Source organism: Cyprinus carpio, chromosome A2 (genome assembly GCF_018340385.1).
Source record: "Cyprinus carpio isolate SPL01 chromosome A2, ASM1834038v1, whole genome shotgun sequence".
NCBI lineage: Eukaryota > Metazoa > Chordata > Actinopteri > Cypriniformes > Cyprinidae > Cyprinus > Cyprinus carpio.
This window is the reverse complement of record NC_056573.1, coordinates 21,559,967-21,795,189: the sequence shown is the minus strand read 5'-3', so window position 1 is coordinate 21,795,189 and position 235,223 is coordinate 21,559,967. Positions and strand designations below refer to the sequence as shown.

General features: G+C 36.9%; 11 protein-coding genes and 1 long non-coding RNA gene across 23 annotated transcripts; 4 read left to right on the top strand and 8 right to left on the bottom strand.

The window, feature by feature from the left end:
• Positions 1-5,218: 5,218 nt before the first annotated feature.
• Positions 5,219-9,728, bottom strand: LOC109084813 (NACHT, LRR and PYD domains-containing protein 1a-like). Its single transcript, XM_042778516.1, has 4 exons — positions 8,255-9,728; positions 7,871-8,015; positions 5,828-5,866; positions 5,219-5,741 (listed from the first exon to the last, which is right to left on the bottom strand). The coding sequence occupies exons 1-4, from the start codon at positions 8,729-8,731 to the stop codon at positions 5,461-5,463; spliced, it is 942 nt and encodes a 313-aa protein (XP_042634450.1). The 5' UTR covers positions 8,732-9,728; the 3' UTR covers positions 5,219-5,460.
• Positions 9,729-10,420: 692 nt separating this feature from the next.
• On the bottom strand, positions 10,421-12,238 carry LOC122134639 (NACHT, LRR and PYD domains-containing protein 1 homolog). Its single transcript, XM_042768094.1, has one exon. The coding sequence runs from the start codon at positions 12,095-12,097 to the stop codon at positions 10,421-10,423; it is 1,677 nt and encodes a 558-aa protein (XP_042624028.1). The 5' UTR covers positions 12,098-12,238.
• Positions 12,239-22,576: 10,338 nt separating this feature from the next.
• LOC109072770 (zinc finger E-box-binding homeobox 1-like) lies at positions 22,577-42,618 on the top strand. Of its 4 annotated transcripts, XM_042778429.1 has the most exons (11): positions 22,577-22,735; positions 28,669-28,830; positions 29,349-29,396; positions 31,757-31,891; positions 31,978-32,180; positions 32,315-32,420; positions 33,837-35,470; positions 37,073-37,636; positions 37,713-37,881; positions 39,211-39,812; positions 41,151-42,618. In XM_042778429.1, exons 1-10 carry the CDS (start codon positions 22,678-22,680, stop codon positions 39,762-39,764), a joined length of 3,633 nt encoding a protein of 1,210 aa, XP_042634363.1. In that variant the 5' UTR covers positions 22,577-22,677; the 3' UTR covers positions 39,765-39,812; positions 41,151-42,618. The 4 variants fall into 4 exon arrangements, with proteins under 4 accessions (XP_042634363.1, XP_042634365.1, XP_042634360.1 ...); XM_042778431.1 differs by having other exon boundaries at positions 37,716-37,881; positions 39,211-42,618; XM_042778426.1 differs by having other exon boundaries at positions 39,211-42,618.
• An 836-nt stretch (positions 42,619-43,454) lies between these two features.
• On the bottom strand, positions 43,455-74,814 carry LOC109072771 (rho GTPase-activating protein 12-like). 2 transcript variants are annotated; one of them, XM_042778446.1, is made up of 16 exons: positions 74,544-74,814; positions 71,100-71,803; positions 52,579-52,836; positions 51,108-51,230; positions 48,552-48,617; positions 47,735-47,796; positions 47,548-47,629; positions 47,365-47,463; positions 47,031-47,129; positions 46,835-46,937; positions 46,488-46,604; positions 46,303-46,401; positions 45,346-45,423; positions 45,080-45,214; positions 44,891-44,996; positions 43,455-44,697 (listed from the first exon to the last, which is right to left on the bottom strand). In XM_042778446.1, the coding sequence occupies exons 2-16, from the start codon at positions 71,727-71,729 to the stop codon at positions 44,523-44,525; spliced, it is 2,232 nt and encodes a 743-aa protein (XP_042634380.1). In that variant the 5' UTR covers positions 71,730-71,803; positions 74,544-74,814; the 3' UTR covers positions 43,455-44,522. The 2 variants fall into 2 exon arrangements, with proteins under 2 accessions (XP_042634380.1, XP_042634381.1); XM_042778447.1 differs by lacking the exon at positions 48,552-48,617.
• Positions 74,815-78,151: 3,337 nt separating this feature from the next.
• Positions 78,152-80,977, top strand: LOC109058170 (tripartite motif-containing protein 16-like). Of its 2 annotated transcripts, none has more exons than XM_019075393.2 (6): positions 78,152-78,862; positions 79,110-79,238; positions 79,408-79,641; positions 79,761-79,911; positions 80,066-80,125; positions 80,259-80,977. In XM_019075393.2, exons 1-6 carry the CDS (start codon positions 78,272-78,274, stop codon positions 80,792-80,794), a joined length of 1,701 nt encoding a protein of 566 aa, XP_018930938.1. In that variant the 5' UTR covers positions 78,152-78,271; the 3' UTR covers positions 80,795-80,977. The 2 variants fall into 2 exon arrangements, with proteins under 2 accessions (XP_018930938.1, XP_018930939.1); XM_019075394.2 differs by having other exon boundaries at positions 78,155-78,862; positions 79,143-79,238.
• A 1,138-nt stretch (positions 80,978-82,115) lies between these two features.
• LOC109058169 (kinesin-1 heavy chain-like) lies at positions 82,116-97,439 on the top strand. 2 transcript variants are annotated; one of them, XM_042778435.1, is made up of 26 exons: positions 82,116-82,463; positions 86,315-86,402; positions 86,493-86,566; positions 86,946-87,050; positions 87,170-87,218; positions 87,384-87,439; positions 87,583-87,670; positions 87,862-87,986; positions 88,064-88,168; positions 89,412-89,557; positions 89,749-89,897; positions 90,153-90,361; positions 90,519-90,587; positions 90,683-90,889; positions 90,986-91,129; positions 91,978-92,163; positions 92,296-92,413; positions 92,524-92,579; positions 93,698-93,807; positions 93,983-94,084; positions 94,331-94,391; positions 94,499-94,570; positions 94,753-94,857; positions 95,113-95,329; positions 95,443-95,578; positions 95,834-97,439. In XM_042778435.1, exons 1-26 carry the CDS (start codon positions 82,338-82,340, stop codon positions 95,835-95,837), a joined length of 2,907 nt encoding a protein of 968 aa, XP_042634369.1. In that variant the 5' UTR covers positions 82,116-82,337; the 3' UTR covers positions 95,838-97,439. The 2 variants fall into 2 exon arrangements, with proteins under 2 accessions (XP_042634369.1, XP_042634368.1); XM_042778434.1 differs by having other exon boundaries at positions 82,117-82,463; positions 91,975-92,163.
• A 6,893-nt stretch (positions 97,440-104,332) lies between these two features.
• Positions 104,333-117,458, bottom strand: LOC122149260. Its single transcript, XR_006162882.1, has 3 exons — positions 117,400-117,458; positions 107,264-107,412; positions 104,333-105,098 (listed from the first exon to the last, which is right to left on the bottom strand). It is a non-coding gene; the product is annotated as an uncharacterized LOC122149260 (long non-coding RNA).
• Positions 105,856-115,019, top strand: LOC109047454 (NACHT, LRR and PYD domains-containing protein 1 homolog). Its single transcript, XM_042778437.1, has 11 exons — positions 105,856-106,058; positions 107,022-107,083; positions 107,304-107,552; positions 108,150-108,194; positions 108,358-110,068; positions 110,405-110,488; positions 110,584-110,667; positions 112,762-113,022; positions 113,506-113,592; positions 113,694-113,813; positions 114,054-115,019. Exons 2-11 carry the CDS (start codon positions 107,065-107,067, stop codon positions 114,070-114,072), a joined length of 2,679 nt encoding a protein of 892 aa, XP_042634371.1. The 5' UTR covers positions 105,856-106,058; positions 107,022-107,064; the 3' UTR covers positions 114,073-115,019.
• Positions 117,459-120,100: 2,642 nt separating the features above from the next.
• On the bottom strand, positions 120,101-137,607 carry LOC109047171 (enhancer of polycomb homolog 1-like). Of its 4 annotated transcripts, XM_042778444.1 has the most exons (16): positions 137,269-137,605; positions 136,352-136,430; positions 132,574-132,733; positions 131,989-132,134; positions 127,846-127,881; positions 126,134-126,340; positions 125,902-126,050; positions 125,473-125,617; positions 125,088-125,246; positions 124,907-124,996; positions 124,655-124,803; positions 123,754-124,118; positions 123,346-123,467; positions 122,300-122,432; positions 121,864-122,206; positions 120,101-121,394 (listed from the first exon to the last, which is right to left on the bottom strand). In XM_042778444.1, exons 3-16 carry the CDS (start codon positions 132,671-132,673, stop codon positions 121,322-121,324), a joined length of 2,217 nt encoding a protein of 738 aa, XP_042634378.1. In that variant the 5' UTR covers positions 132,674-132,733; positions 136,352-136,430; positions 137,269-137,605; the 3' UTR covers positions 120,101-121,321. The 4 variants fall into 4 exon arrangements, with proteins under 4 accessions (XP_042634378.1, XP_042634376.1, XP_042634375.1 ...); XM_042778442.1 differs by lacking the exon at positions 136,352-136,430 and having other exon boundaries at positions 137,269-137,607; XM_042778441.1 differs by lacking the exons at positions 136,352-136,430; positions 137,269-137,605 and adding an exon at positions 134,519-135,052.
• Positions 137,608-138,336: 729 nt separating this feature from the next.
• Positions 138,337-145,816, bottom strand: LOC109058167 (integrin beta-1-like). The gene is made up of 16 exons (XM_042778445.1): positions 145,547-145,816; positions 145,412-145,478; positions 145,032-145,117; positions 144,718-144,922; positions 143,714-143,884; positions 143,397-143,632; positions 142,850-143,005; positions 142,664-142,759; positions 142,383-142,472; positions 141,789-141,929; positions 140,566-140,768; positions 140,248-140,486; positions 139,836-140,058; positions 139,447-139,679; positions 138,906-139,072; positions 138,337-138,785 (listed from the first exon to the last, which is right to left on the bottom strand). Exons 2-16 carry the CDS (start codon positions 145,476-145,478, stop codon positions 138,720-138,722), a joined length of 2,379 nt encoding a protein of 792 aa, XP_042634379.1. The 5' UTR covers positions 145,547-145,816; the 3' UTR covers positions 138,337-138,719.
• A 5,629-nt stretch (positions 145,817-151,445) lies between these two features.
• On the bottom strand, positions 151,446-177,455 carry LOC109058165 (integrin beta-1-like). Of its 3 annotated transcripts, none has more exons than XM_042778439.1 (16): positions 177,348-177,455; positions 164,235-164,292; positions 162,034-162,119; positions 160,497-160,716; positions 160,159-160,329; positions 159,821-160,059; positions 159,465-159,620; positions 159,289-159,384; positions 159,083-159,172; positions 157,292-157,432; positions 156,934-157,136; positions 156,607-156,845; positions 156,264-156,486; positions 155,951-156,183; positions 155,664-155,830; positions 151,446-152,753 (listed from the first exon to the last, which is right to left on the bottom strand). In XM_042778439.1, exons 1-16 carry the CDS (start codon positions 177,438-177,440, stop codon positions 152,688-152,690), a joined length of 2,481 nt encoding a protein of 826 aa, XP_042634373.1. In that variant the 5' UTR covers positions 177,441-177,455; the 3' UTR covers positions 151,446-152,687. The 3 variants fall into 3 exon arrangements, with proteins under 3 accessions (XP_042634373.1, XP_042634372.1, XP_042634374.1); XM_042778438.1 differs by lacking the exon at positions 151,446-152,753 and adding an exon at positions 153,939-154,031; XM_042778440.1 differs by lacking the exons at positions 151,446-152,753; positions 177,348-177,455 and adding exons at positions 153,939-154,031; positions 172,942-173,355.
• Positions 177,456-180,098: 2,643 nt separating this feature from the next.
• LOC109111007 (neuropilin-1a-like) lies at positions 180,099-203,344 on the bottom strand. Its single transcript, XM_042778436.1, has 17 exons — positions 202,729-203,344; positions 201,723-201,900; positions 196,281-196,462; positions 195,838-196,065; positions 195,411-195,578; positions 192,958-193,121; positions 189,684-189,839; positions 188,838-188,982; positions 188,179-188,510; positions 185,721-185,865; positions 185,398-185,565; positions 184,156-184,200; positions 182,941-183,087; positions 182,397-182,746; positions 182,223-182,319; positions 181,822-181,866; positions 180,099-180,923 (listed from the first exon to the last, which is right to left on the bottom strand). The coding sequence occupies exons 1-17, from the start codon at positions 202,787-202,789 to the stop codon at positions 180,655-180,657; spliced, it is 2,880 nt and encodes a 959-aa protein (XP_042634370.1). The 5' UTR covers positions 202,790-203,344; the 3' UTR covers positions 180,099-180,654.
• Between the last annotated feature and the right edge of the window lie 31,879 nt (positions 203,345-235,223).

Genomic DNA, 235,223 nt, shown 5'->3' with positions numbered 1-235,223 from the left:
TTTTATTGGCATAAATAATAGTTATCTATATAAATTATAAAACACTATGACAAGGTAATGTTTAACATATATATATATATATATATATATATTTATTTATTACATGTTATATTATCTCACACATGGAGGGGCATTTTCTATATTGTCTAAATTCTAAATCACAATACATATCTGATATGACTTAATATATAATTAGCATAAAACAAACAATATAATTCACATTCTCAAGGATTAAAGATTAAATGGAAAAAAATTAAAATGACTGCACAGCTATCAATTAGGTGGCGATATGCACTAAGCATTTAAACAACTAATGAACAAAAGAAGAAGAAAGAAACAGTTTGGCGCGCTTTTTCTTAGCGTCCGTTTCCATAGTGACTCGTCGATTCGTCGCTCTGTTGAGAATGTCTTGAGTCTTAACCAGGAACATACTCTGAGTTAAATGAAATTACTCGCGGACGCGTTTTTGGAACCACATACCTCGAGTAAGCAAGGGTTGGGGTTAATCAACCGAGAGTTCCGGGTTTAGTTCACGGTAAGTTAACCCTGCTTTCTGGAATACACCCCTGAGTTAATCAACCGAGAGTTCAGGGTTTAGTTCACGGTAAGTTGAAGCTGATTTCTGTATTAATTAGCTGTAATCATGTTTCTCTCACGTTAAAAGATCTAAATATTAGCCTACCTTCGTGTATGGGGAGTCTTTCAATGAGGCACTCTGGGAAAACTCGCCTCTTAATAAAGAGAGAAAAAATTAGTGTTTGAGCAGTTTATGGACATTAAGTAAACAGACGCACACAACATTAGGTGAAAATAAAGAGCTTTCATGTCCTTCTTAGTGCACCATGGTCTTATTATAACAAACACACACTACTGAAAATGTCTTGTAACTTACTACACGTACAAATGAAAATTCCTCATCACTTACATCATATGACGACTGACGTTCCATCTTTGTGTCTGGCCCTGATTGAAAAGAACTAGTTAGAGTTCATGTCAGCTGGAGTAAGGGCACAAGTACAATTTGATATGGTGTTGAATTAGTAGAAACAGTTTAGTGCCCAACACTTATTATTCTGGCAGCGATCTCATGATCTGAAGTCCTTTTAAAACACTTTCTTCATGCAGACACAAACACAGCAGCTAATTACCATGTTCATTAGCAATCAACATAGTGCTCTCACGTTAAAAGATCTAAATATTAGCCTACCTTCGTGTACTGGGAGTCTTTCCCTGTGGCACTCTCGCATAACTCGCCCCTTAATAAAAAAAGAAAAAAATAGTGTTTGAGCAGTTTATGGACATTAAGTAAACAGACGCACACAACATTAGGTGAAAATAAAGAGCTTTCATGTCCTTCTTAGTGCACCATGGTCTTATTATAACAAACACACACTACTGAAAATTTCTTGTCACTAACTACACGTACAAATGAAAATTCCTCATCACTTACTTTAAATGATGACTTACGTTCCCTCATTGTGTCTTCCCCTAATTGAAAAGAACTGGTTAGAGCTCATGTCAGCTGGATTTAGGACACAAGTATACAATTTGATCTGATGTTGATTTAGTAGAAACAGTTTAGTGCAAAACACTTCATTTACCCTTCATTATTATTATTCTGGTAGAGACCTCACAATCTATAGTAATTTTGGACACTGAGTTTCTTCATGTAGACACAAACACAGCAACAATCTGTACTGCTCATCAGCAGTCAAAGTAGATCTCTCATATTTTACAGAAAGAATATGAGCCTACCTTGGAGATACTTTACATAATGCTTCCTAGACATTGCTGATTTTTGCCACTTAATAAAGAAAGAAAGATGAGTGTTAACAGTTCATTAACATGAGACGCACACAGCAAAATAAAAAAGTTTTAAGTCCTTTTTAGTTCACCTTGCTCTCATTACAACAAACACACATTATAGAAAATTCCTCATCACTTACATCATATGACGACTGACGTTCCATCTTTGTGTCTGGCCCTGATTGAAAAGAACTAGTTAGAGTTCATGTCAGCTGGAGTAAGGGCACAAGTACAATTTGATATGATGTCGAATTAGTAGAAACAGTTTAGTGCCCAACACTTATTATTCTGGCAGCGATCTCATGATCTGAAGTCCTTTTAAAACACTTCCTTCATGCAGACACAAACACAGCAGCTAATTACCATTGACGACTGACGACGACTGACGTTCCCTGATCTTCACTGTGTTGTCGGGGCTGAACGCAGCCCTGGTTAGAGCACAAGTATACAATTTGATCTGTTATTTTGTTAATCTTGCCACCCTATGAATAATTTTGTAGATCCCTGTACCCATGAGTTAATATGACGTGGACGTAGCCTTTTCCGAGCAACGTAGCCTACTTTTGTGAAGAAGCTAAAACTTAAATGACGGAAACTAGGGAGACCAAACGTGCCATTTTCCCAGGACACGTCCTGGCCAGGATTTATATATTGCCTAAAATATCCATTTTATATATCCAATATACAATAATGGGTCAGCGCAGAGCAAACAAAGCCAAAACGTGGATATTTTAGGCAATATAGAAATCCTGGCCAGGACGTGTCCTGGGAAAATGGCACGTTTGGTCACCCTACCAGAAACGTACGAACAGAAACAACAATATTCCAAATTTCGCTCGGAATCCGGGACATATAGGTTAACGTACTCTTATAGGAAAACGGTGGATACTATTGTCGGTGGATTTCGCAAAATAAATAATTAGGCCTTAAATAGTTCACTCACTGTACGATTGATCGACCCTCGCTGCTGTAGCGCGGTGACGTCACGTACCTACTTCAGGTATGTGTTTACCGCGCATGCGCACAGTGACGCAAGGTATGTCTATAACGCGCATGGGTGTGTAATTTGCATTGCGTGGACTCCTGCCAAGATAGCGTGTTGAGAATTCGGAATATTGTTGTTTCTGTTCGTACGTCATTTAAGTTTTAGCTTCTTCACAAAAGTAGTCATCAATGTTCGAAATCGCAAACATTTGCAATGACACTCTATGATTATGACCAAAGCATCATTACAATTTAAAAAACCATTAACACAAACGCACATTTTTTAAGAAAACAAAAGTAATTAAATGTTTTTTGACTTTACTGCCACCGATTCTCAATTCTAGCATACCTTTCGAACATCTGGAGGTGAATGAACCTGGACATGCGCATTAACGCCAGTCAGTACGGCGCGAAATCTACTATAATGAATACATATGAATCAGGAGGATTGAACTTTCTTGATTTCTGTACTCTAAACAATACCTTTAAAATGAACTGGATCAGACATTTCACTCTAAATCCAAATTCTTTATGGAATTTTATACCTAATTTAGTTTTTTCCAAATTAGGTGGTCTTAGATTTCTCTTGATTTGCAGTTACAAAATTGATAAAATTCGTTTTAAGCTTATCCTGCTTTCATAAACAAATGTTACCGGATTGGTCTCTATTATATAAACATAACTTTTCTCCCCATAGGTACCTAATTTGGAACAATTACAATATATTATGTAAAAATAAATCGTTATTTTTTGAAAATTGGTTTTCAGCAGGCATAATACGAGTTAGTTTATTATTAAATCAAGAAGGCAAGTTACTCACTTATTCTGAGTTTATAGCTGTACATGGAATTCCAGTAACACCAAAGGAGTTTTCTATTGTCATGGATGCAATTGCCACAGGAGTTTTGGCATTATTCAGAGCTAATACCCAAAACAGTATTACACCCCCCTCTAAATTTGATTTATTTGATACTTATATTGGGAAACTTTGTTTTGGCCCTAAATATGAATGTTAACAAAACTGTTCATTCCTTACTTAAAAAAGATAATGTTTCTTCTCCAAACTGTATAATTTATTGGAGCAGATTAGTTAAAGGTTTATTATGGAAGGACATTTGGACCTTGCTAAACAAATACCTATTGGTAAACAAAGTTAAGGTAGTGACTTTTAAAATTTTAAATAGATATTACCCAGTAAATAATTTTCTTGTAAATATTTAAAAAATGTTATTGATTTGAATTTTCTTTTTGTAATAAGAGGACTGAAACTTTGTTTCATTTATTTTGGCATTGCTGTTAAAATATTTTGGAAAGATTTGACTAGATTTATAATTGATAACATTGACCCCACTTTTTCTTTGTGCTTAGAACACGTTTTATTTGGTTTTACTAACATCCTTTCAAATAAAACCAAAGAATATTACATTCTAAATTTAATTTTTGCTAAATTTCATATCCACAAGTGTAAGTACGGTAAAACCAAGCCTTTAATTTTGGTTCTTGAAAAAGAAATTCAAATTTATGTTGACTATTTTTTATTCACACAATAAGAAAGCAATTAAGACAATTTCCATCTGTAAATCCTTTAATATTTTTATATAATGTTTAGCCCAACCCCCTGGCTATATATATTATATATTATATTATATTCTGTTTGTGTTTTATATTTTCATGTGTATTATTGTAGTACGGTATACTAGGTGTAATAGTGTGTACAACTCGGATCAAAGGAAAAGCGATCTCTGGCATTCATTCATCGGAGTAATTGCAAATAGCCCGCCTCGTTGGCAAAGGCTATTTACACTTGCTCCACTCACAAACGTGTGATAGGGATTTGCACTTAGTGTAAATAGCATCTGTGCTAAGAAAATATGCTATTTTCACTTAGTGCAAAAAGCCGCTGCCTTCATTTATTGAGCCAGTTTCTCTATCAATGAATGAATGAATGAATTTTAAAATAATACAAATGTTTAAAAAATGTAAATGACTTCAAATTTTGAATAATATTAAATGTAGAATCTTCGAATTAAATAAAAAAAACTGTCTGATGAGAAATAACAAAAAAAGGGTGTGTATATCACTCATACAGTGAAATATATTAGTGAACTACACTGACACACTATATATTGTATCAGTTCAGTAGTTTTTTATCAATTGTTTTCACAGTGTTGGCAGGTATTTGTTGTTCCATCATCAGTGCAGTTAACATGGGACCACATATTACAAACCACCTTAGTTGTTTGCCTGATTTTAACACATCCCAAAAACTTTAATATATATGTGTGTGTGTGTGTGTGTGTGTTTGTTAGTTTTTTGTATATGCCACGTGTAAAAAAATAAAAAAAAGATAAAAATAAATCAGATATCTTAATGAAAAAACTGTTAAAAGTTATTAATAAAAAAATTATTAATTTTGTTAAAAGTTATTAAGTAATAGTTCAGATTCATGGATTTGGTAAATAGATGGTCTTTGGAACATTCTCAAATCATGCTGGAGAACATGATCATCAGGTTTTTGTGCAAACTTATGGAGTACATGCCAGTAATATAATTTGTAGTGAAATATTTGTGTGAATTAGGAAAATATAAGCGATATATTTTTTATACATAAAGAAGCTGTAGTTGCCATTTACATCTAAAACTGACTGAAGTTCCTCTCTGATTTTTTTCTCAGAGTTGCTGTGGTCTACTCGGTCCAGACTCCAGTTCATCCACTAGATGAGGTTCCTCATTCTTCAGCAGTTTGTAGAATTCTGCTTTTACAGCAGTTCCTCCAGAATCAAGAGCATCCAACAAGAGTCTTGTTTTCTCCTGTCGTGGTTCTGCAGCATGAACTTTACTGTACATTTCATCTGGAATCATGTCTTTGGTCCTCAGTCCATCAGCAATAGTCATCACTGATGAAACTCTTCGGATGAGTTCATCTCTGTGTTTCTCAACAAATTCACATTCTGAATGAAAAAAAAAAAATTACTTATCAGACAGGGTTGTTTGTGATAGAAAGAATAAGGTAATAGCAATGTATTTAAGTTTATACCTGTGGGCCTTCTGTAAGCAGGAGGTTCTACAACTTGGCCTGATGTTATTACAAAAAAAAAAAACATGACCATAAATACCATAAATAAAAAAAATCTGTCATAAATACCTTGACACCTTTAATAATATTTGATGGTACTATTTTATGAACAGATTTGACATTGGTAAAAACTTTACAGATCATAAAACTGAATTTAGTACCATGGGTTGGATAACACGATAAACATTATTTAAATAATTTTTTAAAACAGTATAAATAGTTAATAAAGTTTACATGTAAGGATCAACAATCAGGCATAGATAATTAATACAACATAGATAAACCGATTCAAATTGATTTAAAAATGCCACCAAAATGAACAAAAATGCTCAACAAAGTCAAGATAAGGGGACAAAAAATGCTCCTGTACAATTAAACTAAATCTATTATGGGTGTGTGTCAATAAAAGTGAAATGTAAATTGTCAATTCACATCGTTACATTTAGATTGGTGCACTTCGCATCATATACATATTAACTTTAAAGCTGATTATAACCAAATTTTATTTATTTATGCAAAAGTGAACTCAAACCAACATGATTGTCTTTGTAGCTGGAATAGGATTTCCATTTCCACAAATGCAAAAACATTTTTATATCCATTTTATAAAACATTAACAATCAATATTACAATATCAAAAGCCATAATCAATATAAATAATATTTTTTATTTTTTGTTATAATATTGCAGACCTAACCTGTAACACAAAAAAACTTCCTGTTTTTTTTTTTTTTTTTTTAATGAATATAACAGTTTATAATATTTTGATTGATTGAAGTAACTGGTCACATTTAAGTATTTGACATAAAAGACAACATAGATACAATTAATAAAGTAATTTTAAACAATTGCCCTTTCTAAAAATAATTTCCTTAAATGTACGATATTATGTACTACGCACAGTAGTCTGCCATTGTCAATGGCTAAAATAACACAGAAATAACATTTAGCCTGTTATCGTATTTATAGGATACACAAAAATCAGCAAGAGTGATAGACATTGTATTGGTTGGTCATTTGTTTTGTACATTTATAGATTGTAAATCAATAAATGTCTTAATTGTTGTGTTTTTGTGGACCCCAGGAAGACTAGCAGTGCTCTTAGGCACAGCTAATGGGGATCAAAACAAATAATACAAGAATACAAATACAAAAATAAACAAATTAAATATATTCATCACCTGGTTAAGACACCAAGACACTTTTATTAAACATTGTTCATTAAACTGTTAAAGATTTGATTTAAAGGGTTAGTTCACCCAAAAATTCTGTCATTAATTACTCACCCTCGTGTTGTTTGAAAACCATAAGACCTTCGTTCATCTTCAAAACAGAATTTAAGATATTTTTGATGAAATCTGAGAGCTCTCTGACCCTCCCATAGACAGTAAGGTAACTACCACATTCAAGGTCTAGAAAAGTACCAAGATGATCAACAAAGTAGGGCGTGTGACATCAGTGGTTCAATTGTAAATACTTTTTTGCACAAAGAAAACAAAAATAACGAATTTATTCCACATTTTCGGATCTGGGTCAGCGCCGGTGCTGCCACACACTTGCATCATGATACTGTTGTGAACGCGCACCCACAAGTGACGCTGTAGAGATGAATATGTGGGTTAAGTTTGTTATTTTTGTTTTCTTTGTGCAAAAAAAGTTTTCTCATAACTTCGTAACTTTACAGTTGAACCACTGATGTCACACGGCCTACTTTGTCGATCATCTTGGTACTTTTCTAGACCTTGAACGTGGTAGTTGCTGTCTATGGGAGGGTCACACAGCTCTCAGATTACCTCAAAAATATCTTAAACTGTGTTCCGAAGATGAACAAAGGTCTTACGGGTTTCAAACAACACAAGGGTGAGGAATTTAAAGACAGAATTTTCATTTTTGGGTGAACTAACACTTTAATGTTATTTCATGACTCGGATTACATTTGCACCCAACTTCAAAACCATGATAAATTCTTGCATATTAAAATCTGTATTTCATGACATTCATTACCTGTGAGAAGGATTCGACGTGGTTCCCACACTCCCCTTCCTGTTTTATCCAAAAGACTCAGTCTAATTTCCTTATTGTTAACATCCACAAACACTTCAAATGTGGGATGATAGTTTGGACCATAATAACACTCAAACGTCTCTGACTGAAAAAAAAAGAACAGCCAATTGAAGGTAAGAGACAAAATTACTAAAATAATCCTTTAAACAAAAATTACTCATGATGCAAAATGTGCTAAAAACTTCATAAGTGATGCATAAATCAATGAAAACAACCAAATCTACACTGAAATGGATAATTGTACATTGTACTGAGAACAACTATTTTATTCTTTTGCAATTATCTTAATATAATGAATATTGTTCAAATCATATATGATGTTACCGCCGGCTGCACTGTAGATTCTTCTGGTTGACAACAAAGACAGTATTCTGATTCTGGAGTAAGTGAACATTTTGAACTGGTTTTGATGTGTGTATTTTCCGTGTGCTGGTCCTTTACTGAGAGAGAGAAGAGAAGACTGTACATTTTTTTTTTTAAATAAATATATATATACACACACACACACACCACAGTATAATGATAGGCTACCTTTGACAGTGGAACGTTCCATGGGAGCAAATGGACATCCAGTATGTTTTCACTCTGTCTCTCAGTTAGAGGTCGTAGAAAGAGAAGTACTTGGGCAATGACAGGGGAAGGAGGAAAGATGATCCTTTTTAAGAGGCCAAAGTGGGAGAGATCTCTGATGTCAATTATCACATGAGTTTCAGTTACTTTGAGAGGCTTCATTATTTCTACATTGCCGCTAGTGAAACGTGCTACAGTCAAGCTGTCTTTGTTTTCCTCTGTAAAGCACATATCATTTACAGTTTTTTATTGTGGTTGTTTTAAAATTGATTTAACAGGTTTTCACAATAAAACTGAAATATACCCTTAAATATCTGGCTACAGATTCAAATAGGCTAGTTACAAACTTAACACTTTATCATCCATTTATCTGTCATAAGCCCGATTCCGACGGTAATTGTTTCTTATATGCACATCTGTAAAAATAAATTTACATATCACCTCAGTGATAAAACTCATGGATTCCGATGGCGTTCTGTGAACCTAGTACAAACCTGGGAACGCGCTGCTCATATAACACACATTTTAAAATTGTAGGCTATTACCTACTGCGGCCATAAAAAAATCGACCCATTTCGAATGTTTATGTGCTTAATTTTTTTTCTCTTTCTGGTCCCAGATGTTGTGGTGGAGCAGTTATGAGGTATTGTTCTTTTAAATACTTTTTCAGCATTTCAGCCTAAATAGGGTATGTATGCAAATTACACCGACGTACAACGTTACCTTACGGTTATTGGGAGTGCATGCTCAAAAAGGGTTTAAACACTGAATTTGGAATCGATTTCTTCTCGTAAACTCAGAGATGTGGATTCAGACGGCAACTAAATTAGGTTACCACACGACCTGGCGTTTGTCAAAAAACAGACGGGGGTTTTTACGAGGGTGGTGTGAGAAAAACACAGACATCCTGGATTCGATCGGCATTAAATTCAACAACTACCCCCTGTAAACAGTCAAAATAACTTGCGTCTCCCTGAAAAACAATTACCGTCCGAATAGGATGTAAAAAATAAACCTACCACAGAATATTTCACAGTGAGGAAGATGCAGTCCTGAAATTGAACCATTAAAACAGTCAATGTTGTACAATGGTCCTGCAGGCTTCATCTGACCCAAACCATCTAACAGACCAGGATTCCATGAGACAACTCTATACAGCAGCTCTCCTTCACTCGCCATCACAAACACAAGGCTGGTCAGACTGCACTGAAACTGTTTGTCCTCATCACCTCCCTGAATATGTTCAGGTGTGAAAACTTCTGCATCTTCTGAGGACTAATGTTAAAAAAAAAAAAAAATCTCCTATGAAAGGAATAGATTATACTCAAAATTCATTAAACAATCAATTTATGCAAACATTCAGAATAATTAAATTATTAATAATTAATCATTCTCTGAAATCTAGTTGATTATACATCAAGATTCTATCCTGCGATTACAAATATTATGTTCATAAGCATTTACAATGAAGTATCACTTTATCTTTTTAAAATACCAATCTCCAGATTTACAATACATTACATTAAAAAAAAAAAAATCTTAATCATTAGAATGAATTAAGAATTTACTTGATAAATAATTGGTAAATAATTCTAATCCTGACTGTATGTTGTTATTATTGTGGATTGCTTCAATATATCACTGAATATTTAATCCTGCCATCAAGTGCGTATGTTGTTGATGTTTAGTGTTATTTTTTTATGCTTGAGGAGCGGATTAGCACCACTACTCACAGTTGCTACTCACTGTTTGTGCAGATGATTCATCTCTATGATAACTCTTTCCAACTGTCAGACAAAAAAAAGACGAAGAAAAAAACACTATATAAAGAACAACTTTCTTAAATAAGTAGGGATATTTTAAACCTAAAAAAATCCAATACTTTCTAAAGCAAGGCTTATTTGCACCGACTGGAAGTTTTTATTTTTCCCAGGTGCGTGCAGTTATGAATACGATCATGTGTATACACTTACTGTTTTCTCTTTCTTCATGCTGGAGGTTCTTCAGATTATGAGACGTTTCGTGGATTTTCAGGTTTCTGATGTGTTCACAGCACTTTAAACCATATTTCAACACCCAACAGTCTGTTCTTTTCAGTGGCTTATTAGACAGATCTATCAAAACCAAATGTTCCAAAACTTTCCCAATGAAGTTCTTCTCGTGGAGCTCATAGAGACAATGGAGAATGAACAGCATGTGTTCATTTTGATATCTCTGTGAACACTGAATGATCCATTCCTTAAGCTGGGTTTCTATGTTAATTGGAAGGGTTATGTTATGCTTTTCAAAAAATGAGGAGATTGATTCTTTCTTACAGAAACCACAGAGGAACAGAATCACAGGTTGCAGCAGATTTGCATGTCTTACTTCTCTATCAGACCAACAGGACAAAGCCCATCCTCTCTCTACAGTCTGAAGCAGCTCTCTCACTTTCCTCTGAGACTCTTCTTCATCCAGAAGGACATAGTAGAGAGCAGTGAAGAACTCCTGAAAGCTGAGATGCATGAAACTGAACATTGTCTCCTGGTGGATTTTTCTCTTTAAGAGGAACTTGAACAGGAATGGGTTGTCAGCAGGGTCTGAAATTGTGTCATAAACAGTTTTTTCATCAAACAAGACTTGTTGTTCCAGCATCCCTCTCTCTGCCAGCTGACCCAGACTCCTCAGCAGGCTCGGGACAGACTGACTCAAACCCTGGCAGTGATGCTCCAGTAGAGTGGACACAAAGTCAATGTAGATGGAGGTGGTGGTTTCCAGGACACTCGTCACATCTGCACCATTACTAAACCTCTCTCGCATAACTGTGCAGATGATCCAGCAGATGACAGGGATGGAGCAGGCAGTGATGAGAGTTTCATTTACTCTCACACATTCATAGGCTTTCCTAAAGAGCTCCTCATTCTGGAAGAACTTCTGGAAGTACTCCTCCACCCCCTTCTCAGAGAAACCCATAATCTCTGTGAAACGCTGAGGTCCTTTGAGAAACATTCCCTGTGGGACCTCAGTTCTAGTAGTGATCAGCCGGACAGATCTGGGCAGGATTTGTTTACTAAGAATGGAACAAACTATGAGCTCAGGTGGGGCTCTCTGGAATTTGGATGATATGCAGAGTTCACAATGCATGAATCTAAGCTTATCAAATCCATCAATGATGAAAAGCACTCTCTGTGTTGAGTTCTGTAACATGTTTGAGATCTGATCTGGCGATAAACCACAATTCCAGCTCAGGAGCTCAATCAAGTTCATCTCCTCAGAAATACACTTCAGCTCTTCACAGCTCAGGTAGAAAGCCAGATTAAAGTGTCTAAGGTAAGGATTTCCAGATGCCCAGTCCAATATAATCTTTTGAGATATGAATGATTTTCCACTACCAGAATTTCCTTGAAGAATGACAGATGCTGGATAATACATATGTATGTCTGACTTATTAAACAACTCCTCCACACTGATATTCTGAAAACCGCCTTTTTTATTTTTCTGAATAATCACAGGTTCAGTGTAGAGGGCAGCCAGTGAGACTCTTTCACCAGAGGAGAAACTGCTCTCATTCCTATGTTCATATTTCCGTTTGATTGACTCCTTATACTGACATACCATCTCCTGCCATGCTAGAGGAAAACATAAAACATTATTTATCCCCCACAATGCAGAATGTTAAATTAATTGGAGAATAATCACATAATAAAGTCATCCTGATGTTTTGTTTAACAGCACTGAACAGACAATCCTTTTGAATCAAGATTGGATCAGTTACAAATGACTGAAGTTTAACTTATTGCATTGAATTACTAAATAACCTGAATTATAATTTCTAGTTTAATAACTCTAAATAAAGATGACCTTCAATGTACAAACTGCTTGGTCAAGTTAGACTATTATTCTGGTAGAGTTCTCATAATCTGAAGTCCTTTGAGTTTCTTAGTGCAGACAAATAGAGCAGCGAATTATCATCAGCAATCAAAGCAGAGTTCTCGTTTTTAAAAGAGACAATATGAACCTACTGTGGGTTACAGGGAGTTGTTCAGTAGAGTCATGCCCTCCATATGGAGGGAAACTGTGCCACTTGATAAAGAGAGGATGATAAGTGTTTAAGCAGCTCATGAACACAAGTTAACAGACACACAAAACATTGGTTGAAAATAAAGAGCTTTCAAGTGCTTTTTAGTTCCCTAAGGTCTCATTATATCAAATACACATTGTAGGAAATTTCTCTTCACTTACATGATATGACGACAGAGATTTTATCATTGTGCCTGGCCCTGATTGAAAAGAACTGGTTAGAGCTCATATCAGCTGGAGTAAGCGCTGGAGTGAAATTTGATCTTATGTTGATTTAGCTGAAAAAGTTTGGTGCCCAATGCTTTTTATTCTAGTAAAAGACACCATAATCTGATTTTCTAGGACATTGAGTTTCTTAGTGCAGACACAAACACAGATTCAATGTTCATTAGCAATCAAAGCAGAGCTCTCATTTAAAAGAATATGAACCAACCATGGGTTGTAGGGAGCTGTTTAATCCAGTCATGCTCTCCATTTGGTGGGAAACTGCACCACTTGATAAAGAAAGAATGATGAGTGTTTAAGTAGTTCATGAAGATGAAGTAAACAGACACAAACAACACTGGTTAAAATTAAAGGGCTTTCAAGTGCTTCTTAGTTCACCAAGGTCTTATTAGGAAATTTCTCATCACTTACATGATAATATAACTGAGGTTTCATCATGGTGTCTGGTCCTGATTGAAAAGAAATTGTAAGAGCTCATGTCAGTTGGAATAAGGGCAAAAAAACAAAAAACTATTTGATTTGAGGTTGATTTAACATAAACAATTTGCCCTATGCTTGTTACTCTGATAGATACCTGATAATCTTTCAACACAGAAAAAAAAACTCAAGGGGAAGCTCAAAGAAGAACAATGCAAGCATTCTGTTCAGAGTAAAGGCGCAGTCACATTTACCATTGCTAAGTGAAACTTCCAATATGAATCCACACAACTGGGTGTTTCGCGCAAGGGTGGAAAAGTTCCCCACACAACTTTAGCTGTCCTGGAACAATGACATCACTAAATGGTGATGGCACAGCCCACTAGAAACAGATCGACGATAAAGAACCAAATTCAATCACATATATAAACACACATAACACACAAAACACCATGATCAGGTTTGACTGTATTAAAAAAAAAAAAGCTAAACTTTGACAAAGATTGTTTTTAATACAAACCCGATTCCAAAAAAGTTGGGACACTGTACAAATTGTGAGTAAAAAAGGAATGGAATAATTTACAAATCTCATAAACCTACATTTTATTCAAAATAGAATATAGATAACTTATCAAATGTTAAAAGTGAGACATTTTTGAAATGTCATGCCAAATATTGGCTCATTTTGGATTTCATGAGAGCTACACATTCCAAAAAAGTTGTTTTATTTAGCAATAAGAGGCCGGAAAAGTTAAATGTACATATAAGGAACAGCTGGAGGACCAATTTGCAACTTATTAGGTCAATTGGCAACATGATTGGGTATAAAAAGAGCCTCTCAGAGTGGCAGTGTCTCTCAGAAGAAAAGATGGGCAGAGGATCACCAATTCCCCCAATGCTGCGGCGGAAAATAGTGGAGCAATATCAGAAAGGAGTTTCTTAGAGAAAAATTGCAAAGAGTTTGAAGTTATCATCATCTACAGTGCATAATATCATCCAAAGATTCAGAGAATCTGGAACATTCTCTGTGCGTAAGGGTCAAGGCCTGAAAACCATACTGGATGCCCATGATCTTCGGGCCCTTAGACGGCAGTGCATCACATACAGGAATGCTACTGTAATGAAAATCACAACATGGGCTCAGGAATACTTGCAGAAAACATTGAAGACAATCCACCGTGCCATTCGCTGTTGCCGGCTAAAACTCTATAGGTCAAAAAAGAAGCCATATCTAAACATGATCCAGAAGCGCAGGCGTTTTCTCTGGGCCAAGGCTCATTGTTATTGTGACTGTTAATGTACTTGTTCATCATTGTGTCAGTGTTTTATTCGCAAGAACAACAAAGTGACTAAACCTGCTCTGTAGAGTAGTTTGTCCGTTTAGGGCTACTGCAGAAACATGGTGGCGACTTCCATGTAAGGGGACCCGCTGTGTATGTAGATAGAAATTGCTCAGTCTGAGGTAATAAAAACATAACGGTTCATTAAGAAAGGTCTTTATACACCTCTGAAAACATAGTTATTTATATTTCATTTCTGTAAATAGATCGTTGTAAATATTACACATTGCACCTTTAATGCAATAATTGTGAGTTTATCAATTCTGAGGAAAAAAAGCCAGAAGTGTGGGATATAAACTCATGATTCTGAGCCGAGGGGAAAAGAGAGAATGACAAGTTGATTTATGATGAATTGTGAGATATAATCTTTGAATTTTGAGAAAAAGGTCAGAATTTTGAAATATAAACTCAATTTATTATTATTATTATTATTATTATTATTATGATTATTTTATTCCATGGCTTCCATAGACTGCTACTTTAAAGCTGTCACTACGTGGTGTAATCGGCTGTTAGCATCACACTGGTTCCCTCAACAAAAACCCAATAGGATTTTTCCACAGGCTTTTGGATTATCACAAAAAAAAGCTCTGTGTTCAACCATAGTTTATGATACTTACACATTTTGTCCATCAAGATAATCTTCACAAAATAATATAACTTTTGTGAATTTTGAAGCCTGGATACAAGCGCCAGAACTAAAAAGTTAACCTTGGCTATAAACTAACTACACCACGGTCACTTGCCTTCAGTGGCACCACCACCATGTTTCTGACAACTTTTGGAATTAAACATATATTGGATTATAAAAAATACATATCAATCAAGTATTTGTTGACTTTAATGCACCTTATGTAGAAATGTACAGAAAAGGGGGTTGATCCTGCACCTAATTATTGCAATCTTAGATATGTTTGCTCCTAATATTATTTTAGTTATGTTATACATACTATTATAGTTTTTATTGATGTTTTAAATAAACTTTTTTTTTCAGGTTTATTTGTAATTTAAGTTAACTTTTTTGGTTTCATATGTGCTTTATTTATAATTATTTAATTTATTCACTAGGCTACTTAACATTTATTAATTTGTTTCATTTCAGTTTTAGTTTGGCTCTAGTTTTGTATTTATTCCAGATTTTATATTAAAACGTTCATCTTTCATGAAACTAATATTGCAAATTAATTATTTTAAATTTAAATTATATATATATTATAACAGTGCCCTGCTGACTATGTTTGTCTGATTTGTTCAACAACCTAGCATGTTAAAATGTCCCTTATTTTATAACTTTAATTTAATTACAACAGGTAGAGTTTGTTTCAAGCAGAGAATGAAAAAGAAAAAGAAAAAGAAAAATGTACCCACCAAAAAAGATGTTTGCAAATATCTTTGCATTAACGTGTGCTATGCAAAATTTACTATTCAAATTTACCACATCGAGAGAGGATGCTAATATCAATGTGCACAACTGACAAAGTCCCATTCAAGGAAACTCTGTTCACCTGGCGGACATATTTCTAATGCCTCCGGCCAGTTATTTCGGGCATGCAAGACCTTGTCATATCTACTTGAATGTGGAAATATTGAAACCTTAAAAACTGCTTGATACACCACCAATTAAATAACATATCTCAAACCAGCAACAAAATCTGACAAAAAAAAATCTGACTGTCCCACAAATATGTTTTTTTTTTACACTCAAATATCATTCAAATCTAATATTCTAGACTAGAGTGAACCAGCCAATATGTGCCGCATTTTAGGCTTGGAATACACTACATGACTTTTAAAATCTGAACAGATTTTTAAAACACTAATCACTTCCGTTTGGAATTCGCCCATTCACATTATTGTTTTAATTTGTCATGCGTCTCCTAGCAACAAGGCGCATGTTTCTGCCTGAGTTTGTTGTGATCGGAACAACTTGAACATCTGGTAGTGTGTGATTCCCAGTAATGTAGTGTATGATGGCCAGTTTTCCTTTGGCACTATTTACAAGGTCAGTAAGTGGATGATGCATAGTGTTTTAAAAATCTGTTTAGATTTTAAAAGTTATGTAGTGTATTCCAGCCTAGTCAGAACACTGTAGAAGTCATGCGCTGGAGGTTGGCTGGTTTTCACAACAAAACCTTCCCAATTGAGGGAAGTCGTGGCCTAATGGTTATAGAGTTGGACCAGTAACCCAAAGGTTGCAGTTTCGAGTCTTGTACCAACAGGGATTGTAGGTGGGGGGAGTGAATGTACAGCGCTCTCTCTCAATACCTCGACTGAGGTGCCCTTGAGCAAGGCACCGAACCCCCAACTGCTCCCCTGGCGCCCAGCAAAAAAAGGCTGCCCACTGCTCCAGGTGTGTGTTCACGGTGTGTGTGTGTGTGTTTTTGTTTGTTTGTTTGTGTGTGTTGGGTTGTATAAATGCAGAGCACTAATTCCGAGTATGGGTCACCATACTTGGCCACATGTCACGTCACACAATTGCAACTCAAAACTAGCCGAATGGCATATTGAGGGGGCTACCTCAGTTAAAAAAAGTAAATAAAAAATTCGCGTTCGGGGGGTAAAATACATGTTTTTTTTTTTGCCGGGGTTCCCCTAGTAAAATTTCCATTCCTGTGGCGAAATATCACGTTATTTGGGGTCACTTCAAACCGCAAACATGAAAAACAAACACAGCTGTTAAAGTAGCCCAATTACGCGGGAAATACACAGACTTGGCAACACTGGCTGGAGGAGCCGAGGTATCAAAGTCCCACCCAAACTGCCATATACCCAATCACAAGCATACAATCATGACACCACACCCTATTTTTTTATAGAATCAAATAACCACTGCTTGAAGTGGAAAAAAAAGAATTTTTTTTATATAAATAAGCACCAGTTAAGCTGCGATACCAAACAGGACCACAGGGAGACGCAAAAAGACCACTAAACCTAATGCCTTAACCCAACTGTAGGCTACATGCTACTATAGGAATCCATTCAGAATTAATATAACAATAACGCTTCTTTTTGTTACTAAGTTCAACCCATGCAACAATTCTAATGTTTTAATAACATATCCTAGATTATACTAAGGGGCTGTTGAATGCTTGAATCTGATTGGCTGACAAACGTTCTGAGGTGTGCAATTATTTTCTGGGAAACGCACCGAACGTAGTTCCAGGCAGCTCTCTTGACCACATTACAGTTCCATATCACTTCGCATAGTAAAACTTTAATAACGGAATTTACAGGACTAACAAAAACAACGTCATGACAGACGATTTTCCGAAAGTAAATACACATGACATTTCTCACTAGTGAGGTAATAACAGCACTGTTTAGAGACGCTGCTGCAGAACACTGTTGAGGGACACACAGAGGTAGCCTAATTCACACAAGCTCTCTCTCTCTCTTTCTTTCTCTGTGTGTCTCTGTCTCTTCTTTAACTTCATTAATAACTGCATTAGAATGCTATCAACGGCTCAAGCCTCCATTACCAGCTTTAAAATGAGTTTCTGAACTTGCAAAAGAGATGTTGGATAAGATGCAGAAGAAATAATCCTACTCACATAGGCTTTGCGTCATGGCCACATCACCACCTCGGGTGTGCATTATTTTTCTAATAATTCAACAGCCCGTTTTCAATTATTCCTTACTTACACTTAACCTGATTTTAATACATTTCTTGAACAAACTGATATATAACAAGTTGTGAAAATATTGTGGTGACATGTCACATCAGGCTGTTAACCTTAAAACAGTAGGTGGTAATTTTGATGTGACGTATTTGTCACATTAAGAAAAATAGTAATGAGCTGCTCAATTAATTTAGCTGATTCAATTAATTTAGTGTTATACATTTACTGCTGCTCATTTCAAAGCATATTTTACCAAATGTAAAAAAAAATGTCAAATTAATTACATTGATAATGAAATGTATTTTGAAACTATTTTGCATACCTGTAACTAAAACAAGATGATTATATCATATGTTGGTCCTATTTTAAGGTTATTTTTTTTTTTTTTGTAGTGAGAATAACATGAGCAGAGGCGATACTGCATAACTGATGAGGTGTTGTGATGAATGAATTAACTCAACTGTTATGCATTGAAGAGATAACACATAACATGTATATTGCATTGCAGTAACTTAGTCCGTTGTTCAGTGAAGAGATAACACAACAGGTGCTTGTTGCACTACATTGCTTACAAGAACGAACTCTGAAGAGAAAAAAATCATATATGCTGTTGCATAGCAATAAATGCTAAGAACTAACTGTTTTATTGTTTAGCATACAATAATTAACTTATTGCGTTGTGCATAGAAGAAATTAAATTGATAAAGGTGATAATGGTTTGATCCGATCCGAGTGATCAAGTTTTTTTTCATTAACCACTGTATTGTTTATTTACACAATATATTTACACACTGCACAATATACAGTACACATTTTTGCTATGTTATTGCACTACGTGCATGTTTAACCTCCAGTGTGAAATAGTTATTTATTTTTATTCAGTTTGCACATTTTCAAGTTGTGAAAAAAAAAAAAATCAAAAAAATAATTTTTTGTTAAACCATATACTTGAAAAGGTAGAATTTTGATATGTTACAAATATGAATGTGTATCGTTTACATTTCATCAATACCGATACTTACGGAAGTTCTAAGCGGCCATGCATTATTTATTTTTTTCCTTCTTGTTTTCTCGTTATAACGACTTAATTTTATCGTGATCTCGACATAACGAGTTGTTTTCTCATTATAACGACTTAATTTTCTCGTTATCTCGACATAACAAAAGTTGTTTTCTCGTTATCACGACTTAATTTTCTCGTTATCTTGACATAGTTTGCAATACAGATGTTGTCTTACGACATGACAACATGTTGCTGTCGCAGCTTGTGAAGCAGCAGCAGAGGAAGCTGAACCGTGGTTGGAGAGTTTGACTCCGAACCCTAAGGTTATGGGTTCGAGTCTCGGGCCGGCAATACCATGAATAAGGTGCCCTTGAGCTAGCCACTGAACCCCCAACTGCTCCCTGGGCGCAGCAGCATAAATGGCTGCCCACTGCTCTAGGTGTGTGTTCACGGTGTGTGTGTGTTCACTGCTGTGTGTGTGCACTTTGGATGGGTTAAATGCAGAGCACAAATTCTGAGTACGGTTAATGCTTTGTGTGTGTGTTTTGGTTGGGATATATGTTGTGGAAAAGCAAATAAACAGGAAAAAAAAAAAGTATTTAGCAAAAAAAAAAAAAAACTGACATTTTTTCCAACTGAGAAATAAAAGCCCAATGTAACATATATAACATTAAAAATCGCCGAATGTCATATGTGTCACATTACAGATCTTTCACAAGGAAATGTTGTATTTCAAAAACAACTGTAGAAACATGTTACAAGTGGTCAATTAGTCTGTTTTATATGCCCCATAATTTTCCTATAAGGAGAAACTGGTCAGGGCTCTTATGGGTTACTATAACCTATATTATTTAGAAAACGTTTGAAATAAATAATTAAACAACTCATCCAGCCAGACTCAATACATGCAATGAAGCTCTGTAATACCTAACATCATACAACACACCCCTGGACCAGCCACAGCAAACAAACAAACAAACAACTAAATAAACATGTCCTACATTTACACTACTATAGACTATTTAATAACAAATAGAATGTAAACAAACAGAGCCTTGTGTCATGAAAAGATTCGCATTTGGATTGATGTAAGTCAGTGTTAAGTTGTTTACTTGTTTACTTTATTTATAGGGCAAATAATATTGATTTAAAAAACAAATCCGTGCAAAGAAAACCTATGTATGTGATAGAAACAGAGAGTAGCCTATAGTAGCCTATATATTTCGAGAATGTCAAAAGATATATATATATACAAATATAAACTAACATAACCGCACTCATAACTTTTCTACTCACTGTCAGCGTTCGAGACCTCCATCTCTAGAGCACTGTACTTAGAACACAGAATGTTGAAGAATTATCTGGAAGTTCGTATGAAAATCAGGTTAGAAAATGGTTTTGTCAATAAAGTCGTCTGTTGGAAGGCGAAAGTGATTTTTAACGGATGTAGGGAGTAACAAGGTACTATCTCGGAAGAAGTCTGTTGGGAGGCGGTCTGAGAAAGACCTCACCTGGCTGCAGCCTGTAAATACAATATTAAATAATATTATTTATTTAATTTATGATAATTTATGGTATGCTTTTGTAACTCTCCCATGTACTGAAGCATATTTCTGCCATTTAAGAAAGAAATCATGCTTTTGTAAATGATTATGACAAAAAAAGACGAAACTGTGGCATAAGAAGTAATAATTATGAGATGACAGCTGCACTAGATTATTTCCTCCAGCAGAGGACAGCACAGTCTACTTTCTGAATAAACTAGGCTTTCAATGAACCAGTATTTTTACCCTTACAATTCATGAATAAAGTTTTCTTGTGGGTTTGGTGTTAAAAGACTGTTGGTAACCAACAGAAACGATGAAAATATATATTTGAAACCACACTATACCATACGTTTGCCTGATAATCATATTTTAATAACAGTTAATATTATTTATGGTATGTAGGCTAAATAATCCTAACTATTATCATAATCTTTTAAAATGGTTTTATAATTTTAATGTTTTGCTGCCTGTCATAGCATCCACATATTTTGAACAGGATTTGAGGGGGACCAGGTGTAATTAGAATCATCTGTTTATATTATATATATATTATATATATATATATATATATATATATATATATATATATATATATATATATATATATATATATATATATATATATATATATATTCACTACAGTTCAAAAGTTTGGGGTCAGTAAGACTTGTAATGTTTTTTAAAGAAGTCTCTTCTGCTCATCAAGGCTGCATTTATTTGATCAAAAATGAAAAAAAAAAAAACGAATCTTGCAAAATCTTATTAGAATATAAAATAATGGTTTCTATTTAAATATCCTTTAGAATATAATTTATATCTGTGATGCAAAGCTGAATTTCCAGCATCATGACTCCAGTATAAAAGTGTCACATGATCCTTCAGAAATCATTCTAATATGCTGATTTATTATTAGAATTATCAATGTTGGCAACAGCCAAATATTTTTTGGAAGCTGTCATACTTTTTTTGTACTCTTTTCTGCCTGTGTACTCTTTGTGTACTCTTTGAATAAAAAGTTAAAAAGAACAGCATTTATTTAAAATAGAAATCTTTTTTAACAATATACACTACCATTCAAAAGTTTGGGGGTCAGTAAATTTTTCTTCTTTCTTTTTTGAAAGAAATTAAAACTTTCATTCAGCAAGGATGTGTTAAATTGATAAGAAGTGATAGAAAAGATTTATATTGTTAGAAAAGATTTCTATTTTGGATAAATGCTGTTCTTTTTATCTTTTTATTCATCAAAGAATCATGAAAAAAGTATCGCAGTTTCCAAAAAAAATATTTGGCAGCACAACTGTTGCCAACATTCATAATTCTGATAATAAATCTGCATATTAGAATGATTTCTGAAGGATCATGTGACACTTTCATACTGGAGTCATGATGCTGGAAATTCAGCGTGTGTGCGTGTGTGTATTGTTCGACTACTAATATGAATACTGGGAGAATATTTTGACGAACAATGGGCTGACCTCAAACAGATATCAGTGAGTATGAATCAACATATTTAACCCTGATCGAACCAATCCCAGTATATTTGCTTATAAAAGACAACTGAATGCTTATGTGCACTGTGTTGCACTGGCGCTGATATTTAACCTGCATTTAAAGAGTTAAACAAACTACGTCATCAGACTTCCCAGCCTGTCGGGGGCGCTCCCGATATTACAATAAACATATTCCCCGTAAATGTCTCTCTAAACTCGTTTTGCCCGCTTGCTCCTAAATGTAATAAACGCTTACTACACATGTATAATGTTGCCCCAGATTTTAAAGAAGTGGATAGCTGCCCACAGAGGGTGGGGCGTCAGAGAAGAGGTGTTCTCACTGCATAAAAAGGTTATGTCGTAAAGCAGAATGTCGTAAACCAGGTGCGGAGAGGGGCCTGTTATGGGGAGGGGGTAACCGAGGGGGGAGAGGGGTCTCAATCCGCGAGGCAGCGTTCAGACACAGTGCAAAAATCATGGCGGATGGCCCCAGGTGCCAGCGCAGAAAACAGACACAGCCACGACGCAAAAAACGTAAGTCCCACAGGCTGAACTCAGTTCGCACACAAGAACGAAAGGGAGAAAAGTTGTTTTAAATTTGCTCCTTTTGTTTTTTCCATCTTTGGACTAGTTAATGACGACTTATGAAGTTGTGTACTATGGGAGCGGGCTGGGCTGTCCCAGTGTGCTGCACCGTTATACCTGAGTCTGCCCGGTCTGTTATACGGAAGGACGCACGTCTCGTGCACTCGCTGCGTGTGCGTTAAACTACTTCGATTCAAGACACAATTCATTATTTTAGAGTTCGTCTTGATCAAAAACTTGAGTGAATCAAATAGTGCTGCACTCATTCAAAAATACAGTATAGATACAAAGCTAAAGCATAATCTTTTATTGCATTTAAATGACGTCTCTAGTGGGATTCTTGACAGTTGTTGGTGCCACAAGTTACTCACAAATTTAATAAAACACTTAAAAGGACAGTTCATCACAAAAAATCTGTTATCATTTAACATGTTGTTTCAAACCTGTGTGTCTAGGAAATGTAGAATGACAGTTTCAGTCACCATTCACTCTCACTTCACAATATGTAATAAAAATGAACGGAGACGGTCTCTCATATAATTTGAGAATATTCATTTTTGGGTGCACTATCCCTTTAAGAGCGTCCAGTCCTGAGTCTTAAAAGCGAGCAATCTTTAGCTGAATGCTATTTCTAGATTTTACAAGATAATATTTTTATTTATTTTATTTAATAGCAAACAACACTTTGCCATATTATAAAAACTGTTTTCTTTCTAATTAAATATATAGCTTTTGTCATTTCCTCAGAGCAGAAATTTTTGCATTCTGCAATGAACGTATTCGTGTGCGATCTTACATAAGAGTTACTAAAGTAATTTTAAAAGTACATAATGCTGTCATCCACTTCTTATCTAAACAGCCACGCCCAACACTGAATAGATGCTGACTTCTAGTTTGACGTCGCTTTCTCTTTAAATAACCTTTCCGGTAATCCGGTAATATAGTCCGCCGTGCAGTTATGAGCACCGAGCTACCTTTTCCTGTGCGTGCGTGTGACAACGAGCGCGGATCCGCTCGCGACGTAATACGCTCAGGAGCCGTCAACGTGTTTACCTGAACGGTGAGGAGACAACGGAGCGAGCCAATGTCCTCTTTTACCGTTCATCGCACTCCTCGCGTGTCCAGAGCCGTGACTGCACAGACGGTTGAGGGGAATCGGTGCGTGAAACGCGATCTGCCCGAGCGAAGCGCGAGAGAGGCGCCCAGCACACGCCACGGCAAATGGCAACTTGTGCAGGTAACGTTAACGTTAGAGAGAGAAGATGGTGTTTGATTGCAGTGGTGTATGTCGTCCTCATCGCTCACACCGATGACCTTTTATTTGGCTTTCGTCCACTATTGAGTGATATTTCGCCGTACGCTCGTTGCTAGAACACAGGTTGCCGTGTTTATATTTTTATTTAGCGCGCAGGAGTCCGGTTTCAGCAGCTGTAAAGTGGTTGGGAGCGAAAGATTTAGCGCATAAGGTGGTTGTTAGTGGTGCTTTCCGTCGTATTACTGGTTAGTAGTCAAACAGGTCGTTTTTTCCGTAAGGTATTCATGTAATGGCGGTGTGTGGACCGTTATTTGCTGCAGTGAGGGCGGGGCGGCTGCTCTCGCGCGTCGGAGACGAGCCAGGTAGGATAGGTGACGAAACACCTACATAGGTGCTTTCATTGGCATTTTTTTTAGTATTTATGCTATTTTAACGTAATATATAAACGCGAATTAAACTGTTTTATGAAGACTAATCTTTAACAGCACACATACTTTTTACGTAAACAAAGGTAGTATTCAGGTCCAGAGAGGCGCTGATTCATTGTGTCCGTCGTTACCGAGCGAATCCTCATTGTTTTGGTTACGTTATACACGCTGTGGTCTATTTCGTGTGATATAACACGCTTATTAAATGTTATAAGAATACATAGCGAACAGGTTTTTTTGTTTTGTTTTTGGCGCGGACGGATGTATTGTTTGATGAACGGCTGCTGTGACGTAAGCACTAGGAGGAGCGCTGATGCTGCTGTGACTTATTTTCGTTCCTCGCGCCGCTGGTCCTCGCGCTTGACATGTTCACTAGACCTTGAGATCTCAGGGCGTTACAGCACGGAAATGAGGTCACAGGGTCCAGTGGAGACTCAGTAGCATCAGATGTCATGTGGGTTTCTGTGTGCTTGATGTGTGGTTTATCAGTCCTGTAGGTGTGAGTCAATGCTGAAAGCACATGGGATTACAAGTGTGTATTTTGCATTTTATACATGCATGCACATCTCAAGTGAGATACAAAAAGAAAGACAGATAGTAGTTGCTTTTTTTTTGTAACTGGTATTTTCACAAGAAGACATTAAGGTTATGTTTTAAAGGGGGTCACTTAGTTTTTTCCCCCTTGCTCATTCTTCCTGACCCTCAGTCAACCTTTGACCTTTAAAGCCACACATGTTAACATTTATCATTTCTGTCTGGTCAGGATGGTTCTCTTGTTTTAAGAATTCACCGTCTGGTTTCAATTCTTTTATTTTCTGAAGGGTGCGTGTGTGTGCATGTTTATGTGGGTTATGAGGACACATTTGTATAATGACATAGATATTACAATATGAAGGTGGTTTATGAGGACACTACCTGTGTCCCTGTAATTCAAAAGGCTTAAAAAATTACTAAATAGTGTTTTTTTTTTTTTTATGAAAATCTAAAATTGCACAAAGTTTTCTGTGGGGTTTTGGTGTAGGGTTGATGTAGGACAATAGAAAATACAGTTTGTACAGTATAAAAACAATTACGTCTATGGAGAGTGAATAGTTTATTGTTTGCATTTCTTACAGATCTCTTGTTAAATATTTTATCATTAACAACACAAAATAATCTGAAATAGTTTTATGGTCATTTTATGTCTTGTTAATATTATTAATATATTTCTGATAAAGTAGAATATCCAATAAAAGAAGAGGGAAGGTAAATTCAGTTTTCAAAACAATATAAAAAAAGGCCTTAAAGTGGATTTACATTATAACAGTGAAGTATATTGTAATGCATGTGTTAATGTGTGTTGTAAAGGTATGGCGTATGCATGTGACAAGCAAAGACAAAACAAACACCTGTGGCACTGAGCTCTTCTCACACTTCCCTGTTGATGGAAAAGGGATATGTGAGGGCATTAAAGAGCTTTTCAGATTTCACTCGGTGTTTGTGGGGGGGCTTGTGACTGCTGAGCATCTCTTTTTGCATGCTAATCTCTCCTGGTGGTTTGCCGCCTCTTTGTACGGCAGGGGGAAAGTTTCTCAGGGTAAAGAGGAGGGTTTTTCTCTTTCTTTTTTTAGGGTGGGGGAGGGTTGGGAGGGACTTGTGTTTGTGTGATCGAACGAAGCAGAAATATGTTGGTGAATGAGAAATAACATGCACCGGTAGATGGTGCAGTGTGTAATTAGACTCAGAGTGTGTACATCAGGGCTATTAACCAAAAGAGCTGTTAGAAACACTTCTCAGGTGACCACCGCTCCAAAGTTATTCTAAATGATTACATCCCAACACACACGTCTCTCTATAGTCTATACTGTACACAAACACACATTAAAATACATTTACATTTGAGTGCATATGTTTGCATGAATGTGCAAGATTTTTATCAGAAATCAAAAATCACATTTTATTTGGTGATTAAATTCACTAAAACAAAAGAGTAAGCAATTTCACATAATAGATTTTATATTTATTCTATAGGACAGTTTACATAAATCATTATGTTATCTTATGGTGAGTACAAGTAGCTTCATTGATTATCTGTTGTTTGTGACATATATACATATCTAGTTTTGAGGGGCAGTACTAAATTGAAAAAAAGTGTTTTATCTTGTATATATATATATTTGTATAAATTCTGAAAGCAGTTTATAAACTTAGACAAAAAGGGTATGCAAACATAGACACTCAACCATGTATAAACATATACATGTACTTATAAAACATAAAAAAAAAATCTATATCAACTGGTATCAGTTGAAAACATACCGTTCAAATGTTTTGGGGTTTTAAAATTTTTGAATGTTTTTGAAAGAAGTCTCTTATGCACAACAAGGCTGCATCTGATCAAAAATACAGTAATAATGTGAAATAGCATTACAATTTGTAATGCATTTTAAAATATAGTTCATTCGTGTGTGATGATAAAGCTTTAAAAAAAATAATTAAATTCTCAAAGGTTCATGCTCTTCTGTGCAACACACTCTGTTTGTGTTTTCAGTTGCTTATCCTTCAGAATATCAGGTGTTCCTATTTTAATCTGTACTCGCTTGAATGAAGTCAAGAGTTTCTCTGTGTGTGTTTGGGGGTGTGTGCATATGGTGGCAGGTGCACTCTATAACAAGCCAAATCACCTCATCCCAGGAAATGTCACATAAAATGGAGGTTACCATGGTGACCTGATTGTGTTGATTATGAGGTCACACTGGAACAGCTCTACCTGCCAGCACTGTCTGCCGCTCAGGTGCTGCACTATAAACTCACCCATAAAGAGGGCACAAGTGTGTGTCATTTAGTGTGCACCAAAAAATAAGAACTGTCATCATTTACTCACCCTCATGTCGTTCTATACCTGTATGACTGACTTTCTGTGGAACACAGTTTCCATACAGTCATACAATGGAAGTATAAGGCGTCCAGAGGCTGTCAGGTTCCAAAAGAGAAACAAAAAGCAGTATATAATTCATGCATATCTCATACAATAGATTTGTGTGAAGAATGGAATAGAAATTTAGCTGTAATATGCCTTGTATGGACAATGTTATGAAACTATGAAATATAACTTATGTTGACCATGAAAGTTCAGGCAGTCTAGGAAGCATCAGTCATGATAAGATCCAGCATACTGATTCAGAGACATCAGCTCCTCTCAATGTGTCTGGAACAATGAATGAAATTAAATTAGATGCAATTTAAATGTATTTCTATCAGGGGTAAAAGCATCTCTGATTACAACACACCTGCTAGACAGCTAAATACTGTGATTTCAGCCATCCACAGGATGGGCCAGATTCAGCAGCGATCTGAATCACCTGCAAAAACAACAATGTTTTTTTTTATGATTTTTTTTTTTATTGTCTGTATGGCAGAAAACCATAATTCTCAGTTCTGGCATGCACAGGTATGCGAAATAACTTTGTGCAGGTCATTTCAAAGAATAGAAACCTTAAACGGGAACTGTTTTTTTTGCATAATTGGATCACTTTTACATCACTTCCTGTTGACAAAATCTAACTCTGCCAGCAGAAGAAACTGGATGAGCACCATAGAAACCAAACATGTTTAAATCTGTCATGCACATCTGGAAGTATTCTTCGTATCCTCCTGACATGTGTGCACAAGCACACACACACTCTCACATCAGAGATGAGTTTTCCAGTACCTCATATGCTTGTGCACAATTGAAAGACAGTTTAAAACTAGTGCTCTGAGATTTAGAGAAAGAATCCATATGTCAAAATCTGTGTGTGTGTGTGTGTGACCGTACTATTTAAACACTTTTAAATTGTCCCTTTGTTCTCTATTGTGTTTCTGATGATGTCAAACAGCTGGTAAAAAGCTTTTCTGGGCTGCAGGAAACTGATCTAAAATTAGCCGAATTTCACTTCCTGTCTCCAGGGCACAGATTCTACCTTTTATTGTACGTGTGCTCATATATTTCTGCATGTGAGCGTGTGTGTGTGTTTACATGTTTGAACCCTCTGTAATCAGCTGTTACTGATTACAGACACGTCACCGCTTTAACAGAACAAACAAGTGTCCTGTTTGCAAACACGTGCACAGAATTAAACATGGCCATTAGTGCAATAAGGGTATGAATATCTCTGTGAATTTGGGGATATCTGTGATCCTAAACTAAACTGGCCCTTTTCTCTCTCTCTGTCATGTAGTGAGGAGTTTTAGCAGCGTGCCAGAGGCGACCTCAGATTCAGATGATGAAGACAAACTGCACATTGCAGAGGAGGACAGTATTGCTGACGATCCCGACCAAAAGTCCTCAGTATTCCAGCTCAAAGCAGCACGGCAGCTCTCTGAAACATCCACACAGGACGGTGAGTAAAACAATAAGAGATTATTAACTTAATGCTTTTAATTAATTTATTTTGGTTAGTTGAAATAAATCATGTAAACATTTGTGTAATAGACAAAGTTGCAAGAATAAGAGTGACTTATGCTTGACATATAACACATCTTACCATAGCATGGCTTTTGTGGTGCAGAATCTAGTAAAGTCGCAGCACTTATTACTTGATAGGTGAACTTTCCCCCTCATAAGGGTGCGGGATTGAGGCAACAGGAAGTGGTGTTTTTGAAAGTTTATTGTAAAACAATTCTTTGGTTGAATGATCAGAACAAAATTATAATGTTAACTGGTTACCTGTATTAAAGATTTGAAAGGTTTTTCAGTTTTCTACTATGTTCTTCAAAAAATGTTTTGGGTTTCTTATCCCCATAAACAATAATTAAAGAACAGTTGGAGCAAAATGTAAAACAAAACTAAGCGTCATAAAACTAAGTGATTTCATCAAAACACTGAAGTAATGTGATTTTTGTTTTTTTCTTTCAACAGATGGCAGCCTGGGGCCAGATACTTTAATACAAGAAATAAGAGTCAAAGGTCAGTTTAGTTTTAGGATATTTTTTTTAAAACTAATTTTCATAGCCTTTTAGCAGTATGGGGTGGGGGGGTAACATTAGTTGTAAAAAATCAGAGACATTCTGCAGATTTCGGGCGTTCCAAGTTGACAGATTTCAAAGAAAAGTGCGTAGTGTATGATGGGCATGGAGATTTCTCAGCTTCAGTCTTAGTTTTCATCTACTCAGAAGATATCAAATGTGTTTGATGTTTTGAGCTGATTTTAGAACACAAAGTTTTTTTTCAGTTCCCAATGAGGTGCATGCTCCTGCAGTAATTTAGCTGTAATAGTTCTTGTATGGACAATGTTTTTGTGAATTAAGTACATTATAAATCTATGGAATTACATTACATAACCGTTATGTTGACCATGAAAGTTCAGGCAGTCTAGGAAGCATCAGTCATGATAAGATCCAGCATACTGATTCAGAGACATCAGCTCCTCTCAATGTGTCTGGAACAATGACTGAGATTAAATTAGATGCAATTTAAATGTATTTCTATCAGGGGTAAAAGCATCTCTGATTACTTGACAACTGCTAGATAGCTAAATACTGTAATTTCAGCAGCGATCGGAATCAGCTGTAAGAACACCAAAGGTTTTTGAAGGTTTTTTTTTTTTTTTTTGTCTCTATGGCAAAAATAATGATTTTTCTGTCTATATGGCAGAAATTCATAGTTTTCAGTTCTGGCATGCACAGGTATGTGAAATGACTGAGCAGGTCATTTCAAGGATCAGAAACCTTAAACAGGAACTGTTTTTTTTTTTTGCATAATCAGATCACATTTCTGGTGCAAAACACTCATAGATCTCTTATGGATTTATTTATTTTTAACTAATTTTCATAGCCTTTTAGCAGTATTGGGGGGGGGGGGTCGAGATAGTCTGGAGATTTTAAGCATTGCAAATTGCGTAGTGTATGATGGGCATGGAGATTTTTCAGCTTCAGTCTTTGTTTTCATCCAGTCAGAAGATATCAGATGTGTTTGATGATTTGAGCTGATTTTAGAACACATATGGTTTTCAGCACAGGCTCCTGCTTGAGTTTATGTTCAGAACAACTTGAATGTCTGGTAGTGTTTGATTCTCAGTCATTTAGTGTATGATGCCCAGTTTTTCTCTGTAACTATTTACAAAGTCGGCATGTGTATGATGCCTTGTGCTTTAAAATCTGTTCAGATTTTAAAAGTCATGTACTATATTCCGCCTGGGTATTCAGATACAGAACAGAAAACAACAGGGAGCTTTGGATGTAACACAAGTTTTCGGTTTCAAACTCAAGTTGCTGAGAACTGGGGAAGGCTTGGCTTCTTTGGGCACTTAGGCCTGCTTGTCATGGAAAGAGCTTGAAATTACTTTGGTAAAGGGACAAATAGCTGGACTGACATGTCTGTGAGGGTGTGCTGGGTTAGGATGGCTGGATCAGGTGTGTGTGAGCTCATTCCTCTCTCTCAGGTCGTTATTCATTCGTAATGTGTCACCTGGTCCTTACGGGCCTCCATAGTACATAGCCGTGGGCCATAATGGCCCGCTTCCCAGTCAAATATAATTACAACTGTAGTTTTATAAAACTGCTACATTACATCCAACCCAAATATTCAGTGTCTGTGTGCATATTCCATTTCGATTAAACCCAAAGTGTGTTTCACTAAATGAGGCTGCGGTCAGGTTGTTTTTGTATATCAAGTACGTGTAGGTTTCAACCCAAAGGGCAAATATAAAAGCAACCACAGGAAAAAGCTGTAATTGGTCAAATTTCACCAGACACCAGTGGTAAAATGCGAAGGTTTCATCATCATAAACCCTGAACAGTTTCTTCCCTGACCAGACAAATAACCTGACTTTAATATTATATTATACATTATACGTTTACTAATGTGGACAAACTTGGAGAAAAGCGTGAGAAGCAGATTCCCTCCTTCAGCATCTCAGAAGCAACTTAGATGTTCTGAGACATGACTTTTCACTGTAGGCTATTCAAACATTGTATTAATCTATTCTAAGACAGTTGGAAGCTGTATTAAAGACAAAACACCTTAATCTACACCTTAAAGATTTCCCAGGTGTTCACATTATTTTACATTTATGCATTTTAGCAGACGCTTTTATCCAAAGCGACTTAAAGTGCATTCAGGCTTCACATTTTTTTTTTTTACCAGTATGTGTGTTCCCTGGGAGTTGAAACCACAACGTATTGCACTGCTAACGCAATGCTCTACCACTGAGACACAGGAACACCTGTATTTTGTCCAACACCTGTATTTCATGCTGGAGCAGAAGCTGAGAAAATGGGATTTGTATGCGTTTTAGTTGATCTAATTTGCCTGTGTGTGTTTGAAAGAGGAGTGTGTCACTGATGAGGAAGAGGGTGCTGATGATGAAGTGGACGGTGAGGAAAAGCAGACGGAAACAGAGCATGTTTACTCAGACGTCCCAGAGGAGAGAACACCAGAGCGAGGGGTCCACGATGAGAACGGTAGCCACCAAGTTTGTTTTTTTGTTTTTCCTTCAGTTGCTATCAGTTTTTTCTCTAGTTTATTTAATTGTGCATATGTCTGTCAGGTACTCCTGACGCATTCTCGCAGCTGCACACCTGTCCGCACTGTTCCCGCGGTTACAAGCGTCACACATCGCTGAAGGAGCACATTAAACTACGCCATGAAAAGAGTGAGGACAACTACTGCTGCTCCCTCTGTAGCTACACCTTCACCTACCGCACGCAGCTCGTCCGTCACATGACCGCACACAGACACGTCCGGGAGCAGGTACAGCGCTGCTCTCACACCTTCATGACGCTCACACCTCTGTGGGGGAAATCACAGAGAGCTTTTGTTCACAGTCACATATCGACTCAAACACTTTCAAACAATTGCCTTTTCCTGTCTCTCTCTCTTCTCAGCGGACTATTTCTCAGTCAGGCGGAAACAGAAAGTTCAAGTGTACACAATGCCCCAAGGCCTTCAAATACAAACATCACCTAAAGGAGCACCTACGCATACACAGCGGTCAGTGAAGTACAGAAATTATTTTGGCAGTGGATGTAACTCTAGTTTATGTCTTTGTAAACTCAGATTAAAGGGATAGTTCACCCAAAAATGAAAATTCTATCATCATTTACTTACCCTCAAGCTGTTGCAAATCTGTTTTTTTTTTTTTTTTGCTGAACACAAAAGATAATTTGAAAAATGTGGGTAACCAAACATAAGAATGTAGGTCCCCACTGACTTCCGTAGTAATTTTTTTTTCCATATTATGGACGGCAGTGGGGACCAGCAACTGTTTGGTCACCAACATTCTTCAAAATATCTTCTTTTGTGTTCAGCAGAAGAAAGAAACTCATACAGATTTAGAACAACTTGAGAATGAGTAAATAAAGCTACTTTTTTTTTTTTTTTGGTGAACTATCCCTTTAAGGCCACTTTTAACTTTAGGTTAGGGTTCATTATTAACACTGTTTGCAACCCGAGGCTATGAAACCCTGTTTCAAAGAAGGGTTAACCCTGCTTTTTGCCAATTTTATAAAGTAAACAATAATTGTTATGCAACAGACCATCAATTATGACCTAAACAATACACCTCATTAAATATTGATGCGCTTATATGATTGATGGTCATGCTATTTTTCTATTTCTCATTTCATTGTCTTGTACCTAAAAATGTTGAATGGCAAATATGTTATCTGGAGTGCAGACACATGTTTTGGAAAACTAAAGAAAAAATGTAACTTGTTGACACATCAGACTGAAAAAAAAAAAAGGTAATAAGTCAAAAAAAAAGTTAAATTGTGAAAAAGTTTCAACTGTAAGAATATTTTATTATAATTAGAATGATTTCTTATTGAAGTATGAAAAGTAATAATAAATAATAAATACAAAAGGATATTTGAACTTTTCTTATGAATTTATTTGTAAGAACTAAGCACTATATAATATATACACATTACCGTCGGGGATCTGGAATATTTTTTTAAATGTTTTTGAAAGAAGTCTAATGTTTATCAAATTACTGTAAAACAATTTTATATATATATATATATATATATATATATATATATATATATATATATATTTATTTCTCCAGTCCTCAGTGTCACATGATCCTTCAGAAATCATTCTAATATGCTGATTTGCTCAAGAATTATTTATTATCATTATCAATGTTAAACAGTCGAACTGCTTTGTAATTTTGGTGAAAACAAAGATGTAGTTTTTCTTTGAAGAATAGCAAGTTTAAAAGAACAGCATGTCTTTGAAATACAAATCTTTTGTAACATTGTAAATGTCTGACAAATTTGAATCACTTAGTGTTCAAGCAATTAATGCTGAATAAAAGTGTTCATTTCTTCCAAAAACTTTACTGACACCAATATTTGGAACTACATTTTCTAAATGATAAGCTTCTTTTTCTCTGTGTTTATCCAGGTGAGAAGCCCTATGAGTGCTCTAATTGTCAGAAGCGTTTCTCACACTCGGGGTCCTACAGCTCTCACATTAGCAGTAAGAAGTGTGCGAGTGTGACCCCTGTGGTCAACGGCCTTCCTCGCACACCTGGAGTGAAAACGGCTCTTACTGTTTCTCGCCCCACACACATCCTTCTAAAGGAGAAGGTGGACATTATCAACAAGCCTCTGCAAGAGCAGCTCCCCCTGAAACAGATCAAACAGGAGACTGTTGAGCAGCAACCTAAACCTGTGCCAGCAACGCCCACGTTAGCTGCTGCCACTACCAATGGAGTCGTGGCTCCGCAAGGCGTCGTCCAGACATTGGTCCTGCCCACTGTCGGGCTTGTCCAGCCAATCAGCATCAACCTTAGCGACTTACAAAACGCGCTGAATGCAGCAATGGATGGTAATGTCATCAGGCAGTTGTTGACTAGCACCAATGCAAACGGAATGAGTGCTAAAATCATAGGTCAAGTGCCAGCGCAGGCTCAAGCTGTCGTGTTGCAGCCGCAGCAGACGCAGCCGCAGGTGATCTCTGCCATCTCTCTGCCGGTTGTGGGACAAGACGGAAATGCCAAAATTATCATCAACTACAACCCTCAGCTGGACTCACAGCTCAAGGCAGTAAAAGTGAACACAACGCAGCCCACAGCAACACAAACCAGTATTGCGCAGGCAAAATCTACCGTCTCCAACATCGCACAGCCAAACGTGGTGCAGCTTCAGTCGGTACAGTCCAACTCGACTGAAACCCAAACATCAGGTACCCCAAAACCTACACAGGTAAACATCATTAAACCAGTCCAATCTGGAAACCTTAGCAAACCGGCGTCTATAATCAAGATAACGCCTGCGCAGGCTGCCAGGTTGGTTCAAGCTCGGGCAGCACAACCAAAGCTCACCCAGCAAACTTTACTGCTGGTGAGAAGGGCGGATGGGACGCAGAGCCTCGTGGTGCGACAAATACCTGTCACCAATTCCAACACGCAGAGCACTGAGACTAAATCATCCCCAGAGAAGATTACAAACACTCCTCCGGCAGAGGAGACAACTGAAAATACAGGTTCGCTGGGGGATAAATGTGAAAAACAAAACCTGACCGCCCCACCAGAAATCAAAATCAAACCCGAACCGGCCTCTCCGTCCAAGATCCAGCCCGAAATGGAGAGTGAGGATGAAAAAGAGATGCAGACAGGTGAAAATGAAGAAGGAGGGAAACAAACAACAGTGACAACTGAGCCAGTCGCACACTCTGGAACGGTTCACAGCGGTGTCGCCTGTGGAGATAACTTCCATAATTACGCGACGTGTCTGCTTTGCGACAGCTCCCTGGGCAAACGTAAGCCTTCGGACTGTCAAGATAGTGATGCCAAAGCGTCGCCCACAACTATATCTCTCTCCTCTCTATTGGATAAGGATAAGAGTGGAGCGGCAGAACGCCTCCTTCCTCTTCTGAAGGCCTACAGTCAGAACCCAGAGCCTAGCGAGGAGGAGCTGTCTCAGGTGGCCAAAACAGTCAGGTTACCTCTAGAGGCGGTCAACAAGTGGTACCAGAAGATGCGCTCTAAGAGGATACTGCTCCAGGCTGCAGGCAACCTGAAAAACAACCAAGAGGTAAGTACAACACATTTTATTTAACTGTAAAATAGGGCCGTCACAATTATGTATTGTGTCTGGTCTGACAATGAATACAAATCATTGCATAATTAAGTAAATGCTTGGCACAGATCAATTAAATTAGTAAATTAAAGTAATATATTCATATTTAATGTGGATTCATGATAAAAAATAAGCTGTTAGGATTCCCTTTAAAGCTCTGAAAAGTTATGATATTTTAAATGCTAAATAAAATATTTGCAAATAAAGAATAAATACATATTTAATATACAGTATGTGTGTGTGTCTATATATATATATATATATATATATATCAGGGTACATAGATGAATCATGGAGTTAAATTTAATACCTTTTAAGAGTCTTTCCATACATTTTAAGACCTCATCTCCACTCCAAGTTTTAATCGGTTACATCGGCGACACTTTAACTTACATTTACTTTATATTGATTGTAAGATAGCACAACTAAACAGACTTTCTTTGTGATAACTCCTTGTCAATACAACATAATTCAGAAGAGGGGAACAAAGCACAAGAGAATTGAGTGACTAACCAGTGCAACCCAAGAAACAAGAATTAGACCAATAAACAAAACAACAGACAAAACTTGTTGAGGAGGGAAAATAAAGCTCTCTGAGCTGACGAAGTTCACATAGTATATTCAAAAGATGGATTGGTCACATCAACTCTTATAACTGTCTGCAAACCATAGCTTTTTTTATGGAACACTTCTCATGACAAACATCTGACTGATCAGACAGTTTACCTGTGATTAAGGAGTGCTTGATTTGATGCAGACTTGACAGAGTGATCGTGATCACACCTGATCATGTCTGAATGATCATGGAAGGTAAAATAATGATCACAACTATTACATTATTTTTTACTGTGCATGCCCAAGTCCATGCCAGTAACGAAAAGCTGGATTAACAAAAAAAAAAAAAACACCCAAAGTAGTGCACTTACCATGTCCCAAATATAAAAATGTGATTTCCATCCCTAAAATACATATTTTACAGTCACTGTTATGCACATTTAGCATAAACACAGCTCAATTTCTTCCTACTAGTGTGGCCCAAAATATTTAGCACAGTTTTATTACGGGTAGAATGCAAAAATGTTTCAGTACAAGGATTTCAACCAAATGTAATTTATGACATTTTTTTAAACCTTTAACCCACTGGGGAAAATCAACCCATGGCAACAGTTTAAAAGCAGCCAAAACAACTATAATATTTATTTTGTTATGTGATGAAGTATTTATGTTTTACTGTAAGCACAACAAAAGTAAGGAGAGATAACTGACAAGATGTTGGAGGATTTGCTCCTCAACAGATCCAGAGCTCATTGACAAATATCTTTTATCGTAAGATGTGCTCCGTGCGCATGATCGTGAAAGTGAACTGTGACTGAGCGCTCATTCAAAAGGATTTAAATACTCCACATATTAATAGCGGCATCCTAATGCGTGAAAATGATATACATTATTAGAATGTTTGCGGGAGCGGACACAAAAATTTAAAAATTTGAAAAAAAAAATTGAAAATGAATGAGTTTTTCCTAAATATATTAATAATATCTTTCTCCTTCGACAAAGAAAATTATACCATCTGCTGTACCTGAAGGAATGAGCCCCACTCAAGACACCTGCACTCCCACTCAACCCCTTGAAAGCACCTCAGGGGACACCCAAAATGGAAGCTCCACTTCACCCGCCTCCCCTCCAGCCAGCATCTCCACCGATGAGCTTGTCATTGTAAAGACAGAAGATATGGAGGAGGAGCTGCAGTGTGAACCGCTGGATCTCTCACTCCCAAAGTCCAGCCCCGCTCAAGCCAGCACCACAGCTAAGCTGCCGGTCTCCACCCAAAAGGAACCGCTCAACCTCACCTGCCTCAAGAAGCAACCGTTGCCAAGCAACACCATCTATGTGACGCAGGCCGGCACGGGTCCATTAAACATTGTGACAACCCCATTGCCAACGCTGGTTGCCATAGCAGAGCCAGGAGGTGTTCCGTGCATTGGCACAGCAATATCCGGTAACAAACGAACCATCCTCATCCCTCAGCTCACCTACACCTACACCACCAGCCCCAGCGTCAAAACTCCTGACAACTCCCTGACAGACACAAAGGGGACGGTGATACTCAACAGCTGTCCGGTAAGCACAACAAATACATACAAGCATTAAGGTCTGGACACACCAGACTCATTCGCTCCATCTTCCTCTCCATCAGAAGGTGGCGGACACCGCTTCTGACTGCGTGTCAGAAGACCAGAATGATGAAGACTCACCTCTAATGAAGAAGAAGAGGAAGACTGTCGGTGGCCTGTACGCCTGCGATCTGTGTGACAAAATCTTCCAGAAGAGCAGCTCACTGCTGCGACACAAGTATGAGCACACAGGTACGGAAAACCGCTCATGAATGACACATGATTTACAGTAATTGGACACTTGAAAAAAAATGTGTTCATGTTTAGAGAATATTAAGAACCAAAATATACCAGTACTTAAATGTACCTCAACTGGTGGTGCTTGCAAAGCCAATGCTGATTAAAAAAAAAAAAAAAGTATATATGATGTAATATGTATAATTTTGAAAAAAAAAATTGAAAATGAATGAGTTTTTCCTAAATTTATTTGTTATGGTTTATTATATTTTATTTTACTTCAAATATAAAAAATTAAATTAAATAAACATTATAAAAAATAAAACAAGAAATAAAAAACAAGAAATAGAAAAGGAGAGGGACATGCCCTCAAATAACAAAGTATAAAAAATAATTAATGAGAAATTATGAAAACTGATAACAAAACCAAACTCACTAGCAATTAGCTCTTCACTAAGGAAAAAAGAAAAGACAAAATCTTGCCTCCCTCTCTGTTCAAATTTTTTTAGGGAATCTCAAAACATTTTCAACATTTATATAACATCTGAGTTAGGAGAAGAGAGAGTCTGTGGAAGCTTTTATTATGTTCTGGTTGTAAGACTAGTATCAAGCAACACCTGTTTGCAATTAAGAAAGGCAGAAAGAAAAACAGAAACATATGGTGCAACAGCGCCACCTCCTGGTTACAAATAACATTTGTTTGCAGATGCAACTAGGTTAGATATTTCTTTATTTAATACCAGGGTTTTCAACCAGAAGTCTGTGATTATGTCAAACATAGAATTTTCTTAATTTCATAAAGACAATTTTTTTGGACAATTTTATAATCTTTTGAATGAACAATATGATGATCTGGGGAAAATAACAATTATATAGACAGATATAATAATGTATGCATAATAAACATGCATTTGGGAACATATTGAGCACCGCTTATGCATTATTTCCAGATTGATATATTTGTGGATGATTTGATGATTAATTACAAATCTAGTGAAATGCTACAAATAAATTTGTGAATTAAGTTTTCTGCTAATATAACAGCATGATGATTTAACTCTTGCAAGTGAGAAACTAAGACAAAATAATTATTTTCCAATTCTAGAGTAAAATATACTTATTCCTTTTCATTTACATTTATTTTACAATAAAGTTGTATTACAATAGTATTATATTATTTATTATTATTTTATATCGTATATTATATTATACAGTTTGAAACCCCTCATCTAATGCAGTGGCATTCATACATTTTGAAAGTGCCTGAAAACTTTTGCCAGCCATTGTACCTGTTAATATGTATGTACTTTGTCCTAACCTCTTCGTATTGCATCTTTATTCCAGGTAAGCGGCCTCACGAGTGCGCCATCTGTAATAAAGCTTTCAAACACAAGCACCACCTGATCGAGCACACGCGACTACACTCCGGAGAGAAGCCCTACCAGTGTGACAAGTGTGGGAAGCGCTTCTCTCACTCAGGCTCTTATTCTCAGCACATGAACCACCGATACTCCTACTGCAAGAAAGACACTCATGAGCTGCCAGAGCAGGTCAGCACCTCCACTCCTCCCTCTCAGCTCGATTCGGACGAGAGAGAGAGCGACGGAGAGGAGGAGGAGGATTTGACCGCTCTGGACATGAGCGATATCAGAGTGGTGCGAGTGGGAGAGGAATATGAGGATGAGGAGAGCTGTGGAGAGGAAGAGCAGGACCGAGGACGTGAGGAGCAAGAGACAGAGGAAGGAGGAATGGTGATGGAGGTGGAGCTCGGAGATACTGACACTTTGGAGGAAGAAACCGTTGAAACAGAAGATGTTATGGAGACGGAGGAGTCAAAGGAAGAGGACACAGTTCTCACAAATAATGAAGAAAACACAGAGATGGCATCCGAGGACTGAAGGATGAACGCTCTTTTTCCTGTCACTCACATGGGACTAATGAAAGAGGTGACGAGCTCTTCATCATAATCTTACAGTCGTCGGTTGCTATGGAAATGGTGTCTCAAGCTCTTTACTGTGTATAAAACCCAGGTGTGCCTGATTTACAAAACAATATTTCCTTGTTTAAAAAAAAAAAGAAAAAAAAAAGAGAGAGAACCCGAACCTCCAACTCAACTAGACTTCGTAGGACTTCAAAGTTTCAGTTGTTTGGCTTTGTTCCATTACCGAGCCGCCCCTGGTATGTCGATTAATCAGTGTTCACGTGTTTTTGTTGCTCTGTACAGTCAGATTTCTATACCTTTATATTTGCCAATGAACTTTACGAAAATCAGTATTTTAAAGTTTTGAGAAACAAAACTAAATTCTGCACTGCAGGTATAGCTGGTTTACTTACGGGGGGTGATTCTCATGAAAACTGTCAAGAAGGGTCATATTTCACTTGAAAAAAAAAAATGATATTTTGCATGAAGAAAATGAAGCCTATTATTAAAACCATCACAGACATTTTTTTAATGAACATTTTTATTGTCTGAAACATTTAAGAACAACTGCAAATATACACTGATTTTAATTTATGCCATAAAATATTTTATTCATGCTTTTTTAAAAAAAAAATATTGTGTCCAAACAGAATGGTTTTTATTACTGTATTAAATCACCTTACAGTAATCAATACTTATTAATATGCTTAATTGTCAAAATCTGATGCAAAAAATGCTCAATCTTTAAAGTAGACTATTTTTTTTTTTAATGCAAAATATAATTTTTTTTTCAACTTGATTTTTTTAGGGTGAAATATAACCTGGACATTTCTTTGTGAGATTAACCACAGATACTTAATGCCTCAAGTTTAAGATACCATTCAGTATTTTGTCTTGTTAATCAGGCAAGCTTTTGTTAGCATTGCCTCATTTTCCCATCTGATTGTTTATCTGCCTTATGAAGGAAATTAAATTGCACTTCACTATTAAGAGCTCATTTATAAAAAGAAGAAAAATGAATTAATTATGGAAATAGTCATAGGAATGCTTTTCAATTAATGCTTAATTAAATCGCTTGGATAGAATTTAAACTGGTGACTTGTAATTAACTACTAAAGTGAATAATAATTCAAATCAGATTCGAATTCTATTGAGAAAAGTCGTTTTGTAATAAGCACTCCAAAATATTTGTCCGTAACTGTAATGTTTTGAAAACATACTTTTCACGATCATGACACCATACAGAAAAAAAAAAAAGAAAAAAGTCAGGAAAAAAAGCGTCAACCTCAAAAGGCAGTTTCACCTGTTCTTTCATTCATATTTGCGTGGCTTTATGTTGTAATGTGTCAGTCTGTGTTCATAGGAGATGCTCTGAGGAACTGCACACCCACAGCCTTATGCAAGACCACCAAGCTGTAAGTGCCATTTACAAACATTAACATAGTGCTCCACAGTCACACTGGACAATCTAGAGTTTATTCAGCTGACCAAGAATTTAAAGATGCATAAAAATGTCCACACTGGTCAAGGACACAGCGCAACAGATTTGACAAATTGACAAAAATATTTCAGTTTCTAACACTGCCCTCAGTTGTAATCACATGGCACACTGTCAAGCTGTTATAGTTCATGCTGGTTTTCTCTCTGAGCCCACTTTGGTGAAGAATTGCCTATTTAACTTTACTAAAAGAAAAAGATAATACAACATAAGTAGCACCTCTAAACTAAACCAAATCAAATTCAAAAGATTTAAATTAGGTGAGGATTTAAATCAAGTCATTTTCATTCAGAAATCCAAGATTTTTATGCTTCACTCTCCTTCTATTTTTCTGTTTGGAATCATATAATAATCTAAAACAAATAGCCAAACCAAGTGATGAATACAAACCAATTAGAAGCAGGTTAAGGATTATTTGATGAATGATGATGAAAGAAATGTACTTGAAATGTATGAACCACAGGATTGTATAGATTTTATAGGAAAGCGCAAGACCTCCAAATCATATTCATCAACAAGTGTTCTCTCTATTATGAAGATTTCCAATGTGCACGGCCCTATAGATGAAACTAAATCTAGCATCCTAAAGCCATGCAGAAGGCAAATACGGACCGTATGTAATATGACTGTGAAGTGCACGATGAAAGCAGCACTTTGGAAGAGGCGCATAGGATTAAAAATGTTTTAGTTGATTGTGTCTGAGCAGACCTTACAGTATTATTAATTTCAGTGTATTTTGAAATGTTTATGCATCTTTTTGTGTTTATGCATGTGTATATTGTGTAATACCATCAGTATTATTGTCACTGACAAATGTTTCATTTGTAGAACCTTTTATATATGTCTTATTTTTGTATTGCTTTATTTATTGCGTGTGTGATACACAACACTGTAGTTTAACACAATGTATTTTAGAATTAATCTCAGTGCCACGAAGGAGGTTAAACCCTGATATACAGTATATAAAGCTGAACTTAACAGTATTCGTTTTATCATTTCAAGTTATTTTTAACTCTCTATCACATAAAGTCAGTTAGGCAGACATTTGTACCCATTGCTTTGGTTTTTCTTACATCTGAAGCTTTTCCAACAGCTTCACAGTAATTAATAAACCTGTGATAAAGAGCATGGATTCATGTTGTTGTACTGGTGTTGAAATTGCCATTTTGGAACCAAAATTAGTCAAGCCATTTTGTCTATGTTTTTATTTGTGCCAACTCTGCATTGTGTGTAAATGTCACATTTTCCACAAAGTGATGAACCTATTTGTAGGATTTTTCTTCCTTTGTTTCCTTTTATGATGCCCCATAAAATAAAAAGAAATGAAGCACCAGGTCATTTCTAAATTGCTTATTCATTATCAAACAAATTTACTGAAAGCATGCTAATATTTAATCATTTCCACACAACAGTGGGTGTCCAGGACGATGTTTAGTGTTTCATTTAAAACTTAAAAAAAAACAAAAAAACTTAAGCTTTTAATACTTAAACCTCAGCAGACAGAGTACATTTTCAGCACTGTTAAGTGACAGCATCCAGTTTGTGAGGTTTCTTCAGAGACTTGCAAATTTACTAGTTTTGTTTGAAAGAAAGAAAATATATCCATTTGAATGGAGAAGAAATATTTAGCAATTTCCACTTTAGAGTGAAATAAGGAAGCATTAGAACAAGAAATTGGTGAACAAAATGCGCCACTAATTCCAATTTTTTTCTTCATGGGGTCAGTCTGCATCTTCATCTATAAAAATATAAAATGTCAAACTGTATCAACAGCATTAAAGAAATGTTCCAGCTCCAATAATTTAGATTAGTCCCTGAAAAAAAAAAAAAAAAAAAATCAAACAGCATTTACAGTAAGAAACTAATAAGTCTGAACATTCCTTTATAAAGCTGCCATGCTTTGATTAAATCTGTATAATATAAAAGGCATAAGAGTAGCTTTGCATACCAGTACTTAAATTATATGTGATATCTTTAAAGGCAACACATGAAAAACTAAACCAGTGTTGGGATGTTTGCTGCCCCTTGGTGGAGGGGAGTAACAACACTCAATAAAGTGACTGATTTGCCTCATCAATTTTATTTTGATCAAGACAAAGCTCTGCAATGTACAGCAGAACATTTAACGAATTACATTCAACTGCCATTTACCAAATAACCATATCTGAATTGATTCTTAAAATATTTTAATAAACCTCTCTTTATTAATACAATTGTGGTGTCTTAACCTCCATGTGCTTTTTACTCGTCACACACATACACACATAGTATGTCCATCAGACATCTTTAGAAAGAGCAATCAAGTTTTACCCACTCAGAATTTCTCCTCTCTCTCTGATACAAGATCTGTACATGTTATTTTGTCTACAGCATACTGTACTCGTATATTAAATAGGCTGTGAGAGTTTTCACTGCATGACTGGGGTCTGGTCAGGAACAGCGAGTCTAATGTCCTCAGAGGGATAAATGTGTCATGCACACATTTCCTTTTAGTGTCTCTCTAAGGACCAAAGGGGACAGATGCACTCACACAGCCTGAAATATAACCGACATTTTCATAGCTCAAGAGTTTGTACATCCTTTGATGTTGAATCAATCAGGAAATTGTGGTCGAGTCTCAAACAAAAGATTGTGTGTCCGAATCTTGAGAGTCTAGAAAATAACTCCAGTGTTTCCCAGCAGTGGTCATCTCAGGGATCACTTCCGGCAGGCCAGAACAAAAAGCAATCCATTCCCGTGAAAATGAGTTCTTAGTATAGAATAAAATCCATGTCTGTCATATCAGTCAATCAGTTGATGTGTTGTTCCAAACCATATTACAGTATTACCACAGAAAGACGTGATGCAAAACGTAGTACTTTTAGTGAACGGAAATATAAAATGAAGCATCAGATTTCTCCCATATGAATCACGGTTTTCAGTCGGACAGAAAATGTTCATATTTCAAGTCCTCGTTGCTCCAAATGAATCCAAAAATGACAGTCCAATGGATTTAGGTATATAAAAATAATACAACATCCAGTTAAAAAAAAAAAAATAATTATTTAGTCCAATAAAGATATGAGAAAGGATTTGACTGTTTATCTTAAACCCAGAGTGGTGTTTTTTTGTTTTTTAATGTGGGTGTTCCTCTCATGTAAACATCAAAAAGCGTTCAGACTGGCAGTCAATGGGCTGTTCGGTCTTCAGCAGAAACTGTCCTGTTGGGTTTGGTCAAAGTGTTCCTGTGCATGTGACCTACCTGCCAAATATTGTCTCATATTCCATAAGAATGAGCTCAACGATCTGATTCTGGTAGACCATGTGCACGGCCATATTTGCTGTCTCTACCTCTGGGCGTAGGAGCGTTGGGCCGAATACGATGGCTACACTCTGCGTGGTCATCCTATTCTCGTCGACATGCTGGATCACTCTACAGAGAGAAAGAGTGTTTTGTAAACACAAGGGCAGTTAACAAGACATACACTTCCTTTAAAACTATTTCAGCATTTATCTAAAACAACTACCTAATCATTTCCATTGTTTATGTGCCTTCTAGAGTATAAAAAAAAAAACTCTATAATTTTCAATCATCATTTGTTCTCTCATTCTCCTTTTATACTCACTTCTTCAGGTGTTTGAAGAGTGCCTGTATGGTGTCGTGGTTAGGCCGTGGCAGTTGCTTCATCAGATCCTTAACCGCCTGAACTTTCTGCTTATAATCTGGCATTTCTATGCAGAAACACACAAAACAGTTACATGTGTGCGAAACATCTCCCTCTAAACACCAGTGTCAAATACTGATCTCCACTCACTGATAGCAGTGATGAAGTTGTTGAAGAAAGCATAGGGGAACAGCGGTTCTGGTAGCTCACGGAAAAACATCTTCAGAGCTCCAGTGGTCACGTGAATGTCCTCCCATTTACTGTCCCCTAAATCCACTTTCTCATCTGCATTTATGTAGATCCAAATCATGTAGACAAAAATCATGTTTTTTTTTGTTTTGTTTTTTTATAAATACACATCAATAATGATCCATTACATATAAATCAGTACGAGTTTAAAAGGTTGCAGGGCATACCATGATTAACAGCAAATCTCAGTTTTTGTATAATGGCCAAATTTCCACTGACTCTGTACAAACCATCCACTCCTAACCCTGAATAAAGAAAGAAAGAGAAAGAAATGACATGAATTACAAAACATTGAAATGCATGTTAGAATGCAGGTCACAGCAGCGAGTATCAACTCATCCAGTTTACCTGCACATCAATATTGTGATATTAAGCAGTGTCATTTTACTGTCATTAATACTCTGTTATAGTTTTGGTAATATTTCAAATTTTAGTTTATTTTTATATTTACTGTTTTCACTTTAATGTTAAAGTTTTAGTAATTTTGTTGTCATTTTTAATATTTTTTTATTTATTTTTTTTTTTTTTTATTTTTTGTTTTGTTTTTTTTTTTTTTTATTTTGTTTTATTTTTTTTATTTTTTCAAGTACTTCAAGATAAACTAAACAAAACATAAAAGTTGCCTTGGTAACAGCTGAAATAAAAAGTTTAATATTTTCTATATATTTTATTTCAGTTAATGGTTATTTTTTTAAGTAACAAAAATATTAATTGTTTAAGTTTTAGTTAACTATGATAATACCTTTTTAATATAATTATTAAAATAAATTGAAAATAATGCACATTATTATTATTGACTGTACAACCTTTTCTTTTTTGTGGCGGTGTTGTTTGAAACTAATAATAACTCGGCATACTGTACAATCAATGACAGTACTAAATTACCCAGGGAATAAGAGTGGGAAAGAAAGTGTGCATGTACAGATCGGCAACTACAACAACCATGTACACAGGAATATTAAGATGGAATTTGATGTGCATGTAACCTATGATAGTCAGTGACAAGGGTTGAAAATAGTAGTTCAAGTTTTATTACACATTAACATTCAAAGCTGGGTTGAGAGTAAATTTAGGATTAAGATTTAGTCAATATTCAGCTCCACATGGGCTGAACAGAAGAGTACCGTTCTTCTCCACCTGCTCAATGCACATCGAGACAAAGTAAGGGACGGTGGAATTCTCTCTCTGACAAAGACTGCTCAAACTGGAGCCAAACATCTGATCTACAGAGAGAGAAACAATCAAACAATAAAACAGGTTTTAAATTTTACCAATAACTCTGTGTCCACCCAGTTCTTCGTGTAGGTACCTTTAATGTAGCCCTTGTCTTTGACAGCCTGTAAAGTGGGTCTGCCTGTGAGGAGCTTCATCAGCTTGGTCTTCCTCTTCTGCTCTGCATTATCCATGCTTACAGATTTCTTAATATCTAAAGCATCATGGGAAGAGAAGTCTATGTAAGGAATGGTAAACAACTCCAGGTGCACTGGACTGAATATGTGAGTGGGCTGTATCATAAATAAATCACCCACTGCTTACTGTGTTATGCATTTTTATTCTTATTAGAGTATTGTGTTGTTAGCTTAGCAATACACTAGACAGCTGCCTAGGTTTGAAACAGGTCTACAGAATCATTCACATAGGCACACGCACACACACCTCTGCCCTTCTTGGAGTTCCTTTGCTCTTTTTCTTTGTCATGTTTCTCAGTGTCAGGAGATTCTGGCATGTCTTCTTCAATGGCCTCATCAGACTCCCATACCTGCAACATGAAACATCAAGATCAATAAAAAAATTCAGAATAATTAAAGCGCTGAAGAAATGTAAGTAAAGGCATATAGAAGACTGATCTTACATATGTGTGTATGGCTTCAGTCAAAGCCTTGTGCCACTCACTGATGAGGCTGTCGTTATCTGACTGCAAGAGGAGCTCTATGCCCTGCCTGGTCTTCAGCTGGACACATGAACGCAACAAATCAAACAGCACTGTTTGTCACACAATTAGCCATGTTTAGACATCAAGCTGTTCACCACAGCTTCAGCCGAGCTCTGTGCAAAAAGGACAGGATAATCCACTGCATGACCTTAATAACAGTTCAACATTCATATCTCTTTTAACCAAATCAAACATAGAGAGTCAATAAGATAAATAAGACCTGCTGTTTACCAGTTTCCAATCAGCTCTTTACCTCTAGAACATGTTTCTTGCTCGATTTGTCTTTAGATGCCCAGTCCACTGAACCTCCTTTGAGGTCCACACTGAACTCCAGCTTCTGGTCTCTTCCAAACTGTTGAGAAAGCAACACATGAACATACACACCAGACATATAAAACGGAGTACATCACGTGGTACTACTGATGAGGTCACTCACCCAACCAGTCCCGCCCCCTTGACCCTTATTAAATAGTAGTGAAGAACCCTGCAAAATTGTCCAATAGGAGGTCCAGTTCTTCCTGTGGGCATGACAAAACGCAAACAAACAATTACAATATCAGCATGGCACAGTTACAAGCATTTGTTTGCTCTGTCAAATGAATGATAGCATTATTTTTACTTACCGGACCTTTTTTCCATGTTCAGTGATTTTAGTCATGTTTAAATTACCACATTTCTCTGATGACTAGAATAGAGAAAAAAAGATGTGAGAAGAGAGAAACAGGAAAAAACTAAACAACCTAAAATAAAATAAATGAAATAAAATAAAATAAAATAATAAAATAAAATAAACAGTCAGAGCGATGAACAGCATGCAGCCACAGAATTAACCCAGAACAGAGTGAGAAGAAACCTAACTTTGTCCAGTCGCAACAGAGGCTGAACTACCATAAGAGAGTAATTACACAAGAAAAGTGATGATTCAGGCCTGTTTGCAGTATGTTGTACTGAACTACATCACAGTCAGTTCTTTAATATTTAGTATAGAAGCAGCTCAACAGACACAACCAGTAAATCAAGCTTATAAAATGAACAGTTCTAAAATCTTGACTGCATTTAAAGCACAATGGAACACACACTATCAATACACCAAACTGACTTTATTTTTAACATCAGTGCTATTGTATGAAAGCACTTATTACACATCACAGTCTTGTCATATTGCTGTGGTATTCTAAAGTCATTAATCCATGATAGGTTGTCCAGTGATTTAAGCATCCATAACCATTAAAGCACTCCACTTCACATTGAGCCTATCCAACACCCTTAAACCCTTAATGCCAGAGTTCTCATTACTTATTGATTTTTATAAACCCACATCACAAGCACACAGAAGAGTCAGAGCTCAGCATTAAGAGAGGAGTAAAGACAGAGCAGGGCAACAAAGACAAACATAAAGGAGGACAAGGACGAGAAGAGAGGGATGATGATGATACTAACAGAATTTGGGGGTTTGGGAGAGGAGGGACAGGAGGAGTCAGAGTCAGGTGAGCCTGTTTTGGTGTCCTACACAAGAAACAACAAACCACATGATTCAAACTTATGTACAATTTTATAAACACCTGTAATAATCAGCAAACTAATCCACAGTTGTCAACAGTCATCAGACATTGCACCTTTTAATTCAGATCAATAACAACCAATATGTAAACCAGACAGCATATATATATATATATATACACTATATATCTCTATTTCAGGGCCAGTCAAGATATTCTGTCGTTGCATAAAGTCTTAAAGTAAACCTCACCCATTCTAAACCAGACAGGACTTACTAATCATTTAATCAAAGCATGTGATTAATCACACAAGTGTAAAGCATTTCTCGAATCATTCAAGACTTAATTCAAAAATACAAATTCTGTTATGAGCTCAACTTTATGCCACTCAAAATCATCCACTGAAGTTAAAAAAAAAAATATCCTAAAGGTTGTGTGCAACATAAGTGTGTGTACATGATGACAGCTTAAAATTTAATGGTGAATGATTGCTTTAAAGGATGATATATTCATGTGCAATTTCTCATGCAGTTTAAATATATATTGTATAAAATTTGTGAGGAAATCACTGTATATACTAAAAGGAGTTGCAGTGGGTGAAAGTGTGCATGCATAATCTTTGACGAGGTGATTGGTTGTTGGGATATAGGGGCGGGGCAACACTGACTTGTGGCCTATAAGGGTAAAAGCGGAAGGTGCTTTTGCGGTGCGGGGGTAAGACTCGCCGGTCCTTGGCGGATTTCTATTTTAACTTCAGTCAAACATAAAGCACATGTAAACATCATTACCCAAATCAGGATGGGAGTCATTTACAGCACTTAAAACCAAAAGTGTGTTCATTTCAATCAGACCAGCATTTGACAGTGCTTGTAAATATAATCACCCCTAAGCAGTTTCATGTTGACACAATCAATACCTTATGAATTATTTGAATTACACTGTATATAATCAACCATTGAATGTATTTAAATTATTAAATAAATTTAGAAACATGTATATTTCATACTGATATTGCCAGCAGAACTTGTAGTAGAAGTTAGAAGCTTGTAATAGAACTTGTAGTACTTGAAGTAGCAGTTAGATAAACTAAATATCAGCTGTATCAAGATTCAAGATCAAGATTCAAGATTTTTATTCGTCACAAACGTGATTATATAGAGCATATATATCCAGCAGTGAAATATGAGTCAGGTCTGCTCCATGGACAGTGCAATTATTAAAGAATACAACACAGATGAAAAAAAAAACATAAATATAGGTATGAAAGAATGAAATAAAAGTAAACAATAAAAATATAAGAATAAAATATATAAAAAAAGATGTATACTGTAGAATTAAATACAGAATAGAAAATAATGTGCATGATTTTCAATGTGCAATATGTGTATCAGCTGATATTATCAGCTATCACCTTAAAGGGATACTCCATCCCAAAATGAAAATTTTATCATTATTCACTTACCACCATGACGTTCCAAACCCGTAAAAGCTTTGTTCATCTTCGGAACATAATTTAAGATATTTTGGATGAAACCCGGGAGGCTTGTGACTGTCCCATAGACTGCCAAATAAATAACAGTGTCAAGGTCCAGGAAAGTATGAAAAGCATCATCAGACTAGTCCATCTGCAAACAGTGATTCAACCGCAACGTTATGAAGCGAGGAGAATACTTTTTTTTACACGATGAAAACAAAAATAATGACTTTATTCAACAATTCCTCTCCTCTGTGTCTCTCCAAATCAACGTAGCGCCATTTTGGCAATTCTGAGCAGTATGCAGGCGGCTTACAGTCTTCCGTATCAGCCACGCCACAAGGATAAAATATTTTAGTGTGTTTGAGATTTGGTTTGAAAGCAAACAACGCATCGGCACAGCGCAGCTGACACAGAAGAGCGTACGCCATCTGCATACAGCTCAGATTTGCCAAAATGTAGCTACACTGATTTGAGACAGAGGAGAGGAATTGTTGAATAAAGTCATTATTTTTGTTTTCTTCGTGTACAAAAAGTATTCTTGTCGCTTAATAACGTTACGGTTGAATCACTGATGGCAGATGGACTATTCTGACGATGCTTTTCATACTTTCCGGGATCTTGACACTGTTATTTATTTGGGGGATACTCCACCCCAAAATCTTGTTTATTTGTTTTTATATGGGATATTTTAAATTGTGTTGTTTTTATTAAAGAATATTTTAAGTTTTTTTATGGACATGGGGGTAAGTGATTAATGACAAAATTTAAATTTTTGGGTGGAGTAACCCTTTAAGTACTTGGTGAAATAAATCTTCATAAGAAACTTAAAATTAAGAGTTTAACCACTAAATGAAGAAAGAAAAAAACAACTTAAAACAATATGCTTGATTATTTGTTTCATTAAGCTTGCCGTTTGTATTGAATTTGGGTAGTTTTATTAGGCATGTTGCCATTGTCTCCTGTGCAATAGTATGATGCCCCTTTTATTCTCTCTTAGTTTGTATGTATATGCATGTGTACCTTGTCATTGGACTCATGTAAATATACGCTGTGTCTCGGCCTTATAGGAATGAAATCAGGCAGTCTCCTGTCAAGACTACGTGTTTTGTGAGCATCTCCTGGTAGCAGAGGTGAGTGGTTAGACTAAAATAGGTGGAACAAAGAGAGGTAAGATTATTTGGACTGGTAATGAGGTATGTCAGAGAAACGAATTTAAATACACTCAAAACGTGTACATGCACACACAGACACACACTTTCAATTAAGCACTGCACAGGGCATTGAAATCGGGATTAGTACATCTTAAAAAAAACAAAACTGAAAAGGATTTCTGGGACTTCCTGACTAGATACTTCCAATGCTGTTAAGCACTGGAATATATTGTTACCCACACCTGTGATTTGAGACCAATTTTAGGAAGCTCCCACTAAGATCTGGAGCTATCTGTGCTGTAGTAATACAGCCCGCCTCGCTCACCTGTGTGTCTCAACCACTACTTACAAAACACACATAGGCACTAGTTGGTTAGTTGCCTGAAAAACCAGTCGACTAATCAGTCTCAAGAAAGCCCTTTAAGGCAGGTTTCGGGTTCACCTAACCTTATTAGGATGAGTTTTTACAAAAGAGTGTATCAAAAGCCACGCTTCCACTATGTCCAACATTCAAGTACAATTGCTGCCTCATTTTTAATGGGTTTTATTCTTTTTGTTTTGTCGCGTCAGGACACGGCATCACAGTATGATAAGGGGCGTAACATTTCCATCATACGCTTGAGGAATTCGGCCAATCACAAGGCACTGGATAGCTGGCCAATCAGAGCACACCTCGCTTTTCAGACCGATGAGCTTTGTAAAAATCGACGCATTTCAGAAGGCGGGGCATAGAGGAGCAACAATGATGTACAGTATGTGGAAAATAATGTGTTTTTTGAACCTTAAACCACATACACACAATGAATTACACCAAATACACAAAATAATGTTATTTTTAGCAACTTCATATGACCCCTTTAATCATACAAATGAGGAAAAACAAGTGTGGCCATTTGGGGAAAAAAAACAAACAAGCCAGTTGTTGATGAAAAAGTAAGTAGTTTCTCAATTTGTAAGCTTAGTAAGACTAATGAGAGTTTGTCTTTGTACCTTCTCATTAGTATAGTCAGACACATAGAGAGTGTGTCCATGCTCATCCATTTCCTCAGACCAGCCTCTAGGGGGCGAACCATACTGGCTGTCTGATTGGCTGCTCAGACAGTTTTCTAATTTAGGTTGCCAGGAATGGTATTGATGTGTGTAATTATTCAGCTTAGGTTGAGAAAGAGTTAAACTATCCAGTCATGCATTTCCCAAGACCACAATGGACATTTTGTCTCTTATGAAGTTGTTCTTCCCCTTTAAGCATAATAAGCATAATAATACATGCGTGTGTGTTTGTGCATGCATGCATCACTGTCTGCTGTGTTGAATCTAATCTGAGGGTGTCGTGTGTGTACCTCAATGTCAGTAATGACTTGTTTTGCCTCTTTCCTGGTGAGGCTGTCCCGTGCCCGTGGGGGTTTCCAGGTCCTCTCCTGCGTGCTGCGGTTGTAGTAGAAGTGTCTGCCATTCTGGTCTTTGTGAGTCTCCCAGTCGCCATTGGTGTGGAGCGGAGTGGAGGACGGCAGTGGAGGGGTGGAGGATTGAGAGATCTTCAGCTCCTGTAGGTTTGTGTAGACAGGAGAGTCAGGCCTGCCCTGCCCTGAACCTAAAATCTGCATTAGAAGAGAGAGACAACCATTGTTAGAATTTGTTGATGTTTGAGAGAACAAATATATGTAAATATGTAATCTGGCAAAGGTTGTGGTTAAATACAAATTTGCATGTGCTATCTTAATCTTAATTTTACAATCACAATGTCATTTTAAACATATCTGACACTACAGGTTATTTTACACATTTAATACAGTGCAACAACAAAGGGGTTTTGTTGGTTTTTACAGGGTTTTTTTTTTTTTTTTTTTTACCAGATCTGGAATACAGAAAACTAGATACAGAAACACAGAAGGTCCAAAAAGTCTTGAGGGTTTAACTGGAGTGCAGAGCAACACTGTTGGACAATAAATAAATACAAATTTTATTATGAATTAAAATTATATAAGGGTGTAAAATGTTTGCATCTGGACACATTTACACTATTATTCTGCCTTCTAGTCATGACAGGATGACATAACAGAGAACTGAAGACGGATAAATTCAACTTATTCTACTGCTTACTGGTTCAATTACTGAATGAATTACTCAATTTTCATGAAAATACAAGCTTAAATGTGTTTTTAAATATAGTTTACATAAATGGACTACTGTATAGAAAACTACATGTCATTCTTGTGCAAATCATACTGATTTTGAAGTACAATTGTACCCTACAGTAAAATGTATAACATGAGATATATCACGTGCACACTGATTTTTCTCCATGTCAAAGTTCCTGTTATCCAACCTGTTAAAGTTTCCGTTTTTCCAGATTTTTTACATATTTTCTCATTTGAACGAAAACCGAAAATGTGGGTTTTATGGCATTTGTGGCAGCCAAACTTCTGATGCATCCCTACTGCTCACAGAAACGGATTAGAATAGTATTTTCTTCTTGAGGGACATAAGGAGACTAGAACAATACAGAGAGTCACAGACAGAGAGGGAAACAGAGGGGATAGATTAGAGAGAGAGAGAGCGCGCGAGACTGTCATTTATACCTGAAACTTGTTTATAGATGAACCTGCACAACCACATTCCAGACCCTTAAAACACACACCTGAACTCAGACTTACTTTACCACCAGGCCTCTTGACAAGATTAGATTAAAGGCATAAAAACAAAATAAGCTGGATAACGAAATGGCACAATGAAGAATACCATACAGCAAAAAGAACTGAATAAAATGAGAAACCTCTAGTCCAGCAAAATACTGAAACAGATAGAGAGATGGAGGAAGTGAACAACTGTGTCCAAACAGTGAACTCTATGGCTTGTCATTCAGTCAAAACTGTTACACAACAGCCCCATGGGTAATTTAATGTTGACTAAGCACATTAGAGTAAGTGTATGTGTGAAAGAGAAAGCTCTCTTGATATTTTTGCAAAGCTACTGGAGGTTTTTATCAAATTATAATGGCAAGTGAAGGGAACCAGCCCAGTCCTAGCTTCCAAAGCCAAAGAATCCCAGCATGCATCACTGCACTGTCTGAAACAATGTTGTGCATGGTGAACCCGGATGGCACTTAACAGTTTAAGCCACAGAGGATAATGACACCAGGTTAGAGATTCGGGCTAAAGCACACAAACACAAGCTAATGATGTGGTGTGATCAAACTCTGACTTTTAAGGTAGCGAGAGCGGAAGAAACATGGAGAACCTACACTCGATATCCCAAAAATCAGGATGTGATCACAATGATAATGTAATAACTTCATATACAAGACTTCATCAACAACTGTACTGAAAATTAATGGCAGTCTGTGTGTCAGAGAAAAAGTCTTGTGTAGCAACACTCTACAATGAGAGTAAATCACTCGCATATGTGATTAAACTTTCACCCTGGGTGACTAAATGATGTCTAACATTAGCCATTGGCAAAATAAATTTTAAGAGTTTACTCGACAGTGTGCGAAGTGAGCGGAACTAATGCACAAACAGCAATCACATTGGCTGGTGTTCACCTATTATCGTCCCTGTTTTGATTTCGGCAAATCAGTTTGAGCAAATGCAGACAACGTGATTAATATTCATGAACCCAGCAAAGGTTGTGGGTTCGAGTCTCGGGCCGGCAATACCACGACTGAGGTGCCCTTGAGCAAGGCACCGAACCCCCAACTGCTCCCCGGGCGCCGCAGCATAAATGGCTGCCCACTGCTCCAGGTGTGTATTCACGGTGTGTGTGTGTGTTCACTGCTGTGTGTGTGCACTTTGGATGAGTTAAATGCAGAGCACGAATTCTGAGTATGGGTTACCATACTTGGCTGTATGTCATGTCACTTTCACTCACTTTCACACACACACACACACACACACACACATATACACATGTATATACATGGGGCCAACAGGCACATAGCAGTGATTATGTGTTGGCCAAGACGATGCCACAAAATCCATGTTTCAATTATCTTTGGCTCTTTGTGTGCACTGAATAGTTTATCATCAAAATATTCGGTACAATTTTGGTACAAGGATAATCATTGTTTAACAGCAAGCAGTTATAAGTAACATTTACATAACTATTAAAAAAAAAAAACCTTCAACTAATAGTGAATACTAACAATGTCACACGACTGAGAACTGATGCGAATACTGCTGGTAGCTAATCTCTTGCTAAAACTGGACCCAGCCAATAATGCAGTCTCTTCTGTGCAAGGGGCAGGATTATTTAATGCTTAGAGAAAGAGAAAATACAAAATGTGGAAAAAAATATAATGTATTCATTGTAAAAACAAACCACTGAATGTGTTTGAGTCTAAATGAGTGATGGTACATGAGGAGCCCGGGGCAAAAAAAAAACAAAAATCATCCAACTAGTTTCCACAATGGAAACTCAGCAATAAAGCATTTTACATACACTGAATAATGATCAGTAGACAAAAAAATATGTATAACAATGACAACAACAGAAACCCAAACAAAAACAAGGAATATATAAACACATATGATCACAAACACAAAGAATAGCATATCAAGAGAGAACCAAATTGTTGTTTAACCTTTAAAGAAATAGTTCACCCAAAAGTAAAATTGAGCATCCTGTATCCATAATATTGCTTTCTGCTGTGAAAAAGTCTCTTCATCTGAATCAAGAGAGAAATATGCACAGATAAAGCTTTTGACTTGATACATTTCTCCAAATCTGTTCCTAATAAGAAACAAACAAATCTACATCTTATATCTTAGAGGCCTGAGTGTGAGTAAATTTTCAGCAATTTTTAATTTTTGGGTGAACTATTCCTTTAATTAACAAGCCTGCTCCTGGTAATTCAAAACACTATTAGATATCAGACAGGAAAAAAAAAATCAAAAAACCAGCTTGATGTTGAGACATGCAGATACAGCCAGCAGGTGGCGCAATGCTGACCCTGTATGTGCAGTTCCTCAAGACTGAGAGCAGGGGACTAGGCCTTCAGATGACACATTAACACATTTTGGCTGATATTCCCATCCTTGTTCAATAGCTTTTGAGGTTTCATCAATGTGAAGGCGTAGTAACCATCGTGAAGCACTTGTGGTGTATGAATGTACAATTTATTTGATCAATAATTGAAGGAAAAAATTGAGCTGTAGGTTTGACTTTACATGCAACAGCAAAGAAACCACATGTATTATCTTTGTAGTATTTTATGGTTCCATCTTTACATATTCATACTGCAAACTCTGGTATAATATAATTTCTCAGATTTAGTATCTTAAAGTGAACATTTTATGATTATTAATAATCTGAGCCAAAAAAAAAGAATAGGATACAGCAGTAAATTGTGCCGTGTATGAAAAAATTTTGACTACAGAAAGACATTCACACAGCACAACCATGTACTTTTTATGTGTATGTGAGTGTGTGCAAGTAGAAGATTGCTGGAATGAGGAAGAGTATGTGAAGTCGCGGCATGTCAGGACAGAATCTCCGGAAAGCAGAAGAAACCAAAGTTACCTCGGTTTCTCCTTCTGTTACCTCTTACAGCCCCAATTTCTTTCTCTACCTCTATATAAAGAGAAAGTCCCTCAGTTACTCTTTTTATAACCTATATAACTCCCTCTCTTAACCTTTCTCACCGTATTCTTATTCTTACAAGTAACTGTACATTGTTTACTGCTAAAGCATTTGCAGCTAAGCTGAAGAAACAAAACAGAATTGAAATTAAAAAAAAAAAAACAAAAATATATATATATATATATATATATATATATATATATATATATATATATATATATATATATATATATATATATATATATATATATATATATATATAAAATATTCATCTTGACTGACATATCAATTGAAAAGAAGGGTAAAGGGGTGACTTTAATAATATAAAAAAAACTGATCGAAATGAACAGAAAATGAATCAAACTAAAATAAAAATGAAACATAAAACCTTTTTTCCTCTCTTTTCACCACACATCTTCCATTCTTTTTACTTTACACAGTCATCATTTCCCAACTTGAACACTGTGTGCCAACATGCCCGAAGGACACAGACGTGTGTTTCTGTGCAGCTCTAATAGGCACGCACCCAAAACACAAAAGAATGAGGGAATGAAAGAAAGAGATGTTCAAAGGAAAAAAAAGCCATTATAAAGGAGAGCGAAAAAGAATGAGAGTGAGAGGAAGGAAAATAATAACACCCTCAAAATACAGTAAGCCCAAGTCTAAATCACATATCTACATCCAGTCCAGCTTCATAGTGCAAAGCATCCCAGCATGCATCAGCAGGAGGAGGAGACATAATCTGATTATCTAATAATGTCTTGAGTTGCTCCTCTCATTCTGTCACATAAGGATCATCTCTGGGTAACAAACACAAAGTATTCTTGTATATAAATAATCCCTCTGTGATCATTTCTAGACCACATAGACACGCGCATCATGACTAAACCTTAATCCACTCAGTCACTAGTGACCAGTCCTAGAAAGCCCCTTGCCTTATGAAGAGTAATCCTGCATGTGTGTCCTACCGCGATTCGAACGCATCAGGAGCTGTCTGCTCTAGAGGTCGATCTATAGTGGATTTTGCTGATACCGATAGCTAGGTTGGACCACACTGGCCGATACAGATTAACCGATAGTTTTTAAAATGGATACTGAACAAACACTAAAATAGTGCTTTATTTAAAAAAACAACAACAACAACTCAGTACTGAATCATACTAGTAGTAGTAATAATAATAAAAGTAATAATAATAATAGTAAATGTTGAAATTACCACAAAATCTGTTTTATTTTTTCCTAAATTCTGTTTTTTTTTTTTTTTCAAATTCCGTTATTTCCATTCAAATTTTTTCACATCAATTTAATAAAAGTTTAACAAAAATGTGTTTACGTCCTCATTTAGAGAGACGACAGAAGCTGAAATCACAGAGAGCGTCACATGTGCTTCAGTATAAATGAAACCTCGCGTCTGCGCCATTAGAGTCACGCAGAACATGCAGGATTCATATTTAAATCGACTTCTGTGGCTTAATAGTAGCAGATACTAGTTCATATCGCGATTTGATTTAAGTGTAATGACATACTTATGATTAATTCATTCAACATTTGACCAGTTCCGTGACATTCCGCGTTAAACTGCAAATTCTGTTTTTATGACTGGATTCCGCGATTCCGTCCGCGTTTTCCTCATCACGGAAATCATAGGGCCCTACAATTATACCAGCACAATGTATACTCTCAGACTTTAACTGCTTCTATTCTTGAACACTTAATGATTATCTAATCAAAATAAAAGAGCAGTGCTGAGTCTAGGAGAACTCACCGGTAACACACACACTCCGGATGCATTGCATTCAGCTCGAACAGCGGTCTGAAACAGTTTATTTATTCACCAAACGGATACAAAGTTAACTTCGAGAATTAACAATGAGCCATAGATAAGTTTGAAGTTCAGTGTTTAAAGAAACGGAGCAAACTGAAAGATCTATAATATAGATCTATGAATGAAGCATACAGACTTTATTAGAGCCACAGAAAGACAACCGTTTCGATGAAAATGCTCATTATACAATTCATTATGTACATTAACAATGATTCGGGGCGAATATAATGTAATTTAATGGAAAACTATGTGAATGGCACTCTGTGGCGTGGCAGGATTTTCTGTCAGCTGCATTTAAATCCGGGTCTGAAGTTTCTCGCTCTGTTCAGCGTGCAGCATCACATGTTTAAACAAATAGCACATGCTGTCAGTGATTTCAACCACTAGAGGCCGCTCTCGCACTGTATAATGAAAACAGACCCATCTCAGCCGCTCCAGCAACGGACACAACCCAGAAAACTATCAGCATGGATTTTTGCCGATAACCGATTGTTCCAGCAATCAACTATCGGTGCCGATTAATCGGTCGACCTCTAGTCTGCTCACTATAGCTCTCACAATACCTTGATGTGATGACATTTTAAATGTAATGATATTTCACAATATTACGGTTTTCAGTATTTTAAAAAAAAGGTCTGTCAGACTGATAAAAACCTGTGCACCCTGACTCCTTTAAACTGCATAGAGCCAGCCAATCAAATTGAAGCTTGCAAATTTGAGAACCCTCTTGCCATTTTTCTGCAATATGTATGAGCTGAGATCAAATCAGTGGCTGAGACTGCAAAAATCCTATTTTAAAGATGATACAACACCAGTTATCTGAAACTCAGCATGTAAATCAAGCACTAACTCATCTGTGACAAGGTTATGTAATCAAATTACTGATTACACCTTTTAAAAGTAATCACGTTACTGTTCTGATTACTTTCTTTCAAAAGTAATTAGTAACAGTACTTTTTTGTCCATGAAATTTATGAAATCCCAGCATACACACTCCCGATATATATTTGTTATTAAAGCATCAACATTCACAGAACAGTGTTATTTTTAACTAAAGTAAGTGGCTGCTGAGTGCATGGTTTGCCATTGTAGAATGCAAGCAAAGAGCGCTGCATTTATAATCTCTAAAAAACATCTCAGTTCATCGCAATCTCACAAATCTCTGTTATAACACAATAAATATATGCATAATGAATCTTTCATAATGTCTACAATTCTTGTGTTATAATGAGAGGATTCGTGAGCACGCAAATTTGCATTGCATTGCTCAACACTGCAAACACGTGTTATAGCCTAAATAAAAACTCTGCATACGCTTGCATCTGTTAATCATTTATATTAGTTCATGTTGGTTTTGTGCAATAGATGAATAACAATTTATTTGCTTAGATATTATTTTGAGGGAGTCCCGTGAATCATTTTATTCTCCCTCATCCCGCACACACACAAGTGTCTACGCCCGCACCAGCATCTTGTCCCGCGCTGCACTCTACTGCGTCGGGTCTCGCGGGAGAGCAGGTTACTAAGTAATACATTACTGCCCAACACTGTCTGTGTGCCAATAATCAAAGGGATAGTTCAATCAAAAATGACAATCTTTCTTCAGTGGAACGCAAAAGAAGAGATTTTGAAGAAATATAATATTTCAGCACTGGACTCCACTGACTTTCACTGTATGGACAAAAATACACATTTTTCAAAATTTCTTCCTTATTTGAAGTAATGTAATATTTGTTTAGTGGAATGTGAGGGTGAGTACAATAACAGAACATTCATGTTGGGGTAAACTATCCCTTTAAATTTATGCATAAGGCAGAAAAGAAAGAAACAAGAAAAAAAGAGATATAGCATTTATAGTGTGTTGATTGCAGAAATTGTGTGCACATGTAAGTGTATAATGTGACTGCCATGCATGGTATAAGTGGAAGTGTGTGTGTCTCTCTCTCTCTCTCTCACCGGTTCCTCTGGGTACATGGTGTCTCCGCAGTGCTGCTCAGTGCAGAATATCCTATAACTGGAGACGTGGCAGAAAATGACTCTGAACTGGGCTGGATGCAGGATGCTAGAGCCAGTGCAGAGCGCTAATATACACACACACACAATCAAAGCTACACTCTCCTCACCCCCTCCCATTTAACACCGTCACATCATGCCACTGAACGTCCCGACCCAAACTCTCTCGCTCTGTTCTCAGAGAGATTCAGCAAATCTTCATATGAACGTAAAGGCTATCCCTCTATTCACATGTACAAAAGTCGTTTGGGGAAGTCGTGGCCTAGTGGTTAGAGAGTTTGACTCCTTACCTAAGGTTGTGGGTTCGAGTCCCGGGCGGCAATATCATGACCGAGGTAGCGGGGTTTTTGCTTTCATGCAACAGCAAAAAAAACCACATGTATTATCTTTGTAGATTTATGGTTTTCCATTTTTACAATTCATACGCAAACTTGGTAATATTTTTCTCAGTTTTAGTACTTAAAGGAAATTTTATGTTTTTAAAATCGGGCCCCAAAAAAAAAAGAAAGGATACAGCAGAAATTGTGCGGTATGAAAAAATTTTACAAGAAGCTTTCACACGCAAACCCATGATTTTTATGTGTATGTGGTGTGGCAAGAAAAATTTGGGGAAGGAGGAAGAGAGTGAAGCGCGGCATGTCGGGACAGAATCCCGGGGAAAGCAGAAGAAACCCCAAAGTTACCTGGTTTTCTTTTGTCCCTTACAGCCCCAATTCTTTTTTCCCCTTATAAAAAGGGAAAAAAGTCCCCAGTTACCTTTTTAAAAACCTTTTAACTCCCTCTCTAACCTTTCTCACCGTTTTTATTCTTACAAGAAAATGTACATTGTTTATGCTAAAGCTTTTGCAGAAAGTGAAGAAAAAAAAACAAAATTAAAATTTAAAAAAAAAAAAAAAAAAATATATAATATATAATATATAATATAAATATTTTAAATATATATATATAAAAAAATTATATATTTAAATTATATAAAAAACCATTTTGACGAAATAAATTTGAAAAAAGGGGTAAGGGGGTGATTTTAAAAATAAAAAAAAAAACTGATCGAAATGAACAGAAAATGAAAAAAAACTAAAAAAAAAATGAAACAAAAACCTTTTTCCTCTCTTTCACCACACACTTCCATTCTTTTTACTTTCCAGTATCTTTTCCCAACTTGAACACGGTGAAAAATGCCCGAAGGACACGCTGGTTCTGTGCATTTAAATAGGCACGCCCCAAAAAACAAAAAAGAATGAGGGAAAGAAAGAGAGTTAAAAAGGAAAAAAAAACCCATTATAAAGGAGAGCAAAAAAAGAATGAGAGTGGAGGAAGGAAAATAATAAACCCTCAAAAACAGAAGCCCAAGTCTAAATCCCCTATTAACCCAGTCCAGCTTATGGGCAAAGATCCCAGCATGCACAGCAGAGGAGGAGACATATGATTATCTAAAATGTCGAGTTGCTCCTCCATTCTGTCAAAAGGGATATCTTGGGTAAAAACAAAAAGTATTCTTGTATAAAAATATCCCTCTGTGATATTTCGGCCACAAGCCGCGCTCATGACAAAAAATTAAACCACTCAGTCACTAGGCCCATCTAAAAAGCCCCTCCCTTTTTGAAGAGAATTGCATGTGTGTCCTACCCGATTCGAACGCTTTCAGGAGCTGTTGCTCTAGAGGTCGATCAAAGGGGTTTTTGTGCCCGTAGTGGGTTGGACCACATGGCCGATACAGTTTAACCGATAGTTTTTAAAAATGGATACGAAAAAACCTAAAAAAAGTGCTTTTTTAAAAAAACAAAAACAAAAACCGTAAAATATATAGTGTAGTATAAAAATAAAATAAAAATAATAATAGAAATGTGAAATTACCACAAAATCTTTTCCATGAAATCAATTTTATTTTTTTTTGTCTTGCAATTATTAGGACCCTATGAAATCCGTTTTATTTTAAATAAAAGTTTAACAAAAATGTGTTTACGCCCTCTTTTAGAGAGACGACAGAAGCAAAATCACAGAGGCTCCTGTGTTCAGATAAATGAAACCTCGCGTCTGCGCCTTTAGGTCACGCAGAAACATGCAGGATTCATTTTAAAATCCTTCTGGGCTTAATGTAGCGATATGTTCATATGCGTTTTGTTTTAAGGGTTTTAATGACATATTATGATTAATTTTAACATTTGCCCCAGTTCCGTGACATTCCGCTTTTAAACTGCAAATTTTTTTTTTATAAATGGATTCCGCGTTCGCCCCTTTTTTCCTCATCAAAAAATCATAGGGCCCAAAAAAATTTTTACCGCAAAATGGAAACCTCGATTTAACGTTCTTTTCTTGAACACTTAATGTTTATCTAATCAAAATAAAAAGAGTGCTGAGTTGGGAGAACCCCCCGGTAAACACCCCATCGGATGCTTGCTTTTCAGCCGAACAGGGGTCAAAAAACCCGTTTATTTATAAAAAACGGTAAAAGTTAATTTGGGAAAATTTAAAAAGGGCCATAGTAATTTTGAAGTTCAGTGTTAAAAAAAACGGAGCAAAGAAAGTTAAAAATATAGATCTATGAATGAAGATAAAGACTTTATTGGGCCCACAGAAAGAAAAACCGTTTCGATGAAATGCTCAATCAATTCTTATGTACTTAAAAGGATTCGGGGAAAATAATGAATTAAGGGAAAAACTATGGAAGGGCCCTTTGTGGGTGGCAGGATTTTTGTCAGCTCATTTAAACCGGGTCGAAGTTCTCCTCTGTCAGCGGGGGCGCTCACATTTTTAAACAATAGACATGCTGTCAGTGATTTAAACCACTAGAGGCCGCTTCGACTGAAAGAAAACAGCCCCCATTCAGCGCCCCAAAAAGGGACAAACCCAGAAAAAACATCAGTGGATTTTTGCCGTAACCGATTTTCCGCAATAAACCCCACGGTGCCGATTAATCGGTCGACCTATTTGCTCACAAGCCTAAAAAACCCCCTTGATGTGATGACTTTTTAAAGAATGTTTTTCCCAAAATATTAGGTTTCAGTATTTAAAAAAAAGGTCTGTCAGATGATTAAAAAACGTCACCCGACTCCTTTAAACTGCATAGAGCCCCCAATCAAATTAAAGTTTGAAAATTTTGGGAAACCCTTTGCCTTTTTTTCGAATATGTATGAGCTGAGATCAAATCAGTGGTGAGACTGCAAAAACCCTTTTTTAAAGATGTACCCCCATTTACAAATCGCATGGAAAAGCACTAATCACTGTGAAAAGGGTTTAGTAATCAAATTACTGATCACCTTTTAAAAGTAACCCCCGTTACTGTTTGTTTATTTTCTTTCAAAAAAAATTTAGAAACAACTTTTTGCCATGAAATTTAGAAATCCCGCATACAATCCGTTAATATTTGTTTTTTAAAGATCACATTCAAGAACAGTGTTTTTTAAAAAAGTAAGTGGCGCTGCGTGTAGGGTTTTGGCAGGCAGAATCCCAAAAGACCCTGATTTATAACTCAAAAAAAGACATCTTTTTATCAAAAAATTCTCAAATTCTGTTATAACACAAAATTAGATAAAAAATTTTTCAAAAAGTCTACAATTCTTGGTTATAATGAGAGGATTCGTGAGCACGCAAATTTGCATTGCATTGCTCAACACTGAAAAAACACGTGTTTAGTAAATAAAAACTCCCCTACGCTTGTTTTGTTAATCTTTAATTGTTCATTTTGGTTTTGGAATAGAGAATAACATTATTTTTTAATATTTTTGAGGGAGTCCCGTGAATCATTTATCTCCCTCATCCCGCACACCCCAAAAGGTCTCGCCCCCCCCCCACCAGCATTTGTCCCGGGCACTCACTGGTGGGTCTGCGGGGGGGAGGTTCTAAGTAAAATTTAGCCCAACATGTTTTTGGCCAAAAATCAAAGGGATAGTTCAATCAAAAATGAAATCTTTTTTTCAGGGGAAACGAAAAAAGAAGAGTTTTTAAAGAAATTAAATTTTTCAGCCTGGCCCCACTGATTTTCACGTAGGAAAAAAAATAAAAATTTTTTCAAAATTTCTCCTTTAAAATAAAGTAAAAGGGTTTAGAAAACACGTGGGGGTGGTACAAAAAGAACTTTCAGGGGGGTAAAAACCCCTTTAAAAAATTTATGAAAGGCAGAAAAGAAAGAAACGAAAAAAAAAGATTACTTTTAGTGTGTTGATTGCAGAAATTTTGTGCAATGAAGGTATAAGTGACTGCCTGCATGGTATAAGTGGAAATGTGTGGCTCTTCTCCTCTTCACCCGGTTCCCCTTTGGGTCATGGTGCTCCGCAGTGCGGGGAGTGCAAATACAAAATGGAGGTGGCAGAAAGACTCGAAATGGGCGGAGCGGTGCTAGAGCCGGCAGAGGCTAAATACACACACACACAATCAAAACTACACTCCCTCACCCCCTCCCCTTAACACGTCACATCTGTGAACGTCCCCACCCAAACTCTCTCGCTCGTTCTCAGAGAGATTAGCAAATCTTTTTGAAAGTAAAGGATATCCCTTATTCACATGTACAAAAGTCGTTTGGGGAATGTGGCCCAGTGGGTAGAGGGGTTTGACTCCCTTACCCCAAGGTTGTGGGTTGGTCCGGGCGGCAATATCATGACCGAGGTGCCCTTTAGCAAAGGGACCCAAACCCCAACGCTCCCCGGGCACGCAGCATAAAGGGTGCCCCGCTCTGGGGGGGTGCACGGTGGGGTGTGTTCACGCTGGTTTTGTGCCTTGGGGGTTAAATGAAGCACGAATTCTGAGTAGGGTCACCTCGGGGGTGTGTGTCACGTCATTTCACCGTAAGATGAGTAAGGAATTTTCAGACTGAGAGTTTTATCTCTTTCTCCCTCAAACTCTCTCTCAGGGGGTGAGAGTACTAGCATGTCCCCAGTTCTGCAGGGGACAGGCAGCACATTTAAAGACACAGTTGCACAACAGAACCGCCTTGTCAGATCTTTTACCTATGGGTACTGAAGATATGAAAGGGGGGAGCCCGACCTTTTTTTGGGTTTGGGGGATTTATGTTTACAGGCAGTCCCCATCATGAGGGGGGGGAAAGGTTAGATTTAAACGAATTACAGTGACAAAAAAAAAGAAATTTGTAAATTTGGAAGAGAGATTTTTCCTTTTCCATTTTACCCCAGAAGATTTAATAATATCACCCCGATTTACATTTCTGACAAGGTCAAAGGTTTTGGGGTGGAAGTTTTAAAAAAGTTTTTTAAAAAATTCCTAGTTTCTAAAGGGTGCATTTTTGAAAAACAAAAAACAGTAAAAAAAATAATTTTGTGAAAATTATTTCAATTCAAAAAAACGCAGCAAAGCGAATTTTCAACTCATTACTCCAGTTTTCAGTTTTCACAGGGTCTTTAAGAATATTTAATTGTGATTTGCTGCTCAAGAAACTGCCTTATTTTTATAATGTTGAAAAACAGTTTTTCTTTTAAAATTTTTTTTTAAAACCGGGGATATTCTTCAGATTTTTTGATTAAGTTTTAAAGCATTATTTTAATTTTTATCAATTTAATGCATCCTTTTCAAATAAATTTTTTAATGATGTATCTGTGGAGGGGGGGAGCTTTAAGACAAAAAATTAAAGCCATTTCCCACACAGCCTTGAGAGACAATTTTCTGTTTAGCGAAATGCTGTGAGACACAGCAGAAGAAAAGACAGAAAAAAAAGTGGGAGGGGATGACGAAAATAAAAGCTCGAAGGAAAGGAAAGGGGGGGGGTGATGTGAGGAGAGAGAGAGAAGAGGAAGAGAGAAAAATGACTTAAAAAAATGAGAGTAAAAAGGCGAAAAACCAAAGTACAAGGGGGTGTACAGGAAAGTGTTTAAAAAATGAAAAAGGGGGTTGTGTGTACAAAAGATGGTTAGAGTGCAAAGTTCTAAAACTTGTTTCAAAAAAACAGAAAATTGGCAATTTGACTATTACATTTTTCAAAAGGGGTTTAAAAAAGCAGAATTCAAAAAAGGGGCTTTTGGAAAGAGGAAACTATTGCTGTTTAAAGTTTAAAAGATTTTTTTAGCGAAAAATTCTCTGCCCCAAGTTTATTGTTATTGTACATAAGTATGCATTCAGGGTTTATTTTTCCCAAAAAGGGGAAAAATGAGCCCCCCCCAGGCACCAAAAACATTTTGGCAGCCTGCTAAGATCCCCTCGCCTTTCCAGCTCACCATAGTGGAGTTTGGGGGCGTAGTACGTAACAAGCTGGCCAGAGAGGTTTAGCCCGGGGGAAATGGCTGATGGATACATAGGAAAATAAATCAGATTTTTTGAAGAAATGCAAGCAAAATTTTTAAAAATTGCCAAAAACGCACAGCAAAAAGGGGTAAAAAAGGGTAAAACAGTGGTGTTTGAAGATGAAGGAATCTGAGGGATATTTTGGGTTTCAGTAGAGGCCAAACTTTCAGAGTTTTTTCTCAAAAGGGAAGAAGTTTTTTAAAAGTTTGCTCTTTTGTTAAGCCCCGTTTTGAAATTTGGGGGGAAAAAATTTTTAAAATTTTTTGTCTTTGGTAAGCATTTTAAAATTTTTAGGGGAATGTTAGCAAGAAAAAAACTTCCTTTTTAAAAAGGGAAAAGGTTTCCCCCGGGGGTTTGTTTTCGTTAGTTATTTGTATTTGGCTATGACACTTCCGGAAACTGATAAAATCATTTTAATCCCGAGTTTTTTCCCAAATTTCTCCCTGTAAAACATTGGGGGCGGGTCGGAAAAAAATCCCGGAAATTTTTGAATTTCTTTTGGGGTTTTTATCCGGGCTGCTTTCCCCCTCCGAAACTTGCCAAAGGGGACCTTTTTGTTTTATTGGCGCTCCCCCAACCTTTTTCCCTCCCCTGGCCCTCCACGGGGGTTGATTACTTTCTTTCAAAAAGTAATTTAGTAACAGGTACTTTTTTGTCCATGAAATTTATGAAATCCCAGCATACACACTCCCGATATATATTTGTTATTAAAGCATCAACATTCACAGAACAGTGTTATTTTTAACTAAAGTAAGTGGCTGCTGCGTGTATGGTTTGGCATGGCAGAATGCCAGCAAAGAGCGCTGCATTTATAATCTCTAAAAGACATCTCAGTTTATCGCAATCTCTAAATTATATGTTTTTTATAAATAAATATATGCATAATGAATCTTTCATAATGTCTACAATTCTTGTGCTATAATGAGAGGATTCGTGAGCACGCAAATTTCAGCGCTGCATTGCTCAACAGTGCAAATACGTGTTATAGCCTAAATAGAAACTCTGCATACGCTTGCACCTGTTAATCGTTTATATTAGTTCATGTTGGTTTTGTGCAATAGATGAATAACAATTTATTTGTTTAGATATTATTTTGAGGGAGTCCCGTGAATCATTTTATTCTCCCTCATCCCGCACACACACAAGGTGTCTACGCCCCGCACCAGCATCTTGTCCCGCGCTGCACTCTACTGCGTCGGGTCTCGCGGGAGAGCAGGTTACTAAGTAATGCATTACTGCCCAACACTGTCTGTGTGCCAATAATCAAAGGGATAGTTCAATCAAAAATGACAATCTTTCTTCAGTGGAACGCAAAAGAAGAGATTTTGAAGAAATATATTATTTTTTCAGTGGTGTACTCTGATTTTTTCTGTATGGACAAAAATACACATTTTTCAAAATTTCTTCCTTATAAGAAATAAAGTCATACAGGTTTAGAAACACGTGAGGGTGAGTACAATAACAGAACATTCATGTTGGGGTAAACTATCCCTTTAAATTTATGCATAAGGCAGAAAAGAAAGAAACAAGAAAAAAAAGAGATATAGCATTTATAGTGTGTTGTATTTCAGCACTGGACTCCACTGACTTTCACTGTATGGACAAAAATACAAATTGCAGAAATTGTGTGCACATGTAAGTGTATAATGTGACTGCCATTCATGTTGTTAGTTGGTGTCTCCGCAGTGCTGCTCAGTGCAGAATATCCTATAACTGGAGACGTGGCAGAAAATGACTCTGAACTGGGCTGGATGCAGGATGCTAGAGCCAGTGCAGAGCGCTAATATACACACACACACAATCAAAGCTACACTCTCCTCACCCCCTCCCATTTAACACCGTCACATCATGCTGAACGTCCCGACCCAAACTCTCTCGCTCTGTTCTCAGAGAGATTCAGCAAATCTTCATATGAACGTAAAGACTATCCCTCTATTCACATGTACAAAAGTCGTTTGGGGAAGTCGTGGCCTAGTGGTTAGAGAGTTTGACTCCTTACCCTAAGGTTGTGGGTTCGAGTCCCGGGCGGCAATATCATGACCGAGGTGCCCTTGAGCAAGGCACCGAAACCCCAACTGCTCCCCGGGCACCGCAGCATAAATGGCTGCCCACTGCTCTGGGGGTGTGTTCGCAGAGTGTGTGTTTGTGTGTGTGTGTGTTCACTGCTGTGTGTGTGCACTTTGGATGGGTTAAATGCAGAGCACGAATTCTGAGTATGGGTCACCATACTTGGCTGTGTGTCACGTCACTTTCACATGTACAGATGATGTAAGGATCTACAGACTGAGAGTTTTCATCTCTTTCTCCCATCAATCTCTCTCTCAGGGGAGTGAGATGTACTAGCATGTCCTCCATGTTCCTGCAGGTGACCATTGGTCATGCACATTAACAGACACAGTTGCACAAACAGAACACGCCTTGCTCAGAGTCTTTACCTATGGCATACTGAAGACTACTGAAATGATGATGCCAAGACCCTTATTTTGGTTGGAGGATTTCTGATGTTTACAGGCAGTCCATCATCATGAGGGGATGGGAACAGGTTAGCATTTAAACGATATTTACAGTGACAAAAAAACATGAAATTTGTAAATTGGAAGAGAGATTTTGCTATACCATTTATACCACAGAAGATATATTTAATAAGCTATCACCATGATTTTTACATTACATTGACAAGGTCACAAGGTTTGGGATTGGTAATGTTTTAAAATGTTTTTCAAATAAATCTCCTATGCTTACTAAGGCTGCATTTATTTGAAAAACAAAATACAGTAAAAACAATAATATTGTGAAATATTATTACAATTCAAAATAACTGTCAGCAAAGCTGAATTTTCAACATCATTACTCCAGTTTTCAGTGTCACAGGATCTTTAAGAAATCATTCTAATATGCTGATTTGCTGCTCAAGAAACATGCCTTATTATTATCAATGTTGAAAACAGTTTTGCTGCTTAATATTTTTTCTTAAAACCTTGATATATTCTTTCAGAATTCTTTGATTAAGTTTAAAAGCATTTATTTGAATTTTTTATCAATTTAATGCATCCTTGTCAAATAAAAGTTTTTGAATGATAGTGTATCTGTGTGAGTGAGAGAGCATTCAAGACAAAGCATTAACGCCATCCTACACATGCCTTGATGAGACAAGTATTTGCTGTTTAGCAGAAATGCTGTGATGACACAGCAGAAGAAAAAGACAGAAAAACAGTGGGAGGAGATGACGAAAATAAGAGCTCGAAGGAAAGGAGGGAGTGTGACTGTGAGAGAGAGAGAGAGATAGAGAGAGAGAGACATGACTTAAAAAATGATGAGTAACTATGGCGAAACCAAAGTACAAGGTGGTGTACAGGAATGTGTTTAAGAATGAACATGTCTAGGTGTCTGTGTGTATCAAACAGATGGTTAGAGTGTCAAATGTTCTAAAATCTTGTTTCAAAAAAACAGAAAATCTGGCAATTAGACTCATCTAAATTGTTCAAAAGGGCTTAAGAAAGCAGAATGTCCAAACAGACTTTTGGAAAGAGGAATACTATTTGCTGTATTAAAGTTTATAAGATTTTTGAGTCGAAATACATTCTCTGCACCAAGTTTATTGTTCATTTAGTACTATAAGTATGCCATTCATGGGTTTATTGTTCCCAAAAGTGTAAACATTGAGCCTCCCAGGCACCATCAAAACATTTAGAGCAGCCTGCTAAGATCCATCAGTCACTTTCCAGCTCAACCAATAGTGAGAGTTTGGGGCGTAGCTACTGTAACAAGCTGAGCCAGAGAGTGTTTAGCCAGTGTGGCAACATGGCTGATGCGATACATAGGAAAATAAATTCAGATTTGTTTGAAGAAATGCAAGCAAAATTTTGAAGACTTGCCAAAATACGCACAGACAAAGGGGTAAAACAAGGGTAAACACTAGTGGTGCTTTTGAAGATGAAGGAATCTGAGGGAATATTTGGGTTTCAGTCAAGAGGCCAAACTTGCAGAGTTTCTTCTCAACAGGTAAGCTAAATGTTTGCTACATGTTTGCTCTTTTCTGTTAAGCCCAAGATAAAATGTTAAGATATTGTGAGGCAAGGAAGGACATGATGAGTGTAAGGAGCGTTTGCAAATGTCGTTTGAGAATAAGCTTTATTTTTGTAATTCTGCTAGGTGACACTAGTAGCACAGAAACTGATAACTTCACTTTTAATATATGAGTACACAAATGGTTCTCACCTGTAGGTTATCAGTTGAACCGCTGCTGAGATCATCCCCGGATTCTGAATCATTTCGGTTCTTATCCGAGCTGACTCCCTCTCCGGCAAACTCGTCATAAATTGCACCTTTTTCCAGTCCTCGACTGCTCTTCTCCAACTCTTTCTCTTTCTCCCCATGTACAATGCGACTTGGGGACTTGGCTCTGGAACGAGGAAGTGAGCCAGGTAAAGTGTTCAGGTAAGTTTGGGGGACGTGTGCGGTCGGGCTACCTGGGCTGCCTCTGTCATCATTGGGCGGCAGTAAAGCATTGCCGGAGGGAGAGGGACACGGGCTCTTTTTGTTCTCATCTGGCCGCTGAACCTCCAAGCCAGATGGTCGAATGGGCCCGGTCCCCCCTCGGCCTGCTCCACCGAGGGGTTTAGGAGGGGGCATGAGAGCCCGTCGCAACTCCCGCACATACTGTGCTGGGACATAGAAGGCCTTACTGGCCTCGTCCTTGCGCACCTGCCACCAGTCTTCATTGGTCTTCTTCACAAGCAGGTAACTTTCCCCCTGTTTAATGTTGATCACACGGTCTTTGAATTTGTAATCATAGTCATACTCCACCTCTATGTATATCTGACCCGGAGCCACCGAGAGTTCTGCCATCGCCGTCAGAGGTCAAAGGTCAACAGCAGGAGTAGAGGAGCATGGTGAGGTGTGGTGGGTTGATTTGAAATCAGCTGAAGGAGAAAGAGAGAGACAGAGGACATTTTATCAGAAATATCGATGACTTCCTTATCAGGGTGTGCAATGTTTTGCGGTTGCAAAGTCAAGGCAGTGTTATGGAAAATGACTGAAGATTAACAAATAAATGCTTGACCAACCAATGTCATTCATTTCCTTTTTGACTATATGAAAATAAAAGATAAGGAAAAAATGACAAATTAAATTTTAATTAAATTAATGCTGTTGGTTTTTCATCTTCCTGGAATGTGATGTCATTAAAACTGGCTTAATGTCAATTTAATTGATAATACAAAAGATTAACAGAATGGAAAGCAAAACATGAATAAAAAAGAAAAAGATTATTATCTTATTTGTATTAAAATTACAAAGAAATAGTTTAGATTAAAACATTTAGATTAAAATTAAGGGGGAAAAAAAGCATTTAGGATGCACAACATACAGAAAAGCTAATAATCAAATGATGTAAACAAGCAGACAAACAAGTTCAATATTTTGGACAATATATAAAAGATATATATCTCTTTCACCTAAACAACTACTCTCATGACTGTTTGAATGACCACTTTTCTATATAAACCTGCAAATTTAGCCCCCATTTCTCATCTTCTCATCTAATAACTTTTTAACACACAGTATTATAAGTAAGGTTCACAAATTAAAACATGAAGCAAAAAACTCCTTCCTGTGAGTTCAAAACATTCACCACTATGGAGAAATCAGGATTTTGAAACAAAGAGGAATTTGCTTCAGGGTATATGAACTTCAGCACAAAGCAAACATCCACACTCAGGTGTCTTTGACTTGGGCAACTCATCCTGATTGAGACACAGTCAATTATGAGGTCACATAAATTATACAAAGCAGATTAAGTGGCCTTTTCAGTTATTTAGACCTTTAAACACACACCATACACATTCAACTATGATAAACATAATAATATTACACAAAACTAAACATATCTGTCTAAAGTATTATTCATATCTCCAGGGCCACAAGTTTTTAAACATTTAGCCTAAGTAAGTAGTTAAGCAAAAGTGCAGCAATGACTTTGCTAACAAACACGTGGTCTTTACAAAGGATTCTGTCACATTACTTGTACCATGTTAATGCATCCCAATTCAGCTCTCTATGTGCTTATGTTTGGATAATTGCATTTCTAGTGTTTTTAATAATGTTAATGGTTGGCAACATAATTTATTTGTTTACTGAGTTTACATATAATTTTCCTTCAGCACCAGACACCAAAAAAAAGCTCATTTTATGTCATATATTGAAGGAAAAGCTCATTGCCAATAGCCAACTGGAATAGCTACATCTGATTTTATGTCTAGAAAAAAATGTATGACAAAAGTCTATTAATCCTGTTGAAGTTTATGTGGATGTCTGATGAGTGCAGGTGTCTTTCCATCCTCATATCTAAAGCACAGCATCAAAAGAAATCACTGATACCCCATGCACGCATGGACTCAGCAACTAAACACTGGCTTATTATACACAAGCCTGATCCAATGAATGATGACAGAAAGAGTAAATCCTGCGGTGAATTGTCTGAGAATAGGATTTTGGAAGAAAAGAAAAGAAAAAAGAAAAAAGAAAAAAAGAAAAGGTTCCTACAACTTTTGACCAATGAACTTCCATTACTTTTTCCAAGACTTTCTAGTAATTCATGATTACTGTAGAAGTATTTTTATACACAATTTTACAAGGAAACACAATTCTCAAACACAGATAGACAAACCTTTTTAACGATTTTGGTCATTTTCACATGACTTTTCCAAGTTTCCCATGTCCTTGGGAAACCTGGAGAAAGATCAAAGCTTTCTTTCATGTTTTTGGACCTGGAATATCAACAAAGTTTCATTCAAAAGTAATTTTTGTTTGTCATGGGAAAACATTTAATGAATGACAAGAATGTCAGTAAGCACAAAGCCAGTGTTTCAGTTAATTAAATAAATAATGCACAATAAGTTTAACAAGAAAATGTAAGAGCAAAGCATGTGACAGACAGAGAAAGCTCATCATATCTCCAACACATCACTCGCATACTGCCCTCCTGTCAACACGAGGACAGCTTCAAGAGGTTTCATATAGATTTTAATCCAGGGTTTAAACAATTTAAGGCCACTTAAATTAAGTGTTAAACTGCAAGGCAGGACATATAAACTACCGTTTTACAATTTGCCATTGACAATTATAATTTTCCCCATATATGACAAAAAAAATGAGTAATTTCCTTGTCATTTTACCTCCGCGTACGACATAAATCTGTGTCGTTATGTCATATACACACTTCAAACAATGACACATCAAAGTCAAATGTCACAAAATTCGTTTTCCCAGTCAAACATAATCCAACTGACCAAATAAAATAATAATTAAAAACTTATTACAAAAAAAATGGTAAAAACAGATTGAGGCTAAACGGAAGATCTTTAATCGGAGATGAAATTCCTTACCTCAGGTATATTAACGATAAGGGTCACACTTTAAAACTCACCAAGGTGACAGGTTAACGTCTCAAATTAAACTTTCAAATTCAATTTTCTCAGGAAATTCAGTGTTAAAGTCTGTATACAGTGTTTTCTCCTCTGGAAAGAGGTGAGTAGACCTGAGGAAACAGGTTCGCTCTCATTCCTGCTAAGTTACCAGCTAACACATTCACAAAATCCGTAAAACCCTATTAAACACCCATAATTGTTTCTATTTCTACAGGTTACCGACAAATGAACGTACCTCAAGAAATCCTCCAGGTGTTTCGTGGGCTAGGGCGAAAGAAACCGGATGAATTTCACGTTCATTGGGCTTGCTAGGCAGTTGAGCGTCGAAGTTCCTTGTTCCCGAGCCGCGGCACGAGCGAACGACTGCGGCACGTTCGCGCCCACTTTCCCACAAGCGCACTCCCGCGCGCTCCTGACGGGCCGGTGCTTGTGTGAACTTCACCTGGACTCTGGAGGGTCGTATGACGGTAAACTGACGCCACCGTGAGGCTATAGATGAAAAACCTCACAAAACTATCATCAAGAAATTAGGAATTTAAAAAGTGCTCTCCAAAATATTTTTCTGATTTTCATTGCTTTAGATGCCAAACTATCAAAACAAGTGGCGTCTATTTAAAAAAAAAACAAAAAAAGGCAAAAAAATTACAAGCACAATTTTCAGGGGGGAAAATGAAAAAATATATATAGGTTTCAAATTATTAAACAATATAGTTCTAAATTAAGACATGAGGTATTTGGACACTGGTTGTCAGATGTTGGTGGAACATGTGGTTCCCAATCCTGGTCCTGGAGAACCCCCAACACTGCACATTTTAGATGTCTCCCAATTCAAACACACCTGATTTAACTCATCAGCTCATTAGTGAAGACTCCAAGACCTCAAATGTGTGCGTCAGATAAGAGAGACACCAAAAACGTGCAGTGTTGGGGGTTTTCCAGGACCAGAAATGGGGACCACTGTGTTACTGTAATGAACTAATTAAAAATTTAGTTTAATATGGATCAGAATTGTCAGAAATTGGATTTTGGAACATTTGCTCACCCTAATCCAGATACAAATTTTTCCAGAATACCAGATCTGGATTACCAGTGCTAAATGAAACTACATCACAATGTAGGCTACTATTCTATATAAAGACAGAAAACAATGCAATAAAACAATACAAACATCCCTACATCGGTGTTTGTAAGTCATTTTAAACATGCAGTAATATATTTAGTCATTTATAGTTAAAACTTTCAGAAAACATGAAAATTGTCATGTCAGAAAGTGCAGAGAATCTGTAGTATAACCAACACAATAACTGAGCTTCTCTGCTCAAAACAATCTAAAAGAGCGAAGGTTACTCATAAATTTCTTCCTGTTTGAACTTTATTCCATCCAGCACACCTACCTTCACTTTCATTAAATACTGAACTATTTTCCTCCTGCTCAGTCTGGCAGTGAAATTCAACAGCTTTTTGTCTTACTTTTCTTTGTGTTTTAACTGTTTGTGTTGGTTTTTTCAGTAAAATGGCAGAATCCAATGTTTCTTTGGCTCAGGATCAGTTGAAATATGTTGAGGAACTACTGTGCTGTTGCAATAATAGCATACTGATATTAAATATAAATAAAACAAAGAAATTAGTAATATTAGGCAGGGGGTTGCAGTTGTGCCTGTAACAATAGACATTCACCCAGTTGAGATTGTGATCACTTTAAATATCTTGGCACATAGATAGTAAAAGTTCTTTGGATAATACTAATTATATATATTTTTTTAATATAAAAATGCATGCAACATATGTTTATAATATGGTAAATAAGTAGGTTTGAGGTAAATCAGAACAAACTGGAGATTGCTTACAAATCATTGATTGGAAATGTGCTAACCTATAACTTAATATCTTGGTATGGGCATCTTAACTGTAAACAGATAAATACTCCGGCAAGGGTCACTAACATAGACAGTAAAATCAACGGCAGACCACAGAACAATCTGGGTGAGGTGTATACTTCAGGATGGGTTGGAAAAGTAGAGTGTATTCTAAAAGATTCATCCTCTGTATGAACAGTTTGTTTTACTACTCTCTGGAAGACCTAGGGCAAATAGGAATATTTATAAAAAATATTTTTACCTTCTGTGATTGGATATATTAATCAAAATAATAAGGTTAATGATTGTGTTACATTAGTTTTGACATTTGTGTTGTATTGCTGGTGTGGCCAAAGACAAATTTCAACCTTGGTTGACAATAAAGTTGTATTGTATTGTTTACCAACAGAGGTAGTTGGAGGAAACCCAGAGTAAATTACACCAGAGAATCCAGGAGAGACAGAAGGTGCTTGAGAAGCTGAGAGAGATTGTAGAGTCTCAAAAGGTGAGTTTTGAGCAGAAGAACAGCTGCTGGCTGCTGAAGAGCTGTTTAAGACTTAAGTTTGGACTTTCCTCCAGTCAGTCAATGAGGAACCAGTGCTGGAGCTCTTTCAGTCCTCATTTACAGAGTCCAGACCACATTCACTCAGCCTCTCTATGCTGGGTTTAGAGTCAATTATACATTTGGATCAGTTTCAAAAGCAAAACTGTGTGAACTGAACTGTATTGAAGATACAGAGGATTATGTCTGAGGTCAATGTAAAATCAGTATCTGTGAAAAAATTTATTTATTTATTTCCAGATCAATGAATTAATATACTATTTGAACTCCTATCAGTGAACTAACTTGAAACTTTATTTGTGTGTAAATCTTAGTTTAATCAGATGAATGAATGTTTATTAAGAAAGACTGAAAGAAAAGATGTGGAACTGTGGAAATAACATCATTGACACCAACAGCAGAAAAAATACTTGTAATGTAACTTAATTTACTTACTTGCTTAATAACAAACAAATTAGAAGCATGGGAGGCTTTGTTGTGTTTCCTTTATTAATACACATATATTAACTCAATGGATTTACAGGTTCCTCTTCGTCTTCAAATATTAAATGTCTAAACAATGTTGGATTCAACAGTGACACTACAGAAAGACATTTACTTAAATGAAAATGCAAATATGTATTATGTTTTCCATCTCTGGATCTTCTCATGTTGCCTCAACAGGCTTACAGTAAGCCATTAATCATTTATTTTAACCACAGTGACTTTAACCAATAACAGAAAGGGTCAGTCCTGCTCTGTCTGCCTCCCATAAAGAGTACTTACTTAGAGCACAATGGTAAAACACTTGCCCTGTATCTGTGTTAAATTAGGATACTTAACTGTAAACCAGCTGGATGCTCACACTCTATCTGGACATGATTTTAGATCCTTTATTTAAATTCAAATGTAAGTTTGTGTCACTGCAGTTCCATTCTTCTTCCATTATTGTCAATGGTTCACTCTACCAAATAACCTGAAGGTTTCAAACTCTTTCTAACTGACAAGACAATGACACTTCTTTTAATTTTACATTTATCATGGACATTATTTAACAAAGTTATCACATGACAATCATGGAGCAGTTATAAAAGCAATAAACTATTCTACAATCATTTATGATTTGCATATTAAATATAATTTTATAAATCGTCATGCAACAGATGTGATAATACTATAAAATGATTAACAGTAGACTCATTGTAGGGACACTTAGTAAACAGTGAGAGGAAATATTATGAGGGTCAGCATAAGTATTTGTGCTCAAAGGGCAGCAGAGTGTTAGATTGCAACGTTACATGAGAGATCAACTATTAAAACAAACATACTTTCAACAGAATGCAGGAATAATTTTAAATGTGTAAAAGACATTCATCTGACCAGCTCTCTCTCTCCCGCTTTCCCTCTCTTCCTCCCTCTCTTGGCCACTCCTACTTTCAGTTCAGTGAAAGTGAAACTCATCATTACTTCCTTCTTAGTCTGGGTGTGGGATTCAGCAGTTTTGTTGTTGTTGTTGATTTCAGTTTCTAAGATCTAGACTGTTTGAGTTATTGTTTTTGCAGTAAAATGGCAGTATCTAATGTTTCTTTGGCTCAGGATGAGTTCAGCTGTTCAATCTGTCTGGATCTACTGAAAGATCCAGTGACTATACCCTGTGGACACAGTTACTGTATGAGCTGTATTACAGACTGCTGGGATCAGGATGATCAGAAGCGAGTCTACAGGTGCCCTCAGTGCAGACAGACCTTCACTCCAAGACCTGTTTTAGGTAAAAACACCATGCTGGCTGAAGTGCTGGATAAACTCAAGAAGACAAAACTCCAAGCTTCTCGGCCTGCTCAGTGTTCCACTGGATCTGGAGACGTGGAGTGTGACGTCTGTACGGGGAGAAAATATAAAGCCATTAAATCCTGTTTGGTGTGTCTGAACTCTTACTGTCAAAATCATCTTGAACAACATGAGAATCTCTTCCAAGGTAAGAGACACAATCTAATGGATGCCACTGGACAACTGCAGGAGATGATCTGCCCACAACATGATAAACTACTAGAGATTTTCTGTCGTACTGATCAGCAGTGTATATGTTATTTGTGTATAATGGATGAACACAAAAACCATGAGACTGTATCAGCTGCAGCAGAGAGGACTGAGAAACAGGTATTAATTGTACTCTAATGCAAACATAACAATTGCAGCATGATAAATTTGAAAATATATCATAAAACGTTTTTTGTTTATCATGCACTATGGGAATATTATATATTTTTATAAAATCTAATAATAGTGGTTAATGTAAGAAAAGCAGTTAGTAACACTAACACTTAAATTATTTAATTGATTGTAAGATTAACAAACAAAATAAATACAGCCATTTCTAAAAATCTTCAAACTTACTGGTTAACAGACACATATGCTGAACAACAATCCTTTCCAACAGAGGCAGCTGAATGAGACAAAGAGTAAATTCCGCCAGAGAATCCAGGAGAGACAGAGGGAGCTTGGGGAGCTGAGAGAGATTGTAGAGTCTCACAAGGTGAGTTTTGACTGCATGGCTGCTGGAAGAGCTGTTTCAGATTCAGTTAAGACTCTCAGTCCTTTAAGTCCCACTGAAGCCCACTGTGGGGAACAGGCTGTGTGAGGTAGCAGTAAGAGCTGAGTGAATGAACTGATTCTAATGCTTCTCTTTCTGTGTGTCCTAACAGCGCTCTGCACAGGCAGCAGTGGAGGACAGTGAGAGGATCTTTACTGAGCTGATCCGCTCCATTGAGAGAAGGCGCTCTGAGGTGACACAGCTGATCAGAGATCAGGAAAAGGCTGCAGTGAATCGAGCTGAAGGACAACTGGAGCAACTGGAGCAGGAGATTGAAGATCTGAGGAGGAGAGACACTGAGCTGGAGCAGCTTTCACACACAGACAATCACATCCATTTCCTCCAGGTAACAGAGATCTGACAAACAGGACAGCGGTCTTCAGGAAGGGACAGAGATTGTGTTTCTATCAAATGTTTCTGTGTCTTTAGCTGGTGTTTCTATTGTGTCTTTGTGTCTGTTTCCAGTCTCTCTCTGTTACTCCTGGATCTACAGACTCACCCAAAATCACTGTCAGTTCTCGTCTCTCTTTTGATGATATTGGTAAACCTGTTTCTCACCTGAGAGAGAAAGTGGAGCATTTCTGCAGAGAGGAGATGGAAAAGATATCTGATATGGGTAACACACTGGATCATTCATTTACTCTTATAGGTCAAGCATCATGCCAGAACATGCATAAATATAAAACATATATGGGATACATACTATGTTCTCTTTTCTTTAATATTAAACTAATATTGTTCATTCATTCAGTGTCTGTTGGTTTTCATAGTAAAATACATCGAGTTTATATCCACCCCAGAATCCAAGAAAATGGACGAGTTTCTACAATGTAAGTAAAAATGACAACATACACCTAAGGGGTATAAAAGAAAAAATTACACAGAAAAAATTAAAATCATGCCATTTAATGTCAGTAACTTCAAGATGATTTAAAAGCAGCTTATGTGATTTATCTCTTTCAGATTACCGTCGGTTCACGCTGGATGAAAACACAGTGCATAAATACCTCTGTCTGTCTGAGGAGAACAGAATGATTACTGAAACTAACACAGAGCAGTCGTATCCTGATCATCCAGACAGATTTGATAGTTTGACTCAGGTGTTGTGTAGAGAGAGTGTGTGTGGACGCTGTTACTGGGAGGTTGAGTGGAGTGGGAGAGGAGTATGTATATCAGTGTCATATAAGAGCATCAGCAGGAAGGGACGGGGTGATGAATGTGCATTTGGATATAATGATCAATCCTGGTGTTTGTATAGCTTTCCTTCCAGTTACTGCAAATACTCATTCTTTTACAATTACACAGAGACTGAGCTCACTGAAGTCTCCAGCTCCTCTAGAATAGGAGTGTATGTGGATCACAGTGCAGGAACTCTGTCCTTCTACAGCATCTCTGACAAAAGGACCCTTATTCACAGAGTCCAGACCACATTCACTCAGCCTCTCTATGCTGGGTTTAGAGTGTATGGATCAGTGAAATTGTGCGACATCACAAAATAGATGATGCAGTCATATAGTGCAACATGTGATATTATCAATAAAAATACAAGTAAAAAACTTATAACATTAAGCTATTAATAGTTCTAATGTAAGGGTGAAAGAAAAACATCAATCTTCTTTGTAACCAATGGCACAAATAATATACTGTCACTAATGTATGCTGTAAATAAAAATATGACAGAACAAAAGGCCATCATGTAATTTTTCAGGCCTTTGGAATCTGAATATATGACATCACAGTTGAATGATGAATTAACAACCTTGCAGTTGAAGATGTTGCTGTTCATTCTGTTTATGAAACACTGAATGAAAACTGAAGAGTGATCAACATTTAAGATTTTACTTCAATAAACATAAAAAGCAAAGAAAGTTTAGCTTTTTTTCCCTAGTTTACGAGACAGGAGAATTTGCACATTTCAAGAAAAAAAATGAATGAAGAAATGCAAATAATAAAATGAAAATGAAAAAACTGACATACATTATTGAATAAAATTTTACTGTAAATACATTAAGATGATCACAGATAAATTGTAACAAAAAACAGAATAAGGAATAAAAAAGAATTATAATATGATTTAGTATCATTTTTAATTGTTAAGGAATTTTAATCTAATTTTTTGGGTGAATTTTAAGTTATTAGACAATTATATTTTTTGGAGTTTACCACATAATAATCTATAATTTTGTCATCATTGTTATTCTTCTGTTAATCTCGTTCTTTTTTTATTTTATTTGTTTTATTAATGCTCAATAACTACATAAGAACATTGTCAAGGAATTACATACAAATACATATAATAAAACAAAGAGAGAGAAAAAACAAGAATTATACAAAAATCTATGAAAAACAAAAGATGACAAGACAAGGAGACAAAAGAATGCATACACTACCATTATTGATACAATAACCTACAAACATTACTATACAGGGAAAGCTTTTAAATACATGTATTTTCTTTAATCATTTCTTCATAATATTTTATGAATCTTAGGGATTTTTTTTATTATTTATATAAGAGATTTAAGAAGTGATAATTCAGTTTTAAAATGGGGATATGATGGAATATTATTTGCAAACTTTTGTTTTTGAATAAAGGATTTGCTATATAAAATAAAGAAATTAACAATGTATTCGAGGGTCTATTTTAATCATCAATATAATAAAAAATTATGTATTTTAGCCTGAAAGAATAAGTAACATTGGCAGAATCGAATATATAGGATCCAAGGTCGGACCAAAATTGCTTGAATATAGGGCAATCATAAAACAGATGTGCAAATGTCACTTCTGATTGCTTACAAAACGCACATGAGTCTTCTGTTAATCTCCGTGACGGTGACGAGGGTGAAGTGACGTCATCGCACTGGAGGACGGGTGATCCTCCAACGCGGCTCTTTCTGTAGTCACACGGGCCGGAAAAAAAACCCTACCCAGGCCGGGACTTTGGAGCAAGGCGGTGTCCCCACCCCTCTGGCCGTGTCTGTATCCGTGTCTTTGCGTCTGTTCTGGCCGGTGCTCTCGTGATTCGGTAACCGGGTGAAGATGGCGGACCCGGCGGAGTGCACCATTAAAGTTATGTGCCGTTTCAGGCCATTGAATAGCTCGGAGGTGACGAGGGGGGACAAATACATAGCCAAATTTCAAGGAGAGGACAGCATCGTGATCGGGGTGAGTGATAATTTGGGAGTTATTTTGTATCCTGGTTTTTTCGATTGATCTCGCGCGAGTGGCTAATGCTAATGACCGCAGTCCATCAGAACCAGAACTTTTCACGACTTGCTAATCTGAATATTTGACACCGACACCAGCCTCTGCACCCGGTCCGGTCACACTCGAAACTGGCCGTTTAACTCGGACATAAATGTTAATTTAGTTCATTTCAATGTCGTTTCCTTATGAGCTTCATGCTAACCGTGTTAGCCAGTCCTGCAGATTCAACGCGGAAACAGTTAGTTTTACACTTTTAGAACAGCAAAAACTTATTATATTTATTTACTCCGTTTAAGATATGTATTGGTTGCACACTGTAGGTTTATTTTATTATTTTATACCTATAATTGTAAGTTTGGGTGTGGGTATATGTTGAATGAGCAGGAAACTGTCCGTGTTTGCGGGCGTTTGTAAATACTGAAGGAAAATCTAGATCAGGAATGTTTTCAAACGTTTTGACATCAGGGACACCAAATTTGTTCCCATCGCTTAGGTCTGTCTCACTAAAATGTAGCAGTTTTAAATAATAATAAAGCTACTTTTTTTTCATTCTTAAATACCAATTTATGGTGCATGTTTGTGAAAATTTGCGATTTATAACAGGAAAGACAATATGTTATTTGGTAAATTAACTGAATTTGATGTTGTTACTGTACTACAATCTAAGCAAATCATTAAAATATTTATGGAAACTATTTACTTTTCATAGATACTATATGTGTTTCTATACAACCTTTTCACACACCCCTTTTGTGACCCATCAGTTTTTTTGGGAATCTAGTTTGATGGAAAACTCCTGCTCTTTATAACATCAGCAGTCACATTTAAAAAAAAAAAATGGGTGTGAATGACAGGTGAAATTGGACATGAGGTTGTAAAATGAAAACAGAAGCTCGGTTAAACCTCTTTTTCTAGCACATATACCTGTTAATATATAACTAGGCTTCTACTGAACCAAAGACCTGAATGTAACACATTTAAAAGGACCAAGTAGAAATGCTGATGATCCTGGTGTGATCCAAATGTGCAGAAACTCAAGAGTTGTACTGACATCTACGTGTATTTGTGGGTGGGGAATTGAGTAATCATTGTCACTGGGCTTTGATTATCTTTAAACCCAGTTCAAACATGACCGTCTATAAGTCATAAACTCTGGCTGACTAAACTATGGCATGATGAATTACATTTGAAAACAAACATGTCATGTGGCAAGCTGAATCATACAGGTGACCACCATCCCTTTTAATGTAAATACTGATTATTTCATAGAGCAGTTTTTCTTGTACGTCCTCTTCAATTTCACAGATCTTTTATTATGGTGTTAAGGGTCAGGTAGTCCTGTCTGGTTACAGTGTGTGTACGTTCCTGAAAGACCGGCTTTGAAACGGATATGTTTGTTTTTGTTCAGTGCTAGCTCTCTTAATGGTCCTCGTGTGTGTGTGTGTGTGTGTGTGTGTGTGTGTGTGTGAAGATAACGTGAGAGAATGCCCAGGAACTGGAGACTCCTTCAGGCTAATCCACAGTCATTTGAAAAAAGTGAAAAGAGTGTGTGTGAGCTCTAGAAGGAAGGTGAGATAATGCTTTGGAAATAGAGAGCGCTCCACCCTGCGCAACCCCTGGGACTCTGTGTGTCTACAGTTAGTGAGATGAGAAAATAGTTAGGTAAGAAAGTGCCACAATTAGAACTCTGGGAAATGTTTCTCTTCTCACAGGAGACTGGCCTTGGTTCTGTATCAGTCTTGTGTTCAGGCCAAGCATAAGAGTACACGTGTACACATCATGATGTGCATAGTAGATTGGAATTGATAATCTGTTTCACAGATGTTGACACTTTTCTACTTCATTATGAGTTCATAAAACAAATCTGAAAATATGTGTGCTGCAGTACTTTTATTAGATAAAGCAGCTTTTATTAAATGCATTAATCATATAAATGATTGTTTTGTTAATGTTTATTTAATAAATTGTATTATTAGTTTATTATAGTGTCAAAATGACACTACAATGCAAAAATCATTCAAATGGGTTCTGAACACTCTTGTGCATTACGAACAGGTTGCTGTTAAACTGAATGAGTACAGGAACATGGATTATTTGAACGTGTTTAGTGGCAGTCACTAGTCTTCCCCCACTGACTCCTTTGTCAGTATTCAAAATCTGCACATTATAGAGACTTGCAGCTACAACAAAAACATTTTACAGACTGTAAATCAGTGGCATGCTCGTGAAAAGCTGTTAAACATTACATTTCCGCTGACATTCACTCTAGACTTTGGTCATCTTAAGACAGTCATTTTATCCCGATCTATCAAATGAGTCCCTTATTTTTGCCATACTTCAGCATATTTATTGATAATAATAACACTGAACTGTAGGCTTATTCCACAGAGGTTTGCATCTTGTTTAGGCCAGGCTTAATTTAGCTGATAAAGTATTAATATCTTTGAATATGAATAAGTGAATTTGTCATTAACTGATGATTAAACAATTGGGTAGGCTGCTACTTGTTACAGTAAGGATATGGGACCCAATGCTTAACATGCAATAATAGTGCAATGTTTGCACACTTATGGTTTGACAGTGCTCTGATGAAACAAGGTATCACTGTAGACAAAGGCTGAGAGAATTTATGTAAATTGTTGTGTCATAATGGCTGTTTGTCCAGTATGATGGCGGGAGGAGTGCGGTGCTTATTTGTTTCATTACTGGTCCTGACTGTTCTTTTTGTCCCTGATTAAGGGTTTTAAGTCATTTATGTGTATGTGGATTGCATTTTGGGTTTTATATGTATAAATTAATCAGAAGTGTCTGATACAGTGTTATGTTATAAAGAACTTAATTGTCTTCCCTTCAGCAAAAACTCAATTGGAAAGCTTAAAGTTTGCAGCTAAGGAGTTGGCAACCTTTCTTGGTCACTTGTACTTTAGCAGAAGCTGAATCTGCAGTATTTTGTTGGCAGCACAGATCATTTACCATTAAGCTACTATCACCCCAAATGGAAAAAAGTTATAAAACATCATAAAATTATCATGCTTCATTTAATTTTCTTTTTTTTATTATTTGCAAAATTAAACCTTAAGAAATCATTTATTCACATTAAAGTTATGCTTGCAATAAAATGTATTATTTCATTTATGTAAACAGCCTTAGCCTTAAGATAAATCACTTGTATTTTCCATTTTTTCCATTTTACGTCATTTGTAAGTTGCTTTGGATAAAAGCATCTGCTAAATGAATAAATTAAATCAAATATACATTGGTGTAGACTGACATTCTTAGGAATAGTAGATACATTTTTTTGATCCATTCAAGTGTTTTAAGTGTTTGTAATATTAGTCTAATATATTTCTACTGTCAATTCTTTTACAATAGTACAGCATATATATGGTGCAGTAGGATTTGCTTTAAGTTTTAACTTGTTCATGTTAAGAATTGCCAAAACTGTCTACCAAAACCATATACAAAACACAAAGGTTGATGATTATGCTACAGTAGTGCCATGTTATGACAAAAAACTAGGAGCCAATAAATGAATGGTTTGAGACCTTTGATACAGTTGTATATGTCATTTACATTCATGCTCGTGTTTTTTTTAAATTAATTGTACAAATTAGTTGTACAAATCTTCACTCTTTCACTTCTTGTCAGCTAATCAATCAATCCAAGCGGTTTATTCTGTAACAATTCAGGCTGTTGCGTTTTGTCACAGTAACTCTTGAAATCCTAAAAAAAAAAATATGTGCTCAATGATCTAATGGTACTTGTCCTAAATGCGCTTAATTTTATATTTATTTTCTTTTTCTCCACAGGGTAAGCCGTATGTGTTTGATAGAGTTTTCCAGTCCAATACGTCTCAGGAGCAAGTGTACACAGCCTGCGCTCAACAAATCGTCAAAGGTATAAGCAAAAAGGTCACTTAATAGACCTCTGAATCAAAGCAAAAAGCAGAACATGGAATAAGTTTTAAGCATGATCATGTTCTCACAGATGTACTTGGTGGCTATAATGGAACCATTTTTGCCTATGGTCAGACATCCTCTGGCAAAACGCACACAATGGAGGTGAGCGAGAAATACAGTTGACATATGTCTATGCAAAACACTTGTATGGAAGGTCTATTAAGTTCATGTGTCAAATGTACTTTCAGTTTTAGGGTTGTCTGTGAGTGTATAGCATCTTGTGCAGCTTGGAATTAGTTGTATTGGATTTGTGGTGTACAGTATTACAGTTTTGACTGTATTTTTGAGAAAATAAATGCAGCCTTGGTAAGCATGGTAAGACTGGTTCTGTATATTTTACTAGATATACATAATATATTTAGAATAAATTTTACTGACCAGACTCTGGAGCTGTAGTGTTAACAGTGTAATGGAGCAAACAGGTGTCTTTGCACAACGCTTATTCTACTTTTATGAATGAGTTATTGTGGTTGTTCTTTAGGGAAATCTTCATGACACAGATGGAATGGGAATCATTCCCAGAATAGTGCAAGACATCTTTAACTACATTTACTCTATGGATGAAAACCTGGAGTTCCACATTAAAGTAAGACTTTGCCTTCACATACTATTTTATTAACTGTCTTTCTTCTTATTCTTTAAAAGCTTGTCATATTGCTTAATGTTTGTATTTACTCTCTTGATGGTGTGATTACTTTTTGGCAGGTGTCATATTTTGAGATTTATCTGGATAAGATTCGGGATCTGTTGGATGGTGAGTGTGGTGGCTGTTGAAAGCATCACATTTGCTAGCCGCTTGATCTGAACATAATTAAAAATGCTTTTAAAATTCAAAGGTAGTAGAACTATAAAGCTGCTCTTGTTGTGACGTAATGTCTCTCTCTCTCTCTTTCTTTCTCACTCTCTCGTTGTCTTGTAGTTTCAAAGACTAATTTATCTGTACATGAAGACAAAAACCGGGTTCCTTATGTCAAGGTGAGTTCCTGAAACCGGATGTCCCAACTCTGTGTCACCAATGTTCCAGTGTCCCATTAAAATCCTTACACAAAGTGCCAATTACCACTGATCTTTAAAGAATGTAAGTTGTTTATTATAATTGTGTGTCTTTCTGGTTTTAGGGCTGCACTGAACGATTTGTTTGCAGTCCAGACGAAGTGATGGACACTATTGACGAGGGCAAATCCAACAGACATGTAGCTGTGACAAGTATGAATGCACAGACGAAAATAGAGAATACATATTTTCAATTAAGAGAATAAAATATAAGTACCTTTCCAGAAACAGACTAAACCAGATCCTATGAGGAAACTGTAACATCTACATCCTTCATTTGAGTTGATGCTTGTAAACATTGTTATGTGGGTTTCGTGTTAATAATGTCTTTGTGTGTGTCTCAGACATGAATGAACACAGCTCCAGGAGTCACAGTATCTTCCTGATCAATGTGAAGCAGGAGAACACACAGACCGAACAGAAGCTCAGTGGAAAACTCTACCTGGTCGACTTGGCAGGCAGCGAAAAGGTGTGTGTGTGTCAAACTTGTCTTGTAGTGCAGTAAAACATGAGCTGAGTATGTTAAACTTTTGTGTTCTCTCACAGGTCAGTAAAACAGGGGCTGAAGGCGCTGTACTGGATGAAGCCAAAAATATCAACAAGTCTCTGTCATCGCTGGGCAATGTGATATCAGCCTTAGCCGAGGGCTCGGTGAGTCACACACACACACACACATGCATATTCTCACTGGCAGATCAGTTCTGTACACTCTTTGTTTTGTAGCGTTTAGGTCCTGGAGCTGTGAGGCTAATGTTTAAGTTGTGTCCATTTCAATTTGCTGTTCTTTATTGTTATGAGCAATAATTCTACTTGTGCATAACCAAAGGACAATATAATGTAACATAATGAATGTATAATTTAAGATAATTTAAAATAATATAGTATAATTAGTTAATTTTCGGTTTCGGCTGAAACAGTTTAGTAGGGCTGAAACTTTTGACCAAAACAGTGACGTTCAATTAGCGCTTTTCTGATGCTTTGTTTTGAGTGTCTATTCCATGCACATGATGTGGATAAGCTACAACGGATAAACATGTCAGCTGTGTGGACACTAGGGCTGGGTTGACAATAGTGATTTGTCATTTTTAATAGATCTTCATTTTAATGGCGTTTTCAGTTGATGTATGAACAAAACTTCACTAAACATTATTTGTAGCGCCCCTCCTATCCAATAATCGCAATGAGCTTTTGGTGTAAAAAAAAAAAAGTCTAAGCTTTCAAATTCTGTCAATTTTATAACAAAATTCAAATGATAAATGTCACTTCTTTAATGTGGTGTGACAGGTCACTGTTGCTGCCTCAATTCAAGCAGCAGCATGCACAATATTTGACATTATTGTTTTTTTCTATGTATGCAGTCCCCAACAAAATCACCCCACTAACTATGGTTCATTCTTTCTAAATATAGCTCTGCAAGTAATCTGGTGAAAATTCCTGAACTTTCATATCGCAATATGCTGCAAAGAACAAAATAATGCAATGTCAGTATTGTGCACCCCTAGTTCTCACTGTTGTCCCTGTTAATGTGTCTCTTTGGATAAAATCATCTTTTAAATGATCACTAGTTTAGTAACAAATACAAGAAAGAATTAAAGTACAAGTAAAATAATATAAAGAATGATGCTGATGAGACCAGATCAGAAACATATAGTTCCTCACATGATGGGCAGCAAACTGTACCGTGCTGATAGTACACTGCAGTCCTTGTGTTCCCCTCATTGGCAGGACAGTTTTGCACACTGCACACTAAAGATTTGAACAAATGTTGTTGTTGTTTTTTCTCAGTTGTGGTCATTAACATTTACTTCATCATGGAACTTCATTATACATTTAAATCTGCTTTATTAATGTTTGATCTAATTTTATCCTGAATCTCGCTTTATTTCTTTCTCAGACATACGTTCCATACAGAGACAGTAAAATGACAAGGATCTTGCAGGATTCTCTGGGTGGAAACTGCAGGACCACCATAGTCATCTGCTGTTCTCCTTCCTCATACAACGAGGCCGAGACCAAATCCACCCTTATGTTCGGACAGAGGTGAGGAGACACATTCATGCTTTTCAGCTCTATCACTTTGTCTGTTCTCACCATTCATAATAAAGGTGTCACTGGTCTCACTTGTTTGTTATGCATTTATGCAAGAATAATTACAACTCTATGTATTTCTGCAAAGATTGTGTGAAGAGAAATACACCAGTTTACAGTTGTGATTGGGTTTGTGTTTGCAGAGCCAAGACTATTAAGAACACAGTGAGTTTGAATGTAGAGCTTACAGCAGAGCAATGGAAGAAGAAATATGAGAGAGAGAAAGAACGAAGCAAGACTTTTCGAAACACTATCACATGGCTGGAGAACGAACTCAACCGCTGGAGAAATGGTCAGATGCATTTTGATTATTATAATATTGTGATACAGTTTTGTTCTGAGTGCATTTGAAACTTTGCACTGCTGTCTGAAATCACGTGTGAAATGCTTTGTTTTGCATTTTTGTATCTTAAGTGATTGATATGAATCATTGTAAGTCGTAACTTTTCTTTAACATTTTTCAAAGTGCTAAAATATTTTAATTAGTTTTAAACTTTTGAAAGTACACGTTTGCATTTCCTCAGAGTTCTCTGTTGGTGTCCCGCAGGTGAAAAGGTACCTGCAGAGGAGCAGTTTGATAAGGAAAAGATGAATGCTGAAGTGTTGGCGCTGGATAACACAATTAACAATGAAAAATTTGCATCCACACCAAGCATGCCGCCCGTGCCAGGGATGCTCGGGGCCGGACTCAACGATGTTGAGAAGGAAAAATGTGAGGTTGAACTCACCAAACTTTACAAGCAGCTTGATGACAAGGTACACACATACTCATACACTCACAATTTCTTTAATCAATATATTCTCAAAAACACTCTAGTTGCTACAGTCACAGTTAGAAGAATAAAAGCATGGTGATTTTTTTTTTTCTAAAGAAGGTGACTGAACTTGTGTTTTGCGCCTCATCTCTCTCCAGGATGAAGAGATTAATCAGCAGTCTCAGCTGGTGGAGAAGCTCAAGCAGCAGATGTTGGACCAGGAAGAGGTTGGTGAACTCTCGTGTGCACATGTGAAATTGGCGTATTAACAAGTAAACTTTGTATATTCATGCTTGTGTATGTTTTTGCATGTGTTTTGCAGTTGCTGGCCTCATCACGAAGAGACCATGATAACCTGCAGTCAGAGCTGACTCGTCTACAGCTGGAGAACGATGCATCTAAAGAGGAGGTGAAGGAGGTGCTGCAGGCCCTGGAGGAGCTCGCTGTCAACTACGACCAGAAAAGTCAGGAGGTGGAGGACAAAACCAAGGAGTTTGAAGCCCTCAGCGAAGAACTTGGTCAGAAATCTGTAAGTGCCAGAAGGGCTAATTATATATCAGTATTTTACCTACACTCTGCCTGCTATGACAAGAATGACTCTAAACTTGACTTTAAAACATTCCAGAGTATCCTGGCGTCTATAGACTCAGAGCTGCAGAAACTGAAAGAAATGGCCAATCACCAGAAGAAGAGGGTAACTGAGATGATGTCTTCACTGCTCAAAGATCTGACTGAGATTGGCATTGCTGTGGGCAACAATGAAATCAAGGTGAATGGCACACATATAGGTTTTTTTTTAAGGTAAAGGTGAAGAAGGTGAAGTGTGTTTTGCCAAACTAGGATCACCCACCGATGAATGACTTACTGTAGTTGTTAAACCAAGTGTCTGTATCTATAAAGTGTTTATACAAATATATGAATAGATTTTAACAAACAATTATACACTTCACCTTTTATTGTTTATTGTTTAGCTCCTTTAGTATCTTTAATAACCATATCTAATTGATTTTTTTTATGAAACTTAAATGCTAAGTCAAAACCAAGCGGCAACCTCCTGCGCTTTCTCTTGAAGGCAACATCGAAGTGACATAAAGTGTAAATCATCAACTGGCCGCTAGAGGCTGGCTGCAGAAGGAAGTCAATCCCGTAGACTCGCCATGTTAAAATGCCCAACTTTACAGCAGGAAAAAACATGTTTACAGCCTGGTTCAAAAAATTATTTTGGTCTATATAGCTAATTTTCCCCTTCATGACAACTGTGAGGGGGTGAATTTTTTTTATAACTCAACTGTTTAAATTATATTAAGCCTTAAAGTTCTGCATAATTAAGGGCGTGGCCACTCGAGTGACAGGTGGATTGCGCTGGTGACACTGCCATAGAGCTAGGTGGGCGTGGCTTTAGCAACCAGCTCCCGCCTTTTTGCCCATTTTCGATTATCGAGTTAAGTTTTTATCCTCGAAAAAACTTTTCAGAAACCTACAGGTAACGTCACAGACACTACGTCCATGTTTTTATACAGTCTATGGTCAAAACAGAAAAAAGAAAAAAAAAAGTCAAAACGGAACAATAAACAATTACATCTGAGCAATACTGAGGAGTCTCTCTCTCTGCAGCAGCATGAAGGCAGTGGTCTTATAGATGAAGAGTTTACTGTAGCCAGACTCTACATCAGTAAGATGAAGTCAGAAGTCAAGTCGATGGTCAAACGTTGCAAGCAATTGGAAAACACTCAGTCTGAGGGCAACAAAAAGATGGATGAAACTGAGAAGGAGCTTGCAGCATGCCAGTTACTCATCTCCCAGGTACGGTTTATACTCTTGCCTCCTGAAACTCGGTTATTTCTTACATGGCAAACCCTGCACTATAGTCTACTAAACCATAATGATATGAGTAAATAATTATTTAATATCAACAAATGAATATTCGTTTTGCAGCATGAGGCGAAAATTAAATCTCTGACGGAGTATCTGCAGAATGTGGAGCAGAAGAAGAGACAGCTGGAGGAGGATGTGGACTCTCTCAACGAGGAGCTGGTCAAAATCAGTGCACAGGGTACACACAGGATCACATTCAAAAACAAATTGTGCATGTACATGTGCTATTTCAAAATAATACAGTAGTTGTTTCTGCTTCCAATGTTTGGTTTGTGTTTGTGGCAACAGATAAAGTTCATGCAATGGAGAAAGAGAGTGAGATTCAGAGTGCCAATGAGGTGAAGGTAAGAAATGTGTACACAAACATACATACAAATGGGCTTGTTCAATTTGGATGTGTATTTTTTTTATTTTTTATAAATGTATTAGGGATATGCCGGTATCAAATTTTCCTGTTGCAATTAATTGTTAATGCTTTTATCACGGTTTACGGTATATTGGTCATAATACAGTATAACAGGTTAAATAACTATTTTCTTCTAACAAAAATAACGGAACATTTAAATACAATAAAGCAATACAGAAAAATATATAAAGTTAAAAGTTTTACACAGATTAAAGTGCAAAAGAACTATGAAGACCCATAGGTATAATTTACAACAAGACCTCATTAGTTAACCTTAGTTAATGCATTAACATTCACAATGAGCAATAGCTACATTTGCTACAGAAGTTATTAATCTTTGTTAAAAAATACAAGTCTTAGCTCATGTTAGCTCATTAAATAACACAGTTGCAACTTTCAGTTTTAACAATGTGTTATTAAATATTAGAATACCTAAGATGAATGAATGTTCAGAAGAATTTCATTGGCAGTTTATGTTGACTAATGAATTAACTAATGAAGCCCTAATGTAAAGTGTGAATGAACAATAAAAAATCAAAACACTTTCAGACAATATCTAGGGCATGTTGTAGTCCAGATTAAAATGGAAAAAAAAAAAAAGTTTGAAAATAAGCAGCCTATTAAGTCTAAATATTTAAGTATTTGGCACTGTGATGAACACCATAGCAAATACACAAATCTGAATGGCTATTTAAAATTATTTAAATATGTTTTAGAAAATAGTGCAGCTGCTTTATTTATGGGTTTCCAGGTTAAGGGCTGTATTTTCTGCAATTTAGCGCCATCTGCTCTCAGAGAGTGAATGTGCGTTCATGCATTCTTGTTTACGGCAGAGCGCATAGGCGTCTTTGAAGCAGCATACAGCGGTGTTGTGCATTTTGACCAGTTGATGGGAATAGTATTTTTAAAATGCATTCCAAATTCTGAATAATTTGTAATATATAATTATTCACGTATTTAGAAGTGCCCAGATATCAATATCTTGCATATTCATTACCGTGATATATCACATTACTGAATACTGCACATGTCTAGAGTGTATGTTTGTGTGTTTAGGAGGCAGTTGAGAAGCAGATCCAGAGTCACAGGGAGGTCCATCAGAAACAGATCAGCAGCCTGAGAGACGAACTGGAAACCAAAGAGAAACTCATTACAGATCTGCAAGAGTACGATACACACATTTCAGTTGACATAAAGCAGTTTCAGTCAGAAACTGAACTAAAGTGTGTAAATGTACTGACTGATTTCCATCAAAGTTAAACTTCAGACTTGCAGCTCTTGATTCACAGCACTGTTAATAATAATACACCAATAGTTTATAAATTCTCTCTTTCTCTCTAGTTTGAATCAGAAGATCTTGTTGGAGCAGGAGCGTTTGAAGGTGGAACATGAGAAACTCAAATCCACTGACCAGGAGAAGAGCCGCAAACTACACGAGCTCACGTATGCAATGCACAGTCACTTCTATTCATCTCCCTTCTTTTATCAGTTAAACTGCCAAAACCGTTTATGAATCTCTTTATGAAACCCAAATTTCCCTGATTTCTGTTGGTCATCTAAAGAGCTGAGCAATTTTGCATGAGGCATAAATACACACCTGCATATTAAATGTGTAATAAATTACAGATGTCCATGGATTGCATGTCTTTAGTGATGAGCTGTTTTAATGGATTTGTGTGCATGTTACAGTATGATGCAGGACCGCAGAGAACAGGCCAGACAGGATCTGAAAGGCTTGGAGGAGACTGTGGTAAATGCAATTCCTCATCTCAGCACTAGAGGGCGACTCAAGAGGACAGTTTTATTCACATCGTGTAGTGTGTATTTTCAAATACTGTTATTTTTCACCTATTTTAGGCCAAAGAGCTGCAGACTCTGCACAACCTCAGGAAATTGTTTGTTCAGGATCTGGCGACTCGTGTGAAGAAGGTAGGAGTCGATCTGTTGCGCATCTTCCTTTTCATATCTATTTTGCATCATATTCTGTGAATGCAAACTTAATTCAGCCATTTAGGTCAGTGTAAATCCATATGCTTTCTTTTTAAGCAGTTGACTTGGTGGATATTTAATTGAAGGGTATTTGTTTTTTGTTTTTTTTTGTCTGGGTGTAGAGTGCAGAGATGGACTCTGATGAAACTGGTGGCAGTGCTGCTCAGAAGCAAAAGATCTCTTTCCTGGAGAACAATCTAGAACAACTCACCAAGGTCCACAAACAGGTAAATCCAAACCTGAAAAGTCCTGATACTCTTACTTTAGATTGCCAGTTTTAGTGTGTTTAATTGGCACGACAGATTCATATTGGCAAAGCATTTTCATGAAATAAAGCCAAATAAAAATTGTGCAAAACAACATGCATTATCAAATTAAAGAAAAACAATTACATAATGCTGTGTGATTGACAAAGAATCGAAAGTGATTGTTAAAAAAAAATCTCTCTTACTCATTGGTGTCTTTCTTTCACTCTTCTGTAGCTGGTGCGTGATAATGCTGACCTGCGCTGTGAGCTTCCTAAACTTGAGAAGCGTCTGCGGGCGACGGCAGAGCGTGTGAAGGCTCTAGAGTCAGCACTCAAAGAGGCCAAAGAGAACTCAGCCCGTGACCGCAAGCGCTACCAGCAAGAGGTGGACCGCATTAAAGAGGCCGTGAGAGCCAAAAACATGGCCCGCAGAGGACACTCCGCACAGATAGGTGACTAACGGCTTACACAAACACAGTCACCTTGATTAAAACTAACATAACAGGAAAAAAAAAAAGTCCATGATCTTTTCTCTCAAAGATTTGCCTGTATTTTCTGCTTGTAGCTAAACCCATCAGGCCTGGTCAGCAACCTGTAGCTTCTCCTACACACCCCAATGTGCTGCGTGGAGGTGGTGGCGTGCTCTACCAGAACAGCCAACCTATGCCTATCAGAGGAGGTGGCGCTAAACAAGAGAAGAGGTTTGCACAGTCTTTAGTAAAGAATCTGGCTTTTGTTTGAAGGAAGACCATAAAGGGAGCACAATTGCTGACCCACTTCTAGTGTAACAGCCTAGTTTTTGGAACATTTTGTTAATTTACATCAGTGTCTAATAATTACAGTTGTTATTATTATCATGGGCTCCCCTCATGGGTGTATAAAAATCCTTTGGTTTGTTAAACACAACTTTTTTGTGTCCCGCATTCTCACTGCCATTTCATTTTTTTCTTGTTTAGCTGAAGATGAGTTTTTTTTTTTTTCCCTCACTACCGAAGATGCAAGAACGCAAGAAGTCTTCACGGAAATCTGTCATTCCATTAATATAATCCCTCCTGCTGGTGCACATGGGAGGGCGTCTGAATGGAAATATTCATGGCTGTACAGTTCCACTCCTCATCTTTTTTTTTTTGTCCAAAGCAAATGATTTTATAAATATTGCACCCTCACACATGCACCAAACATGATAAAAAGGAAATCTAGAAATAAATGTAAACAAAGTGAACAGTTGACACAGAAGCCAGTGCAATCAGCTCTAATCAGCCTTCAGCTGCTCTCTGCACACCTGTAACCTCTGATTAAACTACTGCCTGATTACTTTGCAAAAGACCTCGCTCCTGGCTTGACTTCATACAGGTCAGCATCTAGACTGCAGCAAGCTTGAATAGAAAAATCCCTGAATAGAGAGTATCCAAGCGCGCTCTGCAGCGGATTGCCTGTATCACTACAAACTCAGATATTTTGCTGTTTGAAAGTACTCTAAACAGATTCAGTTCTGAAACCCAATGGGTTTTACTTTCTGTAGTAACTAATGGTTCTAAAGGGGATGGTGGAGAGGATTGTAGTAACCAGGCCTTACACAGCAGGCTAATGCTGGAAGTATCTCAATGTAAACTTATGATTACAAAGGCTAATGGTTCATTTTTGTTGTTGTTGTTTTCGCTAAACAGTTGAAGGTTGTCCTGTCCTGCTTTTCACACAGTTCACATTGTGCATATCTAAATTTTTATTTTGAGAGTAAGTAATGTCTGCATTTAAGATGCCTATGTGTTATTCTTTTTTCTGCCTGTATCCTCACCAATACATCAATTTTTATTTGGACCTGTATGTTTAAGTGTAGAAGTAGAAGTCCATGTGACATCACTGCTTGCTTGCTCGCTCTGCCACTGTTACTGATCAGCCAATCAGTTTAGCAGAACATTGGTGTGCATGGGCTTATGTTTCATACCTTAATAACTTACATCTCCTTGAGGACATTGCAGACATTAGTTAATTAATTTGAATTTAAGTTAGATTTGTGTGTGTGTGTGTGTGTGTGTGTGTGGAGGTTATGGGTCCTAATTTGGATCATTATTTTCAAGATAAATAAATGTTATTGTTTAGACTTTACACTCCTGATATTGTTAAAGGAAAGCTTATGAATTGTGAATTACAGGACATGACAACCTTCAGTTTCACTTTCAACTGTATCTTGTATGCTTTCTGGGTGTTTTGTACCTTTAAGAGACGTCACAAGGACCATTTAGAGCGCAGTTGTGTTATTAGCCCTAAATTCTTCCCTTTTCAGTGCATGAAGGATAATTAATTTACGTTCATGGGAATGCCACACATTCAATGAAACTTAAAATAAAAAATAGCAAATTTTTTTATTACTGTGTAATAGTAACTCCATGACTTATTGACAGAATTCCACCAATGGACAACAGCTCTGGATCATTCCAACAGTACAAGATGTTTTTGGAAGATTCTGGTTGAAGGAAAAGAGTGGGGATGAAATTACTGATGACACTTTCTTTCTGGATGAACTGCATGACGTGTATGTGTGATTAAAACAATATTCTGAAACATGATGTGTCTTGTGTATTTTTGGGGGGGGTGATTTATTTACTTATCATTTTGATTGCATCATGACTTAAGACTACCAACATGGTGATCACGCTCTTCATGTAGATGACAATTAATTTTTTTTTCTTTGCCGTTCACACAGATTTTTATCTGCCATTTTTATTCATTAAAAATGTAATTAATAAAATATAAAAACTTTATTTGTGAACAGTTGCATTGTTATTGTCTCTAAGTTAAAAGTGTGGGAAAATAAGGTAAAGGTAACTGTTTTGTTTTTTTGCTCTGTCGATTTTGGAGTATGACAGCATAATTACATTAAATTGGAATAAAAATCAAAGTTTATTTAGTTAAATAGTTATCTAGTTATATTTATACATTTTAGAGGTTTTATTTTTGTATGTTTTTTTTATATTGAGAGCCATAAAAGGACCCCCTGTACTGCATTTCGTTGCCTTGTACCCACATGTGCAATGACAATAAAGTTGAATCTAATCTAATCTAATCTAATAAAAAAAAAAAAAAAAAAAAAGATTTTTATTTTTTATGTCATTACATTGACGCTGGCGCTGTTAGCAGCCGCTGCTCTGAGGAACTTTGAACGATATTAACGTTCTAACTTTTAGACTACGTTTTTATTTCACTGTGTTTTATTCACCTGCCTGAAATACATACATGTTTTGGATGTTTGTGCACGATTTTGGATTCACCAAGATTCACTGAGATTTTGCTGTTACCTGACCTGAGACTGTTGCCGGCATTGCTGGATTCCTGCTCACCTGTCGATTTGGTTCGAGGCTGCCGGACTTTTCTTCTATCTTCCTTCAGCTGCGGCAATGATGATCGTTAAACTGACTATCTGGATTTCAATTGTGTGGATTGTCCTTTGCTCAATCTTTCATCCTGTGTATCCGCTCTATCAATACTCGGTAGCGGAATTGTTGCAGCTACGCGTGCACTACGGCGAACCTCCGTCTGCTTTAAAACTACATCAGGATATTGCTTTTACACCACGCCGTAAATATGTTCATCGTGGATCTCGCCGGAGTTTTAAGGTTGTCTCTCCAAGTGGAATTCCTTCCATTTGGTCCACGAGCTCTCGTCCTCCAAGGAAACATGTTCGGACTATTGATCACAGTGTCTTAGTCAAGCCAACTAAGACTATCACTTTTATCGATGGTAAGAACGATCTTTTATTTGGATTATGGAATATTCGATCAATCTCTGATAAAGGTCCTTTCGTGAATGATCTGCTTTTTGATCGTAAGTTCGACTTTCTATGTCTGACTGAGACTTGGCAAAAAAGTAATGACTTTTATCATTTGAACTATTCTGTTCCTTCTGGATATGCTTTTATCTGTAAACCACGCACTATTGGCCGGGGCGGGGGGCTTGCAGTACTATATAAGGAAAAATGGAAAGTTACAGCTCTTCCTGAAACTGACTATACTTCCTTTGAATCTGTTGCTTTGCAAATCAATGGATTTGTACCAACTATCATAGCTATTGTTTACAGGCCTCCGAAGGCCAATTCTGTATTCCAACAGGAATTTTCAACATTTTTAACTTCTCTTTGTTCATTGTCTCCAAACGTGGTTTTGGTTGGTGATTTTAATATCCATGTGGATAATACAGAAAATTCATGTTCTAGAGAGTTTTTATCATGCCTAGATAGTTTTGGACTACAGCAATTTATCAATGTCCCAACTCATTCAAAAGGTCATACTCTAGATTTAGTCTGCTGTTCAGGTGTGATTCCTGGAAAATTGCACTACTTCTGACTTATCACTGTCAGACCACTTGCTGGTGTCTTTTAATGTTTCTTTATCTGTGTTCAAGCCTAATTTGAGTCGTACAATCACATTTCGTAATATTAAGAACATTGATCCCTCAATCCTTGGGGAATGTTTGTCCACACTTTCCCACAAAGACCTTTCAGGGAATCTTGAAGATTTAATCCAGCATTATAATGACAATCTTCAAATGATCCTCGACACTTGTGCTCCACTGAAAACCAGGAATGTTTCGTTTGTCAACTCTGCACCCTGGTTTACATCGGATCTTCGTCTGCTAAAAGTCAAAGGGCGTCGATTAGAACGCTTGTACTCCAAGACTGGACTTGTAGTTCATAAAGATTTGTATGCTGATCACATGCAAGTTTATAAGACTGCTCTTTCCACAGCGAAATCAGATTATTATGCAGGTTTAATTGGATCTGGTGTAGGAAACCAAAAATCTTTATTCTCTGTGATTAACACTATTTTAAAGCCACCTGAGTGTTCTAACGGGAATATAAACTCTACAGAATTGTGTGAAGCATTTATGCTCTTTTTTTAATAAGAAAATTGAATACATCCATCAGCAATTGGTTTTACCAAACCCTGATCGGAACAAAACCCATTCTAGCTTTGCGCCATCTCCCTTATTTTCATTTTCTGTTTTTAAAATTCCAACAGTTGAGGACATTTGTTCCATTGTACAAAAAATCTAAATCTGTCACCTGTCACTTGGATCCATTACCGACTCACTTGGTTAAAGCTGGTTTATCATTTCTTTACTCTTTAATCACTGATATTATGCATGCATCACTTCTTACTGGCACTGTCCCTACTGCACTTAAAACTGCTGTTATAACGCCTATTCTTAAGAAACCTGGGACAGACACAAAGAATTTTGCTAATTTTCGACCTATTTCAAATCTACCGTTTCTGTCAAAAATCCTGGAAAAAATTGTTGCTCATCAGCTCCGCGAACATCTCTCTTGCAATAGTTTATATGAGCAGTTACAATCAGGGTTTTCGTGCTTTTCACAGTGTTGAAACTGCACTTGTAAAGATTTCTAATGATCTATTACTAGCGGCTGATGCTGGTCTTCTATCAATACTTATACTTCTTGACCTTAGTGCAGCATTTGACACCATTTCACATCCCATACTTTTGAGCAGGCTGGAATCTATTGGAATTACTGGTATGGCTTTAAGCTGGTTTGGTTCTTATCTTACAGATCGCATTCAATTTGTAAAACTTAAACAGTTTAAAAATCAAAACCCACTTATGTTGTCACTGGTGTTCCCCAGGGCTCTGTTTTAGGACCTCTTCTGTTTATTATTTATCTCTTACCTATTGGCAGCATTTTTAGGAAATATGATATCCACTTTCATTGTTATGCTGACGACACCCAACTTTACCTGTCTTCTAAACCTTCTTCTAAGTTTCCCTCTTCTGCTCTTGGTGAGTGCCTAAGTGAATTAAAAGATTGGTTTTCAAGTAATTTTTTTTTACAATTGAACAGCAGCAAAACAGAAAATTCTTCTTGTTGGTTCAAAAAATACAATAAGTAAGTCGAATATTTCTTCTCTGGAAATAAATAATTGTTCTGTTCCTCTATCGAATCAGGTCAAAAGTTTAGGTGTCATTTTTGACACAACTTTGTCTTTTGAATCTCACATAAATAGTGTTACCCGTTCTGCATTTTTCCATATTCGCAATATAAGTCGTCTGCGCCCTGTCCTTTCACTCAGGAGTACTGCTACGCTTGTGCATGCTCTTGTAACATCAAGAATCGACTATTGTAATGCTTTGTTTTATGGGCTTCCTTCCAAATCTCTTCATAAATTACAGTTAGTGCAGAATGCTGCAGCTCGAGTCATTACCAAAACTTCCACTTTTGAACACATTTCTCCTGTTTTACAGAAGCTGCATTGGCTCCCGGTTAAATTCCGTGTGAAATTTTAAAATTTTACTTTTAACTTACAAAGCACTTAACAATTTGGCTCCTTCATATCTCCATGATCTTCTTCATATACACACTCCTTCTCGCACTCTAAGATCTGCTTCTGCACTTACACTTGTTCAGCCACGCACTCGGACAACTTCTCTGGGGTCACGAGCTTTTGGCTTTGCTGCTCCCCATTTATGGAACTCTCTTCCTGTAGAAGTTCGCAACAGTTCTAGTCTCTCAGTTTTTAAATCTCGTCTTAAAACATATCTGTTTAGGCAGGCTTTTATGTGATTTAATGTTTGTTGTTGTACTGGTTTGATTGAGTAATGTCTTTTTTTTTTAATGAATTGTGTAAGGTGTCCTTGAGTGCCATGAAAGGCGCCTTTAAATAAAATGTATTATTATTATTATTATTATTATTGGTTGGAGCATAAGAAACAAATGGAGAAAAAATATATTTTATTTATATTTTATTCTATGTCATTTGTAGAGGACTTCAGGACTAAGTTGTTCAAAAATAAATAAATAGACATAAAAAGGCATGTATAGGCAAAAACAGTTTTATTTTTTTCATTCACCAATCATTTTTTTAGGTTTCAGGCTATTTATAGCCAAACTTTGTACAAAGATGATTCTCAACTATGTTAGATATAACAGAAGAATTTAATATACTACTGTACTTTATTGAATATGTGCGTAAAATGTCCATAAATTGGTATTCTATACATTGCATCTAGTTTGCATATTAATGTGTTCTCTGGGCAAACCATAATGAAAAAAAGAAATGTAATAATGGGAGAATGACTTGGCAGCATTTTCATAAGAATATCTCACATTTCATCGGAATATTGATCTATAGTTTTTTTCCCTGTTGACTTGTGTTTCCCCAAAATGCCTAATTAACATGCCCAGGGCCGGCCCCTCAGAAAGTCCCTGCTTGCGAGGTAGCACTTTTTCAAAGGTCCGGAACTTTCGGGGGCGGGACTTGGGCGCTGAGCATGCTGATTGGTTGAGTTCATTTTCATTCTTTCCTGGACCTTGACACTGTTATTTATTTGGCAGTCTATGGGACAGTCTCAAGCCTCCCTGTTTTCATCCAAAATATCTTAAATTGTGTTCTGAAGACGAACAAAGCTTTTACGGGTTTGGAACAACATGGGGGAAACTTAAGTGAATAATGACAAAATTTTCATTTTGGGATGGAGTATCCCTTTAAGCAATAAAATTTCTGACAGTTAACATAATTTTAGTACTAATCGATCATCGAACTGATTCAAATAATGTTAGAATAAAATAAAATTGACATCAACGAAAAATAAGATTTGACAACATGCCATGTTGGACTAATTTAAACACTTTCCGCGTCATGACGTATAATACATCATCATAACGCATGAATTATGCATGGCGCACACAGTTAAAATAGTATTGCCATTTACGTGCTCTTAAAGTATCATTTCAAAAAAATTTGTGAAAAGCGACGCACAGAAGAGCAGCAGAAAAAAATATCAATAAAGAGGAAAAAATAACAAGTCAAGGACTGTGTGTAAGCCTGTGATGTTTATGTAGTGTTTTAAAATAGCCTTTTTAGAACATCTTAACTGGCAACACTGACACCGTGGAACATTTTGCTTGAGTATTTTTTTTTACATTAAAGTAATGTTGTTTTAATTTCAGTTACATTACTGCTTGCTTTTAATTCAGGGTGTGCAGAAATCTAAATTCTCGCCTAGGGCACCAACAGAGCCTGAGCCAGCCCTGAACATGCCATTTGTCCTGGTGTCCTCTACAGAAGACATGTACGAAAATTATGCCATGTGTTTAATAACAAAAAGTCATATTCTGATTTGAAACCCCATAACATTTTTCTGAGATGTTTATTTACAACAATTTGAAAATTAGCCATATTTAAATGATAATTACAAAACATTTCCCAAGAGTGCTAAATTGGATCATTCTGTCAATATCAGTCATGGCCTATTTAAAGAGCAAGTAAAGGGAGTGTTTATGATCAAACCTCCAAACATGTGATATCCCTAGAAGCCCTGAATGTGCTCTGTACAGGACATTTACTGAAACCACACCTCCTTTCTTTGTGTGAACATTTGGGCGGCATTATGCAAATATTTCCACATAGTGATGTAGAGATGTGGGGGCGTGTTTGAATGAGCTGTTTTAGGGGGGCGTGGCAGAGTCTTAACTTTCATAAAGAATATCTCTTTGGATTTGAGACTTTAGTCTTTGCAACTTTACAGATCTTCTTCATGCACCAAGAGCTTGTAACACTTCAAAGTGAAAGGAAAAATTGAAATCACATCAAAAACACTTGCAGTACCAATATGTGTCCACTGGGGCTCCCATCCTGTCGACAGACTGCCGCTGCTTGGGGGACAGTGGCCAATAATGGCGAAAATCGTGCATGTAACATACGGATTATTCTTTATTCTATGAGAAATATTTAAGGCTACAGAACTGCTGTACTTTAAAGCTGTGATATTATTTCATGCCTAAGATTGAATGGAAGTGCTATCGCAGTCCTCGCTCTAAGGCAAACTACAGTTTCCATGGTTAAAATTGCCCAATGACAGCCTACAACAGCGTCCTTCAATGCTATTTCAAGGGTTTTCATACTTACTGATGTCAAGGACCCCAAAAATGTTGATACAGTTGTGAGGGGATCCTAAATTCTCTTCCTAAAATATAAAGACAGCTATATATTTTTATATATATATAAAAAATTTATACTGCGGTAATAGTTATACTGGAAAGAAATTAGTAATACATGTTGAATTATAAAGAGAGCTAAATTATGTAATTGCTTCCTAAATAATTTACTTTTATTTTGTCGTTGTACTGAAGCAAATTAAAATATTATTTTTAATATTTACTTTAATAAGTTGATAGCATATCTGATTAACAACTTTTTATTGCAGATCAACACATTCTTTTTAACAAAGCTATATTCATGTTTATTTTCTCAAATGTTTTCTGACCAGTTTTATATATACACTGAACAAAATTATGCATGCAACACTTTTGTTTTTGCCCCCATTTTTCATGAGCTGAGCTCAAAGATCTAAGACTTTTTCTATGTACACAAAAGGCCTATTTCTCAAATATTGTTCACAAATCTGTCTAAATCTGTGTTAGTTAGCACTTCTCCTCTGCTGAGATAATCCATCCACCTCACAGGTGTGGCATTATTGCACAGGTGTGCCTTAGGCTGGCCACAATAAAATATATTACCTATTATCAAGTTTGGTGAATGTAAATATAAACAAAATACTTATATCCAACATATTTTGCCAGTTTCTTGAGTGTACAAATAAATTTCGACAGCCATAAAAATCTTTTTGTCTCCTAGCACCCCCTTGTGGCCCCCAGTTTGAAAGCGCCTTCTTGTTCTTGTTGAAAAACGTAACTTTTCTAATTCTTGTATAATTACATGGATTTGTTTAAGCTCACATTAATTGAGATTAATTCAGTATTTGTACTTTTAAAACTTTTTATTTAATTATAAGGCTTTGGATGAGAAATATACTTTTTTTATGTATTTCAAATTATTTCATTCATGGAGCACAGAGGCATCACTTCGCTGGTGAACGCCTGCGCTGAATACCCCTTTCCTGAGTATCAGGGGGTGAAATACGTTTGGGTGCCAGTGGAGGACCGTCCTCATGCTCCTCTGGAGCAGCACTTTGACAACGTGGCTGAGCAGATCCAGCAAAACCACACTGGAAGCTTGATGGTGTTCTGCTTGGCCACAGCAACAGCACCAGGATGGTGGCCACCTCACAGGGTGTCCTTCCTGAGACATGTCCCGGGATCCACTGAGCAGGATGGACTGCTAGGCATTGTTGTACTGTCTGGACTGCTGTCCTCACTTCAGAAACCTGAAACTCAACTTTGCAGCTGAGAAGCTGAAGATGCTTCAACCTGTGCTGTGCAAGACCCCAGAACTACAGTGAGTGTGCAGATCTATTGATGCACAAAAACAGAACAGTTAATTTTTGGTTTGTGGCCTCTAATATGTTGGTTTACATTATAAACCAGTGAGATTAGGTTTGAACAAGTTAAAGGAAAAATGGCATATAGAAATAATGATGTTTACCATGTGATATATTAATATAACTATGTATAGGGATTAAGGATTAATGTTAGTATCTAGAGAGAAATTAAGCTTGATTTTAGAAATGTAGACCAAATGTTAGTCAAAGATTTTTTTTTTCTTCTTCCACTCAATTGTAATGCTTAAACTTTCATTTTTAAACCTTTACATTTTTAAAAATTAATTTATCTGATTACATTTGCATGAATTTAATCGATACACTTGTTTATTGCATGTTTTTCTATCTTTAGGTTTTGAGGACATACTTCTGTGTTTTTCAGTTTAAAATTAAAAGGTCAAAAATTTTATCACATCATAGTTTTTTATTTTAAACGAGGTAAACAGAGCAAAGCTTTAATCATCATAAAAATTGTTCACGAAGGCTGTCACTTTTTGTCAGATGTGACCTAGGATTGCTGTATTTCAAGGAGATTTTCCTGGAGAAATTCGTTACAGTAAGTTTGTTTGCTTGATTTTAACTCAAATGGCTTGCCTTAGCTTGTACAACAATTTATACTATGCACGTTTAGGGAACTTTTAGGACTGCCTTCTTCAAGTTCAGGTTTAACCTGTTTCTCATGTTTCTATAACTTAGGGTCTTACAGTTTCTGCAGTTTCAACTCTAAATTGAGCTCCTTCAAGTGAAGTGAAGTTATAGCACTGTCTATCTGAAGAAAAGCAGGCATAGAGGACAAACCTTCAGCACTGATGTTAGTTGTTTTATTTAAAAAGATGATTTAAACCACATTACCTGGACCTGCAGCACTAGAATCCACATTTTGGGGAAGATCAGGTAACATTTTAACTCTTATTAGTGCTTTCCTTGCACGGATTTCTCAACAAAGAGCATACCAAAAGTCATCTAAATTATTTTTCTTGTTTAGTGCAATTACAAAGGTCTCTTAAATTTTACTTGTGTTATTGATATTTCAATGCTTTCACTTCTGAAAGATACTAAAGATATAATTTCTCTTATTATTACCCTGAATGTTCCCCACATCCTAAACGTTTTGTATTTTCTAAATTATTGTATGTTCTAAATTCTCTAATTGCAGTATATATTTTGGAGATTATTTAAATAGGTCAAATGTTGTGGGTTGTTTTTCTTCTGTTTGTTTTTCCTGGTTCTTCGTCTGCAATTTGAGAACTGATTCAACTGGGTCTTTGAAAGGAGCTGGCTCAAAAGAAAGATGTGTTCTATATTCAGGCACTATCAGGTCTTGGAGTGGGTCTCAAAGTTGCCCATTGAACTTTGGAATGTTTGGAAGTAAAACTGTCCTAAAATTAAAACAGTTGTTTTGTGTACATTTTAAATGGTTAAACTTCAAGACCCTCCTGTATCAGTACCATTTTGTTTTGTAACTGTATATTCAGAAAAAGGCCAAACTTGGGTTTAAAGTGCATGTCAGAGTATTTTTTACTTAAAGGGATAGTTCACCCAAAAATGAAAATTCTGTCATCATTTACTCACCCTCATGTCGTTCCAAACCTGTATGAGTTTCTTTCTTATGTTGAACATAAAAGAAGATATTATGAAGATTGCTGGTAATCAAACAGTTGGTGGTTCCCATTGACTTCCAAAGTATTTTTTTTTCCTACTATGGAAGTCAATGGGAACCACCAACTGTTTGATTACCAGCAATCTTCAAAATATCAATATACCAATAGAGCAATCATTAACCATGTGTCACAAAAGCTGTCTTCAACAGTTGTTAGACGACATCTCAAACTAGGTGCATTATGTTTTGTTTCCTAGAGCACTGCTCTCTCCAACACATCACAGACACTTATGAGACACCATGGACCAAGACTTAGAGTGTAAGTACTGTTATACAGGAAAATAAGAGCAAGCAAGTCATATGCAGAATAGTCTGTATTACACTGATTAAAAGTGACTATTGTTTTTCGACTGATCTGTTTGCAATGGAACTAATGTTTAAGTGAGACTTATGTTTAAAACTGGCAGTATATGCTGAATGTTTATATTTGTGTACTTACTTCATTGAGACCAATTACCATTTCATCATCCGTCCACCAGGTGCTCGATTTGTGGATGCCCACTGGGCGACACTTGTCCAGAGAGTAAAAATGGTGATGCCGATAGTGGACGAGCTGCGGTCAGGTGGCATGCTGGAGTGGGAGCCATACTGTAAGATCAGAGCAGCAGATACTAACCAGGAGAGAATGAGAGAGCTTTATGAAGTGCTGCACTCTGGTGGAGACAAGGTTAAATCTGCCTTTTATTCTCAACTGGAAACGCAGGAGCCATGTCTGTTTAGAGCCTTGGGTAAGTGCACACTAATTTTGGCCCATATACCATGTGAACTTTGTATTGTTAATATGTATACTTTTACAGGTAGCATTGCACAAACTGCAGAAGATTTTATAGAAAGCTTAAGTTAAATGACTTGTTAAATGAATCTGTTCAATTACAGCTTAAATGCTTATGTTTATATTCTATGTCTTATTAAATTAATACCAGGTATGCAAAATGTGTAAGAATAGTTCACACAAAGATGACAATACTGTAATTTTCTCACCTTCATATTTTTCTGTGCAACACAAAATGTTATTTTTTAAAATACTATCCTGGCCTATCCATTTCATATAATGGAAATGAATGGGGACTGAGGCTGTAATGCTACAAAATGACACCAAATGGGGGGAAAAGCACCATAAAATTGGTTAATTTGATTTGTCATTAAGCCATACAATAGATATACAATAGATAATTTGTGATTAGCAGACGAAGAGACATACAAAAACATTGTATGCATCTTGAATATATATGTAAACATATTCATGTGATAGTGAGATGGACGGATGTAAAACTTTTATAAATATATGTGAATTGTCTTAATCAGATGTATCTGATGTTCTGCAGGCTTCACTGGAAATCACACACACTTTGAAAAAACACAAACCCCAGGTGACTGACCAATTTTATGGTAATATGTTTTAAATATTCCACTCCTTCCACCTCAGTTTAGTTGGTATCTACTGCCTGCTCTGAAATTTCTTACTGTATTAGAATCATAATTTCTAAGGGTGAAAAAAGCACGTAACTATTTGAACAATTACAATTTCTACAGAAATCAGCTCAGTGATTCTCAAATATAAGAAGCAGATCTGCAGTGAATACCAGTATGTGACCGAGTATAACTCACTGCCTGGTGAATATGTGCTGCTGTCTGAGCGCTACACACAACCTCTGATCCTTCAGACACATAGAGATCAACAAGAGCGACAAGAAGAGCTCTGCTCCAGTGGAGAGAGACTTCAGCAGGTGCTCAACTCCAGGACCAGTCATGAATCTTCCTATTTGAACTCTCTGTTCAACCCCGGTGACCACAGAATCAGTCCCAGTGCTATTATACTGCAAGGAAATTCAGGGAATGGGAAAACTTTAACTGTGCAGAAGATCATGCTGGACTGGGCATCTGGTGACCTCTACAAAGAACAGTTTGATATTGTGTTCCATTTAAAGTGTAAAGAAATAAACTGCATTTCTGGCAAAAAGAGTTTGGTGGAGATCTTGAGCAACAGCTGCAGTTTAACATCAGATCAGATCTCACAGATACTACAGCATTCACCAGAGAAGGTGCTGTTCATCATTGATGGATTTGATGAGCTGAGACTCACAGAGGATATTAATCACATATCACCAAACACTGATCCGATTCAAAAAGCTCCACCTCAAGTCACTCTTTGTGCCCTGCTGAAGGGTCACATCCTGCCAGAGTCCTTCCTGCTGGTCACCACCAGATCTACAGCTACAGACACACTGGGTAAACTGCTCAAAACACCTCAGCGTTTCACTGAGATTATGGGCTTCTCTGAGATTGGGGTGGAGGAGTACTTTCAGAAGTTCTTCCAGAATGAGGAGCTCTTCAGGAAAGCCTATGAATATGTGAAAGTAAATGAAACTCTCATCACTGCCTGCTCCATCCCTGTCATCTGCTGGATCATCTGCACAACTATCAAGGAACGATTTGAAGTTGGTGCAGATGTAACAAGCGGACTGGAAACCACCACCTCCATCTACTTTGACTTTGTGTCTACTCTATTGCAGCATCACTGCCAGGGTTTGAGTCAGTCTGTCCCGAGCCTGCTGAGGAGTCTGGGTCAGCTGGCAGAGAGAGGGATGCTGGAACAACAAGTCCTGTTTGATGAGGAAAGTGTAAATGAAATGGTTTCAGACCCTGCTGGCAATCCATTCCTGTGCAAGTTCCTTTTTAAGAGAAGAATCAGCCAGGAGACAATGTTCAGTTTCATGCATCTCAGCTTTCAGGAGTTCTTCACTGCTCTCTACTATGTCCTTCTGGATGAAGAAGAGTCCCAGAGGAAAGTGAGTGAGCTATTATCCATTCCTTCCAACGATTGTTTACCTACTTCATATCCTCCACGTTTTGCAGCTGTGGTGCAGTTTGCTTTTGGTCTTTTGAATAAGGATGTGAGACGGACACTAAAGAAGAAACATGGTCTGGTTGTTCATGCACAGACCCATCTGAAGAAATGGATTTTGGAAGAACTTCGAACTGGTCATCCACTTGGTGATAGAACACTGTTTTGGCTTCACTGTCTCTATGAGCTCCATGAAGCAGACTTTGTGAAAGAAGCTATGGAAGCCTGGACTTTGATCAATCCAAGTGATGGATTACTGAGAAGAATAGACTGCTGGGCCCTGCTGTACTGCTCTCAGTGCTGTCACAGCATGAATGAACTGTATATCACTAACTCCGGATTAACATGTAAAATGTTGTCTATGATTCTGCCTGCAGTCCGCAATTTTAAGAAGTTAACGTAAGTGCTTTGATCCAAAACAGATCCTGCACTGATCATGCTTTCATCTATTGCTCAGGTATTCCTAATGTAAACATCTTAAAACTGTGAAACTGATGAAAGTTTAAACTTGGCTGACATTATTTTATTTCTGTATAAATCTCTGAAGGTACATTTTCCACTCTGAATTCAACTATTAAAATGTAAATATACAAATTTTTAAAAAAGTTTGTATACAAATACAAACTTTTATTTGTACACATACATTTTTTAAATGTCACAATTTTATCGTTTGTAATTGCAAGTTTGTCTTGATTATTTAGTCTGTACAGTAATGTTCTGGATTTGATTTTGAAGGTTTCATCTTGTAGATCTATCAGACTCTTTTCTTGTTGAATTGATGTGTGCTCTTGTGAGAGGACGGACCCTGAGCTCACTGAGGTAATGTCTTTTTAAAACAACTGACTCAACATACATTTAATCATCCTTCAGTGTGCTTTACTTTTAGTTCAATTTTTTTATGATTTGATTTGCAGACTTTCTTCTGACTGCTCCACTAGAGGTTGTTTGAGTTGTTCTGTCCACTCACTTGACCTGTCACTCAGTGAAGAAACATGCAGGTAAAAGTGAACTGTTAGGTAACATTTTACATTAAGGATCCCTTTGTAAAGGATTTATAAAGGTGTTCATTAATGATTAGTTTACAAATAAATCATAAATCATTAATAAGCAGTTATGAATAAAAAGGGTGATGTTAATGCAATAACTGCCAAATATTGGCTCAATACTTAATTAAAATATATTCTTATAAATGCTTAATAAATATATTCATATTTATTTTACTCAAAATCAGATTCATGATTTATTTAATGATACAGCACAAAATAGACTATTATGAGACTGTCATGACTCATGTTACTTTTCTTACCATGAAGCTGCTCTGTATCTTATCCATGATGCAAAAGTTCATGATGCCTATCCACAGCAATGTATGAAAACTGATTTTGTTTATCGAAAGGAAATTATCAAACTTTTTTCTTAGAGCACAAGCATTACTTGATGAGATATTAAGTTATAAATGTATGTGGTTTATTAGGTACCTATGAACCTTAATGTAGGGTGGTCCATTTATAGATGTATAGAAATATAGATGAATTATAGATATTAATAACCTGTGAAAGTGAACCCTGATGTAAAGTGGACACACAAATCATTTATTTATTAATTATTAACGTACAAAGATGGTATTTTTCTGGTGAAATATATTTTATTTAATTTATTTTTTTATTTTTGATGTATTATTACTTCATTATTGATTTAAAAATTACGAAACTTAAATTAGACGAAACGGTAAATACATAGATGCCTTTATTCAGCGTGTATTTATAAAATATTTTTGGCTTATAGATATGCTTGGTTATAATTTGGTGGAATACTTGATTGTTTCTCTGAATTGTTTAATCTGAATTTACTTGCATAAGACACTTTTCATGAGAAGTCATGCTTAATACATTTCTAATGTGGTTTAAAAAAGTTTAATATTTTTTTTTAGTTTAAAGATGTCTTTACTGTGCATCAACAAATTAAATACATTTCACCTCAAAAAACTCTCTTCTGTTTGTGCATTAATAATTAATAAACAAACGATTAATGTGTGTCCACTTTACATTAAGGTTCGCTTTCACAGGTTACTTACATTCATAACTCATGGATAAATGGTGTCCACTTTATATTAAGGTTCACTGGTAACTAATATTAGAATTAAATTTAAAATTTAAATTCTTGATTAATATCTAATCAAGTTAAGGTTGTCCTCTTATGTGTGTTTTTTTTTTAAGAAATAAAGTTTGATAATTTCATTTTGATTCAAGAAATCAATTTGTATACATTGCTGTGCATAGGCATCATGACCTTTTGCAGAGTATCATGGGTAAGATACAGAGCAGCTTAAAGCAACGTAGCAAGAAAAGTAAGGGTGCTGCGATCAGGATTTTTGGAGCCAATCACCGATCGTCAGTCATATGATCACTGATACCGATCCTTCTGAAGTCTACTTTTTATCATGAATTAAATCAGGATTTTTTACAGAAATTCATTCAGGGCCTGAATTTCTTTTTTGAAAATTGGGGAATTCCCCTTTTAGGTGACTCTTGGGGGGATTTTTTAATTTGATGGGTGGAGGGGGCATTATTTCAAAAATATACAATTATCTCACCCTTAATGTTTAATAATACAGTGCATTTTTGTTTTTTTCTTGTTTTACAATGGGGCAATTGTTGAACAATAGCTTACACACAGCAAAAGCCTGATTTCGGAGCAGCCCTAAAGAAAAGTGAGAGTCATGAGATATAGCCTAGCTAAATGAGAGAACCACAAATACAACACCCTTCAGTCTCACTATAATTGTCTATTTATTTGCTGCAGCAGGGAATAAATCAGGAATCTGGTTTTAATTAAAATATGTATAAATATATTTATTAAGCATTTTATTCCATGTGAGTTAAAAATCGCTTACTATTTGGCAGGTATTGCGTTAAAATCACCCTTTACATTCATGCAGTTATAACTGTTCATCATTGATTTATAATGCATTTGTAAATGAGTTATTAGTCATTAATGAACACCTTTATAAACCTTTATATTACTCCTGTTGGTTTACAGACACAATAACACTGATGCCAGTTCTTTCTCACTCAATTTTTCTTTCTTTTTAGTATCCGCATAGGAACTTTGTGTGAAGACCCTGTGCCATCTTTTCTAAAATTGACTCTCACCTTGCCACGCTCAGAGCTAATCAGCATCGACTGGACCAATATTCAGATACTTCACCAAAGGGATTTAGATGCATTAATGCATTTTCTCAGTTCTTTCTCTAAACTGAAAAAGTTAAAACTGAAAATAGGATGTCTGACAAAGAAGTATTCTCTTTGGACCCTTCAGATCATCCAGAACTTCCCCAGTGTAACAGAACTCTTGTAAGAAAATAATCTGAAGTCACATTCTGTCATCTTTCTATATGAATTTGTCAGTTTTTAGGAAGAACAGTTTGGCACATATTAAAAGGGATAGTTCATCCAAAAATGTTGTTACAAACTATATAACTTCTTTCTTCTGTGTAAGGTGAAATAAGATATTTTAAAGGATGGTGGTGTGACAAACTGTTACAGTTCCCATTGACTTCCATTGTATGGAGAAAAAAAATGCAAAGGAAATCAATAGGGACTGAAACAATATTCTTAAACAAAACATTTTTAAAAGCAACATTGAAAGAACTTTTGTAATTTTATCTTGCAAGCAGATGCAAATGAAATACCACAGTTGGTAGTACATGGGTCTCATCCATTTTAATCATTATGGAATTATTCAAATGAAGGTGTGGAAAGCAAAGTATTAAGTATGGTATTTTCAGTCCCTAAAATCTAAATCGTTTTATCTGCATAATGTGTATCCACATCTAGGGTAGATGCTGACTTTTTACTGGAGGAGGTAATCAAGGTGTTACAGGGGTCCTACACAAGACCAGCCTGTAGATTGGAAGTTCGTGGGTTTGTATAATTTTATCATCATACTTTTTGCACCAATAAATGTGCTGGTCTGTCTTTTTCATGCATTTTCATGGAGTGCTTTGTGCTTTCTGGTTACAAAGGTTTATATGCAATAAACAGTCTCAAAAATGCACAGTCCCTAAAGACTGGCATCAGAGATGCAACCAGAACATGACGATTCATCTGGATTCCCAGGGCTTTTCTATGAAGAATGAGCGAACGTAAGTTAAGACTAACACAAATGCACCAGTGACAATGAGAGCTGTAATATGGCACTATGCAGCCATCAACACAAAGAAATATGACTTTTTTGAGCATTGGATATGAAATGTACAAGTTTTACGAGCTATAGCATATGATTAAAGTGTGCATTGTGGATCTGTACATACTGGTTGACTTTGTATACAGACATATTTCTACATGATCTATCATGTGTTTTATCTCATCTCTCCATTTCTAAGGCCCTTGTTTTGGGACTAATAGTACAGCTTGAAAAATAGCAGAAAACTGCAAAAGCAGCATCTTTACCTAAAGCTGAGGACTGGAATGAAGACAGCAACCAAATCTATCTAAAGTGCATTTGTAGTAGGTGTTAAATTGTAATCACAATTGTTTCAAATCAGCTTTACAGAGTTTTAGTATTGTATTTAAGTATCCCTTCTTTTTTTAACTGTAAGAGTTTTTGCAATGAAGATGAAGCCTGAGATGCTTACATGGCATTAACATCTATACTATAGTTTTATGATATTGATGCTTAATTGTCCACATTTAACAGTTAAAGCTGAGTGATAGTATAGTTTATTTGTGAATACAATATAAATAATCAAGAAATTAAGATTTGCTATTTAGCATATATCATGACAATTTGAATATTGTATGTATCATTAAAAGAACTGGATATAGTAGTTTTAAGTTGGGGTTATTCATTCATGGTGTGATATAGAGAATTATGAATCTTTAAGTGATTGTACAATTTATTACAATTTGGTGTATATCTCTGCCATGACTGTATAAATGATAAGGTTTAAGATTTTGGTCACTTCATCCTGGTCAGTTTAACAAAACAGGCATAATATAAAGTACATAATACAAAATCTTTAGTCGCCAAGTGTGCAAGTCAAAGGCAACTTTGGTAAGGATATATGAAGTTGGATAATATAGAAGAAACCCCTTGGGAGAAACCAGGCTACACCAGGGGGCAGTTCTCCTCTGGATATGCATTCAAAATATAGTGTAAGTAACTCAGCAGATAAGTTAATATATGCAGGTGTAATAGCATGTGTTCATTATTGCACAAATTGTCAGAGTCGGACACTTTATTTTACACTGTTGGTGTCTACCAGAGCTGTATTAGAATCTGTAATGTTTTCACAATAATGAAATTTAAAAACTTATAAAAATTAAAACTAGTAAAACACAAAAGCAAAGTCTCTGTCTCTGTATGTTCATTTGCATCAATCAAGAGTTAGAGGAAGGTAGGATACCACTTCCAGGAACACTTCACCCAAAAGTGAAAACCTTTGTTTCAAACCTGTATGATTTGCTTCTGAGGTAAATTGTTGCAGTTAAAATTTTCTTCTATATTTATTAATTTCCCAAGAATACCCCCCCCCATCCCATAGTTTTTTTGAGCTCCATTTTTTTTGAAGAATAATTGTTGAAACTTCTGAAATCCCAAAAAGAATCATGGTTAATTTACCAATATCGACACTCCCAGTTTTACTATAATTCACTATAGTTTCCAAAATATCTTAAATTGTGTTCCGAAGACGAACAAAGCTTTTACGGGTTTGGAACGACATGGGGGTAAGTGATTAATGACAAAATTCTCTATTGTTCAAGGCTGCGAGCTGCCTCCGTATCCACCAGGGGGCCTCTAATAGTACATGAAATGACACCTTTTTTTGGGGGGGGGGGGGTATATGTCAATGGACAATGGTAATAATACAAAAACGCAATATTGTACAATCAAATCATCTATACGTATCTTATTTCCATAGCGACACGTCATGCAGGTACATAGTGCTGCATGATCGACTGATGTATCACTTTTATTTAGTTTTCCCTTTCTTATTTAAAATATCCACAAACTTGTTAATTATATCATAACTTGTATAATACAGTGTATTCTGATTGTCATATGTGTAAATGAATTCCTTTTGTAGTTTAGTTGATCTATAATGAGCACTGGACGCCGTCGTGTGGATCTGTCATCACGTAAATTCACCCATTTCTCCCAAATACATGAAAGTAAGTGGCCAGTGAACTGGGAGAAAAACTGAGTAAACTTTATAGTTACCCACACAATGTTCTACAGATTCTGAGCTTGTGGATCTGATTTATGCTGTCATAAGAGGACAGACATGTAGGTAATGTCTTTAATAATACCAGACTCAAAGAAAAAGGTTCAAATGCACAATGCCCTTTCATTTTGTTTAGTTTTTACCTTTTCTTTCTTTTCCTTGATTTGCAGGGTTCAGATTGAATCGGTTTATGCAGGTATCAAAACTTGTTCTGTCAATAAACTTGATATGTCAATCTGTGAAGAACTGTTCAGGTAAAAAAAAAACAATAAAAAAAAATTTCTTGTGTTCATGCTTAACATTTTTCAACCACCCATCAAGCTGCTTAGTTAATTATGATTCATTTTCACTGATATACCGGCCCATCTAAAGTCTGTCATACAGGGAATAAACCTTCAGCTATAATAGATATAGATATGTGACTTAACAGATGATTTATCCTAAATACATATATGGACTGTAAATATGAACCTCTTTTATGTAATGTTATAGAAAATATAAATAATTGCACTGTGTTTAACATGCTTTTCAGCAGCATGGCATATGGCACCATGTTTTACTTTTAGCTGTACCTTGGACTTTATTCAACATTTCTAATGATTCAAATAACAGATGATACAAAACAGACCTCCAAACAATTACATTACATAGTAAAAAAAAAATTACAAGCATTCACTAATTTGGTACTAACTCTGTCCTTAATTTGTTTTTAGGATCTATATTAAACCTGAAAAGAATTGTTTGTCATCATTCAGTCTTACTTTTCTACAGTCAAATCTAATCAACATTGACTGGCCAAACCTCTTCCGAGCACTTCAAACTGAGAACAAAGATGTGCTCATGTTTCATGTCTTGTTTGTCTGGATTGAAGAAGATGGCCTTTTGCCCTTTATGAACTGTTTTTGCCTAAATTTAATACTTTACCTCTTGACAATGGGGTTTATACAAACCAGTCACTCACCTTCAAGGTTGTGCACCACAATATGTAAAATATAAAAAAGTAAAATGGAGATTTGTTCATTTTTATGTGCTTCAGCTATAAGAAGATAGGTAACAAAGTATCATCAAATTATCTTAGAAAGTGTGATAACACTTTTGGTATAGTTTGTTTTTTGTACAATTAAACAGTTGAACAAAATGACATTTCACCAGGCCTGTAGTATAAGACATGACAAAGAATACACTGTAAATGATAAAACTGTGTAAACAATAAATACATAAGTTGACTGTATGGTTGTGTGCATATTTTTATACTGTAGGATAAACTGTGGCTGGATACTGGAGGAGGGAATCAGGGTTTTGCAGAAGTCACACACAAGGCCAGACTGCACACTGACATTTCACAGGTTTGTACTGCTTTATAAATAACTCATAGTTTTGGATTTTTGGAACTTTGTTTCTAGTTTGGAAGAATTAGTTTGTTTCTAATTTAAAAACTCATGATATAATATTACTTAATCGGATAGTTCACCCAAAAATGAAAATTTGATGTTTATCTGCTTACCCCCAGGGCATTCAAGATGTAGATGACTTTGTTTCTTCAGTAGAACACAAACGAAGATTTTTAGCTTCAGGCGTTGCAGTCTCTCAGCTGTACAATGCTTGGCAATGGTCACAGAATCTATGAGCGAAAAAAAACAACAGAAAAATCCATATTAAACCCTGCGGCTCGTGGCGATACATTGATGTGTAAATACACAGAACGATCGGTCTGTGCAAGAAACTGAACAGTATTTATATTGTTGTTTTACCTCAGATTCATACAATGTCCTGACTGTTAGAACTCTTGTGAACGCGCTTCACAGCAGCAGGCGCGTGAGACATCATCTTCTTCTTGTTGCTTTATGGAGGATCGCATACTTATAAGTGCATTACCGCCACCTATCTCTCAAGTGGACCATTCACACTCCTGATCGAGATTGTAGATAGAGTGTCAATGGTCCATTTGAGTAGTCAGAGGAAAAAAAAAAAAAAAAACTAAACCCGATATAAATACTGTTCAGTTTCTTGCACAGACTTCTTACACATTAATGTACCGTCACGAGCCGCAGGGTTTAATATGGATTTTTCTGTGCATGTTTTTTTTCTCTCTCATAGATTCTGTGACCATTGCCAAGCATTGTACAGATGAGAAAATGCAACACCTGAAGCTAAAAATCAAAATTTTATTGTTCTACTGAAGAAACAAAGTCACCTACATCTTGGATGCCTTGGGGGTAAGCAGATAAACATCAAATTTTCATTTTTGGGTGAACTATCGCTTTAATATTTCTCAATGACTTACTAAAGTAGAAGATATTAAATAACTGTCATAAGACACGTTTTTAGTTCATATAGACTGTAGGTCTTGGGCACCTTATTGTGTTCTTTAAGATGCTCCAGTAAAACTGCTATCAGGATTTCTCTACTTGTTTTTGTTTTGTTATAAAGCTGCAGATGCAAAGCAGGTGAGCAGTGTTCACATGGGAATAAATGCAGTGAGCAGGTGGAGATCTTCATCTGAACGCTCGGGGCTTTTCTGTGAAGACTTTAAGACCGTAAGTGGACTCTCTTTAAACACATGGTATTAAGCTCCATCTTGACATTCATAACAGTACACTTGATATGTTTTTTTCAAGCTCTGAATATCTGTTACTTAATGTTAAAATCAGTTATACTCTTGTGCATATATTTATATGGACTTTTCATGTGATTAGAACCAGCCTACGTAAAAGATTCATATTTTCATTTTGATATATTTGAATGTACAGGGTTTTTGTGTATGCATGCCAGTCTTTCAATAGCATGTATTTAGTATTTAGCATGCTAATGTGTGTATTGATCTTACACTCTTAATTCATTCAATTCATATGCACTTAATACTGTTTATCTGAGGCATCTGATTAGTTACAGCTAGAGTTAGTGTCAGTAAAATTTTTCTTTATAAGAAACAAGAATAATCTACTATTATAAGTTACTAGGAAAACTGTACCATTGGTTTGATGACACATTTCTCCATTTTTAAGGGCATTGTTTCACTACTAAGCTACTGTTCAGTCCTGTGGATGGCAGTTCAGAGCGGCGTTTGGATCAATGTCTTTTCATTAAAACAATGTTATATATATTCATGTCAGCATGTTAACATAAAAGTTACAAAATGCAATTTGTGAAATATATTATGTAATTATTATTTTTTCATCTTTACTGGTTGGTTGTTTTTATAAGAATATATTATCATTATTTTCTGCTACTGTGTTGGTTACATTTATGTATTGTTCAGACGTAACAACATGGATACGCATGCGCTCTCTGTGTTAAACAGTTATTGTTGTAAAAATCTGTTGAAGTATTACATTTATACATAACTGTTTCAAGTTTTACTAGCCATGCCTTTCCTTTAAACTTCATTATATTATAGATTTGTGGGATTTTGTTCTTTAATGTTGATAAAAAAAAATTAAAAAAAACATCCTCTTGCTTAAAAATTGTGCCGACATGGTTTATTGTGGGACTGGTACCTATAGGGCCTCATTTATCAAGCAAGATTTCATAAATAACATTTCAGATCTCCACCTTGTTAATGCCTCCTAATTAAAGGAGTAGTTTACCCAAAAATGAACATTTTGACATCATTTACTCACCCTCATGTCGTTCCAAAACTGTATGAGTTTCTTTTGTGTTCAACATGATATTTTGAAGAACCAAACAGTTGTTGGTCCCCATTGACTCCTAAAGTACGAAAATAAATACTATGGAAGTCAATGGGGACCATCAACTGTTTGATTACCAGCATTCTTCAAAATATGTAAGTTTTATGTTCAACATAAGAGAGAAACTCTTACAGGTTTGGGTGAGTAAATGACTTTCATTTTTGGGTGAACTATCCCTTTAATATCATTAACATATAAAAGAGCACCAGTCAACTTCCAAATCCTTTACTTGAGCGTGGCAAGAATGGCTTAGATTTTCAAAGATCTGCAGAATTTCAGCAGCAGTCAGAGACAAATAATGCAAACGTGTGGAAAGAAACTTCAACAATCCTGCTTTCACTATAACAACAGCATTTCCCATGATAGGAAGGCATGTCTGGAAAACAATAAAACAGCTTTTCCTAAATTACTGATATGACTGAAATCATCTCATCACTACAAATACTTGCTCTAACAGGCAAATTTCTTTAGGCAGAAATTTCCACACAACCCAGACAAATGACACAGAAAGAGTTGTGCTGTTCAAACACTTAATGCCCTGGGTTTATTAAACATTTTTTGTCATATAAGTTTTTTTTTTTTTTTTTTTTTATTCATCCTTCCAGGTGGGACTAAAAAAAACACCTCAAAGATAGATGATGCCATCGGAACGGGCATTCAGATTGTGGTACATACAAACAACTACGAGTAGCCTTGTGAGGTACCATCCTCTTCACAGAAGAGAGCTCATGCTGGCCCCACAGCACGGGTGCCACCATGAAGTCTTACAGGAAACAAAACGTCCCTTTTTTGTTCATTTTCCTTGTTTTCATATAAAGTGGAATGACGATGATGATGATAAAGAAACATACTGAGATGTCACTGTAGTCCTCTCCCTCATGAACTACTGTTACACACACATAACAGACTCGGGGACGTACAATCAGTCATCAAAAACAGAGGTAATTAAAAATAATCCCACTTAAGTTTCACAAACCCCAAATGAAAAAGGGTCTCTCAGATTTAAAAAAAAAAAAAAAAAAAAAAAAAAAAAAAAAAAAAGACTCAAATCATACAAAAGCAGCATTCATTTAAAAAAAAAAGAAAAAAAAGAAATAGTGCTTGAGTGGAGTGGGAGCAGCCACCAGAGAGAGAGAGACGAACCCCTGCTGCTTTTTCCTAACAAGAGATGTTCACATACAACTGCTTTAGCTACATACACACACGCTCATACACACTGCACAGAAACCCAGGAGGTTACAGTGTATTCAAATTTTTTTGTTTTTTAGAATTTAAAGGGGGAAAACAAAAAACTGTAAACACCTCACAATAAATAGATAAAACAGCAGGTTTTGCACCATGCATGTGACACATACATTCAGATACAGTCTCACAAACACTTGAACATTCACAATCTCCGACACACACACACACACTACAAAATCGCAGGTTTTTTTTCTGATTTTTTTTCCCAAGTGCAAAACATCACAAATGAACAATTTCTGTATTCAAGTAATGTTATATACAAGGGGGTGTATTACAAATATGTATGTACATAGAATATTTTCCATATTTCATAATTTACAGATGTTGATATCTTACCAGTAACAAAATTTTGGAAAAAGACAAAAACAAAAAAAGATGAGCATTGCAATTAAGTCCCAACGGCTGCCACGGAAACAGCGCCGCTACGATGCATAGCACCTAAAGGAGACGCCCCGATTGAGAGGTGGTGTGTGAACGCTTGAGGGGGCGGGGCTACGTGACCTCCATGGCAACAGTGTTGTCTGTCAGACTGTTCAACGGAGGCTTCTCTTGATCGTGATTTTCCCTGCAAGACAAATTCGAATAAATGAGCTTATTAGGAGACCTCGAATTCAAACGCTTACTTCAGTCTGGCAAATCACTGAAGAACAAAAACAGAAGTACAAGAGTTTAAAGAGTGAACATGAAACAGTGTTTGGAAAGATTTTTATTCTTCTAATGCAATGCAATCAGGAATAGGATCATACTATAGCTCAAAACCAACATATATCCGTTATGAAAACTTGTGTGACAGACTAGTGCAGGTCTGTGGAAACACTGCAATGGCTACCATTAACTATTTAATAAACAGCTTTCTTCAAAATATCTTCTGTGTTCAGCAGAAGAAATAAACTCACACAGGTCTGTAACAAGAGGAGGTTGAGTAAATGACAATTTTAACTACCCCTTTAATACTTCTCTCTTGTTAATGACACATGGTACTTTTAATTTCGGTTTAACCAGGAATATTCATTTGACGCCACACAGGTACTCACCTGGGCCCCATGTCGAGGGTAGTTGACCCTGTGGTGACTTTTGGGATGGGTCTGTTGGCGTTGGCAGCGAGTTTTAGGGCAGAGGCGGGAACAGTGAGCTGACGCTGCAGCTGCCGCACACTCAAGGTGCCTGCTGGTGAGGGGACACTCACTCTCACGGCCCCGCCCATCAGCGCTTGACCAGGGGCGGGGCCAGACGTGCCGACGTGATGATTGGCCGAGGAGGTTCCATTGTTAGTGGTGGTGGCGGCAGCAGGGGAGGGGGATGAGGTGGAGGTAGGGCCGGCAGACGGAAGGATGGATGACACTGCAGAGCTTGTGTGATGTAAGCCCTTATAGACGCCTGCAGAGTCAAACGATGAAAGCTCATGAGAACAGAATTCACTGTATACATAAATATAGAAATAGTGAAAGCATAAAGTTTAAAAAGACCAACCTGAGGCTGAGACAACACCATTGACACCAACTCCCTCCTCTTTACTCTTGAGCGCCATCAGCTGGTCAGGAGTCACTAATGCAGAGGCAGCAAACTGAGCACTGGCAGCGTCTATCGTCTTTGACACCAAACTCTGAGATAGAAAAAACACATTATGAAATTATACAACTGTACAAAACAGCAGCTCAGTAAAAGGAAATCGGTTCAGTTGTATTGATTAAATTTTGCTTGAAAATAGCTTATTCAAGTTATTTTCCAGTATATTTTGTGTGATCAACAGAGGTTGTGCTACATTATGTGTACTGTTATTGGTGTGCCATCACATAGACATGATGCCAACACACCTTGACCTTATTATTGCTTTTATAAAATTGCATTTATCAATAATGTGTCATTTTTGGGTATTTTTTCTAAATAATTCTCCTCTGTTTGTCTTTAAAGGTAACATCTGGAAACACACTAAAATACACATATATAAATAAAGTACAACAAATGTAAATTTTGCATTCTTTTTTTGTCACAAGAGTGTTTAGCATTTCTTAGACTTTCCAAAAGAGGAAAAAAATTGAAAGACTAATCACATTGGTAAAAAAAAAAAAAAAAAGATGTTAAATTTGTCATTACTCCCTCAGCCATTGCATAAGAAACACCCACAAAGCAGCATTAACTTAATGCTAAGCTAATAAAACAATGTATAGTGACACATTTCCACAGTTATTAACATTGTAAATCTATCTATGCAAAGAATCCATAAACTGTTAAAGTATTTTGGGAACAGGACTTAAGTGTCTCTACCATTGCATTTGTAATGTAAAATAATGTGTCCTCAGACAACGAAGATAGACTGTGTGCTCATAATTAACAACCAAAATAAGTCTTAAAACATTGTCCCATGTATAACTAACAAAGAGAACAATCTTTCAATTGAAATTAGAAAGCACATCAACATAAATTCTTGCTCTTGACATACAGCAACATGAAGCGAGGCACTAGTAAAGATTGCAGGTTTAATGGACACTGGAGATCTGTGGTCACCGAAGGCTCACCTGGGGGTTGTTAGTGATGGCTGTGCTGCCGGCCTGCTGCTGTAGCTGAACCTGTTCAACCTGCTGTTTCTGCATCAGTGCCAGCTGCTCCTGGTGTTGCTGGTACTGCTCAGCGGTGACAGCTGCAGGAGCACAGGGAAAAGATCAGGACATAACAAAAAGGGATCATGTTAACTGCTCAGGTAACACACAAACATCACATTACACTAACAAAAAAAAAAGCTGAAAATGCTAACATTTTCATAGGGGTACTCTGGAATAGTAAAAAGTCTTATAAACGGTTTCTGGGTCAGAGGCGGTTTACAACCACCTTTTAAAAGCAACTTTATGGCAACTCGACAAAAACTAGACAAAATATAAATTAAAAGTCAGCTAGAATCAGTAACTATTTGGCATCAGTGGACTCACTGGGTGTGGGAGGAGGGACACGTGGTTTGGTGGAGGAGCCAGGGCATCTCTGTGTCTGAAGCGTGCTGATAGGGCGGATGAGGAAGCCGCGGCGGGGTCTCCGTGCAGACCAGTGCTCAGGATTGTCGGGGTCGTCTGGTGGTGCCGTCCGAGGCTTGAAATGCCTCCAACGACAGGCTTTGATATTGAGCAGGATTTGCGTGAGGTCTGGTGAAGTGGAGGAGAGGGCAGAGGTATCTGTGCTGGTGTGTGAGGTATCCGTGCTGGGCTGCTGGCTGGGAGACAACGATGGGAATGTGGGGGAATCCGGGTCCAGCCCATGATACACAGTATCGCATTCAGAGTAGGCTCGGTCCAATAAAACCCTACAAACAAATGTGAGAGAATTAATCTAATGTTGCAAAGTGAGTTAATAACGTGGGTTAAATATTTCATACATACACATACATACATGAACTGAATAACTGCATTAGTATTTGCAATTAAATCGCTTTATAAATAAGAGTAATACAAATTGATAACTGGAATTATGTAAAATTATTCACAAAATTTACTGAAATTAATTTGTATCTGCACAGCAAACTGTCTGAATTTAAAAATCGAATATTTAATGAAAACACAAGATGAAATTACATGTATTTTACAACTACGTTAATTTTAAAATATGTAATTAACAGTCTAATTAGAATAACAATTTATATAAAAATGTTCAAATATGGTTGAAAGCAATTTAATTCATTTTTATTATCTTCATTTGCCGACTTTTTTTTGCAGCAAATAAACTGAAATCACATTATTATTTGCTGTGCAAATTAACTGAATAAAACAATCACATATGAAATCATTTGCAGAAAAATACAAAATTAAATGCAGGTTTGTAAATGTAAGTGTCTTAACTCACCTGCCCCCTCTGCCCACTCGTCGCCGTGCCAGACCCAGGCACCGCCGTGGCACCGTGAGCGTGGTGAGAGAATAGCGATATCGCACATCTGCTACCCCACCCTCGGCAGGGTCTGACCAGGGCCAACCGCCCACGGGTCCCGAACGCGCCTTTGAGAAAAACATACAGAATAATTAACTAATAACATCAAGCCTAGACTAAAGCCTTACAACTCGCTCTAATTCATGCATATCAGGATGCTTCACAACGTACAGCATGATATTGACAGCCTGTTCTCCTCCTGAACCCAAACACACCATCTGGATCATTCTCCTCCTCAACCTCTGAAGAGCCAGAGAGCATCTGGGAAAACAAAAGAGTTTTAAGCCAAGAGAAAGATTTTTTTTTTTTAAATGATTCCCATGAATATCTGTGACACTGAACGTGTGTGTACCTGTGAGTAGGGCTCATCGTCTGAGCTGGGAAAGTCATACTGATTGAGGTCTTTAGTGTTAAAGACTGCTGGGCCTGAATGGGCAGAGCCTGCCAACGGCAATGGCTTGGACTTCTTCTCATATTTCCGTTTCTGCCGCACAACCTCTGGTTTATCCATCTATAGCCGAACATAAGAAACAAACCAACATGAGGCTTATTCATTTTTGTTGCACTTGTGAACAAAAACAGGAATGCACAGAAATACTAATTAAACTATACCAAAACAAAACACAATATTCTAATATAAAACACAGCACCTGTGTACTTGTATGTACTTGTAAGTATGTTTTGGGCATAAGGGGGAGCCCACTGGCCCAGACAAACAATGATATGAGCATGTGTACCTTGATCTTGTAGTCCCGGTCATGCTCTGTGTGTCTGTACTGGTTGCTGTTGGTGATTGGGATCAGAGGGATGACTGGTTTCTCCAGAGCTCTCTGAGCCAGAACCTCAGCCATCACCTCTCCTCCGAAATCAGCCATGCTGTTCCTACACACACACACACAACACACATCAATGAGCTTAAACAATACACACTCCTGTGCCAAAGAACCTACAATAGCAGGGTTCCCACAACAATGAATTTCCATGAATTTCCCCAGGTTTCTGTTTTTATTTTTATATTATATTAAAAAAAATATTACTATTTTTTATAGTAATATTCTTGAGAAAGTAATAGCCAATTAAATTATATCTCTCTCTCTCTCTCCCAGATTGTATATAATCACAGGAACCTGGGAACACATATGAGAATATATGATGTTCACACGTACCTCTTCTCTACGATCTCCAGTGTGAGGTGCAGCAGCTCTCGTTTGCTCTTCTCTCGTCTCTTGATCATCTCTAGGATGGTGACGGCTCGGCTCAGGTCTCTACGCAGCTTCAGCATCTTCTCATAAGAAGCTTCATCGTTCTTACGATTCTGTGCATAAAGATAACGTGCAAATTGTTTCTCTTGTTATTCCATAAGCAGAGCCGATTCGTAGTTGAGCGGTGCCCTCTTACCTTTCGTGTCTGCATCTTCTCCGTCCTGCGCCTGAAGGCCACATAGGGGTCACTGGTGCTGGAGCCGTCACGCTTCTCCTGTTTGACGACAGGAATGAGAGAGCCGCTCTGACATGCTTTCCTCTTCCTGCTCCAGTACTCATACACTTCCTTTATCAGCTCATCATCCTCCTTCAACAAGAGTTTGGCCTCCTGCAGAGACACCGGCTACGAGAAAGAGAGAACGAAATCAAGATAACAGCCTAACAGGCCTGGTTACATTTTCACTTGTCCTGCTGACAATTTTACTAGCCTCTCCTCAACTATGATAAACAGCCATTTTTACCATTTTTTTTTTTTTTTTTTTCTTTTTTGTAATTATTCAAAATAAATAATTAAGGGGGGCAAAGACAATAATATTTTTCACTGGAAAACAATGGCATACGACACCAAACCAATAATTATTTTTACCTCATTGTAAAAGCCTGCTCACACCGAGAACAATAACTATAATTTTTACCATAAAGTTGTTATAAACAGTTCACACCACAACTACAAGAATAAAACCACTGACAGCCATTCACAAACCATTCAATATTGAAAGTGTGCACTGCATACATTAAACAATGTTGTTGGTCGTTGGTGTGGATGCTAATATAACATTCAAGTCATGTCAAGGCGTGTCAAATCAATTATGTTAGTCAGCTTGATAATGTTACTGGTGACAAATAAGCAGAATTCATAAGCAATGGTTAATAAATACACTACCATTCAAAGGTTTGGAGTCAGTAAGATTTGTTTGGAAAGAAATTAATACTTTTAATCAGCAAGGGCACATTAAATTGATCAAAAATGACAGTAAAGACTTAATGGCATAATGGTGTTATTTTTTTTTTTTAAATAACAAAAAAATGCATGCATCACAGTTTCCATAAAAAAAATATTATGCTGCACTGTTTTCAGCATTGATTAAAAAAAAAAAAAAAAAAAAAAAAAATTGAAGAAATGGTTTCTGAAGGATCATATGAAACTGAAGAGTAGAGTAATTACGCTGAAAATTAAGCTTTGCCATCACATTACATTAAAATATTGTTCAATTAATTAAAATCCATTAAAATAGTTTTTTATTTTTAAATAGTAATAAATTTATAATATCACTGTACTTTTGATCAAATAAATGCAGCCATGGTAAAGGACTTTAAAAACATAAGACTAGAAATATTATTGAACCCATCCTTTTGAATGGTAGTTCAAGGCAAAATGTGGTGGTGACAGCAATGGTCTGACAGTGCAAGTTCTGTCCTTATTGTGAGTCATGAGTCAGTTTAAACCACAAGAGTCACACGTCACCCCCTCTCGTACCATTTGATAGATGGTGTGTTACACATTCATGAGGCTGACAACAGATCAGAATGGACCAATAACCGCTGATCAGTTGTCCTGGTCCATACATCAGCCTATGAATAATCTTAAGCACTACATGACCTATAAATTTACCCATAAATCAGCTGCAGAACAAGCATGACTTCACAGAAACACACTAGTGCAGGCTAGGAAACATATGCTGATTTAATATGCTTAGTACCAAGCAAAACATGTTACTGCTACACCCTTTTCTGCGAATGTTATCAATTCAAAGCAGTCTTGTAGTCTAAACTATAAAGCATAGCACTAGCAAAGCCAAGGTCATGGGTTCAATTCCAAGGGAATGCATAGACTGATAAAACGTATACCTTCAATGCAATGCAAGTTGCTTTGGATAAAAGCATCTGTCAAATGAACAAAGATTTAAATGTAAAAATGTTTTGAATATATATAAAGCTACCTGCTACATTTATACTGTATAATTGTTTTTACAGAACAGACATCAAATAAAATCCACTAGAGATGCACCGATCGACCAGCCAGAGATTTTCTGAATGATCTGCCCGGACCGTTGTGACATCACAGCTATGCTCACATCCGCATGTAAATATGTCGTCGGAATGGAAGATCTTCACTGTGAGTGAAGATGACACAAAGCAATTTGTAATATTTGTATGGCCAAAGTAAACCATGGGGGAACCCCTGAGCTTGATTAACGCTTGTCTGGGCCAAGAGAGAGAATTTTACTTGCCTGACTGGAAAAGAAGCCTGATTAAAATAAATAAATAAATAAATAGGCAAAAATATCTAGAGAAGCACTGAAACTTGGCCACCAAAAAATTTAGCACGAGAATGATTTTACTGCATTCAGTGTAAATGGAGACTGATGATTATGTCATGCCAGATGAGGCTCACGCAGCCTTTCTGATGTGTGTGAGAGAGGGACTCAAGCAGAAATCAAAAACAAATGAGCGCAATAGCACAAGTAACTCACAGAAAGTTATACATATACTGTCTGCATCCGAAAAAAAAAAAAAAAAGATATTTACATTATATTTTATTGGTAAGAAACATGACACGACCAAGATGTTTTCCTGAATATCAGCATGACTGCAATGTGATGCTGATTTTATACAACAGAAGCTCAATAAACAAGTTAAAATTATGTGGCTTACATTTTAGACACAATATTAGCCCCTTTCACACATACAGACCTTTCCGGAAGATTACTGGTAAATTGCCGTAAAGAGATCACGTGTGAAAAGGATCTTTTAAAAAATACTGGTAAATTTGTTCCGGCAATTTACCGATATGAGAAGTTGTAACATTACCAGTAAATTGCTGGAATTCTGCTGTGTGAACGCAGAAGGAAAACTACCGGTATGAGCATGTATGAGTTCAGAACACCGTGACGTAAAACGTCTACTCCGGGACAATAATAATAATAATCTGACGCAGATGAAGCATTCACTCTGCACTGTTTACGGAAATAAAAGAAATGTCATCCAACTGGAGCAACAATGAAATTAAAGCGCTTCTTATCCGGGCGGATGAAGAAATTTGTCATCTGAGAATAACTGTTAATGATGCAGTAACGTATGATAAGATAACTAACCGTCTCCGAGAGCAAGGCATTCATAGGAAAAAAATGAGGTCATCAGTAAACTGATAACACTGCGCCTTAAATTTCTGAAAGTAAAACGACCATCACAAACAAAGTGGCAGTGAAAGAATTTCTTGGGCCTATTATGACTTTTGTCATTCTATTTGGTGGTCCAGCCACTCCACAAATCCTGTAGCTCTAACCAGTAGCTTGAATTCAGAGGAACCCCAGACTAGCGTTGAGTGTGATGGAAGCACATTGAGTCAGTCGGCCGACACTGAGGCACCAACTTGTAATGCAGAGCAGACGGATTGTGGTGGTTAAACTAAAGTAATTGTTTACATGATAAACGTATTATAGACATATCGGATGCTAGCGATAAAATTTTTTTCTCCTATAGTTCAGTATTTTGGTTTGTAGTCATCTATTACGATGTCTCTGTGACAAAAGCAGCTGCATGAATGCGAAAGCTTGAAACAAAAATGAAACCAACAAAAATACTGACCACATATACCCCTCCATGTTTACAAATACAAGCGCAGCTGTTTAACCTGTTAACCCGAACCTGGACGCACTGAACTCTCTTTGCACGTGTCAATGTTTACGAATATATTAAATGAAACGGGACAAAATTAATCGACAAACTATGTATCATTATAAAGATCTAAGCCTCAAGCGTCGACGAAAGAGCACTGTTTTTCCAATGGAAAGCTTATAAAGAATGTATCTGCTAACTCCTGGTTTAGTTTAAAAGGTAAGGGTCCACTGAACAACATCTCAGAGCACGTTTAGTCCAATGAAGCAATAACGTTGTTATATGATAATTCCTTTGTTTACGTCTCAGTTCTTCAAGGACAGTATTGGTTGTATCCGTCATGAAATAACTCACGCTCAGAAAACTGTGTCTTGGTAGTAAAAAACAGCATGGTTTTGTAGCATACAGTGTCACAAACAGAATGAGACGATCCACTAAAAAAAAAAAAAAAAAAAAAAGATAGGCGGAAGATTGTTTATTTGAATTCTGGCGCTCTCTCGACGGCTCGTGACGCACCTGTCATCTGATGGAGGCGTAACTTAGCGATCAGCTTTTACACAAATAAAACTTTCTTTTTCAACATTTTTTGTGTGTGTGTTTTGTGGGGAAATGTGGCTGTATCTGCATAATTACCATCTGTTTGAGTGCAAATCAGCATGCTATTACAGTGTAATTACAGCTATCAATGTGAACACCGTCTATATGAATAGAGTATGACTATTGATTTTATGGCGCATTTGTATGATTACCATCTCTTTAACTGGCCATCAGCACGTCAGCACATGATAATTGACTATACGAGCAGAAATCAGTGTAAATGCTGTATTTCTAGCAATCTCAGGATATACTGCAATTGGCATACATAGTTCATTCTTTTTTATCAGTTTGTTTTTTTTTTTGAATTTATTCTTTTTGTTTTTTTTTTTTTTTTTTATAAATTTATTATTTTTTGTTTTAGATTCTGTATATTGTTTTATAATTGAAAAAAACTATGCATTGGTATGTTTAATAACTAAAATAGTTTGTAGAACCCTTCTATACATTTGGTAAATATTTTTTATATGGGGGGGGGGGGTGCTAGACATAGTATCAGAAAAATGGTTGCAAGAATCTCATTTTTCATGGTATCTTCTTCAGATTTTAAATAGAAACTCATGAGACATCTGACTTTCAACCCATTACTTTTCTAGATTGCTCCAGGACTGAATTCATGTATTTTTATATGAAATAAAAAAAATTCAGCGTGGTAGAATTTTTCTCAAGGCACTTCAGTGTCTATAAATTTTAATCTTTTTGAGCATTATCAACTCTGGATGATGAAAAGTAAAGCCCAAAGGGTCTTCTTTCCAAAGACACAAAAATTGTGTGTGTAACACACTGAAGTAAGGAACTGTTGCAATTTTAAGTTAGGTAGGGTACTTTCAGCTGTTAGTCCCATAATGGGGGGTGCTGGCTAACAGGTTAAAGGTTATTGATCTCACAGAATTTACCAGTATTTTGAAATGGATGTGTGAATGGTGCTTTTCCAGAAAAAAGACGGAATGTTGTTGACTGTGTGAACAGTGCATTTTGGAATTTACCGGTAAAGTTGTTCTGGTAATTTTACGGCAATTTACTGGTATTACTGTGTGAAAGGGGTTATTGACTGTTTTTGCTCAATTTCACTTACGAAAACCATTCCAATTAAAGCCAGAGCAGAACTGTTGTGTCCCCAAGCAACACAGCTGTGTTTTGTCACTGAATGAATCCAAGTTTTAGAACAAATCGAGTGAGCCAATGATTCAGTGACCCATTCATAAAGATTTTAATGAATCGGCTGAATGAAGGACTAAATGACTTACTCATTAAAACAGCCAAGTGTCACCACCTACTGGTGGTTTGGTTTAATATTTAAAAGTGTCATTGCATTTTTACCAACGTTTCTTAATTGTATGTTCAAATTTTTTGTTAAAACATTAATCTTATAACTACTTATGAATTTACAATTTTGCGGTGCAATCAGATGCAGCTTCTGTTTCCTCTGCAGTGGAAAGATAGTTTGTTGATACTGACTTCATTTGAATAGTAGCAACTGCACAGTGTCTTATTCTAACTAAATTAATTGAAATTTGATGTGAAAGTTCATTTAAAAATTTTTGCATAAAAAAAAAAAAGCTGATTTTTGTTTGTATGTGTGTGTCATATACAGGTCACACTTGCAAAAAATAAAAAAATAAAAATCGGAAATGGCCAAGCAAATTGCAATCGGTACATCTCTAAAATCCACCTTAAGAGTACAGATCAGCAACCATAACAACCATTAAAAAAAACAAGCTCAACCACGATTAAAATCCAAATCTTCTGACTATTCCCAATTCTGCCCGCCTCTGGTACCTGCTGTCCGCTGCCTTTCTCCAGCCGGTCGATCATCTCTTCAAACTGCAGGGCTCCCAAATCCATCTTCTTCTTCAGTTTATTTACAAATGTCTCGTCCTCAGAGTCCAGGTCATAATCCGGCTGTTCTGTGTCAAGACTGAATGCTGTACGTAGCAGGACCAGTGTGGAGGGCACAAAAAAAGAAAAACAGAGTTAGAACTGTTTTACTGTGAACCAAAACCACAATAAACCAAGTTTCACTGCAGGCTACAAACCATGTAGTCATTATAGGTGCAACACACAATTTCTGTGACTATTGCAACACCAAAATGAAATGCAATTTGTTTAAGCAGACAAACATTGCAACACTGACACCAATTACATGAGTTTGGGGCTATTTGTTTGTCTGAACCATCAACACAGATCATGGTTTTGCTGGTTAGACTTGTACACAGCATCTTTCTCCATCAACAGCCATTCAAATGTATCTGTATACCCATCACAGCTTAGTAAAGTCAATTGTAAAAGCCATGAAGGACACTCAATCCTCAAGCCCTCAATCTTAATGAGATATATGGTCTGGATAAAGGCAGAATGACTCACGCTGTATGTGAATGAGCTGTTTGGGCATCCTGAAGTCCCCCGGATAGAGGGACTCATAGTAGGCGATGTTGCTCTCAGCCTCTGGGACGGGAATCACCATGTTGTCCCTCTTCTCCCCGTACACCTGCTGAGCAGAGATGGCCCGCTGGAGATGGTGTTCCTACACACACACAAGATTTAGTTCAATTGCAAGTGCAAGTTTGTGTAGGGTTTGGCTGGATGTGAGAAGTAGTAATAGTATAAATGGGGAAGACGCTTTAATATGCAAACTGTCAAACATCACAGTACATTGTCAGCACAATAAATAAGCTACCACTTCTAAAAACATCAGAACCGATACAACAGATTGTACTACTTGACTATTGCCACCAAGCAAACCCCTGACACAGCAGAACCGGATCTGTCAGATGCGAGCCTAACCAAAACACTGGCACGCCAGCACAAACACTCACACGTGCTCAAAACACAATCCCAGACGGCAGACACTGACCTCTATTTTACTGTATGTAAAAATTGGGTATTCTTGTAATCTATATACATAAGCACATCATTTTCCAAGAAAACAATCAGTGGGGTTTTTTATTCTGATAAAAATGATGTGCACTGTAATGAAAGCCTCATCGCAGACCTAATATCATCCATCATTAAAAACCACATAGATCAAGCACTAATGTTGGTCCCTGAAGTACAGAAGACACCAGGGCATCATTTGACAGCCCCTGGTCACGCTGACCCCCAAACACCCTTATTAGCATATCATAAAACCCTTTTGAGTGGGACAGCAGCATCTTCACTCCGCCGTCTCACACACAAACACCACTGAGAGCATTACTCTTGACATCTGCCCCAGTGTGCTGAGGTTACCAAGTATTTTCACACCATCGCTTTTAGACAGACACGTTTACTGCATTTACCCCACGCACATCTGCACACATTATTAGAGCTGCGCAGAAAATGTGAAACATTCTCATTCAGACTCATTATAGAAATGCTTTAAAATTACAGATGTGTGAAACAAGCACAATTTAGTTTTACTGATTTAGGCATTGAAATCACAACTGAGAAATACAGTAACACACAGAAAAATTTCACGGGGGAAATAATTTCATTTTAATGGATCTCATTGGTAGCCGCTAAACAAAACAGAAGACTGTATTTCATGAGAGATGTGCATAATGTTTGCTTGCATGATGTGGATGTACAGAAGAGCTCCAGTTTCCTGTGTTGAGAAAACAAAACAAGGCCTCGTGCGCCCCTGCACCGGTCAAACGGATCACTGCATACACCTAAACAGACCGGTAGGGCCAGATAGGCTTCCTCTGTCAGTTCAGAGATGCATACGCTAATGCCACTCACAATGCAAATAAATGTAAATGCTTCTCATTGAGTACCTTCATTAGAAACACATCCGATTATAAATAAATATACTAATGCTTCAGCTGCCATGACAACTATTCTCACTCAACCTTAAGGCTCTTTAGAAAATACAACACTGAGATTTCGGACCGATTTAAATATGAGAGAATACTGCACAGATTGTTTTGCTGGGTGTTAATTGGTGGTCGCTGTGTGTGTTAGGGCGCAGAGAGGGCGCCCCCTCAGGTCAGTGCGCGGTACTGAACCTCCACGGAGCCCTCAGATAATCAACAAAATGGTGGCGTTGCCCGTGGTCACGTGACTCCTTTGTACTCCGTAAACCGTCTACAGACAAAAATACTGCGTATTAATTACCTCCGAGGTTATATTTGTAGAGAAAATCCTCTAACGTTTGGGCCCGAAATACTAAACCTCGGCCGTCTCGGACGGTGGCGACATATTTGACGCTTTTCTGCAGGAGAAATGGCGGCCATTTTGTATACACTGGCGCAGAGAAGCAAGCGACGCGCCTCTGATAATAAAACTGAAATTGTTTTCAAAATACACGACTCTAAGCATTAAAACGTACCGATTCCTCCTCTTTCTCCATCCCAGTGGGCATCTGTGGCACTGCGCGGTTAATAGACGCATATTCGTGCAGGTCGGGCAGGTCCTCGCAGCGGAAGACGGGTAGAGGCTTGGAAGCGTCCAGCGCCCGCGCCCGAAACGACAGTTTGCTCATTTTTCTTTATAATTCGAGATGCAGCATAAATCTATCCGATCCCCTAATGTTCCTTACTGGTCCGATTAAAGTTCTCATGGATGATGCCGGTTCGGTGTCCAGCAGCGCACGGGTCGCTCGGTGGAGGTGGCGGGGCGAGCGGAGGCGCGAGGCCGGCTGTGGGTCGCTCTCTCTCGGTGTGTGCTTCCAGCGCGCTCCGGTCCCTGATTCCAGGCTCAGTGCGCCATGGCCAACATGGCGGACATTAAAAACACACTTTAACGGTCCGCTCGTGTTCAGCGGCCCAACCCCCTGATCCCAGATCAGCCATTCCCACACGGGCTTACAGCGCATGCGCTCGAGGAGCTCGAGGACACGGGGGAGGGAGAGAAACCACTCCCATACCTTCTACAGGGCGCGCCTCTTCAAAAAACATGCGTCTTTTTCACAAAGATACACAATTTAACCGAAACGGGAAAATGACACAAAGACGCTCGTTCTTAACAGATTACTATTTGGCTTTCTACTAAAAATCCATGACAGCACAAGACAAAACTAGATGACCTAATGACAGACGAACTGCTTTAACTGTCAAAAGAATTTCTTTAAAAAAAAAAAAAATAGAGTATATATATTTTATATAAATATATATATACATTTTTTTTAAGAAATTCAATTATATATGTATGTATAGATTGAAAACCTATATAGTTTCAAACCAATGTAACATTTGAATAGTAACTTCGAAATTAAATATTATAACTACTTTTCAAGTTTCAAAATGCTTGAAGGACTGCTTTAAAAATATGTAAATTCATCACCCAGTAAAAAAAAAAAAAAAAAAAAAAAAAAAAAAAAGGGAAAATACAGTGGAAATTGGCAGAGAAAAATAGCTATAAATAAATAAAAACATGTTGTAAAAGTTAGTAGTAGTATATTTTTTTTTAATGCCATGTCAGCATCTAAAGCTGTTTTACTGTAAGTTAGATACATTTTTAAGTAATATCATATTTGATATCCAAGCTATCCAAGTCATCCTACTGAAGTGAGATTACCTTTCTAGGTGAGTGTCTGACCTAATTCATTACATCATGTCACTTCAGAGTAACCTACTTAACCAGCAACATTCCTTTAATGAGGTCCTACTTATACAATGATTTGACAGCTGCATAAATGTTAAATTATTTCTATCAATAGGTTAGGCATATCTATGTTTATGTTTGTAACACTATGGTCCTGTGAGGCACGTATGTCTCCACACATGCTGTTTTCACAGGAACATCAGGGAAGCATTGCAGCTTGAATTAAGCCTGGTCAAAGATGACAAAGCCAAAAATTTCACCCCAGATTTATCTTACTGATGTTACAGGACAATCTCAAACACTATTCCCACTAGATGCAAAGAGACAAGTGCCTCATGGCAGCAATGAGACGCCCAAAAGATCACGTTTCACTGCAAAAACATTCACCATTCCCTTTCTGTCTGCTGAAGCAGTTATCTATATTCATACATCAATGCACTTAGACCACAATACATTAAGCACAACAACAAATCCAGATTTAAGTGAGCAACTAAAAACAGAAGAAAAAAAAAACATGCATTAAGAACATATGATGTAATCGCATGTGTTTATGGGTATATTTTCTTATATGCAATGTCTAAAGCACCCAAGACATGATCTAGTGCAAGTGAGGGTTTACCTCCGCTCCCAGAAGACCCACACCGCCATCCCCATCTGACCCTCCAGAGGGGTAACAATCCGTCCGTCATCGTCCGTCCCTGTCACACACATTGACATAAACATAAGCATTGACCACACTCTTGACCTCAAGGGTGAAGGTGCTACCACATCTCTAGGACAACAGCCAAATTATGACATAATTGCAAATGCACACAGCTTTCTTGTACCAACAAAGAGGTACACCACTGCTGCCTGTTGTTTCCTACGTTGAATTAATAAAAGACAAATCTGCAATAGCGCCACCATGTTGACACCGAAACACTGAACAATAACGCATTTTTCGCTCGCTTTGCGCAAATCCGTTTGACCGTTCACAATTATGTAACTTCAATCCGGATTCTAAGTAAAGGAACAACGGTCGCTCGTGCAAAATGAAGCTCGCGCAGCGGAAGAGCTTATAAAGATGCTCCTATTTTGGCTAACCACGGGAAAAAATATATATATATGTATATATCTGGGAGGACAAAAAAAAAAAAAAAAAAAAACGAGTCGTGGCAAGCTTTTAAAGAGCATGACACGTAGACTCGCAGTTAATGTGCGGAGATGATGCGGTCATCCGCAGTCAAAGCCTTCTGCAGATATTTAACCTGCGCGAAAAGTGCACCTTCGGCTTTGTTTCAACACCCAAACAGCTCGCGAGCGAACATAAAATCCCGACATTTTATCAAAGTGCGCCGTTATCGAGGCGGAGCTTCTTTAGGGAGATATTTCGAGTTTATTTTCTTGGCTGATGTGGCACAATGATGTTGGGAATATGCTGACGCTCGCCTGCCAAGTTCACAGTTGGACTCGCTCATTCAGCAAACCTTTATGTTATGAAAACATTTGTCGATCAATCCACTTTAAACGGGAGGCAGACAGATAGTCGGGACTTACCAGCTCTAGATCCATTGATCTCCACGGGTCTGTCCTGGATTTGCCACATTTCAGTGGTTTAGACGGCGTAACTGTGTAACGCATCAAGGTGGTGTTTGGCAAACAAACGGCACAGTCGTCAGACATACTGTCTCTCGCGCGCGCGCCCGCGCTCTCGCTCGCTCTCGTCTTTTGCCTTCCGTTCGACACAGCGATTAGAGAATCTCCTCGGTTGAATGAAGACAACGCAACCCCGTTAAAAGATCCGGTAGGGAAATGAAGGAGTTAGTTGCGTCAGATTAGGCTGTAAGCAGACCCCGGGGACAGTCCGAGACTGCCACAGGGTTAATAACTTTGCAATGGCAGCGAGACGCCGTCTGATTGGTCAGTGAGTGGCACCAATCACCTGTGGGAAGCTTCAGGCATATGATCTAATAGCAGCAGCGCGAGGAGATGCTGTGGCAGAACTAATTGCTGCAAAATACTCTTAACCCCTTCTATTGTCTTGTTCTATTGTTCATTTTTAACCGTTTTCGGTATTGAATACAACTATAAATACTACTGTGGTAGCAGGGAAAACAAGCTCAAAAACAACCGAAAAACAAAAGCCTTTAGTGTGATTGTTAAACCTTTATAGTTAAACTCTTAGAAAAAAGGTACAAAAGCGGTCGCTCAGGCGGTACCTTTTCAAAAGGAACAAATATGTACTATTTGGGAACTAATATGTTGATTTTAGGTGCTAATATGTACCTTTAACATGCACCCTTTAGGAGTAAATTAGGGATAAAGGTGTACCTTTAGTTTTGAAAAGGTACAGCACCAGTGACAGCTCTTGTAGCCTACATTTTTTTGTGAGTGTGTAGTTATCATCCAGACAAAATTGAATTTCAGCAGATATATACATTCACAGTTCACAGTTTTGCGAATTGGGAAAACAAAAACATTGATGACTCATCTTACACCAGACAGATTTTTGTTAGATTTAATGATTTATAGTATTGATCACTCACATTGCAATGTTCAAATTGAATTTGAATTGAATAGTGGTAATATTAATGTCACCCACACAATGAGACTATCAATACTGTATGTAATAAACCCAACAATATTTTATTGGCTTTATAGAAAGTTTTCAAAAATAATAATCAGTGGTAAATCTTGAGACTTCTTGTGCTCTTGAAAACCATAATCTCACGGGAAATAAGGAGTTTAATATTTACATATAAACATTACAAAATAGAGAAATATAAATCAAGCAATGGAGAACTAGCTTACAAATCAGTTCTCAACTGGGAGGCTGGGACCCAAAACTGTTGTTGACAGCTGAGTGGGTATTTTGGTCCAAAGTCAAAATCCGTCCCAGATTACATTAAATACAGTTTATGATACTATATTAGGTCACCGATGTAAAATCTGGGCGATGAAACAAAAACCGTCTGAGAACCACTGCTGCAAGCCATCCTGAAGATCCATCACTTTCCCTCATATTTGGGGTTTACCACAGTTGTCACAGCACTCTTGTAGATGGGGTTGTCACCCTAAACAGAACAGCAGGAATTATTATCCCAGTATTTTTCTCATAGCATGTACAGTATGAACCCCTTAAAATGTATTTATCTGCAATATTAAACAAGAAATGTTAATAAAGAGGTGCATACTGTGTCCCATCTGGCATTCATCTTCTCCTTCTCGAACTTGGCGAACTCTCTGCGGTCATGAATAATCATGAGCAGCTTCCAGATGAGCAGAAGTGCTAAACCAATCAGAACGATTCCTGCGACCACACCCGCAACGATGGGGATGATGTCAGGGGCAGAGGGGCACTCTGTGAACACAGGCACAAAGCATTATGGGAAACGAGGTAGAACTTGTAAACTAGTTATCAATAGCTATGAAATAAGAGAGTCGGCATGAAACAGAAGTCGCAGTTGTCTTTTTCCACTATTGAGATGTATATCCGAGTCAAACTGTTTTGCAAACAAGAAAAAAAAAAAAAATGTATGGCGAGACTTGATTTTATCCATTGGGAATTGACTGGATCATTTTCGTTTGCTAATTGCTGCAATTTCACAAAAGTGACAGGTGAATTCAAATAGTAAATCAATCAGGTTTACTTTCAAAGTTTAGAGCGCAGTACTCATATTGTATTTAATATTTGCAAAAAAATTGTACTTGTTAACATTTGTCCATCATTTTTACCCCTTTTTTCAGCCACAAGGATGTCAATGTTGTCATCGTTCTTGGTAGTGTAGGTGAAGAAGAACCAGCAGTCATCAACGTCGCGCTCTTTGCAGTGATAGATGTAGGGCTGTTCATTGGGCTGAGGAAGTTCCTCCTTAACCTTCACTGGTTTTACATTAACGGATCTGCAGTCGATCTCACATGTATGTTTCTTGCTACCTGTGCTAAATTGTTTGCACTCAACACAGTCCCTTTAAGGCAAAACACAGAGGAATGTATTTAGTGCAACACACTGTTTTAGAGCACAAGTTATTCAAATACAAAACTGACTACAAGGCAGTAGTTGAACCTACTGGGTTATCTATGTAAGCCTAATCTCATTATCAAATGCTCCGCCAAGAACTCACTTGTGTGTTGTGCAAATTTTGGAGCAGTTTTGGCAGATTTCACAAGTTGGACCTTCAAATCCATTGTTGGTACATTTACAGACGCCACATTCGCAGGTGCCCTGACCGTTACAGATCATTTTGTTACTGGCCAGACAGGTTGATGTGTCCAACGGGCATTCGCAAGCACTTCCTTTGTAGTTGGCGTCACAGATACACTTTTTGCACTCGCATCGACCATGACCTGTGAGGAAAAGAATGCCTTAATAATAAATATTTCCTAATTCACTGCAAAAACGTACTTATTTCTTACTCCGTATTTTTGCCTTGTTTTCCAGTACAAATATCTAAACAGCAGAATTCATTCACAACTATAAAATCTGTGAGAAAAATACAACAACAGAAAGAAGTGCAAATTCTCAATGGGTTGTACCTCCGCAGAGCTTGTTGTTGGAGCGGTCACAGCTGAAGTTGTCACACTCGCAGAACTTCCCGCTGTATCTCTCCTCTGGGTTGTCTCTTTTCTTACACTCACATGTTCCACAGACACATTCTCCATTGTTGCTACAGACTTCCGTCCCGTTATTCATGCGGCAGTTCGCGTCCAGATCATCTGTCAGGAACTCATCTTGGCTGCACTCACATAATCTGCCTAGTCGGCCTTTATTACACCTGATACGAGAGATAACGTCCAATCAGAATGATCGTCAAATGATCTGCATCTGCATATGAGATTAACAGCCTCTCACACCTGCATACTCCACACTCCAGAGTGCCATTGCCGCCGCTACACTCCGGGCTGTTCAGGATTCCATCTTTACGACACTCACATTCGCAGATGAAGTTGAGGACGATCTCCACCTCCTCATTGAAGCCCTGTGGCTTGATCTTTACAGTCTCTGATTTATTTTTAGACAGACAGCCTGTAGCCGTGATTTCTATATCAAACGTCACCTATGAGGCACAACACATTGTTTTGAATGCTAAGGCCTCGTGCACATTACAAATAAGGAGCTTTTTGTACACATGTAGAGATTCACTAAACAGTCGTGTACTGTAAAAACATTTGGAATTTGTACAGACAAAGCTTTTAAACACTACAATAAAAATTTATTGTTTAATTGCAAGCTATCTTACCATATACAGTGAAAAACAGAAACAACATCACAATACATGTAATTTTACCACAAAATACTTTTAAATGTATGGTTTTTGCAAGTAAAACTATGAATTACGATATAATTTATTGTGAAAAACAGGACCAAAAAAAGGGACATTTCCAGAAGTCCCTGAGTGGCACATCAACACATATGATTATATTTGATATAATTTAGTTTATTCTCATTTTTGTTATCAGTAATGTATATTAGGATGTTTTGTATAACAGCACTGCAAAGCCTAATAAGTTATCAGAACTCTGTTACATTACAAACAATTTTATGTTGTAAAATGTACAGGCACAAATAAGCCATCTCATAATATTTAAAACATTGTCACATTATATTTCTGGTGAATTTCTGGCAACAACAGCTGCCAATTTCTACCATAAATGTAACCTATTTTTCTAGAATGTGCCACTTGAGGATGCAGTATTTCATCTAAAAACCTGCGTCTTATACACCATCAGTTTATCAGCACTGAAATAGTGCAACATGGAGATTGCTTAGCACTGATTTACACACAACTGAAAATAAAAATATTAGAACTAGTTCATTTTTTTCCCAACAACTTGCTCTCCTCTCCCGGTCTTTCCTTTTTCAGTTTCATTGGGTGTTGCTCAGTGCTGCTTCAGTCTGAACTGGTTTGTGTCTTAAATGTATGCAGACTAGAATATCATTGGTGAATGGCAATGAGCTGGAATTTTGCTACCATATGATAACTTGTGCACTAAGCTTAAGCTACAGCTAGCAAAATGGAATCAACTCTACATGCACAGACAAGTTCAGATGGCATTTATTGCATTCACTCTCTCACCTGATCCCCAATGGAGATGTTGGAGCACTTTCGACCATTTTCTCCTTTTTCGCTCACTCCATTCTTGCAGTGGGAGATGTAGGAGATGGACACACCAGCAGGTAGCTTGCTGTTCTCCAGAATGACCTCTGACGACAAAGACTGATTGACAAAATTAAACAAAGAGTGTATTATTTAAAGGGATAGTTCACTCAAATTCTGTCATCATTTATTCGCCCTCATGTCGTTTCAAACCTGTATGGCTTTCTTTATTGTATAGGATACAAAAGATGATATTTAGAAATTCAGTACTTCAAAATATCTTCTTTTTTGTTTCACAGAAGAAGGAAGATTTGGAATGACATGACTGTACTGCACTGTGCCTTTAAACTTCTAATTTTACTGGTCGCAGAACTGTTGATCTGAACTGAGTACATATTTAAGATTATAAACAACCCTTCTGCGTGGGAACTGGCTGTAAAGTAAAATTATCTGCAAGCAAGAAAAGAGAAACAGTGGTTTTGGTTTCACATCCTTTTAACTCAAAAAAAGAACTAGAGTTGACCACAGCCACCCATTACTGACAGAGATATCTGATGCATAACTTGAACTCACATTATATGCATCAATGATGAGCTGGATGACATTGGAAGAGCTGGAAGACAGTGTCCCCACTGCTGATTTAGGGATTAGAGCAGACAGTTCCTATTGCACACACACACACACACACACACACACACACACACACACACACACACACACACACACACACACACACATCTATATTATAAGTCATACAGACTACAATCTGAGTTAAACCTGATGCTTATATTATAATATGATGAACATTATGTTGTTGCAATGTAGAGAAAATATAATATACGCATTGCACACACCTGATAAAGATTCTGGAATTCCTTTGTCACAGCAAAGATGGTCTGAATGTTGTTGTCACTCAGTGTGTCTACCAGCTGAGAGATGGTGGGGTAGTCCTGTAAAAAAAAAAAACATTGAAATGAAAGAAACACTCTGACATTTAATATCTAATTAAATATCTATCTATCAATAAATCTCATACTTACAAAGTAGTTGCTCATGGTGTACATATTATTCTCAAGATGGCATTTCCCGTCATTTGGACGAACAATGCCACCCAGTTTTCCATCTCCAGCAAAATGGAATCCGGCATCCGAGGAGAACACAAGGAGGCGAGTGACATTCCTCCAGCCGATCACTTCCTGAGATACAATCAAAACACAGCTAAAAGAACACAGCTTCATGCTGCTCCCTAGGACTTAATGAGAATATTGATTGTGTTTCTGATTTTACAAAAGCTCAGTCACACGTTGACTACATGGTTAGTGATTGATAATTAAATCAGAACCCTGAGGCTACAGTTAAAATTAATTTCTGAAGATGGTGATGAAGTAATTTCCTGTTAACATTATCTGAAACTTCATGTATAGCTTCTGAAATTCTAAATTTTAAGTCTTACTATTAGAAAAACTATTTTATTGGAACAAAAGGAAAGTCGATGTGGACATTCGCACGGCAAGCACAACACTGCATGTGCAAACATGACTTTGCCCGTAGTTCTTTGGCATTTATGGAATGTTCAGCTTGACTCACCGTGCAGACCGCAACTTGCATGATTGCATCAAATCCTGCCTCCGGAGAGTCCAGGTTTCCAGAGGTTTTCTGCTTACTGACTTCTTGGGTGAACAATGCACCGTCATCTGTCAAGTTCAGGACGTTTTTGTAGCTGAAGGGCGCTGAGCAGTCATTTGGAAAACATGGGTTCTTCAGATACTTCGGTGTCCTCAGAATGAAAGGCATAACCATTTTTTCCAAGAACGAACCAAAACCTGCAAGTGAGAGTTAGCAGATCATTTAACAGCTTTAAGAGTGTAGGCTGGTGTGAATGTGAGCATGCATGTCCTCCTAACCTATCCGCAGGTCTTTCGTGATGTGCTTCATCTCCTTGGCAAGTTCAGTTCCCAGGTTCTTGGCATTCTCAAGATTACTTTGCATGGAGTCGCTGAGATCCATCAGGATGTACAGATCGATGGGATAATCTTCTGCCCTCTTGAACGTGAGAGAAAACTTCTGAGATTCACCTACAGTGTGAAAAGACGAGACAAAAAGAAATATGCTATGAACAGTTTTCTAAACTTATATTTTAGGCGATCAGACTCCCATTATTATGTTTGCTAATAAAGTAGTTAACTTACTAGTAAATCATTAAAAAAAAAAATAAATCACACAGAAAAAAAAAAACAACATATAAGGATTTTTTTTTCAATATGCTGCTCACATAATGAAAGTGAATAAACACTGGGGGCACAAGGGGCTCTCAAGCTCCAAAACAAAAAAAAGCAACATATCGCGAAAGTCGTACATTTTGACTTGTGCAATACATTACAAATCTTCTTAAGTCGTATAATAGCTTTGTTTGATGAACAGAACTTTGAGTCATTGAGTCACAGATAATCTTCCCGTCCAGTGACAGTCGCTGCCGCATCGAGTCAGAACCGAATCAATCCCATTCGTGAACGAGACATTCAGATTGGCTCGGTGAACTAGATCAGCTGGCTCATTGAAAAGATTCAACTCAAAAGAATGATTTGTTCATTAGTGAGAAGTTGTTTTTGTCTATGAGAATGTCAATGAGAGCGCATGCCATTTTCTTTTACAAATGTTACTCATGGATTTAGAAGATTTGTAATATGATGCAATGAGTCATATGGTCCACATTTATAGTAGCCTACTTTTATGGTAATTATGTTCTTCAGAAACACTCTTGTGGTCCACTAAAGAAATCATACAGGTTTGGAACAAAATAAGGTTGAGTAAATGATGAAATATCATTTTGAATGCCCTGATTCATATCTCACAACACATTGCGACACATCCAGTGATGTTTTTGTGGTTCACAGACGGGATCCAGTACCTGATCGGAGGTTCAGGGTGAGTTTCTGTGGCTGAATCTGGGTGATCTCATCAGGCCTCAGATTCGGTGCTCCATCAATTATACGGTTTGTGACTGGCTTGTTCTTTTCGATTGTGACTGTTCCTCGAGGGTTTTCTATGCCAAGTGGAGTGCAACCAGCCTTTTCCAGAGAATCCTTGTCATTACAGCGTGAAGATGTGAAGTCCTGTTAAGATGCAAGCAGACACTTGCTAAGCACACACGTTCCGGTAAGATTCAGATCATCTTCCAGAGTCAGGAGAAGACAATCAAACGTTGAAAACAAAATAACTTACAAGATCTCTGCACCACGCACACTGTGGCCCAATCTGAATACACTCTTCACATGTTTGGGCATTTGCAGAAATACAACTATTGCTGTCTGAACGCAAAACACATACACAGCAAATTTAGAAGGCAAGATCTAACATTGTACAATGTTACACCAGATTCAAATCATAATTTCCCAGTGACTAAAGAATTATGAAAAGAAAAGCCAACAAGTAGATCATTTACAGAATAGCACAAGAGTGTATTTTTAAAGTTTTTTCTTTGTATTTATTACGACGCAGTTCACTTATTCATACAAAAAACTCATAAACCTAAATATTAAAAGAATGCCCCCCCAAGGCACTAGAAAGTAGTCGTGTTGTTGGTGATAAATGACTTGTATTACCTGTTTCTGCTCTGACATGAGAGACAAATCCTAGTAGAGCTGATACTAACACCACCTTCATATCCATCTAAATGCAGAAGAACATAAATTATACAGAAACACATCAGGGAAGTGAAAAAAAGCTTAGTGACTCACCTTAACACATGCTCCTAAGGCTCCTCCTTGAATTGTATGTTTATGGAGTAAATGTTTATATGCTCAACTTTCCCTGACGTCTTGAGTTACACTCCCGGTCACAGTACACCTTAACAGTCCTGCAGGCATATGAATATTTCTGAAACGGCACACAAAACAAAATAACAGTGGTTGTACTGAGTGTGTGTGTGAGATGTGCGAGCAGGTCTTGCTCAGTAGTTCAGACTGCAACAGCAGCAGCAGTCTCACACCTCACACACAGGAAACACAAACTGAAGTTATTGTAGGTTTGGGCAGGAAGTGTCAGAGTGACGCTCCTCCTCCAGAACAAAACTCACATTAGAGAAAAAAAGAAAAGAAAAAGATTTGAGTACCATCAGACAAAGAAAAGTCAAAATAATTTAAAATAACTAATTAGAATGATATACTAACAGTATATATTTATTTATCATAATGCATAACATGGACAAAATAAAATCTAATGTAAAGAAGCATCTTCAGGGAAATTTCGGAAAGTGTGGACATATATAAAGATGGATCAAAAGATCTAATTGCATGAACCATGGGTACGTATATTTCAAAATTATGTGCAGAAATGTCAAAAAGACTAACATCTAATTTATCAATATATTCTGTATAAAACAATTGCCATTTTAATGGGTTTAACAGAGGAGACTGCAGCATTAGTATTAACAATAATATCTGCCCAGAAATCACCCATAGATGATTTAATGAATGAAATATATGTGCTCTTGTGTCATATTCAAAGGAGAGGAGTGGCAGTCGGAGTCTGTTGGGCACCATAAAGGGATTTGTGGAAAGGAAGCGGAGGATGATCTAGCAAAGAAGGCTTTAAAAAATAATGAAATGAACATATGCTTAGTTTCATTCATTTATGATGCTCACAAACTATCAGCCATTTCAACTGAAAGGTGATGGATGCAATGCACACCACGGCAATCAACATCTGCTTGTTGACTTACGACATCCTATGACACACAGTTCTCAGTTTAAATGTAAATGTGAGTCCACATACACCACAGACCTACTGACCACATCCTTTTACTGCAGTCACGCCATCTGTGCTTCAGAGTAGCGCGGTCACGCTGTCTGCTCGTCAAGTTCATTGCGCGTCTACTCGGCGGTGCGTAGATGTGAGCGCGTTCAAGACGCTACTGTCTTCTTTTAGTAAAGCCTTCTTCGGTTGTCATATTTATTCATATTCGTATTCATATTTGCGGCCTTCTATTTATGTTTTCACCGTTTATTTTACTATAATTATGTATTTATTTTATTTATTTATTTATTTGGTTTAAAACTGTATACTTTTTTCATGTGGAATATTCTGCTGCTAAATTAATGCATAATTTGGATTATGTTTTGTACAAATGTTTTCTTTTCTGCTTACAGTTAACATTATGCTATAATGTTTTTTTTTTATATAATGACGGAATTCATTCACGTTTTAAGTGTTAGAAGTGCATATGTTATCATTCAGTCTGTACCTGCTATTGTATGGTGTAGCCTGCTTATGTGGAGAAAATCTAAATAAAGTGAGGGGGGAAAATTATAAAAAAAGGACAAAACCAAAACTATTTTCATGTCATTTAACTGTTTCATTCTTTAATAATTGCATGCAAAAATCAGGAACAAAATAAACAAAAATAAAAAATTCATAAATTAAAATCAAATGTGAGAAAAAAAACAAAAAAACAAACCATGGAACCAATTGATATACAATAATGTTAACTGTAAGTAGAAAACAGTTGTACAAATTATGCGTTAATTTAGCAGCATTCCACATGAAAAAAAATGTAGCTTTAAATAAAAAAATAAATAAAAATAAATAAAAACATAATTATAGTAAAATAAACAGTGAAAACTTAAATGGAAGGCCGTGAATATAAATACGAATATTAATAAATACTACAACCGAATGATGATTTTTGAGTGGCTCTAATTTGATTTGCCAACCATTAAAACATAATTACAGTAAAAAAACAACAACAACAACAGTTAAAAACATAAATAGAACGCCGTGAATATGAATACGAATAAATATGACAACCGAAGGAGTATTCCTACTAAAAGAAGAAGACGGTAGCGTCTTGAACGCGCTCACACCTTCATCTACCACGCACCGCCGAGTAGACGCGCAATGAACTAGACGTGCAGACAGCGTGACCGCGCTACTCTGAAGCGCAGATGGCGTGACTGCAGTTATCTTTTGACAGGAAAAAACATTTATCATTTGTCCCCTGTGACACACTGTAACCCGTTTCATCAAACCCTATCAGTGAAGTTTCAACTTGGACTTTGCTGTAAAATTCACGTCATTAGACTTATTTCAGTTGGTTGGTGCTTGGATCCCAATGATTGTTGCTTGTGGCTATATTTTTTTTTTTTCTGCATTAAAACTGTCTGAAAGATCATTAATATAGATGTTGAAGAGACTTGGAAACAGGATGCCCTAAGTTGTAGCCATTGGTGCTTGGATGCTGATAATCGCCGCTTATAATCATGACTATATTTAGCAAGTATTCTGACAATAATCCAAGAGTTTTCTGTCCCTCCTTTGACAGCCTAAGCAACTCTTTTTTTTTTTTTTTTTTTTTTTATACTTTTTTTCTGACAAATTTATCAAAATTAATTGAGTTTATACTTAAAACAAGGAAAAAAATTGTTAAAAAATTAATTTGGACGAACAATGCCACCTAGTTTTCCATCTCAAGCAAAATGAAATCCAGCATCCGTGGAGAACACAAGGAGGCGAGTAACATTCCTCCAGCCGATCACTTCCTGAGATAGGCCACAATCAAACCAGTTTCAAATGGTCCAAACTTGTTGCGTGCTGCTCCCTAGGACTGAGAATATTCAGTGTTTCTGATTTTTACAAAGGCTCAGTCTCACATTGACCACTACATATTTAGTGTTTGATAATTAAAAATGATGATGACGGTGGTGATTCCTTGTATACAGTACAATCAAATTTGAGGTTAGCGTCTGAATTTCTAAATTTGAAGCATTTATCATTAGAAAAACTTTTTTATTGGAACAAAAAGAAAGTAGTTGTAGATGCATCCATTCGCAGGGCAAGCAAAACTCTGCATGTGCAAACATGTATTGGAGACTATGCCCATAGTTCTCTGGCATTCATGGAATGTTCAGCTCAACTCACCAAGCAGACAGCAGTTTGTATGATTCCTGCCTCCAAAGAGTCCAGGTTTCCAGAGGTTTTCTGCTTGCTGACCTCTTGTGTAAGCAATGCAGTGTCATCTGTCAAGTTCTAGAAGTTAATGTAGTTGAAGGGGGCTGTGCAATTGTTTGGAAAACATGGTTCCTTCAAATACTTAGAATACTTACAAATTAAAGTTTTACCGCGTTGGGTAGTAGAGGCTATAGAACTCTTACTCCATGACAGACGTTTTCAAGTACACATGGTAGACCACAAAAGCTCTTGAAGAAGACAAGCAAACGGACTACCGCAGGGGTCTGTCCTGTCTCCAAATCTCTTCAACATCTAGGCTATATTTATGATCTTCCAGCAACACAGTCGCGTAAATTAATCTATGCCGATGATATCTGCATTGGGACCCAACATCGGACATGGAGTAGATATTTATTTTGATCCTGTGCAACATATACAACCCAGTGCAACGTAGATGTTATCTTTGATCTAGTCAATGGGGAGGTCAGTATGTTGTTCAGTGTCTTTTTGATTGGACATGGGATTAATCTTGATTAAATTAGCATTACCCTGGACAGTTCATTAACTTATCATGATCATTTGAAGAAGACAGCAGCTAAAATCAGCTCTCGAAATAATCTACTCAGTATACTGGCCGGCACAAGCTGGGGTGCAAGGGCCCAGACACTAAAGATCACTGCACTTGCTCTGTGTTATTCAACAGCAGAGTACTGTGCACCAGTCTGGTCCAGATCATCCCACACTAAGCTAGTAGACGTTCAGTTAAACACGTCTATGTGCACAATCACTGGAACTCTACGTTCTTCTACTCTTCCACGGCTGCCTGTTCTCAGCAACATACCACCACCACATCTCTGACGGCAGGAGGCCACTGCCAAGCTGCTGACTAAAGTCCAAGTGAATGACAAGTTGCCACTCAACACGGACATTACACTGCATCCAGCAGTATGCCTGTCATCGATAAAACCTGTCTGGCTGGACCCGCTGCCAGAGGATATGACAGCCAATTCGGCATGGAGCGATGAGTGGGCAGCAACTGATGTTGTGAACCACTCCCTCGTATCTGAGCCATTGGTCTGTCCTCCTGGCTTTGACCTTCCTCAACAACACCGGTCAATGCTGAACCGGTTTCAGACGGGACAAGATCGATGTGCAGTCAACCTTGTCCGGTGGGGCCAAGCCACTAATCTGAACTGCAGCTGTGGGGTACCTGAAACCATGCAGCACATTGTCAACGAGTGTCTGCTCACTTATTCAACAGCAGACTCAAGGCTCTACATCTGGCTGAAAAAGATGCTGTTCTGTGGCTGGGCACGCAATGCAAATGCTAAGAAGGGGGAGAAGTGACTAGATCTTATATGCAGCATATTATTTTAAAAAGCATTTTTAATTTTTTTTTTATTTATGCCAAAGGAGTTCACTTATTCCCACAATGTTACTATAAGATAAACTCAGACACTTAAATATTAAAAAATGTCCCCTAAGGCACTAGAAAGTAGTCATGTTGTTGGCGATAAATGACTTGTATTACCTGTTTCTGCTCTGACATGAGACAGATCCTAGTAGAGCTGATACTAACACCAACTTCATATCCATCTATATGTAAAAGAACAAACTGTTAAAAATAAAAAAAGATAGGCACATAGGAGTGCCTCAGTCAGAGGACTGATAGAGACAGTTAATAATCGACTTTGATAACAAATAATATAGATAGACAGACAAATAGAGATTTCATAATAAAAAGACATATGAACACAGATGACTGTTCCCTGATCTACATTCTAATAGTTTGCCTTTATGGATTTGTTCAAACAATTTTGATCTGACAAATATATAAATACAGAATATTTACATAGATTGGATGTTTTTCTTTCATTTGTGACAAGTAAAATGTCATAAGATTTAAGGCAATTTTATAAGTGGAAAAAATAAAATATAAAACGCTTAGTTACTTACCGGCTCTTTCAAGAAATGCGTGTTTATGAAGTAAATGTCCATATGCTCAACTTTCTTTGATGTCTAGAGTTACACTCCAGATCACAGTACACCTTAACAGTCCTGTAGGCATATGAAGAATATTTCTCTAGCAGCACACAAAACAAAAGTAGTTGTACTGAGTGTGTGTGAGGTGAGAGCAGGTCTTGCTCAGTAGTTCAGACTGCAACAACAGCAGCAGTCTCACACCTCACACACAGGAACCACAAACTAAAGGATTGGGAGGTTTGGGTGGAACAACCAATCACCTGTGTAGCAGTAACAAGAAAGGACTCTCAGATATTATTAGTTGTGCATTTAAGATCATTGGAAAAAACAAATATTCGCCGTTACGAATGGCAAACTAACTCACTATTACTTCTGCAGCATACAGCATTGCACAGAATACACAGATGGGATACAAATCAACTAAAAACTTATTATAGAATAAAGTCTATGGTTTTAAGTTGTAAACAGTAGGTATAGTTTATAGTGTACACTGCGCAATATGAGTATCAAGCTAGTGATCTATTTTAAACACAACCATAACACACAAATAACAGCTTTTTTAGTGCAAGAATTCAAATTGTTACCAAAAACGGACATACTCACACTGTGTAAAATAAAGACATTTTAAATCTCTGTATTACAATATAGAGACCTTACATTCAATTATAAAGCATGCCGACTCACAAACAGACACAGATAACAATGCAGTCCAGTGTTTAGGGTTGTTTATTTTAATAAATAACTCCTAGAAACAAAAGACAGTGGGCATGATGCAAAAATTAAAAAGGCACTTTAAAATGCAAAGTGTGTATGTAACATGATTAAGCTTTTAAAAGCTTTAGAGATAAAAATAAAATAAAATAAAATAAAAAGTAGTAATCTTTCTTTAACACTGATCTTTACCAACAATAATCTGAGAAGTCAGTCTCATTTAAGAACAATGATGTTACAAAGGGACAAATTAAATTCCAAAAACAAATGTGAAGTCCACATCTGGAAAATAGTTCATGCACAGTAGACGTAAATATTTGGCATCCGTTATAGAGAGAAATTCAGGACCTGAGTTTTCATTTCCTCATTCTTCAAACAAATCTAAAACCTGAAGATCTTTTCAAATGACTCCACACTTATGTTTTCAATTATAATAATAATCATAATAAAAAGTTGATTGGTCCATGCACAATGATGAAAATGTCCCTCTAACATCTTTCAAACAACTCTGATGTTGCCAAGTCAAAGGCATTTAAATCAAACACTTGATAGATGAAATTACAAAAAATGTTTGTGTGATGCAATTAAAAAGATACTAAATCTGTCCGTTTCAGATTGATTAAACTCATCAATGTGCACAATAGAAGGTCACTAAACCACCTGACTCGCAGACCAAAGAAAGGTCTTAAACATTATAATACGGTCTCAAATCTTCGGTCTCAAAGCATCATGTGTACAAAAAACAGTGGTCCACTACAGCTACCTACTATACCAGTGACAGGACACTCCGTACACAGGTTCAGAAAGTTTCCTGTACCATCATAAGACACAAACTGACTCTAATGGTCAACCAGTTACTGGACTGAAGCAGGTGGGTCCAGTAATTGTGCCTCGTCTTTTTGGATAACATTCTCAATGCATACTTGACCACATCTTACCTACAAAACCCATCATCTAACCCAACAAGATCAGTTTTAACATTCAGAAAAACAAGACAGATCTGTGGCTAAAAATCTAAACTGAACATTGAAATTATTGTCTAAGATTGCATAAAAAAGTAAAACTCAAGTTTATACATACTGTACAGTTCCAAAACAATGCATAGAAACACAGGTTAATCGATTAAACAGACTGCCAAAAAGTGATTTAAAAAAGAAAAAACAAAGTGAACTACAACTCTTCCATTCCTCTTGAATTGTTCTGCATTCAGTATTGCTGGATGATGGACACGTACGTCTATCACTTGCCCTCATATTTAGGGTTGACCACCGTTGTCACAGCACTCTTGTAAATGGGGTTCTCACCCTGGAGATCAACATGAAGAGAGGATAATTAGAACAACCTTTAATATAACTACACAACTGCCAGGTTAGGACACTTCACAGCAAATGCAGTAAACTTTGGTTATTAAAAAAAAAAAAAAAAAAAAAAAAAAATTGTATACGAAAACCAGCAAGCAGTGCACAAGGCATTATTTTTGTAATATTAATTGCACTCTTTAAAAGAATAGGTAATCCAGAAATGAAAATGTACTCATCCTCAGACCATTTAAGATGTAGATGAGTTTGTCTTTTCATTAGAACAGAGATATTTAGTATTATATCACTTGCTTCATCAAAACAGGTTTGGAGAAATTTGCAGTGAATGGGTGCCGTCAGAATGAAACTTCAAACAGCTGATAAAAGCATCCATAATAATCCACACGACTCCAGTCCATCAACTGGGAAGTGAAAATTTGTGTCTCTCCAACATTAAGGCATTTTAACTTTAAACCATTACTTTTAACCAAAATATGAGTCCTTAAACAATTATATTACTTCTCCAGAAAAATTCCATCTCCTAATGTCCCTCACATCATAATCAACCAGCATATTTGTTTAGAATTGTTTTGGACTGTTTTTGCTTGCATAAACACTGCTTTGTCTGTGCATATTTCTCTCCTGATTTAAATGAGACAACTTTTTCACTGCTGAAATTAAAAACTTCTTAATGATGGATTGGTTTCTAACAAACACGCAGCTTTTCACTTCACAGGATGTTTTGTGATTGACTGGAAAGGTGTGGATTACTTGTGGATTATTGTGATGTTTTTATCAGCTTTTTAGACTCTCATTCTGACGGCACCCATTCACTGCAAATTTCTCCAAATCTATTCCGATGAAGAAACAAACTCTTCTACATCTTGGATGGCCTGAGGAGGAGCATGTTTGCATTTTTTAGGTGAACTATTCCTATAAGGACCAAAAGTTCATATAAAAATGGAGTTCACGGTTTTGTGTTTCACAGATCATAAGTCATACAGGTTTGGAACAACATTCTGGTGAGTAGATGACCTAACAGTCATGCCTTAATAATTAGTGAATTAGAGTAAATAACTGCAAATGACAATATAGAAGCTGTTCATATTATACATGGGTCTGAGGTTGCTGTTAAAGTGATAAATAGACAGAAAGAGGAAAAAAAAGAAAAAAAAAGCATATGCAAGCAGCAAAGAAGAGTACAGACTCAGAGTGTGATGCCGTTATTTCCATAACTTGGATTCTGGAATTTATTAATGGGGCTCTTGTATATTGGGTTCTGTTGCTAGATATGACAAGAAAAGGTTTGAAGAGAGAAAGGCAGAAAGAAACAAATTTGCCAGAGTGAGAAAAACAGAACTGGAATAAAAAGACAACAAAAAACAGAGTCTGCGGTTTTGAGCAGTTCAGTGCAAATGGCATGACAATGCATTCATAAAGCCTTAAATCAATTCATATTTTGAAATTAATTTTTTTTTAGCAAGTAAAAGGTCTTTTAATAGAATTCTAAAACTGTCCATCTTCAAGTCGTTGCACACTTGAATTTTGCAGTGAAATCTGATTTAAACATAGAATCACTTTAATATTATCATTAATATTTTAAGATGAATATTTACTGGACTGAAACAATTTAGGTTGATAGATTTTGAGGAACATTTATTAGTGTATCTGTCAATCATCAATGTATTTTGTCCACCACAATTAAAACTACAGAGCACTGATCATAAAACTAAGCATTTAAATATCACCTTACTAAGACATATTATTGGGATATATAGAGCGACAGTTATATAAACAGTCTGATAGATTGTATTGTAAAACAATGAGATCTATCTGAACTTAATTTAGATTTTTGGTCATATAAATAACATCTGCAACAAACAGAATATTTTTGCTCAGTTTGGACCTCTGAATAAAAAATATATATATTTTTTTACTTTTTTTTTTTTTATCCTTGATTGTGAACTCCATATCCTTACAATATCATATTATTTGGGCCATAAAAGCCCTGTGTATCAAATATAAAAAAAACAACAACATAAAACACCTATGCAAAAAATTGAATGCAAGTCATATTCATCTTTAAAAAAAAAATTTAATATATATATATATATATATATATATATATATATATATATATATATATATATATATATTTATTTATTTATTTTCCAGATGAAAGATATCTAATGCAGTTATTATGCTTTAAATAGACATATGTGCATTTTCACAAGCCCCAGAGCCGAATATATAATACAAAATATCCTCATGGAACATGATCTTTACTTAATATCCTAATGATTTTTGGCATAAAAGAAAAATCTATAATTTTGACCCATACAACGTATTTTTGGCTATTGCTACAAATATACCCCATCGACTTAAGACTGGTTTTGTGGTCCAGGGTCACATATGTTCTTGAACACCAAGCCCTTCTTTCTGTGTCTATTGTTGCCGTATTTTGTGTATGATTCATGAACTGCAATATTAGCAGTGACCAGCAGGTGGGAGCAATGACCTCCCCTGGTGCCAGAGAGGCCACACCCCACACAATGAGGGCAGACATCCCATTACAACTGAACTGTGCTTTATGGAAATGTAAAAAATTGTTTTATATATATATATATATATATATATATATATATATATATATATATATATATATATATATATATATATATATATATATATATATATATATATATATATATATATATATATATATATATATATATATATATATATATTTTTTTTTTTTTTTTTTTCACTTCATGTAGATGTTATTTGCTTAAATAACTTTGACAGCTTTCTCTAGGCCACTGAAGTGGCTACATGGCATGACTGAATAACTTAAAACAGATACTTGTAATCTAATGTAATGTAAAAAATTCATGTAATGTAAATAAGAGAGACGTACCGCGTCCCATCTGGCATTCATCTTCTCCTTCTCGAACTTGGCGAACTCTCTGCGGTCATGAATAATCATGAGAAGCTTCCAGATGAGCAGAAGTGCTAAACCAATCAGAACGATTCCTGCGACCACACCCGCAACGATGGGGATGATGTCAGGGCCAGAGGGACACTCTGTGAACACAGGCACAAAGCATTAAGGCAAACAAGAGAAATAAAGTGTTAACAAAAAATTATAACTCAAGACCTACTGGTACTTTTTTTTTTTTTTTTTTTTTTTCATCCTCCACTTACCAAGTTCCTCCGCCACATGGACCTCAACGGTGCTGTCGTTCTTAGTAGCGTAGGTGAAGAAGAACCAGCAGTCATTAGCATCACGTTCTTTGCAGTGATTGATGTAGGGCTGGTCGTTGGGCTGAGGAAGTTCCTCCTTCTTCTTCTTCTTTACAAGAATGAATTTGTTACATTGTTCTTTACACGTGTCTTTCTTTTCACCAGTACCAAATGCTTGGCACTGAACGCAATCCCTATAAGGAAAGACACAGTTGAATATATTTAGCGCCACTAGCTGAGCGTAACAAGCCAGATGTTCCTGTTAATAACTCACTTGTGTTCAGTACAAACTCCGGGGCAGGTTGGGCAGATTTCACAAGTTGGACCCTGAAACTTTAAGTCGGTACATTTACACGTGCCACATTCGCAGGTGCCCCGACCGTTACAGATCTGTTTGTTACTGGCCAGACAGGTGGAGGTGTCCAGAGAGCAGTCGCACGCACTGCCCGTGTAGTTAGCTTCACAGATACACTTTCGACATTCACAACGACCATGACCTGGAAAGTATAGAAAGTTTGTAACTTCTCATCTGTTTAATCAGGTACTGTTCCTCCACATACAGTAAGTGAAGATCAGATTGGAGTGTTGTTTCAGTGTCAGGATCAGGATTTTCGTACCTCCGCAGAGCTTGTTGTTGGAGCGGTCGCAGTTGAAGTTGTCGCACTCGCAGAACTTCCCGCTGTATCTCTCCTCTGGGTTGTCTCTTTTTTTGCACTCACATGCTCCACAAACGCAGTCCCCATTGTTGTTGCAGATGTCCGTCCCGTTATCCATGCGGCAGTTCGCATCCAGATCATCTGTTCTGACCTCATCTTTACTGCATTCACAAACTCTGCCGATACGTCCCTCATTGCACCTGAAAATAAGCAGACATAGATAACATTACTGCCAGGTGAAGGTCTTGATTTGGTCTTGTATACAATGTTTGAATAATACTAACTAACCTGCATGCTCCACACTCCAGGGTACCATTGCCAAAGTGACACACTGGGCTGTTCGGGATTCCTTCTTTATGACACGCACACTCACAGATGAAGTTGAGGACGATCTCCACCTCCTCTGTGAAGCCCTGCGGCTTGATCTTTATAGTCTCTGATTTGCCATTAGATGGACAGCCTTTAGCCATGATCGCTACTTCAAACATCACCTGTGACGAGAATCAAGAGTCTTGATTTGATTTGCAGTCTTTGTAGGTTTTAATCATGTTGCTACATAAACTGTATCCAGTGGAAAGTAGTGAATATTTGATGAAACTGTCATAGATACTCCATAAGGGTTTTGACTGGAGGATATTATTCTCACCTGATCCCCAATGGAGATGTTGGAGCACTTTCGTCCGTTTTCTCCTTTGTCGCTCACTCCATTCTTGCAGTGGGAGATGTAGGAGATGGACACACCTTCGGGGAGCCTACTGTTCTCCAAAATGATCTCAGAGGACAGAGACTGAGAAAGAGATTTAGGAAAGGATTAATTAAGAGTTAAAAAATTAAGACTTTTGTTCAGCATGGATGCTTTAAATTGATTAAAAGTGACAGTTATAATGTTACAAAAGATTTCTACTTCAAATGAATACTGGTCTTTTGAATTTTGCATTCATCAAATATTCTTGAAAATATATATATCATGATTTCCACAAAAATATTAAGCAGCGCAACTGTTTTAAACTGTTTATTGATAATAACACAGCAATAAATTACATTAAAATATATTAAATAGAAAACAGTTATTTTAAATAGTAAAATTTTACTTTTTAAAAATTCGAATTCAATATTTTAAATCATCTTTAACAATAATTACTGTTTTTACCCCAAACTGCATTGTCATATTTCCACATATTTTATTCAGCGGGAACTTGTCAAGAACAAGAAAAATATTCAAATCTAACTAAAAAAATTTCACTAAATTGACTTCTCCTCTCCATAGTTATGTTAAGTCTCTTTTCGTCTCCCTCTATCTTTGATAGGAAGGATGAATGTTATCAAAATGAATATTCTTAGGAATCTGTTATTTTGGGTGCAGCAGGATTTGCAATTATAAAGTCTCTGTGGGTACTGATGGAAGCTGCCTCTTATACTCCAGCAACTTTAACCTCTTTGCTATCTGTATCAGTTCCATTTAAGCATGCTACTTTAATTAAAAATAACCCAGTTGTTATACATTCATTAAAGATTTGGTCTCAGTTCCGTGTTGTGTTAGACCTTAAAGACCCTTGCACTATAGCGCTTGTTTTTTGCAGTATATGATTCCCACCCTCTTTGATGGATGGGGCCTTTAACATCTGGAGGGAACATGGCCTAGCTCAACTATACATAGATAACAGTTTTGCAACCTCTACACAACTTCAAGAAAAACCGAACCTAACCAGCTCCCATTTATTTAGATACTTTCAGATACGGAACTTTATTCGTAAGCAGTTTTCTAACTTCCCCTTTTTGCCAAATAAAAATATTCTTGATGATATATTAGACTTTCATACATGTGTGAAAGGCCTATGTTATTGCATTCTTTCTGGTCTTGTTCAAAACTGTCAGATTTTTGGGGAAAAGTCTTCTGTTATTTTCTCTTTACCAACAGACCCCAATCCCGTAACAGCACTGTTTGGTATTTTGCCAGAATCTGTTCAGTTAAACACATTAAAGGCTGACAGCGTAGCCTTTTGCATAGCAACTCTACTGGCTAGGCAACTTATTCCTATGATTTGGCAGTCAGCAGCTCCCCCTCCTTAATACCAATGGGTTTCTGATTTCTTACATGCTCTCAAGATGGAAAAGATTCGGTTCGCAATAAAAGCCAAAACGTTTTCTAAAAATCTGGAGACATTTTCTGGAATATTTTAAGCAGTCAACTACATCTTAATTTTTTTTTCTATTTCATTTTATTAGTTATTTATTTAGTGTATAATTATTCTCACCTGGTGTTTTCTTTTTCTTTAGTTTGAATTAATGTATGTTGTATGTATATGTGTATATGTATCTATATTATTTATACTATATTTAGTTTATTTTTATTTTCTATCTGACCTAAGATGAACCAAATAAAGCAAAAAAACTTTTTAGAGACTTTTAGCCTCTTTAGTTACTGAGATCTACTCACATTATACGCATCAATAATGAGTTTTATCACATTGCCAGAGTCGGAGGACAGCGTTCCCACAGCTGACTTTGGAATGAGGTTTTTCAGCTCCTGTAGACAAAGATAAAAACAGTATTTTATATATATATGCAGTATTTAACTTCTAGTAGTGTTACAGAATCTGACTTGCCTATTGATGTGGAGACAAAAGATAGCTGCTTTATTACCTGGTAAACTGGCTGGAACTCTTCAGTTACTGCAAAAATGGTCTGAATGTTGTTTTCACTTAATTTTTGAACAAGATGTGCAATCGAAGGATAGTCCTAGAAGTGATGGAAATAAATGACACACCATTACATATATTCTCTATGCAGTAATGACACGCAGTGTTACACACACTTACATAGTAATGGCTCATAGTGTACATGTTATCCTGCAGATGGCATTTCCCATCATTAGGAAGCACGATGCCTCCCAGTTTTCCATCTCCAGCGAAGTGGAATCCAGCGTCCGTGGAAAACACAAGCAGACGGGTAACATTCCTCCAGCCGATCTGATTCTGAGGTACAAAAGGAAGCATAAACTTCAGTTTCAAGTCAGCAAGGTTAGAGGTCACTACACTTTAGTTTGACATCTACCTAGCAGACAGTGGACAATTGGTTACAAATCAATACAACAACAACAAAAAAAAAAAACACAAATTGAAACAACAACAACAACAAAAAAAGTTATATAGAAGTATATCTAAAAATTACGAACCGGACAGACAGCCACTTGCATGATGGCGTCGAACCCTCCTTCTGGTGAGTCCAGGTTTCCTGAGATCTGCTGCTTGCTAACAAGGTTATTAAACTGAGATCCTTGTGAAGTCAAACTCAGCACATTTTTATAGCTGAACGGGCTGGTGCAGTTCTGGTCTGATGTGCAGGGGTTTAGCAGTTTGGCTGGTGTTGTGCTGATATACGGCATGACAGTTTTCTCCACAAAGGAGCCAAAGCCTGGAAACATTGACAAAGAATGAAAGAAAAGGTGTTATGAATTTAGCAGTGCAATACCAATACAGACAAATCCAGCGTGGATCCCCTGAGGTTCCTTACCAATCCTGAAGTCAGATGTGATCTTTTGCATTTCAGCCATAAGGTCAGTTCCCAGGTTTTTGACATTCTCTAAATCATCTTTCATTGAGTAGCTGAGGTCCATCAGGTAGTAGAGATCTATAGGATAATCCTCAGCCCTCTTGAATATCAGATTAAACGTCTGAGCTTCACCTGGGTTGAAATGAGAGCATGTGTTTAGACTAACGCTTTAGAGAGGAGTGAGTGAACTGATTATTTCTAGAAGGAGAGTATTACTTTACATGACATTCAACTTTATAAGGTGATGGCCTAAATCTTTAAATAAGCATTCCTGGAATTGAGGAGGAAGTAAGCAGTACCTGATCTGAGGTTTAGGGTGAGTTTCTGTGGTTGAATCTGGGTGATCTGGTCTGGCTTCAGTTTAACTCCATCCTTTGTGCGGTCTGTTAAAGATTGGTTCTTGTTGACACTAACAGTTCCCCGAGGATTTTCTATGCTGGCTTCAGAGCAGCCCTTCTTAATCAGAGCTTCAATCTCATCACAGCGTGTGGACTTCTGCTCACCCTGTTTCAGGAAGTCCTGCAGAAAGAGCTTATGAAGATTACAATCACTCCAACAAAAATAGTATAGCATCAGAGCATCAGTAGTATTTAATCTAACAAAAGATGAAGCAGTTTTAAGGGACATATATAGAGAATTTTGTTCTTTTGGGACAATAGATCGATTTATGTAAATGTATTAAATAACACTATAGCTATGGTAAATCTATAGCAGGGATATTCAATTGACCCTTCACCGGGAGTTCAAAATGCGAATCTGCTATTTTGTCCAACAAACAACCAGATAGGAGAGTAGATTAAAGTTGGTGGACTTGACTTGAAAAAAGTCAGTGGTTGAAACAAGATACATTCTGATGTTCATTCATGTTATAACTAGTAAAAAGGAAGAGATGATTGGTTCACATGCTCTGTCTTGTCTGTCAGTGTCCTCTTTCCTCAGCGATGAATTTTTCACTGCGTGAGAACATGATGTGTGGCGTGAAAGCACCATGGTTTGTTGGACCTCACACAAATAGTCCCACCCCAAACTAAAACCAATGTTGCTGTGTTGGGCTAGTTGGGATGAGGATGTGCAGTGTGCCTGTTGAAATAATTAAGAAGGGGCACATTCCCAACAGAGCTCAAGCCCCCCGCCCTGCATTACATGCATTTAAGTGATAGGCCACTTCCTGCTTTCTGTAATGTTGTCAAAGATCGTTGCTTTCTGTCCTGCCATAATCTGCTCCAAATGTCATGAACAGACATGATCACACAGGACAGTGACTCATGATCACATAGGGGAAGAACACTGTTCCTGTGGCTCAGTGGTAGAGCATTGCGTTAGCATCTCAAAAGGTTGTAGGTTCAATTGCAAGGGAACATACATACTGGTAAAAAAAAAAAATAATAAAAAAAAATAAAAAAAAATAAATATAAATATATATATATATATATAAATATAAATATATATATATATATATATATATATATATAAAATAATATATATATATATATATATATATATATATATATAATAAACTGCATTTACTGTAAGTCACTTTGGATAAAAGCGTCTGTTAAATGCATAAATGTAAATGTATGAAACTGTTGGTAATAATCAACTACAGGCGAATGAAGGTTGGACAGGAGGTGGTGTCACTTGTGACATTTCAAAACAATGGATATTTCGCTCTCCCAAAAACAAGATTTTTGGAGAGAGAATTGTTTGCAGTATCACAGGGTGTCCTCTAAAGACTTGGATAAACAAACAATCTGACTACAGGAAAAGGTTTCCTTCATACAATTTTCTCCCAAATGCACGGCCATTTCCATCTTTAATGGTTTTGTCTGAACTCACCTTGTCTATACACCAGCCACACTTTTCTCCGGCCTGAATGCATTCTCCACAGGACTGGGCCGAGGCCTTGGTGCATTCGTTACCATCTGCACACAAACACACACGCACACAACAAAAACATCCATCATTCTCAATTTCCTCCCACCACTAACAGGAAATCCAAATCAAAAAGCATTTAATAACTAACAGCATTGGCGGCCATATGCAATATGATTCTCTCTCATGAGACTGCCATTCTAAAAAAGACGCAGAGTGGCCATATGCTGTACGGAGGTCATGTGAACTCTATTAATGATGGCATCCTTACTGCCTTCTATAAATACCTAATGCAAACCATGAGGCCAGCACATCCAGAATAAAGCACACAGAACTGTGGGATGATTATGTATATATCGCTTTCCTATTATTCTGCATTAATGCTGTGAGACTTTTCTTTGGGTTTTTTCTTAGATTCCACACTGCTGCCATATCTGAGATATTCCTGGAATGGAAAACGCTACAAATGTCTAACAGATGATCTGGCCAGTATTGCAGAGATTTTTTTCAAGGCTCTGGTCTGGTGTGTATTCTGAGTGGAACTACTGAGTGGAGGGGAATTACTCAAACGTCAAGCTGCACCTACACATACAGGGAAGTTAAAAAGTCAGATTTAAAAAAAAAAAAATTATTTAAACCTGCAAATATGATTTTTTGGAAAAAGAAAAAAAAAACATGAGGTGAGGTCAACAAAGACTGCATTCAGGGAAGTGTAGGTGATTTGGTTCAAAACTATTTTTTATGCTGATTGAAAGTCTCTTCACATTCTGACAGCAATCACTAAGATAAGTGGTCTATATGTATTTATACCATCTGTGAAAGGTGTAGGACCAAAAAAAATGTTCGTCCAATCATATCCCTTGGTCCAAAGACTATGATAAGCTGTCCTACTTGCCTGTAAATGTGTGTATTTGCATAGCTCTGTGTACAGTGTTCTCACAGACATGATACATTATCAGCACGTTACATTACGCTATTGCAGACCAAGTGAGAATTGTTACATTTTGCGCTTTTTACTATAGTATTTTCTCACCGGTGAATGAGACATGAGGTAATCTGACAGTGTTGCTCTCTGATTTGCAGGGAGGTTGGGATCTTATGCTTTCAAAGCTAGCCAATCCAGAATCGCCTACCCTACCTTTAAAGGGTTCATATGATGCGATTTAAATTTTTCCTTTCTCTTTGGAGTGTTACAAGCTCTTGGTGTATAAAAAAAGTCTCAAATCCAAAGAGATACTCTTTATAAAAGTTAAGAGTCAACCACACCCCCCTAAAATGGCTCATTTTAACATGCCCCCACATCTCTACAGCACTATGTGGGAAGATAACGTAACGCCGCCCAAATGTTCACGCAAAGAAAGAAGGCGTAACTTTTATTCTCTGTTGCCGCCGGCGCCATGTTGTGGAGTCACTGTGTGTTTCCTTATGAAAGTGAAAATACTTTGTTTGGTCTTCCAAAAGAAGACACAACTAGAAATCAGTGGTTAGGTTGTATTTAAAACACTGTTCCAGAACAGTTCAACCTAAATATTCAGATGTGTGCATTTTGCAGAGGACAAGGACTCACAACACGCAACGCATAAAAAGACAGTATAAGTCATTATAATCAGTAATTATTTCCCCACTGGATGCAACAAATGCCTCGTTTATAATGGGTTTTATTGGTTTTGTCTCGTTACGCTGACACGGCATCACAGTATAAGGGGCGTAACATTTCCGTCACACGCTGGAGGCATGCTGCCAATCACAAGGCACTGGATAGCTGGTGTTGATTTGTAAAAATCAACACCGTTTAGAAGGCGGGGCATAGAGGAGAAAGAATAATGTATAGTATGTGAAAAATAATGTGTTTTTTGAACCTTAAACCACATAAACACATTGTATTACACCAAATACACAAAATAATCTTCTTTTTAGCAACGTCATATGACCCCTATTAACCCACACAAACCTGCAGGGTTCCCACACCCACTTTTTTGACAGCAAATTGCCATGACAGTTTTGTTTTTTAAAAATCGTTTTAAATATGTTAAAACTGTGCAATATAAAATATTCACAACAGAAAATGGATGGATGATAAACGCACAACAGAAGCATTTTCACTAGTGGCCTCAGACTTTCAAACCCACTGTATACCTGATGCTTTCGAAATCTGAAGTTCTTACCTAGTTGTGCCCTACTTAGTCCAAGAAGAAGTGAAATCAGGAGCAGTCTCACATCCATCTGAAAACACAATAAAAGGGGTCAACTCAAAACCTTACATTCTTGTTCTGACTGGTCTTCTCTCTTGTTATTGTTGCCATTTGTTATTATATATATGAAACCGAATTTTTATATGCATATATATACACACACACACACACACACACACACATACATACATATATATACATATATATATATATATATATGTGTGTGTGTGTGTGTGTGTGTGTGTGTGTGTGTGTGTGTGTGTGTTAAATATTTAGAATAAACATATTTAATTAAATATAAAGCATTTTTGACTAAACCAATAACAGTAAAAAACATTGCGAGAGGAAAGGGCGTGCACATATATGTATTTATGACTTCTCTGCGTAGGCAGAGTGTTGCAAGGTCACTTCCTGTTTCTCCTAGCACAAATGCATGATCACAGTAAAACATTCCAACAGTTTGCACAGAACTGCACACAGATTACTCTTCTTCATTTAAAGTGACTGTACTACAAGGACAGTCCCACTGCAGTAACCTGGGGATAACGTTTTACAACAACATACTGTCAAACATTACAAAGTCAAAGCCTATTTATTATTACTATAGTCAGCAAAGAGACACACACAGAGCGTTTTACTTTGTGCAAGTCAGACAAGTACGAGCAGAGAAAAAGAGAGAGACTCTACTCCCATATTTGGTTAGCAATGTTAAGACGATGGATCTGTTCTTCCCATGAAACACCTCACTGATGAAATTAAGAGGAGGAGGTCCTTTTGCCTCAATCTATCTAGTGTACAGACACCAGTGCCAAACACCAAGGATTTGGCCTTATTAGGAATGACAGTGAGTGCAAACACACAACGCCGTTACTTAGCATCCAAAAAACACACTTCAGTCATAGACAAGCTACTTTTTCACAAGCCAGCATGAGACATGCACAAACAGCAGGGGTAAATCCAGCAAACTCCAGCTGTTCTGAAGCAGACGATGCATGTGACATGAATTATATCAACACATGTAGGCAGGCACGTGTGCTGTAGAGACTGGACGGGTGGGTGAACTGGAGTAGACTCAACCGTTACTCTATCTACACAAACACACACACCTCAGACCTGTGAACACTTGAAGATAAGCAAACAGTACGCTGTACACTGGTGCCATTCATTTAGACTACAGATGTGTGTGCTGTGAAAGAGACAACATGAAGGATGGAGTGTAATTTGTCTTGGCATATTTACTCAATTTATGAGTAATAATCTATATTTATCCTTTTAACACTGTAATTTACAACTTCACTCTTATTAAAGTCTGTGGAAAAAAATGGCCCATTTGACATACAAATGAACATTCTGTATTGATTTATCACATTTAACTCGTATTTAGAATTTCATATTGCATTGTGTTTTAGGGTTAAAGGAAATGTCCATAAAAATGTCCTGACAAAAAATTATCAGCACCTTCTGCCTTTTTTCTTACAGTGCGTGTCATTTATTCCTTATTGCTACATTTGTTATTTTTTATTTAATTTATTTACATAATTGGCATTATTGCTATTTTACCTTATTACCCATGTTGCACTTCTTTGGTAAAAGTTTTTGTTGTGCTAATAGAGCCGTTCAGTCAGTCGTCCAAAAAACAAAGTTGCTAATGTAAGTTTGAAAACATAGGTTGCAAGCAAGCTGCTATAAAAGGACTCCAATAGTTGTTAGATTCATTAAAAAAGCATGCAAACTCACTCTGTTTCATAGTTACAGTACCTTTTAGCAACTTGTTTTCAAAAAATCAAGTAATGGTGCTATGATCAGGATGTTTTGAGCTGATCACCGATAACAGGAAGCAGTTTCTGCTGATGTCATGCCAAACCTCTTACGGCAGGTGCGTGGTCAGCTTGAGAGTGTCAAAAATCTCTCTGGCCGCACTGCCAACAACACTGTAGAAAGATTCATGGACGCTCTGATGTAGATTGAATGCTTATCTTGTATTTAAAGCGGCCGCAAAGCAAACAAGCTTGTTGATCTTGTGCAGACTGACCACAAGAAGGGTAACGTTACAAGTTAACCTCATTAAATATTGTTGTGGACCAAGTATTAAGATCCTTTACCTAATAATGTATAAAGCTCTAATGCCACACTGTTAAAATACTCTAAAACGAGTAAAAGTCCTGCACTGAAAATGTTACTTAAGTATGTATAATCAGGTATAAACATTACTTAAATGTAAGTATAATCAGGAAAATTGATTTAAAGGTTTAAAAGTGAACTTGGACTATAATACTATTATTTATGATATCATTAGATTATTATTCCTATAATGTCACTGCACATCAGCAACTCGCCAGGAACACCTACAATCTCAGACACATTGGTCCAAGCATCATTTTTATTTATTTATGTCCCTGTACGCAAACTTAGACACGTCGTAGATTAATGGGAAACCCGCCACAGCAATAATCAACCTCTGCTCCATTTTGCTTGAAAACTAATGTGGTCGGAACCAACATTTACAGATCTGCGTTCTCTGGAATCCTCTATAACAGAGAGATAAAAAGAGAACAGATGCAGCACAAAACACAACCTAATACATATTTTTTCTTTCTAACCCACACATGTAAATGTAAATGCGAATCATGTAATTAATTATCTCAAAGCCAGCTGTGCAGTTTCAGAACAGCATATAAAACTGAATATCACTTTAATTTTTCAAAGACACACTAAGCGAAACATTTCAGCCTAGGCTTATTAGGTTTCATTTACTCTACTGCTCAAAAGTTATTTCTGTGATGATCCTTCAGAAATTATTCTACTATCCTGATTTGGTGCCAAAGAAATATTTCTTATTATTATCATCATCACTGGTGAAAACAGATGTGGCTGCTTAATATGTTTGTGGAAACTAAGATTTTTTCAGGAATCTTTGATGAACAAAGATTTTAAAACAACAGCATTTATTTCAAATAGAATGCTAAATGGCTTTACTGTCATTTAATCAATTTAACGCATCCTTGCTGAATAAAAGTATTAGATTCCCTTAAAAAATCTTAAAAAAAAAAAAAAAAGCCCAAACCTTTGAACTGTATAATGTATGTTTACATTAACCGATCAGCTTTCAATCACATCCACTAACACAGTTGTTGATGAACTGAAGTATTCAAAGAACATTGTCTTTGAAAGATGTTTACAGTAATTAGCAAAAATTCATGGAACCCATTGTATCTCAACCCAGAGGCACCATAGTCAACTAAGTTTCAGATATGAGCTCCTTAAAGTGACCTCAGTGGTCATTTATTTGACAGTTTTACATTTACAAGTTTTGAACAGTCTCGCTGACACAGAGGCAGGTTAAGCTACGAGACAGCTGGCTCTTCAGTCTGCCGTTTCATTCTCAGCCGTTCTGTGTAACACTATCTTCAGATCTCAGAGACTCAGAGAGAGTATGTGTATAGGAGAGACAGAAAGCTTCTCAGTTCCGCCTTGCCTGCTTTCCCCAAGACTGTGTTGTGTGTCAAGGCCTTGAAAATGCAGCCCTGAGGTCTGGGTGTGTATCTAGATGCAAAAGTGTGTGTGTGAGTGTGTGTGTGTGTGTGTGAACTCTCCTTCAGCTGCCTGGAGCTTCTTTGATTGTTATTGTTCCAAAGCCCCGCCCAAATTAAACAGACACCAATCAATCACAGATCTACCAGTTCTCTGCCTTCGGGCGTCACATTCCCTTGGAAATGTTCTGTTGATAAGATAAAATTCTGTGTGCATAAACTGTCATTCAATTCAATCTTTTTGAGTTCTGTGAAAAACAAAGTGAAAAAAATTGTAAGTGAGGTATCATTCATGTCAATAGCACGGTCAAAAACTGGTATTGATAGTTCAAAATACCTAAATAATACATAAAATATCTACCTTTAACTTTTAAGTAAGTATCACTTTCAGTTGTGTCCATACTGAAACCAGTCAGACTCAAACCAGTAACTCATTCAAAACTCTTTTTAACTATTCATTAAAAGAATTGGCTTAGAAGAGTCATTCATTCAGGAATAAGGGGCCGTTTACACGACAATATTTTCAGCCAAAAATGGGAAACTTTTTATGTGTTTTGATCTGTACGTTTACACTACAACAGCATTTTGGGGACTGAAAATGCATATTTTGGAAAACGGGTTTCAAAGTGCAAGTTTTTGAAAACGGCACCGTTATCGTTTCTGTGTAAACACCCAATACGGGAATCTTTGAAAACGGTGATGTCATGCACGTGTGTAGTACGTGTTAGGTATGTAGACATGCACAGTACGTGTCGATTTTTACGGCAAGTGCAAACAAACATACCCAACAATGGCGGAGTAGAGGGTACTGTTTTTGCTGCTCAAGAGTTTGCTACCACTTCTTCAGCAGAGTGTGGATTTACTTCACCAATATTACAACCAACAGCGGACATGCATCATATACAACATATAATTCCCTATAGGTACTGTTTACTAACAAGGTGACAGCACCAACTACTGGCCTGGCACATGTAATACAGCATTTTTGCCTGTTTTCGCAGATATGTGTAAACATGAATCGTTTTCAAAAAGTTGTCGTGTATACATTAAGCTTTTTAAAAACGGAAGGGAAAAACTTTTCTGTTTATTCTAAGCACACGTGAGTCTGCCGCTTTAAATTCTAGAGCTCGTTATCAGGATGGATGCTGATTGGCTGTCAATGTTTGTATCATTCATCAGCTGGAAAAAACATTCTGAAAATGATTCCAACAATATCGTTTCTCTGTGCCTTTATCGTTATAGCTGCGGTGGAACTATTCTTTAATACTGAGAACGATTTTTAGAACTATATCTTTATTGTTATCTTTATTGTTATCGTGCTTGGTGTAAACGGGCCTTAAGACTATACTGGTTATGCTGCATGTTTTTGATTCACTAAAAAGAACCAGCTAATAAAATCTTTTAATTGCATCTCTTTCAATACAGACTGCAAGCACCACTAATACAAGCAAATAAAGACATGAAAAACCTTTATGCCTCTTACAGCATGAGCTTCAACTCCGTGTCTTCGCTTTAAGGTTGCTTTTAAACAGGAATTCTTAAATGGCTGTTCTCAGTTATCCACTACCTGCTGATTTAAGTAACTGTCAAGACAAACATGCCACAGAGTGGCCATTAACCCCTCCACAGCAGGACGGCCATTTCCTTAATTAAACTGCCTAACCCTGCCAACCCCCTCCATCACACACACACTGCTAAGTGATGGGCGCTTATTTACCACAGACAGTGACCGACAGACACAGACTAGGGAAACTCCACCCCAAAAGAGACTCAGCCTTCATTGCACTGAAGGTACAGTATCAGTTTTAAGAATACTAGGTTATATTTTTTTAATATACTATAAGCAAGACATTGAATTCCCCTTAAGCAAAAAAAAAAAAATGTAGCATTAACAATTTGAGCAGCCAGACATAATGGCAGACAGCGGAGCGTTTGGGAAATGATTTTGTCCTAAACCCAAACCCTGTGTATTAAGCTGCTACTCATTGAGCATCATTTGTGCTATGAACATTATGAAAAATGTAATCGATGTGATAGCATGATTCACACATAATAAAACATGTAAAAAACTTTAAAACAATGCTCTGTTTTAAAACAACACTCTTAGAACATTTTAAAAAGTGAGTCTCGCTCTGGACCCTTCAGATTATAATGACCATTTAGTTTTCAAAGCCCTGTCCCAATCTCAGCTCATTGTTAATGTGTCACAACAGAGGGGAGGACAGGAAGTGAGTCAGAGGGCCAATCTGGAGCACAGCATTCATATCAGAATCAAACAATCAGCACATTCTGACTCCATCTCTCACTCACCTTTAACACCCACGCTGACTTTTATCAGTCATACTCACAATATCAGTTTACACGCCACCCTACTTATACAGGCGCTTAAGAGCAGACCCTGAACACCTACAATAAAATCAAGATGAAACACTGATATTTTCTTCTGTATTATGAATACATCCGAGTGCAACAGTGAAATGTACAGTGGGGCCTTGGCTGTTAACTACATGCACTACAATGTTACACTACAAAATTAAGGCAGATGAATGGTTTTATTGGACTAAATAATTAAAGAAGTTGTGTATGTGGCACCAGGAAGAGGTGTGTCATTTTAACTGGAATATCTGGAGGTGCAAAAAAAACTATGGAATATTTCACAGTAAGATGTAATGCATTTAGAAAACAGACTTTAACAACTTTACCATTCAGCACTTGGTGGATCTGCATTTTTTGCTAGATAAACAACATTAGAAATATTATACGTATATTATGACTTATGATCATAATTAAGAAACATGTCATTTTCAACATCATTTTTGTCTGTCCATGCCTCACTCATCACAATGAATGAACGACTAAAATCATTTCAATGAATCCTCTTCAATCTGCATCAGAGAGTAATTGAAGTTGTATGACTTGAACACAGACTCTTTATCCTGTTGCCCTTACATGTTCAGATCCAACCTCTTTCTTATCTTTTGTGGTAAAAGACTATGCTGTTAATAACAGAGCATTGCACAGACACAAACGTGCACACACATGCACATCATCACACACAAGACCACAGGAGGAGCCACAGTCTGCCACTTCTGGCTCTTTTTATATGACAGTAAACAGCTTTGTTTTAGTCAGGGATAGGAGCTTCATCTCTACTGGATAGAGAAAAATAGCCGCACATGTTTGCAGTTAAAATCCACTCTGTCCAAAAAGAGAAGTGAAAAATGCTCTAGTCATTTGTGAGAATGAAATTTCTAAAATCTTTGCCCAGAGTTGGTCATATCAAAAGTCCTTAAAGCTTACAATAGCAAAAGAACCGAAACTCACAAAGACACTGACCAAGCAAATAAATATAGCAAAGCAAACAATAGGAAAAAATGAAAAATTATTACCGGTACCGTGTTTGTGCCAAAAACATACGTTTTATTATGTACAGAAAACACATACTCTATTTCTCCTGCTCTCTCCCTTAAAAGCACACACACATACAGTACTGACACACACGGAAACATACACGTGCACAGTAATGTATTGTCAGCATTGCTCTGACAATTTTATAAGTAAAATAGCTCAATAACTGCAAAGCTACAAGACATTTCTCACAAGAAAGGTAATAACTGAAGAAAAATAATTAACTCCGGTCCACTGAATTATTAGAAGATGCAAAAAATTTATTTAAAATAAAAAAAATTTTCTAATTATTCAACAGTCCATCTCAATAATTCCTTACATCATAATTATTTAAAGGAATTGTAATTTTTTCAAATAAAAAACAAAAATCCCTAATATTTCAACCGTAGCTTCAACCAAAATAACAGCTACCACAGTTACTGTTATCACTAACCCATAATCAATATGGACCTTCCTTTAAAGTGTACTAAGCTTTGAATTTTAATCTTTCTGTGGAGGCTGACACCAAGTTCCCATTTTTATTGCGGCAACAACAGCTGTAGTAACAATGACAGAGATTGTGGTTACCATATTTCTGTAAGAGTGGGTTCTGTCAGAATAAGAGACAAACACCAAAGTTTATATCACGACACTACACCAACTTTAGTAATCACCTACATGTAAAGCACCCTAAATATTTTATTTTTGATATTGCAGAAATGTGCTATTTTCAGTCAGATAAGATTAATTAACGATCAAAAGAGCTCAAAAACAGATAATATTCAGCTGGTCACATGATGTTGCCCAGATGGGGCGACCCGCTCAGTATAGTTAAACCAGCTTTAGGCTACTGATATCACTGGATTGTTATGTATTTCAAAATTTATTTTATTTCATGTCGGAAACCTATTAATGAGAAACAACAAAAAAAAAACTAATTACACCTTTAAGACATCCGGCAAAAATACAACACTCTTCCACACGATCACGTGACCTGAATATCATGTAGGCTGTGAGAGTTTTAATGCAGATCCGCGGCTTGAGCTTTAGTAAAATTGGGCCGAAAGCACTTCACAGCGCTGTTTGTGTCTAAAACCATTTTCAATTTCTCCTAGCACATCATAATTCATGAGCACAATGCCTTTAATCACATAAAATGCAGTCATATTTAGTCATGGCGCTGTAACAATGCAAAAGTTCCCCCAGTTGATGAGCTTTGAGGCACAATTTGGCCCTTTAGTGTATTCATATCATTATCAGTTAAGTCATTGGTGATCTAATGTACCAAACAGGATCATGACTCACGCAAAAAACGGCTAACGTTATATAATATCGATTTCTAGGGAGTCATTTTACACAAGCGGCTACCAAATAAAGCATTTTTCAACCCCCACAGCCCCCCTCGGACCCGCCAGGGCTCTCTCTCAGGCCTAAAGTACATGACTTTCAACCTATGCTTACAACAGATGTTGGGGACACACATGACGCGACAAACAGATACAAGATAACAGACTTCTGGGAAAGACATAGCCTGAAGGGACACTATTCGCATATGATCTGTGAATCACGTCTGGGGCAGATGCAGGTCTGTCCTTTGAAGTGCAATGGATGGGACATCCCCACCCGAAGTTTTTAACCCAACATCACTCTCCAAAACAAACCCTAAAGCTCAAAAATCACTGGTGTACTCTTAAAAATAACGCATTCGAGAAACGGTTCTGGCAGTAAAGTTTGTTAAAAAGTGATATTTTGACGTTCCTTACCTTAACACGTGTCCACGTCAATTTAGCAAACTATCAGGCTTTTTTAAAACCACATTTGCAATGGAAATAAACCTCCGGCAGCGTTTGGACCAGCAGCCCAGCTGCTCCCCGTGTCCGTCGAGTCTTTGTTTTGTGGCTACTTTGAATCAACAGCTGTTTGTAAAGTACTAAAAACACGCGATTCCCTTGCTTACAACCAACAACGGGGCAGATAAATGGCTAAATGTGGGAAGGGAGTCCAGCTCGCCCTTCCACGTCTCGGCGTGTCCTTGGTCCGGATGGTTAATGCGTTTGTATCTGTGCTCGATGGACGGTGAGAGGGGTTTGCAGTGTCAAGCCTCAAGCCTCTCCCTTCCTCCTACCACAGGAAATTATGCTAAAACCCCATCCACACTGCGAACAAACTAGTGGTTAAGATTCTGATTCAATGGATTCATCAAGTGATTTGATTCTTTTGAATCATTTTACAAAACGATTCATTCGAAGACTTACTACTCAAGTGGCTAGTGTTTTGTATATTATGAACGAGTCATTGAATCAGTCCCCGGGCAAATTATATTTACATTTATTCATTTAGCAGACGCTTTTACCCAAAGAGACACACAATTGAGGAATACAATAAAGCGATTCATCATAAAGAGGCAAATAAACACAGGAAGTGCTTGTAATACAACATTTCAGATAATGTTCAGACTAGTACAAGGTAGGCAGGGAGGGATTAAGGAAAGAGAAGAAAAGTTTTTTATTTATTTATTTATTATTTTTTTTTTTTTTATAGGCTATTAGGATGCAATTCAACTGTTGACGAAAGAGATTAGTTTTCAGCTGTCGCTAGAAAATTGTCAGGGATTTAGCATTCCAGATGGGGGAGGCAAGATCTTTCCACCAGCCAGGAACGGTGAACGAGAATGTTCTGGAAAGTGATTTTGTGCCTCTCTGTGATGGTACAATGAGGCGTTGCTCACTTGTAGATCTCAGGCTTCTGGAGGGGATGTAGATTTGTAAAAGTGGAAGTGGGAGGGTGCTCAGCCCGTGGCTTTTTATATGCAAGCATCAATCTCTTGAACTTGATGTGAGCCACAACCGGTAGCCAGTGCAGGGAGATAAAGAGAGGTGTGACATGGGCCCTTTTTGGGTTCGTTGAGACCAGTTGTGCTGCTGCATTCGGAATCATTTGTGACTAGTGCTACGAAAATGAGTAATCCATTTTTCAAAAATTTTTCACTTTTTTTGCCTGTAGCTTAAAATTAGCCAGTGCGCATTCCAACTCATTTTACCAGCACAGGTCACATTTGTAGAGGTTTGATTGCTCATGATGGAAGTCCAGCCAGAAGAGCATTGCAGTAGTCCAGCCTAGAAATGACAAGGGCCTGGACAAGAAGTTGTGCAGCATGCTCCATTAGGAAGGGCCTGATCTTTCAGATGTTGTGCAATGCAAACCTGCATGATCAAGCAGTTTTTGCAATGTGGTCTTTGAGAGTCAGCTGGTCATTAAAGATTACACCAAGATTTTTGACCAAACTTGATGGGGTAATTGTTGATGAACCTAGCTGGAGGGTGAAATCATGCTGTAGAGTCGGAGTGGCAGGGAAGACGAGAAGCTCAGTCTTTGCCAGGTTGAGCTGTAGGTGATGTTTTTTCATCCATGCCGAGATGTCCGCCAGGCAGCCTGAGATCTGTGCAGCTACCGCTGGATCATCTGGTCAGATAGAGCAGTGTGTCATTAGTATAGCAATGGTGCATGGTAGAAACCATGTGCCTGTATGATGGGTCCCAGTGAGGTAGTGTATATGGAGACGAGGAGGGTCCAAGAATTGATCGGACTGAAGCAAAACTAGAAAGCAAATGTAAATGTTTTCCACACAAATTACAACAAATAGATCTATATTTTTCTTCATTTTGGAATTATGGACGATTATCTCTTTATAAAAAAAATCTATAAATATTATCACGAAACTAGGTAAGTCTTTTACGTTGTGAGCGACTCACTGAATCAAAAAGGATTGAAGTTGAGACTAACAGGACTCAGAACAAGGATGTGAACGATAATGATTCGTTCAAAGATTCGTTCAACACCAACTCTTTCACGAATGAAGCTCCACGAGTCATAACCCGGTTAACACAGGCTCGTTTTTGTCTTAGCACAGACTTTTCCTCTTTTGAAAAAGAATTTAAAATAAAAAATACCCGGATTTGAGACGCTTCTGTCATTTCATCCTGTGTTATAATCGGATGAGATGTTCAGACGCGGTTTGAGGAACGTGGCTACTTGAAACTCAAAATTTATGCAACTGTGAAAAAAACAATAGCAGAAACACTGAAAGTTATCTCTCCTTCTCTCATAAGTGAAGTGAAGTGAAGTGAAGTGACGCTTCACTTCACTCATGAGAGAGAGAGAGATAACTCCCATAATAGCAGAAACACTGAAAGTTATCTCTCCCTCTCTCATAATACAACACTCAAGTCACATTTATAGTTTAATCAGATCTTATGGTGTATCATCTATGTCTTGATTTAGATACAGCTATAGCCTCAAGGTTTCACAGACAGAGAGCTCTTTTGTTTACTTTTATGAACAAAAATCCAGTTCAGCATGGTTTTACTGCTGGTCAAGTATCAGTCAGAGCAAGCAAGTCTGGACAGTTTCCGGTGTCCATTTAAGACGGGATGATTATACATCATTACACACCTTGACTATAGTCTAAACAGTGATAAGAACTATAGTATTGAGGAAACGTCAAGTTTATGGCAGTCAAGATGACTCTCCTAGCCATGAGCAACTAGTTGAATTCTTACTCATGACTGTTGCATTGAGCTGAACAATGAGCAAACAGGGTAAAACAGTTAATGCAACAAAGGCCCGATACTCTAAAACATCCCTGACACTGTCATGATAAGGGTCTACCGCTGTGGGAAACACCATCTGCCTTGCAAGCAAACAGAGCCTGAAGGTGTGAAAAAACGTTTTCCTGTTTTGAGAAACTTTACATTACTGTTCTTTAGCTGTCTCTTGTGTGAGATTGAAATATGATTTGAAGATGCTTTCTCAAACTCTAAATATAAACAAAATAAGTGAATTGGATTTATATAGAACAGTAAACAAATAATTATTTGTGAAACCTAGAGCTAGTTGACAAGCTTTATCTACAGTCAATACATTATAGTTGATATACGACCATATTCAAATCTGATTAAGCAGGGAAAACTATAAATATAAGATATTTTAAAATCATATTTTCATAAAAATTCATTTTTGGTTTCCAGAAAGTTTTTGGGGAAAACTGGGAATGTTAGGGGAACGTTCTCCAAACAGGAAACATTATATTTACGTAAAGAAACCTTTTCTGGCTGTGGAGAATGTTAGAACGATGTCTGATTTGGGAGCATTCTGGGAACTAGAAACTAACATTCTTAGAATGTTCCCAAAACAGACAGGAAAGGTTTCTTTACGTCAACAGCACATTAACTGTTTGGAGAATGTTCCCTTAACATTGGCAATATTTTCCCAGAACGTTCCCTTAATGTGTTGTTTATTCTGATATTATTTACCCTGCTGTACATCAGTAATCATCCAGCACTCCTGTGACCCTATATAAACTGAATAGACCATTTATATATATATATATATATATATATATATATATATATATTATATATATATATATATATATATATATATATATATATATATATATATACACACACATGTTCTCTTCTTCAGCAGCTTTGTATTGTTCTTAACAACAGATTTTAAGGTCGGGTTTTGTTTTATTGATCTTTGACAGGGAACTGGCCAATGTACTCTAAAAATAGAATTGACTGGACTTCATCTGGGAGAGAGGGATGGGGGGGGGGTTAAGAAGGGTTGCGGAGGAGAGGAAAGAAGAGGAGATGACAGTCAGTCTATGGAGTTTGACTGTTTGTGGAAAGGAATATGTTTACAGATGGACCATGATGAAGGTTACCTTGAATAAGATCATCCCAGTGTAGATCATAGCTGACTGCTTACTAACCCTTCAAGCACATATACACTCAGAAAGAGCTTATAATGCAGCACATTGGCGACAGTAAGAACACGACGAGTGCTGCCTGTGTGGTTACTGGTTTATCTGTGGCAACATCTTTGAGGAAGTGGCACAGCGGTGACATATTCTCACTGATGAACTAATGCAAACACACAGAGTACAAAACTCAGCGGTCGATAGGCAGAAGTGATGAAGAAGCGGTTTGGATGTGAAACCGCACCATGCTCGTTCACGTCAACCCTGTTACCATGACGATACACCAAAACGAACTTCTCAAAACAACACGTGTTCTGCCTAACTTCCCGATTAACTTGAAGATTTTAACCAGAGGGTATGAGTTCATTCATTAGTTTAACTGTGCAAAACGTCATTTTGACTGACCTCGGATGTGGGAAAGCAACGTTCAGCTTCGGGAATGGAGATTACGCGCGCTCTAGTGGCAACGACATAGAACAGCAGCCGCGATGACCTCATAGAGCAGCGCCATCTAGTGGCAGAGAAACGGATACTGCATGACAGCAAATAAACAGAACGCATTCGCCTCATTACCTCAGTGTACCATCAATGATCAATGACTGTTCTTTCAAAAGGTCACTTTAAGCTCATATAGGTTAAACAAGCGAACACAATATAACCACACTGGCAATCTTAAAATCAGGGTAAAATATATTTTTTGAAGGTACAATTTAATCTAAAAAAGCTGAAACAGTTCAGCTGTTTTCTGTTCTATTGTTCAAAATGCCAGTTTAGATTGTACTAAGTTGCCCTATTAAATAGTAAATGGCTTGTAGGCCTAATGCATTTTAAAAACCGATTTGTTGTCAGAAAAAAATACAATTCTTTAGATATTATCAATGAACAATAAGGCTCTTATTGCAAAAAATAAACCCAATAATAGTTGATAATACGCTCCATTATAGAATTATAGGATTGCTTTTTTTGTAGCCTAGATTTTTGATGTGCCATTAAGTGAAATTAGAAAACAAATAAAGATGCAATTAAATAAACTGTTTGTACACAAACAACACTTTCTCTATATAAAGATAGTTATTTCAAACAAAATCTTTATAAAAACTTTATTAACTTCGCTCTTTGGAATGTTGTTGTTGTTGTTGAGAAATTCATAAATCCAACTGGTCAGATGCAGAGGGACACAAATCTTCACTTTTTTTTTTCTTTTTTTTTCTGTTCATCACAAAACTGTGAATACAAAATAGTCACTAGACAGATTGGACTCCATAACATCAAGTGAAATTGATTTTTTTTGTTTTTTGGTGAGTCTGTGATGAAAAGCCAGTTGAGTGTTACTTCAGTTCATCAGAACACAAAAACAACTATTACAATTAAGAAAAATACCATTTCATTTTAAATAACATTAAAAAAGTGAGCTGTTACACTGACAGTTGGATTTCTCTTACCATTTAAAGTAGTTAACACTTTTATTACTATCTAAATCTTTCATTAAATATAATTCTCAGTGCAAAATGACACGTTGGTTCATTTGAGTGGGAGAAAAGTTTCTGGTGTCTCCTTCAAGCTGCTGAAAACAAACTGCTTTCCTGTTGTGTGTGAAATAGACCCAGATGCCTTTGTCAGCACTCGTCTTTCTTAAGTTGTCCTGTCAATGCTTAAGAACATGGATCAGTTTGTGCCTTTTACATCCTTCAAATAGAATAAATTTCCTTGAGGAGATGCTCCTACATTAGCGCTCTGAGATGCTTCATTTGCTTTGTCTCCGCTTCCATTCCCAGACGTTCCCAGAGTGAGCTTCTCCCGAGCATCTCCTGATCAGTCTAGAAGACACTGTTTTCACAGATGGTCTGGAGACACTGTGATGTCATTCTGAAATATGATGTCACTCGATACTATGGCAACACAAGTTTACAGACATGTCACATGGGTAGCTGAAAGAAGATTTCCACATCAATATTCCTTAGTTTAAAAAAAACACTGACTCAAGGAATGTCATATGAACTGTTGTTTTACAATATATTGAGTGTGGATGAACCAAATAAAGCAGAAGAATCTCTTTCTAGCTGCTTCACATGGAGAAAGACATCATGCGTATGTCTTGTTGATATATTAGATGTATTACATATTTAAACCTTTTGACCTGTATCACGAACCTGAAGTAGGACTTTAATTTTATAGTTTAGCCATCATTATAATAAATATTTGATTGCAGAATGCCAAGCGCATTTTAAAAATAAAATAAAATCTTGGATTTATGAGTATTTTTGTCTTGTTACCAGCAAAATATCTAAACATCCTTAAAACTATATATTTAATTGACAAGCAAAATGTAAAAAGATATTAAAATTTAAAGGAGAATATCTTTAAGTACTGAATTAAATATTTAGCAATTCTTTATTGTTTTGAATGTATATCAGTAAAACTAATTTTATTATGTGCTTAAAACAAGAAAAACTATATGCCATTGGGTTTAATATCTTATACAATTTTGCTTGTCAAGTAAACATTTTTACCTGAAAATTGATTTGAAAAATTCTGCATTGCAGAGAGCCATGTAATAAATCAATAAATCATGAAATTCGGTCATATTATGATTCCCCAATAAAATGTTTTCTGACCTGTTGTTTTACAATATAGCGTGAAGATTATCCAAATAAAGCGATACCTAATCTAGATACTTAAAGGGATACTCCACCCCAAAATGAAAATTTTGTCATTAATCACTTACCTCCATGTCGTTCCAAACCCGTAAAAGCTCTGTTAGTCTTCGGAACACAATTTAAGATATTCTGAATGAAAACCTGGTGGCTTTAGAAGTAAATAACCGTGTCAAGGTCCATAAAAGGTATGAAAGTTGTCGTCAGAATACGCCATCTGCCATCAGATGTGCAATCTGGGTTATATGAAGTGATGGGAACACTTTTTGTAAGCAAAGAAAACAAAAATAACCCTTGTAGTGCGGATGACACAAAAGAGCATACACAGCATACGGTGATATGGAGAGACACAGAGGAGACCGCTGACGAAGGAATTATTGAATAAAGTCGTTATTTTTGTATTCTTCACTTACAAAAAGTGTTCCCGTCGCTTCATATAATCCAGATTGCACGTCTGATGGCAGATGGAGTATTCTGACGACGACTTTCATACCTTTTATGGACCTTGACACTGTTATTTATTTGTCAGTCTATGGGACAGTCACAGGCCTCCCGGTTTTCATCCAAAATATCTTTAATTGTGTTCCGAAGACGAACGGAGCTTTTATGGGTTTGGAACTCAAGAGCAAATGACGGTGTGTTTAAGGAGGAACCCATGTGGTAAAAGGCAACAAAAACACGTTTAAAGGCACGATTGGAATGAAGTGTGAGTTACCAACAGAACAAACACGTCTCCAAGCATAAATGAGCACAATAACACTGAAAACCCAGTTGTGTACAGCTCTGAAAAGGGGCTTGTAGAAAAAAAAATATCCAACTGTGTGAGAGGATACATCATTTTGTCTTGGTCTCATCACCAGCAAAAAATGCACAAACAAACAAGTAGACAATCATCATCTGGCTGTACAATCTATACACGGCGCCCTCTAGAGGCCAGTCCCTCTTCCTTCACGTCCTGAGAATAACGCTCAGTCTCGACTTTGAGAGACATCACAACGTTCTAAAAACGTGCCTCCAACATTGTCCAGCAAATGTTTTCTGGGTTCATCCAGCACTCCTTATGCCTCTGAGTAAGATTTCTGTGCACTGAGTTTTTCTTTCTTTAGTTTGACTCCATCCACCAGCTCAAAGTTGTAGTTCTCCAGAGCAGAGAGGTTCCTGTTTGTAGTATGAGCGCATGCGCAGTAGAACAGCACCCCGCACACGGCACCCAGCAGGACTCCCACGGCGCTCATCACGATGATGGTGATCAGGATGGGGTCTAAACTCTTCAGCATGGAGCCACGTCCAAAACTCCACAAGGTGTTGTCAGCTCCCTCACAGTCCACTATTGAGAGTCAAGAGACAGAAACAGAGAGGTTTTAAGACCTGCATAAACAAGCTCAGTTATATGGGAAGTCGGATAACTGAGTGGGAAGTCGTGGCCTAATGGTTAGAGAGTCGGACTCCCAATCGAAGGGTTGTGAGTTCGAGTCTCGGGCCGGCAGGAATTGTGGGTGGGGGGAGTGCATGTACAGTTCTCTCTCCACCTTCAATACCATGACTTAGGTGCCCTTGAGCAAGGCATCGAACCCCCAACTGCTCCCCGGGCGCCGCAGCATAAAAAAAAAAAATGGCTGCCCGCTGCTCCGGGTGTGTGTTCACAGTGTGTGTGTGTGTTCACTGCTCTGTGTGCGTGCACTTCGGATGGGTTAAATGCAGAGCACGAATTCTGAGTATGGGTCACCATACTTGGCTGAATGTCACGTCACTTTCATTCACTTTCATATTATGTAAGAGAGTATACACAGTCAGCTGGTCATTATGGCAAAATAAACAAGGGTGATATAAGTTTGACTTTAATTACATAGTTTAGCAGTCCTTATACCAAAATATTTGATTGCAGAATGACAAGCACACACATAAAAAACCCCTTGTTTAATTATTATCTTTTGTGTTTTTTCCAGTAAAAATTTCTAAGCATCCTTAAAACAAGATACAGTTAATTGAAAAGAAATATAAATAAATAAAGAGAATATATTTTAGAGAATATATCCTGAATTTAGTATTGAATTAAATATTTTCTTATTCCATTAGTATTTTTTCTTGTTTTAAATGTATATGTATAAAAATAAGACAAAAAATACTGATTAAGAATTTTTTTTTTTGTAGTATAGAGAGCCATGCAATAAATCATTACATTTGGTCTTATTATAATGCTTTCCAAATAAAAATGTGGGTCTTACCGATCTCATCAACTTCATCCTCATCACCTTCTGTATTATCTGGGTCTAAAACATAAACACACAATCAAAAAGGAAATGAACATTTGTCAAAATATCCTCCACAGAAGAAAGAAATGCACAGAGGTTTGGATCAGCATGAACAACAGCTTTTATTTTTGGATAGACTATCTCTTTAAGATCACTGAAAACTGGGTGGTCACTGTTGTGCTTGATTATTGTGGCCGGACTATTATTATAATTCAGTTATTAATATAAGGGATGCAGGTGTTTGAGGATGTGCAAAATAACCCAGAGGCATATTAATGATGGTTACGGACTGGTGAGAGAATCTGCCAATAAAAGTAGGCTGGTCAAATAGAAAAGAGGAGGAGCTTAATCAAAAGGGGTGTGGCTAAACATACCCTTGCACTCTTCAGGGTCCACTTCATCCAGGATCTTTATATCATCCAGTGAGATGTAACCAGATTCTGTAGGATTCACTTGAGCCTCGATGACCACCTGCCATGCACACACAGAAAAAGAGTTTGTATCATGTTGTAATCAGGATGTTCTGTCCATAAAGTGGGCATCAGTACCTGATAAGGAGTGTCGGCACTCGGAATCAGGACTCTTCCTTCCCTCCATCTGCTTTTCACCTGGCCGTTCACAGAGCGGATCAGAACCTCAGCGTCCTCTCTCTCCTCCTCCTTCACCTCTAATCGCTCTATCTTTTGCTTGATGTTCAGAGTTCCTGCGTGTTTCTCAGTGAAATGGTACCAGAAAGACATGCACAGGTTTGAATCCGGGGCCGTGACTGGCAAACTGGCCAGTCTCGCCACCCTTCCTTGTCTCGCCAGTTCTTCATCTGTCTCCGTTTCAGTTTTTCTCTCGATCTCGATAGGTGTGTTTGTGTTAGAAGCTGCGTAAATGAAGTTGTGAGGCATCCCTGAAACAGAAGAGAGGAGCCATCAGGTTGTGAACGCATAAATGCATCTGTTTCTTAAATTACATCCTCTTCCTGCAATCATTTTATCTCAACATTCTTTAACCTCAAATTAGTTCTGACATATTAAAAGTGCATTTTGGAATTTATTAATCTATATTTCATTTTAGTGTGATGGACAAGCCAATTATACGTACCTGTGTGGTCCAGATTAGGCAGTTTGTGATCAGCGTATTTGCTGTTGTTATTTATATGCCATTCGGCTCCTTCACCTCCATCTTGGCTCCATCCACAGTAGGAGGGGTTATCAGCCCAGCCAAAGTCACAGGCGAACCAGATAAATGCTAAACAGGAACACAAACAACGCTACTTCAACTTCCATTCAACCCAACTAAAGATGTTCAAGTAAGCTATAGTTAATGTAGTATGGTACTGAACACCCTCTATGCTTCTTGGACTGCCGGTAGCTTATTAATCAAAGTTCTGGGCAGGTGTTCAAAAGGTTATAGGTTTAAACCCCAAAGGGGAGTAAAGTGCATTGAGCAAGCCTGTATCCGCCAGTAGTTACTGCAGCGAAATCTGCTAAATCACCAATAACCAGTGGCCAATTGCACAGCACTGTATCTAGATATCACATTCTCCAGTAAATCTCATGATCTAGGTAGTTTTTAGGAACTGTGAACCTTTTACATCCAATGTGTTATAAACAGCTAAGCATTTAACAGAGTAGCAAAATATAGAGATTTCAGAAAATATATCTTGAACTGAGAATTGAATTAAATATTTTTCTCTCCATTTTTCCCATTTGCAATTTTTTTCTTGTATTATGTATAAATCTGTAAAACAAAATTTATTGTTATAAGTTTATGCTTAAAAAAAGGAAACCAAGAAAACCTCGTGATCTTATAGAGAAAGGCAGTTTTTACAAACCATTATCTTTTCACAACTGACATGTTTTTTTTTTGTGTGTGTGTGTGTGTTTTTTTTGCGGAGGAATTATCTTGTTATGCATGCATTTAGGCTGTTTTGCAAGATACAAAGTGTCATTAGTCATCATGAAAGGGACAGCCAGAAGTAACAGACTATCTGCAGTGTTTGAATCTTTGAGTAAGGCTTTTATAAAGATTTTATCATGTAATTTGCAGCATAACACTTGGTGGCAGTAGAGATTTTCTTTGTGCTTAATGTGGAAAACCCAAAAGAAAGAGATTGAGGATTATGGTCCTCATTTCTGTCAGGCTAATCAAGTATCCGTATGATCCCTGGTCATATCATAATGTGATTTTTTAGGAATTATAATAAGCCACTAAAGAGAATACTCAACAAGGGTGGACCAGTTTTTTATGTCACCAGCAACACTACACATTGTTATTGCCACTAATTGTCTACTTTGTGTGTATGTAGTTTCTCACCAGGTACTGCTTCCAATTCCAGAAACGGGTCTGCAACTGTACTTTCTATGGAAATCAAAATGCAGAAAGTGCTATTAAAGCTAAAGAGTTAATGAAATACAGACTAGTTAAATTCCATTCGCATGTTCTGTATGTTTATGTATTTGGTTCATGTTGAGTCACTCTGTGTCATTCACTAAATGTAGGAACAACTGAAACCACACCCAAAAATAACATACTGTGGATGGCCTTATAATCATGCTAAGATGAAATCTTGCACATAGACATTTAATCTTAAACATTTTTCATCATATATAGTGAGAAGCTGCATTACAGCTTGAGCTCTGAGGTTTCTCTGTATAACAACACAGATGCGCATTTGTGTGAGCTGGTTAATGAGAGCTCTGTAATGTGGGCCTGTTTTAAAGGGGTTTATTGTGTTCGAAATGGTTTTCAGGATGGCACACTTGGCTTTGCTTGAGGATCTTGCTGCATGTCTCTCAGGCAAGAATGCATCTCTAGAGAGCGTCTTATGTTTGCAGAGAGTGACAAAAGGCTGGAAAAGAAAAGTAATGTGGCAAGCCCTTATATGGAGATGATTTAGGTGTTAGGTAGCTGTTCATTTAGAATACTCAAAAATTCATTAACGTTAGAACGAGGTTAAGAACAAATCATGTGCATATGCACGTGCTTTGAATTAGCTAGACATTTTTTGTAAGAAGTTCCCCTGTGTGTATAAATACGAAATAATCCACACAATTATTAGTGAGTGAGGCCCATTGTCTGATGAACGTGATGAACGTATATTTATGTTTGTGTAATCTGATAGGTCACAGTCCATGTCGTTGTTTGTGTGTAACCTGTGGGTCGTAGCATGTTGCTGTTTTGCTAAGCGTACGTAACCTGCTGGGTCGTAGTTGGTCTGTATTTCGCCATCTGGGTGTTTGTATTTGTAACCTTTTGGGTCATAGTGTGTCTCTTTGTGGATGTTTGTGTATGTGAGGTTTTGCTTTCCTTGTGGGGACTTAAATGTCCCACAGAGATAGTAAAACCTGAAATTACCAACATTATTGGGACCTCCCAACAGTCCCTTTTATGAAAACATAATAAAGAGAGTAAATACTGTCTTAATTAAAATCTAAAAATACAATAAGGTTTCTCTGAGGAGCTGAGATAGTGTTATGGTTTAGCCAACATAATTAGCTCATAGATGTTAATGATATAACAACATGTGAACGTACTGTATGTGTGTGTGTATCTAACCTGTTGTGTCATAGTCTGTTATTGCTTCACTATGACAGTTGCCATCATCATCGCAGCTCTCCACTGTCGTTGGAATAGTGGTGGTTGTTGGAATATTCCCTGGAGCGCTAGTGACAGTAGCTACTGTAGTTTCCATGGGGGTGGTGAGGGGAAGAGGCGTTGTGGGCTCTGAAAAGAGATCAAGGATGTTTAGACCATTATTTAGGGTAAAGGAAGCTTTCACAAATGATACATCATTTAAACAGTGGTCTTAATTTGGAATAGATACCCTGAGGGTGAGATTCCTCTGAGCTCTGTGATTGGTTGGTTTTGTCGTCACTCACCTTGCAGGTCACACCCTAAAACCTCCAGCCTTAACCCAGTGCCTTCAAGAGAGCCACGCTCAGGGTAGATGCGCAGGAAACGCATCAGCACTGGATCAAAGGTACATACTTCTGGTGTGTCATGGTTCTGATTACCCATAAACACCTGAATGGGTGAAAAAATAACATTTTTGTGTCTGTCTGCTTAAATGAAAAAAAAAATGCATTTCATACACACCAAGAATAATAACTATGAAGATAACTATAATGATAACTATAATGTTTACTATTATTAGTGTCCACACAAATAGACGAATAGCTTTAAAAGCTCGAGGTGGATTCTGACTGGCTCTCAGTGTTTTTATTGTTCATAAGCTGGAAAAATCTGTGCTGAAAGTGATTCCAATGATATGATTTGATACGTTCTGAAAAGCAAGGTGTGCTCTGATTGGCCAGCTATCCAGTGCGTTGTGATTGGCTGAATGCCTCAAGCATATGACGGAAATGTTATGCCCCTTACCATACTGTGTGTCTCGGTGTAATGAGACAAAACCAATAAAACCCATTACAAACGAGGCATTTACTGCATCCAGTGGGGACATAATTACTGATTATAAAGACTCAAACTGTCTTTTTACGTGTTGCGTATCGCGCTGCATAAACATAAAACCATGTCTGTATTTGTGATCAGAGAAACGACAAACAACCAGCTCTAACAGTTACTCTACACTGTAGCTTCTCTTTTGGAAGGCCAAACAAAGTAGTTTTGCTTTCACTATGAAACACACAGCGTAACAGAATGTTATTGTCCATAGGCAGGGGCGCTGCTAAGGATTTTGGGCCCCATGAAAAGAATCTTGACAGGGCCCCCAACACAGCTGAGAGTTTTTTCATATTAATTTACATAAAATCATGCGCTTTTATGGTATTTTGACTATCATTCTCATATATTTAAGTCAATCAGACAATTGAACTCCATCCCATGTCCACACCCGTAATTTGTCCTCTGTAATACTGAACTACTTCAGTACTGTATAATGTATATACTGTACATAGCTGTACATGTGTCATATGGTGTATTCACATATATTTATATTTGTATGAATGTACTGTACATATTTGTACTGTACACTGGCAATGACAATAAAGTTAATCTAATCTAACCTAATATTTTTAACATGACAGTTGAAATGTAACGGAAACACTGAGCACTCTTAATACAATGAAATGTATTTATATTTATACCGCAACATTTAAACTTATGGTAATTATCTTTAACACTAGAATGAACAAGGCATCATTTTGACCGTTTTTGAAATTTGCATAGTCAATAACTTTGTCTAAATAAATCACAAAGCCTTGCTGCTCCCTGACTTTTCCTAAAACTACATGAATTTTCATTAAAACTAGTTTAAATATTTATTGTGTGAATAAAAACAGAAATATAATCATTTCTACCTATAACGTCCACAGGCAGTCATTTTGCACTGTTTAAATTGAGTTTTGCCGACGGTCTGGATCAGATAATGTGAAAGTATTATGTGAAGATAGTTGGCAGAGATGAATCATGCTGTATTTGACAATATAGGGGACATTGTAGTAATACAACTCCACATCATCTTCAAGAGATGCACTGAAACCTCACAAACAGCTGAAAGTAGTTTGTACAGTAGCTGGCAGAGGATTTTTATCAGAGTTCATGAAGTTAGACTGCTTGCAAGACAGGTGCAACAGCGTGGACCGCAGCAGGGTGCTGAAAGTGGGCGCCGCCTCGTACAAAGATGCCGACACCGGCTGCATGTGAGGCAAAGCCGTGCACCCGCTGCACCCTGCTCTATCGAAACGTGCTAACTTATCGAAAAAATGCTACCGTAGAGACCTAGGGCCTCATGTACAAAGCGTGCGTACGCACAGAAAAGTGCCGTAGACTACGATCATTGTCACGGGCGGTCCACTAACAATTTAGGCCTACTTACAAACCCACCTTTTTCTTGTGAAATATTGGGTAACATACTGTCGACCCTTTGCCTCTTTCACTTCTCTTATTTTTTTCTTTTTCCGTTTTTGACTTCCAGATTTTGAGGCATTTTCACATCCTCTGTCAAGTTGAATCTGCCGGCGCTATAAGTGAAGTCAAGCTGTTTGTGTTGCCTTGGTTACTGGATACAATTTGGGCGGACTGAACCATTTTATGGTAATAGAGAGGGGGTGAGGGGCCCACGGACGTTTGTGTTTCCTAAACAAATAATTTTTTTTGACACCAGGAAACAGCAAATAGAATAATTTAAAGTTAAAATTTTTTACTATCAAATATTTTTTTTTAGCACCACAATTTTTTTGGGGGCTTCTCTGGGCCCCCTCTTAGTCATGGGCCCCGAGAATCGTCATCGTTTACCCCCCCTTTACAGCGCCCCAGTCCATAGGTGTGGGTGTTAATATAATTATAGTTATCATTTTCTGGATTTTACACATGCAATACCTTCACTTTGTTGCTGTTCTTCTCTAGTACGTGGCTCCAGTCCGTTCCATTCATGCTGTATGTAACTCTGAAGCGTTTGATGAAAATATTCACATCTCTGTATTTCCCTCCCTGCAGGATGAGACCCGTTACCATCCGCTGGGCCCCCAGATCCAGCTCCAGTGACTGGTTCTTCCCGAGATTCTGCGGGTGAGCGACCACCCAGCCCGTTCGGCCGGTTAGGAGCCGGGCCTGTTCTGGGAGCCAGCCCCTCTCTGCCGATGGCCACACTGTGATCTGAGAGTCCGAAATGTGACCCGAAATCATCCCTAGCATACTAGAGCATGGAGCATCTGAGAGAAGAAGAGAGCATATGAGCTATTCTAATGAAAGGAGCATCAATATTCTGAGCCACAGGAAACAGACATACAGGCTACTTCTACCTGTCAGAAATGGTGAGAATTTATTAAAATAAACACACACATGCAGATGGGACCTCTTGATGTCAGTATTAGGTGTCAGTGAATAGAGGGGGAGTCATTCTCTAATGATCACACACAGAGTAAGCGAATCTGCGGGAACTGAGAGTGACTGCAACTCCTGCTGGGATTTCATAGTGACTTCATGGCTGAATCTCACCACAGAAACCCTCTGCTGTAAGTGTGTGTGTGATGAGATACCTGATATTTTACATCCGTACACCTCGAAACGCATGCAGATGCCCTGTTCCCAGGTCTGAGGTCGTATCCGTAGATAACGGGTGAGGGTAGGTTTGGGCAGCCTGGCACGTACCTCATCTGTGGGATTTTGATTTCCATGAAACAACTGAGAAAAAGAGAGATGACATATGTAATACTTTTTTTTCTCCTTTTCCTTTCCAATGTTTTTTTATCGGCATGACTGTTTTACACACAATTGCCAAACCATCTACAAAAATAACAAAACAGAGACAGAAAAATGTAAGTAATAGTAATAAAAGTGATATAGATATAAAATAATTAAAAAACAAAATAGAAAAAAGCCTATATAAAAATGTAATCAAAAACAAAACAAAACAAAGCAAAAAAGAATAAAAAGTATCCTATGCTCACAAAAGCTGCATTTATTAAAATTTTAATATATCTTAGAGTGTAATTTATTCTTGTGATGCAAAGCTAAATTATTAACAGCCAGTCTTCAGTGTCACATGATCCTTCCGAAATCATCCTAAGATGCTGATTTGATGTTCAAGAAACATATTCCTCTTATTATTGATGTTAAAATCAGTTGTGCCATGTAATATTTTTGTGCAAACCATATTTATATTAATTCTGATTTATTTGAAATAAAATTGTTATATTGTCTGTCATTATAATGTCTGTACTTCAATTTTAATAAATTGTATGCATTCTTGCTGAATTAAAAGTATTAAAAGACTGACACCAAAATTTTGAACATAAGTGTATATAAAATAAAAAAATCTAATCAAATCAAAGACATTAAAAATACACTATATTAATATCACAATAAAAAAAAAAAATACTCACCATCTGTTTAGTTTTGTCTTTTAGGGTAATCCAGTCCTCTCCGTTTGAGCTCACACTGATCTTGTATGTTCTGACGTAGTAAGCTTTTTTTGTTTCCTTTGAAATGGCACCTTGTGTTCCTATGGCCGTCACATACCGCAGGAAACCCAAGTCCACCTGCGAGAGACAGATAGGTGGTGAGTGTTTTTGCGTGTGCAGCAATGTGTTGTTTTGGACTCTTCACTTTGTGTGTTGGGGCAGCTGTCATGTAACTGCTAGTTAATCACACTGCACTGATTCACGGTTATGTGTTCGCTGCATAGCAGCAGTGCAGTGCAGTGTCTGGATGGGGGGGCTAAAAGCTTAACATCATTTACCACAGTAAAACGTTCCTGGATCAACGTCCTTGTTCCTCATGGAACAACATTCTTATAATCTCAACCGAGCAGTATTTTAGGTTTAAGACTGGGATTCCCTCTGATTTTGGAGGGTATGTTTAGGGTTAAAGCTATGACAGAGTGATAGAAATGTTGTTCTAGTACAAACCAATGAATTTTGATCCAAAAACATGTGCTACTTGGGAAAATCATGTTCCGATTCCACAAACACACACTAAGCTAAACCAGCTCAAGGTTTGTGAATATGGTTTAATTACAGCTAATAAATTGCTGGAAGAAAAATACGAACCGATAATAAAAAATGAGCTTCCCACTGTAAAACTATGAGCTTCATTTCTTGAACAAATTAACACAATTATCAAATGTATACAATTTGACCAGACTTGGCAGCCACTTGTTCATATTAACCACTTCATTACTTAATCTCATTTTATTTTATTTCAGAAAGTTTAGGTCAGGTAATGCTATAGCCACTGTATGACTAAAGTGGTATTTCTAATTTCTAATTTCTCATTCCAAGTGTGTGAAACTTAACCTTTGGCCTTTATGTCTATACTGACACTCAAAGTCCTCTGTCGTAATCTGAATCACTTACAACAATAACTGGCCAATGAAGCTAAACACAGCCTTAGAATTTTCAAAGCATCATCTATCATGGTCTTATATTGTGTTTCAGGTTCCGAGAATCTTCATTTCCTTCCCTCCTCAAGTATTACAAGAAGTCTGTTCTAAGGGTCTAGAGACCTCCAATAACCTTATAGTAACAATGACCACATCAAACTAAAACGTGGTCAAAGATCCAGGTCAGAATGACAAATCATGCAGTTCCTGCATTAAATCTAGCATGTCAGTTATTGTCTGTCTTTCAAGTGTGTGCGTGACTCTCGAGATAAAATAAACTCAACTGACGCAATAGAAGTGTGCATAAATAGCCTATTGAGAGCGTTTGGCTCAATGCAAGCATTCCTGGCACAAAAGTTCACATCTCTCTCCCACTGGTTTCCACCCAAGTCTCAGTGAGCAGATGCACCAAAACCACACTGCTGCCATCCCTTTCTCTCTCTTTCTCTCTCTCTCTGAACAGGAAGGTATTATGAGGCTAATTGCTTTTCAATATTGTGCTGTTTCAGAAGCGGCTGAGCTGCCAACTGGAGCCAGCCACAGCTAACAAGATCATCAAGTGTTAACAACGAGGGAACAATGGCAGGACAGAAGCAGAGCTCCTCAAATGCCAGGATCTAAAGACAAACATGGACACTTTTTGTAGAAAACAGGATATTGGTGAGTGTGTGAGAGGGAAATAGAGAATTTAAGCAGGAAAGAGGAAGACGGTACTCTACCGACCCTCATGACACTTTGCTTTCTTGGGATAGTCTCCAGACTGAGGCCAAAAGACAAGACATAGTGTGATTCAAAACTGCCCCGGGACATGGATCACTTGTTCAAAGGCAAAATATGAAGAATTTGGACAGGGAAGACAGATGGTTTGAGAGAGGAAAGAAGGAAGCCATCTAAGTGAGAATGGAGCAGCCATCTCAAAAAGCTTTGACATTGCTTGCCAGATAGTTTGCCTCAGTTTACACATTCGTTCTGCTTCTCACCAAAAGGGCAATAACCCCAACAACAATTCACCATTCTTATGAGACCTGGCTGAGTGGTAAGGTTAAAAGTATATTTTACCCAAACATACAAATTCTGCCATTTCATTAATTCAAAAAATATTTCAGTTAAATGCCAAATGAAAACAATGTCTAGGTTTCCTTTCCTTACAATGAAAGTGTATGTAGTTTATATTCATTATATGTGTTAGTACCAGTATAAGTATATTCAGCTCACTCCTGCTGCTAAAAAGAAATCTGTGCTAGAACCTCATGATCAGATTTGAAGGAATCTCTCTGTCTGTGTCAGAATGAAATGTGTTGTCCAGATGTGTGTCTGTTTTCCTGGATTGTCAGAAATGCTGGCCTATCTTTCAGAGAGGAAACCCTTCCTGCATGTACTACTGTGAGAATGACAACATGCCAGTCAAATTCTTTGTAGAAACAAAGAGCCAGGAAAACCCTTTCCTTCTGTGTATGTATGAGTGTGTCTGACTAAAGCGGTATTGCAGATTTTATATCTATCCCATAAATGTCTATAAATTGGATATTGAATCAAAGCAAGATATATTATATTAAATCAAACTTTTATTATGTTATAAATATAGTTGTATACATTTTTATTATTTATACCAGGTCAGTAAGAATTAGTTTAGAAAGAAATTACTACTAAAAATTATTATGCAGCAAGGACACATTAAATAGATCAAAAGTTACAATAAAGATGTTTATATTTGAAATAAAGACTATTCTTTTGAACATTCAGCAAATAACAGAAAAAAATTGTATCAGGGTTTCCATAAAAATACTGTTTTCAACATTGATGATAAATAAGAAATATTTCTTGAGCAGCAAATCAGCATATTAAAATGATTTCTGAAGGATCATGTGACTCTGAAGACTGGCATAATGATGCTGAAAATTCAGCTTTGCCATCACAGGAATAAATTACATTTTGAATATGTTAAAATAGAAAAAAGTCATTTTAAATTGTAATAAAAATTTGTTTACAAAAATCATACCAATGCCAAACTTTTGAACAGTAGTGTGTATATTCAGTTTTTATATAATAATTAATTTTGATTAATATTGACTTTGATTTAATATCCAATTGGCACATGTAGTGGACATGGAAGTTCGAGTCCGACCTGTGATGTTTTATCCCATCTCTCCGTCTCTCTTTTATAATTTCATGATACAACTGTGTACTGTCCAATGCAAAGACCAAAATTAATAGTAGGGGTGTACTATCATTTTCAGGTTATAATGATTTACAAGAGAATGCGTGTGTATTTGTACCTGTATCCACTCCCGAGCAGAATCCTCTGACGGCGTCCAGCCGTTGTCAGGGAAATTCAGTCTGGAGCGCAGTGGAGACCAGCTGGGATTATACTGTGATGATGCAGATATCCTGTCTTCTGTGATCTCACCACTTTCCATCCCTAAAGGAGACATACACTCACCTACACACACACACACACACACACAAAGAAATTGTGAGTAGTGTCATGTTTTTGAAGTAATATCTGACTGACCCATAAATCATGCTTTGATTAATCTGATACTGTCCGAAGGTTTAGGTTTAGTAAACATCTATGTCTGTCTAAGTGTGTTTGAGTGTGTGTGTGTGAGAGAAAGAAAGAGAGTCAGATCTGCTCTCTTCTCACCACGGGAAGTTAATATATGTCTTTCATGTTTGGCTACATATGTAGTGACCCATGTGACCCTTCTGCCCTGTGTGGCAGGGCGATGAAGATGAATTATAAACAGACAGCCTCACTGCACTTTATTACACTGAACTGAAAGCACACACATACACAGTTTTGTGAAGTGAACCTGAGCTGGGTTCAGGTCTCAAAGGATCATGGGCGTTACTTCGGTGCCATCAAGCACATTATTGCCACATTATTGCTAACAGTCTCAGTTAGTGTGTGATTCTCTGAAAACTTGATAGATGGGTTTAATAAAAGCCCCAGACTGAATGAGCTGAGAGTGCAGAAATATCAACAGCAGTTCTCTTTTCATTCTCACTTTCACATATATAAATCAAGTAACATGAATGCTGTCATAATTTTGATTTTTAAAAATTTATGTTACATAATTCTATCCTGCCATGAAAAATGTCAATTATTATTATTTTTGGAAATAAAAAAGAGACTGTGCATAATCTGTGCATGCTCTGTTTTACACAACATGGCAACGTAATAAACACAATTTAACTGTAATTAAAACTTCTAGCTCCATTTCCCACAGAGCTAAAGATAATTTTCCTTTTAATTGAGATCTTGCACTCCCAAACCTAGAGAAAGATCAAGTGCTTGAAGAACCAGCTGTGGAGTCTAAAGATGAAGATAAATCTGGTCTATGTTTCCCAAAAGCATTGTAAGTTTAAATAGATTGTAGAAACCATTGCCACCAATTTAGGCTTATGATGCTTTTGGGAAACGCAGCCCTGGGGTGTTATATTCAACAACTGATTGTAGAAAACATTTTCTTATTGACTGTAAAAACTGAAAGAATGACTGTTTTGATATGTACTTGATACAAAATATGATTTATTTATCAAATCAATGGATAAGAAAATGCGATGCACAATATATGTAAATACAACTGAAAAACTAGTATTTAATTCTTCAAATAGCATTTGCAAGCTAAATTCATTTTAGATAGTAAACATTAATGTAACTACATTAAACAAGTAAAGTCAACATGAAAATTTGTAATGATAGAATACAATGAATTGGTTAATTCAATCTTGGACAGTGGTCAATGAGATCTATAGTTCATGTACAAGGTTTTGTAGCTCCACACTGGCGCATCTTCACCTTGTGTAACATAAGTAAACAAAAGAAAAAGGAGGATGTTATTTAGCTATCAGCTAAAAGATAAAAAAATTAAATAAAATCCAAAACCACTGAATAGTATTTACAATATAGGAAAATAATATATATACTAGCAAAAACATAACTACTCACGAGAATGTCCAAGCGAAGCTGATGTGACAGATTTGTGAGGCTGGTAACGTCCTGTCTATAACTCTTGAGATTTGCCACTATATGTATTTTAATAATCATTTACATTGTTCTCTTTAATATGTGTTGGTCCTCCTCCGTTTGCTGTATTTTTTCACTTGCACCATGGTTTTCTTTTCTATCTTCTCTTCGTTTAGTTGTTTTTTTTAATTAGTTAGTTATTTTTTTTGTTTTTTTTTTTTTTTTTTGTTTTAATTTAACTAAATTTGTTCATTAAAATCAGTTATTAAAATTGTATGCAGGACATTCTTCAATATAATATACAAGTGTTTAGTGAAGAAAAACTGTGACGAATGCCTGTTTTCAGACATGTTATTTAAATTTGTTTAGTCTCTTACTTTTTACACAATTTATATGAATAAGACTTTCTTACTAAAGACACCCTTGAGCTTGTTTTATGAAACAGGCTTTTCCCAGTGACTTAGATGCAGTCACAGAACTCAAAGCTCTTATCATGGTCTAAAAAGACCATTTAATGAAACTAAGCTGCAAAAACATCTCCTTCACTATTGTGATGTCACAGTCATCAAGACATTAACATTCGCCTACATTTACATATCAACTGTCCAATACTGGACCCAGCAGCAAATTCACAAAGCATATGCTTTGTTATTTCACTAGTAAATAAGTCATAACAGAGGTCACTTATACAGAGAAGCCTTAAAAAATAGGTGGGAAAAATACATAATTAATCGACAAATTATAAAGTCTCACACTAACCTTGATGCGGCTGAGATGAGTCTGAGCTGGTTCTGATGCTGTAATTAGCTGAAAAGCCCTCTTTGGTGATGGCGTTGTCTGTGTGGATGCTGAGAGAGAGAATGCCGGTGTACGAGATCACACGACCTGGCTGTCTGGAACCACAGTATCGACCAATATGAGGCCCCACTGAGAGAGAGAGATGAGATTTGAGCAATTTAGTTCACAATTCAATCACAAACTCAACTTTTCATCACGCAGAGCAATTCTAATAACCATAAGAGCCGTAATGTTTGAGATTTGTGTGTGTGTCTTGGGTTGTTTTGTTCTTCTAAAAAGCCTTTCCTCCAGATCTAAGACTTTACAAACTTCCTGCTTCTCTCAGCATGAAGTCTGAAAGTCAGCACTCTTTTTACCCTTAAGTTCCTCTATTTTGTTTCATCTCTACCTGTAGGATATCCGTCCCATATCTCCAGATAGTCAAATCTGCAGACGGCCCCAGCAGGTGCGGTTGTGTCCGGTTCCATATCAAAGCTCTGGAAGTCCAAAACAATCTCTGCCATCTTGGGTGCAAAGATGATGAAGGTGCACTCCAGGTTGTTTGGATACTTATCAGGGAAACCAGGGGTTTGAATCACTCCTTTTGGCTCAGTGAAGTTTCTGGAACATTCAGTACCTGCACAGAATGCAAAAGAACGAGTTGCATAATGTTTTTAAAGCATCACTGAACTGTATATATCAAAGAATTACATAGTAACATGCACGCTTGAATTAAAAGAGATTAAAACTTTAAAGACAATCAATATTTTGATTAAAAGACATTAATTTTGTGTTAGTGTGTGTGCATGTGCAATATAAGATCTTTGACTGTGTCTGTGTGTTTTCTGGTACCTGTGCGGTGTATTTCATAGCGGATGCTGAATCCGGCTCCACTGCTTTCATAGTCGGTGGTGAATTTGATGAGTAAAGAGTTTCCACTAGAGATAATCGGAGATGGAGCGATTTTGCCACAGAACCTCCAAGGAGAGAAAGCGTTCTCATCCACACCATCAAACACCTGTACAAAATCATACCTACACACACACACACACACACACATCATTGAAATTATTGTATCCCTGATAATGCATTATTGTTGTTTTTTTGTATATAATTTATTTTATAGTCCTGTTATTCTGAATATCACCATGAATACATATTATAATGTATTATGAATACCTTTGAAATGCCTTTAAAATGCATTACATTGAAATTTCATATAAGGTATAACAGGAAACTCTGAAACCTCCTCCCCTTGGTTTCATCCTAGAGTAACTTTTGCATGACTCATTTAGATTCATTTTGATGACTCTTATAGCATCAGCTCCAACAAAACCACCTGAAACTTGAGGCATTTCCTGCTGACATGACACGGGTTTTACACACAGCACCCCCTCTGAATACACTCTCTTGCTCTCCTGTAACCCAAGACACTGACGGTCATTGTGATCTCTGACCTCTCACCATGACGTGACCCTCTGTGGGAGCCGAAGCGTCCTTCCTGGCATTCACATAGATCGCTCCCAACCTGGACTCGAGTTAAACTGATGATCTGGGTAATTTAATGAATCATAAACTATACAACAGGAAACCTGGCAGAAAAAGATGTCCCAGCTTGTTAAATAAATTTATATTCTTCTAATCTTAAAGGGATAATTCACCCAACAATTAAATCTTGTCATCTTTTCCTCACCCTCAATCTGTTCCAAATCTGTATAGGTTTCTTTCTTCTGTTGAGCACAAAAAATATATTTTGAAGGATTTTGGCAACCAATCAGTTGCTGGTAGCCATTAACTTCCATAGTGTTTTTTTTTTTTTTGTACTATGGAAGTCAATGGCTACCGTCAGCTGTTTGGTTACCAACATTCTTCAAAATATATTTTTTTGTGCTCAACATAAGGGTGAACTATCCTTTAAAAGAAAATCTGTAAAAATACTAAAGAAATGTGTAAATTCAGTAGTTTATTTATTTATTAAAATTTATTATCATTATTTAATACTGAAAATGTTATAAATATAATACATTTAATTATTTTAATTCAGAATTTTTGGGGGTTAAAACAAAGGGGTGAGTAAGTTTATGCATATTTCTAATGAACTGAATGAGAGTTCTGTGCTGCAGTGTGTTTCATCTGATAAGAGTGTGTGTGTGTGTGTGTGTGTGTGTGTGCGAGAGAGAGAAAGTGATTACAACAGACTCACCCACTTTCTATAGAGACAGAAACTCAGAAACACAATGTCTGTGATTTTGGATTGAAAAATATACTGCTATTGAGCAAGACACACAGGAGGATGTGAAAGCTGCTGATATAGTGACTTATTGAGAGTAAAATAAGCCAACAATGAAACTGTCAGGGTTCTGTTCTGGAGGCTTGCAGCTGATTCAGTCCCTACAGAAATGAGAATGTATGAAAGAGAGAGGAAGATGATAAAGTGTGAGTGTCTGATTATGTTTTACAATAAATCACTGAAATATAGAGGCAGAAAATAATAAGAAATAAATCATAACTCATAACAATAGATCATAACACTAAACCATTAAAATCATGACAATAGAATAGTGACTGCTGCTTGGGTGTTGTGGCTGATAAATCAGCAGTTGCTATGCGGTTGCTAGGATATTCTGAGTGTTTTTTTAGCATGTTGATAAACAGTTGAACAGTGTTCTGTGTTGTTTTAGCTCATTGCTACACAGTTATTAGGTGTTCTGAGTGTTTTTAACACATTGCCATGTGGTTGCTGGGGTGTTTAGAGTGTTTGTAACATGCATTTATCGTTCATATCCATTAAGAAGTGCAGTTAGGACAAAATGTAATACTTAAGAGTTAGCAGTTTGTTCAAATCTCTAACACTATGTATGAGTAATAGTAAAAGTGATATTTGCCTTAGCAATAGTAATAATGTGTGTGTGTGTGTGTATGTGTGTGTGAGTGTGAAAGAGAGTGTGTTCGGGAGGGCTGTTAAGAAGGCACAGAGAGAGAAACAGAGTGTCATTAATGATTAATATGTGCAGAATTATTAAAGCATTCCCACACAACAAAGCCATTAATGATGAACATTATTTCTACTCTGTAAGTGTGTGTGTAGAGGGACTGAGAGGAATTAATCCTCATGAATGCTGCAATGAACTACTTGTGTTTTCTCTCCTGGAACACACATCACAAAACTGAAATGGAAAACTGCATTTCTGTCTCTACATGATATATAAAGGTTAGAGATTATGTGTGTGTGTTGTGGCACAGGAACACATGTGACTGATTTCACACTAATTACATTACTGACTGTGGCCAGAGGCATTTGCAGGACCGACAGCTCAGATAAGGCAAAAAAAAAATGTATTAGAAACACACACACTGACCCTCTAAGATACTAAATAAAACTAGAATACAACTACTACTGTAAACACACCAGGCAGGCTGAGCTAAATAAATGTTCACATTAGAAAAAGAAGTATAACAGCAATACTCCACACTCCTGAACCCAATACCAAAAATATCTGATCTCTTAGCATGTCTATTTTGTCCTTTTTAATTAACACAGTACTATATTGTTCAGCTTTTGTGTCCAGAGAGAACCTGTGAAGCTTTTTCAACGAGAACTTAAAAGCAATATTCTGCGGTGTAATGCTGCATTCATGCCATGTTGGAATTACCATAATTACAAGATGACAACTTGGAGATTCTACTTGGAGCTGTTCACATCCTCAGACTCAGATATAATTTGTTTCCATGGCAACGTTCATAACGCCAAAATTGATCCATGTGCAGCTTTGTTGTTGATGACAGCAAAATAATTAAGCACTACTTTAATTCACCATAATAAGAATAAAGAAAGCTTACTAGGTAACACTGGTTATAATAAAATGGCATATCAAATATGAATATGAATATGTAATGCTATCTAACTACATTTAACAGCAGAAGCTGCTAGCATTTTTGTCATCACAACCATATTGTCTGAATTACAACTTGTAATTAAAAGTTCAATGAAGACGTGAATGGTTTTCATTACTCAGACACTCATGCAGCATCTGAAAGCTGTAACCAGCTCTGCTCTGTTATATAATATGTTGAAATAAAAGGCTGTCCAATGTGTTTGTTCTCTGCAGTGCAGCGCAGGAAGGAATGAATACGGTGTTCGTGGAGGTCTCCTGGGCTTTTCCGCAGGGTTCATTTAATAATGTTCACCATAAACTCTGCAAGTTTCGCCTCAGCTAAAAAACTGATGTGCAGTCCAAGAACAACACAGCAGCATCTGCTCCAAGTTAAAGTGAAGTTCTGATTAACTTTCCTGTTCTGCAATGCACATTCATGGTAGTCTGTCCAAAACACACCAGACATTCCACAGCATGCACTGACAGTCACACACTTACGTTGGCATCTGGCTTCAGCATTTTGAGACAGAACATTTAAGCCTGGTGAATGTTTCTGAATGGATGGGAAAGGACTGGAACTCCTTGGAATTCTGGGAGAAAATAATGTAATACCAGTGCTGAGTTACTGTTTCACACCCAGCTCAGGGCGAGAATGGATGTTTTGAATAGTCTTGACTAATTATCCATCTGTATATTTGTCCAAATTGCAGTCAGAGATGAGTGTCTGTATCTATGGCAGTTTTTGTATTTGTATTAAAGCTTTTCGAAGATCTCTGTTACAAACTTGCTAAATATCTGCAGCTGGAATCATGTACATTTAAATCCAGAGCAAACACATCAAATGTGATTGAAAATGTGGTTTATTTCTGACGTGCTACACAATTAGTCGTTTAAACCCAACACCAAACTTGATGACCTTCAGAGTTTGTTACGGTTGATTCGTCTGATGATTCAGACGGTCTCATCATCGAAAACTCTTCATATTCTTGTCTTTTAGTTTTGATTTCTGTAGCTTTTTTGGTCTTTTCTTAAATAAGAGATTACTGTTTATATATTATGTACCATATACTGTATACTTAATGTTAATTGTGATATTATTACATATTTAAATTTGCAGTAAGCTTTCAATAAGCATCTCTGAAATAAAACTAAGTGAAGAAGGCAGATATACGTTCTGGTTCATTTGTCACTCTGGATACAGAACATTTTTTGAGTGGATATAAAAGAAGTTGAGTGCATTGCATTGTAGGATACAGTATTTACACCATTCTGCTCTGATTGTATTGTACAGTGACTCATTCTAGTCACACAAAAAATCAGCATACAGTTTGCATATATGTATAGTATACCTACAACACACTTCAGAAAAAGTATGCGAAGCATGCCATTCTAAACAATACCCTTCTTTTACATCTCTATCTCCCTCACACATACACAAACTAAAGAAGATGGACTGAAAGAGAAAATGGATACAAAGGGATGGTCATGGTCTGTCTGTTGCTCTTTCAAGCCCCCTCAGGGGCCCACAGCAGGACATTCAGCATAACGGACTTTTCATTGGTCCCCTGGCACTGAAATCCAACCCAATAGTAAAGCCAAGTCTGTGTGACTTACAGCTGCTGATTTACACCCCTATTTACGAGCGGTTTGAAATGACAGAGAGACTCGTCAAATCCATCTCATTTATGAGATTTAGTCCACACAAAGCCTTGTGAGTGTTTGCATGCTGATGCTGTTAACTAAACCACTGAAATGAGCTGCAAGGCAATAACAAGCTCTGCCTCCAACCTCACTATCATTTAATGTCAGTGTCTGCCAGCCTCCTCATTAACAAAGCAATCAGCTTAATTACTCATGTGATACTGGAAGCCTCATCAAACTGATGAAGATTAAACCATACACAGTGTTCTATGCGCCTTTCACATTTTTCTGTTTTGACTCCTCGCTTTCTTGAGAGTTCCCTCTTGGGAAAACCATCCTCCTTTTTTTTTCCTAGGGAAAAACATCCCTCTCAGTGATAAATGCAGATCCATTATCACAGCCCGGGACGTTTGTTCTTAAGCAGATCTAGTTCAACTCCTCCTAAATTTAGCGCCATAAATATGAAATATTTCATTTCAACCAACAGGTGGCACACCTCAAGATCTGAGCGCCAAATTGATCAACTCTGAAACCAGGTAGATGTTCTGATACCAGAAACAGTATAAATACAAAAGAAACCTCTTTTTGGACAGTAGGAACATATTGGTTCTCTTATAGAAAATCAATTGCCCAATCCGGTCTTTCCCCATTCAAGTTAATAGAAGCTGTACATGCATGCCTAGCTCACAAACAGACTCGTCCCAGAGAGGACTTTGGTGATATCAATCATTTCTGACGCCCTGGTTTCCTACATGACAGCAATGTTGGTTAGACTTACTTGCATTCACGGCTTTCCAGATCAAAATGCGGGTTAAAGTTGATGAGGATCTTTTGCTCTGGATCAGGTGCCTGGATCAGCCAGCTGCACTGCTGGTTCACCGGGTATGCAGACGGGTAACCGGGAGAGGTCACATACCCGGCGCTGGAGATTGTGATTTTCCCACCGCAGGGACTTTCTAAAAACAAGAGTGGCACATTTATAATTTTAACAACTAAAACTCAGGGTGTCATACTTTAGATACAAGTCATAGTTCTGCACATTATATGCATCTCATACTAGTATCGATGGAAATCGATCAATGTATCTGAGCTGAACACAACACGCCGTGGACTAAGAAGGGTCACTGTATGGGTGTGCAGACGTGGTTGGCAGATATGCCACTTTGTCTGGGTGTTTGAGTCTGATAACACACCCAACAGTGGCGAAAACACACACACACACACACACACACACACACACACACATAAAGAGCATCTATGGTTCAACCGCTGCCACAATATGAATACTCTTATCTACTTGTTTTAAACAAATTATCCAATTAATAAAAAATAGAAATGAAAACGATCAAATGTATACACAAATAACTAAAAAATGAAAAGTACAAAATCAAATAAACATATATAAAAGAAAAACACAAAAAAATCACGCGTAATGTCTAAATTAATTGCTTTTATTCAAATAAATAGTATTATTAATATTACTAAATCAACCTGACCATTAGTTTAAACCAACGAAATTTTAAGGGCCAGATCAAATATGTACTTATGTTAACAAACTGTACATTTTTACCATGTGGAAACAGTGCTGTAAACTTATCTACAGCAATACATTATGTAGTGCGTAACAAATGATCTCTGCCTTCATCCGACACGGTTTACCTTCTGAAACAGCAGCCCTACAGGTGAGCATCGATAACGAACGACAGTGATAACTATAACAGAGCTCTCGGGTGCGCAGAGAAACCGTGCCGAGACAACACAACGCACCACAATAACCAACTCACCCGTTAGAGCGCGAGCCACGGACAATCCCGTTAGAGTCACACAGAGCAAACGCCAGTACATCCTTAAAGAAATCTGTTTAGTTATATCCTCACGATTTCGTGTATGATAATTTTGAAAATCCACGCTGTAGTTGGAAGCTGGAGAGAGATCCTGTCACTCATAACGCGAAAAAGAAAACTCACAGCCCTGAAAAGCGGGAGATTCTTGCACAGTCAGTCAGCGCTGTAAAATTTCATAATCCAAGTTTGGAGCGGTTTGACAGCGCGTCCACGGCTCGTTGACAGCGGGCTGTGGGCGCTCCAGCGGGCGCGCGGTCGGGTCACTCCCTTCAATGACTGATTTCCGTCCTCTCTGTCGTGCGTAGACGGGCACCAGTGGGTATATTTAGCAGGTTCTCTCTGGTGTGAAGGTGTCAGCATCCGACCTGAAAACTGGGGGTGTCAAAACTCTCGCTGCACTGGTTGCTCTCGTTCCTCCTCCTTGAGTGAGAATGGGCAGGACTGGAAACGAGCAAACCCTCTAACCCCTTCCAGGCAGAGACGCGCGGTCTCTCTGCCAACCAGACACGGAGACAGTGAGCCAAACCAAAGAGACTGTGCGCTCCTGCGTGGGAGCGCAGTGCTCAAACAAGATCCTCAAAGCAGGGCGCGAATTATGAGGGTTTTTTGGGGTGGGGGGTTGGCACCCCTAACTAACGCTTGAAGCCCTAAAAATAAATTAAAACAAAAGACTGACACATCCCAAACACTTGTATTTTACTTATTAAACGTGTTCATAATATGGATATGTATAATAAATGTTTTATTTATTTATTTATGTTGTAAGACTTATGTGAGGGACTCACATAAATGTGTTTCTGCACATCGCAAGACGACCGCGCCAACTCCAGGAATCTGTTTCTCTGGCTGGTGACACAGTGACATAAAAATGTGTAGCACGTAGTTAGATTCAAGCTCAGAGCGCACCAGAGCAGCCAGCGCTGCAATCTGATCATCCACTGGGACAGAGAGAAGAGAGAGAGAAGGAGAAAGAGGGAGAGGGGCAAACATTTTTTTTTTCAGTAAAGTCTGCACACAGAGGCATGGATATGGCTATTAACGAGTTCAGAGAGTGGCATTGACCCTCAACTCAGCTCTATTCCAGTAGCATTCAAAGGAATAATTCACTCAGTAATGAAAGTTTTGTCTTTGTGAAGTGAAATGAAAATGCCATTCCAAACTCATTTGACTTTCTTATTATGTGTAACACAAAAGGAGATTAATAGAAGAATGTTCAAGCTGCTCTTTTCAAAAAGACAAAAACATGGTCAATAGTGTGTCATATTGTGATTAACACATCAGTAATGCCACCATTCTTGCAACTCGCATGATCAATTGTGAAGTTTTGCCAAACATCTGCTTTTGTGTTCCTCAGAAGAAAGTAATGGGTTGGGTTTGGAATAACATGAGGGTGAGAAAATGATGACAGAATTTTCTTTCACTTATTACCCAGTGGCAGACACTGATTGCTATAACCTCTAGGTGATAATTAATCAAATAATTTTCTTAAGATTGCTGAGGAGTTAATAAAAGACATGCTTCTGAAGTCAAGGTGCAAATGCAGTTAACCAATCAGAAGACTTAAGTGCATGTCTTTATAATACAGAACCATTGTTCAGTGATAATGCTGGAAGGAAATAATATAGCACTTTAATATATATCATGATGGCACTGAGTGATTATTAAAATATTCATATATATATATACATATCGCCCTCACTCTCATGCTGTTCCAATTAAACCAGTATGCATTTCTCTCTTATATTTTTAAAAATGTCTAGGGAATTGTCCAAGACAACACTGGAAAAGCTGAAAAGCTGCATGTTTGTAAGAAACAAATCTATCATTAAGGCATTTTAACTCTGAACTGTCTCTTCTGGCCAAAATATGAGTACATATTAACACACTTCCTCCGGTGAAAAAAATCCTTCCCCTGTTGTCCTCTCACATCAAAATCCACCAACATATTCCTTTAGAACTGTTTTGGACCATTTTTACTTGTAAACAGTGTTTGATCTGTTGGAAAGGTTTGAAGTTAAAAACATCTTAATTATGGATTTGTTTCTTACAAATATACACCTTTTAATTTCACATGTGGTGTGTGGAGATTCTAAGAAATCCACATGGTGATAGAGATTCTGAGAAGAAGCCCACGTATTTAAATTAAACCCAAGTGTTGTTGAGAGATTCTGAGAAGTCACGTACTCAAAATGTGTTCTATTCATAATGATACGTTTAATTTCAAAAGTTAAAAATTAATATTTCATGGTAGTGATAGGTCTTATATATTAACAGGTTTCATTTTTATATTCAAAAATGTTTTTGGTAAACTTTATGGTATATTTCATATGTAATTTCAAAGTATTTCTAACTGCGTATTCAGCTGAGTCTGTTTTTGCATATGAAGTTGAACTGCATGTATTGTTCTTTTGTATCAATATTTCTTAGAATTATCAGTATGATACTTTGAATCTAAAAGAGGAAGAAGTCCAAAATCGAGACATTGACTAGACTATTTTTAAAGGTCAGATGTTATTAGTGATAGCCAGATGATGACTTATGTGTGGAACAACAGTATATAAGATAGACTCTGCAAAATAGAAGGGGGTTTGACTTTCTGAGACTCTGGTCTCTCTATCTTTTCAGCTCACTTCCTCTTCTTTGGCTTCACTCGACAACTCTTAGACTCAGACTTAGAACTCTTACAGGTTTTTATTCAAATTCAGATACCTTGAAATTCAGATACTTTGATACTCTGATACTTTAATATTTTAATATTTTAACACTTAATATTTTGGTACTTTTGATTTAAAACAAATAACTGTTTATGTTTTTATTACAATTGTATTAATGTTTTGATTAATACTGGTTGGGTTCAATCCATCATAAATGGATTGTTATTAAAAAATGTCTAACATTGGATTTACATTTTCTATATTTGAAGGTTGTTATTATTATCCAGAACTTTATTTCCAAGTTATGATTTGTTGTTTCTGTTCTCTATATTCTTTTTAATAAATTTACATATTATTACACCTTGACTGTCTGAATTGGATTAAATTTTGCATCAACATGACATTAATTCATTGATGGAGTTGTGTCAGCTACTTGTGGATTACTGTGATTTTTTTATCAGCAGTTTGAAATCTCCTTCTGACGGCACCCATTCACTGCAGAGGATCCATTGGTGAGCAAGTTATGAAATGTTAAATTTCTCCAAATCTAAAGAAGCATCTACATCTTGGGTGGCCAGAGGGTGAAAACTGAAATTTAAATTTTTGCATTGGGTGAACTATCTCTTTAAAAATGAAGCTTCCAAAAAGGGGTTTCCATTTTGGTTGCCCCTAAAATCTTTTAGTGAATAGTTCTTAAAAGAACCAAAGAATCCTTTGTGCTATAGAAAGGTCAGATGTTAAAGTCTCTTCATGGAACCAAAGATGCCAAAAATAACCTCTATTTTTAAGAGTGCATGTAAGTAAAATTGGCTAATATTTTGAGCACTTGTGTTTCTATTTTACATACTGTATACACATTTCAATGCATGCTGTGCATCTGTCATGGTGATAAACGTTTACTGATAACACCGAGCTGGTCAGATAACACCAAAAATGCTTACTGATTCAAACAAGCTTTTGACAAAGAGATAAACACACACACACACACACACACACACACACACACACACACACACACACGCGTGCGCGCGCGCACACACACACACAAATATTGTTACATTTTCCAGGACAATTTCCAGCAGCTGGTGAAGCTTTAGCATTAGGCTAAAGACTATTGACATGAATCTGCAGCTTACAGTGCACTCTGACTTTGTCCGTATGCTTCGGATGGGCTTTTCAGTCAGACACTGAGTGTGTGTTAGCCAGAACAGTTGAAATCCCCCAACACACAGTGTGTTAATCTGCTCACAAACACTCACTCTCTGTCTGTCTCTCTCTTCTCCAGCCTGTTTTGTGATGCCACACTCAACAGCGCCTCAGGCCCTGTACGCAGAGATGTCTGCTATCCTGAGTGAGAAAGACAGAATGAAAGAGGGAGAGAGACAGAGAGATTTAGAGTTAGTCTGCTTAGATATGAGCTTCTGACAAACCTGATATTTTAAAGTCACGTTGCTGAAAAAACAAAAGCACAGTTTAATATCCTGACAGTTTTTTCATGCACGGCTGAATCTGATGAGAACACGTCCACGTCACATTTTACCCCATAATAAAGCAAGAAGACGAAGAAGAAAACAAATCATATTTTGCATAATGAAAGAAGCCTATTTATTTATTTATTTAGCATTGTGACATTTCATGACAAGAAATTCTCATTATTCTCTATGGTGATTTTCATGACTGCAATACAAATGATTTATTATTTAGATCAAAGACAATACTAGAAATACTATGGTGTATTAATACTACAAAATAAAAAATCAAAGAATATATTAGTATTTTTGCAGAAAAGCAATGAAAATGAAGAGAGAGGTAAAGTCACAATGCAAAAAAATGTAATAATACTAAAATAAGGGTTATTTTCTTTGTTCTTTGTATTTATTTATTTTGATTTGTGGTCACAAATAAATAAATAAATCCAAAATAAATAAATAAGTTGTTTCATCTAAATGAACTGGTTTTGTTAAAAAAATAAAAAATAAAAAAAATTAAATCAAACCAACTGTAGTTGAGTTACACCAGGGTCTCCCAAACTGCGATTCCAGTGTTGATAAAAACCTAAGAATTAATTCACTAATAAAATGAAATAAATGAATAAATAATACATTTAAAATCAAAAAAATCAAAATATGACACTTACTAAAACAAGTTGAAATTTTTTATTGGTTTACCTTTAAATCATGTGACCATTAACCAACCTCAGAGAATCATAACCTTGCAAATATGTTGTTTAATAAATTCAAAATTTCAGGGAAACTTCAAGTAAATATTTTAGCTCAAAGGTGTTTGGCTGACGAAAAAGTTTGGGAATCCCTAGTATTGTACAGCACTATATACAATACAGGTTCTTCAAAGCATCCTCACAGTGATAAACAAAATGAAAATAAGAGTATTAATGTTGCAATGTTCCTAAATTATGAAACAATTATAATCTCAGCTGTAAAGTAGCTCTAAAAAGACAATGGTGTCATTATTCAGCTCAATTTAGTTCAATGTTGATTCATTTTAGTTCATTAACAGTCTCACTGTTGCAAAGTTCATTAATTATGAACAAATTCATTTCAACTACAAAGAAGCTTTACAGAAGACAAAGACAGTTCAGATGCACAAGCCACTTTTTCAAGGGAGATTCAGTTGCATAACTGGCAAACCATTTAGAACTAAATCAGCAGTTATGCATGTACTTTCTACCTTTCTTTCATGCCTCTCTCACTCTATCTGGCTTTCTCCCCATTGTCTCATTCCTATCCCATTTTACATCTCCTCCCCAATCATTCATACATGCTTAGAGGCTGTTCTGTTATTCTTTCCTAGTCTGTCATTAAACAAGAAAGCCCTCCACAGCCACAGGAAGTCTGCGCAGCAGACAGAGCTGATTGGCTATCGGTCAGAATCACAGAGCAGACTCGACATCTTCTGGGACCAAAATCCAAAACCAGATAATTTACATACAGTTTGGCCTTCCACACAGCCCTGTGTGTGTATGAGTGAGTGTTACACACTGGTCTCATGAAGCTATTTATCATTCTTTCATGCAGAAAGAGGGAGACTAGGGTGGAGGGGGTGGACATGTTGCCGCTCTGTTGCTTCAGGCCGTTGTGCATGTGGAGAAATTTTTGAAATTACATCATATATCACACAGCGAACACACATAGTCATACACACATAGCTCACGCACACAGACACTTTTGATAGATGGCTGATGTGGAAAGATACTTTCCAGGTCCCTAAAGAGAAAAACAGTCATTTTGTATTTAGAAATGTTATATTTTGTGTCTCCCCCGTCAGGATTCCCCCTGTTCTGTTGGGATGGAACTGGAGCTATTGGGCAGCTGTGAAGGGAGGCGACAAAAACAGCTAGCGCTCAGTGTGTATGATCTGCTTTATTGAAACTCAACTGATCAGTCAGAGCAATAGAAAAACCTCTCTCTCTCTTTCACACACACACACGTGTTAATACTGTGCCCCTGAAAACCACCACATGTCACCATAGGAACACGGCTTGTTTCCATGGTGACAACTGAAGTTTGTTATTATGACCCTGCATCAACAGGTGAGAGTCAATTTCTGTCACCCCCTCTTTTACCCTTCTCCCTCACACACGCATTCATGCACTGCCTTCTGTTGTTTCCAGCTTTTATGTGAGTGACTCTTTGTGCTATGAAAAACCCACAGATATCCCCTAAATATTGATCCTGGACCCATTTAATTCATTATTGAGTAGCTATAGCTTTAAAGTTATAAAGCCTTCTGAATTGTATTTGATGTTTGATACAGGTCTCTGAATTACCAACATGTTCAAAACATTGCTGAACAAACTGTGGTACACAATCTACTACATGCCTTCTGCCATCAGATTGATAGTTTATACTTTTTAGCAAGTAAAAGGCCTTTAGGAGGGCTTTTTAAGGTAGGATTAGGGATGTAGAATAAGGTAATGTAGAATAAGGCATTAATTTATGCTTAATTAGTACTAATAAATGGGTAATATTCTAGTAATATGCATGCTAATATGCAACAACCTGATCATTTTTTACATCAAGCTTTTTTTTTTAAATGTAGTTTTAGTGTCAGAAATATAAAAATGTCATGAGAGAATATCATCAATATTTGAAGCATATGAAGCATGTGGAGTCACCATCTCCCACAGCTCTGTCACCAGCGTTATCTCCACTTTACTGCAATCTCCTCAAATGTCAAATAAATGGCACATCGAAAATTTGCATGTCACCCGACTGATGTGCATGATCTGGATTTATATCTGGATGCCTCTAAATGCTCTACTAAAAAATCAGTTCATTCAGTAAAGCAAAGAGAAATGCACAGGGCCATAATGTGCGAGAGAGATCTAGTCTTCTATGATCTATGTGACAGCTATCATAGCATTTCTGTGAAGATATGAATGCTGATGTCCCCAAATCGTCTGAAAAAGAATGATGAGCACATTTACATATACACTTTCCAGTTCTTTTTTTCTCTTTCTATGTTTTACAGTCACACATACACAGAAAACAATGCTGGAACAGCATGAAATAAGCAGAGCATGCTGGGATTTTTTTGTTCACCACATCCATGGGAGAATGCTTGAGAAGATTTTCATTAAAAGCTTTTATACATCAAGGGTTTTTAGCTGAAGGATTGTTTTCTGAACACACACACACACACACACACACACGCACACAGGTGACATCTATGCATGCCTTCAGCACTAAAGCTAACATTTACACATTTTTATAATCTTATCACATGTTGTCTTTGCATTCATCACATCAACTCCTACAAACAAAGTCTTGGTAAACAACCAAACACATCCATCCATTTATCCATCCTATCTTTCTTGGAAGCAATTTCAAACAAAAGCCAATGTAACCACGGAAACCTCAGGGTTTCACTCTGTGCCCTGAGAAAACAGCCTCTGCTCTCCAAACATCTGCTGGTGCAGATACAGATACACATACTGATGAAGTGAGTGATTCTTTACATGGGGCTTGTTCTGTTTGACTTATTTTTGTAGAATACAAACTAGATTTTTACACTTAAAGAACCAATATATATATATATATATATATATATATATATATATATATATATATATATATATATATATATATATTGCTAACATAGATATTAAATATATATTAAGTTAAATATATTTCCAGTAGGTTTTAGATACTTTTATTTCCTCATATACTGTCCAAACATATATTTATACTGTCCAAAATTTTAAAAATGAATTTTCCTCCTATTGAAGTACATTTAATATATTTGAAACTATTAAGATTTAAACTTTTTTTTAATATATGAAAAATACATTACACTAAGTGGCACTGTTAACAACATATATTTAGCATGTTTTAGAATTAATGCATCATTTTTGAATGAATGAATGAATGAACAAATCAATTTTAAAATGAATGAATGCATAATTTTGAGTGAGTGAGTGAATGAATAAATGAATCATTTTTGAACGAATGAATGAATCAATGAATCAATCAATCAATCAATCAATCAATCAATCAATCAATCAATGACATTTGTGGAGCATTAAAAAATTGGGTTCTTGTCCATTTGCTATGTATTCACCATAACAATGCTAGAATGATAAATGTGGTTGCCAAGGCATACTTTGTGGTTGCTAAGGTATTCTGAGCAATTGCTAGGGCATAGGTGGTTGCCTATACTGGTCTAAGTCAAGATAGTGCCCTAGTATACATAGATATAATCTGGGTCCCTCTTTCAATGTAAATCAATGGAATTTTATTCATGTCTGAAGCAGAAACAGTGTGTGACTAGTTATGCACCATAGTTTTTAGAATTACATGTCTGTTCAAACCATAGCGTGAGCAATAGTGCAAGTGGAGCTTGTTAGTAACTTAAAATACTGTAATCGTTGCTAAATCTCTCACTGGAGAGGCTGTCAAGGAGTTGTTCTGTCCCAGGATCCCAAATCAACACATTAACAATTATCACACTGAGTTGAGTTTCATTTGTCTCCATTAAACAATGACTCACAAACCTGAAGACAAATTTAATGTATTGCACAACCCTGCTAGCAAAAACAGCCCTGGATATTGCATCACATCTGAAGCAACTCATAGGGGTTGTGCTTGCATGCTAATGGAGGATGTTTCTTTGATTTGTAGATACATCAAACACCTCGAACTGTTTGGTTTCGTCATTTGGTTACAGCCATAGTTTTGGATGGGGGAGTCAACTGTTCCGCTAGTCAGGCATCTCATCACTAATAATGTGATTAACATCCTTGAAGAATTTATAACAATTTGGTGTTCAAGATTGGCTACACCCACATTACTTGCCAATGTCCAAATTAAATCTACATCAGAAGGTTAAAAATGATCCATTTATCCTCTCAATGAATGGCTGAAGCATACTAAACGAAAGCTAATATGAAGAATGCTCTCATAATCTTGATGATTTCATTTCCTTTGTTGACGTGATTATACAGTAATCACAGTGATTTCTTAATTGTTTATGGTATACTGGGACAGTGAACACTGAGCAAAGTCGAAGTCACCATACATTGCTTGTGTATGAGAAAATCAGAGTGAATGAGCGAGAGAGCTTCTCTCAGCATGTCATGATTCCAGCGAACAAAAGGCTTATTAGCATGGTCATGTTCTCTGGAGAGAGGCAGAAAGAGAGAGACAGAGAGAGGGAGGGAGGAACCTGGGGGAATACTGTCTTTTCTCAGAGGGCTCTGTCTTGATGCAACGTCCTGACATATCCACCGCCCCAAAACCCCAACCCACCCCCACCAGCTGCCGAACAGCGGACTTCAAACCCGCACAGCAACTGTTCTAAAAATAAACCTTTACACTAACAGACTTCTAATCATCATTAATTAATTTATTCATGGTATTCAGTGTTCATTAAATCCTCAAAGACCTGGTAATAATTTACCATTTATGGTACTTTTTTGTCTTTTTTTTTTAGTACTTAACACTTAACTGTAATTGTAATTAAACTACACTGTACTCACTCACTTTTCATTAAATACTTTAAGCTGCTAATATCAGTCTGACTCAAATAGCATCTTTAAAATTTCTTAATGCTAGCAGCTTGTGTTTATGCAGTGCACTAGCAAATCTTTATACAGTTATGCAGCACACTAGAAGCTTAATATTTATATTTAAATGTAGCACACTAGCATTTCTTAGTTATGTAATGCACTAGCTGTTCTTTTTAGTAACAATAACGATTAACAAATCTTTATATTTAAATGTAGAACACTAGCTGATCTTTATAGTTCTGAAGTGCACTAGCAGTTTAGTTAGTGTGCTAGCAGGTCTTTATAGTTATGTAGCATGGTAACATTTCTTTATAGTTGTGAAGCACAGTATTTCTTAAGTTATGTATATCTTTCAATTTAAATGTAGTGCGCTAGCAGTTGGTTATAATTATGTAGCACACTTGTAGACCTTTATGATTGTGTAGTGCATACTATATACTCTACAAATGTTTTTGCAGTGTACAAAAACCTAAAAAATGTTAACTTACACTCTAAAAATGCTGGGTTGTTTCAACCCAATTTTGGGTCAAATATGGACTAATCCAACTTTTAAAAAATGTAATTAAAAAATTTAACCCAACGGCTGGGTTAATCCACCTTTAACCCAAAGTTGGGTTGAAACAACCCAGCATTTTTAGAGTGTATGTACACAAACAGATTCAAAAAATTTTTCTACAGTGCTTTTCACAATACATATTTTTCCAAATAAGAATTACAAAGAAACTCCCTGAGGAGGAAACAAAAATTGCTAGAGAATCCCACCTCTCCGGCTGGCACGTTTAAACAATTTTATACAAAGCATACAAATGTATGTAAATGTTAAACAACACATGTGTGTCTATCACATTTAAGGTGTAGAATTGTTGAATGAGCAGTTAACATGCAGCTTGCCTTTCTTTGTTCAAAAAAAGTGAAAAGAAAAGAAAATATCAGTCCGCACAGAATATAATCTAGCTTTTGAAACTAAACATTTAATTCCAAAATGAAGTAAATAACAAATGGAAATAAAGTGGCTGTGAATAAAAAAGGAAACAAGAAACAGAGAAAGAAAGATACTGTATAAAACAACACAGAGAGAGAGAGAGAGAGAGAGAGAAAGAGAGAGAGAGAGAGAGAGAGCAAGAGAATGAGTGAGCAACAAAAAGTACTATCTCTCTCTCTGTCTCTGAAAGCTATCTGTGATCTTTGCAGCTTACTTTAGTAATTACCGTGAATTTCAGGTATAAAGTTTCACACATACATACTTGCTTATTAATGTACAGAGGTCAAATCTGTGTGTGTGAAAGTGAGGGAGAGAGTGATATTATATGTGTGTGCGCCGTGTTTTATGCTAATTGTGCAAGAGATGGATGTGCAGCGCAGGTAACAACCTCCCTTGGGTACTACCCTTAAAACTGTGTGTGTTTGAGAAAGGTAGAGTAGAGTATGTTGTCTCTGCACATATTCAAGGAAGAGTGTGGGAAAATAGTGTTAGTGTGCTGTCATAAAACTGATAAATGCTGACTTTGTGCTTCTGTTCCACCAAGAGCCTCGCCACACACAAAATTCTGCAAAACAAACACAACTATACATTAAATAGCAGAATACTGTGAACACAAATTCACAAAAATAGTGTTAATAATAGTGTTAATTTTAGAAATGTACTATGGAATTACAAAACACTAAAAGCCAAGTACTATGGTATTTATATGGTACGCCAGTGTACTTCTAAGAATACTAGGGTAATAGCATGTCCAAAAACCATGGTAGTACTATAGTACAGGAAAAAGGTTAGCACCATGGTACATGTTCCAAAATCCACGCCTGTACCATCATAATTCTATCATATGATTTCATTCAAAGTATAAATTTAAATCTATGTAAAATTATACCATGGTACCACCATAGTACTTTTTCTGTATAAGCAGAAAACCTACACAGTGAACCTAAATAAGAAATAAATAAGAGTGAACTTTAGAGCTGCAGAATTATTAGTATTCAAATAATGTAACACCTTCATTAATGTATAATATTATTTTGTTTCCAGTCATGCAGAGAAATCTGGTTATAGCATTAATTGTTAATCCATTCAGCTCGTTAAAACGCAGTTTAATTAACGATATAATCAGTGGAGCAGGGCACCAAAGTCTGATGTTATTAAGCTTCTTAATTCTGTCGTCTCATTAAGATAACGTGTTGTTTTTAATCTAATTACAAAGAAGACTGAAGTCATCATTAAAAACAGCCACACACTAGAGAGCGAGAGAATCTGTGTTCTTGAGTCTGTCATTTGGCCGACTTCAGTTGTTGTTGCAGGCAAAGCTCTCAACAAATGTTTGTGCGTTCAGGCTGATAAGTTAATTGAGACATCAGTGTGTTTTGCAGCTTAAAAAAAAGAAGATGGTCACTGTGATTTTAGTGCTGAACACAAAATGATTTCAGCAGCACAGATTTGCTTACCACCTCGTCAGCAAGAGAGTGATGTGATGCAACAAAGAGCCCATTATAATTCATGAAGCTGACTACACAGCATTTCTCATTCCATTTTGTTCCATTTTGCATTGGCTGTGTTCATTATGTTCAACCATTCATTCTTGTTATAACAAAGTTACTGTAGAAAATAATCAAACACTTTTACTGCTGGGAAATGAACATTCATCATTAGCGCAGTTTTTTTTTTTTTTTTTTTGAGGATTTCCTTGTAATTACAATATTTAGTAAATAGTTTATTGCTAAAAAAATAATGACAGCACCATTTTTATATTTGTTTACCAAAACTGAAACTAAAACTATTTTAAAAAGTTTTTTTGCTAATTGAAATTAACCTAAAATAAATTTGCCTAAAATACCTAATAAATTAAAATATTAGACATAATTAAACAACCAAACAAATAAATGACACTGAAAAAAATAAGTTTAAGATGAATAATTAAAATAACTAAAATTAAATAAAATGACTTAAAGCCGGATAGACAGACAGACAGACAGACAGACAGATAGACAGATAGACAGATAGACAGATAGATAGATAGATAGATAGATAGATAGATAGATAGATAGATAGATAGATAGATAGATAGATAGATAGATAGATAGATGGATATATCAGCTTTTACAGCAGGAGTATGCTATATAACAGACAAGAACTTTTAGTTTGAAGTATAGCCACAAAATTCGAAAGCCACAAAAAAAGAGTTTTTAAAGAGTTTCAAATTCTGTTTGGGCTCCATTTGTGGAAAGTGCCAACCGCAGATACACAAGAGAGAAAGACAGGAGAGAAATGTCCCATCATTAATTTCAGCACGATGACTGGATGTTGTACAGAGCTGATGTTTCTCTCAGGTAACTAAGACCAGCTGCTTCTTCTCCATTTAGCCTCAAGCTTTCTGTGACATAGAGACACAATACCTGCCAAACCAGCTTTTAATTCAGTTCCTTTTGGAGGCAGAAGAAATGTCAGGAAAATGTTGAGAGAGAGAGAAAGATTCCTCTCTGTATGAGGGGGAATCATTTCATTTACCACATCCAGACACCCTGCAGAGACTGGAAGCCGTCGGGCTGTTTCGTGTAATTTATGTGTAATGTGTGTGTGTGTGGTGAGTATGTAGGTGGCGAGTTCTATATTGGACTCTTCCGAGTCTCAAATCGAGAAGTTCTCACAGGCTGTGCTAAATCTGTCTGTTAAATAACACTGAACACAATCAGCCCAAGAACCAGAACAGCGGGATCATCCCCAAAAGTGAAGACACATGACTGTCCCAGGATCTGTTCCTCTTAACAACGGTAAAAAAAAAAAAAAAACATTATAGCAGAGAGCATAATGCTGTTCTGGAATCAATAGTTAGCACAAAACATAATTACTGAGTGGCTTGATAGTAATTTGGAGAGGTTTTGATTTATTGGAAGAGTGGAAGATGGTGCCATGATGTTGCAGTTATTTTGTGGGAAGGTTATAGAGGAGACTGCATGGGGCTAGTGTTAAAACCAAACGGATATATTTTTGTTAACTTAAATAAAAATTGAAAACTGAAACTAGACTAAATATATTTGTATGACTTCCAAACTAACTGATATAGAAAAAAAATGGCCACAGATATTAAAAAATAATTTTATTTTGATATATGGTATAATAAAGCTAAGACTTGAAACCATTATTTGCCTGCATTAAACTTGAAAATGATATTAGTTAATGGACCAGCTATGGCAAATTACTATATGTAGAATAAATACCAAATAAAATAAAACTAGAAAACTAAGAAAAAAAAAAAAGAAAAAAAAGGTGGAGTGGGGGGAACAATTATAACCACAATAACCAAACTGAAAATACTAATAAAAACTTGATAATGATATTTAGAACTTGAAACAAAAATAAAAAAAATATATTAGTGTTAATATAATAGTGTTCCTGTGGCTCAGTTGTGTTAGCAGCGCAAAAAGTTCAATTCCCAGGGAACACATGTTAGGTAAATAATAAAAAAAAAATGTTAGCCTGAATGCACTGTAAGTCGCTTTGGATAAAAGTGTCTGCTAAATGCATAAATGTAAATATTCATATAGTAAATGCTTTAATTTTAGCAGTCCTAAAATAGCATAAATAAAAACAAAATATAATGAAACTAGAAAAAACTAAAACTAAACTTAAACTAACAATTATAACTGAAAATGAAAAAAAAAAATTAGAAAATATAAATAAAAAATAAAACAAAAATAAAAATAAAAATGCAAACTTTTTTTTTTAAATATGATAAGATAATATGATAACAGAATAGTTTGGAGGGTATAATTTACTAACTAATAATAATAATAATCACATAATGATGTTAACCAACATAGATTGTCACTACTAAAAAAAAGCTCTTCTAAAAAAACAACTAAAAAATAGCCGTTTAGACCTAAACCAGTGTCTTAACAAAGCTCCTAGTCTACAGGATGTGATTAAACCCCATTTCCTGTCCTGGTACTGAGATAACATTGTATCCAGCTGCAAGAGCACTTCCTGTCTCTCTCCCTCTATGTGTGTCCCTGAAGCTCCGTCTTAAGAACAAACTAAAAATAATCCACAGATGCTTTGTTCATCAGCTGTCCTTCTTGAAGAGGTGATGTCACACCAGCAATTAGTTCAGCACAATGGGATAAATATAGCTGGGGGTCGAAGGCAAAACTCTCATGAACAGCAGCGGTCCTGCTGTGGAGGGCTTCCCCTTCTGTCTGAGCATGAAAAATCCATAAGACAAATGAAGGAACGGGGGAAGGACGTTAGAAGGACTTTAGAGAGAGAGAGAGGTAAACGCTCTTCCTCTCTTTCATATGACGTCCTAGCCTTGCTGGAATCGTCTTTAAGTGGATGTGAAGGCCTCTTAATGAGCCGTGACGACCGTTCACCATCGTTAACCTAGTTCAAGCACGTCACACAAATGCATTAGAGACCATTTCAGAAAATTAGAGGACTGAATGGAAACGCTTATTTCATTCAACTGTGGTCTGACTGGCTGAGTGTATCAAATTCAATGGGGTCAAACGTCAAAGTGTTTTTTTTATTTTTGGTATTACAAATTATATTGTGAAAAGTGAATTTAAAAATGAACACATTTCAGAATGTTTTATTATTGGGTACGTCCCCCTTTTCCATACATAATAGCAGAACTTGAGCTCACACATAGAATCGGATCTTATAGCCTTGTTTAGACTGTCCGATTTTGTGCATATCTGATTGGAATATGATCGAAATAATTGACTCACCACACCGTGTATTAGCAATTGTCCAATATATATGCATGGGTTTTCTACAAACAACATCTGACGTGTTTACGTTTTACATGACGTGAGAAAGTAAAAAGCTACGTGAAATCTGATTTTCCAGAAATGCAGTTTGAACAGGATTTCAAACCACATTTGAATGTGGCATGAAATGGATTTGTAAAAGCTGTATTTCATGTGACTTTTTATTTTTTGCCATTCAGACTCACTAAATATGATTGGATTCCACACAAAAATCGGAACTAAAATGGATTACGTTACTAACTACAGTTTAAAGTTATTTGGAATCAGTAACAGGTTACAGTTTCTAAATCAGAAATATTTTGTTTATTTCATGGTTTGAATAGAAAAACAGTCATCTTTTCAATGTGGCCTCAGACTTTGGAGCTCTCTGTACCTCTCAGAGCTGACTGATCATCTCGAGATAACATTTAGATGTGTGAGTATGTGAAAGGTTTGTATTTGGCTCATGTGTCTTGTCTGTCTATATTAAGCATCGTTTTCTTCCGCCCAGGCATCATTTATCCTGTGCCACAGCCATATAACCGCATATATGTGGAGAATCTAGTCTGTCATTTTTCATGGTACGAGGCACAATAATCACTCACACTAATGTTTCTGTATGTACACACAGTCACGCACAAAATAGGCTGTGCTGCATCGAATCGATTGTAGTCAGAAATGTGGTTTTACTATTCATGTGTGTCCTTAAATAGCTCGATGGGAAATAAGTGACAAGACAAATGAAGAAATTGCATATTGCTGTTTTTAAATAAAATTAGAAGAGCACGTCTTTGGTTTGTGACCACACAACATATGATTATTGATGTTTCACATATTCTGACATTACTGACTGGATGGAAAAAAGAGTGATTATGAAGGTCAAAAGAAAAGTTTAAGATGGAATCATATTCTTATTCCAGACACATACAGAAAATTCTCTGAGGATATGACATTGAAAAGAAAGAGGGACACAAGAAGGGAGGGAGAGAGAGAGAAAAGGAGACAGAGAGAGGCAGAAAAAGAAAGATGCGCTGATTGACTGACTCACTGTGTGGTTTGGTATTGCTTTGACATGCTTCTGAGTTCTGACTGCATTTAAATACAGCCTAAAGCTAAAGAAACACAAGGGAGCGTGTGTCTGTGTGTGTCTTTATCTAATTTTCTTTTGTTTTCTCTATATTGTGATGTGGCAAAAGACACAAGCTATTATTTATCCTCTGAAACAATGCAACAGATGGTTTATTGAAGCATTTGATGTTTTCACAGCCTGCTTCAGTACTACTTTAATTTCCCATCTGATTCCAGTGTTGGAGGTCAGAGATAATGAACCTGGAGATTTGGGCAGTCTGTGTTTATCATTAACATGGTGTGAGTCACAGCAATTAATCCAGCCCGCACTGTCTCTAAACAAGCAGCTAATTTTAAATGACCACAAAAGTGAAAATCCTTCACTTAGCGCGTCCGTGCAAAGCAAATGTCATTTCAGCCAGAATCGATGTGTTTCCTGCTAGTTGCCATAGAAACCTCCTTCTGCCAGACTGGAGCTTGGTCACTCGGAAAAGTCAGAGTGAAATAACTGAAGGTGAATAATTAAAGTAGATGAGTGTGTTGACAGTGCAAATGAGCAAAAGGGGTCTATGTAAAAATGAGCTTAAAAAAATAAAGGAAATAATATCTTAACATTTACAAAAATAATATGGAAAAGCTCCCTTTGTCTCCTCTCATTCTTCCTCAAACTGAATTACAAAATAAATAAATACATCTATCTATCTATCTATCTATCTATCTATCTATCTATCTATCTATCTATCTATCTATCTATCTATCTATCTGTCTGTCTATCTGTCTGTCTGTCTGTCTGTCTGTCTGTCTGTCTCTGTCTGTCTATCTATCTATCTATCTACCTATCTATCTATCTATCTATCTATCTATCTATCTATCTATCTATCTATCTATCTATCTATCTATCTATCTATCTATCTATCTATCTATCTATCTATCTATCTATCTATCGCATATTCAAGCCAACTATGTCAAGCCAACAATTAAAGTCATGATAAAATGGAAGTGGCAACAGATCTTTTCTTCTGCACCGATGCATATCTGAAATATTGGGATTATCATATTTTGATAAAAAAAATTACAGGGTATTTTTTTTTACATGAAACATGAAACATGCATTGATCACAAAAATATCATTAACATGCATTTTGAAAATAGATAAGGTGAATTTTAATTCTTGACAAACAAGACATACTTTAGTTGTTTAGTAGTTATATAAATTTCGTACAAATTCAGTTTAATGTAATTCTTCTATCTTTAAGTGTCACTGAACTGAAAGGAAGGATAATTAAATGTTTATTTTTTTATTATTAATGTTTATTTATTATTAAAGGGGTCATATGATGCGATTACAAGTTTTCCTTTCTCTTTTGAGTGTTTTACAAGCTGTTCGTGAATAGATAAGATCACTAAAGTTTCAAAGACTAAAGTCTCAAACCCAAAGAGATATTCTTTATAAAAGTTAAGAGTCGTCCATGCCCTCCTAAAACGCCTCGTTTAAACATACCCCCACATGTCTATGTCACAATGTGGGAAGATTTGAATAACACCGCCCAAATGTTCACACAAAGAAAGAAGGGGTAACTTTTATTCTTTCTGTGGTTTTGTTGCTGCTGCCACCGCCATGTCATGGAGACGCTGTGTTTCATTGTGAAAGCGAAACTACTTTGTTTGTGTCTTCCAAAAGAGGACACAACTAGAAATCAATGATTAAGTTGTATTTACAACACTGTTCCAGAGCCTTTAAAACTAAATATTCAGATGTGTGCAGCGCATTTTATGGTGGACAAGGACTGTTTCCTGAGAGAGTAGCCTACATTGCCGGTGTTCTGACAAATAATGCTGACTCACAGCCTGTAAGTACATTTTCATATTTAAAGGATTTGCCACTGACTATTCAAACACGAGTTTTGAGTAGTGAAGAGCAGTGCTAATTGTTTGTCGTTTCTCCGATCACAAATGCAGAGATGGTTTTATGTTTATGAGGTGCAGTGCGATGCAACGCAACATGTAAAAAGACAGTATAAGTCATTATAATCAGTAATTATGTCCCCACTGGATGCTCCAGTTTTGTTTCACCGCGCCGGGACACGGCATCACAGTATGGTAAGGAGTGTAACATTTCTGTCACACGCTTGGGGCATTCGGCCAATCACAACGCACTGGATAGCTGACCAATCAGAGCACACCTCGCTTTTCAGAATGATGAGCTTTGTAAAAATCGACGTGTTTTAGAAAGGCGGGGCATAGAGGAGAAACAATAATGTACAGTATGTGGAAAATAATGTGTTTTTTGAACCTTAAACCGCATAAACACATTGCATTACACCAAATACACAAAATTTTTAGCAATGTCAAATGACCCCTTTAAAGTTACTATATTACTGACAGTTAACTTGTTTTTAAAAACTTAAATTTGTTAGGGTTTTATTGTTATATTCACTCAAACAAGAATTTAGACAAAGTCACAAAAATGCTGCAGTTATAATTGCCCTTGTAAATATTTATAAGCCTCAAACCTGAAAAACTGTAAATGGCCATAAATCCAAAAACACCAACCCATAAGCACACTGCTTTTTAAAACAAATAGACCTCTGACTCCATAATAATCTATAAACCTCCAAACATGTTCCTGTCAGTTCCAAACAGAAGACATAAGAGCTCTCCTTTAGTGCTGAAAAAGGTTCAGCTGTTAATTTATCTACTTATGAGCTGGTAGCATGTTTGTAGAACTACAAACTCTCTCGTTCCATCATACAATGACCTCTGAGCTCACAGCGGTGGAAAATAAAATGTTTACAGCATGTGGAGAGCTTCATCTAACAGCTTATAAACAGCACTACGCACGCACACACACAACACTTTTCAGACAGTTCATCAGCTCTAGGCAGCAATAAACACGGTTGAGAGTCTCTCAGTCGAGTGTTTAAATAATGATGAGGATGAAGGAAAGAAAAGCCAGGACTCAGGGTGTTGCAATATGCTGGCATGTCCGTTAGCATTAACATGAACTTTTTACTTCTTTTCTGTGGGTCACACAGTTGGTTTACTGAAAATAAATCACTGGATCACGTGATACTCCCAATCACATCCAAACCACCAGAGAATTGCTCTTAAAGACAGATCTGATTGCAGCAGCCGGCTCAGAGTATGAGAAAAACAGTTAATACATACTAACCTACTAAAAAAGTATTTTCCATGCTGGTTCTTGCTGCTGGTTTGGCGCTGGTCTAGCTGACAAAACAAATATTAGCAGGTAAAGCTACTCGGTCAGTCCGGTCTTTCAGGTGAACTTGTTTGATCAAAGGATTTTTTTTTTTGGTTAATCCTTTTAACCCTTGTGCTGTGCTCAAAATCCTTTACCTAATTTGGTGTTCTCAATTTAAAAAAGCATTATTTGCAGATAATTTTGGCAATATTCACTCTAAATCTGAGGTGCATAAGTTTAAATCAATGAGGCCTATGATCAATCAGTTGAAGAAAAAGAAATACAAAACCTGTGGTAATTGAAATAAAACAAGTTGATAAAAAAAAATAAGATTGAATCCAATATTTGGTAATAATATAGCATAATGAGAAATCTATGAGCATTTTTTAGGCTGGTCATTTTTGACTGGTGGGGAAAAAAATAAAACAAAGTACAAAAATTGTACATTTTTGGGAAGCTGTTATATCCTATGTGAGTAAAGTCAATAAGTATTAGTCTAGTGCAATAACATTAACTAGGATTTTCAGTAAAAAGAGAGTCCTTTCTGAGTCAAAATGACTGGAATGCAACACATTTTTTTCAGGGAAAACCAGCATTCATAACACAGCATGTGGTCATTTCAAGAGGGTTAACATTTTGTCACTTACCCATAGCACACATTCCTTTACATGCATGTTTCCCCCTGGAGCAACGTGAGGTTAAGTTTCTTGATCTAGAGAGCAATGGTAATAGGTTAATCTCTAATTCATGAATCACTCCTCGACTCATTTCTAATCATCATTAGCCCAGACCTGTAACCACTGCGCTAAAACCAGACCAGTATTTCTTCTCAACAATGATCTAAAAAAAACCCTGTCCAATCCAATGTAAATTTTCCAAAGCATGGTCCAAAATTACTTTTCACCAACTGCCAAAAGTGAGTAAAAGTTGGCTTTTGCGAGTAAAAAATATGCCAGTTGGCCAGTTACTTTATTAGAAACTGTAACATAATACATAGTTGATGCTGAACTGTAAGAATAATAGTCAGACTCTCGCTGATGTAAGTAACATGAGCAATAAAAAAACTACATACAGTACTACAGAAAACACCTGCTACAAATTGTCTTATAAAAACTTTAACCTCAAAGATTTATCAGAAGTCTATCAAAGCAGCATGTTTCCCCCAGTGATAGTGAAAAAACTCCATGACTAACACTTTATTCCGTTCTTTAAAATAAATACAGGTCCTTCTCAAAAAATTAGCATATTGTGAAATAGTTCATTATTTTCCATAATGTAATGATAAAAATTAAACATTCATATATTTTAGATTCATTGCACACCAACTGAAATATTTCAGGTCTTTTATTGTTTTAATACTGATGATTTTGGCATACAGCTCATGAAAACCCAAAATTCCTATCTCAAAAAATTAGCATATTTCATCCGACCAATAAAAGAAAAGTGTTTTTTTAATACAAAAAAAGTCAACCTTCAAATAATTATGTTAAGTTATGCACTCAATACTTGGTTGGGAATCCTTTTGCAGAAATGACTGCTTCAATGCGGCGTGGCATGGAGGCAATCAGCCTGTGGCACTGCTGAGGTGTTATGGAGGCCCAGGATGCTTCGATAGCGGCCTTAAGCTCATCCAGAGTGTTGGGTCTTGCGTCTCTCAACTTTCTCTTCACAATATCCCACAGATTCTCTATGGGGTTCAGGTCAGGAAGAGTTGGCAGGCCAATTGAGCACAGTAATACCATGGTCAGTAAACCATTTACCAGTGGTTTTGGCACTGTGAGCAGGTGCCAGGTCGTGCTGAAAAACGAAATCTTCATCTCCATAAAGCTTTTCAGCAGATGGAAGCATGAAGTGCTCCAAAATCTCCTGATAGCTAGCTGCATTGACCCTGCCCTTGATAAAACACAGTGGACCAACACCAGCAGCTGACATGGCACCCCAGACCATCACTGACTGTGGGTACTTGACACTGGACTTCAGGCATTTTTGGCATTTCCTTCTCCCCAGTCTTCCTCCAGACTCTGGCACCTTGATTTCCGAATGACATGCAAAATTTGCTTTCATCCGGAAAAAGTACTTTGGACCACTGAGCAACAGTCCAGTGCTGCTTCTCTGTAGCCCAGGTCAGGCACTTCTGCCGCTGTTTCTGGTTCAAAAGCACACGCCTGTGCACGGTGGCTCTGGATGTTTCTACTCCAGACTCAGTCCACTGCTTCCGCAGGTCCCCCAAGGTCTGGAATCGGTCCTTCTCCACAATCTTCCTCAGGGTCCGGTCACCTCTTCTTGTTGTGCAGCGTTTTTTTTGCCACACTTTTTCCTTCCCACAGACTTCCCACTGAGGTGCCTTGATACAGCACTCTGGGAACAGCCTATTCGTTCAGAAATTTCTTTCTGTGTCTTACCCTCTCGCTTGAGGGTGTCAATGATGGCCTTCTGGACAGCAGTCAGGTCGGCAGTCTTACCCATGATTGCGGTTTTGAGTAATGAACCAGGCTGGGAGTTTTTAAAAGCATCAGGAATCTTTTGCAGGTGTTTAGAGTTAATTAGTTGATTCAGATGATTAGGTTAATAGCTTGTTTAGAGAACCTTTTCATGATATGCTAATTTTTTGAGATAGGAATTTTGGGTTTTCATGAGCTGTATGCCAAAATCATCAGTATTAAAACAATAAAAGACCTGAAATATTTCAGTTGGTGTGCAATGAATCTAAAATATATGAAAGTTTAATTTTTATCATTACATTATGGAAAATAATGAACTTTTTCACAATATGCTAATTTTTTGAGAAGGACCTGTATTTCACCCCCAAATTTGAGAACTCTTGTTTACTCACTCATGTCTTTTCAAACCATATGGCTTGCTTTCTTCCAGAAAATACAAAAAGAGAAACTTTAAAGACTATTTTCCATGCTCTTATTTCCCATGCACTTTAAATGAAAAGTGACTGCAGCGTTCAAGCTTCCAAAAGTACCATATAAGCATAATCAAAAGGAATGCAACAGTTTTGTGTGAGGAACAGAATTAAATTTAAGTTCATTTGGACATAAACTCCTTATATCTTCCCTAGTTTGGTGTGTTTATGAAAAAAGTGAAAATGTCCAACTTGTGTAAATCATTTCTTTGAGTCTGATCTTTCAAATGAATCATTGATTTGGTTCACAAAAGTAGTTCGAATGATTCACTCACAAATTAGACTCATCTAGTTTTTGGGTTCAATGCATTGACAACAGTCTTCAACTCAATGTAAATATTGTAACATATGGAACAGAACAATCTGATGACAAATACAGAATCCATTTTACATCATTATTCAGGACTGTAACCCTGACTATTCAGAGGTTAGTGGCCTGCTGCTGACTTCTTTTGTTAGCGCTGATGCTAGCACAGATGCTAATCAACTTGACAGGTTTCATCACTAGTCTGCGTGCTTATCAGTCAAAAACATATCCATCCTTTGAGTATGTGAGACAGAGAGCGAGAGACATGGACATCCAGTGAGACAGTGTGTCAAAGTTAGTTTGAATATTAGCATTCAGTGTGCGACAATATGTTTGTATTTGTGTGCCACAGGAGAAGCTCAGTCTAACAGCCTTTTTCCCTAAGGCAGGGTTCTTACAACATGGATAATAATAGAATTATTCACAAAGATGTAATTTAAAATGTTTTATCGCCTCACAGCCAAACAGACTTATTTCCCCACAAGCTTAAAGAGACATTTTAGTTTTAAGCATTCTAGTTTTGTGCTACCAAATGTGTCGTATCAAGTCCTGAATACTGATAGACAGAAATAAGAAACAGCCCTTGAGATATACCAGATTAAATCTGCGACATTCTTCATGCTGTGCACATTTGCATGTGTTTTCAAACCTCAAGTGCCTCTCTTGGGCAAAATCAGCTATTTGTGAAAATATGCTGTGCTAGAGACGTAAACCTCTCATTCCTGGCCCTCAGTGTCTCTTGTGTGAAAAGAAAAATAACTGTGCAGTCAAGTGGTTAATGTGAGCAACACTTTATTGGTCTCTCTCTTTTTTTTTCCTTCTTTTTTCTCATATAGCCTTCACTACCATTTAGAAGTTTGGGGTCAATATTAAGAGCTGTAGATTCTAATACTCAACAAGGCTGCATCTATTTGTTCAAAAATACAAAAACTGTCATACTTTAAAATGTAAATAAATTTAAAATAACCATTTTCTACATTATTTTATTTTAAAATATAATTTATTCCTGCAATGGCAAAGCTGACTTTTCAGCATCATTACTCCAGTCTTCAGTGACAGCTGATCCTTCAGAAATCAATCTAATATGATGATGATCAAGAAACATTTCTTATTGTTATCATTGTTTAAAAACAGTTATAATATCTTTTATAATATCTTTTATTTTTATAATATCTGTGTAAACCATGAAACATTTTTTTTTTCAGGAATCTTTGATGAATATAATATTTTTTGGGGGGAACATAACTTTCAGTTTTGATTTATTTAATGAAATGTAATAAGAAAAAAACTAAATTACATTTATTTATATATACATTTATATATATTAAATAAATAAATGTAATTTAGTTTTTTTCTTATTACATTTCATTAAATAAATCAAAACTGAAAGTTATGTTCCCCCCAAAAAATATTATATTCATCAAAGATTCCTGAAAAAAAAAATGTTTAAATCTGTTTCTCTACATTCTCATTTACATTCTCTACATATATATATATATATATATATATATATATATATATATATATATATATATATATATATATAAATGATCTCAAATGTTTGAGTAGTGTAGATACAATGTTTATGAGTGGTACACCAAGAGCCATGTTTCTGCAGGTTTTACTTGAAAAGCTACACTGCGCAAGGTATATTTTTAATATTTTGTCTTAGTGTACTGGCAGCTTTTTATATTTACAAAACACATGAAAAAATCCTGCCAGAGCAGCACACGGATTAAAAAAAAAATCATATTAAAGATACATTTTCTGAAAACAAGTCATAATACATCTTATGTAGCATTGCTTCTCAAGTAAATGTACCTTTTGTTGCTTATGTATTTTTAGATATTTTCAATGAAAAATAAGAAAATGCGTTTTGCAGTCTAAAAGAATGATATCACCATTGATAAATGGGACACCTTACAATCTTCTTGGCCATGCTTGAGCGGAGATTACAAGACCGATAGTCCACATCAGTTTGAGATTAAGGACGTGGCCATCATGTTGAACATAACACATAACAATCATATGCACTGCATGTGGTCTTTGAATGTAGAGAAACAGATTTACTGAAATTAGCAAAGTTTGCTAAACAGACCGACGTGACTGCAGCTGGTAGAGTGTGAGTGTGTGAGTTATGACTCTTGTCTTGTGCTCTGTTCGAGGTCACGATCAAAGCCGCTTTCATTTCCCCTCTCAGGCAGAGTGCAGCAGTCCCATTGCTAACATGATGTAATTCCAGTTAAGACTGACATATTTGAATGTGACCTTTGAGTTTAAGCACAGGGACTGACCTTTGGATCCATATGCAAAGAACTGTGAGGCCTCCGACATATTTCGGAGTTTAAAGAGGTAATACATCACGTTAGAGAAACCCCTTACGACAGCCACACACACGTGAACACATACCACATATAAAAAGATGCAGTCTCTGTTTAGGCTGAACCTGTTCCAATACAATAGTGAGAAAGAGGGGGAAAAAGTAAAAAGAAAAGAGAAAGGAAGCTTTATGCATATGATATATCTCCGGAGATTGTAACAGGTGCTTTAACAGGTGCTAACTTCACAGCAGAAAAGTGGCAGATGATTTCTGACTGATGTGTCCGTATGTAAGCAGGATGGTCACTTAAGCTCAGGGATTTCCTTTCTTCTGAGGCAGATGTTCAGATTATAGTTTTCATGGTCTGGATGTATCTGGGTGTGAAACTACTGTGCAATATATTACAGCCAGTTAGCATGTTTATTTGGCGCATGGTGCTGCAGAAACAGAAGCCAAACAAATGGACAAAATGTCCTGCTGCTCTTTGCGGTCTAGAGCTTGTCATGTTATCACAACATAGGACATGGTCTACTGTATGTTCCTGAAGATTTTAATCAGGATTTTAGGTCTAAATATTCGGTCCCACTTTATATTAAGGGGCATTAACTGTTGTGTACTTACCTTTGTACGTACGATGATATTTTAAATTAATCATTTGGTACAATGCTTTTACATTGTACTTATATTTTAAAAATACCTGCATGTAATTACATCTGTAATTAATTTCTGTAATTGCATTTATAATTACACTGTTGATCTATCCCTTACACCTTAACCCACCCTTAAACCTACCCATACCACCAAATATGTATCATACAATAGCAGCAAATAGCAGCAAAAGTGTTTTGCAATACAATATGAACACAATAAGTACTTTTTTGATGTAAGTACTTAAGACCACCTCATATAAAGTGGGACCAAACATTCATATAGAAATCAGAAATCATTCTGACATGTTGATTTGGTGCTCAAGAAACATTTCTTATTATCAGCAATGTTGAAACATTTGAGCCATTTAATATTTTTGTGAAAACGGATCAATTTCAGCATTCTTTGATGAACAGAAAGTCCAAAAGAACAGTATTTATTTGAAATAGAAATCTTTTGTAACATTATAAATGTCTTTACTGTCACTTTTAATCAGTTTCATGCATCCTTGCTGAATAAAAGTATTTATTTCTTTTTTTTTTTAAATCTTACAGACTTTTAAGCTTTGAACTGTAGTGTATATAATAGGATGTGAAATTTTTCGCCTTTTTACCTTCACTAGTTCATTTGTTCCTGTAAAATTCTTTAAAAGACTTCCAATATCTATGAACCAAAAAAATAATAATTTGAAAATGATGCTTAAAATAATTTTGAACGGAACAAAGCATGTCTCACCACAGGACATGTCAACTTTCCACCTGAATCACAGCTTTACTTGCAGGTTATCGTGTAAGAGTTTAGACAAATTTCACAGATTGAAACAGTGAAGCAGATTTCTGAGATCTTCATGTGAACACACATAACAAAAGATCCAAAGTTTGTGTTTTATCAGTCTATGAAGAATATCTGTGTCACGATCTGGCCAGCTGGCAGGTTCATCCTCCAGACTGTGAGTGACACACAAAGCTGTCATGTGTAACTGGTGACACAGTTCTCCATGCATGAACGATGATGGGTCATCTGTGTAAAACATAGCAGTCGGCACTCAGCACAAACAAACCTATTATCAGCGGCCTGGGCTTTTAGCATAGCAAAAGATAAAAAAATCTATTGCCATTTACTGATCATACATTTACCCTGGGGTGGAATATTCTCTATGCTCCGATCCTGGACTCATTTTCCATCACTCCATGGACAGAAAAACTGATCCCTGATCAGAGGAAAACAGCACTTTAACCCAACAAAAACTGTGTCATGATCCTAAAGCATTTCCTGCATCATATGACTTTTACTTTTGCCTGAAGTCATCTACAATTAGGACAAATCTCTGCCGGTGGGGAGAAAGAGATGGTGTCCCTAAAATGGGTTGTTCATTTGTTCTGAAAAACATAAAGCTGAATTCAAATACTAAAAATTAAATAACCACATGATTGTGTATTATTAGAATTGTAAAATAAATAGGCGTATAAAAATTTTAAAAAAGGGACCACATATTTTGTTGCTGATGTCTTAGACATCATCAGTTTTTTTGGCACAAAATGATCTGGTCACATTGCAGAAGCGTGCCAAATTATGCAGACACCAACATAAACAGGTTATCCCCTGATAACCAACAACACAATTACCAAGGAAAAAATTACAATACAGACTACATTAAATGCTATATAAATATACAAACTATTATAGCAGTGTTCACGTTTTAAAGTGTAATTGTTCTGTTTACCTTTACATGATAACATTCTGTGTTAGGTCAACACTTGATGTCTGATGTAAATTCTTGGTCCTGAAGCAAAACCAGTTTGGAACCAGTCTTAAAGGAACAGTTCACACAAAAATTTAATTAGATGAAAACGTACTCACCCTCAATTTGTAAGAACAATTTAAATAATAAAAAGTTGCTTCTTTCCATAATCCTAATAACGCTTCCTTCAGTGAAAAAATCCATCCCATGTTGCACTCTTGAGTCTAAATTCCTTAATAATGCTTCCTCCAGGTGTTTTTTTTTTTTAATTGTTGTTGTTTTGTTCTTATTTCTTTTTTGATTCTTACTAGAGGAAATTTTTATTTGAGACAGCAATATTATGAACAGAAGACTTGTATTTTAGCTGGAAGCAATGGTCTGAAGTTAAAAACACGTTAATCATGAATTTTTTTCTTACAAAAACAGCTTTTCAATTCACAAGATGTTAACTGATGGACTGGAGCCATATGGATTTGTGAATTATTGGGAAGTTTTAATCAGCTTTTTGAAATCTCATTTTGACGGCCCCCATTCACTGCAGAGGATCCATTGGTGAGCAAGTGATGTTATGCTAAATTTTTCTAAATATGTTCCTATGAAGATACAAACTCATCTACATCTTGAATGGCCTGAGGGTGAGCACATTTTCATTTTTAGGTGGACTGCTCCTTTAAAAACATTTTACAGGTGCTGAACGTTAATTTAATAAAAAAGCATTTATTTTCAGTCAACTGTACTGTAGCTACATTATCCATTAAATATTAAATCTACATTTCAACTCAAATCACTATCTAATGCAATTATTTTATATTGCCAGGAGAGAGAGACTACCAAGTGATAAGAGACATAAAACTAGCATTGGACAGCAGTTATTTATACACTTCAGAGGTCAGTCATCATATAAAAATATCTGAATGCGGCAGTTGTCCAATCAGAATCACATATTCCAGCTAGTGGCATATTAAAATTATGTATTATGAGACTGGATTTCAGAGATTTGTACTTTTTATGTGCACTTCCATGTGTCCGCCCCCTTCCCCCATCTCATAAATGGTTTTCTGAGCAAAGCTGAAATTGGAAATCTAATAAGAGCACTTTTCATTGACAACCGCTGACTGAGGACTGAAGCAATTGGCTGCGTTACAGCTGTGAGAGTTAATCTCTTCAAGTGGAGTGAATGGCCACTGAGAGTCTTAGACAATACCACGCTGACAGAGAGAGTATTTTAGCGTGGAGCGAGAGAGTGAGGCGTGCCGTGGTGGGCTGATTGTCTCTGACACGTTGTAGACGTGTTCATTAACCTCTGAAATCTCTCTTTGCTTCCCACAATAGCAGGACCATTCATTCACCGGCTGTGGCATGAGAAGGATGGCGTGATAAATGAAGGGCAGAGATAAACAAAAAGACCACTCTGCTCAGCTACGATGATTGAAGCTGCAATGTGTCCAATCGGGAGCTGAAAACAAGATGCATCTTCATTAAATCTGTAGTATGACATAACACAGGGACAAAATGGGAATAAACGTCAATGAATGGTGATTTGAGAATGTAGGTCACTCGTTCTTTCTGTCGCTCTCCATCTCTTTCTGCATTGTCCTCTGAACTATATAATTCTTTGCTTCTTTCTCCCTTTTGACCCTCACATAATAAAACACACGCCTCAGATCTCTGGAGGAAATGACAGGAGTTGAATACTGAATTCATCTTTGAAAGTCAAGTTACAAAAGAATAGATAGACGTTAAAATTTGAAGGATCTAAATAGACTATGTACTATAAATAAAAAGATTTCAAAGTTATTACACATTAAGGAAAAAATAAATAAATATATAATGTTACTTTATTGTTTGCAATTTTCTTTTGGGTCTTATTGAGCAGCCAAATTTTTTTTATTCTTACTCTCTGTAATTTCCAACTGGTTACAGCTGTGACCAAGAGTAAACCACATACTTTCACTAACCTCTTTAAAACTTTTTAGGCATAAAGTTAATTGATTTGTTCAATATGTATTTTAGTTCATTAGTTGATCCAAGGTGTAAAATACATATGCTCACCTAGCAGGTTAATGACTGTTAACTAAAACTATTAAAAATATTTTTTGGTAATTAAGATAAGCTGAAATAAAATATAGCTGTTAGATGAAAAGCTTTAACTAAAATTAGAAACGTTGCCTTGGCAAGTGTTACAAATCAAATACAGTAAGTGTAAATTAAAGTACTAAAATTGCTAAAACTAAACAAATAAAAAGCAACAAATATTGCTGTAGAGACATTTAAAAACTACACACACACTGAATATATATATATATATATATATATATATATATATATATATATATATATATAATACTCACTAATATTATATAATACTGATAGTCTTTACCTGCATTAATGTTTCTGTTCTGTCTGTGAATTAACCATCAAGCCACTGATCCAGGAACTGCTAAATGTGAACCCACTGGCAGAACAGTTGCCTTTGCATCTCTTGAAATTGCTCTCCAAACTGCATTTGCTCCCTTGCACACTACTTTGTCTCTGAGATGAGCCTGTCAGCCTCTGCTGCAGTGTGTGTGCGTGATCTGCCCCAGGGTCAGAGTAAGCCCTTTTTAATTTATGAATTTTAAACCTCAAACTCCAGCAAAAACATCTTCTATGCTGAAACACACACTAAACCTCTCTGCCCCTCTCAAAATCTCATAAATACTTAAAAGAACTGGAAAAAAAGGAACGTCTGGATATTGCTTTTGGGTGCCAGTGAGAAATATTCACTGGGTTTTATCTTATTGTTTATGTGTGAAAGAGAAAACACAAGAAGAAGAAAATAAAAAATGTGAGAAAAAAGAAAGTGTCTGTGTATTCGTGTGTAATTAGCACGTCTGTTGCTAGGTTCCAGGTGAGAGTGGCACCTTCAAACATCTGGAGGAAGGACTGCTCCATCTGCTCCAGTCCAGCGCTCTCTGCCTCTTTCTTTCTATCTCCATCTTTATCTTTTCATTATTATCCTCCTAGCTCCTAAAAATCTGAAATATTAGCCAACATATTTTTAAAAATGAAAAAGAAAAAAAAAGTAGTCGTTTCAGTAGCTATAGGAATGTTGTGGAATTGTCAGGGAAACGCACACTGGACAGACCAGTAAGTTTTTTCAAATCATCCAAAGCACTTGATTCATAAAACTGAATGAAATCACAGGCAGCAGAGCAGAGGATATTACAGAGACGGGAGATGAATGGTGAGATACTGGCTCCAGGAGTTCTGGTGGTTATGGCAGAAGGTTCGGAGAAAGCATCAGATTTCTTGCAGCTTTCCTTCTGTCTGCTTGTTAGACTGAGGGTGGTATCCAGAAGTCAAGTGAAGTCGAATTATTTGTGTAGCGCTTTGTACAATACTGATTGAGTCAAAGCGGCTTCACAGTGTCAAACAGCAAAATAGATTGTCAATAATGAATGAAGACAATAACAAAGAGTAATCTTTTTCAGCTAAAATCAGTTCATTGATGATTCATTGATGTCATCATCCAGTTCAGCTCTCTTCCAATAGTGTCTGTGCAATCAGTCAAGCGTCCCCAATTAAGTAAGCCAAAGGTGACAGTGGCAAGGAACCAAAACTCCATCGGTGACAAATGGAGAAAAACTTTGAGAGAAACCAGGCTCAGTCAGAGGACAAGCTCTCCTCTGGCAAGAAGAAACCAGCATGGCATGGAAACCAGAAGACAGACTTACGGTCACATCTGGGAGCTTCATGAGAGCTCTCCACACCTTGGAGATAAAGTAAGGGCCTCTATTGGACTTGATGTCTTCGGGATGTCTACATTGGTAACCGAGAACTTCTAGCCATTAAAATACTGGCACTGGCACATTAAGACACTGACTTGAGGTAGCTTGTCATCGATTCACAGTATAGACTGCAGTAAGAACCTTCAATACCTCCATGATGCCAAACAACTCGACCCCTCGGTAAGCTCGCTGCGGCTTTATTTTTTCACAAGATCTGATTTCAAGATCGCATACCATCCAGGTTCCAAGTATGGCAAGGCTGATGCGCTGTATTGCATTCACTCTTCTGATGAGTCTTTTAATTGTAATATTTTAGGAGATTACTGTTTTACTGTATTTTTGATCAAAGAAATACAGCCTTGGTAAACATGAGATTTCAACATAAAAAAAAAAAAAAAAATATCGTATTATCTTGCAGCATTGAAAAATGTCTTAAAACATCATTTCAGCACAGAAAACACAATCAGACTATTATTTTAGTATGTTGTTCTGTCTATATCAAAAGTACTAGTTAATGCAACCAAATGTGACAATTTTTTTTCCTGAATAAGAGCAGTTTCACACTTATTTTAATTTGACCACTTTTAGGAGTTAAGCAGGAGATTGTGGCATATCTGGAGGTAAGATGAGTGAAATTTTGACATGCAGACTCAACTTTTGTGGAGGAAAAAAGTCTCAAGACATCAGACCCCAGAGGAAGGTGGATGATTAATGGACGATGTAGACCTAGCTCTCACACACACGCAAAGACAAAGTGTACTGCAAACAGAAAAGCATCCACTTCCTTTATTTTACAAGAGTTTTGTACAGTCCAAACAGCTGCTGTGTTTCTAAACAACACCGATTTCTGAACAGCGTATAAACAACACAAAATAACAGACACAAAGGCAGAAACAAAAAGCGAAAAACCCTGTACAGAGTCCTGTAAACAAACTAACACAAAAAATAAAGAAAATCGGACATGAATGCACTGGAAACTCCATATTTCTACCCGCTCATGCCCTCTGACCTTTTAGAACAGCATATGGAGTCGGTTGCTAGGATACAC

What these genes read in the sequence shown, in the direction of transcription:
- LOC109058169 (XM_042778434.1), top strand. Translation starts at nt 82,338, where the DNA reads ATGGCGGACCCGGCGGAGTGCACCATTAAAGTTATGTGCCGTTTCAGG. An exon ending in CAGCCTTAGCCGAGGGCTCG is followed by an intron (nt 88,169 to 89,411) that starts GTGAGTCACACA and finishes TTTCTTTCTCAG; the next exon opens with ACATACGTTCCATACAGAGA. An exon ending in AGAGTGCCAATGAGGTGAAG is followed by an intron (nt 92,580 to 93,697) that starts GTAAGAAATGTG and finishes TTGTGTGTTTAG; the next exon opens with GAGGCAGTTGAGAAGCAGAT.
- LOC109072770 (XM_042778429.1), top strand. Translation starts at nt 22,678, where the DNA reads ATGGCGGATGGCCCCAGGTGCCAGCGCAGAAAACAGACACAGCCACGA. An exon ending in GCACCTACGCATACACAGCG is followed by an intron (nt 32,421 to 33,836) that starts GTCAGTGAAGTA and finishes GTGTTTATCCAG; the next exon opens with GTGAGAAGCCCTATGAGTGC. An exon ending in TGATACTCAACAGCTGTCCG is followed by an intron (nt 37,637 to 37,712) that starts GTAAGCACAACA and finishes CCTCTCCATCAG; the next exon opens with AAGGTGGCGGACACCGCTTC.
- LOC109047454 (XM_042778437.1), top strand. An exon ending in CTCAGTGAAGAAACATGCAG is followed by an intron (nt 110,668 to 112,761) that starts GTAAAAGTGAAC and finishes CTTTCTTTTTAG; the next exon opens with TATCCGCATAGGAACTTTGT. An exon ending in TGTAGATTGGAAGTTCGTGG is followed by an intron (nt 113,593 to 113,693) that starts GTTTGTATAATT and finishes CTGGTTACAAAG; the next exon opens with GTTTATATGCAATAAACAGT.
- LOC109058165 (XM_042778438.1), bottom strand. Translation starts at nt 177,440, where the DNA reads ATGAGGTCATCGCGGCTGCTGTTCTATGTCGTTGCCACTAGAGCGCGC. An exon ending in ACACTATGAGCCATTACTAT is followed by an intron (nt 159,385 to 159,464) that starts GTAAGTGTGTGT and finishes CATCACTTCTAG; the next exon opens with GACTATCCTTCGATTGCACA. An exon ending in TCATTATTGATGCGTATAAT is followed by an intron (nt 157,433 to 159,082) that starts GTGAGTAGATCT and finishes TCTCTTTCTCAG; the next exon opens with TCTCTGTCCTCTGAGATCAT.
- LOC109058170 (XM_019075393.2), top strand. Translation starts at nt 78,272, where the DNA reads ATGGCAGTATCTAATGTTTCTTTGGCTCAGGATGAGTTCAGCTGTTCA. An exon ending in CAGAGAGGACTGAGAAACAG is followed by an intron (nt 78,863 to 79,109) that starts GTATTAATTGTA and finishes ACTGGTTAACAG; the next exon opens with ACACATATGCTGAACAACAA. An exon ending in GGAAAAGATATCTGATATGG is followed by an intron (nt 79,912 to 80,065) that starts GTAACACACTGG and finishes TGGTTTTCATAG; the next exon opens with TAAAATACATCGAGTTTATA.
- LOC109058167 (XM_042778445.1), bottom strand. Translation starts at nt 145,478, where the DNA reads ATGGATATGAAGGTGGTGTTAGTATCAGCTCTACTAGGATTTGTCTCT. An exon ending in TGCAAGTTGCGGTCTGCACG is followed by an intron (nt 143,006 to 143,396) that starts GTGAGTCAAGCT and finishes ATTGTATCTCAG; the next exon opens with GAAGTGATCGGCTGGAGGAA. An exon ending in TCATCATTGATGCATATAAT is followed by an intron (nt 141,930 to 142,382) that starts GTGAGTTCAAGT and finishes TTTGTCAATCAG; the next exon opens with TCTTTGTCGTCAGAGGTCAT.
- LOC109084813 (XM_042778516.1), bottom strand. Translation starts at nt 8,731, where the DNA reads ATGTGCTTTACAGAGGAAAACAAAGACAGCTTGACTGTAGCACGTTTC. An exon ending in AATCTACAGTGCAGCCGGCG is followed by an intron (nt 8,016 to 8,254) that starts GTAACATCATAT and finishes TTTTTTTTTCAG; the next exon opens with TCAGAGACGTTTGAGTGTTA. An exon ending in ACGTCGAATCCTTCTCACAG is followed by an intron (nt 5,867 to 7,870) that starts GTAATGAATGTC and finishes TAATAACATCAG; the next exon opens with GCCAAGTTGTAGAACCTCCT.
- LOC109072771 (XM_042778446.1), bottom strand. Translation starts at nt 71,729, where the DNA reads ATGGCAGAACTCTCGGTGGCTCCGGGTCAGATATACATAGAGGTGGAG. An exon ending in GTTCAACTGATAACCTACAG is followed by an intron (nt 52,837 to 71,099) that starts GTGAGAACCATT and finishes CTTCTAATGCAG; the next exon opens with ATTTTAGGTTCAGGGCAGGG. An exon ending in CAACTTCATCACTGCTATCA is followed by an intron (nt 44,997 to 45,079) that starts GTGAGTGGAGAT and finishes GTTTCTGCATAG; the next exon opens with AAATGCCAGATTATAAGCAG.
- LOC109047171 (XM_042778441.1), bottom strand. Translation starts at nt 134,671, where the DNA reads ATGAGCAAACTGTCGTTTCGGGCGCGGGCGCTGGACGCTTCCAAGCCT. An exon ending in AGAAAGGCAGCGGACAGCAG is followed by an intron (nt 127,882 to 131,988) that starts GTACCAGAGGCG and finishes TTCATTTGACAG; the next exon opens with ATGCTTTTATCCAAAGCAAC. An exon ending in TGGTGTTGTCTCAGCCTCAG is followed by an intron (nt 122,207 to 122,299) that starts GTTGGTCTTTTT and finishes TTGACTCTGCAG; the next exon opens with GCGTCTATAAGGGCTTACAT.
- LOC122134639 (XM_042768094.1), bottom strand. Translation starts at nt 12,097, where the DNA reads ATGGTATGTCAGTATAAGGAGTCAATCAAACGGAAATATGAACATAGG.
- LOC109111007 (XM_042778436.1), bottom strand. Translation starts at nt 202,789, where the DNA reads ATGTACTGGCGTTTGCTCTGTGTGACTCTAACGGGATTGTCCGTGGCT. An exon ending in GGAATTGGAAGCAGTACCTG is followed by an intron (nt 183,088 to 184,155) that starts GTGAGAAACTAC and finishes GTTCCTGTTTAG; the next exon opens with CATTTATCTGGTTCGCCTGT. An exon ending in GGATGAAGTTGATGAGATCG is followed by an intron (nt 180,924 to 181,821) that starts GTAAGACCCACA and finishes GACTCTCAATAG; the next exon opens with TGGACTGTGAGGGAGCTGAC.